The 250000-nt window shown below is 40.6% G+C and overlaps 3 protein-coding genes across 4 annotated transcripts in view; 2 read left to right on the top strand and 1 right to left on the bottom strand.

Moving 5' to 3' along the window:
* cntn6 (contactin 6) overlaps positions 1-49628 on the top strand; it is an 86727-nt gene extending 37099 nt beyond the window's left edge. Inside the window, exons 3-24 of one of the 2 annotated variants that reach the window (XM_087801566.1) lie at positions 12012-12143; positions 14485-14608; positions 14702-14877; positions 16195-16290; positions 22598-22801; positions 23164-23266; positions 23796-23980; positions 24829-24971; positions 25081-25210; positions 25357-25507; positions 29125-29252; positions 29514-29686; positions 30946-31063; positions 32128-32286; positions 33585-33734; positions 34212-34282; positions 37268-37502; positions 37601-37716; positions 44612-44792; positions 45384-45496; positions 46940-47108; positions 47811-49628. In XM_087801566.1, coding sequence (XP_087657692.1) covers positions 12083-12143; positions 14485-14608; positions 14702-14877; positions 16195-16290; positions 22598-22801; positions 23164-23266; positions 23796-23980; positions 24829-24971; positions 25081-25210; positions 25357-25507; positions 29125-29252; positions 29514-29686; positions 30946-31063; positions 32128-32286; positions 33585-33734; positions 34212-34282; positions 37268-37502; positions 37601-37716; positions 44612-44792; positions 45384-45496; positions 46940-47108; positions 47811-47881 — 3057 coding nt within the window. In that variant the 5' untranslated portion in view covers positions 12012-12082 and the 3' untranslated portion in view covers positions 47882-49628. Of the gene's footprint in view, positions 1-12011; positions 12144-14484; positions 14609-14701; positions 14878-16194; positions 16291-22597; positions 22802-23163; positions 23267-23795; positions 23981-24828; positions 24972-25080; positions 25211-25356; positions 25508-29124; positions 29253-29513; positions 29687-30945; positions 31064-32127; positions 32287-33584; positions 33735-34211; positions 34283-37267; positions 37503-37600; positions 37717-44611; positions 44793-45383; positions 45497-46939; positions 47481-47810 lie in introns of those variants that run through there. The other variant, XM_087801565.1, reaches the window with a different exon arrangement.
* Positions 49629-104285: 54657 nt separating this feature from the next.
* LOC148069836 (contactin-4-like) lies at positions 104286-222824 on the top strand. The gene is made up of 23 exons (XM_087801558.1): positions 104286-104516; positions 117937-118073; positions 138500-138632; positions 145011-145186; positions 157678-157773; positions 170877-171080; positions 173357-173459; positions 174333-174517; positions 177266-177405; positions 179388-179517; positions 180117-180267; positions 203067-203194; positions 211727-211902; positions 214036-214156; positions 214409-214567; positions 215973-216122; positions 216500-216570; positions 218308-218542; positions 218663-218778; positions 219401-219587; positions 219661-219773; positions 219861-220029; positions 220561-222824. Exons 2-23 carry the CDS (start codon positions 118019-118021, stop codon positions 220650-220652), a joined length of 3090 nt encoding a protein of 1029 aa, XP_087657684.1. The 5' UTR covers positions 104286-104516; positions 117937-118018; the 3' UTR covers positions 220653-222824.
* Positions 222825-243091: 20267 nt separating this feature from the next.
* LOC148069835 (uncharacterized) lies at positions 243092-249212 on the bottom strand. The gene is made up of 6 exons (XM_087800932.1): positions 248651-249212; positions 247636-247910; positions 247490-247580; positions 245303-245358; positions 243882-245229; positions 243092-243150 (listed from the first exon to the last, which is right to left on the bottom strand). The coding sequence occupies exons 1-6, from the start codon at positions 249210-249212 to the stop codon at positions 243092-243094; spliced, it is 2391 nt and encodes a 796-aa protein (XP_087657058.1).
* Positions 249213-250000: the final 788 nt, after the last annotated feature.

Below are 250000 nucleotides of genomic sequence, written 5' to 3'. Positions count from 1 at the left end.
AAAAGGGAATTAAACATCCTGCAGATGATTAACTATTAAAGTAACCGAGGCTGAAAGAACACAAGTCAAGATGAATGATCAGTTCATGAGCTTCTCTCAGTGAGTCTTCTGCTCGAGTTGTTGACAGATTTGTTTCATGATGATTTCTAACTTGAGAAGACAAACCATGTCTCACCACGACAACTCTGACACTAAAATGATGAAATATTGTTCGTATCTTTAAAGGCTGAGAAAATATATTGAATTATAGCATAACTACGATCATCTCTTTAACTCTTTAAGTTGTTTGCTCAACAATGGCTGAATATTTAAGGCCTAAATAAATGTCTGTGAACAGCAGAGAACTGTGACTCTGTGACTCTGTGACTCTGTGACTCTGTGACATCTGAGTGTCTTCAAACAGGAGGATATTTGAGCCCACGAGACTAAAATGCTTTTATATAAATCTGATACTTTCCTCAGGATGATTTCCAACATAATGATCGGCTCCTTATTGATGTTTTCCAGCCTGGACTCAGAGAAACAAAGAGCAATTCATCACCAGCTCATGAAGAAGCTCAGGAACACATGATATCACATCTATATGTGCTTGTTTGAAGCTAATGCACGTTATAAATCACCGCTGGACACAAGGACAGGAGGATGATGATGAATAATACATGATTCAGAATTTGTGTCCAATTGAAATGCAATAAAGAATGACATCCTGCTTCAGAGGAAACAAATACAAGATACAGTCTCACGTGTGACACTGTGGAGATGAAGTAGTATTTGTTACGTCTTTCCTTCTTATGATCAACTTCTCCTACAGGAAGATAGTCTTTGTTCAAACAACAAATGTTTTGTCTCATGAATGTAACTTTTGAATGGATATAAACTTCTTATCAAATGAATAGATGAACGTTAGGATGAAGTGATGAGTCTTCATCCTCACAGAAGGAGGTTGAAGATCAAATGAATGTCGACACCTTCACAGGAAGAGAAAACAGCTTCAACAGGAAGTCCAGACTCTCCCCAGATATATAGTCCAACTCGTCCCGTAGGACCATGAGGTGTTCCCAGGCCAGATGAGAGTCATAGTCTCTGCTGGATGTCCTGAGTCTGGGTTTGGGTTTGATGATCGTGGTTGATCCTGTCACCTCAGAGGTCGAAGCACTTTAGGAGTCGACGACATTAGGTTTAACTTATCTAACAGTCGACAGTTGTGCTAATGGCTACACTATTAAAACCTTCCAATTATTTAGACTTTTCACAGATGGACTTTTTCTTTCCAACAGCCTCATGACTGATGGTGTTACAGTACATGTTAAGTATTATATATAATACATTTAAGGGAGATCACATCGATGATAAACTTTGGTCTAAAAATACTCGTTGCATCATATTTATAGTCACGTTAATATTCAATTTAGTTTGTGTGTGAGAAGTTCTTTGATTCTCACTTGAATCTCTGTGTTCTCTCTGTTTTCCCATGATAACTTAAAAGCCTCTGATGGGTTTCGAACCAGATGAAAAAGAAATGAAAGCAATTGATCTGGTCTAAATTAAACATGTGGAACAGACTTAATGCCAGGTCCCTCAGAGACACAACATTCCACACACAACCACCAATAAACCTCATAGTTGTCAAGCTGTTTAAGTATTTTCAGGTAACAAAGTTGTTTCAGGTAACAAAGTTGTCGAATCTTGAACTCGCTACGGATCGAGAATCTTTTTCTAAGTTTTCTAGAAATAAATATCTAACATATTTGAACTAGGAGTCACTTCATTTCCAATTTAAACACGATCCTTCAACTAAATGCTAAATGATCTTCTAAACAACAGAATTGTTTGTTGTTATTGTTATATAATTATTATTTGCTTGATGAGGGTCAGGTGATCATTTCCTAAGACATGATTTCCACTCGTGTCTCCTCGAGTGTGGAACGAGCTTCAGTCCTTGACTTTAAATTTCAAATGTTATTAATTGGTTCAATCAATCAGTTCAATTGTTCTGTGGAGTTTTAGCAAAATGAAAACATGGTAAATGGGAAATGACAGCATTTTCGTGGTTTGACCTTCCATTTATTTTATCTTTATAATTGGAAAGCCTTTAGAAATTAAACAATATACTTGTAGGTAAAACTCCTGGTTGACAAAATATAGGTGAGATTGTGTCAGTGGTTGTTAACTTTCCCACTTTCTTAAGAGACAAACGCTGGTGAAAACATGTAAAAGGCAAATTATTACTATAGTTAAAAAACATTATTTTCAACAAATATGATCATATTTATATTTTTATGTTTTTAATCCTTTTTTTTTAACCGTCAAAACAACTTTTTTTCCTCCAAATCAATGTAATAACATTTGGCTTGTGTTTCTCAAAAAATAAATGTTTCGTAAAGAAGCTTCAAGGATCGACTTCACTTTCAGGTGAAGGTGGTTCAAAACTTCACAACAGTTTAATAGAAAAATAACACAAACGTACATCATGATGTAAAATCAGGTTCTTTGTCTGAATGAAGGAAATTTGACGAGAAAAGAACCGTCTTGAGTCTGGAATCAGCGATTTTAGTGTATTGATGAAAAAGCACAAGAATCTGTGGCACAACAACGAAGCTTCGGACACACATGTACGAAGACAAGCCACCATCGTCTCTCCTGCTGCAGAGCTCATTAAATAGTGTTTTCAGGGTCAGGTTCATACATAGTTCAGGAGAACAGATCGTACCTGATCCCACATGAAACCTAACATCGTAACTTAAATGTAAATCAAGACGTCATTAAGCGAAGGCTCACAGGACGTGAACATTCCAACAGACCTCGTTCGTCTGAACCTCCCGGTCCTGACAGAGTCGGACGGTGCTCAGTCCTGGGGATGTTTGAATCATGCATGATTTAACAATGTATGCTTTGAGATTAGCTTGAAGTCTTGAGGCTCTTATAGGAGTGAGTATCATCGTGAGAACCTTCCCTTTGGACACGGATTATATGTTTATAAGTAACGTAGAATATAAGCAGTGAAAAGATCAAATATAAGATATTATAACGAGGAAAGCAAATTAGAGCGAAATGCAGAAACAGCTCAAGAAGCAAAAGAAGAAGCTGGACAGGAAAATAAAAGACTAGTAATAGCATAGAATAGATAGAACTGTATTGATCCTCAGAAGGTCTCCTTCGGGAAATTGTTTTTCCAATTAGCAATACACAGTAATACAAACGATTGTTCATAAAAAAAACAACAATACGAACAAAACGATACTTTCACTTCTGCCCCCAAACTCAGAATTAAAACATCTAATAACATGAGGAATGAATGAGTCCTTGAGTCTATTGGTGTTGCATCTGCTTCTCTGTTCACTGATGACAGTGTTGAGAGGATGATGATCATGATGACAGAAGTTTGTTCGGTGATCTCTTGTCACAGTGAGTCCAGCTTCAACCTCAGAGAATCATAGCAGGAAGAGAAGGAAAGAGTGTGTGGTCGAGCGTCAGTAGGATTGAAGCAAACATTTTTGTCTGAGAGTTTCTGAGTCAACAGGATGAGAGATTGATAAAAGCTCTGTTTGAGTGTCTCTGACAACATTAGCAGCAGAAGTGACGACCAGAACAAAACACTGAACGTTTGACATCAACTCTTCAATAAGCCTTAAAGAAGTTGCTGCATTGATTATTGGCCTGAAAACTCCAGAAGTGACTAATCATGCAGCGATAATTCAAGATCTGAGTTCAGCCTTTTATTCTATTTCATGTTTCATTTAATCTGGGAAATCTGCCAACACAACATCTTTCAGCCAGTTTTGAACGACCTCCTCATTGGATTTCAATTCATCGCAGATGCTCTCTTTAGTTTCCTCCTGGACTGAAGATCCTGAATAATGTCTCGTCTCGGACCTGTTGCTCTGCAGAGTAGATACTGTTTTCACAGAGAAACATCTGCTGTTTCAACTCCTCCTTTCATTTGTTTGTTTTCCAAGTGGCCGGAGCAAGCCTGGCTCTGTTCACGATCGATCAGTCCAGTCTTTTGAGCTGGAAACCAAATTACAGCGAGTAAATAGACTGGACGGCACCGGCTCTGACGTGCAGGTCGTTATCAGACCTGGTGTTTGTTAGTGTGTGGTTTGTGTTTTCTTAATGAACGAGGCGTCTTGTGAACATGTTATTTCACACTTTACTTCTCTCTGGACACGTCACACGTCTGAGCTTCGTGTTTGAACAGATCCTTGAAAAATACATATTTGAAATATCATCTAAATCTTTGTATAAATGTATCATGAGTTGTTTATTTTATTCTCATCTTTACATCAGTCTACAGTAGTTTTATGAATTGAATACAACAGAACGACAAGTAAAGATGTAACTTTTGTTGTTTTTGTTTAGAAAAACTGTTGATGAAGAGAATTTTTGTCCTTTGACTTTTTGTTGGCAAAGTGAATTTTAATTCTGTTATTTTTTGAGCGTCATAAGTTGCGACAGAAAGTCGGCATTTGTGATCCAGTCTTTGCTCCTGATCTGGTCTTCTGTGAGGAACCAAAGTCGTCACACGGACCAGGTTGAGAGATTTTTATAGAAGATCTGGAGAAGTTTCTTTATTCTCTTCTGGCCGCAGACCTGCAATGCCAACCTTGATGTAAGCAATTTATGTTTGTAGAGCTTTTCCAGACCAGGGTCACAAAGCGCTAAAACAATCAAAAGATATTCTATAAACTATATGCTAAAAGGTTGCAGATGAAGGTGGTGTTGAGTTATGTTAATGATGGTCCATGTTTCTGATTCTCTCAATGATTGTATTCATTTTTCCGACTCGTTCCTGTTGAGTTGGTTCATTAGAAGGTTGTGAGGGAAGAGCTGATGATGTAACCTGTGATTAGGCTTTTTTACACATACGTGATCGTTATCGTGTTCATTATGCGCTGTTTGAAAGAACGAGGCTTTATTAAGACGATAATCATCAAGATTACTGACCAGAACTAATGAAAGGAGGAATATTCACCATATGCCGCCAGCGATGGCTCATAAAACTCTGGGATTATAAAAATTGACTTTGAATGTGTGAGCAGCTCAAATTTAGGATCTACATGTACATTGGATTTTTGCATATTCAAGTATTTTTTACTCACTGATGTCAAAGGTGCTACGATCCAGCTGCTGGACAATAGTTTGGAAAATGAAACATCAAATTCTGGAAATATTTTTCGTACTTACCGCTGTTTTACTTTGAAGAAACGAAAGAAAATAAAAGATTGTTAACTTTACCTTCTCTAAACGAAGAACGCTTGGTTACACAAACTCTTTCAGTAATTGCGCTCCTTTTTACATCTGTATCTTTAGGTAACGTCAGTGAAAAGTGAGTATTACAGACATTGCTTATCCCGTGTGATTGCACTTAAAATAACACGGAGGAGGGTAATGTACAAAACATTGAGGTCCCCAGATAATACTTATCCCGTGCGAATAGGGCTTTTGTCAAATACCACTCCTCAGTTTGACAGACTGACATAAGTCACCCAAGTACTGACTCAACCCTGAACTTTATCATCAGCAATAACCAGAGAATCAGTTTTGTCCACATTAAGCTTGAAAGTGTTTTCACTCATTGTTTGATTTCTAGCAAACAATTGACTAAGTTCAGCCTCTGAGGCTCAGTTGGATCAACAGAGCAGTAGAGCTGGATGTCATCAGCAAAAATGTGATAAGAAACATCAGGAAATCTCTGAATGATTTTAACCAGAGGAATCAAGTACAGCAAAAACAATAAAGGACCCAGAACAGAACCTTGAGGGACTCCACACAACAGATCCGCCGATTCAGACCTCGACCTTGATTGGCAGATACACTGAAGCTGCACCCAGAAAGGTATGATGAGAACCATTCTAACACAGACCCAGACAGTCTTCATCCCTCAGTCTTCAGGATCTGGTTCAACTGTGTCAAAGGCTGAGGACCAACACTCCAGCGCACACACCACAGGGAGGGATGTAGCGACACCAAGCATGTCCGATGACGTCCAGGCGAGCTGCAGCGTGTCTTTTGACTTGTACACCAGAAACGGGAACCTCTCCTCGATTTCTGTCAGAACTCAGTATCCGTTATTATTATTAAATAGCGTTGAGTCATTGTGTGTTCAGTCGGACGATCGTCTTACTTGAGATGACTTTGTTTAGAAATTATTTTCAATCAATAATTCTAACTGTGTTTGCTTATACCGTATTTTCCGTACTATAAGTGGCAGTTTTTTTCATAGTTTGTCCGCGACTTATACCCTGGAGCGACTTATGTGTGAAATTATTACCACATTATTAGCAGTATATCATTTCACATGTTATTTTCACACTAAACCTCAAGAGGCCGCTCTAGGCCTGTGTTGATAATTTGGACGTAGAAGAGGAAGCATCTTCTACCTCCGGAGTTAGTTAGTTGTTTAAAAGTGACACGAGGATGAAGAGTTATTTGGAGTTACACGGATGGTTTGGTAAACTAGTTAGTTATTTATGCTATAGTTCTCTGAATAACTCTTCATATGTTATGTTAACATACCAGGTTCTCACTTCATGTAACGTAACGTAACATTATTCTGTTGTTGCCTCTAGTTTTATTTTAACTTGTCTTTCAAGATCACATGTCTGTTCTTGGATTTTATCAAATCAATTTCCCCCAAAAATGCGACTTATATATGTTTTTACTTCTTTATTATGCATTTCATGGCTGGAGCGACTTGTGCTCCGGAGGCACTGATAGTCCGCAAAATACGGTATATCATTTATATCAAAATGGTATATATATTTAATTATCTATATCTAATTATCTTTTATAGATTTATCAATACAGTAATTGTAGTTGAAGCTATTGTCTCTATAAATGTTAATGTCTTAAGAGATTTCCTGATCATTTTTGTCTTCATTTTAAGATTCACGATAAGTTCAGTCGGAAGCGTGACATCAAATATGACTAATAACTGTTGATGTTGGCTAATGTTGTTGAACTAAATGTTGGCGCTTCAATGATAAACACGATCCATGTTTTCTTCAGCTTCAATAATACCAAGTAAACTAGTGCACATCCCTCCTGTCAGTCAAATTTGTGCAACTTTAGATTACAAACATTTCCTGCTGCCAGTTAAACCTCCAGTCTTTCTTCTCTGCTCATCCCATGTGTGGCGGTGTTTGCTGAGCGAGTATCGAACTGCTGGCGTTCAATATCCTGCTGCTCTTAGTCAATGTGTAATATGCAGTTTGCTAACCGAGGCTCGGCATCTGCTGCAGCTCCCTGGTGACTGTCGGGATTTCTATTAGCAGCTGAAAGTCTGCACCTTTCTCCGGGTATTTTAAACGTGGCCAGACTCACATGGAAATAACTTCCCTCGACACAGACATTCATTTCTAGAAGCTCTTCAAAACTTTTTTCTACATAATGGATGACTTGCTAACTTTTCCTCATCGTTGGAATGTTCATCCTAAGTGCTTGAAGAAAGATCATCTTTTGGAGACGTTTCCTCTACCGTTGAAGGGCCAAATCCTGCCCGACTCGTCATCTCAGGGCCCCTGAGAGCTTCTTTGTGTATGTTGTGGTCCAAGATGATCGGTTTGATTATAGTTGCCGCGGATAAATGTGGAAAGTCACAAAAGCTGGAATATTAAGGAATTAAAGTTTCTATTTGACTTGAATGACTTTGCGTCGATCGTTCAATGTTGATAAGTTTTGATATAGAATTGAGATAATTGGGCTAAAAGTCTCCAAACCTAGTTTGAGCTTCAACACTTGACCTGGTTTCGAGTCTGAATTGATGAGGAAGGAAGAACAGGTGGAGCTGAAAGAGTGTGTGGAGTGTGTTCAGATGCTTCTCCTGCCTCGACAGCATCCAGGTGCAAACATCTCAGGTCTGCAGCAACACTGACCTACTTTAGTGGAAAACGATGAACCGCTCAGTTCTCCACGCATACATTAAAGTCCAGGAGCAGGTTTTTATATTTGAATGTTCTGCTCAAGTCACTTCCATTGGAATCCTAGACTGGTCATTTAGAAAAGAAGCCTCTCCAGACCTCCTCCAAGCTGCTCATTTGACCCCTATTTTGTCCTGATGGTGATTTAGAAATGATGTTCATTGTCCGTCAATCATCGACTCTTGGTTTTCTTATCTTCACCACGGAGACCAACTGTGGCCGTTACAGTGTGACTGGGTTCAATGTTTCATTAGCACTTGACGATCCTTCTTTAGTCAATGACATTTATTTCCATGTTTTGCCGTCGATGGTTTCACGTGGATATGGATGTAAATCCTGATCTGCTGTAAAACACAGAGAAAAGAGGACAAACGTATAAACATCTCAAGAAGGTTCTGTTCAGTAATGAAGTGGAACATCAAGACAAAGAGCAGCGTATTTTACAAAAGCTAATAATGAAAGTGTGTGAAGAGCCACAAACACAAGAGCTTCATTAAATCATTCAAATCTCATGTGAAAGAAGGAGGTGTAAAGAGTCACATTAGAGATTATCCTCAAACCTTCCCTTCGAGGCACCATCAACTCGTTCATCCAGGGGTTCCAGATTCATGACCATTTGTTTTTGTCTGAGGAACAGAAATGTATCATGAAGATCAAGAGTGTGATCAAGAAGCAGGTCCTCCCGAGGATCATTAAAACACAGTCGTTGAGAGGAGCAGACGTTCCTCCCTCCAATCTGCTCGGCTCTCATAACAACTGAAATGCACTCGGTGACCTTGAGAGTGACCTTTAGAGTGGATTTGAAAAAGGGTTCCTGTGTTTGTAGGAGAGGAAATGATGGAGTAGATCAGCTCCAGAGACGAGGTGGACGGACTCCAGCCTGGTAAAGTGACACTGAAGACATCAACACTAATGACTCAAGGCTCCACGTCCACAAACATCTGAGGAACCTTGTTGGTCACTTTTGTATCTTCACCTCCACTGAGAGCGTAGATGTATGATGGTTGTGTTTATCTGCCGTCAGCTTGTAAAATAGCTCAAAAACGGATGATAATGTGTCGTCCAAGTCACTTGCATTTTTATCTAAGTTTTTTGGAAATAAAACAATATATATTTTAATCACAATTCAATTTATTTCTATAAAGCAATTTAATTTATTCAATCTTTTATATTCTCAGATCTTTTTTTATTTTGAACTTGTACTTTTGAACAATGTCCAGTTTCTCATTGTTTCACAAACTGAGTTGAAACAAAACAAACTTATATTTTAAATTTTATTTTTATTTATCCAGGTTTGTCTCATTGAGATTAAAATGTCTTTGAGAAGAAAGACCAGGGTGGACAGAAAAACAAAGTTGCACATAAAAACAATTACATCTAATATTAAGTGCAATAGTACGATATAAACCATTACTGACGAAAAACATTCACATTTGCCAATAGAGTCCGACGTCAAATTCCTGACAACAGCCTTGAATTCATTACAAGTCACTAGATCCTGAAGCTCGAGCTGCTTCTGCACATGTATATTATACAGAAAACTGTTTTACCAACTTCAGGACGAGCTCGAGGAACATTCAGAAGCAACATATCCCTGAACATACATTTTCGAGACATATACGGTGATTAATAACAAGGAAGTTTAACTAAAATGTTCTTGTAGATAAAAACAAGTTTCAATAACGTTCAAGTATATAAATATCATACGTTTAAGAGACTCTGAGGATCCAGGACCAGAGGTTCTCACGTGACCAGTTTCTTCATCGGCTTCTCTCCACGATTCATCACCAGAGTCTCTCATAAGTCGAGACATCAAGCAAATCCTGCTCTCATCGATTCCATGGTTTGATGGAGACTCGTGACAAGACCTCGGCTCGGATGACAAACAAGAGGTCAGAAGGTCAACGAATTGATACCAAATCGATGACGATGATTGACAAGAAGAATGTCGTGTCAACGACCTCTTGGAATGAAAAGGCGTCTTCACGAGAGCTTGTGTTGCACTTGTGTTGCACTTGTGAGCAAACCTTGTGTGTTGACTTTGACGCACAGTAAGTCCTGAAGGTCACGTCTCTTAACACGAGGAAGTAGATTCTACTCGTTTCTTTCAAGGACCAACGGTGTAAACGCTGAGCAAGCATTTAAAGAAGCAGCAGCGACTGGTGTGAAGGAAAAATTCTAACAATCCAATAAGAAATTCAACTGTGAGGATGTGAAGACATTTTATAATGTGTTCATGTTTATTTGCATCTTTTGATACAAAATCATATTTATGTGTGTGTGTGTGTGTGTGTGTGTGTGTGTGTGTGTGTGTGTGTGTGTGTGTGTGTGTGTTAACTTGTTTATTAACTTGATTTTTCATATTTCTATTGTATAGATTATCTTTTGTCATCTTCAGACACTTAATAATGTCAACACACAATATTTCAGCTGTTAGTGGATCAATACAACACACTTTTGATCAATGGTCATGAATATTGATCTTTTCATAAATAAATGGTCAGAATTAAAATGTATCTTGAGTGTAGCTTCATGTGACAACAGTTTGAAGTCAGGATGGATTTGAACATTTTTTATTCAGCAGTTGTCTAAGAAATATGTGTGTGCGTGTGTGTGTGTGTGTGTGTGTGTGTGTGTGTGTGTGTGTGTGTGTGTGTGTGTGTGTGTGTGTGTGTGTGTGTGTGTGTGTGTGTGTGTGTGTGTGTGTGTGTGTGTGTGTCGGAGAAGACATCATTCACTTTGACAAGTGTGTATCTCTGGCTTATTGTGGATTAATTTTCTGTTTGTTGCTGTGGACGTAGAAAAGTGTATTTCAAGTATAAATCGCTGCTAAATGAAGTGTTTCTTGATGATCTTCGCTGTTGTTGCTCATCTATGACGAGCTTTGCTCTCGTGCTGCTCCCTGGACTGTTAGCATCTTCCAAACACAAGGTTTTAGAAAAAAAAAGTCCCTGCAGCTCAACTAGAAACATCACAGTCTGTCTTCACGCTGCTCACGGTGCTGGTTCTTCATTGGTCGTCTGGTCCCAGCAGAGCTGAGCTTGGATCAGGGTCACCTCCTCTCCTAGAACCAGAGCGCTGTGCTCGTCCTCTGGGACGTTCGGACAACTTTGGCTAACGCCTTGTGGGATTTCAAGGTCTAACAGCAACATTTGAGTTTGTGTTATGAGTTGATTAAAGCACAGACGTGTTACAAATACACACATTTGAACGAATCAATGAAACTTGAAACGATCATCTAATGATTTAATGGAACAACTTCAGCCTGAACCGAGGAAGACGAGCAGAACTTCATCAGCTGTCAGAGGCTTGTTATGTTCTTGCTGCAGTCACTACCCCCTGCTGGGCGAGCCCTGCCCTTGACTTGAGAATTCAATTTTATTTATTTAAGAGAAGAAGTGACTTAGATTCACTTAAATCATGGATGATCACAGAGGAAACAAAGAATCAATGATCAGCGTCAGGAAGAGTCTGATCTTCAAACAGCAACAAATTGGGATCACATGTTTTAAACTTGACTGGTTGATTAGATGAATGTTGATGTTACTATGGTGACCTTTAAGATGATTTAAGATTGATTAGAGATGTCAACAAAGACAGTAAAACGATGAAGGAAAGACTTTTTGTGAAGTAAAGACAGTTCATTATGATAAGTTCAGCCTCAAAAAAATGAATAGACAATTTCAAAATCAGACGTTTACTTCGTAAATGAGTAAAAGCTTTGTGTAAAAATAGTGAAAAGAAATCGTCCCCCAGAAGTTCAAAGACAAACCTTTTGAGCTAACAGTATGAATATGTGTTTGTTTCTTAAGTCCACGGCTGTAGAGTCTTCATGAGCTTCATAGTTATTTGACTAACATGTGATAAGACTAATATTAGATTCCAGCGCAGACCTCGCTCCTCTCATACTGCTGACTTCTATTTGTTTGCTCGACTTGCTCAAGGGACACGGTGTAGCCGAGGCGTCAGCTCCCCAGTATCGGCTTCCAGCGGCTCCTCATGAATTATTAATGTTTCACCAAATGTTCTCAAGTGTTGTTTTTTCTCCTGCGATGTTTATTTATCCGACTTCATTGTTGGGTTTTCTTTCAGAGCCAGAACTGACCAGGAACCGCTCGGTCCAGCAGCTGAATGGGAAGTGGGCGACTCTTTGACTCTGGGAAATGAAGATGCCGTTACCATGGCAACTGATAATCCTTCTGTTTCTCAAACTGTGCCCGGCTGGTAAGATGCCAGTTCAAGTTTATTTTCACACCTGAAATACATCCATTTGCCCAAAGGAGGTTTCGGCTGCTCTCTGAAGACAGTTTCTCATGTTGGCCAAACATTAAACATGAGTGAATATGATTTAGATTCTTTCCAACAAAATAAGCATCTTGAAGAAATGAAGGATGTGTTTGCTTCAGACCTGGAAATATCATCGACCAGCTAAAATACAAGATAAATACCAATCATTTCATTTAATCTTTACCTTCCTGGTTCATAATATTTCTGTATTCAGGCACTTATATTAAAGTCCAAAATTTCTATATTCATCAAGAACTTCTCAGGAAATGCTTAAACGCTCCAATTACAATTTAAATGTAATTCATGATACAAGTTTGTAAGGAAACTTGCAACTGTTAACATGAGTCTAAAGACCTCTGCCAAGCAGCTCATTCTTTTAGTACTCAATTATTAGTGACTCACCTGCTCAACCGTAAAACTGGTTGTTACTGTAACAGTCAAACTTGTACAGTAGTGTCGAAGACTGCGTTGAGTGCTCGATATCCAGGACTCCAGGAAAGAATCACCACCTGATCCTTAACATTGGAATGAAAGCAACGGCAGATAAAAACCTTGTTGACAGAGAATTCCTCAAGAAGCCGGTGGCGTCTCCCTGGAGCTGAACATTCTGATGAAGAGTGTTGAGTGTTGAGGCCGCCCTGGCTCTGCAACACAAACGCATCATTTCCCAGGTGCAGCAGCCCGGCTATTAAAGCTTCATTCATTTGTTTAATCTAAAGGACGCCGCAGTGAGGCTGAGAAATGAAGCCTCCCACAGTGACTGTGGAGGTTTTACCTGAGGCGCCGACTCGCGCTCTCATTAGGATGACGGTGATGATGATGTGGGAGGGAGACCCTTTTTTTTGTCCTCGTCAAGGTTAGACGTTTAACAAAAAGTGCAGAAGTGTGTGTAGAAGTGTGTGTAGAAGTGTGTGTAGAAGTGAGCAGAGAGGAGGGAGGGTGAATGTCAGGAGTATTTGTGCAGAAGAAGAGAAAGATTTCACGGCAGTAATTAGTGCAACATTAGTTCATTACTCTGGAGTATTGATAGTTGTGCTGCAAACACAACAACACGCTCCACTGAACCTCAGCAGCAGATAACACCGAGAACAACTATTCTCTGATGTTGCATGTTTAGTGAAACAATCACACGTAGACTTACGATCAGAGGCAGCTAATGTTAATTAGCACCAGAGGTCGAAGGTCATCCAGAGAAACACATGCCCAGTATGTTTATTGTCTTCCATACCACGACTTTAAGGATGTTCAATAGTGTTGACTTGATCCCTGATGGTAACTAGTGACAAGGTTATAAAGTTACATTTGAGGTCCTGATGAGTTGTTAGATCTGCTCGATACCAGGCACTTCTGCCTCTTCTTGGTCTTAGGTTAGGTTAGAACTTTATTGATCCCTCAGGAGGAGAAATTACTTTACTTATTATTATTATTATCATTATTATTGTTATTATACTTTTATTTCTTCTATTCGACCTTCATCCTGCCGCGGAGGTCGTCCAAACATTCATCAACAGTCTGGGAATGTCTGACCTTTTGGGATCTTTTAGGAGGCGACAGATTGGAAACTGTTCAATTGACATTCAAAGTTAGTTTTAAGTCTCAATTCTTTGATTCTTTATCTTTCTCGTTGACAAATGATGATGTTATTTATTGTTTCTTAGAATTTAGCTTCATCTTTTTGATAATGGCTCAACATATTCTCAGATCCAGATGTTAATCCAGAGAAGCAGCAACAAACAAATCCGTCTAAAAGTCCCAAACATTTGAACTGAAGTAATATTGAAGTCAATAACATTTTACGTTTGCTTTTCACAAACAGAAGAAAACACAATTTTTTTAAAAGAAAGAAACCAACAGATAATAACAAAATGAATGTCCATCCTTATCTTGAAATGTATTGAAATATAGGAGGACAGGGGCCCAGAGGAGTTGAGGTTCCTGGTATCCGTCAGGATGTTTGAGACTCGCTAATACAACGAAGATATTTTTTTCAAAGGTTGAAATTGTCTCATAACGGAAAAGAATCTACGATGTAGGGACTGATGATGTCGTGCATATGTCAGCGTCGTACAAACACACAAACATGTGTTGAATATAGTCCTGGTTCATCTGTGGCTAATTGTTCTCTTGTCTCGCTGCACGACCTGCTCTGTGACGAGACTTAATTCAAGCCAGAATCCACTGTTGGCAGCTAATTACATGGTGACGAGTCGCACACCCTGAGCACCCTGGGAAATATTTCTGCAAATATTCAATACCATCTGCTTTGTTTGTGACTCAGAGAGAACACGCCACGGTCCTGTCTTCACCCAGGAGCCCAGCGACACTATTTTCCCGCTGAGGTCTGATGATCATCAGGTGTTTATTAATTGCAAAGCCAAAGGAAATCCAGCCCCACATTACAGGTGAGTGTTTGAAGACCTCGACAGGTGTCGTTGTGACTGACGTCTCTCTTCTCTAATCATCAAAGCAGAAAAGCTGATCATGTTCTTCTTTAGATGGAAGGTGAACGGGAGAGAGATTGACAAGGACTCGGATCCAAACTTCAGCCTCATGGAAGGGAATCTTCTGATCCATAGACCTCATGTGGTCAGTCACGGAGGAGTCTATCAATGCATCGCCACCAATGCCTTCGGGACTGTTGTTAGCAGGGAAGCTAAAGTCCAGTTTGCATGTGAGTACTTCTACTGTTGCTTCTCATAAAAAGACGTCGTCCAAGCGTATGATTCTCAAGGCCTCTGGACAAACGTAAACAAGACCAGCAACAATCTACATAAAAAAACTTTTTGGGATAAAACTTCCCAGAATGTTACGCTATATAAATACAAATGACTTACTTACTTACTTACATTTGTACAAAAATACACAACTAATCATAAAATCATTTCCAGAAGTCTTTTTCGACGACTTCATCATTTAAGGTCGACGAGCAAACCAGCGAGTAACCAGTAGAAAAACAACAAGTTAACATATTGATGACGATCTTTAAGCTGGAAGGACGACAACCTGTGATAATAATGTGTTGAATGTTGTCCTTCGTACCCTGGACTCACACAACAGACTCACAATCATCAGTTCACTCTTATGCTTGTCAAACCTGTCATGTGTCCTCTGAGCTCAGTAGACGTACAACTTTATTGTTGAAGCAGGTCCAGCTCTCTACTATACTTTCTTCATTCTTTTCTTCCACTAACGGATGGCATCTGAAGCTGTCAATTCAAACAGCGTCAAAAGATCGCTGGAGTAAATGTTGTGATGACGTCGAGCGAAATGTCAGTAAAGACCATCAAAAGTCATCCGAACTGTCGTGTTAGTGAAGGTACTCTTGTGCTGGTACCTACAGGTCTACAGTATTTAAGGTGTGCAGAGTTGTAGTCACTTCACTGGACTCTACTTTAATCTGTTGGATCATATCGACATCAGTGCTTCATAACGTCTTCATCTAGAAACAGATCCTTCTTCAGTGACACTTAATATTTCCACAATCCATAATCCTAGGATCTCATTCCTTTGTGTCGTCTCTGGAGCTTCGAGGACACGTTGTCCATAAGTTTGTCATTAATCGACGTCTGATGGAGAGAAGGAGGAAACCGGTCAGGAAGAAACAGAGAACGTATGAGGACGATCATTTCTCCGGATGCTTCTGTCCTTCTCTCCATGATCTCCGGTCGTGAAACACTCCTTCATGCGGTTGATCTTTAATCAGTCGTCTTGTGATTTGATCGTCTGTTTGCTGGATCCGTCCATAAGAGGCTGGTATCTCTCAGGCTGTGGATTGATACGTCTTCCCTTTGATTACTGGCTCACGGAGCAGAGCAGCATTTAATTAAAGGTGAGATGATTCTCTGGAGCTCCGTCAGCGAGAGGCTCATCCTCGTCGTCACGTTTGTCTTGAAGGCAATATGAAGAGGAAATGAAATCCTTCCTCAGTTTCACCTTTAAGAGAACTTCTATCACCAGCCGTCATCCGTTTTCCTTTTCTGTCCGGCAGTTCTGGAGAACTTCAGAAGAAAGATGAGGAACACGGTGCTGGTGAGGGAGGGTCAGGCTGTGGTTCTGCTGTGTGGTCCACCCCCCCATCATGGAGGTATGACGACACTCAACCCTGACCTCTGACACTCAACCCTGACCTCTGGCCTTCATAATCAACTTTTCATACATTTCTCTGATGGAACTTATGACAACATGAAGCTGGTATTCACCGGGTCTGCTACTCATGGATGTTCAACTAAAAACACACAAACAGAAAAATATTCAGTCGTGTTTGAATCTGTGTGACACGAATTCTAACTTTTCCTTTGTTCATTCTAATCAACGTAGGATTCAGACGGGTTCATCCCTTTCCATGCCTTCATTTAAATATTTCATCACAGCATCCAAACTATACAAACACTTTAGATAAGATACTTCTTATCTTACAAAACACTTTCTGGTCTCATCTGGCAACGAAGCTGCAACTTCTCAAGTCAACACTTCTAGCATCTGAGCGACTGAGTGACTCCTTTAGTTAATCAATAACTAGTATTTCTTACATCGTAGCAAACATTCAAGTTTTATCAGAGACTAGTTTTAACAGCATCAACTGACGTAATAACTCTCTCCATCTTGGACTCGTGTCAACCACTATTGTCCTGGTGTGTGAAGGTAGTTTAGAGGAAGATCAGCTTCTCTTTATTGCTGCACATCTGGAAGCTTCTCTTCTGTACTCTTTGTTTTCTACACTTTCTCTTCTGCAACTTTCTTTTTGCTTCTTCTTGCATCTCAGATGCCAGACTTTCCACTCACTTCTCCTTTTCTGTCAGAAGAATGAGCTTTGTTTTTGATCACCTGTCTCTCCAGTCTCACCTGTCTCTCCAGTCTCACCTGTCTCACCTGTCTGTCCAGTCTCACCAGTCTCACCTGTCTCACCTGTCTCTCCAGTCTCACCTGTCTCTCCAGTCTCTCCAGTCTCACCTGTCTCTCCAGTCTCACCTGTCTCTCCAGTCTCTCCAGTCTCACCTGTCTCTCCAGTCTCTCCAGTCTCACCTGTCTCTCCAGTCTCACCTGTCTCTCCAGTCTCTCCAGTCTGACCTGTCTCTCCAGTCTCACCTGTCTCTCCTGTCTCTCCAGTCTCACCTGTCTCACCTGTCTGTCCAGTCTCACCAGTCTCACCTGTCTCACCTGTCTCTCCAGTCTCACCTGTCACTCCAGTCTCACCTGTCTCTCCAGTCTCACCTGTCTCTCCAGTCTCATCTGTCTCTCCAGTCTCTCCAGTCTCACCTGTCTCTCCAGTCTCACCTGTCTCTCCAGTCTCTCCAGTCTCACCTGTCTCTCCAGTCTCACCTGTCTCTCCAGTCTCTCCAGTCTCACCTGTCTCACCTGTCTCTCCTGTCTCACCTGTCTCTCCAGTCTCTCCAGTCTCACCTGTCTCTCCTGTCTCACCAGTCTCACCTTTCTCACCTGTCTCTCCTGTCTCTCCAGTCTCACCTGTCTCACCTGTCTCTCCAGTCTCTCCAGTCTCACCTGTCTCACCTGTCTCTCCTGTCTCTCCAGTCTCACCTGTCTCTCCTGTCTCTCCAGTCTCATCTGTCTCACCTGTCTCTCCAGTCTCACCTCTCTCTCCTGTCTCTCCTGTCTCTCCAGTCTCATCTGTCTCTCCAGTCTCACCTGTCTCTCCAGTCTCACCTGTCTCTCCTGTCTCTCCAGTCTCACCTGTCTCTCCAGTCTCACCTGTCTCACCTGTCTCTCCTGTCTCTCCTGTCTCTCCAGTCTCACCTGTCTCTCCAGTCTCACCTTTCTCACCTGTCTCTCCTGTCTCTCCAGTCTCACCTGTCTCACCTGTCTCTCCAGTCTCTCCAGTCTCACCTGTCTCTCCTGTCTCTCCAGTCTCACCTGTCTCTCCTGTCTCTCCAGTCTCACCTGTCTCACCTGTCTCTCCAGTCTCACCTGTCTCTCCTGTCTCTCCTGTCTCTCCAGTCTCACCTGTCTCTCCAGTCTCACCTGTCTCTCCAGTCTCACCTGTCTCTCCTGTCTCTCCAGTCTCACCTGTCTCTCCAGTCTCACCTGTCTCTCCTGTCTCTCCAGTCTCACCTGTCTCTCCTGTCTCTCCTGTCTCTCCAGTCTCACCTGTCTCTCCTGTCTCTCCAGTCTCACCTGTCTCTCCTGTCTCACCTGTCTCACCTTTCTCACCTGTCTCTCCAGTCTCTCCTGTCTCACCTTTCTCACCTGTCTCTCCAGTCTCTCCTGTCTCACCTTTCTCCAGTCTCACCTGTCTCTCCTGTCTCTCCAGTCTCACCTGCCTCTCCTGTCTCACCTGTCTCTCCTGTCTCTCCTGTCTCACCTTTCTCACCTGTCTCTCCAGTCTCTCCCGTCTCACCTTTCTCCAGTCTCACCTGTCTCTCCTGTCTCTCCAGTCTCACCTGTCTCACCTGTCTCTCCTGTCTCCCCTGTCTCACCTGTCTCACCTGTCTCTCCTGTCTCTCCAGTCTCTCCAGTCTCACCTGTCTCTCCTGTCTCTCCAGTCTCACCTGTCTCTCCTGTCTCTCCAGTCTCACCTGTCTCTCCTGTCTCACCTGTCTCTCCTGTCTCTCCTGTCTCACCTGTCTCTCCTGTCTCACCTGTCTCACCTGTCTCTCCTGTCTCTCCAGTCTCACCTTTCTCACCTGTCTCTCCTGTCTCTCCAGTCTCACCTGTCTCTCCAGTCTCTCCAGTCTCACCTGTCTCTCCTGTCTCTCCTGTCTCTCCTGTCTCTCCTGTCTCACCTGTCTCTCCTGTCTCACCTGTCTCACCTGTCTCTCCTGTCTCTCCAGTCTCACCTTTCTCACCTGTCTCTCCTGTCTCTCCAGTCTCACCTGTCTCTCCAGTCTCTCCAGTCTCACCTGTCTCTCCTGTCTCTCCAGTCTCTCCAGTCTCACCTGTCTCTCCTGTCTCTCCTGTCTCTCCAGTCTCTCCAGTCTCACCTGTCTCTCCTGTCTCTCCAGTCTCACCTTTCTCACCTGTCTCTCCTGTCTCTCCAGTCTCTCCAGTCTCTCCAGTCTCACCTGTCTCTCCTGTCTCTCCTGTCTCTCCAGTCTCTCCAGTCTCACCTGTCTCACCTGTCTCACCTGTCTCTCCAGTCTCACCTGTCTCTCCTGTCTCTCCAGTCTCACCTTTCTCACCTGTCTCACCTGTCTCTCCTGTCTCTCCAGTCTCACCTGTCTCACCTGTCTCTCCTGTCTCCCCTGTCTCACCTGTCTCACCTGTCTCTCCTGTCTCTCCTGTCTCTCCAGTCTCTCCAGTCTCTCCAGTCTCACCTGTCTCTCCTGTCTCTCCAGTCTCACCTGTCTCTCCTGTCTCTCCAGTCTCACCTGTCTCTCCTGTCTCACCTGTCTCTCCTGTCTCACCTGTCTCTCCTGTCTCACCTGTCTCACCTGTCTCTCCTGTCTCTCCAGTCTCACCTTTCTCACCTGTCTCTCCTGTCTCTCCAGTCTCACCTGTCTCTCCAGTCTCTCCAGTCTCACCTGTCTCTCCTGTCTCTCCTGTCTCTCCTGTCTCACCTGTCTCTCCTGTCTCACCTGTCTCACCTGTCTCTCCTGTCTCTCCAGTCTCACCTTTCTCACCTGTCTCTCCTGTCTCTCCAGTCTCACCTGTCTCTCCAGTCTCTCCAGTCTCACCTGTCTCTCCTGTCTCTCCTGTCTCTCCAGTCTCTCCAGTCTCACCTGTCTCTCCTGTCTCTCCAGTCTCTCCAGTCTCACCTGTCTCTCCTGTCTCTCCAGTCTCACCTTTCTCACCTGTCTCTCCTGTCTCTCCAGTCTCACCTGTCTCTCCAGTCTCTCCAGTCTCACCTGTCTCTCCTGTCTCTCCTGTCTCTCCTGTCTCTCCAGTCTCTCCAGTCTCACCTGTCTCACCTGTCTCACCTGTCTCTCCAGTCTCTCCAGTCTCACCTGTCTCTCCTGTCTCTCCAGTCTCACCTTTCTCACCTGTCTCACCTGTCTCACCTCTGCTCTCACATGAAACGTTGCCAGCCTCGCCCTCCTCCCTCGTCACTGTGTACAACATGCTCGGTAAACTCCTCAGGTTATCTGTTGGTAATAAAGGCTGTGGGTTGATGTTGCTTATCCCGTGTAGCAGCAGCTGCTCCACTCTTGTCTGCTGCTGCCGATTACAAACCACAAAGTCATGTTTGCTCTCGCGGCCATTCGCTGCCCACCAGCACAATTTCACGCCAGCATGCCGTCGTCTGTTCGCCGTATCTCGTTGAACGCTTCGTCCACGTGGGACTCCACATTTAAACAATTTGCCCCGACTGTGTCCTCTTGAACAGTGTCGGCGCACAGCAGATGGGATTCTTCTCAGTCCTGCTCATGTGCGTGAAACATGGGTTTAGTGTAAGATAGAAACGTTATCTCTCAAACTCCAGCCATAGGTTTGACTTTTTGGAGATTTAAAAAATGATTTAAAGCACTTTTATGGTTACATCAGAGGTACATGCGTGAAAATGTGTTTGTGTTTAAGTTTATATCATTTGTATTCATTTCACAATTCCTCTATTCAAAGGTAAAGTGCTGAGAGTGGTTCATATATTATCATTATTATTAGACAACATCAACACAGATCCTGGACATCAGAAGAGTTTTCCATAAAAGTGATGAAGTCTAGTGAAAATCCTGCTTAACAAGACCATATTTGTAAATAATAATAATAATAATAATAATCTCTATTTATATAGCGCCTTTCTAGACCAGGGTCACAATATAGAAACGATTAAAATAAAAAATGTAAATGACAATAAAGATTCATGAAATAAGATTAACTGCAGCAGAGACACACATACCAGCATAACCCTCTGTTCTAAGAGTGGTTCAAAGGAAAAAATTGTCTCTAATACGACCTCTGAGGCGTCATCGTCGTCAGTCGGACTCACATGAACCGCATCGACCACAGAGTCTTGTTGACAGTTTCTCTACATCCACCTCCACATGAACGCGTGTCTCGTAGCAGAACCTTCTCGTCACAGAGTCTGCTTCGTTCTCCGAGGTCACACCAAAATAATATTGTTTCATGAAGCTTCAGCAAACATCAGGAATGAAAGGCATTCGTCTCACTGCAGCTACATTATTCTGACAATAGGGGGAGCCAGAAACACTATTTTTACAAAGAACTTATCGGGACTTTAACTTGTGTCTTGAATATTCTTCCCACTAAGCTTTGAAACACACAGATGTGTGTGTGAACAATGAGCAATACTAGATCAACACTCTTGTAAAGTTGTATTGAAAGATTAAAAATCCAGTCGTTTCTCTAATGTTTGATCCGTTTTGAAGCTCCTGCCACGTGTGAAGGAAAGTATGGTTTCCCTCCAGCAGCTTCTGAATCAGGTGTTTGTCTGGCATGAGGTGCGAAGACAGCAGCAGCTCAGTAAGAAGGTATGTGCTGGAGAAGGAGTCCAACTGTCGGAGGACATGAGATTATGTGCCTGCGAGGCCTCTGCTGCTGTGAGACTGCAGCTCTGATCGTCCTAATCATGAAGAGGTCTGTCGGGTTCGGCCCCGACTCTCACTGTAATCATCTTAATTCACTGTTTTCCCTCAAGGAAGCGAGTGCGACTTTTCACTGTCAGCGAGGATGACGCGTGATCCTGCGTCCCTGCAGACTCGCCTTCAATCCTTCTTTTATCCACCATTTATGCAAGTGTTAAGAATCTGAAACATTAAACTCCTTTATTTAAAGTCGTTTGTGTGTCGAGAATTACAGCCAGACCTTAATATCATTACCTCTGCCAAGGAGCTGATATTATTGTCAGTGTTGGTCTGATGTTGCATTACTCAAAAGTTGATGTTGATTTAAGACCAATCCCTTTAAATGATTCACACATTAATCTGACTGTAGTGACAAAGTGATTCAGAGGTTGTCGGTTTAAAAACACACACATTTCATTAACCTAATATTGTGTTGGTGTTAAGGTTGTTGGTGCAACTTCAATACAATCGTTGAATTATATTCTTTATTATCTTCTGATCTCATGCCATGTTTTCACGTCATTTGAAGGAGGCTCCTTGGCAGAGGCTTGCTCTGTCTCAGTGCCTTGCTGGTTCTAAACCGTGAGTAAACAAACAAGACTTGACCACATATTTGACAGCAGATCTTGAAATCATTAACTAGGTCTCATTAACCTACTTAACGACAACAACGACGGAGACACAACTACACGACAACAATAGTGACGACAGTAGATCAATGACAAATAACGACAACAATGAACAACAATGAAGACAACGACAACATTGACGCTGCAAATAACAACAAATAAATGAAATGATAAAAACAAGAAAAGGTGAGAATGAGGTTCAGAAATAAATGTTTTCTCTATGTTTCCATATGACTTGATGGTGTAAAGATAAGGCCCTCAGCTGAGCCTGATCGCTTCTGTCTCGCAGAGATGAAATATTCATGGGTGTTGGACGGCGACGGCACTTTCCTCCAGCAGGACGCCCGTCGATTCATCTCCCAGCGAACAGGAAACCTCTACGTGGCCAAAGTGGAAGCGTCTGACGCCGGCAACTACACGTGTGTCGTGAGGAACTTGATGACCAACAGCTCGGTCCTCAGCTCGCCGACCCCTGTGGTGGTTCGGCGCGACGGTGAGTCTGTGGTCATCTGGTGTCGGAGGGCGAGTCGCCCGATGAATCGCTCGCGTCGAACGCTTTCTCTTCTCCGTCGTCCTAAACAACTGACCTGAGCGAGGTTATGACACATATTTACATGAGCAGGAATGTAGTTCTGACAACAACACACGCTCCTCACAGCCGAGCCCTTCATGATGCTTCACATAAACAAGTCTGAGTCGAGGCACAATCCGGAGTCATCCATCCAAAGAGCCAAATGCTGTTGTAAGCAGTGTCAGCGTGAGCCAGAGTTACTCACGCACTCACACTCCATATGAATCACCAGATCTCTGCAGACCTCGACTTTTCTTTCGTCTGAACCATGTGCTCGTCTGCAGTCGTGATGGGAGAGTACGAGCCCAAGATGGAGGTGCAGCTGCCCGAGAGCCAGCACGTCTCCAAGGGATCCTCGGCGAGGCTGGAATGCTTCGCCTTAGGAAAGTAAGTCTCGTTTGTGAGAACAAGTTCTTCTTCCATTGAAGAAACATTCATGACTCCGGATCAGAGGTGAACGAAACAACGTCGCAAACAAATGACACAAAAAACTATCAAATAAATCAGATCCGGTTGTTTTGTGACCCTGGTCTGTGAAAGCAGATCAAACTCACTGAGAAGTTACAGTTTGTTTGTGATTGAAGATAAAGATTTTTTTCAGAATGATTCAAACAATAATTCACTGAAATACAAGAATCAACTTAAAGTGGTGAAATCTCTTATGAGAGTCAAACTCATACATTTAAGCATAACTTCCTCAATCTTTTGTGTATCAATCATAATGCTTTGAAGATGAGAGGAGTTCAAAGAGAAAAGTAAGACTGTCAACAACACATCAGCGAATATAAACCAATTAAGGATCAAAGACAGAAAAAGTAACTTTGAGACGATCGATACATTAACAGTGTTTTCAGGTTCAAGTTGTGGTGATGTGTGTGTGACTCCAGTTCCACATGAGCCTCCTCTGCCCCTGCAGTCCAGTGCCGTCCATCTCCTGGAGGAGAGTTGATGGAAATCCACTTCCTGGCAAGATAAAAATCAACCACTCCAGCGGGGTTCTGGAGATTCCATATTTCCGGCCGGAGGACGCCGGCGCGTACGAGTGCAGTGCTGAGAACAGCCGAGGCAGAAGTGCTGCCCGAGGGCGACTGCTGTTTCAAAGTAAGAAGCTTCTACTTCCTGCTTCCACCAGGACTCACTGTTGCTATGACGATGAAGATGTAGGATTTGTTGATTTGATTTGCCGCCGACTGAGAAGCCTGTTGGTGACGTGAATGTTTGTGTCGAGACGTAATTACATGTGAAACAAACTATTCTCAGCAGCTAAGAGCTCGTTTTTTAAATCACTTTTTATCTCTTAGATTTTCTGTCATCATGGTTTTTCTTTTTAATTTGGTATGAAGATGTGTTTATGAATTTAATTTTTTTAATTCTTTTAGTTTCTTCACTCGTTAGAAACCACTCCTGACATTACAGGAGCTCCGTCCTCGATAAAACGCTGAGAAATGATATTCAACATGATTCTCTGGAGAATCAGACGACGCTGCTCGACTGCAAATTGCTTTTTTAAATGCCAAACCTGCGCCGAGAGTTGGAGGTACTGAAGGAAAATAAACATTAGCTCGGAGGAAACCTTTTAAAAAGACAAGAGCGATGGAATCGTCAAGTGTCTTCTTCAAGAGAATCAGATTATTAATAAACCAAGAATATTTCATCCACAGACATTTTTCTCGTGGAATAAAAGTTTGTCAGAGAATGCATGAGATGTTTGTTAGGAAGTGGTCAGTGGTCAGACTAGAAGTTTCCACAACATATGATATGACATAATGAAATGAAAATATCAAAGTACAACTCAAGTGTAACCCAATACTACTCTATTGTGTACATGATAACTACAGTATCACGATGAAACATATATAGTTCAGATCAAACATAAACATGGTCAGGAGTGGTTTTTATTCAAGTTTCCATTTTAAAATATTCCAGAAAGTTTGTGGTTGTATTTCCAGATGTTGAACATCTGCAGTGGCTCCAGACGCTGAAAGACGCTCACATGACGATCGACGCTAACTTACAGTGGGAATGTAAAGCTGTTGGAAAACCTCAGCCTCAGTACAGATGGTTGAAGGACGGCGAGCCGCTGACGGCGAAGGTTCAGTTTAAACATCTTTTTTCTTTTGAATGAATCTTTTTTGTCATCAGTGACATTATAATAATTCACATTATTATTATATTATTATTTTGTCTTATTTATCTTTCAGGCGCGGCTCCAGGTGACTGCAGGTCGACTGACCATCTCCAGGATCAGTCCGCTGGACGCGGGCATGTATCAGTGCATCGCTGACAATCACGTCGGTCCCATCGTGGCGAGCGCCGAGTTGAAGGTTGTTGGTGAGAGTTTGTGTCGCACTCGCCTGACAGTCCAACACAAGTGTAACTTGTAGCAACTGAGTCTCGTCATTATTGTGTGTGATTTGTGCAACTGCTTGAGAACATCTGGATCGATAAAGAAACAGTAACTCGGCCTGTTTTCGCAGCTTCGCCTCCTGACTTCAGTCGACGGCCCGTCAAGACGTCCACGGCGGTCCAGAGAGGCGGCGAAGTCGTCCTGGAGTGTCGTCCTGACGCGTCTCCGAGAGCAACCATCTCGTGGTGGAGAGACGCAGAGAAGCTGGAGGACGACAGGAGGTGACAACAGATCATGTTCTTTTAGTTCTCGTCCTTTCCTCGAAATCTTTTCTCTTCCTCTTGCATGAACACTATTAACACAGTATTCACTCTGATCCACTTGATCCACAATCTTCATGGAAGCAAGAATTTCAACATGTTTTTATTCTTCAATGAAGGAAACTTTAGGAAGCACTTGATAAGAATCGCTTGAAAACAGTATTTCTTGTCAGTGTTGTAAACACAGCGTAGAAGAGTCCAGAACAAACAAAGGACAGAAGATGAAGAAAAGACAGAAAAACAATCAAACACCAAGACATTCTGCTAATGTTTGATTCTTTCTTCACAAAGTGACCATAAGACTTTGACTGCGAGACAGAAATGAATGACATGATATGAGTCGGATTAGATAACGTCCAATTCATCTTTGATTGAATCTTCGAGTCCACTCGACGATTTCACTTGACGAACAACCTGCTGCCATAACACTGTCATCCAATTCTTTGTTTATTTTTGTGTAAAATTGTTTCTATGAAATAAACTATAAGTAATAAGTTATTGCAAACCTTCAGTCATCAGTCACTTTGTGGTTTTGGAAATCTTGAAGCATAAAATATGAAAGAAACCTAAACCAAGATTCAATATGGATGATGATGATGATGTTGATGATGATGATGATGATGATGATGAAGATGATGAAGATGAAGATGATGAAGATGACGATGATGATGGTGATGATGATGTTGATGATGATGAAGAAGATGATGAAGATGAAGATGATGATAATGAAGATGATGAAGATGAAGATGATGATGATGATGAAGATGATGAAGATGATGAAGATGACGATGATGATGGTGATGATGATGTTGATGATGATGAAGAAGATGATGACGATGAAGATGATGATGGTGAAGATGACGATGATAATGAAGATGATGAAGATGAAGATGATGATGAAGATGATGAAGATGATGAAGAAGATGCTGATGAAGATGACAATGATAATGAAGATGAAGATGACAATGATAATGACGATGATGAAGATGACAATGATAATGATGATGATGAAGATAATGATGATGATGAAGATGACAATGATAATGATGATGATGAAGTTGACAATGATAATGAAGATGAAGATGATGATGAAGATGACAATGATAATGACGATGATGAAGATAATGATGATGATGAAGATGACAATGATAATGAAGATGATGATGATGAAGATGAAGATGATGAAGATGATGATGAAGAAGATGCTGATGATGAAGATGAAGATGAAGATGATGATGAGGAAGATGATGATGAAGAAGATGAAGATGATGATGATGAAGATGATGATGAAGAAGATGCTGATGATGAAGATGAAGATGATGATGATAATAATACACAGAAAAGCAAATACATAAAGTGATGTGTGTTGTGATCATATAGTATTAAAACAGTAGTTGTACCTTTAATGGAAAAAGCACAAATCTTGTTGAAGGAAAGAATTTTTAAAAGGAAGTAAAAATCAAAATGTTGAGGCTCACAGAAGATCAAACCTACTCCGGAGGTGATTTTTGCTCAACCGGTTAAAACCCTTAAAAACACTTGATTTGCTTCATACTGGGCTCATTTCAAGCGGTTAAGCACCTCTAGTCTATTCAAGCGGTTACGATAGGTTTAGTATGAACGGCGTCTTAGACCCTGCAGTAGCTGCAGCTGAATTTGCAATATTATTATTATTATTATTTTATTATTACATTATTACTCATGACTGACCTTCACAGACTCGTAACAGTTCATCCTCTGTGTCTCGTTTCTTCTACTTTTCAGCAGGAATTCTGTTAATCAGGCGATTTTTTAATGACAATAACGTCTTGAAGTGAATGTTTGCACGAAGCGTCAGAGCCTGATAATGAAGCAGAAAATTGTTCATTTAGTTCATTAAACGGTGAATACAAATGTTTTTCTTAGGAACTGTGTCGACGTCATATTTAGTTTTTCTTCCACTGTGAAGCAAATCTAGGGATTTCATAGAAACACATGCGTTACATTGACTTTCGTTCAAGGCGTGTTTCGTCAACAAAGTGTTTTCTAACATTTAGCATTTTTTTTAAATGCAACACTTTTTTCCTGCAGCCAATGAGGTTAAAGCAACAGTTTTTGTTTGTCTTGAAGATGTTTTGAAGCTGCTTTTGTCGGACCAACACAAACCCGAAAGCATGACACAAAATAAAGGTTGTTCTGCAGCGACACGTTCACACAGAAGCTTAAAGATAACTTGATACATCTGTAACATCCAGGTCAAAGGTCAGGACCGTTGACCATAATTGACGCACAAATGTTGTCTTCTGCGTCAGTGAGGATCCAGTGAAGGGATGAACGAGGACAGATCTGTTCTTTCAAAGTCTATGTTCTCTTGTTTTTTTTATTATTATAAAGATACGAAGCAAATGTTTGTTTTTGTCTTTTCTCTCCTTTTTTTTACTTCAGTGTTTCTAACAAAACCTGTTTCCATAGCATGTTGTGTTTTCTGTAAATATCTTACTGATGATACAATAATCCTAGATCACAAAAAAAACAACAAAAAGAAGTAAAATTTCGATCAAGGTCGGCTCTGTCTGTCTGTAGATTCAGTTCTCGAGGCTTTAAGAATCAGTAGAACTTTTTGGACCATAACAGCCACATGTGCTCCTGTAATGAAAGGCAAAGATCTTCACAAACTTCTTTGACATCTTCAGGTTCAAAAACCTTGGACGGTCTGAGTTCACAGATCATTTCAACCCTGATGTTCCACTGGTTCTGGAGATCACTGCGTTATCTCTCGGATCAAAGGCACATGAGTTCAGCCGAGCTCTGTTAATGAGCAGATGCATGGACGCTTCAAAGAGCAAGTTTAGTCCAACTTTGTGTTGAGATCAGAACCTACAGCCTGTGCATCCAAATCCAGCAGCTCTGGTGATTCCATCAGCATTCTGGCCTCTAACCTCTTCTTATTCCTAGAGATCTTTCACTGTCATGGCTGATCATATTGTCCCGCAAGTTTACTGCCTTTGATCCAACAAACTGGTTTCAATAAGTTAGTTAGTAATTTGTATTTATATGGCGACAATCAAAACAATACTCAATAGAATATATACTTTAAAGCTCAAGATAATACTGAGAACAACACAGGTAGAACTTTATTGATCCATCCATCCATCCGTCCATCCATCCATCCATCCATCCATCCGTCCGTCCGTCCATCCACCCATCCATCCATCCATCCATCCATCCATCCATCCATGCATGTCATAGTGTCTACTAGTGTGTCCTTGTGAGCAGATTTAAACAACATTCTCAGAGAAATCAAGCCTCAATCATTCCATAAATCCACGAGTACCATATTAGAAAAGCCGTTAAATGACCTTCTTAGGTTAGTTTAGGTAGAACTTTATTGATCCCTCAGGATCTTCTTCTGTCATGTGAATACAGTTAATGATTCATCGATCGTGTTACAATGTCATGAACTGAACCGACAACAACTGATCTCACGCCGAAACTTTCTCATCAAGATGCTCTTAGAACTGTGACTGACAGGTGCTGGTTTGATGTCAGCAGCTCTCAGGAAACATCTCAGCAACAGAGAAATGTTTGTTTCTCTTTAGACAGACCATCATGCACGACGGCACTCTTCGCATCAACAACCTCAGCAAATCCGACGAAGGCAGATACACGTGTGTGGCCAGGAATCAATTCGGGAAGTCAAGCAGCTCCGGGACGCTCGTGGTCAAAGGTTTAACTCCACCTTATTTCTGTCAACTTTTGTCGAAGGGACATAAAACACACTCAGTGGAGGATGAAATTGATTGTGAAATATACAAGCGCTCTACGTTCTGGCCTGTTTGACAGATGTTTGTGTCGTCCACGTCAGACGTGAGTTATGGTTCACATGGAGAACCACCGTGAGGGAGTTTTTCCATTTCAAACCTCTAATGTTATTGTTGCTCTAACATCATTACCTTTGATCAGGTATATTTATTCTCTGACTCACCAGAGCCTACGAAGATCCTGGTTCCCCCGCTGAGCCTGGACGCCAGTGTGGGCCAGAGCCTGGTGCTGCCCTGCCAGGTCTCCAGCGACTCTTCTCTGAGCCCCGACTTCAAGTGGTTCTTCAACGGCAAGAGTGTGGATTTCGGCAGACAAGAGAACTTTGAGATGATTGGAGGGGTACGTTTGAGAGTCTTAACTTAACTGGTCTGAACCAAAGGGAAGGACAGGTTGAGATTTATTCCTCATGATGTCATAAAAATGTTCTTCAAGACATTCACATATGATCTGCGAGATGATAATAAAAATGTCTCCCTTTTAATATAATCTTTTTACATACATAGCATGTTGTCACATGATGCAATATTAAAGTTAATCCAATTAACAAAACAACATGAGCAAAAACATCAAATGAAATGATGTTGTTGCTTAAGACCTTGGCTCCTGCAAAGGTTGAAATCATTTCATCTTCTTTCTCCATCAGTAAAAGTTATGTGTCCTTGTTATAGACATAAAACGTCAACTGCGGTTGTAAAACAACAGGACGTGCAATAAAAATAGGAAAAAGGTTTATGAGATTGTTTTATAAGAATCATCAAGACGAGGCAACATTTGACGTATTAAGGGCTGGGATTAGATTAATGGAGAGTAAATATGTCAAATATAGTTGCTGAAGTTGTTAAGTGTGTATTTTTATTTGTATTTGTATTTGTGAAAGAACCGTGACGGTATAGTAGTATTTGTATAGTACAATATGTGCTTGTTATACACAGTGTTTAGCAAATTAGATTTTTACTTGGAGAGTTGGAACTTGGCGACTCTAGGGTCGTGTTTTCTACAGAGACTGGGATGAGATTCTGGTCAGGGTTTGAGTCTCATCCAGCTTCAGAGTCTTTAAGCTTCTCCAGGTTGTCATTGTTTTAACAACCTTCACTGGAAATATTGTATTTATTAGAGACACATCTTTCTGGCCTGTGAATGTTTACCTGTATTTTACATTTTGTGTTTGTTTCTAAATGATTGAACGTCTCTTCTCTTAGCAAAAGGTTCTTACCTTGATTTTATTTGAATTCACGTCCTTATTATGTATCATTTTACTTTTAGCACTAATAAATATGTTAAGAACGTTTCGGTTTAATTTACAACAAGATAGTATATTTATATAATGTTGATATTCTACTTAACATTTTGTCCCACGTTACTTTAAAATATATATATATATATAGATATATTTTCTATTAAAAAATAACGTCAAAAGAGCCTTTTCAGCTCCTGATCAGGTTCTTATTCCAGATACCAAGTGATGAGGTTTGAAGGTGAATGTGATCAGTTTCTCCAACAAGCTTTGTTCACATGATGGAATCTCTGTGCTTCAGGTTGAGAGAAGATCTCTCGCCACCGACTGAGGAAGTCATTCTGTTTGTTTTGTTTCTTTTCAGGGCTTTGCCGGTGACCTGATGCTGAAGAATGTTCAACTGAAGCATTCTGGGAAATACGTGTGTATGGTGCACACGGAGGTGGACTCGGTGTCTGCGGCGGCGGATTTGATCGTCAGAGGTTTGTTGGTTTCGTCGTTCATGTTTTGAGAGTTTCTGTCAAGCGAGTCTTTAAAGTGATTCAAAGTTTCTTCTCTCCCTCATGACGACTCAGGGTTAGATCATGATTTCACCTCTGTTGGTGTCAGTGACCCTGGCACACTGGGATCTTCTGCTAAAAAAGACTTAAAATAAAAAGTTATTTAATTTTCTTCTGATCAATTCTTCTCATGTCGAGCTTCGATCCACGAGGAACGTTACAGTTCGAAGGTGTTAGATGTTGTTAAGAGTCTTTTTGGACGAAGATGAAGACGAAAACAACTGAGCTCCTGTCGCTACACTAAAATGAACAAACATTATAAAAAGAACAGACATTAGTCGACAGGATTGACAACTATCACTTCAGGGTTGTCTTTCATCTTGAAAACATTTTAATAGACAGTTTTTGACAAGTTTATCTGTTGTCATGTAAATCTTTACTATAAATATGTAAATCACATGTAAATGTTTATAAATATGTAAATCACATGTAAATCACATCAGATCTGAACGGTTTTAAAACCATCACGACTTCATATGTTTGTATCTCACATTTCTTGTGTTAAAAAAAGGAATCATTAACTTGGACACATTTTTATTGCTTTATTTCTTCGTATCATTCATGAACTCACAGGGACTTTATCTTTGGGGGGCGGAGTCTATCCCAGTGTCATCGGGCGAGAGGCAGGGGACACCCTGGACAGGAAGCCGGTCTGTCTCAGGACACACAAGGACACACAACATTCACACACACACTCATCCCTACAGACAAGTTGTCAATCAACCTCTGCATGTTCTTGGGCTGTGGGAGGAAACCGAGTGTCCGGAGTAAACCCTGCGACACGAACACACAAACTCACACAGAGAGTTGAACCAGCAACCAATGAAGCTGCTTCCAAAGAGAATCAAATACATGTCAATTTAAAGGTGGAACGACGTCCAGGAAACTCAATAATCCGAAGGACTCTGGACTTTGATGCGTGTGTTTCCTCTCGTGTGATCTGAACATCTGAGCTCATGGTTCTCTTTGAACTCCCTGCCTTGAAGGACCCCCCGGTGCGCCGGAGAGCCCGGTCGTGACCGGCATCAGTGACACGAGCGTGCAACTGTCCTGGGGGTCCGGAGCAGACCATCACAGCCCCGTCACGTCCTTCGTCCTTCAGGCTCGGACGCCCTTCTCTCTGGGATGGCAGTCGGTGAGAACCGGTGAGTCATCGACGCTCCATCGTATCAACGTGTTCTGATGCGTCGCGTCCTGCGGACGGAAAATGAAAGTCGAGGAGAAATAATGTGACATCGTTGGAAGGTTTGAAGCCAACAGTGAGTTTCTCTCACAACAGAGTTGAACTGTAAATAGTTTCTCAACGTTCAACTGGTTTCTGTCCACGAGGCTGAACTCAGAGCCACATGTGCAGCTTTTATTTAAGACTTTCATTAGAAACAATCCCACGAGACTCTGGCGTTTTGACTCAAACAGCAGCAGAAAGAAATGTTTCGTATCTCAAGGATTTACTAGAAATAAAGACAATATGTCGCACACTGTGTGTCGCAGACACACTTAGACAGTAAGAGTTGAACCAGAAGATTTCCTTCAGGAGCAGCAAAGACAATAAAATGGAATCTTTCCCTGGTTTGAGAAACACAATCGAGCGAGTGATCAGAGAGTTGTGTTGTTGCTGATCAGAGAGTTGTGTTGTTGCTGATCAGAGAGTTGTGTTGTTGCTGATCAGAGAGTTTTGTTGTTGCTGATCAGAGAGTTGTGTTGTTGCTGATCAGAGAGTTGTGTTGTTGCTGATCAGAGAGTTGTGTTGTTGCTGATCAGAGAGTTGTGTTGTTGCTGATCCGAGAGTTGTGTTGTTGCTGATCCGAGAGTTGTGTTGTTGCTGATCAGAGAGTTGTGTTGTTGCTGATCCGAGAGTTGTGTTGTTGCTGATTAGAGAGTTGTGTTGTTGCTGATCCGAGAGTTGTGTTGTTGCTGATCCGAGAGTTGTGTTGTTGCTGATCAGAGAGTTGTGTTGTTGCTGATCAGAGAGTTGTGTTCATGCTGATCAGAGAGTTGTGTTGTTGCTGATCAGAGAGTTGTGTTCATGCTGATCAGAGAGTTGTGTTGTTGCTGATCAGAGAGTTGTGTTGTTGCTGATCAGAGAGTTGTGTAGTTGCTGCTTTAATGACTTTAATTATTGCACAAGAGACACATAAAGTGAGTCAATATAACAAAGAAAATGAATATTCATTATCATCTGTTTATCGTTCACAAAACTGCTGTTTCACCAAAGTATTGTTGTTTCTTCAAATACCTCGAAAAATGTATTTCTGTCCATTTGATGTTGTTTTTCTCTTTGTTTTTGTTCAGTTTGATTTGTTTTGTCAAATGTCTGACTTTCAACAGTGTTTGAGTTTGAAATAAAAGTTGATATAAATGCTTGATATAAATCAAGATCTGAACAGGTTTAGTGACACGAAGTGACTGACGACGCGACTCACTTTCAATTCTTCAATCCTAGTTCCTGACTCTGTACCTGGACAGACGAGGCAGGCCTCAGTGACGCACCTGAGTCCGTGGATTCATTATCAGTTCAGGGTCGTGGCCGTCAACACGGTCGGTGTCGGAGAACCCAGCGCGCCGTCCGGCCCGATCCGAACCAGAGCAGCAGGTACTTTCCACTGCAGCTGACTTTGAGGAATGTCATTTAGTTTGGTGAGGAATTGTCACGAGTCACGAGGGTCAGTGTGAGAAGCGTTTCAACGAGGCTTTGATCTTCAGGTCAACAAACGTTTGTTTACACTTAAAATAAAATCACATTCTTTATGTTTTAGCATTAGCTGTTTTAGGATTAGCTGTTAGATTAGCTGTTAGCAACTAGTCAAGCTAAGTCATGAGTCACGTTTTTCTGACTTTACACAACATTAATAATCATTTCCAGTCACTCTTTATTATTTGTACTATTTATCATGAGCTAAACTTAACAGAAGAAGTTACAAAAAAGGGATTTAAGTTATTGTTGTTCAAAAGAATCTTCATTTAAAACCATATTATTATGGGATCAGTTCCTGGTTTAAACCTCATCGATAAACTGTAAACACGAGCGACTGGTTCGATAGAACAGTGTTGAGTGTCGACGTCTCTGAAGCTCCACAGGTGGCGCCGGCTCAGGTGGGCGGAGGAGGAGGAGCTCAAGGAGAACTGGTGATCATGTGGGAGGTGAGATCATGTGACTCTCTCTTCCTTCCACCATCTTAGACCTTCAAACACTGGTAACTGTTAAAACATTTTCTTCATGAAGATAACAAACTGCATCATGAGAGTAGACACAGAAACCAGCGCCCCCTGTGGTGCGGGTCTGCAACAACAAGCCCAGCTCTGTCCACAAACACAATAACTAGCTTGTGTTCAATGAAAGAAACAACACGGAAAAATGACTGAACAGTAAAAAAAAATTGATTTAGATCCTAAGTCGAGCTCCAGGACTCCACGAGCAGCCAATGCTTGACCAATCACAGCAGAGTGGGTGTGGTTATAGTTAATAACAGTGTTTTCAGTGGGCGGAGCTTAAGATCATTTTCTAATATTTCAATGAAAAGAGAATTTTGTACAAACACACACTGATGATACAATAGAGTCACACATCACAACAACACACTGATGATACAATAGAGTCACACATCACAACAACACACACACACACTGATGATACAATAGAGTCACACATCACAACAACACACACTGATGATACAATAAAATCACACATCACAACAACACACTGATGATACAATAGAGTCACACATCACAACAACACACACACACACTGATGATACAACAGAGTCACACATCACAACAACACACACACACACTGATGATACAATAGAGTCACACATCACAACAACACACACTGATGATACAATAAAATCACACATCACAACAACACACACTGATGATACAATAGAGTCACACATCACAACAACACACACACACTGATGATACAATAGAGTCACACATCACAACAACACACACTGATGATACAATAAAATCACACATCACAACAACACACACACACACTGATGATACAATAGAGTCACACATCACAACAACACACACACACACTGATGATACAATAGAGTCACACATCACAACAACACACACTGATGATACAATAAAATCACACATCACAACAACACACTGATGATACAATAGAGTCACACATCACAACAACACACACACACACTGATGATACAACAGAGTCACACATCACAACAACACACACACACACTGATGATACAATAGAGTCACACATCACAACAACACACACTGATGATACAATAAAATCACACATCACAACAACACACACTGATGATACAATAGAGTCACACATCACAACAACACACACACACTGATGATACAATAGAGTCACACATCACAGCAACACACACTGATGATACAATAAAATCACACATCACAACAACACACACTGATGATACAATAGAGTCACACATCACAACAACACACACACACTGATGATACAATAGAGTCACACATCACAACAACACACACTGATGATACAATAGAGTCACACATCACAACAACACACACACACTGATGATACAATAGAGTCACACATCACAACAACACACACTGATGATACAATAGAATCACACATTACAACAACACACACACACTGATGTTACAATAGAGTCACACATCACAACAACACACACACACTGATGATACAATAGAGTCACACATCACAACAACACACACTGATGATACAATAGAGTCACACATCACAACAACACACACTGATGATACAATAGAATCACACATCACAACAACACACACTGATGATACAATAGAATCACACATCACAACAACACACACACACACTGATGATACAACAGAGTCACACATCACAACAACACACACACTGATGATACAATAGAGTAAACATCACAACAACACACACACACACACTGATGATACAACAGAGTCACACATCACAACAACACACACTGATGATACAATAGAGTCACACATCACAACAACACACACACACTGATGACACAATAGAGTCACACATCACAACAACACACACTGATGATACAATAGAGTCACACATCACAACAACACACACACACGCTGATGATACAACAGAGTCACACATCACAACAACACACACACACTGATGATACAATAGAGTCACACATCACAACAACACACACACACTGATGATACAATAGAGTCACACATCACAACAACACACACACAATGATGATACAATAGAGTCACACATCACAACAACACACACTGATGATACAATAGAGTCACACATCACAACAACACACACACTGACGATACAATAGAGTCACACATCACAACAACACACACTGATGATACAATAGAGTCACACATCACAACAACACACACACACTGATGATACAATAGAGTCACACATCACAACAACACACACACACACTGATGATACAATAGAGTCACACATCACAACAACACACACACACACCGATGATACAATAGAGTCACACATCACAACAAAACACACACACTGATGATACAATAGAGTCACACATCACAACAACACACACTGATGATACAATAGAGTCACACATCACAACAACACACACACTGACGATACAATAGAGTCACACATCACAACAACACACACTGATGATACAATAGAGTCACACATCACAACAACACACACACACTGATGATACAATAGAGTCACACATCACAACAACACACACACACTGATACAATAGAGTCACACATCACAACAACACACACACACTGATGATACAATAGAGTCACACATCACAACAACACACACACTGATGATACAGTAGAGTCACACATCGCAACAACAAACACACACTGATGATACAATAGAGTCACACATCACAACACACACAAACATACACACTTAAACACACACAAACACACTTAGGTACATTTTTAAAAGTCTCATCTGATTGTAAAGACTCCCCTCAGTGTGTAGATCCACAGCCACACAGCAGCAACACAAGTGTGTGTAGCTCTAGATTTGAACGTAACAAAGCAGCAGCAGACGAGTCAGCATTAACAATCGCGGCTGTATTTATTGTTTACAAGCACCTAATTGAATTCTGCTGCTCCCTGCTCTGGATGAGCAACATTTATCATCCCCTTTTTCCTCAGCCGGTCCCGGAGGAGCTGCAGAGCGGAGACGAGTTTGGCTACGTCGTCGCTTTCCGCCCACATCACAGCAGCACCTGGAGCCAGACGGTGCTGGCGACACCTGATGCCTCCAGATACGTCTACAGGAACGACAGCGTCGCGCCGCTGACCCGCTTCCAGGTGAGGGTCGGGGTCTACAACAACATGGGGGAAGGACCCTTCAGTGCGACCGTCAGCGTTCTTTCAGCCGAACCAGGTTTGTGCTTCTCCTGGAGAACCTCTCGTCGTGCAAACCAAAGAAAAGTGTCGGCTCTTAATTGCAAAGATGTTTTATTCATGCCTTGTTCCTCTCAGAGCCCGTGGAGGCTCCGTCCAGAGTGCAGGCTCGTGCCGTGTCCTCCTCCGAGATCAAGGTGAAGTGGGAATCAATCCCCTCCGGATCCAGGAGCCAGAAGATTTCCGGATATGAGGTAAGAAGGAAGAGTCGACCGACAGTTCGTCTAGTTTGATTGACAGACCAACGAGATGCTCTTCATGTAAATTGAATCGTTGAAAAAAGTGAAAGCGCAGAATTATTTACACTTAATGTGAAGAGATGTGTGGCAGCAGCTGCACACGAGGCCGACAGATGCTTCAAGGAAATTACAAATCAAACATGCAAACATCGTTCGTCATATTCCTCATAAACTCTTGGTCTCCAGGGATCTTCTGTTGATCACGACTCTGTCCTCGTGGTTCACAGCCTCAGCCGGACCTGCTGGGAGCTGCTGGTGACAAAACTACAGTAGTTCACTTGTACTACACACTTCTACACAAACATAGAATCAAAATGACATCGAGAGTTTGAATGTGTTTCATTAACATGGTTGATATGATTTAAATGCAGCTCATACAATAGAAGAAGATAGAAGTAGATGCTGATGTTTGATAAAGCTTCACAAAACAGTGCCGTTCATTTAGGGATCACTAGGTGGCGCCACTTGGTATAAAAATGATGTGAGGATTCATCATAAATATTCAATAGATAATCGGGCAGAGAGTGACATCTAGTGGACTCTTCTGGACACTTCATGGGTTGTCATCAACACAATCTTAGACACTTATGTATCAATGTTGTAAATGTTCACAGCGTTATTGACCTTAATTCAGCATATTTAGACTTAAATGGTTTTATTATTATTATCGGATTTCTTCATGAAATAAACATTAGTTTAGAATCTTTCTTTCATTGGTGTTGGTTAAAGTATCTGAAGCTCGAATATTCTTCAACCGCCGCCACGACTTCATGGATGATTTAATATGTTTGTTTTTGAAATATGTTTCGATAAATATCACACTTGACATTCAAATACAATAAAACAATATTTTCTCGAAAAGAAAGATAATAATACACAGTAAAACATGTTTTAAAATGACTAGAGAGAAAAAGCACTTTAGATGAAGTGAGGTTTCCTCAGAGATGAACCTGCAACATCTCTGAAGATGAAGCTTCATGAACCCGAGAGTCTGCTCTATATTGCGTTGACCATGTGTTCTATACACATGTATTTAGACTGAGGGCGCCACCTAGTGACCTGTAAAAGCAGAGTCTCATGAAGCTTCATCAGCCGTCAGGAGACGTCACAGATGAAAGATGGAAGTTGATGATGGAGGGAACACAAAGACAAACATGTTGATAAATAAAATGAATTATTATGTTTTTACTATAAGTATTTAGATGAAGCATTTTTAAAAAGTATCAACGATTGTCTCAATTGACGCAGAACTGTAAGAATCTGAAGACGAACCTGTTTTCACATGAACTTGCAATGATTATTTGTTCTTACGGCGTGAAGCTCTCGTTTCTTCACAACAATAATGATCTCATTCTCAACCAAGATTTTTTTTAATTCACTTTAATGATCCATTATTTAGTATTGAGCCTAATTTTTTAATCATAGTTTATAACAAGACATTTCTCAAACTGAAAAATATTTCTGATCGACTCTTAAAGAAATTACAACCAAAACCATTTGTGGATTCCAACATTTCAGTGAGCCTCGGGTTCCTCACCTCGCCTCGGGCGCTGCTTCACGTTCTTCTCGTCGCCAGGTTCCTCCAGTGGAGCCGGAGGATGTGTCACGTTGCAGAGATAATGTTATGCCTTCATCATCCATGACAACATCCTCGGAGGCTGCACGAGTGTCAGCGAGTCTCACGTGTAGAGTTTAACCTTTTTCTAATCTTCAGAACTCTGTGACCTTCAACCACACGCCCCGGATTCTGACTGTAGAAGGAATAACTCACAGTGAAAACCTTCTCCACAATATGGACTTCCATGGAAGCGGGAGAAGCTTGAATAAGAGCAGAAGCTTGAATAAGAGCAGAAGCTTGAATAAGAGCAGAAGCTTGAATAAGAGCAGAAGCTTGAATAAGAGCAGAAGCTTGAATAACAGCACCTCTGTCGGTTGCTGGTAGACGACAGAGCAGCGACGGCGCTGGAAAAGGTTGCCGGGAGCCTTTGAGTTCCTCTAATTAGGGCGCTATAGAAAAACATGTCATTTTAAAGGTCTCGTGGAGCATTCCTTCAAAGTTCTAGAAAAAGCCTCAGTGCAACCTTTTTATCCATTCTCCCCCGAGTCCACTCTGCCTCTTTCTTTGCGCCAACAGAGAGAATAGCTTTTCCCCCGAGGGATGTCGTGGTGAATCCCACACATGAGTCGAAGTAGGACAGCGACTTGAGTCGGAGAAAAACATTTCATTCATAATATTTGGTCTAAAGTCTCTGTCAGGTGAAGCATGTGGAGTGTTTACTTCAGGGAATTTAGTTTCAGTAGAAAAGAAAATATCCTTTTGTTCTGCTGCTCATGAAAACACTTTGTTGCTTTATTTGTTTCCAGCATTTTACTGGATGAATTCAAAGCATTTCAAGTCTTTATAGTACAAGGTGTTTCCGTTGAGAATAAGGCAGCGTCTCTTTTTCTAAATCCTTTTCAAATACTCATCAAACACCTGATATATTGATATAAAATGTATTTTATGACTCTAAAATCAGTGTTTATATGTTTAAATAAGATCAACAAGACCCTCATTAGCACGGTGTTTATAAAAAGCTTCTTTTTAGCCTCAAATACTTTAAATATACTATATATACTTATACTCCTAAATTCTTGCTTCTCATATACTTAATTGTCATGTAAATAACAATGTGACAAAATCCACATTTTTATGTGACTCAGAAATCTAAACCGAAGATAAAAAAGTGCATTAAAGGTCTATTGTTACCAAGCTTTCTTCATCTTTTCCAGAAGGTTTCTACAAAACATGATTATGCCGATTATTTGTGCTTCTTGGTTTTCTTGGAAGGTTTGAGCGGAAATGTTGATCACAATAGTTTCTCTTGGTGAACATCTGAAGGAGAATTTGATGATAACTGTTGATGGATCCATAGCATGAAGTGTCTTACGGGGTTGATTCCAGCAGATGAATCTATTTGAGTGAGTCTGACGCGTCTGGTTCACGACAACGTTCCTCGCTGAGCTCTCAAGCTAAACATCCAACCTCGTGGAACAGAATGAATCGGGTCGATACGCTTCCTTCAAAGACCTGTTATTGGACAAGCTTTCCGAGAGCCGCGGCACTTTTGCTCCATCGTTTTTAATCCAAAATAACTTTTCATTGGATAATAAAGAAAATTCAAGACTCAGCTTTTTTGTTTCCCTCACATGCTTGACGATCCGTCATCGAGCGTCTGCGATATATAGATCCCAAACCACTTCAGCCCCAGAACGCCCCGGTCTTCACGCTTGTCTGCGTCGGCTGTGCTGCCGGAATTCTCTGTCAACTGGTTTCAAAAAGACGGCGAACATTTAATCAGACCTTTAGTTGTGAGACCAGCAGGATGAGCGCAGGAGTCATGCTGTGGTTTACCTTCAGGATTCACCAAAATACTTTTCTCAACGAGTTCACGGTTTACAGTTTAAACGGTTGTAAAGCTGCCAAACACAAACATTAAAATAGAAATGGGTAACGAATACAAAAAAGTACTTGCCAACTGTTCTGGTGTCAGATTAAACAATATTTTTTATAAAAAAGCTGAGTTGAAAAATGTAACAGTATTTTATCTGCAAATATAAACAGTCCTTTGGTTAGAAATAAGACCTTATTGTAACCAACATTTTTCACCACCTAAATATTTTACACATTTAAGGCCCACCTTGTTGCAAGAACTGATTTTCTTGTTGTAAAAATATAAAACTGAAGGACTTGATGATGAACTGTTTGTGAATTTGAGCCAAAGCTCAAATGCGACTGCTAGGAGGTCACGTCTTTTCATGTGTGCAGGAAATTAAACATTAAACATTCAGTCCTAGACAGACCCTAAAGTTATACGGTCAAGGCCCGGGATAATTATAATTAAGAATAATTATGTTCAACTCATCGTAATCAAACTAATAATAATTATGTTCAACTCATCGTAATTAAACTAATAATAATTATGTTCAACTCATCGTAATCAAACTAATAATAATTATGTTCAACTCATCGTAATCAAACTAATAATAATTATGTTCAACTCATCGTAATCAAACTAATAATAATTATGTTCAACTCATCGTAATTAAACTAATAATAATTATGGTCAACTCATCGTAATCAAACTAATAATAATTATGTTCAACTCATCGTAATTAAACTAATAATAATTATGGTCAACTCATCGTAATCAAACTAATAATAATTATGTTCAACTCATCTTAATTAAACTAATAATAATTATGTTCAACTCATCGTAATTAAACTAATAATAATTATGTTCAACTCATCGTAATCAAACTAATAATAATTATGTTCAACTCATCGTAATCAAACTAATAATAATTATGTTCAACTCATCGTAATCAAACTAATAATAATTATGTTCAACTCATCGTAATTAAACTAATAATAATTATGGTCAACTCATCGTAATCAAACTAATAATAATTATGTTCAACTCATCGTAATTAAACTAATAATAATTATGTTCAACTCATCGTAATCAAACTAATAATAATTATGTTCAACTCATCGTAATTAAACTAATAATAATTATGTTCAACTCATCGTAATCAAACTAATAATAAATATGTTCAACTCATCGTAATCAAACTAATAATAATTATGTTCAACTCATCGTAATCAAACTAATAATAAATATGTTCAACTCATCGTAATCAAACTAATAATAATTAAGTTCAACTCATCGTAATCAAACTAATAATAAATATGTTCAACTCATCGTAATCAAACTAATAATAATTATGTTCAACTCATCGTAATTAAACTAATAATAATTATGTTCAACTCATCGTAATCAAACTAATAATAATTATGTTCAACTCATCGTAATCAAACTAATAATAATTAAGTTCAACTCATCGTAATCAAACTAATAATAAATATGTTCAACTCATCGTAATCAAACTAATAATAATTATGTTCAACTCATCGTAATTAAACTAATAATAAATATGTTCAACTCATCGTAATCAAACTAATAATAATTATGTTCAACTCATCGTAATCAAACTAATAATAATTAAGTTCAACTCATCGTAATCAAACTAATAATAAATATGTTCAACTCATCGTAATCAAACTAATAATAATTATGTTCAACTCATCGTAATCAAACTAATAATAAATATGTTCAACTCATCGTAATCAAACTAATAATAATTATGTTCAACTCATCGTAATCAAACTAATAATAATTATGTTCAACTCATCGTAATCAAACTAATAATAATTAAGTTCAACTCATCGTAATCAAACTAATAATAAATATGTTCAACTCATCGTAATTAAACTAATAATAATTATGTTCAACTCATCGTAATCAAACTAATAATAATTATGTTCAACTCATCGTAATCAAACTAATTATAATTATGTTCAACTCATCGTAATCAAACTAATAATAATTATGTTCAACTCATCGTAATCAAACTAATAATAATAATGTTCAACTCATTGTAATCAAACTAATAATAATTATGTTCAACTCATCGTAATTAAACTAATAATAATTATGTTCAACTCATCGTAATCAAACTAATAATAATTATGTTCAACTCATCGTAATAAAACTAATAATAATTATGTCTGACATGCTCTGGTTCCTTCGTAATTGAAGTGTCGTTAAAACAGTTATTTACTTCATCCAGTAAAACAATGATCCAAAAACGTAATGAAAACCAGTTAAAATCATGGACATTTAATATTATATTTACTTCTTCAAGAATTTTACATTCGTGTCATTTAGGTTCTTCAAAAAAAGTCACTTTCACTGTAAGCACTTTTGTTTTCACTGGCATCAGCTAAAATGAAAGCGTGTCATTCATTGATTGGTCACATCAATCTGGCTGAGGAACATCACACACTCTTTCATCTCCCACACGGTGTCAGAGGAACGAAGAGTTTCCCAGCCGGAGATGTTTTCATTTGCAAACCCTGAGAGGACGCGTGACGTTAACGCTCTCGGCTCCGATGTTCAGGTCAGCGATGATCTGCTCGGACAGACTCACTCTTGATGCTGATGACGCCAGTGTTTCAGCTCATCATCTCTGAAGCCTACTATCCTAATGTGATTTTCAAACGTTCAAAACATGGAGTCCATTCCGTCGCTCCAACACGCCGTCACTTCCTGTTCTCGGGTCTTAATGCTTCGCTTCGCGGAGAAAGATGGTCAATCAAGAGAGTGTCACGGGTCGTTTATTCGCCGCTTCAAGTCAAACAAAATACAAGCTTTACGATCGATCGGACGCACTTTCTCCCAGCAACTGTACAGGTCAATAGTCTCGGGAGAAAAGGTCTCGATCTGTAGAAACATCGCTATATTTAAGGCAAATTTCCGGGCCGGAAGGTTTTTTCAAGTTCCCTGTGTCCCGATCCCCCGTAGAGAGACATCCTGATTTGTTTCCTTTTCTAATCATTCAAATGTTCTTGTGTGGGGGTTTCCGTCTCCTAGTCCCCCCCTCACGGATGTGTCCCGCTTTGTAATTCTAATTCTGTTCCAAGCTTGTCTTGCAACAGTGTAAATCAGTCTGGAGTGGAATGTTGATTGTGAATGTGTATTCAAACGTTTGAGCTCTTAGATGAAGCGAGTAATTTATACTTTATATTTTGATAATGTTCTAGCATTAATTTAAGTATGGGGTATACGTATAGTGTATAATCATTTAAATCTAAAAATTTCTAAATACATCGAGAATGTTGGCTTCATGCAGATCTATCAGCTTCTCTTGTGCCTGTTTCAACAGTAAAGTGAGTCAAACAAAGGCTATGAAAAGAAGGTTGACGGCGTGGCTGGTGGTCCATCCTGACTCTCTTTCTTTCCTGTAGATTCTCTTCTGGGAAGATGGTTCTGAGACGAGCGAGGCGGGAAGCGTGAGGGTTACAGAAACCATGGCGAGGCTCTCGGACTTAAAGGCCGGCACAGTCTATCTGATCTCAGTCAGAGCCCAGAACAGCGCCGGCTCTGGACCCTGCAGCCCTGCTTTTAATATCACCACCAAGAAACCTCGTGAGTTGAACTGAAGAGTTTACGTTATCGTTGCATCATCTGCTGCTGACACTGCAGTCAGTACTTTAGAATAATGGTGTGTTTCTCATTTAGTCGTGTGTGTGTCGCACTGAAGCAACATTCAGTGTATTTTCTACCATATTTATTTCTGAACATCGATCACACCGAGTTCTTAAAGTAGTATCGAGTTCTAACGTCAACGGGTCACTTTGTAATTTACTCACATGTATGTAGCAAAAGTACTTATGAGCCGTTTTAGCTCATTGATGTGTAGGTTTCTGGAAGATGTTTGTGCATGTTTTGTGTTTTTACATATTCTACAGAGTCGCTGGTTTAATCTCACACCTGCTGAGTCGGCAGAATTACGCATCACATGGTTTCCTTTCATGAAATGAAAGTTCTATTAGCATGTTAGCACTGAAGAAATAAACATGTTGACATTGAAGCAAAACGTCCTGAGCGACAGTTATTGTTCCTGTTGATGGTCACTGATCAGAAGTGCTTCAGGAAACACAACCTGACTTTCTTTAGTAAGAACAGTGGAAGGTCTAGAATGAGACCAAATAAAACCCAATATTTCTTCTTCTGCAGCTCCCAGTCGCCCTCCAGGGAACGTTGAGTGGAGCCTGAGAAACTCCAAGATCTCTCTCAACTGGGAACAAGTCAAGGCGGAGGAAAACGAGTCTGAGGTGACGGGATACAAGGTGAGTTTGTCAGCGTTACGGCAGGAAACCCCAGGAACGATGGAGCTAGAACTGTTGAAATATGGATCCTCACTGTCCAACCTTTGGGAATTAAAAAGGTGTGTTCAGGTGATGAAATGAACAGTGGTTTTACCTCCACATGCTCAATGAATCATGGATGAATCTCTTTTAGCAAACTTGTGCAGGCAAAAGACTCTTTGATTACGACCACCTACAGACGTACAGAAGCGAAGACCTGCTGGTTTCACTTCTTTTCTTGTTCAATCAACGCAACTGTGTGATGGAAAGGTGCGGTGGGTGGTTCGCTCTTAAAAGTTTCTGAGATTATATTAATTACTGAGTCACATCACAGGTGAAAAACACATTTAGAAATGACAGGAGAACTTCTACATTAAGTGACTGAATTCCTCCGCGGTAACTAGCAAGTTAATGTTAGCTGGTTAGCTTAACTGAGACAAGGGATTCAATGATGATGTCACAGGGAAGTTGGAGCTCATTTGAGCAACTCTGAGTCCGAGGAAGTAAACTACTAATCCACAACTAGTCAACTAGCCAAACAACCACCAGTTCATCTCTGGATTGTTTCTGTAGGTTAGTGGACAGGAAAAAGGAAAAATCTATGAAAACTTCCTCAATAAATGTGCATGAAGACCATTAAAAGTTCACAAAGTTCAACGTTTATTATTTCCTGAAAACCTCCTTGATCTTTAATCTTTAATTGAAATAATCTGAAGTAGATTCATGACGTACCTGAAAGCATTGTTGTGTTAAAAAGATTCTACACTTTGTGTTGTTTTTTTTGCTAGAATTGTTACAACGAACATGTGACGTGTAGATTTAAAAGATTATCTAGTTTTTTATTTTCATTCTGTTAGAAGTTGCTTATTTTGACTTTAATCCAGAGTATGAAGGAATCACTATAAGGTTCTCAAACATTTAATAATATGCGTTCACTTCTTCTTCCTCATTGTTAAAAACATTGTAATCACATGATATCTTCAAACAGCTCAATAATAGCAACTTTGTGTTGAAAGTGTTGTAGTAGCAGTAATATAAGTGTAATATGTAATACATATCATATCAGAGGAACCACCAGCTTTCTACGACTGAATGATGAAGAAAAACCTTCTGCTCATTTGGATGAAAAATGTAAATCAAACCATTAAATGCATTCAGGAATCTTTGATGTTTTATTTTGAAGTGACTAAGCTCCCTCATGTCGAGTCACAGGCAGCGATTCGACTCCATGCGACTCGTTCTCACTTCATCATCTCATCTCTTGCAGGGATGCAAAGCAAAATATGAACTAATGTTCTCAGCCGCTGCCGCTTTGGGGTTTTAGGGCTTTTTTTGTTCCAAAAGTAGAATAAGGTCATCGTCTGTGGAAGCTTTGATTTCATCTGTCACCGCTGAAAGAATCAGGTGCTTCTGTCGCTCCTGCAGGTCTTGTTCCACCAGAACTGGACCGGACGCACCACTGTCCTGGAGACCAATAAGACCAGAGCCGAGCTGAGAGTCCCCAGCGGAGAAGACTTCGTCATCGAGATCAAAGCTCGGACCGAGGGGGGCGACGGCACCAGCAGTGGACCCATCCACATCCCCAAGATGTCCAGTATGTTTAGAATTCTCTCCATCATTCCAGCCACTCAAGTAGAAATTCAAGTGCAGCAGTGGGACGAGGGAACCCTTTGAAAATAATCCCACGTTTATATCGCCTTCCGAGCCTCAACGGACGGAGAGCTCAGAAGAAGATGAAACCATAGGTTAGTTTAGGTAGAACTTTATTGATCCTCAGCAGGTCTCCTTCGGGAAATTGTTTTTTTCCAATTAGACACAGCAATACAGCAATTATTCATAAAAATAAATAAAAATAAAATAAGAACAAGAACAAAAAGAAATAAAGAGAAAGAACAAGATGATACAATCTAAGTCTAAAGATAAAGATAAAGAACATAGATCAAAGAAAAACAACAAAGTCAAGGATACAAAGACTAACATAGTACAGAACATGATACTTTTAACCATCTGCACATTCACAGCAGAAGTTTGATTATTTATGCTGGAAAATGAGTCAGTGATACTTTATGAATGTTAAATGTTATTGACGGATTATAGACGATACATGTAATACTCATCACTTCCTGTTTCTGCAGCACTGATTTAAAATAATCTACTTGAAACACTCACATGTGTTGGACAAATCACTTCATTTCAAGTTTGTTGCGTCCAACAAAAACCCCTCAGTCAATTCATGACGGCACCAAGAATCAATTCAATCAGCAACAACTTCTGATCGTCTTCCTTCTGTTCACAGGTTTGAACTCGGCAGGAAATGTGTCTCCAGTGAAGATTTGGCTCTTCCTTGTGAGTTTGTGCCTGACTTAGTCAACGGAACACCAGGCGGGTCGGGTTGATTTAAATACATAGAGCTAAACTATAGAAACATAGAAAGTACAACATAATGATGCATTAATTTGTGTTTGGATGAAATTGTTTTGAAGCAAAAATGACTTTATTTATTATGCAACAAAAGTGTTCAGATGATGTCTTCGTGTGAGTTAAGCTGGTTTGCGTTTTTTTTCTCGCGCTCATAAGTACAATAGTTCTGATCCAAGAGTACGAGGACGTTTGTTCACGTTGCTACTGACTCACCATTAGCTCTTGAGAGGTTTCTAAACTGATTCTAGTCCCTTCAGAGCCACACATCAACCAGGGATGCACCGGAATTGAATTTCTTCAATTTCTTCACTGAATATTGGGTAACGAAAGGCTGGAAAGAGAAAAGGGACAGAAATATCACATTATGCAAATGTTATTACTATTTTACCAATGTTTATTCATGTATCAAAGTGCTCCGTCTCTACCTCCAGAAGACGACAAGAAATGGGACCTTGTTGTAACAAATGCATCCCAGGATCTCTTTAGTTAGTCTTCATTAAGAGCCAGTGTTCTGTGCTTCATCAAGGCCATTGAGTCAGTGCTGTTGTGTCAGTTTTTCTAAATCTGCAGTCGCTCTTCGCAAACACTGACCATGAACTTTGCTTTGTCAACATAACATCATGTTCAGGTGTTACAGTTTTGTTTGTATTTTGATGCATCTCTACGAGCAACGCTACAAAGATGAACAAAAAGTTAATAGAGGAAAAAGTCAAAGGTCATTGTAAATTTGTAATAATGCAGTAATGATATTATTTTAGAACCAACATGTTTTGAGGTCTTATTTTATTTTTTAGTTTTGAGTGTTTTCTCGATGAATCCCCTTTAAATTCCGAAGTGTCTTCATGACGTGAATGTTTCGTCAACAGTTGTTGCTTTGATGGCATGAAAGTATTTTCTTCTAGTTTGCAGAAGGACTGGTTTCACCTGCAGCCTGATTACCTTCATGCTTGAGTACGAATGTTTCGAGCCGCCATGAATGAACCAGTGCAGGATCATTGTTAACTTTTTACAGTTTTGCCTCTCGATGGTTTCATTGACTGTAAAAGCAGATTATGATCTAAAGAATGTTCTTCAACTTCTATCTGGTGTGTTTGTTACAAAGTTAAAATTGAAAACACAAAGAAAACTGTTAACAGGGAATTCAAAGTCTTGTCTCAACGTTTCTGAATATATAGCATTTTTTAATCTAGTGTGAGAGAAATCTATCCTGCACATGTATCTACAAATCTATGAAACAAAACAACTAAATGATAAATTAGTTCTGCAAGAAGGGCCTTTCAGAAACATTCTTTTCTGTTTATATATTTTAACAAATTCCTTTTTTATTATCAACACATAACCAGTAGTTATGCACTTGTTTGGAACATCTAAGTTGTTTCTTATAGATTTAATTCTATTGTTCTACCTAATGAAGATTACATTTAAAATATATATCACGTAGAATAATTACACATCTGATCAGAATATTGAAATCGATGTGACAATAAGTGTGACTGACCCTTTATCTCTTTATCCGTCTCATCTTTTGATTTTGAAAAGAAAGAAAATCTTTATTTGTATTTAAAAATAAATAAAGTTGAATATAACAATTGAACTTAATCAACAAACGATTGTATTTACAGTTGTTGCTGATACTTAAAAGCCTTAACATGTTTCTGTCATAACAGAATATTTGTTGTTTGGTCATTTATTTTCTTTGCCTTCTTGTTGAAACAAATCTTTGCCATTCTGTCACTTTAGGAGCTGGACTCGTTATTTTAGTCTCTTTATTTCTAGCTTTTCTCACAGTTTCTGGGTGATTCTGCGTCTTCACTCTGTAACTCTGACGTAGTAAAGTAATACCTTGATATTGCTGGAATGAATGATCTCTGTGAGATTTCAATAAACAGATTCACATTGAAACTTTAACAATTGTGTTTGTTCTTTGACTTTTCCTTGTGTTTGTGGAGAGTCTGTGTTTGACTTTAAATTGAAGCTGTTTTTGTAAACGTGTTCTGTCGTTCGGTCGAGGACAGTTTAAAGGATCTTTTCTTTAAACTTTTGCTGCAGAATGTTGCCAACTGGAGATTTCCCAGCATGCAACACAATTGCACGGCAGAACAGATGGTGAGGTCTCCAGGTTTTCACACCTAAACTCTTTGAGTGTTTACAAGCAAAATTAAAAACTTGAAAGTTGTCCAAACGACTTCTTTATTGGACAAATTCATCTTCCATGAAGCTTTGAACAAACATGAAACATTTATAAGAACAATAGGACCAGCAGAGAGTGAGCGGCTCCTGCAGCAGGAACTGTAAGATCGAGACTAAGATGTTTTTTAAAATACATCATTGAAAGTGAAAGTTCTCTCTGGACGAAAGAGTTGTTCAGCCAATCCAACAGGAAGAAGCTGAATGTTAACCTAACACATAAGTATTCACGAATCAACTTCAGTGATGAATTGTTTGTATTTCTTTGTTTTGTCAATAAAATCAGCGTCCCTGATGCACATCGATTTTCACATCCACACAAGCAACATTCTGAGCTACATTCAGTCATAGACGGTATGAATAAGAAGCTTATCCAGGTGAGTTGCAATATTCTTAAACGCATGTTGATGAATTTAGACCAAATATTTGACTATAGTTACAACTGGTTAGCAGTGTTTAGAGTTAAAATACTTGAACAGGATTAGATCAACTTTAGCAAAAGAGAGTTGGTGTCAACACAAACAAAACAGTGACTCAAACGATAACAAGGTAAACACTAAGAGGACAAATTGAATCAGAGGTTTTCACTCTAAAGCAGGGTTTCAAACCTTAAAAGGTCTGAGATGATGAAGATCCTGGATCAAAAAACACATATTTGAACCAATCAGGCGACAGAAGAGAGTAATCAGTTGAAATGTCAGTCAAGTGCTGATTGTTTAAGCTGACGCCTGATTGGTTAACTCGAGTCATGTGCTTGACTAGTTTAAGCAAAAATGTTCACCTTCATACCTTTTCTGGACGGGTCTGACGCTATACTTTAAAAGCTCCTTTTTAATCTCCTCAAAATCTCTACCGTAGCAAAATATGTCAAATAAGTTCCTGGCGTCTGCGTTTCTTATGCTTTCAAGGAACGGCTTGTCAGAACCGGTGAATCATCCCTGGAAGCTGATTGGTTCTTTCACATTAAGCAGCGTCTAATATGACACCTGATGTTAATTGCGACCTGCGTCGACACAACTGTCATCTCAGCCGGCGCCGAACATCAGCTCACGTCTCCTGAAGTCACTGTGACTTTGTGAAAACGCTGCACAATCTCCTCTGACTTTAAGCCGCCTGTTCTAATCGTGCAAAATTTTCTCTTAAGTTTGTAAAGCGATTGGAAGAAGTCGAGCTTGACTCACAGCGTGCGGCTAATCCTTTATTCATGAAAAGCTTCGGATAATTGCACCATTGAGGCGCGTCTTCGCCGCCTTTGGCGAGCGTGTTGTCATGTGACACCTCGTGGCAGGTTTCTCTAAACAAAGTGGTGCTGATGTTAGCAAGAAGGTTGCAGGTTTGCTTCCAGTTAGAGGTTGAATGAGGGCGTCCCAGATGGTTTAGGCAAGATGCTGAGGAACACATTCAAAGGCTTCTTTAGTCCAACACCACCAGTTCTGAGGCAGTAGATGATCTCTCTGCTACAACAGCAATGGAAGAAGTTTACTACATTTATAGATGAATTAACTGACTCTTAGTCACTGACACTAACCCAAATATGTAGACGTCCACCTTCACATGAGGATCTAGTTTATGAGTCAAAAAACAAATGTATCTAAATAAGTTGCGCCTTCTCTTTTGAAGAAAATGAACTCTATAAATGCAGCATGAATTAAACTCTTCTTTGTTTGGACCTTCTTTGTCCTCCAAAAACATACTGTCCAGGATCATGTTTCTTCTAAGTCCTCAATGAGGGAGTCATCCAGCAGGAAGCAGAGGATTCACCATCAGAACGATAGAATCTCCTCCGTGAAGCAACTTTCAAGGATGCCACATAATTGAAAAGAGAAAATCTTGCAGGTTGTCTCCGCGTACATTAAAGGAGCTTCTTTTCTAAGAGAATCCACCTCTAAATCCGACAGCGACGTGTCGTCAGGTGCGACTGAAATAGAAACGATTCGGAGACGAGGGAGACGTCTTCATCGTGGCCTATTTCACACCTTGAGTGAGGATGTGAGACCTGCTGATGATGAATAATGCACGGCTGTGTGTCGGGAATTCATCCTCCACACACCCATCATCCTCCCTGATTCATCCAAACAATGTTTGGGAATAATGTCTCGACCTGTCAGCGTTAAAACAGCTACAGCTTCCTCCTCTTATCTGTTACATCCTGTCACGTGACCTTTGCCTCGACAGCTCAGTAATCTGTGTCGGCCATTTATCTCGTGAATCCCTGGAGAGACTTCATGTTGATCACGTGATTTACTGATCAGCCAAACATAATATGAACATCATTCGACGCCAGAACAATAGTAAGAGAATACATATTGTCTGGATATAAGATGGAGTTTATAAGTAAGTAAGTAATTTATATTTATAAAGAGCTTTTCCAGACCAGGGTCACAAAGCGCTTAAACATTCAAAACAGTATTCAATAAAATATATATTCTTTAAAGATCAAGATAATAGCGAGAACAACACAGAGACAAACACAGGAGACTCAGAAAATCAATGAAAAGCACAAATAAAAATGTATTAAGATGTTTCTTGATATCCTTTTCTTAGGTTAACATCAATGCAAGGTAAGTAAAGTAAGTAAGTAATTATTATTAGGAAAGATATTTCTCAGACCAGGGTCACAAAGGGCTTACACAAAAAACACTACAGTGTTCTTCATGAAAACTTTCATGTCATTTTGCTGTTGGGTTGTTATAATTTATTTAGTTGTTTTTTGGTTTGCACTGATGATGTGTTGATGAAGCTTCATGAAACAGTGTTTTGTTCCAACCGATCAAGAATGCCCAGTTTAACCAATGAGGTTTTAGCTGAAACAAGCAACACCAGACTGACAATCAACTGATTACACTCCTAAGACACCTGATTGGTGAAGTTGTGTCCTCTTGATTGGTTGAAACAAAAAGCTGCAGCCACTGCGGCTCTTTGAGGAACGGGTTGGCCACCCCTGCACTAGATGGTAGTGATGTGTTGATGAAGCTTCATGAAACAGTGTCATTATCTTCAGATTCCAATAGATGGTTGTGATGTGTTGATGAAGCTTCATGAAACAGTGTCATTATCTTCAGAGTCCACTAGATGGTAGTGATGTGTTGATGAAGCTTCATGAAACAGTGTCATTATCTTCAGAGTCCACTAGATGGTAGTGATGTGTTGATGAAGCTTCATGAAACAGTGTCATTATCTTCAGAGTCCACTAGATGGTAGTGATGTTGATGAAGCTTCATGAAACAGTGTCATTGTCTTCAGAGTCCCCTAGATGGTAGTGATGTGTCCATGAAGCTTCATGAAACAGTGCCATTATCTTCAGAGTCCAGTAGATGGTAGTGATGTGTTGATGAAACTTCATGAAACAGTGTCATTGTCTTCAGAGTCCACTAGATGGTAGTGATGTTGATGACGCTTCATGAAACAGTGTCATTGTCTTCAGAGTCCACTAGATGGTAGTGATGTGTTGATGAAGCTTCATGAAACAGTGTCATTATCTTCAGAGTCCACTAGATGGTAGTGATGTGTTGATGAAGCTTCATGAAACAGTGTCATTATCTTCAGAGTCCACTAGATGGTAGTGATGTGCTGATGAAGCTTCATGAAACACTACTCTATTTAAAAGTTTCACACACCAGGTGCTATGTTTTTCCTCCATTATGGCATGAAATGATCGTCTTCCTCGCGTCTCTTCCTCTCACATTCATTTCCTCTGCTGCGTTAGCTGAGCACAGTAATGACATAAACGCTGATAAGAAACTGCAAAGCAAATTAACTTCACCGGCAGGAGCGTAAAGTGACAAGATAAGCCGAGAGTGAAGAAGCTGACTGAGAAGGATATGGAATACACAGCATTTGATGTGATCAAACTTCACTGATAAACACGCTGTTTACAACCTCCTCCGTCAAAAAAAGAAAACATGACCTTAATCAAGTCGTCTGCGTCTTATTTTAATTACAGCTGTGAAAATGTTTCTGAGGCAAACTCTTGTGTGGAAATAAAGTCGTCATTATCTCGGCTCTTTAAAAAGACCACCTTGCTTTTCATTTGTGATCATAGAAATGTAAACACGTTGAAATGGAATTCTTGTCGTGTGTAGAGGTGTCGTGTCCACCAGGGGGCTCCCAGATATTAACGCTATTAATATACTTTTACTCTAAAATAAAATGTAACTGTGAGTTAAGAGTATTTAAAGCTCATGGGGCCACAAATGATTTGGTTGATGAACAGATTCAAAGTTAAACATATATAAGATCACAGACATGTTAACAAGCTTCCAATTAAAAGATTGAATCGGTCACTTTTGTTTTTGTAGTACAACTTTTTGACGTGTTTTTCAAAACAACAATTGTACACTTAGTAGTGCCAGTCAAAGCTACAGTGTGTGTCAGTTGTTAATGAAACAGTCGTGCAGTGTGTAAACGTAACTTGACGAATATGCTCTGATCATCCCTTCATCAGCACCAAGAAGAAGAAGATTAACCCGACTCGCCTTCAGGAACAGATTGAAAAGGAAAATTGATTTCAAAATCATTCCAATCAAAGCCGGAGCGTATCTTGTGACAGAACCTTTCATGTCTGAATCACGCTCACCTCAGTTTGTCGTCCATCTCTTCTTCTGCAGGTTCTTCTGCAGGTTCTTCTGCAGTTTGACCAGCACAGTTGAGGGTCTCTTGGTTCCAGCACTTGGTCAACGACACTGAAGAAGGCTGAAGAGAAACATGTGTTTCTGCTAACAAGGCTGCTTCCTGGAGCTTCTGTGTGTTTGGACAGAGCACACAATTCAAACTTCAAACTGAAATACAAGCCAAGGTCACGTGAGTTTGTCGTTTCTGCAAAGACTCAACAGGAATCACTGACCAAGTGCTGTGTTCAAAGTGGAATTATTGCTCATAGATCTTGTTCTGCTTTGTTGCTGTTCAAGGGATTATCGACACGAGTTCATGCTGTTACATCTGTGGTCGTGAGGGTCGACTCAGAGGGAAGCAGATGATGCAACATATTTGTAGAGTCGGCGACACCATCACCTGTAACAAGATGTGAGGTTTCATAAAATACTGCTTCAACATAACAGATTATAGATCAAATATGAAACCTTTCCCTCTGATGTGAAACTTGTTTTTCTTTAAATAACAAATACAAATTCCAGGGACTCTGAAAGTCGTTTGTTGTTTTTTCGGCTTTTAAGCAGCAGCACATTTTTAGATTTTTGTTGAAGAATGAAATAAAAAACACACACAAATTATCTATATCATTTTTAAGCAAAGTTAACAAGTAATCACGATTAAAAGGGCATTAATAATAATTTATAGCAACACAGTTCCTGGTACACAGTTGGATGAAAAAATATACAAAGTCCACACAAACATTTTTCTGTTGTCTTTCCAGTGGTAGAAGAAAAGGAAAGTTATTTTTTTTTAAAAAGATCTAAATGATGTAAACCGTCAGAATTTACAGTAGTTGGAGATGATAAAAATAGTGTTGGTGTCACAGCACTTGTATGTTTGTCTTCTCCATCATCTCAGCATCACTTGGATCTGCTAGTGTCGGAGGAAGAACCTCCTGACGTGATGCTTCCTTCACCGTCAGCACCAGACACTCCTGTGGGCTCAGTTTATAAAAGGCACCAGGATAGTGATCAAGGACACGGACCGTTGGATTCATCTCAGTCTTTGCGGCTGATTGAAGATGGAAATGTGTCCTGCACAAGTCTTTGACGGCGTCTCCCAAGAGTGGCTGCTCAGCGGTCAGGAGAGGCTGTGGCTGGACTTGATGATGATAGATGATGCCAACGCTGGCGCCGCCTGGACCACGTGAACAAACGTGACATTGAGGGATTGCTTGATGGAGAGCTTTCATTTGATCAAATTCTCCTGGATTACTACCTTCATCTCTCTCGTGATGAAAACTCACATGATTTTCTTCATGACCGAACATCACATGGAACTGCTTCAGCGACGTCTGGATTACAAAACTATTGAAAAGTACAGTTTCTTGACATAAGTTGCTCCAATATAAACATGTGTGTATTTGTAGTTACACAATAATTCCCCCCAAAAATACACAAACTGCTCCTCTTGAGATGTGGTTCATACATCCAACGTCTTCACGGAACCGTGACTGGACTGTGTTACCGCCGGCTAAAGGGGGGGCAGCCATCTGTGAGCGGTAAATGCCACCGAGACGACACTGAGAAAATACATATTTCATTGAGGATAAACACTGAATTCCCCACTGACGCGTCACGAACCAAAACATGAATTTGTGGAAGTAGACGCAGATTTTTCGCTATTATTATAAATTGACAAGTGACAGAAAGTTGATTAATTTGTATTTATTTAATAATAATAATAATAATCTCTATTTATATAGCGCCTTTCTAGACCAGGGTCACAAAGCGCTTGGACAGCCATTCACACATACTGATGGGAGTAGGCTGCACCACATGGCGCTGAATCTGCCCTCAGGAGCAATCAGGGTGAAGTGTCTTCAGGGACACAACGACACAACTTGTCTGGAGCTGGGATTGAACCTGCAACCTTTTGGACTGCAGGCAACCACTCTACCATCTGAGCTATGACGCCCTAAAACATTAATTATTTCTAAAGAGTTGAATAAGAAATAATATTTTATTCATTTCATTCTACACATTAAAATCAACATGTGTCTTGTACTGGAATTGTATTTTTTGTGTACTTGCTGTGGGAAATCATCTTCAGCTGCCAGTACCCCCCAACCTTTGGATGAAAAAAACTAATTAAAAGGTAAAGTCTATAAAAATAAATCTCACCTAAACGCTGAATTTTCTGGAGCTGGTTTCTGTGCAACAAGATGTTCCATATATTGTATCTGTTAGAGAACTTTTTTACATTTTCTCTACTTTGCTTCTCGCCAACAACCATTGGAGCCTCATTCCCATCAGTGGAATCCACTAAATTCTTTATCATTGAACTGTTTGTACATTTGAAACATGAACAAACAGAAGCAAAATCATTTGTAATAATACTCTTAGGTGGAGCAAAAGAAAAGACAACAAAGCGTCTGTCGGAAGCTTCAATAATTTGCAGCCGCAGATCCAATCAGACGCCCCCTGCTGTGAAGCTAATTAGTTCTCACAGTTAAAGCAGCTGCAGAATTCTTCAAAGAACAATCGTCAAAGAACTTGTGCCAGGAGTGATGATGATGAAGAAAAATATAAACAATTACTGCAATATGACGTTGTTTATCAGCACTTTCTTCTGGACATTTTTCTCCCGAGTCAGCCTGTGTTAAGTCTCACCTGGATTCCCTTAACCTTGAGATGTGCAGCTACTGTTGGCCTGAGGCAAGTGTTGACGAGTCTTCAGCGATTGATCCTGTCCACCTACTGCGTGGCTCTGAGGACTGTTTCAACATAAGAGTGTGTGTTTATTGTTCGCTCTTTACACATTGTGAGCTGCTTTACATACACGGCTCTCCCTGAGTTTCATCAGTTTCTACTTGAAACTAAATGTTCTCAATTCAGGCTTTTTCCCCCCAAAGGTGCTCAAGAAGACGTTATTTAACAATGAGAAGTTACGATGTTATGAATATATTTTATTCACAAAAAAAAACAAAACAGTAACAATCATGTTTTAAATAGTTTTTTTCAGCAACAAGATATAAAGAGTTCGTGTTTCACTCTTTTTAACTAGTTTACAGATCAATTTACCGTAAACTTGACTGAAAATGTTGTTTTGTTATAGAAACTGTGAAGGATATTTGTGACGTACATTAAAACGGGAATGTTTTGTCATTAATAATAATAATCTCTATTTATATAGAGTCTTTCTAGACCAGGGTCACAAAGCGCTTTGACAGTCATTCACACACACTGATGGGAGTAGGCTGCACACGCGCCAAGTCTGCCATCAGGAGCAATCAGGGACACAACGACACAAGCTTGTCTGGAGCTGGGATTGAACCTGCAACCTCTTGGACTGCAGGCAACCACTCTTTCTCTTTATTTCTTCTGAAGCTCTTTTTATGAATGAATGATTGAATGAATTGTTTATTTCGGGCCTGACGGTTTGGATCATCAACATCACATTTCATCCCGAATGGTTGGATCTACAGGACTCTGAGATGGTCACTTCTCTCACAGTCTATTAGACCCAGTTTATCTTGACTTTCATGAAACACAAGATGTAACATCCTGCTACATACAAACTGTCTCAGGTTTCTCAGGCTCAACTCGTTGTTTAGTTACAGAATGTTATTTATTATTCTCTCATCGTCTCAACACCATGTCTGACCTTTATCATCATCATGGATCATTCAGTCAATGGTTGAATTTTTTTTAACTTTTTCTGTGTGCTGAACGTTTGACATCATTTTCTAGTACACATTGTTACACACCTGTGACCGATAGGATTTTAAAGTTAACTCTTTTGTCTGACATTCATATTTCCTCTAAGATTCTGTTTATTTTCTCATGAAGATCTCATGCTTTGTAAAGTCTCATACTTGATGGTATTGTAGAAGGACAGGGCCACTTCTCCTCCATCTTGGTTTTTCCTGTCAACATATACAAGGTTATATCCATCCAGGAAAATCCATCCATGTTTCTGACAACGCAATATCACTGAAGGGTTTTTGTGCTGGAGTTATGTTCTTAAGCCATACCTTAGTCGTTGTATTTGCACAAATCTTCCTCATTTCTGATCTGGATTATTTTAACTTCTTCTGCTGTTGCTCCATTCGTTTTGATGTAGATCCTGGAGTTTGTCGTCCAGGTGTGTTGTATCTTGCCGACCTTCTTCAGTTGGTAAGCTTACCTTTGGTTCTTGGTCAGGTTCTCATTGATATAAACATCAGATCCTGTGAACCTTCAGGCCCTGTTTAGGCAGTGCAGAAGTGTATGTTCTGTGGGTGAATCTCAGCACCACAGCTCGGGTACCAGACTTTTTATGGATAAGAGGAAACACACTTCAACTTTGTTGAAATCCAAATCGATGTCTTTGCCATTCAGGAACTCGTTCACCTGCATCTTCACAGAAATGATCTCAGACTCATCAGGCTCTGGCGGCTGCAGCTCTCGCATCACTTGGAGGCCGGATTTTTAGTCCAATCACAATTACTTTGTTGATTTTTCTCTGTTGGTCCAACTCCTCGACTCTGTTCCCCAAAGTTTTTATGAGCAGATCTTTCTTTTCGTTGTCTTCCTGGAGCTGTTTGATTTCAACCATCGCCTTTTGAAGAGACTCTTTCAATTCTTTGAGATGGTGTTTCATCGTCATCAGGGTTTCCTTCAATATTCCCCATTTTGATCTCCTCGTGTATTTGGTTGGATTTAGATTTAACCATTTTTTCTCCCGCGTGATCACTCCAGTCTCAGATTAGCTGCAGAAAACACAATCTTCACAGACGACCTTTTATGTCTCTATGATATATTTATGATATACTGTATACGTTTGAGAATAAGTGCTTTTAGGATGGAATTCTTAAGTTTTGGTAAAAGTGTTTTCAACTGTTTTAGGTTCCAATTACTTTCTATTCAAACCTCCAGCTCATGTAGAGTTCCGAGTCTTAGAATCAAATCCTCTAAATACAAACCTCGGTCGGAACTTGAGTCTTATTTGCAAGTGAGAGGAAGAAGGAGATTGAAATGCACAATTTAATCAGAGCAGAATCATAGTCAGGTCTATTTATCAGTTGTTTGAGGTGAAGAAAGTGATTCGAGATGCACAGAGTCTTCATCAGTCTTTATGGTCTGTCAATGCTTACAGTGTCGGCTGATCCCAGTATGAGAATGAACTTGTTCTTGTCTTGTTCTTCTGTGAGAGAACATTGTTCAAGCTTTGACTAAAAGGCAACAATTTATTCAATAAATGTAGTATTTATTCAAATACATTTTTTTTACCAACATTTAAAGAAAATTCATTTAAATTGTAAACTTTATCTGTTTAACCTGCAAAAAAGAATAATTAACAATATACTATAAACAAAGTTACAATTTGTGAGGAACATAAACGATCCTGAAAGTGTCGATATCTCTAAACATCAACTAATGATCAACTCTGGTGTCGTGTCGTAAACGTGAAGTCAAGTCTGTTCTTTGAGTCTAAGTCAGTTTCCTAACCTGACATATATATTATTGTTAATGGTTTTAATGTATACAAATACATGAAGGCAGACAAAGTGGTTCTAAATATTCAACAAGGGGACAAAAGTCATGTGAAGGTTTGTGCATCTGAATCAAATGAAATGTTTTGTTTCCGATGCTTTCATGTGGTCATGAGCTCCTCTCGTCTCTAAAGAACAGCAAATTCAACTTTTGGTTTGGGTTTTAAACTGGACCTGCTCCTGTTCTTTGTCGTGATACTTCTTTGTATAATCAAGTTAATAAGGTGTTGAATCTTGTCACTTTTCCTCCAAACATCCAAACACATCCACAGAAGAGAAAATATTGTTAGCAGATGCTGCTTGACAAGCGTCAAGTCAGCGCACATGTTGATATACAGCTATGTTCAGAATAATATCATCTCAACATGACTAACAAGATAAATCACTGTTTTTGGTATAAAACATAATAATAAATGTGCCAGCAGGTGTAGTAAAGTCAGAAGAACCAACAGACCCAACTTTAATGATATGAATACTCCTGGGTCTGTGTAAGTGACTCATTAAGTAAAAGGGGCGTGTTCAAAAAACATCAGTGTGGAGTTCAATGAGTGACATCATTAATTATGTGAAAGAAACAGGTTTCAATCAGGTGTTATTTAAGGATGAAGCACATGTGTTATTCTCTGTGAAAACTGTTGAAAGATGTTCGTGACAAACATTGTTCAGAAGAAATGCTTTGATTAAAAGTTGATTGGAGGGAAAACGTATAAAAAAGTGCAGGAAATGATGGACTGCTCAGCTAAAATGATCCAAAGCTTTAAAATGGAAACACAAACCAGAGAGACGTGGAAGAAAACGTAAGACTACCATTGGAATGGACCGAAGGAGAGTCAGAATGGCAAAGACTAAGTCAAGGGTCTGCTCCAGGAGATCAGGTCTGAAGGTACCTGTGAGTGACCATTAGAAGATCTTATGAGCGAGGCTGAGTTTTTAAGGGAACTAAGAACATGATCAACCATTTAAGGAGATGAGCTGAGAGTCTTTAGATCCTCCAGGTCTGGTCGAGGACATTGTAAATCTTCACATCAAAACTCTTGTCACATTCCCTATAGATTTAAAAGCCGTGTGTCTTCATTGCTGTACTTTGGTGAAAGAACGAGCGAGAATCCTTCATCAGGCCCGAGTGTCTGAGGAGGTGAAGGTCTGGCCACAGAAGCAGATCCATCAGGGGAATGTGACAGAGACTCTCAGAGAAAAGGAAGTTATTTAGGAAGTTGATGATGACAGTAACTCAGAGGATGAAGAGAAAACATCAGTAACAGAAGCGTGGGTGTCATTCACGGCCGGTTTCAGCGCCGTGAGGGTCTTACTATCGTCCTAATGGGACATCGTTCACTGATTCCACTCCTCGTTCCTGTTGTTTTTTTTATTCTGCCAAACATTCCATGGCCTCGGTCCAAATGCCCTGCCGAGCCATGGTTGCACCATATCAAAGGACCTCCGTGGCAGGATGGAGGAGATGCAGAGAGTGACTTATAGATCCGTCCTCTGAGGGCCTGTGGAAGTGAGATGATGATCTTCAAAAGGTCCGCCATCTGCCCGGCACTTCCTCGCACAAACCCCAAAGCTTCCAGACTCCGAGCACAGACTTTGTCTGATCACATTTTGAACGATGCAGGTTTTCCAAACAACTGGTGAACGCCAGGAATCACCATGTTGCATTTGTTCTACTAAATTAAAAGTTACAAATCCTCGCGACAGTATAATGGAGCTCCAGGGACTTGTGTAAGCTCCGGGTTTTTCCTTTTTGTTCCACGACCATAACGGATGTTTCTAGGATTAGTCTAAAAATACATCTCTTGTGGATACTTTTTTTTCTTGTCAGGAAGTTACACGATTAACATGTTGATCTAACATGATCTTTTAAATGATGTCTATGTTGACGGCGCTGTAGAAATCATACTTTAGTGTCATTTCCTGTTTCTTTACCTGTTTTCTAGCATAAAACAATTAAATACATATAAGTAATGTATAACAGTCTGTCAAACGTCATCAATTATTACACATACTTATGAGAGACTTTATTACTAAATACTAAAAAAAGGGGTTTTCCAATTTTCAGATAAGTGACAAATTTCATTCTTTGAATCAATCCAGTCAGTCAAGTCTGCCCTTCTTTGGTTTCTTATATACGTTAACTATTAATCTATCCAATGGTTTACTTAGTTTACTTACTCGCTGCAGTCTTTGTTTTTTCCTTTTTAATGTCATAACTTTCACTCCTGCTCCTCCTCACTCTCATCTGAGTCTTTGCTGCTTCACTTTCTACCTCACTTTGTTCAATTGTTGTCTTTTTCATGTTTCCTTCATCTCAGCCACTCCCCCTGTCTCACCTCCCTGTTTAACTTTTCCACTTTCATCCATCTTACCTTCACCTGTCAAGATCTTTTGTAATCTTCAATTAATCGTTCACTTCTTTGTCATCCATAATCTGGATTAAGGTGAAAAGTATGTCGTACCAACCTGTGGTTCTGTGCAATAAATCATTTTCTACACGATTCAATTCAAATTCTTGTGACTGAACAAAACAATTTCATTCGATGGGTTTTCTAAAATCAATTCATCACAATCCAATGAGTTTTCCAGCGAGAGGTCAGTTGAACGCTGGCCATTGTCCAAATCTCCCGTTTCTATAAACTCAAGCTCAGCTGGCTTTAAAACGCTGACCCTGAATCGCTTCCTCGGGCCACGTTTTGTTGTGTCGACATTAAACCCTTTTCAACGCAGCAGGATTCACCGTGAGGTCAGGTGGTCCTTTAATGGAGCAGAGGAAGGATCAGAAAACAGTTCTTCAGCCACTGACTCTCATCTTAACAATATGAAATACGCATGAAAATACACAATCTATCTGACGAGATCAATGGTTATTGAAGGAGATCTTCTTCCTGCTTCAGCGAGTTCCTGCTAATGTTTTCATCAGATTCAATGCGTCGTGTCAAGTCTGCTCTCTCAGTCGAGGAAGAATGTTGGTTCCAGTCAACATGACAATGATTTTGGCGAAAGTTCGACGACAACAGAGTCATTTGTCGAGTGGAGAAGAAAAGACTGAGAAGATAAATATCTAGAGTTTTCATCAATGCTGTCAGCGAAGACAAGGAAGTTTCAACTTGTTAGTATAGTTGATGTATTGCAAAACTTTAAGTTTTGATTTATATCAGAGAATCACAAGCTTTTATTGCCAGTCTTGTAAACAACAGGAATCTTTGTGGTATTAAAATGATGTATTATATACACACAAAATAAGCAATAGAAAAACACAACCAAGGCCTAAATATAAACATATTTGTCATTCATAGCATTTAGCGACATCAAGTTACCTTTATCTGATACTTTTACCTTTATTAGTTTTGTTTTAATCAAGTATGTGAAGGTCAAAGACAAATAATGTGTTGACGTATCTTAAGAAGCAGTGTTTTATTATATAGGTCAGTTGGTTTTTGTTATCATTGGAAAACTATTAATCAAAAAGAAACTTTTATATATTGAATCAATGGGATATTATTACACATTTAGTACTTTTTAATTTGTAGCATTTAAAACATGATGATTGTTATTTGTTTATGTCAAAACATCAGCATGTAAATAATATACAAATAACATACATGGATCTCCTCCACGTCGCCTGCTGACTTGAAAATAAAACGTACGATTAAAATGTCATTTCTTAAGAAGATGTCAATGTCACGTGTGTGTTCTTGAACAATGAGTAAGTTTCTATATTCACATCATAGAAGTATCCACGTGTACTTCATTTTGCTGTAAAACAATCCCTTGTTCGATCCAAACACAAGAGCAAGGAAGAGACGCAGCTTTCCTCGCCTAATCTGTGTTTCAAATTAGTCTTAACCTTTTTTCTCAAACTGTCACTTGTAAAGCTGCAGATGTTCTGGTCTTAGAACCTCTGCTCTGTGTAACAACTCTGACTCGTCCCTGCTTTACTCAAACATCACGACTCGACAGCGTTTTCTTAACATTAACACCTTGTCGACTCAAACTGCTGAGGCATGTGTTTCTTTGCTTTGGATTCCTAAAGTGAGGCAGGTTTTCCTCTCCAGCTTCTGAGGATCACTAATAGCTGCGTCTCTGGTGGCTACATGTGAGGCCAGTGTGGATGATGGAGCAGGTCAGAGGTTTATACATAAGATTGACAGCAGCACCTCGATGAACCTTCAACGTTTTAGGAGTAGAAACATTGTTTCTGAAGGAGGCTCGAGAAGTCTGAGGCCCTGAGGCGCAGTGGACCGACCATCTCCTCACTTGATATAAATATGAAAAAGGTTGTCAGAAGAGAAAATTCTCAATGACTTGATGTTCTGTCGAAAGGTCAAAGGTGACGCAGAGAGGGATGTACGTCCTCCAGCAGTGAAACATTTGCAGCATTATTTTACTTATTCTCAGTTTTTCTCTTGTAACAAGAACATATGGAAGATGGTTCTGGACATAATACATATTTCTTGAGTTTAGACAATGATTGTTCTTGAAAAAAAATAAGCACAACTTTTTATTCAAACAAAGAAAAAGACACATTTGTATTGTCAAATAAATGAAACGAACAACAATCATTTGGACAGAATGAGACTCTTCATTGAAAATATCATTCAGACTCAAACTGCCTGTAAATATAATGGTTTTCTGGCCTCAACGTCTAAAGCACTGTTGGATCCTTGTGCGATTGACTGTGAGGTTGTTCTCGCGGAGCTTCAGGTGTGAGTCCAAGAAATGAAAAGAAAAAAGACAAAGACATGACATGAAACACACACTGACAAATACATGGTAATGATTCATTTCCAATCCAATAATCCTCAAGCCTCATGGACGTGCATTTCTAACATGGTTCAAACTTTTTAACTTCTTTAAACTGTTTCTAACATTAAGAACAAGGACGTTCAGGAATTCTGTCAGAGCCGAGATGTTAACATTTAAGTGAGACTTCGGGAGACAATGCGACCGAACATCTGACTGAGCACTAGAAGAACAACTCGTGAAGAGAGACCTACAAGCTGCCGAAACCAAAGGTCAAACTAGTCCTTATTTCCAAACGTTCTTTGATCGAATGTCTATTTGAGTTCATGAATTTTCTGAGGACGTTTGGTCTGGATCCTGATCCACGTTATTTCCCTGCCGTCTGCTGAAGGAAAACATGACATCCTAATGTGGAAGTACGTCTCAAGTGCATCCTCTTTGGAATTTCAGCCTGAAGGGCAATTGAAAGCTTGAAAATGGATCCGCAACCCTTTGGTTATTTACTTGATTGACACACAAGTGTGACTCGCAAAGTGTATTCTTTCAACAAAAATGAAATTTCATCCATGTTGAGAAAAATGGTTTCGGGGGACAAAAGTGGCGGAAGAAAGCACTTCTGTAAAAGTGTCAATAGCGTACACAAGCGCTCGGCACCGGAGAGTAATATCATAGCTACAGGAAAAGAACTTAAATGGATAGTTATTGAGTAGCTGTCACTTGCTTCTGTTCTTTCTGGAAGTATAAGGTTGAAACCTAATGGGATAAGCAGAGGTCCACAGTCCCTAAAGGGGTATTGAAATTTGTTTGACACTAGAATGGGTTTTAAAATAATCCTAAACCTAATATTAACAATCCGCTGTCAGGACGGAAGATGAAGTGAAGGTGTGGCATCTTTCTTCATCCATCGCTTTTCTGCCGTTACAGTCAAGAGCCCTCGACAAACAAAGCAAACAAGGGAAGACAAAACCTTCCTGTGACCTTGCAAGAAACTGATGAAGCGTACATATCTGACTGGCTTTTACTCAGCAGTGAGAGCAGGAGGAGGACGTGGACCTGTTGTTACTCACACTGACCTTGAACCTTGAACCTGCTGCTGTGTTTGTGCTGCGTCTTCAACCGAGATTCTTAATGTTCTTCTGTTGTTGAACCAACCGTTGTCTTGAGCTGTAAATGAGCTCATTGTTTTTATTCGTCATGGTTTCCATGGAAAAAAAAAGTTTAATAACAAAAAACATTTCCATACACATCAAACAGGTAGTAACTGAGAGGAGAATCAAAATAGTAATATCAGTAATAAAACTGTGTTAGAGAACAATCGGCTCAAATAGTGGCTCAGGGAAACAAAAACTAATGACAAGTAAACTCACAACGTTCACAAACAGAAGAAGGTGATCGCATGACACACACTGAAGCAGCATTGTGTAAAATGTTTAAATAATGTAAATAAGTAACACAACTGTAAGTATTATAGATATAAATCTGTGAATAAATTATAAATAAAGTAATAAGAATGTTCAGTGAAATGGAAAAGGGGAAATAAGAATTTGTCTCTGATCCTTTTCAATCTAAATAAGAATGATTGAATGTATGGACATTTTGAGTAAACTCAAGTAGAGTTGACAATTGCTTGTTTACAGTTTTTTAGTGGATTAAATTATTGGACACAGATGAAAATTATTTGGTTGTTCTTAAAAATATTGGGTGACTGTAGTTGAACATCTGAAGTGTAATGTTGTTTAAAAAATAACTGATGCAAAGGACAAGAAGAGACTGAAAAGAATAAAACAATCAAAGCCACAGTAATTGTGTGCAAAGATTTTCCTCTTTGGGCTCATTGACGTCATTTCTATTTGAGAACAATATCAGGAAGTAACAAACAACAACTTCCTGTGCTTCTGTCGGTTCTATGTCATTTGGTGCTCCGCCCTCGAACTGCTTCGCTACTGGTTTACCCTCAAGGCCCTGCCTCGTCTGAGAAAGCTTAGAACTCGCAACCCAGCTGGGAGCACTGTGGTTCCTGGAACTGACACACTTGGTGGTCTGGAGCCCGGGGGATATCCCTTGGACCCCTGCTGCTCTATGTCAGGCAGGGGGACTCTGACGGCTCCCCCTGTGCTAGGTCTGCCTCTCAAAGGGTGGCTCTTGCACGAGATGAGCTGAGCGGGAACCTGGACCCGGACGTTCTCCTCATGCTGGAGAATTCTCGTGCCCCGTCTACACGTAGGCTTTATGCCTCCAAATGGGTGATGTTCTCACGCTGGTGTGCAGAAAGGTCCCTGGACCCCAGTTTCTGTCTGGTCTCTGCTGTCCTGTCGTTTGACTTCAGCTCATAACAACCCCCTGGTGGTGGAGTTCTTACAGAGGCCCTTAACGCTTCAACCTCCTGTGAGGCCTTCCAGCCCTCGGCTAGTGCTGGACTCTCTCACAGGACCGACCTTTGAGCCTCTTGACCAAGTCCCACTGGATATGCAACGACTCGCACGCTACGGGCGTTTCATCCGCAGCCCCACTTGCACCCCGGTCAGGTATGTCTTCACCTGTTGTGTCCAGTGAGGGCTGTGGCCTGTTACTTGCGGCGGGTGGCTGTTTTGAGGTGCTCTGATGCCCTGTTCATCTGCCACAGTAGATGTCGGCTAGGTAAGGCGGTCTCCCCTCAGAGATCAGCCATTATCCTGGCCTACCAGGCATTGACATCTGCTCAGCCGCTTCTTGGACATCCACCCCAACCTTCGCTAGAGCCTATCTCCACAACGTAGTGACAGAATCAGTAGGTTTTGAGCGCTGAAACCTGAAGTTATGAAACCAATAACTCAGGGGTTGTATCAGGTCCAATATTTAATGTACAACAAAAACACAAACTCATCTTAAACTTGCTGTTGAATAAAAAAACATGTGGACAGAAAAAAACTTACCACGGGATCAACACAATACTATTATACCTGTTGAATTAAGTTTTAGGTTCATAAAACAAATATAATAATTAATATATTGATAGATAAAATTTTCTAAAAGAAAACTGTCAACAAAGACAGGCTTCATGAATACACGGGTTGACATGTTTATAAGAAACAATAAACCTTCATCATATTATTTTTAAACAAGAAACAAAAAATACTCAAGGAAGTGAATGTCAACAACATCTAACCTTTATTGTGTATTCATCATAAATCAAATGTCCTGCTTATTTGTTCTCTCTTGTGCTACAGTCCAGCGTCATTATTTCTAAATCACTCGCGGCAAATGAAAAGACAGAGAAATTCCAAAGGTCGGGACCTTGAATCCTCAGGTTTGTTTGGTGGCTTCATCTGGAGAGGAAGCATCTGTGAAGCCTCCTTCGAAAACTCTCTACCTGAGGTTTCAATTATTCCCCGGGAAGACTGTGCACCTCGTCTTATGTTGCTCTTCACCACTGACAGGCACCGGCTCATTGCTAGTCAGACAGTCTATTGTCAAAGATATCATTTTGAATCCTCTTCTGAGTCCTGACAAGTCCTCCATGATAGATTGGATCCAGCGAGCTGCTGGAGGACAATCAGGTGCTGTCACCTGAGGCCAGTCTCCAGCATCTGCCCACGTGTCTGTGACGTCTGCGACCTGTTCTGCTGATGTCTTGTTAACATGACGACAGCTTGACAGTGTTGCCCAGCAGCTCCAGATTAGACCTCTTTTCAAAACCAGACCATTCTTACGCTGTGTTGTTGGAAATAAAAACATGTGAGTAAACATGTTTAAAAGAGTTGACAATTGCTTGTTTACAGGTGCAACATGTGTGAACACTTGTAAGTGTTTGTAAATTCATATTTACTCTCAGGAAGTGATTTTCTGATGAAGCTTCCGTTTCCTTGTTTTTATTAAGGTTGAGTTAGAGAAGCGTCCGTTTCCAAATGAAGATTTAATACCTGTTCAAAGCCATAGATCACACGGACAGTGACATCTAGTGGCCCTTGAAAACAAGCAATGTTTCATGAAGCTTCATCAGACCATCACGACTCACAGGAAGTAATAATCCTTCAGGATCATGCCCGTTTTAAGTGTGACAAGCCTGAAAATTTGAAAAAGGAAAAAAAAGGTCGGTCCAACATTAGACTGTCTACAGTGCAGATAAGGTTGGGGATCCATTTTGTAGACGACTGACCTCTCAGTGAATGATTTAGTGGGGAGGTGAAAGGTCAACTTCATCAGGTCGAGAACAAATGGGTAAATAACACCCCCATTAAAAAATCAAGTATTTCCAATTTTGATAGGAATTTAAGCCATATACATCAACAACTAATTTGAGGAATTTCAACTCCTTTTTTTTCAGCAAGAGGGCTGAAGACCCCCATGAAAATTAAAATCAGTCCAATTTAGACTAAATTTAAACTTTTTTTGTTTTTAGATATATTAAATAAAAAAGCAATTTCCAGAAGGCAGCTGATATGGGACAGACTAGACATGTAACGTTGCCCCAGAGGTCATTGAAGATGCTCTCTTCCTATGTTCAACCAACTTCCCTTAAATCAGTTACAGAGACTATTGAAAACTTTGAGTTCAGTGACCTCCTGATGGAACAGGAGGGAGCCAAGGCAGCCATACCTCCCATGCCTTCAGTAGTTCAAGCTCCCTTTTAGCCTGCAAGAGAAGTGCTAGAAGAAATGCTACCAAGTCTCATTTCCTCCTTTTGATGTTTTTGTCGTCGATTTCATCTCCCAACAAGCTAAAAACAGAAACAATCCTAGCTTCAACTTTAACAGTCAAGCCGACATCCAAAAAACAGGCACGAGCTTCAAAACATACAGTCAGAAATAAATCTCAGTCCACAAGACGGATGTCTCTGCTACAGAACAAACTGCGGAAACTGAAAATCTGGATTGACAGTGCCCCATCCACAAAAAGACCCCCCTACTAGCAGAGAGGAGAGCATTCCTAAAGGAGAACAGGATCTGCTACAAATGTTGCACATCTAGCAAGCACATGGCTAAGGAATGCATTTATAAAGCTACGTGCACGGAGTGTAGAAGTGAGACATATTTCTGCCCGTCATCCTGCACCGACCGGAGGTCGAAGACACGCCACGCCTTTCAGAGCATGGGGGGAGGCCAGCCCTTACGCCATCTGCAGAAGTCATCACCAAATCAAGCTCTAAAATCTGGTTCATAAAGCTCTATCCCGTCAATCATTGCGAGACAGGGGATCATACCAAATCGAATCTATGGAAGTCCGACTTACTCTACCAAGTCTCGTAGAATGCAACGACTTCCCTAACAACATAATAGAAATTCCAACCCCCAGCGCAGTGTACAACCACTCTCACCTGAAATGTGTGGCTCATCTCGTCCAGTAGCAGTAACACACATCGAACAAATGTTCCACTGTTTCCTTGTCAGGGAAAAATAACGCAACTTCATGAGGTTTCTATGGTTCAAAGACAACGACCCATCCAAAGACGTCATCGGATATCATGTCGGTCCATGTCTTCGGTAACAGTCCCTCCCCCGCAGTGGCTGTCTACTGTTTCCGGAAGAGTGTGGAGGAAGGAGATCCTGACGTCAAGCAGTCCGTCAACCGGGAGTTCTACGTCGACGGCGGCTTAAAGTTGTTCCCTACAGTGGGAACAACAGTAGACTTGCTCAAGAGAACGCAAGACACACTTTCAGACTCAAACTTGTGACTCCACAAAATTGCGTTGAACAAAAGAAAAGAAATGGAGGTATTCCCATCCCAAGACCATGCTAGCGCAGTCTGGGCCTCAACTGGGACCTAATGAGCAACACCTTCACCTTCAAGATAGGTGATAAGGAGAAACCTTTCACTCGTCAAGAAGTTCTATCATCTGTGAACAGTCTTGGGTTCATTTCCCCAGTTACCATCCAAGGTAAGGTTAAAGAGAATCTCCCCAAAGACAGCCCTCTCAAAGCTCTTGATCCATTCATTGACGCCAATGGCCTTCTGAGAAATGGAGGTCGTGTCAAAGAAGCAGAACTCCAGCAAGAGGAGAAAACCCCTCTAATCATCCCTGGCAAGCATCATGTGGCAACATTTTTGATTCAACACTATCAGGAGAGAACTAAGCATCAGGGACGACTGTTCACAGAGAGTGCCGTACGAGCTGCTGGATTCTGTATTGTTGGCAGTTAAAGGCAAATGAGCAGTCTTCCATCAGACCATCTCTCTACAGAACACCTGTTCACGAACGTCAACCTGGATGCATTTGGTCAATGTACAGTGTCTGCACTTTGTACAAGGGTCTCGCTCAGAGTAAAGGGTGGGCAATGTTACTTACCTGCATGAGTGTAAGAGCCATCCACATTGAAGTGATCGAATCGCACGACACCTACAGCTTCATCAACTCCCTCAGTCGTTTCCTCGCAACCAGGGGCCCGGTGAGGCTCAACCATTCCAATCGAGGAACCAACTTTGTCAGTGCGTGTAAAGAGCTGAAGATCCCCTCGAACATAGACAACGCTTCAGTTGAGAAGTTCCTTTCGGACCAAGGATGTACATGAAAGTTCAATGTTCCTCACGCCTCTCACATGGGCAGTTCATGGGAGAGGATGATTAGAGTAGCACGAAAGATCCTAGACTCCATGTTCCTCCAGCTGGGGACTACAAAACTGACTCAAAAAGCACTCACCACTTAGCGCAAGACCTCTCATTCCATTGTCTACCGACCCCGATGATCCCTTCATTCTTACACCTGCAGCCCTCCTGACTCAGAAGATCAATCTTCCTTCAGCCCCTGTTGGATCTCCACTAATCCCAATGACTGGAGCATGTAGCCTAAAACTGCTGGGATAGATGGAGGAAGCAATACAATCACTTCAGCCAGGAAGGAAGTGGCAGGCTCCCACCCCAGGGAGCGTCGTCATTCTCAGAGACGACCAGCTTAAAAGGAGTGAGTGACCGATAAGAAACTTTTATATGGTGGCATTTCATAAAGCAGACGGAGACTATCCTATCACAAGTATCTTTGTAATGTTAAGAGTTGATTTAATTATTTTTCCCTGATATCATTTTATTATTAGAAAGCTGTTTGTATATCCTAAGTTTTATTTCATTGCAATATTCCATTTTCATATTTCAGCTTGTGTAGATTGTGTATGTATATATATATATATATATATATATATATATATATATATATTCACGTAAAATAATAATACGTTTGGGAATTTCAGTCCGTTTTTCCAAGGTCAGGCGAAACTTTGTGGTGATGTTCCTCTCAGTGCAGAGGTCGACTCGGTGGATCTACTTCCATGATGTTCACAATTTGTCCAAGTAAACAAAGTTAACCTCTGAATTCAAGTCATCTGTTACAACTGTCTTCTAGTCCAGTGGATCTCGATATCAAACCCTTCAGGTCACTGAACCAGCAACTGGCTGCTCCCTGACCATGTGTCTGTGTAAAACACAGTTATTTTGACCAGTCAATCCAGTCTACTTTTTTTTATTATTGTTTTATGAAGTTAGACTCAAGTGTTGAGACGACTTCTAGATTTTTATTTCCATCGACTTTAAAGTTTGAGGCGGTTCTTTGGCCAGAAAAAGAAGGCGAAATGCGTGTTTTACTTACTGGAATATTGACTTTAAAAATGTGCGCTCTTTGTTTGCTCCTCCAGCAACAACACTTTCAAACATGAGCACGTCTTACATGTCCTAAAAAAGGAGCTCGGTACAAAGGATCCATTAGCAAGTCTTGTGTATTCTAGCCTCAGCGTGACCCCGGATCTGCATGCACTCAGCACTATCTCATCGCTCGGAGGAGAAGAAGCTGCACAATGACAAAGTCAGGGAAAACATGCCGAGCTCAAGCTGATGCTTTGAAGATGCTCGGCCAACAACAAAGTGTTTTACAGATACACAAACCCAGCCTTTCTTATTATTATTCACAGTTCTCAGCAACGTGTCAGATCTGTACCAAGAATTTGTGACTGGAACTTGTGCTTCAGGAACTCAAGGGGAACATTTCTGGAGGGTTTGTATATTTGATTGCTGATGTTGACCAAGTCTAACCTGGAGGCTCATGAAAGTTATATTAGCTGTAAAGTGTTGCCTGGTGCGTCGCTGAGCGTCTATGAATTATGCAGCTAAAGAGGTGATTCTAATATTTGCCCCAGTTTCTTCAACCGGCGCCGGTTTTTGAGCTGCACATGTTTTTTTGCAGAAAATATATTCAGATCGAGTGATGCCATTACACTGGGTTCTCGTAAGTTCTGTGAACAGATGTTTAAAGTGTTTTAATGACAACCAAAACAATTCCTCATTAAAGTTCAATCAAGTGTGTATGTTGTGATGTGTGACTCTTTTTTATCATCAGTGTGTGTGTGTTTATTATCAAACGATCCTAAGCTCCGCCCACTGAAAATACTTTTTTTCTGGAGATGAAATCTAGATGACCAAAACCACACCCACTTTGCTGTGATTAGTCAAGCTAAGCCAAAGAAGAAAAACCTTCTTTATTAATCATTAGCTGATCTTTACAGTGGATCATATATTCTTAGTCATTTTGCAGGTTCTTTTTATAGTGATGGAGCTAAGAAATATCAAGTCATGGAAAACAAATTCTTAAACCATCGTAGAAGTAATTTAAAACTTTCTTGTCGTTATCAACTTGATCTGACTGGTTAACCATTACTTACTTACAATAATATCTATTCTATGCCTGATGCATGAAGAGCATAATTTACTGTATTTTATTCTTCCTCTCCAAGAAGCAGTTAGTCCCTCATCATGACCATGTTTTGAACGTATGACTTTATATATATTGAGCTGTAATCTGTAATCTTTCTTTCTCCTCACATCCGTCTCTCCTCCGTTGCACAGTTGAGTGTGAACGTCTGCTCAGATCATCGTCTGTCAATAGTTTTTACATCCTTTATTGCATTTTTAATCTCCCTGCTAAGAAAGTGATGTATCGATCGTCTCGTCATGTTGCCATCTTTGTACGAAGCTCTCATCTCTCTGCGGCTCCTTTAAACCCTTCAGATCCGTCAATACCATCCATTCATTCCACCTGGAGGGAGACACAACTGAGGAATTCTTCAAGTCAACTCGGTTCAGTCGGTGTGATCTCAGCAGGACAGATATGATCAGTGGAGAGAACAGAAAGAAGCCGTTCACGACCTCACACTTTGAGAGGCTGAAGGAGTCACTTACGAGATATTCACTAAGAAATCATCAATTCTACAGAAGTTGATCAAACCTTGGACTTGTCCGGGAGTCGGTGCTTTATTTAAAACCTGATGGGTTTTACACTCACCAGTCATACACCGGAATAATAAACAGTGGTTTTTCACGTGACGCACAACAATGTGATGCAATTTAAAAAAAACAAGTTAAGGTTCAGAACGATGCATTCAGTTTCCTTGTGATTGGAAACAACACAACATGTTGTTGAACCTTGAGTTGCTTTTTTAAGGGTTCATTCAGATTTGGAAAGATGTACGTGACATAAAGTCACTTCAATCAAAATGTTTTGAAAGCTATACTGAGGCGGACGGACGGACAGAAGCCCCAACATAACAATGTTGAATCAAATAAAAATGAATTAACCGTTTGTCTGAATACAAAGGTACAAAACAAGATCATGTTCAAAGACCTTCAGGCATGAAAATACCGAACATAGGACGTTCAATAACATCTTTAACCAAACATGAAAATTAACAGATCTTTGTAGACGTTCATGTCTTCATCATCCGAGTCCACTGAGTCCATGTTTGGATCTCGTTCCTCCTGGTGTTTCTGCAACCGAACCCACGAGCAAACATTGATGGTTTGAAATTATTTAGCAGATTTTTGTGTGTAAAACAAGTTCTTTAGGGGAGAATATTAGGAGAACATGTGACATCAATGATCTTGCGTGTATGAACCCATGACCTGCTGCAGGGAACCAGACTCAAGCCTGCAGTGAATTTGGTTCATTATCAGTCACAACGTAATTCTAGGTTGAAGGAAGATCTCAACTAACACGAGCGTCTGAAACTTTCTTATCTTGTTCCGACTGGAAGACAAAGATGGAAGAAAAACTTCTATAAAAGGTTCGACTTTCATTTGCACTGAGAAGTCAAAGGAAGCTTCAAGAAAAGATAAAAGATCAATTGTAAAAAGATAAATCAGAAAATAAGTTCTATTTAACATTCTATAAGCAGACACACACACACACACACACACACACACACACACACACACACACACACACACACACACAGAGACGCACACGCGTGCCATCAGGATGTAAACACCACAGTCGAAGCCACCATCATTAAATCAACTGTTTAACTTATTGTTCAGTTCTCCAGGCTTTGCCTGAAACTATTTCTGGTCTCAATCATCTGCAGCTGGAAATACTTGCTTCACTGTGTTTACTTCATTTTTTTTCTTACAGTTAAAAATGCTGCTGCAGGCAAAGTAGACGATACAAATGTTGACAGTTTACATAGTTAATAACTCTGTATTGAGAACATTCTGAGACATACACCTGCCAAGGGCTTCATTTTACAAGTGTTTTATGATTATATTTTTATTCTGCTCAATATGTGCGGCAGCAACAGTGAGAAGCCACACAAGTCATGACATAACATACAAAACTTGAAGAAGAATTGTTATTTTGTTTTGCTAAGCTGTTAATTTTATTTATTTCTGCATGATTTTCCCTTTCGAGATCGATGAATATATCTAGCTTTGAACTCATCTTGAACAAGGTGAACAATGGCTCAGTTTTAAAAATCCTTTCTTCTCAGAATAAACTGTTTCCTTCAACGACGCAGGGATATTAGAAAAAAATGTAACAAAACAAAGTGACTAAATAATTGCAGCTCCTGCTAAACTGGTTATTGTTATTGTAATCAATGAATCTGCGTCAAGTATCATTTTAATTTGACTGGTCGTAGTCGAGGCAACAATGTTTAATACAAATATTGATGATGTCATTAGTTTACGGAACCAAGAAAAGAGTCAGTATAAAAGAAGGTCTTTATGGATCTGTCTAGACCACGGGTTGGCAGTTCTATTCCCTCAGAGCCAATACAGGCTGTGAGTGTTTTAAGGGAGCGTCGAACCAAAAGAAAGAAGGGCTTAATAAAAGTGAACATTTCCTAATACATTTTATTTCTGAATATTACACATAAAAACTCTAAATCTCTAAATTTTTCTCACAAAAAAATCAAATCAAAGAAACAAATAGAGTTTCTACACTGTCCAGTCGCTTTTGAACGTCTTGGGTGAACAAAAGACTCCTCAGAAGAATATATTGAATAACTTCATTGAGTTAAATAAAATAATTGTTAAATATCAGAAACATTCCGTGTCCTTATGTCCTAAAGTTTACTTTTGTTTTCTAATACGGTCAGCACAAATAAAAATACTGACACTTTAATTACATTGATAATTATGAAAACATATATTAAGAAAACTCTAACAAAAGTGTTGCATTTGAGGTGAAAACTATGTATTTTTTAGGTTCTGTCTTAAATATGCTGATTGTCCATTTTAATTCTCAACTTGTTTTAAAGATTTGTCATTTTTTTTCAACTCTTTGTTGATTGTATTACATTGTATTTCTTATTTTCCATGATAAAATTAGTTTTTATCTCCTATGTGTCTGTCGCCTCTGCAGCTATAGACTCACAATAACAATGATATTGTTGGCATTTTGTGAGAATAGCTGGTTGCTATGACAACTTGTCATACAAAAACAGGAATACAAACATAGAGGAGTCGGTAGAAAAGTTCTCGCAGCAGGAAAGTTGGTTGACAGTCTTGACAAAGCTGGCCGTGGCATTAAAGAAATTAAAGTGCAAACTGTGCTGAACGTCTTTTAAAAGAACGATTCAAGCTTCTTCATCTCTCTCTTGGTTGAACCAACAAAAATAACAGTTGAAGAGAATCTTGTGACCAACACCAGGGTTTCTAAAGAGACGCTCGTATGTTCTAAGCATCAAAGGTTCTGAAATACGCTGGCGTTCCTTCAAGAATAACCGGATTCTTCTCACTGCTGAGGCTCTTGTTTTCATGTATTAACAGCGTTGATCATTTCCAGGCGCAAAGTCTTCAAGAAGTGAAAGTTCTTAATGGAGAACCTTTTCTTCCGACTCAGTTCCCATTAGACTCCACGAGAAGATGTGGCGCGAAATTTCTCATTAACGCCTCGTCCTATAGGAGCTCATGTTGGTGAGTGAAGCCTCTGAGGAGTCGTTGCCAGACGTTACGCAAGGATTGCAGGAGTACAAGCTTTAGGTACTTTTATCTGGTTTGGTTGAGTCATCGACAAACCCAAATAAATATTTGACACAGACTTATTTTCTGAGCTTGTATTTTTAAGTTTTTTGTGCTGGTACTTTCTCATGAAGCTTCATGGTTTCATCACATTCGACTTTACGGCAGATTGAATCCAGAAACAAAACAGTCCAGAGATACTTGAGATTTCCATCCTTTAGAGGATGTTTTGATTAAAAGACGAGTGTGAGAGACGGTCTACATACACCGCCATACATTGACTCTCTTCAGTCACCACCTGACAAAATCTGACTTTTATAACTTCACCCCGTCGTCAAGTTTTTCAATGGAAGGAGAAATTGACGTTTGTGCTCCTCGTTCCTTCTGACACTTCAGTTCCACCTATGAAGAAGTGAATCGATACAGTGGAGGAGTGTTTTGAGCGCCTTTATCTTCTGCCGCAGATGATCCGGCAGCTTTGAATTATTCATCACAGAAAGCAATGGCCTGTGCTGGTGAGCGCCCAGGACCGGAATAACAGCTTTTCCTTATCACTCTTAATCTCAGAAGCAGCGGTAATGCAATCCTAACATTTAGCACTTAATGGTGAGCCGGGGAGGGAACACGATCTAAGACCATTAGAGCAGTTTTGTGCTGAAGTTCAAAACAGGATTTCTGCCTCTTATCTCTTCCCTCAGAGCCGACTGCGGAAGCAGAAAAATCACGGGAAGGTGGAAAAAGTCAAGCTTCGGGATTCGACCGTCACACAGTAACTTTAGATACTTTGAATCTCAATTAAACTTCAAATGATTGAGTGAATATCCGGAGGCAGCGAGTGAAGACCATCGGCATGTTGAGGAATTGATGACGTTTGAGGGAAACAGGTGTCAATAGTCAGTCTTTCTCTCCTGGTCGACCCGTCACTGGTTCGATGCTACAGACAAAAAAACGTCCTGGTTTGTGTTGCTTTGACATGATGACATTTTTTTTTTTTATATTTCCTCATATCCATAGAAGCGTCTTTGTCCCGCGTTCATTCAGCTTCTGATCTCCTGACCTTTAATTCTTCGTTTCTCAGCTTCGACACGGGAACACGAGGTTACTTAGAAAAGCTGCTGGTGGGTATGTTGCCATGGTAACAGACTTGGTGTAACGCTAAACCTGCTTCATGAAAGTGAAAAGGCTTGAGTGTTCACTCACTGTCAGGATAACTGACGCAGGGTTTTCACTTAACCCTCTTTGGGATCCAACACATGAGACCGACACAGACTTTGAAGCACTGGAGACACAAGTTGAAATAAAACACCGTCAACCTATTGCAGTTCATTAGAAAAGATGGTGAAACTCTATGGTGTGTTAGTGTCTGATCCGCTTCAGGAACAGATGCTTCAGGCACTCGCTCCTGTCGTGAACCCAGTAATGAAGAACTAAAGAGATGCAAGAGAGCGACAGGTAATCACACCTGGTCAAACAAGCAAACGTGCTCACGATCTCCCGAAAACCAAATGTATTATTTATTAGGAAGTGTCCGAGCTGTGAGTTGATCAAATGTTTGAGACTGAAATGTAACGAGGCCTCGAGCCAGGTTGTCACGAGCCCCCGCTGAGACCCTTCAGCCGGGCCTTGTTAACGTTCAGCAGCTCGTGGTCTCCGGTGACACCTGGAGCTGCACCTGGAAGTGTGAGGCGGCGAAGATCCGTCACTTTTGGATGATGAGCTGCTGTCGTCTGCAGACACTCCAGCTATTCTCGGATGATGCAGAAAAAAGAGGAAAACTTCTAGTTTCAAACAAAAATACTAATAATGCTGTGAATGTATTTTTTAACTTTAGCACCTCATTGAAGAAGGAACACAAATCAACGTCTGAGGTTAAAGAAATGAAAACATTTTTTTGTTTCACACATTCGTGTTAATCTATTTTTTTTGGTGCATGTTTCTTATTTCACTCTTTTATTTGCATTGACACCACAAATAATCCCATGTTGTGTTGACAACTCTGGCAATATTAATATTATATCTAATAATATGATCATAATGTGATGGAATCTTTTCAAGGTATACAAGTGTGTAGGTTTAAAACGTTTAAAGTAAGAAAGCAGCAAATAGAAAAGCATCAAAACAACATGTGTGTACGTTATAACTCACTTGACAACATCGGTTTAGTTTCTCAAGCATCAGGCCTTGATCTTTGTTTGGTTCGCTCAGGGACTCAATATTTCCTCCAAGAAAACTTGAAGCAAAGAATAGTAAATATTTACTGACTTAAAGAATGTGTTCAAAGTGCATCAGTTGTCATGATGCAGTTTGTTTGTAAATATAAAATAAAAATATTTTTGAAAGTCACTGCCACATTGACATGAAGAGTTTTGCACCAGGACATCAGAGACACTTCCCATCTCTGAGCAGTTAAATAGGAACTTAATTAAATTACTAGTTACTTAGTTTAAAAGTAACTCAGTAACTTTAAGTGACTTGTTACTTTTGAAGTAACTACAGAAAGTAAGACTTTGTAAGAAAGAGGGAAAAGTTGTAAGTGTTCAGACTACGTTTGGATGCTGTGATTCTTTCAGAAAAAAGTACAAAAAATTCATAAAAACAAATAAAGCAAAACATGTATATGAATATAATGTATAAATAAAAGTCTTAAAATATTAAAAGGGTGACTTGCTATTGTTGAAATTTAAACGGGACGTAGTTTGTAGTATTTTTTTTCAGTTATGACTGCGTCTAATAACATTTTGTTTTCACTTTCATGGGATTTGGCAGAATTTTCTGTGTCTCACAAAAACCTCCCTGAGAGAGAGAAGCTGGTCACATGAGGGCACGTCACCCTATAAAACAAGCAAGACGCTAATGACTTTTTCAGGAACTAATTTTCTGCCTTGTGGCTCAGCCCATAAAACAAGGTTATCCTCTTCCAGCGAGGGACGAATAGAGATTTAACTGTCTTTTGTGTTTATTGTCTCTACGCAACATTAACATGTGGCTTATGTCACAAATTACACAAAGTCTCAAAAGACTTCAATTGAATTTTGCTTCTCACCAATGAAGCACGAGAGCAAAAGCACTGATCCAGCTCGCCTTCTGAGACCCATTTTCAGTATTTAATTGGCGAGAAGTTAAATGGTAATCCTGATCCTGATCTAATACGGGCCGACACTTCACCTCCCTGCTCTCTGCGTTTTCCGTGTTGTCATCAGTTTAAACTCCGAATGTGCTTCAGCTTCAGACCGCGATGTGACAGCGATGCTGAAATTAGCTTAAATGTGCGGCGCTATTAAACCAGACACAGCATGCGCCGTAATTCTTCCACCTGCTAACACTCCAACCCCCGGGACTGAAGAGTTGATGATGCTGCAGCAACAGCAACGCTGTATTAATGTTTGTTGAAGGTTGATAAAAATCTGACTGTCACAAATCATTGAAGAATCTTGGATCATGTTTGCCTTCAGAGGCTTGAAGTGCACTTTTCTAGTTTTTACGAGGAACGACTATTTTCATTCTTTGAATTCAATACATTTTTTTACAGCTACACTATCTATTACAGTGGTGCTCGACCTGCATTATCCTGTGTTAGATTTTATTGTTATTTATATTGTAATTCTTCAAGAGGCTTGTTTCAGTCGAGTGTATAAAAAAAACGGTTCAGCGGTTTTGCATAAATAGCAAGTTTAGGTTTTAGTTGTTGTGGTTCATTAAATATTGATCTGATAGAAGCAGAGCTGCACATTTGCAAGTGTTTAAGTGATAATAATATTTGGATCACAAAGATTTAATCTGTGGATTCATCATTTATTATTCACATTGGAAATTTAAACTTCATCTAAACTACCAGTGCGGCTCTAGTTACTGTCAATAATAACTGCAGTGTGGCATGAAACCCAGCCTCTCAAAGGCAGAAACCTTGAAAAGACCAGACTCTAGGCCGACAGTCTCCTTCATATATATATTCATTGGGGTTAACTCAATTGTTGATAATGTTATCTTTTATTCAGAAGTTCAAACATATTCTTATATTTTATCTTTTTACAACTTGTTATTCCCGAAGAGCAGGTTCAAGAGTTGAAGGCTCTCAGCATCTGTGCCTCAACTTTTTATGAACCTTGGTTGCGTCTCTCATACCATTGACAGAGACCTCTGTGCGTCAACGCTTCCAAACTGAGAAAGCTATGGGTGTTGTAAGGAGGAAGCAGCCATGTTGGCATCCTCTCCATGTTGAGATAGAAGCATGAACGATTCTAAAATGTCAGGACCCAGAATTGATGGTCTACAGACCTGGTTCGAGATAACAAGTGTGAAGGACGACTGAAGATTCATTGTTTAAATAAGTGTTTAGGTCAAGGCGTGGATACAACACCTGTTTTTCATAATGGAGTCTGATTTTGCAAAACATCTGGTACCCCGAGTTCGTAATTGTATACTCAACTTACTTCACGTGTACGGGGAGGGTGTGGAGGTCTTTAAAAGAAGGGACATGATCAGAGGTTTTCAGCCACTCTCTGGAAGGATCTGGTGATGAACCAGGATTTGAAGGAGACTGGACCGAGCGCTCGAACTTCTGGTTTTTCTGAATAATTTGCATTTGTTAAGTGTTGTATTTAAAGTCTTGTAAGACCTACTTTTTACTCATTAGACCGGAAGGAGTTCTTGAGTTCTCTTTAACAGATAAAGTGCTGTGGTACGTGACCATCGTGATTGCTTAACACTTAACACGGTCATCAGTGAACAGAGAAGCAGATGCAGCACGAATGCTCCTCCCATGATGCAACACTAATAGACTCAAGGACTCATTCATTCCTCGTGTTATTAGATTGTACAATTGTGAGTTTGGGGGCAGAAGTGAAAGTATCTTGATGTTCTATGTTAGTCTTTGTATCTTTGTCTTTGTTATTTTTCTTTGATCTTGTTCTTTATCTTTATCTTTAGACTTAGATTCTATCATCTTGTTCTTTATCTTTATCTTTAGACTTAGATCGTATCATCTTGTTCTTTATCTTTATCTTTAGACTTAGATTGTATCATCCTGTTCTTTCCCTTTATTTCCCTTTGTTCTTATTCTTATTTTTATGAATAATAACTGTATTGCTGTGTCTGATTGGAAAAACAATTTCCCGAAGGAGACCTCCTGAGGATCAATGAAGTTCTACCTAACCTAACTTAAAATGGCGTCCATAGCCGTAGTCAAATGTTTACGTGTGTTTATTTTGCTTTGGCTCCTTGACATTTGTGAGGTAATATTTGTTATGTTAAAGCAAACATGTGTGTGTTATGTGATTCTGAATTTGACACTTGTGAGCTATTAAGTGTGAAAAGTATTGTGTGGATTATGCAGAAAGCTAGTATTAATGTGCAGGTTCAGACCAGATACAGGTGCCGCCCTGGTTAAAGGCGCATCAAAATAAGTAGTTATATACGGTTTGGGCAGTTTAAACAGCAAGTTATGGTCCAGCCACATGTTTTATTTTGGGTTGTCCATGCTCTAGGAATGTAACATAAAACTGAGAGATTAATTTTGTTCTATTAAGTGGACACCTATATGAAGTGATGTGATTATATGATTGATGACAAGAGGACATGGTTTATGATAAAAGACATGGTTAAGGGAAAGTATTTTTGTTTAATGCAAATTGATTTAACTGTATCAAGTCAATTGAATTAATGATTGGTTTGTTTTCAGAGAGAAAGTGTAAAACTGGCATAATGTGAATCTCATTTTAAATGTGTTTTTTACACCAGTGCTTTAATGCAAAAGAAACCAAACAAAAGAGTCACGATTGCAGTGAGAAGTTTAATGTAAGTGAATAAAGATAATCCAAGAGACTTGGATGGTGAGCACTCGTGGTTCGTTGTCATCCATTGTGTTTCTAGGATTATCTCTCAGCGAAGGCCCTGCTGGACCAGTTACACAAACATACAGAAGATTCACAGGATCACGGGGGAGAGAAGATGAGAGTTTGAAAGAACAGACACAGACTCTGGTCCAAACATTTTTATCCTTTAAACTGACTCGACCGAACATATGCAGCTTCATTTTTGTGAATACATTCGGTTCCAAAGTCACAACACAAGAGAACTAATGAAATAAGATAAAAAACGTATTAATAAAATAAATAAAAACTGAAAATGTTCTTAATTTTGTTTTATTGATCGTTGTGTTCACATCTAGATGTGAGCGAGATACGAGTCGCTCTCGTTCATCGAGTCGTTTCTCCGGAGCTAGAATCTGCTGATGAATGGCTGCAGCAATATGACTTAATAACGGCCACACAGGAAATGCTGTCCGTCCTCGGTAATGACCCTGATGGCCGTCGATAAAAAGGCTTGATAGACGCAGACTTCCTGAGCCGAGCTGGGTAAATACAGCCTGAGTAATGAGGTCCCGTCTGCCGAGGATGACGGCTCTGCTCTATATCACACAATGCTCTGTGGCTCTGGGGCAGCAGTTTGGCAGATTCTGTTTTATTTCAAAACGTGAGCGATCTCATCGCTGAAACCTGGGCTGAGAGGAAATAACCTGCAATATGGAGAGATTCTGAGGACAAATCTCAGGGTTCAAACAGTGGCGGTAACTACAGCTCTCTGAAGGACGGATCTGTTAAACGCCGTCCAGAATGGCCTTAAGCTCGGATCAAAATAATCCATATTTCAAATTAACTTCATCCTTCATTCACTGCACTAATTAACCATCATTGATTTATCCATTAGTCGATTTTGAAGGGGGTTCTGAGTCCAGTTAAAAGGTGCTTTATAAATGCTCTGTTTGTATTTGAATGTAGTGTGTTTGATGGTTCACAAGTGGAACTGACCTTCTCGACAAATCCATTCTTTCACTGGAGAAACTTTGAAAACCTCAGTGTCGCGGATTCTCAGGTCAAGAGTTGCTGAGTTTTATATTTGTGTACGACAACATGGCCGTCTCACACTGTTGAGCGGGTTTATCTTCTTCATCACAGGGCAAAGGTTTCTAGCTCTTCTGTTCTTCATCAGCAAGTCCTGATCTTTTCATTCCAATGATGGGTCGGACGGATGTCGACGGCAGCAGTTGATGGTCTGATCCTGATTAGGTACAGTTTTACAAACCTTTAGGATGTTTACAAATTAAAATTAACTTTTGAAATGTTAGCCATCTCACTTGTTCTGATACCCAACCTGCATATTTGACTGTATATCTATTTTTTACTAAACTATTTTCTTTTCTATCCTCTCATTTTTTAAAAATAGAGTTTCTGGAAGCTTCACCAGTCCAAGTGTGTATCTTCCACTCTGACATTAAATAAAACATTTAAGACGATTCTCAACATTCATCGCAGCTTCATCAACTTATTGTTTTTTTATTTTGTTCACTTTTACGTCCTTTAAGTTATTTATTTCAACAATAAACTAACATGTAAATTGCTTTTTACTAGAGATGTCAATCCTGAAGCAATTTCCTATTTTCACAGCTCAGCAGGTGAAAAATACTCTTGAACAACAGTTCAAACAAAACACATTGCATTGAAGAGAGAGCGCCATCTATTGGACCCTGAAACAAAGATGCTGCTTCAATTAGTTATAAATTACAAGTTAATATAAAAACACAAAAGAGTAACTTATTCAATTGGCTTCTTGTTATTTCATATCTCATCAACACTCTTCACAAACACACACGGTCTAGTGAAATTTTTAAAAGACGATTCAAATGATTAGACTGATGTCTAACATATAATAATAATAATAATAATATTAATAATAATAATAATAATAATAATATGAACTCTAACCTCCAGGCCAGTAATAGCAGAAATCTTTTACAATATCATATGAATATGGTTTAAAAAAATATGATTAAATAAATAATTTCTCAAAACACTGAGATATTTTGTGGGATATCAGTGAAGATCCTCTAGATCTATGGCAGTCATTGATTTACAGCTTCATAAACATCATCTTTGATATAAGAGTCATTGCTAAAAAAATATATTTTAATTATCAATTTATTTAAAATTCTATATTCAAAATATTTAACCATATTTAATGATCTGAGACCTTTCAATTATCTGAACATCCAAATTCATTTGAAAGAATCAATAGATATAGAAAAAAAACAATAAACTGATAAATAATTTAAAAAGGATTAGCAAAGTGGATTTAAACAGTTACGAGTGACTGTGATATTAAAGGATCACAAGGAAGATGCTGCTGATAAAATGCTCTTAATTTGAAAGACGAACATTTATCGTCTGAAACTGACGGGATTTTACCGTAAAGTTTAGCGAGAACTCTCCAGATTTATATTTGTCTTTATAGTAAAGAATACTGAGTTAGCTTGACAGTATTATGATGTCAGTGCTGTATTTGTATTAAAATATTAAATTATGACTCGATCACACGGTGTTGTCAGTGTTAACTAGTAATTAAAGATAGACTCGCCTTTTGTTGATTCTGATTGGTTAGTATTGCATGTTGCCTTCTGTGATTGGCTAGATTTACGCAAAATGACTAAAGGTTATTATCATGAAATGATAAATATTGAGTATTAAAAGGTCAATTTAAGTGTGAGAAAAACGAAGAATATTTTATTTAAGGCCAAAATATTTTTTTATTTTTTTATTGTTGAGATTAAAATCGTTTCTTACCTTTATCTGTAGATAAAGTCCTCGCGGCTTTCAACAAACAAACCTCCGTTACTTTGTTGTCAAACCTTTTACTTTATTTTAAAAGTGTCTCAATGGAGACGTTGTTTGATGAGCTTCATTAGTTTGTGCCTCAAGCTTTGCTTTTTCACTGCGTTTGTATTTCTGACCAGCAAAACTAAATATAACCTTACAAAGATTAAACTTTAAAGACATCAACCAAAAAATATATATATATACACACACACAGTATATTTATATGTTTCTGTAAACTCAAAGGCTCAATTAATTCTGTGCTGATAACAAAAGGGATCCATACAAAATGCTCTTCTATCTCCATTGGAAGAGCAAATATATGAATTATAATATATTTACCACAGTCTTTGATGTGCTTTTGAACATCGTACAATCGTCTTTTATTGCCTTCTTTGAAGTTCAATGAAAGCCTCAATGAAAACCTTCTAAGTTTTCTTCAACCGCCGTCTTTTAAAAGCACTTTCACAGCGTGAAAATATTTCCAGAACATTCATGTGTGTTTGTTGAATCCTGCGCCTGCAGCGAGTCTGTTATGGTGGTTGGTCTGTCGACGCGACTCTTCTGTGGATCAAACATCATTAATCAGCTTCACATGTCATTCTTGCTTCATAGTTTGATGAGATCACTTCATTCTGTCGCTTCTTATCCATTTAAATTCACTGAAAGCACGTTTTGGGTTTTGAAAGTTACTAAAAAGCTTTTTTTCTTCACAGAAATTGTTTTGTGAAAAAAAGCCTGAATTACAAATGTGTTTGATTGAAAATGAGTTCGAGCTCATGAAACACAGCGGCAGGTTCGATAAAGAATGAAAGTTAAATCATTATTTTTATGAAGAACAGCCTCGACCATCAGTCAAACCATCATCATCCGTCCTGGATTTAGCCTTTATTGTCAGAGTCGAGGATTTATCAATTTCAAGAGTCGGACTTATTTCCTGAGGGTGTTCGGCCGCAAATCAAATCCTGTCCAGGGCTTGATTCTCAACAGGGTTCATTATAAACAGGAGAAAAGCTATTAAAATAAAGAAGAAAAAAAAATAATCACTTCAGGAAAGATGTTAATTTCCTGTGTATACAAATGATGTGAACTTGTGCATAATTATGTTTCTTAACTCTTTATTTTATTGGAGAATAATTACTCATCAGTGGTAAAGTTGAGCCAAACACTATTAAACTAACAAAGAGAGCAAATAAGTCACATACTATATGTGGGAACTTGCTTGAGACCTTGGCTCCTGTGATTTGCTCAGAGGTATCTGTCAACATGTCACAAGGTAGTTAGAAATGCTGTGGCAGAAATCATGATATTATATAAATTTATATATATATATAGATATATATATATATATATATATATATATTTAAATACATAGTTAAGGGTCAAAGGCTTCAATTAATAATGAATAATTGATATTGAAATCAGTAAAGAAAGAGCTTCTTCTTCTTATTATTCTAGTTATTAAGTTACATGTTTTTATATTATCAAGAGCTGCTGAAACGAACTGCGACTGGTTGAAGGAATGACTCTGAAGAGTTACAGTCTTGAGCCGACGTTAGTGAAGTTTGTTTCAGAGTCTTCAGTCTCAGGTGTTGCTGAAAACCTCCAGGAATCTCACCCACAACCTCCACATGTCCAACAATGACAGTCAGAGGACGACGTGTCTCAGGGTTGAAGTGATTGAGGAAAGAGAAATATTTTGTTTGTTAAATACATTCTGTTATTATTTTGGTGAAAACTTCTAACTTTATTCATAAATAACCTCAAAATAGAAAATGTCTCAACATGTGCCTGTAATGCATCATAAACAGGACATTTGAAGAAAGTGTTACCAAAAGATTTGCAAAGATCTTTTCTATTCATAAAATCAAGTTTCAAAGTTCAATCTATTCAAGGTTTTATTAAGTCGTTCTTTTCTTTGGTATCTTTTATTTTTTAATTTATATCTACATTTATGAAGGACATGTAAATTACATTTTTCTGGTTTAAGAGTCAAGAGTTTTTCTAACGTTTCTACGCCTGGTCTTGTGTTTGATTTTGTCGACACGTCTTTGAATAATCGTCCTCAGAGCAGAAAAGTAGAAACATGTCTTCAGGCTGACATGATGTACGAGTTGGAATGGATGCGAGTTCACAGTAATCACATGTATTGATTAGGGTTAAATGTCAGAAGGTTGCGAACTGTTCGACCTTTGACTTCTCCTTCGCTGGTCATTTTATCTTTTCTCTAATCAACACAAAAGAATACCTTGAATATTGAAGGTAAATGACAGGCGGCCATCTTGGATTTCATTGTCTGATGTTGACCTTCAGATGTTTCAAGATCCTAAGAAAATATTCATTTACATTTGAACTAAACATCAGCAAAGTCTTGGATTTTATTAAAAGCCAACTAAAGTGTGTATGTGTGTGTGTTAAAGTGTGTATGTGAGTGTGTTAAAGTGTGTATGTGCGTGTGTTAAAGTGTGTATGTGCGTGTGTTAAAGTGTGTATGTGCGTGTGTTAAAGTGTGTATGTGCGTGTGTTAAAGTGTGTATGTGAGTGTGTTAAAGTGTGTATGTGTGTGTGTTAAAGTGTGTATGTGCGTGTGTTAAAGTGTGTATGTGAGTGTGTTAAAGTGTGTATGTGCGTGTGTTAAAGTGTGTATGTGCGTGTGTTAAAGTGTGTATGTGCGTGTGTTAAAGTGTGTATGTGAGTGTGTTAAAGTGTGTATGTGTGTGTGTTAAAGTGTGTATGTGAGTGTGTTAAAGTGTGTATGTGCGTGTGTTAAAGTGTGTATGTGAGTGTGTTAAAGTGTGTATGTGCGTGTGTTAAAGTGTGTATGTGCGTGTGTTAAAGTGTGTATTTGAGTGTGTTAAACTGTGTATGCGAGTGTGTTTTAAAGTGTGTATTTGCATGTGTTAAAGTGTGTATGTGTGCGTGTGTTTTATGGTGTGTATGTGAGTGTGTTAAAGTGTGTATGTGCGTGTTTTAAAGTGTGTATGTGAGTGTGTGTGAGTGTGTTTTAAAGTGTGTATGTGCGTGTGTTAAACTGTGTATGCGAGTGTGTTTTAAAGTGTGTAAGTGAGTGTGTGAGTGTGTTTCAAAGTGTGTATGTGAGTGTGTTAAACTGTGTATGCGAGTGTGTTTTAAAGTGTGTATGTGAGTGTGTGTGAGTGTGTTTTAAAGTGTGTATGTGGGCGTGTTAAACTGTGTATGTGCGTGTGTTTTAAAGTGTGATGTGCGTGTGTTAAACTGTGTATGTGAGTGTGTTTTAAAGTGTGTATTTGCATGTGTTAAAGTGTGTATGTGCCATTATGAAGTCATAATGGACTCTCGTAACCTCTCGTTCGTCCAGATTTCAGAGCAACTTTATAAAGTAAAAAAAGTTGTTGTTTAATGACACCAGAGTCGATACTAGTTCATGTTTAATGACACCAGAGTTGATACTAGTTCATGTTTAATGACACCAGAGTCGATACTAGTTCATGTTTAATGACACCAGAGTTGATACTAGTTGATGTTTAATGACACCAGAGTTGAAACTAGTTCATGTTTAATGACACCAGAGTCGATACTAGTTCATGTTTAATGACACCAGAGTTGATACTAGTTGATGTTTAATGACACCAGAGTCGATACTAGTTCATGTTTAATGACACCAGAGTTGAAACTAGTTCATGTTTAATGACAGCAGAGTCGATACTAGTTCATGTTTAATGACACCAGAGTTGAAACTAGTTCATGTTTAATGACACCAGAGTTGATACTAGTTCATGTTTAATGACACCAGAGTTGAAACTAGTTCATGTTTAATGACACCAGAGTTGATACTAGTTCATGTTTAATGACACCAGAGTTGATACTAGTTGATGTTTAATGACACCAGAGTCGATACTAGTTCATGTTTAATGACACCAGAGTTGATACTAGTTGATGTTTAATGACACCAGAGTCGATACTAGTTCATGTTTAATGACACCAGAGTTGATACTAGTTGATGTTTAATGACACCAGAGTTAATACTAGTTGATGTTTAATGACACCAGAGTTGATACTAGTTGATGTTTAATGACTCCAGAGTAGATACTAGTTGATGTTTAATGACACCAGAGTCGATACTAGTTGATGTTTAATGACACCAGAGTCGATACTAGTTGATGTTTAATGACACCAGAGTCGATACTAGTTGATGTTTAATGACACCAGAGTCGATACTAGTTGATGTTTAATGACACCAGAGTCGATACTAGTTGATGTTTAATGGCACCAGAGTCGATACTAGTTGATGTTTAATGACACCAGAGTCGATACTAGTTGATGTTTAATGACACCAGATTCGATACTAGTTGATGTTTAATGACACCAGAGTCGATACTAGTTGATGTTTAATGACACCAGAGTAGATACTAGTTGATGTTTAATGACACCAGAGTCGATACTAGTTGCTGTTTAATGACACCAGAGTTGATACTAGTTGATGTTTAATGACACCAGAGTTGATACTAGTTGATGTTTAATGACACCAGAGTAGATACTAGTTGATGTTTAATGACTCCAGAGTCGATACTAGTTGATGTTTAATGACACCAGAGTCGATACTAGTTGATGTTTAATGACACCAGAGTCGATACTAGTTGATGTTTAATGACACCAGAGTAGATACTAGTTGATGTTTAATGATACCAGAGTCGATACTAGTTGATGTTTAATGACACCAGAGTCGATACTAGTTGATGTTTAATGACACCAGAGTCGATACTAGTTCATGTTTAATGACACCAGAGTCGATACTAGTTGATGTTTAATGACACCAGAGTTGATACTAGTTGATGTTTAATGACACCAGAGTAGATACTAGTTGATGTTTAATGACTCCAGAGTCGATACTAGTTGATGTTTAATGACACCAGAGTCGATACTAGTTGATGTTTAATGACACCAGAGTCGATACTAGTTGATGTTTAATGACACCAGAGTAGATACTAGTTGATGTTTAATGATACCAGAGTCGATACTAGTTGATGTTTAATGACACCAGAGTCGATACTAGTTGATGTTTAATGACACCAGAGTCGATACTAGTTGATGTTTAATGACACCAGAGTCGATACTAGTTGATGTTTAATGACACCAGAGTCGATACTAGTTCATGTTTAATGACACCAGAGTTGATACTAGTTCATGTTTAATGACACCAGAGTCGATACTAGTTGATGTTTAATGACACCAGAGTCGATACTAGTTGATGTTTAATGACACCAGAGTTGATACTAGTTGATGTTTAATGACACCAGAGTCGATACTAGTTGATGTTTAATGACACCAGAGTTGATACTAGTTGATGTTTAATGACACCAGAGTTGATACTAGTTGATGTTCAATGACACCAGAGTTGATACTAGTTGATGTTTAATGACACAAGAGTTGATACTAGTTGATGTTTAATGACACCAGAGTCGATACTAGTTCATGTTTAATGACACCAGAGTTGATACTAGTTGATGTTTAATGACACCAGAGTCGATACTAGTTCATGTTTAATGACACCAGAGTTGATAGTAGTTGATGTTTAATGACACCAGAGTCGATACTAGTTCATGTTTAATGACACCAGAGTTGAAACTAGTTCATGTTTAATGACACCAGAGTTGAAACTAGTTCATGTTTAATGACACCAGAGTCGATACTAGTTGATGTTTAATGACACCAGAGTCGATACTAGTTGATGTTTAATGACACCAGAGTCGATACTAGTTGATGTTTAATGACACCAGAGTCGATACTAGTTCATGTTTAATGACACCAGAGTCGAAACTAGTTGATGTTTAATGACACCAGAGTTGAAACTAGTTCATGTTTAATGACACCAGAGTCGATACTAGTTGATGTTTAATGACAACAGAGTCGATACTAGTTGATGTTTAATGACACCAGAGTCGATACTAGTTCATGTTTAATGACACCAGAGTTGATACTAGTTGATGTTTAATGACACCAGAGTCGATACTAGTTGATGTTTAATGACAGCAGAGTCGATACTAGTTCATGTTTAATGACACCAGAGTTGAAACTAGTTCATGTTTAATGACACCAGAGTTGATACTAGTTCATGTTTAATGACACCAGAGTTGAAACTAGTTCATGTTTAATGACACCAGAGTTGATACTAGTTCATGTTTAATGACACCAGAGTTGATACTAGTTGATGTTTAATGACACCAGAGTCGATACTAGTTGATGTTTAATGACACCAGAGTCGATACTAGTTGATGTTTAATGGCACCAGAGTCGATACTAGTTGATGTTTAATGACACCAGAGTCGATACTAGTTGATGTTTAATGACACCAGAGTCGATACTAGTTGATGTTTAATGACACCAGAGTAGATACTAGTTGATGTTTAATGACACCAGAGTCGATACTAGTTGATGTTCAATGACACCAGAGTTGATACTAGTTGATGTTTAATGACACCAGAGTTGATACTAGTTGATGTTTAATGACACCAGAGTAGATACTATTTGATGTTTAATGACTCCAGAGTCGATACTAGTTGATGTTTAATGACACCAGAGTCGATACTAGTTGATGTTTAATGACACCAGAGTCGATACTAGTTGATGTTTAATGACACCAGAGTCGATACTAGTTGATGTTTAATGACACCAGAGTCGATACTAGTTCATGTTTAATGACACCAGAGTCGATACTAGTTGATGTTTAATGACACCAGAGTTGATACTAGTTGATGTTTAATGACACCAGAGTAGATACTAGTTGATGTTTAATGACACCAGAGTTGATACTAGTTGATGTTTAATGACACCAGAGTCGATACTAGTTGATGTTTAATGACACCAGAGTTGATACTAGTTGATGTTTAATGACACCAGAGTTGATACTAGTTGATGTTTAATGACATTAAGACTAACCTTAACAACATAATTTCCACATTGTTGTCTTGTTCCTGGAAAAGTTATTGAAAATGAAAAAATAATCAAATTATAAATACAAAAGTATTGACGATTTGAAGTTCATAGAACTGAGTTTTTCTCTCTGAAATCTTTACTAATTCTGTGATGATTGTGTTGCTGAAGACTTTTATAAATTAAATAAATTAAATTAAATTAAAACAAACGTTAAGGTCATTTCAGTGTTTCTATCAAATTTCAAGCTGAAGATTTCATCGTCTTTATCCAGAGATCGCTGCAGAGACTGAAGCACATTTGATTTCCTGCAATGAAAAGGACAGAAGCTGCTTAACCGAGATAAGATAGAATATAAACTTCCTGTGTTTACAGAGAAACATCAATAAGGCTGTAATTCAAAGGTCGATAAAGTTGGTGAAAAGGAAACTCTAAGATACAGTTTTGAATATCTATTGATACGGATGTAGGAAAAAAGTGGGTTTGGCTCAAAACGAACATATTTCTAACCAGACATGATCAGAATCAATGGTTCATTGTAATCACAACAATCTGGAGACGATGATGATGCAAAACAACTCAAGAAACAATCTTTTTAAAAGTTAGAGAACGTTTTTTCCTCGTGAAGTTGGGGCTAAAATAACCAGAGCGAGTCAACAGTTGTTATCGTCTGACATTTTCAGTTCATGGAATCATTGTTCGTGTGAATCTTCCCATCGTTTGACTCAACCTGTGCAATCAGTGCTTCGCTGACGACCAGTGACTCTTGTCACAGAGCACCGATGTTTTCAACTGTTCCTTTGGATCATTCCATTTTATATATATATATATATTTATATATATATATATAACAGGCGCTGGTTCACAAAAGACAGTTTAAAAAAATAAAATAAAAACACAACATACAAAACGTCCACAAAATGGCGACAAGGTTCAGAGTCCAACTCTCATGCTGTGTCTCAAATCACATACTTGTGTACTCAAGGTTAGTATTTTTAGTGCGTAAGTGCGTCTCAATTCTTAGTATGTAAAGTTAGTGCTCCATACATACTGAATTGTTACTAAAACGTCCACAAAACTGAGTATGAATCGATGGACACTTTCTACACTAAACAGCTCCATCTTAGTGACGTTGTAAACGGAAGTTACGTCATATATATATTCATATACTTCCAGGTGTATTTTCAGCAGCAGTAGGAGGATAAACATATCTTCACTGCTGATACCAGCTAAAATATCTCGCGAATATTTAGATTCTCATATTTTTTCTTTATTTCTTTTTCCAAACTTGCAATCCTTGCTGCCAGCAGGTGTCGCTAGTGTTCCTACAGCTGGTTGAAACCATCGTTAAATAGTAGTAGAAGAAGAAACTGTCGCGTCATTTCCTGTTAGTTTGTAGCAGCAGAGTTTCAAAACCAGAAGTCCAAAGAAACAAGTGCAAGGGCGGCTGTAAAGCACAAGATCCACTATAACAACATAAAAAGGCAGTCAGGAAGTGAGCGTCCGAGATACAAAGTTGGTTCACAAGATGAACTACTGAGAGCTTCATCGACGGTCCAGGGAAACCGTGCTGACTCCGGCCAGGATCTCCGTCTTTAAGCAACGCTGATTGGCCTGATAGTCGACAGCTTTGGATCTTTCATTGAAATCAAGAGCAAGCATGAAGAGAGCAGAGGAAACAAAGGTCTGGACACAACACAAATCTGTACAAAATAAAAGCCCAACACGTATATTAAGTTGATTCCATTTATCATATAAAGGAATTTAAAATTCCACCATGTAACAGAAATTTGTATTTTGACATTAAAACGTATCCTTTTTCAAATAAATCCACACTTTGCTGAGATATCAAGATAAAAATGCTCCAAATATCTAAAACAGCAGTTTTTTTTCTGTCTCTCAGTTTTCATCTTGAAAAGAATCCAACTAGCAACACATTTGTCTTTGTTCTGCTAAAATTGATTAAGCACAGGAGAGATCATGTCTTACCAAACCCTGGCAGACTAATTATCGGTTTGTTTTACAAGACAAAGAAATAATCACAAAGTTTACTTTTCCCTCAGAGGAGCCTTCAAAATAAACACTGTAGTCCTGGTCCGCCTCAGTCTGGTTATCGCTGCCCCACTTTACTTCCTGCTGTCAGCTGTGACCCAGAAAAAAAGTGAACAAGAAAATAACCTTTACTTTGGATTTAACAAAAAGTGCAACTGAATGATTTCTGAACCTTCACATCATTGATTGAGATGCACTTCAAGAATAAAACAAAATGGTAAACTATCTTTTCACGCTTCTGTGTGTGCGTTCAAAAGTGATTGTCATCACGAAGGACTGTTTGTTTCTTACAGGTTTGATCCAACGAAGTCCCACGAGTTGTTATTCTCGTGTCACCTTCCGTCATTTGCTCTTGTTCATGTTACAAAGCTTGAAAGAACTGAGAGCAGGTGAGGATTTAAGATTAAGTTATTTGACACACAAAGTTCACCCCTTAACTTAACCCCTTAATGTTTACTTTCTTTAATGTTAACCCTCATGTTGTTTCTGTGTCAAAGGTCAACGACCTCCACCACTCCATATGTATGTCTGGAAGTATTTATATCATCTTTAGTATTCACATTTTAACGTTGTACAATCCTATGATAATTATTTGTGCAGTGTAGAGTCTGCAGACACGAGAGTTCTGAAAAACTAACTTCTAAATCAAGGGTCTCCAAACTGGTCCTTAAAGGGCCGGAGCAGGTTTTTGTTCCAACCGATCAATCATGAATGAGCTGAAATAGCAACAGACTGACAGTCCAGTGATTCCACTCTGAAGACTCCTGGTTGGGTTGAAGGGGCTCTTGATTGGCTGGAACAATAACCTGCACCCCCCCCTTGAGGACCGGTTTGGAGACCCCTGATCTACATGATCCAATGATTCAAATGTATTTTCTTCTTGTGTCTATGAGACTCTACGACTGACTAGGGTCGACTTCTACGACGAGCTGTCTTGTGTGTTCATGCACCGAGAAACTCATCCATCATAACCATGACATATGTTTGAAGGACTTCGCTGAGGAGAGATTTGATGGATATTATAGTAGAAACTTATGCAACTTAACCCAAGCACATGTTTTACCTTCACAGGGAAGACGTGTTATTTGTGTGGATCTCTGCCCGGGAGGCTGGGATTCCACTGCAGCTTCAAAAGCTATGGCAGTGTTTTGCTCCAACATGCCTCACCGGCCCGGGTTCTTATTTAGATGGAGGTGACCAAAAAAATATAGCAATGTTTTTGACGTTGTTGAGAATCACTGAAGGTTGGATGACAATCATGCAGGCGCTTTGTGGACCTTCTATCTTCAACAAGAATGATTTATTATTAAAAAATCTAAGTAAATGAAAGACAAAAAATGTAAAGAACAACATAAAAAGGAACTAAAGTGTTATTACGTCATAATGAGTTGAAAACATTCATGACGATGGACTGGAGCACAGATGCTCACAAACACAAACCCTCCCGCTTCCATTGAACATGTAAATCATATTAAAAAGAGCTCTGCACCTGCCTGACCCACAACCACAGCTGTATGAAGGACAAACAACATTTTTCGGATGGAAAAAATGTGTCGTTTGTCGAAGTGGACTCAAGTGCAAGAGTCTTCTTTGGCAAGTTATCCTCCGAGATAAGCGCAAATGGTTGGAGCAACGTAGTTAGACGTGGTTGGAGCGACGTGGTGGGAGCGACGTAATGGGAGCGACGTGGTGGGAGCGATGTTGTTGGAGCGACATGGTAGAAGCGAGGTAGTGGGAGCGATGTTGTTGGAGCGACGTGGTTAAAGCGGTGTGGTTGGAGCGATGTAGTGGGAGCGATGTTGTTGGAGCGACGTGGTTAAAGCGGTGTGGTTGGAGCGATGTAGTGGGAGCGACGTGGTAGGAGCGACGTTGCTGGAGCGAAGTGGTAGGAGCGAGGCGGTTGGAGCGACGTTGTTGGAGTGACGTGGTAGGAGCGACGTGGTGGGAGCGATGTGGTAGGAGCGACGTTGCTGGAGCGACGTGGTTAAAGCGGTGTGGTTGGAGCGACGTGGTAGGAGCGAAGTTGTTGGAGTGACATGGTAGGAGCGACGTGGTGGGAGCGACATGGTTGGAGCGATGTGGTAGGAGTGACGTGGTAAAGCGGTGTGGTTGGAGCGATGTTGTTGGAGCGACGTGGTAGGAGCGATGTAGAGGGAGCGATGTTGTTGGAGCGACGTGGTTAAAGCGGTGTGGTAGGAGCGACGTGGTAGGAGCGACGTTGCTGGAGCAAAGTGGTTGGAGCGACGTTGCTGTAGCGAAGTGGTAGGAGCGAGGCGGTTGGAGCGACGTGGTAGGAGCGACGTGGTGGGAGCGACGTGGTGGGAGCGACGTGGTTGGAGCGACATGGCTAAAGCGGTGTGGTTGGAGCGATGTTGCTGGAGCGACGTGGTAGGAGCGACGTGGTTGGAGCGATGTAGTGGGAGCGATGTGGTAGGAGTGACGTGGTTAAAGCAGTGTGGTTGGAGCGACGTTGCTGGAGCGACGTGGTAGGAGCAACGTGGTTGGAGCGACGTTGTGGGAGTGACATGGTAGGAGCGACGTTGTTGGAGTGACGTGGTAGGAGCGATGTGGTGGGAGTGACGTGGTTAAAGCAGTTTGGTTGGAGCGACGTTGCTGGAGCGACGTGGTAGGAGCGACGTGGTTGGAGCGACGTTGCTGGAGCGACGTGGTAGGAGCGACGTTGCTGGAGCGACGTGGTGGGAGCGATGTTGTTGGAGCGACATGGTAGAAGCGAGGTAGTGGGAGCGATGTTGTTGGAGCGACGTGGTTAAAGCGGTGTGGTTGGAGCGATGTAGTGGGAGCGACGTGGTAGGAGCGACGTTGCTGGAGCGACGTGGTGGGAGCGACGTGGTTAAAGCGGTGTGGTTGGAGCGATGTAGTGGGAGCGATGTTGTTGGAGCGACGTGGTTAAAGCGGTGTGGTTGGAGCGATGTAGTGGGAGCGACGTGGTAGGAGCGACGTTGCTGGAGCGAAGTGGTAGGAGCGAGGCGGTTGGAGCGACGTTGTTGGAGTGACGTGGTAGGAGCGACGTGGTGGGAGCGATGTGGTAGGAGCGACGTTGCTGGAGCGACGTGGTTAAAGCGGTGTGGTTGGAGCGACGTGGTAGGAGCGAAGTTGTTGGAGTGACATGGTAGGAGCGACGTGGTGGGAGCGACATGGTTGGAGCGATGTGGTAGGAGTGACGTGGTAAAGCGGTGTGGTTGGAGCGATGTTGTTGGAGCGACGTGGTAGGAGCGATGTAGAGGGAGTGATGTTGTTGGAGCGACGTGGTTAAAGCGGTGTGGTTGGAGCGATGTGGTAGGAGCGACGTGGTAGGAGCGACGTTGCTGGAGCAAAGTGGTTGGAGCGACGTTGCTGTAGCGAAGTGGTAGGAGCGAGGCGGTTGGAGCGACGTGGTAGGAGCGACGTGGTGGGAGCGACGTGGTGGGAGCGACGTGGTTGGAGCGACATGGCTAAAGCGGTGTGGTTGGAGCGACGTTGCTGGAGCGACGTGGTAGGAGCGACGTGGTTGGAGCGATGTAGTGGGAGCGATGTGGTAGGAGTGACTTGGTTAAAGCAGTGTGGTTGGAGCGACGTTGCTGGAGCGACGTGGTAGGAGCAACGTGGTTGGAGCGACGTTGTGGGAGTGACATGGTAGGAGCGACGTTGTTGGAGTGACGTGGTAGGAGCGACGTGGTGGGAGTGACGTGGTTAAAGCAGTTTGGTTGGAGCGACGTTGCTGGAGCGACGTGGTAGGAGCGACGTGGTTGGAGCGACGTTGTGGGAGTGACATGGTTGGAGCGACGTTGTTGGAGTGACGTGGTAGGAGCGACGTGGTGGGAGTGACATGGTAGGAGCGATGTAGTGGGAGCGACGTTGCTAGAGCGATGTTGTTGGAGCGATGTAGTGGGAGCGACGTGGTTGGAGCGACGTTGTGGGAGTGATGTGGTAGGAGTGACGTGGTAGGAGCGACGTGGTGGGAGCGACGTGGTAGAAGCGACGTTGTTGGAGCGACGTGGTGGGAGCGACGTTGTTGGAGCGACGTTGCTGGAGCAACGATGCTGGAGCGACATGGTAGGAGATACGTGGTTGGAGCGACGTTGCTGGAGCGACATGGTTAAAGCAGTGTGGTTGGAGCGATATTGGAGCGACATTGTGGGAGTGACGTGGTAGGAGCGACGTGGTTAAAGCAGTGTGGTTGGAGCGATGTTGGAGCGAAGTTGTTGGAGTGACGTGGTAGGAGCGACGTGGTAGGAGCGACGTTGTTGGAGCGACGTGGTGGGAGCGATGTTGTTGGAGCGACGTTGCTGGAGCGAAGTTGTTGGAGCGATGTAGTGGGAGCGACGTGGTAGGAGCGACGTTGTGGGAGTGATGTGGTAGGAGCGACGTGGTGGGAGCGACGTGGTGGGAGCAACGTTGTTGGAGCGACGGTGCTGGAGCGACGATGCTGGAGCGACATGGTAGGAGCGACGTGGTTGGAGCGACGTGGTTGGAGCGACGTTGTGGGAGTGACATGGTAGGAGCAACGTTGTTGGAGCGACGTGGTAGGAGCGACGTTGCTGGAGCGATGTAGTAGGAGCGACGTGGTTAAAGCAGTGTGGTTGGAGCGATGTTGCTGGAGCGATGTTGCTGGAGCGTCGTGGTTGGAGCGATGTTGGAGCGACGTTGCTGGAGCGACGTGGTAGGAGCGACGTGGTTGGAGCGACGTTGTTTGAGTGACGTGGTAGGAGCGACGTTGTTTGAGTGACGTGGTAGGAGCGATGTGGTGGGAGCGGCGTGGTTGGAGCGACGTTGCTGGAGCGACGTGGTTGGAGCGACGTTGTGGGAGTGACGTGGTAGGAGCGACGTGGTGGGAGCGACGTGGTGGGAGCGTCGTTGTTGGAGCGATGTAGTGGGAGCGACGTGGTAGGAGCGACGTGGTTGGAGCGACGTTGTGGGAGTGATGTGGTAGGAGCGACGTGGTTAAAGCAGTGTGGTTGGAGCGATGTTGGAGCGACGTTACTGGAGCAACGTGGTTGGAGCGACGTTGTGGGAGTGACATCGTTTGACTCAACCTGTGCAATCAGTGCTTCGCTGACGACCAGTGACTCTTGTCACAGAGCACCGATGTTTTCAACTGTTCCTTTGGATCATTCCATTTTATATATATATATATATTTATATATATATATATAACAGGCGCTGGTTCACAAAAGACAGTTTAAAAAAATAAAATAAAAACACAACATACAAAACGTCCACAAAATGGCGACAAGGTTCAGAGTCCAACTCTCATGCTGTGTCTCAAATCACATACTTGTGTACTCAAGGTTAGTATTTTTAGTGCGTAAGTGCGTCTCAATTCTTAGTATGTAAAGTTAGTGCTCCATACATACTGAATTGTTACTAAAACGTCCACAAAACTGAGTATGAATCGATGGACACTTTCTACACTAAACAGCTCCATCTTAGTGACGTTGTAAACGGAAGTTACGTCATATATATATTCATATACTTCCAGGTGTATTTTCAGCAGCAGTAGGAGGATAAACATATCTTCACTGCTGATACCAGCTAAAATATCTCGCGAATATTTAGATTCTCATATTTTTTCTTTATTTCTTTTTCCAAACTTGCAATCCTTGCTGCCAGCAGGTGTCGCTAGTGTTCCTACAGCTGGTTGAAACCATCGTTAAATAGTAGTAGAAGAAGAAACTGTCGCGTCATTTCCTGTTAGTTTGTAGCAGCAGAGTTTCAAAACCAGAAGTCCAAAGAAACAAGTGCAAGGGCGGCTGTAAAGCACAAGATCCACTATAACAACATAAAAAGGCAGTCAGGAAGTGAGCGTCCGAGATACAAAGTTGGTTCACAAGATGAACTACTGAGAGCTTCATCGACGGTCCAGGGAAACCGTGCTGACTCCGGCCAGGATCTCCGTCTTTAAGCAACGCTGATTGGCCTGATAGTCGACAGCTTTGGATCTTTCATTGAAATCAAGAGCAAGCATGAAGAGAGCAGAGGAAACAAAGGTCTGGACACAACACAAATCTGTACAAAATAAAAGCCCAACACGTATATTAAGTTGATTCCACGTTGAAAGCAGTGTGGTTGGAGCGATGTTGGAGCGAAGTTGTTGGAGTGACGTGGTAGGAGCGACGTGGTAGGAGCGACGTTGTTGGAGCGACGTGGTGGGAGCGATGTTGTTGGAGCGACGTTGCTGGAGCGAAGTTGTTGGAGCGATGTAGTGGGAGCGACGTGGTAGGAGCGACGTTGTGGGAGTGATGTGGTAGGAGCGACGTGGTGGGAGCGACGTGGTGGGAGCAACGTTGTTGGAGCGACGGTGCTGGAGCGACGATGCTGGAGCGACATGGTAGGAGCGACGTGGTTGGAGCGACGTGGTTGGAGCGACGTTGTGGGAGTGACATGGTAGGAGCAACGTTGTTGGAGCGACGTGGTAGGAGCGACGTTGCTGGAGCGATGTAGTAGGAGCGACGTGGTTAAAGCAGTGTGGTTGGAGCGATGTTGCTGGAGCGATGTTGCTGGAGCGTCGTGGTTGGAGCGATGTTGGAGCGACGTTGCTGGAGCGACGTGGTAGGAGCGACGTGGTTGGAGCGACGTTGTTTGAGTGACGTGGTAGGAGCGACGTTGTTTGAGTGACGTGGTAGGAGCGATGTGGTGGGAGCGGCGTGGTTGGAGCGACGTTGCTGGAGCGACGTGGTTGGAGCGACGTTGTGGGAGTGACGTGGTAGGAGCGACGTGGTGGGAGCGACGTGGTGGGAGCGTCGTTGTTGGAGCGATGTAGTGGGAGCGACGTGGTAGGAGCGACGTGGTTGGAGCGACGTTGTGGGAGTGATGTGGTAGGAGCGACGTGGTTAAAGCAGTGTGGTTGGAGCGATGTTGGAGCGACGTTACTGGAGCAACGTGGTTGGAGCGACGTTGTGGGAGTGACATGGTAGGAGCGACGTTTTTGGAGTGACGTGGTAGGAGCGACGTTGTTGGAGTGACGTGGTGGGAGCGATGTTGTTGGAGCGACGTTGCTAGAGCGATGTTGTTGGAGCGATGTAGTGGGAGCGACGTGGTAGGAGCGACGTTGTTGGAGCGACGTGGTGGGAGCGATGTTGTTGGAGCGACGTTGCTGGAGCGATGTTGTTGGAGCGATGTAGTGGGAGCGACGTGGTAGGAGCGACGTGGTAGGAGCGACGTGGTTGGAGCGATGTTGTGGGAGTGATGTGGTAGGAGCGATGTTGTGGGAGTGATGTTGTAGGAGCGACGTTGTTGGAGTGACGTGGTAGGAGCGACGTGGTGGGAGCGACGTGGTAGAAGCGACGTTGCGGGAGCGACGTGGTGGGAGCGACATGGTAGGAGCGACGTTGCTGGAGCGACATGGTAGAAGCGACGTGGTTGGAGCGACGTGGTAGGAGCGACGTGGTGGGAGTGACGTGGTAGGAGGGACGTGGTTGGAGTGACGTGATAGGAGCGAAGTTGTTGGAGTGATGTTGTGGGAGTGACGTGGTAGGAGCGACGTGGTGGGAGCGTCGTTGTTGGAGTGACGTTGTTGGAGCGACGTGGTAGGAGCGACGTGGTAGGAGCGACGTTGTTGGAGTGACGTGGTAGGAGCGACGTTGTTGGAGTGACGTTGTGGGAGTGACGTGGTAGGAGCGACGTGGTAGGAGCGACGTGGTTGGAGCGACGTGATGGGAGCGACGTGGTAGGAGCGACGTTGTAGGAGCGACGTTGTGGGAGTGACGTGGTAGGAGCGACGTGGTAGGAGCGACGTTGTTGGAGTGACGTGATGGGAGCGACGTGGTAGGAGCGACGTTGTTGGAGCGACGTTGTGGGAGTGACGTGGTAGGAGCGACGTTGTTGGAGTGACGTGGTGGGAGCGACGTGGTAGGAGCGACGTTGGTGGAGCGACGTGGTTGGAGCGATGTGGTAGGAGCGACGTGGTTAAAGCAGTGTGGTTGGAGCGATGTTGGAGCGACGTTACTGGAGCGACGTGATAGGAGCAACGTGGTTGGAGCGACGTTGTGGGAGTGACATGGTAGGAGCGGCGTTGTTGGAGCGATGTGGTGGGAACGATGTTGTTGGAGCGATGTTGGAGCGACATGGTTGGAGCGACATTGTGGGAGTGACGTGGTAGGAGCGACGTGGTGGGAGCGTCGTTGTTGGAGTGACGTTGTTGGAGCGACGTGGTGGGAGCGACGTGGTAGGAGCGACGTGGTAGGAGCGACGTTGTTGGAGTGACGTGGTAGGAGCGACGTGGTAGGAGCGACGTGGTGGGAGCGACGTGGTGGGAGCGACGTTGTTGGAGTGACGTGGTGGGAGCGACGTTGTTGGAGCGACGTGGTGGGAGCGATGTTGTTGGAGCGATGTTGGAGCGACATGGTTGGAGCGACATTGTGGGAGTGACGTGGTAGGAGCGACGTTGTTGGAGCGACGTGGTGGGAGCGACGTTGTTGGAGCGACGTTGCTGGAGCGATGTTCTGGGAGCGACGTGGTAGGAGCGACGTGGTAGGAGCGACGTGGTTGGAGCGATGTTGTGGGAGTGATGTGGTAGGAGCAACGTTGTTGGAGTGACGTGGTGGGAGCGACGTGGTGGGAGCGACGTGGTGGGAGGAACGTGGTAGGAGCGACGTTGCTGGAGCGACATGGTAGAAGCGACGTGGTTGGAAAGACGTTGCTGGAGCGACGTGGTAGGAGCGACGTGGTTGGAGCGACGTGGTTGGAGCGACGTTGTGGGAGTGACGTGGTAGGAGGGACGTGGTTGGAGTGACGTGATAGGAGCGAAGTTGTTGGAGTGATGTTGTGGGAGTGACGTGGTAGGACCGACGTGGTAGGAGCGACGTGGTAGGAGCGACGTGGTGGTAGCATGTTAGCATTGCTGACACTCTCAGGGCTGGAAGCACATTGAATCTACAGCAAAGGTAAATGCATTTGTTTCGCGACAAAGACTCAACATGAACAAAGACAGTAAGTCGCCTCATGAGATGTTCAGGATCTTTCCTTGAGCTTCTACTGTCTAAGAGTGATTTCACACCACATTTGTCACCATGGATCAATAAACTTGCCTTTGGGCTCAGCTCTTTATTGTATTATTTTTATTATTAGTAATAGTATAATAATCATACAAATTATTCTTACATAAATATATAATTGAAATATTTAAATATATATATATATATAAAAATTGTGCAATTGATAAATAAATGAACACAAAATGTCTACACCATGTAAACGTTGGATTTCAAATGCTAGACGTCGGTTCTTTTGCAACAAAGCAGATCCTTTCTCGTTATTCAAGAGGCTTCAGACGATGTCGGGCTTCATAGTGAGGAGGAGCTGTGGGTGGCAGCAGAGTTTGCGGGAGGAAGTCTGTCTCGCTTGGATGACCGGAGCAGCGAGAGGCTGTTCGGGGGAAGACAGACAAGACAAGTGCAGCCTCCCTCTCTTCCGTCTCTCTCCTCCCCCTCTCCGTCCCTCCCTCCATCCCTCCCTCCATCCCTCCTCCATCTCTCCTCCAGTGTCGCGTCCCACTCTGTTCCAGCTCCAGCTCGTGGACGAGGCAGGACTTGACGCAGGGAGAGGCTTGACTTTCCAGGATGAGACCCACGAGACTCTGCAGCGACACCCAGACCCTCGGACGGACGGAGGTGCAGTAGAGACGCAGAACCCAGAGCTTCACTCCTGCCTCGGTGATGAATCCTCGCACATCCACAGGAGACGGATTAATATTTAACAGTGGATTCCTCGGCGGCTGCGAGCCAGACATGTAAGTACTGAACTGGTCCAGCATGAACTTCTTCACATCAACATCTGGATCTAACTATCATGGTGATGGAAAGTGTTTTTTAATCTGTGAACCGTCAGTGCAGATGTTCCTGTTAATCCTAGTCCTGGAATAATCCCCACAGATTTGATGATAGTAATGCAGCTGATGCTTCACTCCTGTGAGGGAGTGTGTGGAGATACTGGACCAGACATGAGCTGTAGGTGAATCCGTGTGTTTAAAAGTCGTAGCAGAAGGTTTGTGTTGATGCAGTCGATTGGAACGTTTGTTGTTCAACGAGACTCAGATTGAGGGCAAGAAGAACTTCTGCTCAATTTTCTGTCTGATTCCAGTTTAATTTTCTACCTTAAACGAGGCATGAGGCGCGTCGGGGAAATGTGGCGTGAAGATAAGAACATGTTCATCTGATGATGCAGCAGAACTTTTTGAGGCTGTTTATATAAACCTGTGTTTATCCTCAGACAACACCTGCTCGTTACTGCACATTAAAATGGATAGAAATGAAATACATATTTTAAATTATCTTTCATCTACCGAGAGCTATTTTTCAAATGTTATGTGTATCGAACGTTATGATCTGTTTGGCTTTTAAACAAACTCTTTATTTTTTTAGTAGAAAAACTACTTTCTGCAGATTTGAAGATACATTTGGAAATGTTTCTTCTTTCTTTCAATCCTTTGAGATAATTAATGAAAGATCATTTGCCTTTTTTCTTAAAACAATCCCCTGAGACTCGTCCGTCCTGATGTATCTTGATTTAAAGAAAATGAAAAGGATAAGCATAGAATAATTATCCAGCAGTACTTTACAAGGACAAGCCACATATATTGTTTATATGTGCGGTACTTTGTATTATAGAAACACTTGATTTACTTGACCCGCTCCAGGCCTTACGTTGGGACCAGCTTCAGGGACATGAGACCCAGTAACCCTGTCGTCATTGACGTCGCTTCTTGAATCGTCACAAATAGGTCGAGACCAAAGTGAAGATGAAGAAAAACCTTCACTGTTGAAGGTTTTTCTCCAAGAATTTCTCCATTGAAACGTTTAAAACTGCTGTCCTGGCGTCACATCCTGGTCATACACGTTGTCGCTCATGGCAATAGTTTAATAAATATATTTGAGTATTAGACGGATGAGCTACCTGAGAGAAATGGAAAGTGCAACTGGTTGAAAACTCAAATGGTCTTTTAATGGCCTCTGACGGCTTGAAAAAAGTCGAGCTGACAGATGTGATGAAGCACAGGAGTGACATAGAGATAACCTGGGTCAGGTGCATTTTTAAGGCCGGGAATAAAACATTCATGACAGTTTCTCTGCAGAAAGTAATAGAAACATGAGTCTGTGTCGTCATGTTTATTTCATGTATGTCCAGGAACTGGAGCTTGAGAATAAGAACAAACAAGTGTTTTCTTAGTACTAGTTGATATAGTAGTTTTCATACTGGACATAATTGTTCATCCCTCGTTCTTCTCTTAGACCAGTTATGTTCTGCAGAATACACAACAACTATATAGTATATAAATATTATAGGAGAGAGTCTTACTGAGAGTGTCCAGTGACATCATGATGTTCTGGTTCTGTTGGATCTGTCGTCAGCCTTTGACACAGTTGAACCAGATCCTGAAGACTGAGGGATGAAGACCGTCTGGGTCTGAGTTAGAATGGTTCTCATCATACCTTTCTGAGTGCAGCTTCAGTGTATCTGCCAATCAAATGAGGTCTGAATAGGCAGATCTGTTGTGTGGAGTCCCTCAAGGTTCTGTTCTGGGTCCTTTATTGTTTGAACTTGATTCCTCTGGTTAAAATCATTCAGTCCTGATGTTTCTGATGACATCTAGTTCTACTGCTCTTTTGATGATTCTTACTTTCAGATCTATTTATGGTCAGACCTTCATGATCTGATCCAGACTTACACCCCAGCTCGGGCTCTGAGGTCTGTGGATCAGAATCTACTGATGGTTCCTCGCACACGGTTCAGGACCAGAGGAGAGAAATCCTTCCAGACTGTTGCTCCTAAGCTTTGGAACGATCTTCTCTCTCTTTGTGTTTGATGATCTACTGACTCCTTCAAGAAACATCTGTGTTTGATGATCTACTGACTCCTTCAAGAAACATCTGTGTTTGATGATCTACTTACTCCTTCAAGAAACATCTGTGTTTGATGATCTACTGACTCCTTCAAGAAACATCTGTGTTTGATGATCTACTGACCCCTTCAAGAAACATCAGTGTTTGATGATCTACTGACTCCTTCAAGAAACATCTGTGTTTGATGATCTACTTACTCCTTCAAGAAACATCTGTGTTTGATGATCTACTGACTCCTTCAAGAAACATCTCTGTGTTTGATGATCTACTGACTCCTTCAAGAAACATCTCTGTGTTTGATGATCTACTGACTCCTTCAAGAAACATCTGTGTTTGATGATCTACTGACTCCTTCAAGAAACATGTGTGTTTGATGATCTACTGACTCCTTCAAGAAACATGTGTGTTTGATGATCTACTGACTCCTTCAAGAAACATCTGTGTTTGATGATCTACTGACTCATTCAAGAAACATCTGTGTTTGATGATCTACTGACTCCTTCAAGAAACATCTGTGTTTGATGATCTACTGACTCCTTTAAGAAACATCTGTGTTTGATGATCTACTGACTCCTTTAAGAAACATCTGTGTTTGATGATCTACTGACTCCTTCAAGAAACATCTGTGTTTGATGATCTACTGACTCCTTCAAGAAACATCTGTGTTTGATGATCTACTGACTCCTTCAAGAAACATCTTAAGACGTTTTTATTTGTTCAGGCTTTTACTTGATTTTCTGGAACTCCTGTTGTGTTATCAGTTTTATCTTGATCTTTAAAGTATATACTTTATTGAATACTGTTTTGATTGTTTAAGCGCTTTGTGACCCTGGTCTGGAAAAGCGCTATAAATAAAAAAAATACTTACTTACTTACAATTTATTAAGTTTGTTAGTTAAATATTTCACAGTTATAGAGTTATCAATGGAGAGCTAAAGTTATTGGGAAATGTTTAAATGGTATGAGGTATATTTATTATGTTTTATGGTGTTTTGGATTACACTCTAGATCCTCTAAACTTTCTCATTTGGTTTCTAGAAGTTGTTTCTTCTGTAAGATGCTTCACATTTTTTATTAAACAAAAATATAAAATTATTTAATTTCTTTCTGATCAATTGTTCACCTGGAGCTTCAATAACAGATGTTACAGTCGAACAGTTTGAAGGTGTTTAGATGTTGTTAAGAGTCTTTCTGGACGAACTGAGCTCCAGTCGCTACATTAAAATGAACAAACATTTTAGTCTCTAAAAAGAACAGATTAAAAATCAACATTAGACGACATGAGAACATGATTGAAGGTTGAATTCTGAGAGAACCATCAGTTGAATTTATACAATAATATACTGAAGTGTTGGACAATGTCTTGTCAAGTAATATCAATAGTAAAAATATGTTTTCCTTTTTTAAGATGAACTCTCTTTTGCCAAGTCATTTTATTTCCCTTCACACCTTGTGTTTGCATTTCTGGCAGTGAATTAAAAGAAACACAAAGGGAAAATGAAAGTATGAAATATGTATTCCAGCAGAGGAAATGAAAGTTCTGACTGAAATGTTTGCACAGGAGCAAATAAAGTAAAGAACTGACAACAATAATAAGATGGAAAGTTATCTCAGAGATTTTATTACAGCTTTGAGTCTCGCGTGTATGCAAGTGTCGATTCTCTTAGTTATTTTGAAGTAACAAATGATAACAATTACCTTCAATAAAGGTCCAGCAGGTATTCAGTGACACAGTATCGACACAGTGTCGCTATGTGTTGAAATGCTTCATGACGCCTCATCGACCCGTCACTCGTGGTTAGTTCGTGGGAACAAAGAGCTGAACCTCGAGACACGACACAGAAGAGGTTTAAGATCTGATCAGAGAGTTAGTTCAGGTGCGCAGGTACAACCAGGAAGCAGGTGGACGCAGACAACAAGGGGGCGGAGCAAACAGGAACCAGGAACCGAGTCAGGAGTGAGCGATCACTAGAATAAAACAGGACATGAAACGTGAAGGATCAAGATTAAGAAAATAATCATGACAGACAAACCAGAACATGACACTGTTATCTTGGACAGATCTCCAGCTTCAATGTCTCTCGATCCAGATCTGATTCTTTTAATAAAACACAACGGTACGAAGATATTCACATCCGCGACTGCTCACCTTGTTAGGATTGATCAAAGGTTGCTGAGAACAGGACCATTATTCGTTGAGTTAAGGTAAATGATGGAGGCCAATACAATACAATACAAATATGACAAATATGAGTTACCAAAGAAAACTAAGAAGTCAAAACTGGGGAAAAAAAGTCTGTTTTGCAAAATTGGAACAATCTTCCCTGATTTTTGATTTGTGGATGAAAACTTGACTAATAATAATAATTTGACTTTTACTCTGAACAATTATGCTTAGACACAATGTTCTGAGTGATGTTCAATTTAAAAATGTCAAATATTTCAGTCATGTCCTGTCATTTATGTTCCCTTTCAACTGACTTGTTTTATTGTGAAGTCCTGATCCTTGTCATGTTAACTTCCTCTCGTCGCCTCATTGATTCACCTGCGTCTTCGTCTCACCTGATCCTCGTTCTACTTGATTGTTGTTTAAAAAACATCCTTCGTCTGTGAGTCTCTGTTGTCGAAGGTTTGTGGCATGTGTTTCGCTGCAGTATATGTTCAGTGGTCAATGTTTTTGTTATTAAAGTAGTTGTTGATCATTCCTGCTCCGAGTCCTATCAGTGTCGATGATTTCTCTTCTAGGGCTGATGATTGATCAAATTAAATAATCATTTATGATGGATTCAGGAGTCATGATTATTGATCCAGACTATACATGATCTCAGGGAAAACCTCTGTTTTACTGCGTTAACATATAAGATAACATAATAGTTAACACTATTTATACATTTGAATGCATTAAAAGAAAATGTGATAAAATAACCAAATAAACATGCTTTACAATGTATCAGGACAAATAACTGTTTGCTTCTTTGTCTCACATCACTTTTCTCAGTATATTGTTCAGACCCGTGTGGATCTTATTGCTCAGACTTCCTCTGCTTATGTTATTCTGTTCATGAAGTAAGATCATGTGGTGCCCCCTAGTGGTTGGCGTAAAACAGCATAAATGAAATAATCGATCAGGGTTGTTCAGTCGTGGAAGCCAACATCATGATTAAATGTGTTTAATGGTACAGCCTTGTGTCTTCCAGCGTATTTCTGCTGAATATGAGTCTTGATTCCACAGCTGTGACGATCACCCCGATACACATTTAACACTTTCAAGCACTTACTCCTGGCAATACAATGACTTGAATACTGTTATTCAGCAGATTATTTGAGTTACAATAGTAAATATTTCATTCCATGAAGCTTATTTGTAAAGCTTGATGCCATAAGACACTTCACCCTGATTGCTCCTGATGGTGAACTTGGCGCAAGTGTGCAGCCTACAGCCTACTCCCATCAGTATGTGTGAATGGTTGAATTTCCCCTCGCGGGACTAATAAGGGATTCTAAAATAAAAAAAATAAAAAAATTATTAACCAACCACACGTTAATCACAGCTCGCAGGGAAACGACGGCAGAAACGACACATCATTTCAAACAGAGAAATTGTGAGAGAGTCGTTTCAAAGGAATATCCTTGTTTCAGTCGCACCTTCTGACTTTTTACTAGGTTTGGTTCACTCTTCATATGGACAAAGGATTCATCATCAGTTAGGGAACAGATTAGTCCCACTAAGTTCTGTGGAAACCAATAGAGGGAACCAGTGGTTTCTACTTAATAAAAGATCAATGATACTCGAGTGAAGTGTTCTGTCAGTGACTCAAGTGTGATCATGTCATTGGCTCAGATGAGTGTGACGCACCAAAATAATCTTCTACACACACTTACAGTTAGTCTTTGCTTAATTCAATGTTCATTTAAAAAAAAAAGAGCAAATTATATAGTTTGCAAATGTTGACTAAAGTCATGCGACACAACCTACCAAAGGTGGACTTCACTGACTTCACCGCGTCGTCCTGAAGACAAAGTTTGAAGGTTTGATTAGATCGACTCAACTTTCTCTCGTCAGATTGCATTGGTTTCTTAAGTTGTCAATAAATAACATTTAATTCGATGTTTTGCTGCATTATATTAATGAAATGTGACGACAAACTTCTACCAGTTCAGCTCTGGTGTCTCACACTCTTCATCCATGATGGAACTGAACTGAACATGATGAGACTGTATGTGTTGGAGCCAGGAATGAAGTTTAGCATTTAAAATATAAATGTTTTATGCACTTTCCTATGATGACTTGAAAGATCATATCAGCACCGCAGTGATGCTAGAGAATAGAAATTAACCTTATTTATGCGACACAATGTGATACTTTATTGATTGATGTGCATCAGATCTGTTTACAGACACATACAGATAGATTTTCCTTTAAGTGCCATAAGGGGACATTTGGGTTTACAGCAGCATCAGGGGGAAAAAATACAATAAGCGAGAGCACACAAAAAACAAACATAAAAAACAAAACACTTCAATAAAAATACAATACAAATATAATTATTGTTTTGAAAAAGATAAAAGATAATTTTACAAATATACAGTATATACAAACATTTACAATATTTACAGAAGTTATTTCCTGGTGCATATCAACTGCACGTCAGGTGAGTCTGTGTCATATTTGTTTGTATTTTATATCTCAAGATGTTTGGCTGAAACTTTAATCCAAAGGAACCTGAGATCGAAGTTCCGCCACAAACAACAAAAAAATGCCTGAAAAAATGACCTCCTTGGCAGAGGTAATTTAGTAAAAGTATTACTTGTGTCTTCACTTTGTTTATTTAAGTATCAAATGTTTGTTACAAACTGTAGATGTCCTCATAAATAACTTTTTAAATCATGAATCTTACTGAATAATAACTATTACATACTTTCAGTAAAACAGACACTTTTGATCAGCACTCTTAGGGAAAAACATCTCTTTGGCTTCAAGCGACAAATGATATCATTAAGTGAAATAATTTCCTCAATGAAAAGAAAGGAAATTAAATGAAAGGAACTCATTTCACTTTCATACCTGGGCATCATATTGATTCCTATCACTGCTCATCATTAAATAATGATGGTCCATTTCTCTGGACATCGGTTCTCCATCCATTGTGTCCTGAGATGACTTCACTGTCGTGAAGGCAGGTCTTCAGATCCTTCCTCCATCTTTTCAATTCGAACACTGTTGCCCTGCCGCCTCTCTTTGGGAATGTCTTTAATTGAGTGTTTAATAAGAAGACGCCACACAGCAGCTTGTCTGCAGGATGGCATTGGAGCGCTGGGGCTGCTGCATTATTAAATGAAGTCTACGAGGCTGCAAACATGTTCCCCAGATTCAGCGTCTTAATTGGTGCTTCCCGTCTCACTCGGACCGTATGGATCTGCTTAACCAGGAAACGACCGGTCGGTGTGGGCTGGAAAATAAATGTAGAGATTCTCTGAACTAGTAGAATGATTTATCACTATGTAGATACATGTGACTGGTCTTTGTTCTTCTCTGCGTTGTGTTCAATAATCGTGGGATTTACTCGTGAGTTCAATCCCTTGTATTCTGTAAAAGAAAAAACATAAGTGGAGCTAGAAGTTCAAGTCAGAACCTTCTCTCTCAGTCAGCTTACATGTGCACTTGAAATACTAATCATACATGTTTACAAAACATTCAACCCTTTATAAATCACAATATATATATATATATATATATATATATATATATATATTTATAAGAAACAGAAATAATATCTGTAGTGCAAAAGAAAAAAAACATAAGTTCAACTCCCTCTCTGTTTCAAACAAAATTAAAACACATGAGCATTTAAATCACAAGTGACAAATAAAACAACTTAAACACATACAAACTCCATTAAAACGTCAAACACATTCATAATACATTCATCCGTTCACTACATCGCTCCAACATCATCAACAGTCTGGAAGGATTTCTCTCCTCTGGTCCTGAAGTTCAGGAACCATCAGTAGATTCTGATCCACCGACCTCAGAGCCCGAGCTGGGGTGTGAGTCTGGATCAGATCATGAAGGTCTGACCATGAATAGATCTGAAAGTAAGAACCAGAATTTTAAAATGATCCTGAAAGAGTTTGAAGGAGAAATGTGAGTTCTTCTACTAGAGCAACTCAGAGTACGAACTGCAGGCGAAACACATCCTTCTTGTTTAGACACAAAATAAACACAATAGTGTAAACGACACAAATGCATGGATTACAAGCTCATGGTTTGAATCGACCCAAAAACATGGTTTTCTGTCAAGATGAACACGTTTGTTTAATTTCCTTCCTGTACGTGTGGATTGTGAATCGATGATGTCATCCAAGTTCTAGCAGTGCTTTATTCTACCATGACCATGTCGAATATCCACGACATAATTCATTGTTAAGCATATTGTTCCAGATCAATGTGATTATGGGATTGTGCATCAAAGTGCAGCTGCTTCATCAAGAACAGAAACACAGGAAGAAACCTTGCAGTTTGTTCATAAATCAGTCACGTCTATTATTTAAAAGTTTGGTCAGAGCAAGCTTTAATATTTCAGCTCTGAGCTTTAAAATATGTTGGTGTGAAAATACTTTTAAATTGACCAAAAGACAAAAGTGAGTAAAAGTAGACGGACCAGTATAAACTGTATATATACATATAGTGTATATATATGGTAGTAGTTGAACAGTTTGGATTTAAAAAGACAGTCAATACGTGCTTGTTACATGTACAGCAATAATTAAGTTAAAATTAAAGAGACTTCTCATCCTTCTTTGTTCGTCCCTTTCTTTGGTTCAACTGTGATGCCAGTGAACGACTATCATTGGCAGTCTTTTAAAAAACTGTCTGATGGTCTGAATATCTGCATCCAGGGCCAGTGAAGCAGCAGCAAGTCAATAAAAAGGATCATTAAGTGCCATAACTTAGGCCGGTAGGAAATGTGGCTCCAGATGTGAGCGGCAGCTGATGGATGAAACGGGCTTAGAGCTAAACTGGCGTTTCCATCACCGCTGGTTCTGTTTGGCTATTGGCCGCGATATCATTGACAACGGGCGACAGATCTCTTAGGACCAGGGCAGTACATTTAACACACGGGTTATCTCCTGTAGAGCTAATTAAATGTATAAGTCTAGCTTTAAACCTCCTGCACAAACATAGGAGGTTTTATGGATGTTGGACCATCACAGACACCTCCATCGTGAGCAGGTCTTTTAAGGAGGCTACATCGTGGAGAGAGATCTGACCCCAGGTGCAGGAGGTCAAATATCTCTGGAGCATTTTCAGAAGTGAGGGAAAGATGGACTGTTGTCTGTAACGAAGACCTGATCCATGTTCCACCTCAGACAGTCGTACAGTTAAGGTAGTGATTGAAAGAACGTTTGTGGATTGAAGAAATAATTTTCTCAACATTGCTGGACTCTCATTGCGATGGGTTGTAATACTCATTTGGAAAACACATGAAGTAGAATCACTCCCACATCCAGATGAGCCACTTTGAAGATACCTTGCTGGAGGTCCTGTGTTCTTGGCATAGTGAGAGGAGACCCAGGGACTGACCCAGGTCCCAGTTAGCCTGGTGACACCTCTGCCATTTCCATGAAGAGCTTCTGGGGACAGAACATTCTGGGGGTCTTTACTCCAGCTGCTGCTCTACTGAGCCGACCTGAGATCAGAGATGGATTGATGTGACATTAAAGCCAAACATTCTAATGTATTTCATACCAAACATGCTACAAGGATTTAGATTGTAAACACTTTATATGGAGTTATATTAAATATTGAATGATTTGACTTTACTAAGAACATATTTGAGTGGTTGTTTGTTCAAATTTAAACAGACTTGAGTTAGTTGTCCTCGTTCTAATGCCAAGGTTTCATTGAACTGGTCTTAGGGACAATCTTTCTTAAGGACAGGAAAACAATGGGACGGTAAGTAAGTGCTGCAGAAAGAATGTCTCGGATGTTTGCATAGAAAAAAAAAGCTTTTTAATCTTAGTCACGATTTTGATGGACTTTAAAGACAACGGCTCTCCTGCTGTTGTCTTCATCATTATTCAGCATCTCCTAAACACCACTTAACTCCTGAATATCAATAGAAAAAAATAGAAGCTTATTCCATCAATCAAATGAGCTGCTCTGCTCATGGAGCTGACAGTTCACTGCTTGATGGGTAAAAATCTATTCATCTTCTTTTTTAACATTCTGACGTTCCCAGATATTGAGTGAGTCCGTCGTACAGCACAACAGATATGTTCCCTCTCGTGTCAAACATTCTGATTCTGAAATGACAACATTCGATTCGTCCTCAACAAAGACACGTGATTTCATGTCCAACACGCTCTTAATGTAAACCCTCTGTTTAAACTCACTGCTGGATTCACTGTGTGCAGCCAGAACATGTTCCTGGCATCAAATAACTAAATAGATTACAGACAACAGACTAAAGTGTTTGTAGGTTTGTGAGGCGCCCAGAAATGTGTTATCTTCAGCCACAGCATTGTTATCAGGCGGCTTGAAAGCAAAGATCGAGGCAACAGAGGAAACACTGATTACAGCAAGAGGAGAAAAACAGAGAAATGTTTTTTGTTTTTTTTACACATAAAACCCTCATTGATAAATAATGTAACACAGGGACGGTGTTAGTACATGTCTGATGTACCTCAGATACAAGTAAACTATTCAGTCAAATATTGTTTCAGAGTTTCCAGATACACGTGAGCAAATGATTGACTTTCAGATTTGTGTCAGTAAACCATGACAAAACCATATTATTATTATTGTAAGACAATCTGCTCACAGGCACAGTGCAGTCTATCCCAGCTGCCAAGGGCGAAAGCCAAGGGACCCCCTGAAGAGGTCTATGCACACAGACTCACACCTACGACAATTGAAGGCACTAAATAAACCTCTGTGTTTTTTGGACTGTGGGAGCAAAACAAAGCTCGAGCAGAAGCCGTTAGAATCCATACAAGTGATTATTTAGGATTATTTAGACCCGATGAGGAAACGTTCCTCTGGCGAAACATAACCCTCAACACTTACAACTCCAACACATTTTTACAATACATTTTTAATAGAGTTTATGTGAACGGTTTTGTTCTGTTTCATATTTCCTGAAGGAGATCTCCAGAGGGATTAATAAAGTCTATCTAATAACCCTTCATTTTTTTATTCATCAGATTTTTTATCTCCACTTCTGTTTTTTTAAACAAAAGGTTTTTTAACAACATTTTTTAACAACATGTTTCTATCGCTTCTTCCATCCCTTAAAATGCTGCGTTGCTGAAACAAGGGAAACAAGCGAACTGATGAATCTTGCATTATTTTGCCCGGAATAGCAAGAGACACATTTTAACGTGCGTTGAAAGACTCTCTGGGACTGAAGCAGAAGCTTCAACATCTGACGAGCTTCAATATGATATATGCAAATAAAAAACACGTTCATTTGGGAGGAAGAGTTCTGATGCGGCAGCTGAGAGCTCGAGACGCTGGAATAATAAGAATATCTCGAGGTGACGACGGTTCTGTGTTTCCTTGTTTTGCTTTGCATTACAATGTTGCAGTGAAACACTTACAGCATAAGGTTATGTGATCTTCACCCTCTTCAACATTTGAGTGATGTTTTTAAAAACACTTGTATGTATATAAGCCACTTCGTAAGGGTCTTTGTTTTTCTAGCTTTATATATTCCAAATTATTCATATACAACCTTTCTTTATTACTTGGTACAGTTGCTCTGAACTCTGGGCGTAAGGAAAGAGAAGATTCAGGCTGATTTTGGGCAATAAAATTGACAAAAGGAGCTGAAATGATAAAAAAAAAATCCCTAGTGAGTTTTAAATTTAGTTGAAATTGTAACTGGACATATTGGAACTATCACTTTGGTCTTGGTCGTTTTTTTTTGTTTTTTTTTCGTCACATGTTACTGCTGTTTAAAGACTGGACTGTCTTGTCAATCTTGTGTTGACGAGCTTCAGTGACAGTCGTGACGGAGGAAAACTGATCTTTCCTTCTTTGTTCTTCATGAAAGAGATTCTAGATTCTAGGACGACTCGCTGGCAGTGAGAGTCAAATTGAAGGATGATGTTCTCAGCTTGTGGTCCCTGGTGTCAAGATGACTTCACAACACTTGAATGCAGCAAATAGACACAGGATCAGTGGTTTGCACAGGTGTGTTTGAAAGAGGAAGTGCAGGTAAAGAGCTTCTCCTCAGATAGACTGTGGCTTTCTTTCATTATGATAAGATTTTCACCTTTTTTAAATGTCTTTTGACGAGTAAGTAACGGTTATTTGTAAAGATGTGTCTAGTCCAGGGTCACAGAGTGATTTAACAATCAAACACAATACACAGTTAAAATATATACATTAAAAGACACAATCCATAAAGTTATAATAAGAAGAAGGTATAATTGTCCAATTGTGTAGCGGGTACATGGGGGGTGTGTTCTCTCACCCAGTGGGTTATGGGTAGTTGTGCTGTCCTTGTCGTACTTGTTAATAAACAGTTGACTCTACTCACGTCTCGTTCCTCGTCCCACAAAACCCACATTTATACCAATATTTAACTTCAAAAACCTCAGGGAGCCGCATCAGGGGGTTATTTGATCGCAGGAAAGGGGGCGGGACTAGGGTTAGGGTAAATTATGCGACCATCATTTCAAATGTAGTCGACCCGACAAACCTCCGGGCGCAGGTGACTCTGGAGCTGCTGGTCTTCAATCAAGTGGTGGTCACAGTCTTTTCACACTTTTCAGTCTCAAGTTTTTTTGTGACATTCAGTGGAAATAAACTTCTGAGCTCGCATCAGTTTAGCAGTCGAATCATACCCGTCGAAATGACTTGAAACAACATCAATCCCTTTCATCTCAACAAACAAATACACAACTTCTCGACTTACCCTGGAAACAGTATCCAATTCAAAGTATAATCTCATATTTCTCAGACAACTGACACTTTTTTTTTTGCTCTCACAAAAACAAAGTTCAAGAAATGCAGTTTGAGATGTTGACGTTCACAGTTTTAACTCTTATTCTGAGGAGATATCGACTGTGTTTGGAGGCAAAAGTCACAAAGTACATGTGAAAGATTTTCACTTTCATGAGCATGAAAGAAAAAATGCTAAAAGTGACTTTCATAGCGACATGAAAGCAGGAAGTGGAAGAGGAAGAGGTTCTTCTTCTTTACTGTTTCAGTGTTGACAGAAATTTGATAAATCTAAACATTGATTTATATTCTTTTTGAAACTTATTCCCACTTAATTTGTGTCGTCCATTTCCCCACAGATTGTTATCCCGAAGACGTGCAAATCGTATTCCATACATTGGTGGTTGGATGTGAGACTCCTGTGACCCTGTAAAATTGAAGATGGAGTTGCTATGGAAACTACTGGTACTGCAGTCGCTGATGGGCTGCCTCGCAGGTAAGACGTCTTATTAGGAACATTTGATGCCTTTGTTTATTCTTGATGCTGATTCATATGCATTTGGGGCATGTGACGGATGAAAGTGCTATTTGAGGGAAAACCCATGAGCTGTGAGGAACTAAAAGATGAAGAGTGTAAATATCATATCATCATAGTGTTTTAATATTGGATCCTGTTAGACTTCTGGACAATTATTTTAGAACTAAACAGTTTTCACATTTGTCTCTTTACGTTTGATCTAGTATTGGAGGTCGTTGAAGGGTCAGGGATGTTTGTTGACATTTACAGTCTCTTCCCGGGCAATCACAGAGTTAGGGTTCGTCACATCAAATGTTATCATAAATATAACTTCATTTGTGTAGTTAAGAAACAAAAGGTACTGAAAATGGTCAAAAAGGTCCAGTAAAATGACAAAACATTCAAAACAAAAACAAACCTAATTCGCACCTCAGTGGCCTGTTGAGTTCACGACCCGCTAGATCAGGATATTGACAAACAACTAGTTTTTCACTTGAATTATTATTATTGGATTTGACTTTGACAACTATTTTGAGTTTCATACGTGTTAGATTGTACGAAGGGGTTTACAAGAAATGAAAACATGTAACAAAAAAATCTACGTCATGAATGAAAATAAACCTGCATTTACTAAAAAATACACGTTTCAATGTAAGAAAATAGTAGTTTAAGATAATAAATGCACATTTGAATTGAAACACGTTTACGTAATTTGTTTAAATTCCGCCGCCGGATCTACGTCCAGTGACGTTACAGGTATATTTAGCCTTGAAAGCATGTCTAGGAAACATTTGGAAATCACGAGATCAACGACATCTTTCCAGCAGATGAGACGACGGGGGTTAAATTAAATGTCATTTTTCAAACAGACCATAAAACTGTTGCAAGTTCATTGGTGGGTTCTCTCAGATGTCCGTCGCTCGTTTATCGTGCACTAAAGTGAAATTATGGTCTCATTTTCTATTGGCCAGAGGCTCTGCTCATTGTTCGCGCTCGGATGGATTGAATCTGTCTCTGACAGAAAGGCAGAGGTCAACGACTGAATCACTCACATGCTGATCAACAGGTTTAATTGTTTTCATTTCCTTTCATCATGGATGAGATGCTCATGATTCAGGAACGTCTCAACTATAGCAAAGAAAATTGTGAGTTTTAAGGATTTAAGTGAATCCAAATTCAACATATTTGGACTCAAAAGTTGAGTATTTCGACTTTCTTCCTATAAGTTATGATGATATTAGTAGTAATGTTCGGTGGCTCTTTTTATCAGCCCAGCAACCATCGTTTAATTACATTTAGATGATTCTGTGAGGAGCATCTGTTCGTCTTATATTTTCACTTTCATTCCCCGTCTTTGCGTTTGACAGTTAAACCTGATTAGAATTTAGGCTCAAGTGAAACATCCTAAATAAAATCTTAACTAATGTTTGAGGGCGAACAAAAGTGAGACCTTTTGTTTATTGATGTATAAAGAAACATTTTTACTTCTAACAACATAAATTCTCAACTATTTCACACGATCTACTCGTGTCTCCTGTAAACCACGTGTTATTTCATGAAGTGTTCAGTCTGGTTATGATTTATGTGAGAAAGAGACGTTTCTAACAACCTTCATGTGGTTTCTGGCAACAATGAAGAGATGTTTCAGCATTTTTTTTAAACACAAGAAACAACCCCAAAGATGACCTCAAATCAATCAAAAGGACTGAATCCCAGTCTGATTATTTGAAAACTGTAAGACTCTAAAGTGATAGAAAACAGTAATTACTTTATTAAATATAAGAGAGTTTGTGGTGAAGCTCTCAGACCATTCATCCTCTCACATGTGAACCACCTTGACAGATATCCTTGTATTGAACTTATACATTCTTGTGTTTTCTATTTTCATTTGTACTCAAATACTTGAACTAGTACTTTCTTAAGGGGAGTTTCACCGGACGCTCATGTTGAAGCTAATGTTGTGATATTTAGATCCTTCACTTCCTTCCTCCATGTATTTGTCTCAGGGTTATATGGACCAAAAGTCATCATCATATATATTTAGGTTTTATATTTAAACCCCTCGCCATTGGATACATCTGCCGTTAGAACACACACACTAAGTTGTACCATATATTATTAAAATAATGAATTTCATAAATTTTTCTACAGGCTTCAAAGCATCAGTCGCCAAAATATAATCTTTGGAAATGATTTCCCGAGATGGTTTAATGAATTCTTTCTGAATTAGCTGGAGTTCATATGTCGCCATATTCTCGGAGAACGTGACTAAAGAAGCGTCGACGTGAGCGAAGGCTGATCAGGCAGGAATGAGCTTCTGCATTTTTTTTTATCCCAGACAGACAGACTGTCCTGCTGAGACCAGGCCAGATACACCAGCTTCACTCTCACACTCAAATGGCTGTTTTCTCCTTGAACACTCAGCAGATCTGTACAAAACGAGGGAAGATTCTTGTCTTTTTTGTCCTGCTGAGGGTTTCTGCTGAAGATCGTTTAACGTTTTACTTTGAAGGAACCTGTTCTCACACGCAGCTGTAAACATGTTCTTCTGGAGTCTGGAGTTTGTTTTGTTCTGAACAAATGCGTGAAGTTGGTTATAATACATTTCCCAGTGCGAAGTTAAATTCCTATTATCTTTTGGAATGACTCATCTGCTTGTTCACTGAATTCCATCAATGATGGCGTGAAGGAACAAAATTAAAAACAACTGAAACGATTGGACTGAATTGTTAGAAAGATTAAACCAACAAATGTATAATATACCGAGTTTGCAAACATTCAGAGATTATTTCAATCAAGATTCATAAAAAAAAAATCATTCAACAAAGGATAAATCAATGCATACAGACTTGTAAACCCATCATGGACTGAAAAATATAGTGTTTTTAGAATCAGAATTAGGAATTATACTTATTTATGTTTCGCTTCCATTCATGGGATGTTGTCATGATTACATCACATTTAAAAGGGTTATTTTATGTTAATAATGTTGTGTATTTCACCCTTGTTAACATTGTAGTTTTCACTATCAAACTCTGGGTTGGATTATTCACTTAAAGATTACGTTTCAAGAAACAATTTCACTTGTTGACCCGTAATGTGATCTCATGCTTTTTATCTCATGCTTGAGAATGTTGGGAACACAGCCTGATACACAGTCCTGTGGAGTCTGAGCCACTAATGCATCTACAAGGATGTTCTTTCAGCTAAAAGCACGCGTGGCATCTTCACTCAGCCATGACTTGTGTGTCGCTGACAAACACTGCTTTTGGAAATCGCTGCACTTTCAGTGTTTTTAGCTGCTTGTCTTGGATTAAAGTTGTATTCGTGTTTCTCATATCCTTGTTGTCTGTGTGTTTATATAAATACTAACAACAAACATTGAATATACGAGTATGATTTGTGCTCTTATTATTAGCAGAAAAGTTGGGCCATGAAGTAGCATCAGGAGAGTAACTCATTTTTATCAAGGATGGTATGTAGACCATGTGACGTGGTAATGAACATGTAATGAGTTAATGTGTCCTTGAGCAGTGTTTATTTTTTTCAGGGGAAGTTTATAACGTGTCTTTGTTTATGCTTCATGCCGAGGATAAGCAAGAGCAAGATCTCGCTGCCTTTGAAAATGATCAGGCCATTACTTAAAAAGATGACAGTCGGACGATCTCAAATGCATTTCTTTTTACGGGACAATGTTTGTACGTTGTGAAGAAAATGCTGAATTTCCGACGTGATGCAAATACATTTGACTTGTGTCTGGTCGAAGCACTTTTCAGCCTCGCAGTGACCAGACATGCGGAACAAAAGGCAGGTCACAGTCGCTGATGCAAGTACATGTAACTCTTCCACCGCCAGTGTTTGACAGCAAATGAAAGCAAAGTGAAATAAATGTTTGCTTCCTCAAAAGGGTCTTTGTAAGTTCTAAAAATAATGAAATGCACAGTTTGGAGGAAAACTTTCTGGAGATAAAACAATCCAGAGTCTCTTCCTCGATTTATTTGTCATCTGTGAAGGAAAAAGAAAGAAAAGCACAAACATCCCACTGGGTTCCACAGCAGGTTCTGTTTCTCTGCCTCTGTAAAAAAAAAGTCCTTTTCTCGCGTCCAAATGCATCTTGAGAGACGAGATGGTATCAGTCCAATTTTGAAACTTTCCAGGCTCCTCTGGTGACTTTGGAGGAAGTCGCCTGAAGAGATTAAACTGCAGTATCATCTTTTAAAATCAGGCTTCAAAACTCACTTTTACAGATTGCCTTTATGTCATTTGCTCCAGTTATTGTCCTTAGTTCGATTTACTCGCCTCGTCTTTGCTTCGTCATGCTTTGACAGAAATAGCACTAAAGTTTTGCTTGTGCTCCCATGTTTGTGTTTAAGGTTTGACGATTATTTTCCTGAGTCTTTGCTACTTAGAAACATGTTTACTAACATAATTATAATGTTGCATAACTGGAAATAACTTGTGCATCTTTTTAGCCTTTTTTAATGAAGCACATCCAAGACTCATCATTCAAACAACTACACAATATATATTAATGCATTTAACGCTTAATTTTTTATGTGAATATATTTATATACTTTTGGCATTTGTACTAGAGCTGTCACAGCATGTTAGTAAATAAAATCTAAACAAACCCAAATATCAGTTAAAGTTATGATAATAATAATACATTTCATTTCTTTGCGCTCAAGATTGCCTATCATAAAACCCGAACAGCATTAAAACACAATTTAAACACAAAGACACATTAAAAACATAATTAAAACACAGTATTAGCTGCAATAAACATATTTAAATGTGTTTTAAGGTGTGATTTATAAAGTGTAATAGAGTTTCTCAGTTCAGGTGGCAGTAAGTTCCAGAGACTTTTGACAGTACTTTTATGAAGTTTCATTTACAAAAATCAAAGAAATGAAGATGCAGATGACACTTGGAGACTTGGGATCATATAATGTATGTGTGTATTATTGTGATCATATCTATTTAAAGATCCATCACTGTCCAAACACATCATACATAATTGGATCCTGGTGACCTAAAGATTGAGTCCATGCTCTTCACAAATGATGTCGTCCTGTTTGCTTCATCAGCTCCTGCTGTTTCACACACGACTTCATCTGAAGACTTGACGATCAGCACCTGTTATCCTAGAAGTTTTAGTCGTTTTTATTTCTTCTTTTATTGCCTCCATAATGTTATGAACCTCATTTTACATGCATCCACGGAGAGAAGCACGAGGATAATTTCAAGTCTTCACGCTGATTATTGGTCTAGTTTGATGAAAGTAGAACATCCATTATTCAGCTTAATATCTCTTTATTTAAACATTTTTAGGTTAAAAATTCATCAGAGAGATTCAAGTAGGGATAATATGGCACCATAGATCGTTTTCATCCTTTCTCACCTGAGTTTGCTGAGTGTACTTTTTTCATCTTCATGATTTATTCTCTAACTCACTCCCTCTGAGGATCTGCTGGGTGTGATCAAATTGTTTCTGCTGTTAAGCAGCGTCGCTACTTATCTCGAGAGCAGTTGCTGAGTCGACAGTGTCAGAGTGTTATTCTGCAGATGTCAACCGGGATCTTTTAGACTCGTCTGTCGGTTTAAAAAAAAAAAAAAAAACCTTTTTGATTTTTAATGAAGGTTTTTTAAATTCAGGCAAATAAAAAGAATCAAATTAAATGGAAAACATCAATGTTTTCCTTAAGTAAGTAAGTAATATTTATTTATATAGCGCTTTTCCAGACCAGGGTCACAAAGCGCTTTATCAATCAAAACAATACTCAAAAAAGTAGATACTTTAAAGATCAAGATAAAACTGATAACAACACAGGAGTTCCAGAAAATCAAGGAAAAGCCTGAACAAATAGAAACGTCTTAAGATGTTTCTTAAAGGAGTCAGTAGATCATCAAACACAGATGTTTCTTGAAGGAGTCAGTAGATCCATCAAGCGCAAAGAGAGAGAAGATCGTTCCAAAGCTTAGGAGCAACAGCCTGAAAAGATTTCTCTCCTCTGGTCCTGAGCCGTGTGCGAGGAACCATAAGTAGATTCTGATCCACAGACCTCAGAGCCCGAGCTGGGGTGTAAGGCTGGATCAGATCAGTGATGTAAAGAGGAGCCTGACCATGAATAGATCTGAAAGTAAGAACCAGAATTTTAAAGTTGATCCTGAAAGAAACTGGAAGCCAGTGAAGAGTTTTAAGGATCGGAGAAATGTGAGTTCTTCTACTTGAGCGGGTTAGAATTCTCGCTGCAGAGTTCTGAATCAACTGCAGGCGAGACGATCCTTCTTGTTAAGATACTTTAGCCATGGATACTAGTGTTTCATTAAATTAATCCATTTCCTGTGACACGTGGTCTCATAGTTGGGATGGTTACAATCCACCTGTTAATCTTAGGCTTGAAGAGATACATAAACTCCTACACTCTCATCCCCAACAGAAGACCGCTCTCCTTGTTTCGACTGAGAACCATGGGTTCGAATTTGGAGGTTATTATTTTCAGTGACAAAAGCCCTGACAACATCCAACCCTCACTGGAAACGAGTCTGACTTAATACCTGCTATGTCGACCAAACGGACTCCGTTGGTACAGAGAACATGCTTTACAGGGTCTCTGATACCCCATATTCTCCGAGCACCCCTCAAACGACTCCCCAATGGACATGATCGAAAGTCTTCCCAAGATCCACAAAACTCACGTGGACATGTTGGACTAACTCTCACGAACCCTCGAGTACCCTGTTTGAGGCTCTAGAGCTGATTCACAGTTCCACGACCTGGACTAAAACCACTTTGCTGCACATGAATCTGAGGTTCATTTATCAGACTGAACCTCTTTTCCAGGTCCCCTGAATAGACCTTGAAAGGAGGCTGAGGAGTATGATCCATTGTCCCTGGTCTGCCAGTCCAGAGGTTCTGCCTACAATGATCATGTGATGTTGTCAGTGTTTGCATCAACTCTGTGGATCTCATCGACCCCCGGACCCTCGTCCTGAGGAGCTGTTCACCACCTCGGCAACAGTATTTAAAACAATCGACTGTACATTTATTAAGGTAAGGTAAGGTGAGGTAAAACTTTATTGATCTCCTCAAGAGGTCTCCTTCGGGAAATTGTTTTTTTCCAATAGCCAGCAATTTTTCATAAACAATAAAAAATAATAAATAAAAAATAAAATAATAAGAAGAAAATAAAGAGAAAGAACAAGATGACACTAAAGATTACCCAGGTATATTATTTTTAGACACATTTGGTATTTGTTACAGTTTTGTTTACATTTCCAAAACAAAAGTACACATTGTGGACAGTTTCCTGCTGTTCCTCCGGCACGTGGGATATGATCGGTCGTATCTGCTCTTTATATTCCTAGTGTTGCTGAAGACTCAACATAAGGTCTCAGTAGGTGGACAACACCTGTGTCAGCTTCACCTTCTGTCTTTGTTGCACAAATAATGCAATAGTTGAAACCGATCCACAAATAAGACTCACTGATGAAAACAGAAACCGTAGCCGTTCAACTGTCAGAAGTGTTACAAAAATAGACGGAATAAAAGGAACTGAATTTGATTGAGCGCCGTCTCAGAAGATGAGGCTTAAACACAAGTGGCAGAATAATAAGTTCTGTAAAACTAATCACATTACTGTAGTCAGTTATTAAGCTCAACCAAAGTAGGACATGGAGACTTCAGGGGGAAACCAAGGTTGAGGAACATTTGTACTGTTTTAGGAAGTGTTGCAGTCCTACTGGTCCTGATAGCAACACTGTGTCTGCTGTGGAGACGACTTCTTTACTTGATTCAATCCATTCATAAGTCAGGAGTAAAGAAGAGTGGAACAAATGATAAAAGACTCGTTCACTTTATCACTTTAAGAGCTTTCTTTTTGGAAAAGTCTGAGCCACATACCCATGAGTTTTGAAATCATTAGGTTAATTAAATAAATGTACTATTTGAAAGTAAATAAGTAAGAGCGACTATTAAACTGTCTATGGTTGATCTTGTTCACTGCAATGTTTTAATTTCATCCTTTTATCATCTTCAAAGGCATCGTTTTGAATCACAACTACATTTATTATTGATGAGTTACAAGTCATGTTCCTTCAGAGTGGCTTATTGTTATTGAAAACATCATTTACTGCTGGTGATTTGTGGCCTAGACATGGTCCGCGGGCCGGCATTTAACCTCTAATATATGGACCTTCCTGGTGATTGGGCAAGTGTTAAAATGCTGTTCCTCACTGCTTTCATCAGATTTCAAAATATATTATCATTTTGTAGGAAATTTGTATGAAATGTGTCGAACTAAGAAATGACATTTATTGACTTATATCAGAAATAATTTTCTTTATGTACTTGTGACGATGATAATCATATTGACTTGCCCTTTATAACCATTTATATTTTACAAGTTCATAAAATGAGGTAAAATTTACTGATTCATATGTTCCTTGCAGATTGTTGTTGTCATGGCAACCATATTCCTTAGGTTTTGTGCAAACCTTCGGGTTGAACTTTCAGATTTCCTCATGTTTTGGGTCTACCTGAAGAGTTACAGCAGGAGATGGTTAAAAAAAGGGAACAAACTTAAAAGTTGTGACCCACTTGCATTACTTTTTCTTCCAAATGACATTATGATCCTGTTGGGTTTTCATTTGCTCTGCTTTTACCAGATCAGCGGGTGTGAAATGAACCTTCCAAGCATATTCTATATCTATCAGTGTCTGAAGTGCAGGAAGCCTGTGCAGCCCAGTGAACTACTTATGTTCTGTGACAGAACTATCTATCCTGCTCGTTGCAGGGAAGCATGGAGGCTGATATTACTCCAGTCCCGTCACCTTCCACGCGTTTAGGCAGCCTTGTTTATATATTTATTTTTCTAAGGGTGCTGGTCTCCATCATCATGAAGAAAATACCATTTCTTCAGGTTCATATGTCACCGTATATCTGTGCTGTTGGCATAGTGTGATGTGTTATCTGCAACAATCACTGAGGACACTATCTCTAATGTGGGCCGCACACAGAGAAACACATTTGAGCAGATCCTCCGAGAGAGTCTTATCTCTCGCAGCTATTGAGGGCAGCTTGTTGTTGGGGAGTTCATGAAAAGCCTTTTTTTGTCCAAGTGGACTCACTCAGGTGCTCAGCTGCCCAGTTTCCATGATTTATGTCGTGCCAGACTCTATAAAATTCATACTGTAGCGCCTGCAATCGGGCAAGGAGATTGTGTGTGTGTACGTGTGTGTGTGTGTGTGTGTGTGTGTGTGTGTGGGGGTGTGTGTGAGTGTGAGTGTGAGTGTGTGTGTGTGTGTCAATGTGCGTGTTCATTTCAAAAGTGTCACTTGTCAGTGCTGGGACTGCGCCGTGACAGACCAAAGCTGTTTTAGCTGTGCAGCGGGAGCACGCCGATGAATAGAAAGCTTATATCCTCTTTTTTTCTAACCCTCACCTGTCACTGTTTCTGCAGACTTTTATTTTTAGCTGATTTTCTGACAAAGACCAGAGAGTGTAGTGGATTTGTTTGTTGTAGCGCAGAGAGAAACACTGGCCTGATTCAACATTGTGCACTGACAGATGAATGCAAACAGCAGCTCCTGGAAACAGCCAGACATGGAACTAGCAATCATGAGCTGGAGTTTGGTATCGAGTGTTTGACTGATAAACTGTTCTTACTTGTTACTGAGATGTTTCCTAATGAATGACAATCAACTCTTTACCTTTAAGAGATGTTACTGTTGCTGAGGAGCAGATCCAAGTGAACTTGCTCCTGGCTTTTATTATTATTTTGGATTAAATCAACATCGCAACGTAATATAATTACATTTTAAAATAGTAAGTTTGAAAAGATAAATGGAAGTTACTGTAAGTGTTGTTATGAACCTTCAAAGTCACAGTTGATAGAAGACACTAATAAGACACTTGACAGTCAAGCAGAGGAAACTTCTGGAAATGTAATGTTCGTCACACAATACTAGCATTTACCTGATCAAGGTCAAGAGGTCAATCAACTAAGATCAATGAAAATTATGAAAATAACAATAGGATATTGAATCAAATTAAACCAAACTATCTATTTTAAGAGTTTTAGAAAAACACACACCTGCAATTGTATGGACAGACAGAGAGTATTTAACAGTTATTATTACATTTTCATATTTAATACAGACATAAGAAGCTCAAATGAAAGTTGAAAATAGTAAACAAAATAATTCTGATGCACTGAAGCTGATCTTTGTGTGCAAACCTCTGAATATATGTGTTTTATATAATAATAAGAGAAGCTTCTAAATGGCTATTAAATAGTACTATTAGTAAATTACAGGAAACTGTTTGGCCATCAGCGCGAATCTTGCACTTCAGAGACTAAGATCTTCCACAGAAAACAATCTTAATATATTGACTTTTTAATGTCATGTGGAGCTTCAGTATAAGAGGGAAGTTACAGTCGAGCAGTTTGAAGGTGTTTGGATGTGTCTTTTTGGACGAAGATGAAGACGAAGACAACTGAGCTCCAGTCGCTACTGGTCCTTGGACTTCAGGAGGTCCAGGACAAACAAAAACACAATTACTTAACCCTGATCACACGCCGTGACTGTCGACTAATAATCCTCCTGAAATCCCTCAGTTCATCACAGCGTCATCGTTCTTTAACAATGGCTGCTTGACTCGTGTCAGCAGTTGTAGGAAACTGGTCTGAGCAGACGAAACGATCCTCTTGAGATCAGAGGTCACCTGGCAACATACAACATCCGCCTCTTAAGTCTCTTATGACTGACTCTGACTTCAATCTCGTGAATCAACAACTTTGTTTATCGTTCATTAAGCCTCAGAAGAGGGACTCATTAGTAAGTGTCCATCAAGTTTTGAATGGAAGGTTACCATAGTGATAGAGCTGCTAAAGGTGGAGCAGAGCTTCGTGATACAGACGAGAGAAACTACAGCAGCTTCACACTGTCACATAACGAAACTATAGTATGTCAGTAGATTTGAGTTTGGTTTGTCTGACGTGTCCCTCGAAGCACTGGCTTCACTCGGTGGTTAGGTAGGACTTTATTGCCTTGAGTTTGAAGACGAGGGAGCAGAAGTCCACAGCCAGTAGATCATAGACACGGTTTCTAACAAACACATTTGAATAATGACGAAGGAGGCGAGGAAGTAAGATCAAGTCTCTGAAGCAAAGGAAAACAAAATACAAAGAAAGTGTTGAGAAATTCAATTAAATATATAAACAAATAAATGGCAATATAAGTAATTAAAAAACATCTTTGTAAACAAGGGAAGAACATGAAAAATGCTGGAAAGGAAATAAAGGGACGGCAGAAGTGATGATGAAACATCAATATTATTGAAATCATTTTATGAAGGTTTTTATTGACGGACAGTTAAACCCTCACATTTTAAGTGGAAAACCTTTGTCAAATACTTCATCAAGGGTTGGAACTGATTGAGAAACATTTTTTGTCTGATGTAATATTAGTGAACGTTATAAGTATTTTACATAAACCTCTTCAAAGTAGAGTCACAGTCCTGGTCAGATGTGATCACGCCTGGTCATGTGCTCTCGCCGACCCTGACCAGCGGCCGTGAAGGGCATCGGTGTGTCTGACGTGAACGTTTCACTGCATGTCAAGGTTTCCTCCAGCAGCGCCGCCCGGGTCTCCTCGGGCCATTTTACCGTGACAGGATGAACATTGACCTCTGTCACTCTGCAGGGTGAGCAGCCGGCGGTGAGTCTGCTTTTGTCAGAACAGCTGAAAGGGCCGGTAGGCAGACTGACCTCTGACCTCTCTCGCTCAGTGTCGTGCAAATCACGAACATGTCAATATCAAGACGGGAAGATGTTTCAGGATGTGGGAAAACGTAAAGATTAGGATTGTTGAGATCTGGTCTGTTTGTTAGAAAAGAAGGACTTGAAGTACTTCAGGTTACATGAAACCAGAGCTAAATACTACTTTTAAATGTCACTACAAATATAAACCTTGACTCTTAAGTCCTGCAAAAATATAGAACCTAGCATATCCATTCAAAATTCAACATTTGAACCAAATATAAATTAATTTAATAAAAGATGTATTCGAAACAACATTGGGTTTTTTAAATAAATGTTTTATGTTTTAAACTTTGAAATGTGCCTAAATCATCAAATAAATTAATCATAATTCGTGACTGAAATATCTTTCATGAGAGAATGTCTGGACTGATTGACAGCTGAGGAAACAGAATAGAACTGTCGACACTTTGTTGACCTCAAAGAAACATTGTTGGAAGTTGGAAATCTTTTCTGTGGCGATGACACTTGTGTGGATAATCTATGGCTGTCATAATACCCTGGATTATGTGCAGTGATTATGGTCTGGTGCCTCCTGGAAGCCTCCCTGAGGTTCACCTGAGAAAAGACCTCAAGAAAGACCAAAGACACGAGCGAGAAACTATGTCTGCTGGACCTGGAACTCCTCAGTGTTCCCCCAGAAAATATGGAAGAGGTTCTGGAGAGAAGAAAGTCTGGACTTCATTGCTCAGGCACTTCAGCCTGACCTCGGATAAACTATTGAAGATGGACGGAAGAATAAGTCTCTCATATCATTTGAATGTCTTGAAGTATTTTGCTGGGATGAAAGGATGGAATGAAGAAGGTGGAGCACAAGTGTTTACAAGTGCAAAAGTTAGTAGTTAATGGAGATCCTGGATCAAGTTTGATTGATTGATTGATTTATCTTTGAAGTTACTGCAGTTCACGCGACACATTATATTAAGACAAACAAACAAAGGATATTAAAATAAATACAATGAATCACAATGAGAAACTTTGTTTCCCAGAGTTCTAAACACAACACAGGATTGTTTTGTGCTGTCAGTAGAGAATAAAAGAATGAAATAATAAAAATAAATAAAAATAAAAGACATTAACATTTATAATATGCATAAAACATTTCATCGAGTACAAATAGTTCTTTCTTCCAAGAGGTTCTGGTACGTATGGATCTCAGTTTCCTGGCTGATCAGTTGGACCAGGGTCCTGGGTGAGAGGGTCAGTTGGACCAGGGTCCTGGGTGAGAGGGTCAGTTGGACCAGGGTCCTGGGTGAGAGGGTCAGTTGGACCAGGGTCCTGGGTGAGAGGGTCAGTTGGACCAGGGTCTTGGGTGAGAGGGTCAGTTGGACCAGGGTCCTGGGTGAGAGGGTCAGTTGGACCAGGGTCCTGGGTGAGAGGGTCAGTTGGACCAGGGTCCTGGGTGAGTGGGTCAGTTGGACCAGGGTCCTGGGTGAGAGCTGAGATCCTTCAGGCCTCCACGTAGAAGTTCCTGCAGAGATGGAAGACGACAGCATGATACGATCGATGGATGATATAAAGATAAACTTCATAACAAAATCCAAGATGGTCCATAAAGAAGACAAACCGTAGACTAGACCAAATATTCCAACTCAAGTTCTGCTGAATTCCAGGCTCGTCTCATGATCCACAGAACCAGCCGGGTCTGAACTAATGGACTCAGTAAACGTACTCGTCTTCTCAAACGCGACTCTGCAGACGATTAAAGTGTTCATTAGGGTTGAGATCTGCCTGATGACAGCATTAGCAGGAGCTCAGCTGTGCTCCTGAAAATATAGGAACATATCAGGCGAGGCCGAGGCTGACGTCTCAAGGTGCACTCACCTGTTTCATCCTCGCTGGAAGCAATTATGTGGAGAGGGGGGTTGGAGTGGCCTTATCCCCATATGGCCTTTTGAGTCGAGCCCGAGCTAATTGGCCGAGTTAGAGATTCAGAGCAGGTTCACTCTCTCTTCCTCCCACATCTCTGTTTGTCTTTGTTTTGCTTCGTCAACTTTGAAATGCATATCCAGACATCTTTTATTCATGTGCGCTCGGACTCAAATCAGTCAAGATCACCTTGTTGTTGTCGGTAAGAACAACACATGTTCTTGTGCGCACGTGCGGCTTGAATCCAAAACTCATTTTGGCGACAGCAGCCCCAGCAACTCATGGAAAATGAATGATTTATGCGACGTGTCAGTCACAGAACGCAGGAAAGTCAGCAGCCATTCTTCTGGACGACAGCCTGTCGGGTGTTATCATGAGACAGCGATGCTAATTGAGAGGCTGGAAGAGAACAATGTTACAAACACTCCACCCACAAGATTTGATTGGATTTAAAAGCTATCGATTATAAAGTAAATACTCGTGTATAACGCTCTCTCGTTTTTGTCACTAATAACTTCCCACGTCGAGATCTTAAAAGCTTTTCCTTCATTTCAGTCAGTTTTGTTATAATATCCAAACATCTTCTCTGTGTTCGTCCTTCTTCACCAAACATGTCAAATTAATTTCCCACATATTATGATGAACCTGACGATGATTTAGTTTTAAGCCACGGCCACTGAAAATGACTCAAATTTGGCCTCCAGGCCTTAAATTGTTCTTGGGAATGAAGCACATTATTCTAGACTGAATTGGAAAAAAAAAACTCTTTTCAAACTAGACATGAACTGGATGTTTGTTGTTTTAAGTGACAAACCATCAATAATAATTAAATAAAATTGAATTGAATTGAATTAAAGTGTCTTATCATAACAAAGTTATCTCAAGACACTATACAGTTGAAATAAGTCTACAGTTGATTAAGGAAAAATAGATCCAGCAATTCAACAAAGAGCAAGAAACAAAACACTGTACAGTGAGCAATGGCGAGGAAAAACTTCCTTTTAGAAGCAGAAACCTCGAGCGGAACCAGACTCATTGTTGACGGCCTGCCGCTTTGACCGGCTGATAATATATATAATATAATTAATTATTATAATTAATATAAAGAGAAATGTAGAATACAGAGGAAATAAACTAATATATCATTAATTATTATTTTATTTTAAAGGTGTTTCTGGTTCTCTACGGAAAAATAAAATCAAAACTAGCAAAAAAAGTATTGAGTTATTATTATTCATAAATTGTTTTTTTCTGTCTGTAAGCAAAGTAACTCATCATTTTCAACATATTTACATTTTCAAATGTTGAATACTTGTAGATCCAGAAAGTCTTGGTCATGTTGTCTTTTTAAAGTGATAAAAAGGGATGATTTTTCCTTTTTTTGTCCTATGTGGGCAAAACAGAGCCAAAATAAAACAATTATAATCTTAATTATGGCAGAAGCTGTTTGGCGGAGGTTGTGGTGGAGAGTTTTTCTTTTCCCCTGATATTCAATTAACTTTAAGAAAAATGTTAAAATTAGACATTTAATTAATCGTTGTTTGAACTAGTTTCAGAGCAGACATGTTAAATTATTAAATTATATTAGATTATCAGAGTTTTATTGTTCGCACAGGATAAGAAATAGATGCAGATCGTGATACAAATACATTTCAATACAAGGTTAAAACAAGTGTTTTAAGACACGTGTTAAATCTACAAACCTTAACTGTTTGTCTAGTCGCAGTAAAAGTCCTGATAATCTTGTACATGTTTGTATCACTGAACTCTAGCCTCGACCACGATGGACCAACAAAACGTGTTCAAGTGAACCTTATTATTCATGTCAAAAATAAACTGAGAGCTGTTTGTTTTTCTACAATAATTGACTCTTTCAAAAGAAAACATAACGGACGCTCTGAGGCAACAAGGTCTCGTGTTGTTGTTTGATTATCCTGGTGTTACATCATACAAGCTTAGTCTTGTTCCCTCAATGCTTCCCTGGAGAGTTGCAGCCATGTTAGGCCTCCAGAGTTAGTCGTCGAGGGAAAAACACAGACGACCAATTACACTGACTTGCAATTAAGAGGCGAGAGAACATGTGATTTATTTCCGTCTGAGCTTCTCGCAGATGTACGTCAAATGATACACAGTTACTGATACTTTGAATGGACTGGAGTTGATAGAATTATCATGATAAGAAAACTAGAAAGTTATTCAATGATTTACCTCTAATAAAAATAATAATAATCATTTATATATCAAACGCCTCTGATAACATTTAAGCAACATTGCTCTTGATTTATTTCCCTTTTATGTTTTTCACATCCCCCTTAATTGCCATAAGCAAGTGTTCGTGCTGTGAGTGTGAAGACGGATATTCATGTGTTGTAACAACCTCCTGTGTTCAGTAACCGTGAAATATTTTAAACCTTTTCCTGTGCAACACTTCACAAGTCCTGAAACACATGTATTTTGGTGATTTAGCGTTAATTGCATTCAAGGAAAACGACACAAATCTTTAGTTAGTCATCCTAGTTAGTTCTTAAAGATAAACAAACATATCAATCATTTCAAATTAGTTCCTGCTTCCTCGTGGGTTCTGCACGCAGAAAATCAAAAGAAGTGACTTATAAATGAAAGATCATGACCAAAAACAAGTGAATTATTTCCAGACTGCTAGTCTCCTTTCTGAGTGTTTAAGAACATGGTCGGTCCAAAAATATCTCCTTTCTCAGCGGCGTTGATGGCATCTGAGCAGCTGTGAGAGCGTTGCCGGCGACATTAGAACCTGTCAGGCCTGGATTCTATCAAAGAGGCGTCGGTATAAAAAGCTTCAGCACAAAAGAGTCGACGAGTCTTGTCTCACAAATTCAAGTGACTTGATGTGACACTTGATCTTAAATAAAAACATATTGTTTTGGGAAAGATGTTGAAGGAATGTTTATTCATATATATATATATATATATATATATATATATATATATATATAAGCCCCAAATTCCACTTAAAACAACAATGACTTTTTCTCTTTCTTTGAAATCTAGCGTACAAAAATAAATGTAAGAATTCAAGAGTGAAACATACATTAAAAATCTTCTAAACTTGGAGATCGATGTTACCAAGGGACTGTTGCACAAAAATAATCACACAAGTCCAGCTTTTATCACGATTTCCATACATCATCAGCTCATTCTTGATTTACTGGTTGGTCTCTTATGAAACGATAAGTTGCCACCAATGCTTCTGAATTTAACTGGTACCAGAACATTCTAAATCTAGAAATATTGGTTAGAAACCGTAACTGTGTCACATGAGCAGCGTAGTTTCGCACCAAATATGTTTTGCTCATTTTATGGTACGTTGTGCCATAAAGTATTTGCCTTTTTTTTCTCTTCTCCTGATCCAGCAACATAGAAAGTATATCTGTTTATCAATCAGCCTCAGTGGCTTCTCCCAGACAGTCCAAGGGTCGTTCATCTGTGAAGATGTTCACCTCAGACACGCCAACAGTCTCGGGACAGAAGACAAAACATCGAGCTCTTAAATTCTCATTATATCTGTCGACAAGAGATCGTTGAGCTTTTGTTTTACTGATATTATTATTATCACATGATGTGTTTTAAAAAGTCACATTTTCCAGGTTTAAAACCAGCAAAGATCTGCATTGATGGGTCTTTAAAATATATATATTGTCCTAAAGATCTATTTAAATCCATTCCAAACCTTTTGAGTTGTATTACAAAGTAAAGACATCAGCAGATGTTATAATAACATTATACTTATCTTGTTACTTTCCTGCTTTTCACAAAACAAATCTTTCCTCTGTATTTACGTCACATTCACACAAAATAAAGTAGTGAAACACATATTTATCTTTCTTTTCTTTGTAGAAAATGTGGTTAAAATGGTTTCCAGTTGAAAGTGACACAACATACAATGATCAGGATAACAGCTGTTTGTTGGTTGAAGAACAACAACAACACAATGCCTTGTAACTGGAAATTGTCAGAGTCTTTGACTATTTATGGTTTCTCTACCACACAAAAGTTTATAGTTACACTAAAATGTACATGTGCGTGTGTGTGTTGTTGTGATGTGTGACTCTATTGTATCATCAGTGTGTTGTTGTGATGTGTGACTCTATTGTATCATCAGTGTGTGTGTGTGTTGTTGTAATGTGTGACTCTATTGTATCATCAGTGTGTGTGTGTTGTTGTGATGTGTGACTATTGTATCATCAGTGTGTGTGTGTTGTTGTGATGTGTGACTCTATTGTATCATCAGTGTGTGTGTGTTGTTGTGATGCGTGACTCTATTGTATCATCAGTGTGTGTGTGTTGTTGTGATGTGTGACTCTATTGTATCATCAGTGTGTGTGTTGTTGTGATGCGTGACTCTATTGTATCATCAGTGTGTGTGTGTTGTTGTGATGTGTGACTCTATTGTATCATCAGTGTGTGTGTGTGTTGTTGTGATGTGTGACTCTATTGTATCATCAGTGTGTGTGTTGTTGTGATGTGTGACTCTATTGTATCATCAGTGTGTGTGTTGTTGTGATGTGTGACTCTATCGTATCATCAGTGTGTGTGTGTTGTTGTGATGTGTGACTCTATTGTATCATCAGTGTGTGTGTGTTGTTTTGATGTGTGACTCTATCGTATCATCAGTGTGTGTGTGTTGTTGTGATGTGTGACTCTATTGTATCATCAGTGTGTGTGTGTTGTTTTGATGTGTGACTCTATTGTATCATCAGTGTGTGTGTTGTTGTGATGTGTGACTCTATCGTATCATCAGTGTGTGGTGTTGTGATGTGTGACTCTAGTGTATCATCAGTGTGTGTGTGTTGTGATGTGTGACTCTATTGTATCATCAGTGTGTGTGTGTGTGTTGTGATGTGTGACTCTATCGTATCATCAGTGTGTGTGTTGTTGTGATGTGTGACTCTATTGTATCATCAGTGTGTGTGTGTTGTTGTGATGTGTGACTATTGTATCATCAGTGTGTGTGTTGTTGTGATGCGTGACTCTATTGTATCATCAATGTGTGTGTTGTTGTCATGTGTGACTCTATTGTATCATCAGTGTGTGTGTGTTGTTTTGATGTGTGACTCTATTGTATCATCAGTGTGTGTGTTGTTGTGATGTGTGACTCTATCGTATCATCAGTGTGTGGGTGTTGTGATGTGTGACTCTAGTGTATCATCAGTGTGTGTGTGTTGTTGTGATGTGTGACTCTATCGTATCATCAGTGTGTGTGTGTTGTGATGTGTGACTCTATTGTATCATCAGTGTGTGTGTGTGTTGTGATGTGTGACTCTATCGTATCATCAGTGTGTGTGTTGTTGTGATGTGTGACTCTATTGTATCATCAGTGTGTGTGTGTTGTTGTGATGTGTGACTATTGTATCATCAGTGTGTGTGTTGTTGTGATGCGTGACTCTATTGTATCATCAGTGTGTGTGTTGTTGTCATGTGTGACTCTATTGTATCATCAGTGTGTGTGTGTTGTTGTGATGTGTGACTCTATTGTATCATCAGTGTGTGTGTGTTGTTGTGATGTGTGACTCTATTGTATCATCAGTGTGTGTGTGTTGTTGTGATGTGTGACTCTATTGTATCATCAGTGTGTGTGTTGTTGTGATGTGTGACTCTATCGTATCATCAGTGTGTGTGTGTTGTGATGTGTGACTCTATTGTATCATCAGTGTGTGTGTGTTGTTGTGATGTGTGACTCTATTGTATCATCAGTGTGTGTGTGTTGTTGTAATATGTGTCTCTATTGTATCATCAGTGTGTGTGTGTTGTGATGTGTGACTCTATTGTATCATCAGTGTGTGTTTGTTGTTGTGATGTGTGACTCTATCGTATCATCAGTGTGTGTGTTGTTGTGATGTGTGGCTCTTTTGTATCATCAGTGTGTGTTTGTACAAAACTCTCTTTTCATACTTGAATTTATTTGTATTCCGTGGATGTTACTATTGTCAGTGTTTATAATTACGTTAATATATAGTAATGATTTAGGAATAAACTAGGGATGTGCACTTCTGTCTTAGCTTCGCTGAAACACCCTCACAGGCTCTTGTATGATTGACCGGGTGATCACAATACCATTTTAAATCATTTCATTAAAATGATTACTTAAACACAGACAATATTTGACAAATACATGGATATGAAAACGTTTTGTATTCAATTTAGAAAAAATCCATTCCAGATAAAAGAGGTTTACCAGATGTTAAAAAAAAAAGAAAGAGCAATTCAGTGACAACAAAAAACAAAACAAACAAACACACAGCTGTACTCATGGGAACTGTTAGATCGGCTGATTCCTACTTGTGTACGACACTAGATTGACTGTTTTAACAACATCCTTCTCAACGTGTAGCTGTGCTAATGGGACCATTAATGGAATAATTGAATCCTGTGTTTTGTCATTTACGGCTCAGATCCCAAAATCTGATTAAACCTCAGGACACACAATACAAGAATCCGAGGGCTGAGCAAATAAAGAGCTGATGAATTGGTTCATTTTTCCAGAGAATTGCTCGACATAAATCAGACCTGACGTCCTGTTCCCACCATCACTGCTGTTAAATACACGTTTGTCACGACATCCTTCTTCCTATTGCCAGGATACACGACTGTGAATTTATACCTCTTTGGTTTTGTGAAAACACTTCACAAGCAGAACTGAATGTGTTATTTGACACGTCTTGTCCTCGCGTCTCTCAGGGAGCGACGTCCTGCAGAGTCCCGTCTTCAGCAAGCAGCCTGGAAGCATCGTGTATCCTGTGGAGACGAGCGAGAAGAACCGGGAAGTGTTGTTCAGCTGTGAAGCCCAGGGAAGCCCAGCCCCGCTCTACAGGTGGGTGTCGGAGGACAGAACAACAAACAAGTGTATTTACTTATTAGCACTTTTATTATGAAGGGCACACAGTTGACAAATCCCTGATTTAAAAGTTGAATGAGCCTCTGAATTGCATGTTCCTGCTGGACATCGCTGTATATCGTGGATTTTAAGGTTGTCCCTGGATACACAGTTTAAAGCCCAAACCTCTCACACCTGCTTCATTTCCCTCTTGCTTGGATCATTAGGTTATTGAGAGAGTGTTGTGTTGCGTAGCAAAGTAAAGTTCAAATCAATCTCGCTTTCTGCTAGAAATTGCCCAGAATAAGACTTCGACGCCAAAGGAGGGGAATTGTTACATTTAACACTAGAGGCAGCCTAGAGATGACCTCACAGTCTAGAGATGACCTCACAGCCTAGAGATGACCTCACAGTCTAGAGATGACCTCACAGCCTAGAGATGACCTCACAGTCTAGAGATGACCTCACAGGCTAGAGATGACGTCACAGCCTAGAGATGACCTCGCAGCCTAGAGATGACCTCACAGCCTAGAGATGACCTCACAGTCTAGAGATGACCTCACAATCTAGAGATGACCTCACAGCCTAGAGATGACCTCACAGCCTAGAGATGACCTCACAGCCTAGAGATGACCTCACAGTCTAGAGATGACCTCACAATCTAGAGATGACCTCACAGCCTAGAGATGACCTCACAGTCTAGAGATGACCTCACAATCTAGAGATGACCTCACAGCCTAGAGATGACCTCACAGTCTAGAGATGACCTCACAATCTAGAGATGACCTCACAGCCTAGAGATGACCTCACAGTCTAGAGATGACCTCACAGCCTAGAGATGACCTCACAGTCTAGAGATGACCTCACAGCCTAGAGATGACCTCACAGTCTAGAGATGACCTCACAGGCTAGAGATGACGTCACAGCCTAGAGATGACCTCGCAGCCTAGAGATGACCTCACAGCCTAGAGATGACCTCACAGTCTAGAGATGACCTCACAATCTAGAGATGACCTCACAGCCTAGAGATGACCTCACAGCCTAGAGATGACCTCACAGCCTAGAGATGACCTCACAGTCTAGAGATGACCTCACAATCTAGAGATGACCTCACAGCCTAGAGATGACCTCACAGTCTAGAGATGACCTCACAGGCTAGAGATGACCTCAAAGTCTAGAGATGACCTCACAGTCTAGAGATGACCTCACAGACTAGAGATGACCTCACAGACTACAGATGACCTCACAGCCTACAGATGACCTCACAGACTAGAGATGACCTCACAGACTACAGATGACCTCACAGCTGTTTCCTGGGTCAGATGCTATGTGAGGTCACGTTGAGCTCCCGGTTTCAAAGGTTAACACAATCAAAATATTTTCTGTAATTGACAACAAACATTTGGGAATTTCTTTGAGTTTTATTTTGTTATGTTGAAGGTCATAAATGAATATGTTTTAAATGATGGTGCGACCTCCAGATGTTTTGAAGTCTGTCAACACAAGAGTTGCTTTGTTTATGATGATCATGTCAACAGCGTTGAACCACCAACATGTTTCCTTGTCAACAGACAAAATGTCCAATTTGCAAAACAATCCTGTGTTTTGAACGACTGGATCTGGAATTTGTTGTCTAAGAATTCTGAACAAACCGGTTCCAGCCAGTTCTCTAAATAATAATAATAATAATAATAAATAGGTTGTTGTTGGCGGTCTCTTGTAGGGCTGACCAGAATGAAATATGACATTTTATTTTAAAGTGTTGTACGATCAGTTCTTTCCACATGGTGACAATAAACAAAATAACTAACAATTAGAAAGATTATGTTCAGTCAATACATAGATATGGTGCCTAAGCCGGTCTGTTGGCCGTCCTAGTGTGAGTGAAGCCCGAACCCTCAAGGTCAGGGTTCAAATCCTGGTCAGGGAAACAGTTTTGACCTCTCGGCTGAAAAAAACAGGCCTGTTACGAGGCACAGCCTGTGTCACGTTCAAGTCTCATAAGCCAGATGGTGTCGTATTATGTGTCTGTGTTCACTGTCTGTTGTTACATGATTGCTTTCAGTATGTGGCTGACGATTGGAACTGCTGCCTGAGTGCGACGCCAACATTCAGCAACGTTTAATACAAATATTCAACCATCTGGTTTCCATTGATCTACTATTGTGCGATATTACCCAAAGAAGAGGTGAACACCCTCTGATATAAAAATATCTCCATTCTAGCTCGCAATTAATCTGCCCTCAAAAAGCCTGAGAGAATTGGAATATCTGCCATTTTAGGCTTTTAAAGTTATGAACTAATTGGCTGAAAGCAGCAGCAGTTGTCACCGGAAAAAACATTAATTTGTCACAGAAGACCAATCGTTGCCTGCAATAACTGGAAACTCTGTTAATATAAAACACCAACACAACATATTAAGACGTCGTGACTGGGCGACTTCTAAAAACAGCTCGATTACTAAGTCAACATGGCTCTAGAAGATTCCAAGAATCACGTTTCTTGTTAACATTCGCAGGCCGTTGCTCCAAATAACTTTCGAAACAGACCAACATTCCAATTACCGCTCTAAAATGGCAACCTAGATTGCCTTTTCACGAAAAGAGAAGCTCTTTTAGAATCCGATTGAGCATTTGCAAGCATTATTTCCTACTTCTGTCCAGTCTTTCATGGAGCCGCGGGTGCATTTAGCTGTGAAATATTCATGTTGATTTTTTTATTCTTATTTTTGTTTGTTCCATCTCGGCTGCAAACAAATGGCCGCCGCAGCCTCCAGAGACCGAAGCCTTGCCTTCGCTCCTCTATTGTGTGCTGTAATAAGGCTCTGGAGAGGCTGCACTTACTTTAGACTGAATTGACAAAGGGCCATGAAAGACCATTGTACACACACACATTGTCAATTAAAAAAGTCTAGAGGGAAACTTGAGTGCTGCAATATTCTGTTAGAGACTGGAGACACTTAAGAGCATCAGCTTCCACCGCACTTTCTGATCTGTTCTTATTTGCTCTAAATTGCATTCTTGTGTCTTGATGTAGAGATTACAGTCTATGGATGACTTGAAATTCTGTTGTCTCGTGAGCCCACATATCAACTTTACTGATACATTCACTAGTCATTTAATCTGTCGCAGAAATGCAAGTGTGTGTCTCGTTGACAAACCCCCGCTGGGTCTAAATGACCCAAAAGAAAATGTTATTGTGAACAATAGTGTCTAGAAAGACCATTTCTAATACACCTGAAACTCTTTTTACTGCCATTTCTTTCATTTTCTGAAACTGAATCCAGTCCTGCAGACTTCATGTTTTTATTCTAATCTTCTGTCTTCGTCAGCCTGCTAGAGTTTCTACCCTCAGTATCGACATCACACTTCCATCCTCTTTCTGTTTCACTTCCTTTTGTCCTGAAGTTAATTTCCCTCATCGTGGCCATTTTAACTCGTGTCCTTTGACATAAACTTAATGGTCGCCAGTCAAAGACGGCACAACATATTTTACAACTACGACAGAAAAACATTCATGAACAGATTGCGAGTGCAGAGAAAAGATCACAAAAACAAACACAGACACACACAGACACACACAAACCAATTTAGGTTAAGTGGCTCCGGATCAGAGGAGCCTCGATGTTTCAAGATGGAAGGAAACCAAGACCACACAGTCAGATTTAAACCAAGTGATGATGTCACATCCTGGCTTTACTGTTGAATTTTCTAAAACCTTAAACCGACATTTAAGAGCATATTTGTCATCAGAAATAACTGATTATTGAGTTCTCCATAGATTTGTTTACCACAGAAGATATTCTCATTATCTACAATTATTGTTCTTCATAATCCTTATCGGACAGTTTCCTGGTATATGTCGAAATATTTAAGATAAAGTTTTGTAATGTTTGAATAAATAAATAGCAGCACTGCTCAGAGGTTTATTTTTGTTGTCTGTGTAAAACTACATTTTCTGAGCAGCTATTTCTACTATTTATTTCAGGAAGTGAGACTTCAGCTCCAGCAGAGAAGTGGACGCTGACAGTGTTTATTTCAGTGGTTCTACACTCAACAAAGAACGTACCATGTTATGTTCATCAAAGCAGCTGAAGAACAAAATTGATGAATCCTCACTTACAAAGATCAAGCTTCAGGACTTCGACTTTTTTTTTTCATTTTCGTTCACTGGAACATCGGTGTAGTATTGGTGGAGCGAAGCAGCTTTGAAGTCTCGTACTGGAGCATCACTAAACTGCCTTTTGTACACAAAACAAAAGTTGGGAAAAGCTGTTTTGTTGACTGCAATCCTCCGACTGTTGTACCCCGAGGCAGAAGAGCTTTTCAAAGGAAAACCTTGTGTGCAGTTATTCTCTTCTTATAGCCTTGTTTATAATACACACAATGCAACAACAGACCATTGATGTCTGTTCTGCTGCAACTAGTTGATAGTTAGAGGAGAACGCTAACCAGGAACAACTCGATACAATCATTTAACATGTCCTGAGGATTGGATGAACATTTATTATTGAAAGAGCAGCCGAAGAATCACCAGCAGCTCTGATGGTCCTCAGAAGACTCGCTTACATCCGACTGATGTTAGCAAACGAGTCGCTGCTCTTGAGTCACTCTCTGCATCGATATCAACTCGTGCATTTGAAGCATCATGTTAGGAAGTCACGTCAAGAGAGTCACTCTTGGTTTGATTCCTGAAGCCAAACAATTTAAGGAACGACCTTAAACCATTTCAAACACTGTGAAGCAGAGACAAGCTTTACCAGAGCGTCTTAAATCACGCACACATTGAAATGTGAATTTTGTTTCTCATTTAAACAATGAATACACAACCACCAGTTTCATATTGAGTTTCGAGCTCAACATATCAAGATGAAAATACTTTAAAGGTTAAAACTGTATCTTCCTTCAACCGACTGGATATCACTGCAGGGCCAACGTCCTCTATGAAGGCAAAGCATTATGTAACTGTTATATTTATTTGCAGACAAAGCATCTTTTCCAATATTGCCATGAGGATAACTGCATGACATATTGCAGCACTTCATCTTAAACCCCTTTAAACAATGGCTTTGCCTCCCATCTGTGTTTCCTGGTGATGTAGCGCATCTGTCTGCAGACTTCGAGGAGTGTGTAAGTGAATTACACCCTTCACTGATCACCTCTAACACCAACGATAATCACACGCCGGCGTCCAGAATGCAAAAGTGAGGAGGCAAGGTTGCAGGCATTTGTTTTAATTGTGGCACCATCATGATTAACCAGCAATTTCATGTGCTTTGACTGGAGTCTGGCAAGATGGATGGCCTGCCAGTGCTATCTGTTCTCCTGGAGTCAAGTCCTTGGTGCTGCACTGCTGCTGAGATTAACACCAGCTAGAGGGCAACAATCCTGCTTTCTTTAGAACTTCAGCCTCGTGAAGTTTAGCCTGTCGGGTTCTTCCATCGAGCAGGTTTTTAAATACCACAGTTTCTGCTTTTGCAATAATTAGACCAGCACCGTGAAACATAATAGACCGATGACACAAACAAATACAGATGAAAATCAAGTGTTGAAAAGTCATTTGACAATATTTATTGTTAAAAACGTGTAATGGTGAGTTTCTTATATTTACTGCGAAGCTAATAGTGTGTTAGCAGAAAAAACTTGTTCTTATGACATATATTCTATATGCTAGAAAGCAGTTAAATATACACACTTTCATTGATGGTACACAAAGTTACCGTAAGAACAATTTGCATTTGATGTAATGCGATCACAGAACTTGTTTCAAGACCATTTGTTTCTGTCTCCTTCCTCTACTGTGGTGGAATGATGTCTTAAAATGAAGGATCTCCAGCTCTCACCACATTATGCGTTTTCCTTCTTTTTTTTCTTCCAAAAAGTCTCATTTAAGGAACATTTTCTCATCATGAACGAACAGTATTCCAGACATGAGGGCAATAAATGCAAGTGCCATCTCAGAACCACTGCTAGAAGAATGTTTAGGATCATGTCTTATAAGTTTTCATAAAGTAGTCAAACTAATATTTAAGTAAATGCAAATAAATGATGAATTTCTTCACAATATTTATATAACACTTTTGAAATTTGGGGAAATAAAGAAAATGGTCAGAAACCGTCGCCCAAAACGTAGAATATTGAAGATAGTAAGACAGTGTATACTATTTAAAAGAATGTAATCCTTATTTGGATGAACGTACATAGAAACGAGAAAACATAATTAACTCTTATAATTGATTTCATTGACAGTAGACCATCCTCCAAATTTTAAAACTTAGTTTGTTCGTTAGTTCGTTGATAAGGTAACGACCAGCATTTCTACTTCAACCTGCATGTTTGTGTCCAAGTCATTTCAAGTTGTTTCTCTTCTTCTCAGGTGGAAACTCAACGGCACAGAGATCAGTCCCAGGTCTGGATCTCACTACAGTCTCTCCGGAGGCAACTTAAGAATCCACAGCCTGAACAAGGACCAGGACGCCGGGACGTACCAGTGCCTCGCCTCCAACTCGTTTGGAACCATCGTCAGCCGAGAGGCCAGTCTGACCTTCGCATGTGAGTCTTTTCTTCGTCCTAAGAGTCCGAGAGAAATAGAACGAAGAGCAAGAAGAAACAAAGAGCTGCAGGATAACATTGATCATCCTCGTGATAAGATATCAGGCTTTAGTGCTGCTGCTGCTGCGCTGATGTTCTCCGGCTGCAGAACAACATAAACAATTGTATTTATGTTTGACGTGTAAAAAGTTGTCAAAACTGTTTCAAACATCTCTTGGATATCCAACCTTGAATGACCTTTACGATGGTTAAACCTTTTCAAGTCAAAATCATCTTTTCATCCTTCTTTCCATGTTTACTTCACAGCTTTATTAACTTTTCATTAGTGCCTTGTTTTCAGTGTTGAAGTCACTGAACCATTGTTGCTCAAACCTGGTCATGTTTTTTCTTTAGATAAAATAGTTTTATTTAATTTGAAAGTGGATGGAGAACTTCTACTCAATTCCTCTGATATTGAACTTCATCACTTCTATACTAAACTGAAAACCAATAAGACAAGAGATAAATAACCAACAACTTACTTTTGTCTTGATGTAGTTTTTCTCACTGTAGGCTCGACTTTTACAAGTTATAAAGTACAAACGGACAATTTACAAAATAAACTCTGTTTAAAGCACTTAAATCCAAACAAACTTCACATGTATTTCTGCCTCAATGCTTTAACAAAAAGAAGAGACATTTGAATAACTTTGTTTTTGTAGCGATGAATCCACTGCTGTGTTGAATATCAATCAAAGCAGGTGATTTGAAAGAAAAGGATTTTTGACATATTTTAAAGTCTGATCAATATATTTCCATGATGTCATCACGATGATTGACGACAGGTTTAACAAGTAGACTTAAGAAAGCGCTCGTCAAAGAGTGTCGATCACATGCATCACTCTGTCAGTGACGCGTCAGTGATTCTCAGATGAAATTAGAGGTTTAGTGTCCGGAGCCGAGGCCAACGATATCTCTCGCTGTGTGTGTGTGTGTGCGTGTGTGAGTGTGTGTGTGTGTGCGTGTGTGTGTGTGTGCGTGTGTGTGTGTGTGTGAGTGTGTGTGTGCATGTGTGTGTGCGTGCTTGTGTGTGCGTGTTTGTGTGCGTGTGTGTGTGTGTGCGCGTGTGAGTGTGTGTGTGCGTGTGTGTGCGCGTGTGTGTGTGCGTGCGCGTGTGTGTGTGTGTGCGTGCGTGTGCGTGTGTGTGCGTGTGTGTGCGCGTGTGAGTGTGTGTGCGTGTGTGCGTGCGTGTGTGTGTCACTGGACTGCAGTGGATGTTGGAGCTGCTTCCGATGATGCGATGACACTTCCATCAATTGTTGAGACTCTGACCTTACGAGCCTTCAGTTGTCGTCAGACTCAGACTCGAGTGTCGTTCATCTTCTTCACTCCTGTAGCTTAATTAACTCGCTGTGACGCGGAGGTTAAAGGTCAAGAAAACCATTTGAAAAGGAGCAGGAATGACTGGACCATCAAATATCGTTGTTCATCAAAACATGAGACTTTTCAGAGCATCAGATATTTATCATGAATTTGTTACACACGTCCAGATCTCAACTTGTTAAAGTTCACAGCTGTATTTTTCATCAATTCATAAGATGTGTTGTGTATTTTGTGGAGTTTTTTTATTTGCCTCATGCTTGTGTCCTGTGTGTTTGTGTGATTGTGTTTGTTGTAAAGCGTGGAAGAGGTTGTTGTCGGATCATATTATTTAATCTACATGTTTTGTGTGTTAATGAGTTAAAATGTGTTTGTCTTTGGATTCATTTATTGTTTATAAATATTATTATTGTTATTATTGTTATTATTATTATAACATTGTTTGGTGCAGTCAATAGTATTTATAATGTTAATTTGTATAATAGATATTTGTATGTGTTGAACTCCATTTATAAAAGTCTTTTTTTTCTATTCTGGTTTAACTTGTGTTGTTGTGTTTGTAACATTTGTTCTTTGATGCTAAAATGTGAGTCTGGTTGAATGAGTTTGTTGTATCATTATTTTTACAAGTATAGAAATATGTGTAGGAGTGTTTCAGTGTTACATGTGTGTATGTTTAAATACATGTAACACATGTGTATGTCTGTGTGATGTGTGTTTATGTTGTTAGGTTCAGTTATTCACTTCATCGACACCACAAATGACTCACACTTGATAGAAGTCAGTTATGAAGAAGTCACTGGTGTTTGAAACCACGTGACGGAACAGATTTCTCTCCTCAGACTCTCGTCACCGACTGAACAACAAACGATTACATGGTCAGAGCTTCATCAGAGCAACCTTTGAAGATACATGGTGACCCGTAATGAAAACAGCTGATCCTACAGAAAGTGGCATCAGCTGCTCTTGTCGGAGTAATTGTTTGAGCTCAAAGCATCTCTTGATTCACGGCTCGGATGAAGACGCTCCAGTGGATCCACGAGGCGCGACATAATAGCAGCAACATGCACTGAAGGAGATTGGATTTGCTAATGGAGTTTATAATACTTACAAAAACATTTCTCTGGAGTGGAAAAAAAAGACTTTACATTTCCAAGTGAAGTTGAAGATATTCACGAAAGATCAGCAGTTTTCCGTCTCATCAGTTACCTGTTGGCAGGTGTGTGGCTCCAGATATAATTGTGCCGTTGAGCCCTTGAGCAAGACACTTCAACCTCAATCCTCCCGATAGTAAGTTTGCTTGGTTTAATTTGGCTTTTAAATCTTTCTTTTTCAAATCGGAATTTGTTTAAGGTTTATATTTCAATAAAGTGTTAACAGCATATTTAAAAATATATTAACAATTAACCTGAAAATATTCACAGCGTTTGTTTCTGTTGCAATTAAACTTCCGGCCTCTAGATGGCAGCAGTCATTACATCCACCGGAGATTAAGAAAGAATAAAGTAAGAAATTACTGTGAGCACCTGGTGATGACTGAGGACGAGAGGATACAGTCCAGCAGCTTTTGAAGCTGATGTTTGGGCATATTTTGATTTGAAAACAAATGAAAATTCTACAACACCAGAGTCAAGTACTCAACAATACTACACATATATACTTGTTACTACACTATCACAACACCAGAGTCAAGTACTGGACAATACTACACATATATACTTGTTACTACACTATCACAACACCAGAGTCAAGTACTGGACAATACTACACATATATACGTGTTACTACACTATCACAACACCAGAGTCAAGTACTGGACAATACTACACATATATACTTGTTACTACACTATCACAACACCAGAGTCAAGTACTGGACAATACTACACATATATACTTGTTACTACACTATCACAACACTAGAGTCAAGTACTGGACAATACTACACATATATACTTGTTACTACATTATCACAACACCAGAGTCAAGTACTGGACAATACTACACATATATACTTGTTACTACACTATCACAACACCAGAGTCAAGTACTGGACAATACTAGACATATATACTTGTTACTACACTATCACTATATATCATGATACCTTTAGTACCACCAGATTCTTAACACACACCTCAAGATGTCGTTATGAATCTTCTTTCTCAGGATCCCACTGGTCTCCATAATGTTTCAATACATTTTCAATTAAAAAAAATGAATGACTAAAACCTCACTTTAATAAATATGTTCTTGTAATGACAGGAAATAAATAATATTCTCCTAGTGTCTCACGAAGATTAGATGAATGTCTGCGTCTGATCACACACCAGGATCTGTGTGTGTGTGTGTGAGAGAGCTGGAGGTCAAAGTCTACATTACTTCCAATCTCAGCTCTCAGTGATGATAGTCTGGATCCAGGAAGTCATTTTGCTCCAGATGAAGTCTCTGCTTCTTCATTTCTCTTTTGAAGTCACATCTTCCACCAACTTCCCCAAAATAATAGTTTATGAGAGACTTTATACGGCAAGATATAATTTTCAAGTTTATAAAAGTAGAGAACGCAGGTTAACTAATAATATAAGGTAGCAAACAGGTGGATTTGTTTTAATCCAAAGTTACAAATAAATTAGTAAAAATTGATGTAGTTTTATGGAAATAATGTTAAGTTATTGCGATGAGCCTTGTTCAGGTTTATTTTGTTAGATTATAAAATGGTGGCCATAAGATTATTTAATGGAATATCTGGAGCTCAACAAAATCACAACGTGTTTCTGCCTTTAATTCCTGACTAGATGCGTTTGCCACGCACGGCATTGTGGGTAAGATTTAACCTGTTGAAGCAACACCTGGTTTTAAACAAGGGAAGCCAATGCAGAAGTAAAAGAACAGCAAGACATTCATGGACAGTTTACTAAATTGATTGTGTTAATGTATATATATATATATACACAGCTGTTGTGTTAATCTATATACACACAACTTTTCCCTTTTTTTAAACCTTTAACCTTTATTCTAGTCGTGTTGTTTTGATGTGGAAAAGTAAAATTGATTTCCAGGATTCATGTGTAACAGTGACTCTATTATATTCATTAAAATGTTGGGAATAACTTTTTGTCAGATGTTTACGTCGCATCACGACGTGTTCGCCTCGAGCAGATAAATGAGACGTTTGATGTCGACAGAGTCGTTAATAGAAGCTAAAGTCAGTGATTCTCAGTTTCATTTGTTTTATTTCAGGGGCTTGTTGTTGGAAGCGAACGTTACTGGTTCTACAAGTGGGTTCTGAGTGATTTTTACTGCGCGGGTGATGGTGTGTGTTTTGCAGGCTTGTTAGCTTCAACGTAGTCCTTACATTAATTATTCTCCTGCTTTAATAATCTTCATGCAACACTATGGTCTTGAACTCAACGAGTCACTTTCTTTACTCCTGCATGAAACAACAGTTTTAGTGAAAAAGTGCATCTTCTCTGCGGCCTGATTCGTGACCGAGGAACTCAAGACTAAACGTCAGCTTTGTTTCCTCTGCTAACATTGGTTTGTCTGATGCCTTCAAGGTTGTCCTCAGAGACTGGCAGGACTCCAGACACTCAGCATCTCCTCCATTTGCGTCTCAAACTTTTGATGGATGACGCTCCTGGTCGCTGCTGTCGACCCCCTGAGGCGGAGATAACTGATGGCCGGCGGCTCAGCGTTCGATCCTCGCTGCCCTTGATTAGTATTTCTATCGATCGGTTATCAGTGATTATGTAAAGGATCTGCGAGCCATGATTCATACACACGTCTGTACCTTCAATGTTTTAGGACGACAAACCCTGTGTCTGGATGAACAAATGGTTACTAGAAGCAAGTATATATACTGTATGTATTAGCTCAGTACTTCTCTAGTCGTTAAGAGTAGTACTGGTAGATTGTAGTAGATGGAGTGTAACTCCAAGTACAAGGAATAGTATCAGCTGTTGTGGTTTAACATTCATTTACGCGTCTTTAAAATAGTCTCTACACAACCCAGTTACACATTTACATCCTTTGTAAAGTCTCTTCTTGTCTCATTGCCGTGGAGAGAATATTTCAGTCTCGACTCCTGCCGGGGAAATATGAAGCTCGTTTAAATGCAAATAAATCGTTCCCTTCAGCTGTTGTGTTAATCCAGAGAGTATTGACCGAGTCAACGAGGTGTAAACAGATAATGGTTCGAACTCCAACTTCCTTTTACCGGAGAGAAATATGTTTGCAGTTGATCTACGTATAGTTTTCTCTTCAAATTCATAACAATAATGATCATTATTATGTTATGACTCTAGGTTCGACATGATTTACTAAAACATAAAATCCTTACACAAATCACTTCACACACATGTTCCAGACGCACACATGTTGACACACAATCCTGCAGACGGTGGCGTCAGGTAGTAATGGATGTGGCGTCTCAGCGGGACGGGCTGCTCAACTATGATAAGTCGTGTTGGCATTTAGAAAGCTCACATGTCGGAGATGTGATCATCATCTAATCCGCAGCATTGTTTGTACTGCCGGCCCAGGTTTGGAATAATTGATGCTAATGGATGTGGACGGGACATCACTTCCTCTTGTTCCAGCGCCATTAATCATGCAAGTCGACTCCTTTCTTTGGAAATTACACAAGCTTTTGTGTCGGAAACATTAGCGTCTAATCTGAGAGGAGCTTTAATTTCCAGGGGCTTCCATGTGCAGCCTTTCAAGCCCCTGGAAATAATGCAATATGCTGTTTGTGAAGCTTCTCGCCGGCAAACTGTGCTTTTATGCTTCACTTTTGAACCCGAAGTGAGCCTGGGCACAGCTGTGATCGCCGCTAAAAAAAGAGTGTTTTGAGTCATTTCATGTGAAGCCAACGGACGCATCGCCTCGCTCACCATGTCTGTGGATCTTCTTCCCAAACAAAGCTCCTCGGACATTTTGGTTGAGGGTGAAGGGTGGAGGGTGAAGGGTGAAGGGTTGAGGGTCCCGGGCCAGGGGTGGAGAGGCTTTGACGACCAGTGCAGATGCTTTCAGCTCAGTGACACTGCTGCCATCAGTAGCTCTGCTGAAGGAGACACTTGACAAATCACAACGGCTTTGATCTTCCTAAAAAAACAAGCACCGAAAACTACTTTTTTGGAACAAACTGTCTCCCTTTGATGCCACATGTTCTTTTATCTAACCTTCCGTCGAGCTTTCAAATCACACTCAGTGGGAGTTCCAAAGAAAGACATTGGATTATTTAACCAAACACAAAAAAGCTGAATTTCAACATCATTTTGAGCCTCTTTGAAAGCGAGCGGACACGGATGCGTCACAATCGTGGATGAACTGACAAGAAAGAAATACATTCACAGTGACGACCATCAGCCTTTTCTTTAGTTAGTAAAGATGAAGAAGTAAAAACATCAAATCATACTTGAATTAAATACAATTCAGATCTTTAGGCAACTAAGGGCCTCTTTTTCACTTATAGAGGTTTGAACTCAATGTTAACTTTTTTTTTCTTTTAATTTTGAAACATCATGAATCATGAAGTAAGTTTCTGTGATCAGTCTGTGAGTCATGTGACCAACAAACTGCTCTTTAGCTGTGGCTCAATGTTTGAAGTAGAATATTGCATTTATTACAAATGTTTCTCCTTCATAATGATATATAATGATATATACATATACATATACATTATACATATATATGTATAATATAATAATATTTCCTTAAAATTCGGAAACACTAAATTGATTAGATCAATCAGCAATTGAAATATAAAACATTATCAATATCAATCCATATTTGCTAAAATGATATTTTGTGAGCACAGTGATGCAAAGTACAATTTTAGTGATTTCTTTAAAAATTGTGCCGTTTACAAAAGCATCAATTATTGTTGTATCAAACTAATTATAATGTAAAATGTGTTTTTCAATCAAATCAAAAATACTTAACAGATGCTTCTTCGAACACATTTTTATTTCCACGTGTCTTCATTTGTTCATGTCATGAAGGAAATGTTTCTCAGGTAAATAAAAAAGGTTCAAAATTGGAATAAAGTCTGCGAGTAAATGTGGCTCGTGAAAGATAATTTGTCAGACCATCTGTGGACTGAACTCAGACGCAAAATTATTCTGGTTCAATGACAGACTCTGTGTTTTTGTAGGGAAGAGAAAATAGAAATTACAACATGAATCAAATCATGTGAATTTAAACTTTGAATAATAGTTACAGCAGATAATAATTCACAGAAAATCAGGAGCATCCACTTAAAAAAACATGTTAAATAGTAAATTGGCTCTTTTAATGATTTAAAACTAATGGCTACATTTATAAAATACACATGTTTACATTTTTGAATTAAATTCCTTCCCCTCCAAAAATTAACAAAAAAAATATATATATATATCTTAAACTCTCTTCTTTTTGCCTGGTATCTTGATCACTAATATTTCTCATCCATCATGTCCTTGTCACTCATGTTTCTTTTCTTCCCCTCGCTTTAAAGATCAACCAATAATGAACTGAACTCTCCTGACATGAAGTCAATGTAGAAATCTTCCTCATAACGACTTTTTTGAACTTATTACTTTATAAAGTTGCTCTGAAATCTGGACGAACGAGAGGTTACAAGAGTCCATGATGATGTAATAATGTCTTCAATCCTCCAGCTGTAATCACACTTTGTTTATACAAAGATTCCCTTGGAGGTGGATACGATCGATGACATGCTGTGACAAACCTCACAACAACACACTGATGATATAATAGAGTCACACATCACAACAACACACACACTGATACAATAGAGTCACACATCACAACAACACACTCTGATGATACAATAGAGTCACACATCACAACAACACACACACTGATACAATAGAGTCACATCACAACAACACACACACACTGATGATACAATAAAGTCACACATCACAACAACACACTGATGATACAATAGAGTCACACATCACAACAACACACTCTGATGATACAATAGAGTCACACATCACAACAACACACTGATGATACAATAGAGTCACACATCACAACAACACACACACACTGATGATACAATAGAGTCACACATCACAACAACACACACACACTGATGATACAATAGAGTCACACATCACAACAACAACACACACACTGATGATACAATAGAGTCACGCATCACAACAACACACTGATGATACAATAGAGTCACACATCACAACAACACACACACACTGATGATACAATAGAGTCACACATCACAACAACACACACTGATGATACAATAGAGTCACACACACACACACACACACTGATGATACAATAGAGTCACACACACACACACACACACACTGATGATTCAATAGAGTCACGTGTGTGTCATTTATTTCACTCACCAGAGCAGCTGCACAAAAATGCAGGTGTTTGAAGAATCTGTTAAAACTATTTCTTGTCAAGAATGACGTCTAATAAATCTGCACTTCAGTCTTTATGGAAACATTTCCGACTCTTATGAGAACAAAAGTCAACTGAAAACTCACCACGTTGACTGTTTTCCTCGTTGTATTTTACTCATAGTTTTTACTCTCCATCAATGTGTGCGTTTGTGCTCAGTCGGTGCTGAGTGATAGCAACAGAGCAGCAACAATTCTTGTTGTGACACACATCAGTCGACTGACACCAGACTTCTTTGTTTGTGAATGTGAGGAACCAACATGTCCTGCTGATGCTTCTTCTCTCCTTTTAAACAGTTGGTTCACTGAGGACACTTTTAGAAGCTTTTATTCTTTCACCTTCAATGTTCATTTGTACATTTACATAAGCAGACTTTCCTTCGACACTTTCTCTCCCATTATAATGTTTGTATTATGTTTTGTTACAAGTTTTGTAAATTTCATAAAAAAAACGTTGTCTTTTTACCTCCAAATATTTTTTTATTTCTCGATAAAATGTCAAAGTAATTGTGTCTTAAAGTTTTAAAAGTGCATCATTAATTACGTTTGTCTTACAGTTACTGTTATTTATGTGTGAAACATATACAATACAACATGAAATATGTTTTTTAAGTCTATATCCATCTATATGCATTATATGTATATATATATATATATATATATATATATATATATTTATTTCCGAAACAAAAAATTCCATCTACCGCAAAGTGATTTTCCTGAATTTGCCTGAGATGTTGAGATTGGGTTCCATGAGCAGAGAAAAAAGGGGAAAGTTTTTGTGGAAAAGTTTGACGACAAAGATTTGTGATGTACGATGTATCTGCTCGTAGTACTATTGACCATCGATCTAGTAACGCAACAGAATTACGAAAGGGCTGGAATTTACTGACATTAAATTCCTCTTAATGTTTCCGTCACAGTGAGTCCTTCAGTATTTTATCACATGAGCAACTTCAAATCATTAAGAAAATACACATGAATTAAACCAAGATTGTATTTTCAGGAAAAGCTAGTCGTTTAAACGTCCAACAGCTGTATTGAGCAATAAATAAATGCAATTAATTGACTTGTCGTTGACGTGACACGTAATAACTGACCTCATGGTCGTCTCCATAAATCACTGAGACAATCATTTCACATCAGGATCACTCGGAGCCGAACTAATCACTGACCTCATTTGTAAAGTCCATTGGTTGCAGGTTTGCGGCGACAGGTCCTGCACTCTGGTGGTCGTGGACGGACCATATGTGTCGCCTTAAAAATAAAGGTCAATAAAGATTAATTTGCCCAAATTGAAGTTCATTTATAGGCACAATTCAGCAATGACATCATTCTTTGAGAAAATCTACGTTCAAAAGAGCTTTAAAGGCCAATTTTCAACACGGCAAAAACAGAGAGTTTAGCGCTGATGTCGCAGTCGAGTTAATCTTCAGCATATTTGACAATAAAAGAACTCGACTTGACTTGAACAGTTGAATCTTGCTTGAGTGAAGTGACCAGCAGAGTGAACCGACACCGGCTCGTACGACCAGAATCTTCTTCGGGAGATTGTGGTGGAAAATGAAAGGTAACGTGATCACACTCGCGGCTATTACACTCTCTCATGTGTGAAACCTATTCCTGCTCCGCGACACCACCGTGATCGCCGCCTATATTATCACATGTCGCTATTAATTCAAACATTTCTTCATGGATTGCATTTAGGCTCACGCTGGGACCTCGACTCGTGCAATTACCAGAGTCGGCAACAATCCCAGCATCGTTTTTGTAAATCAGGCCAAGTGTATGTGCGAAGAATGTGACCAATTAATCTTGTTTATGGTAGAATTTCAATCGTATGGAAGATGAATTTCAACGCTGAGACGCTTCCACTCTTTGATGCGTCACATCAAGAGCAGGCGAGCGACTATAACCTCTCAGGTTGAACATGAAGCTACAGATGATTACGGCTCATCATAGCAAGTCATTTTGCACACGTGGTAACGGATACTTTATTAACCGATACAACAATAACTCTGGCCTTTGTTAATGTTTCATCCATTATTAATGGATTCATGTTGTACCAAAACTGTGACAATTCTACAACAGAAATACAGGAATAAACAATCTCGGTAACTTTTGGACATTTTTCCACGGAGATGTGGAAATATTTGGTCTTTGTGAAAAGGTTAATTTCATTTGTTAATTCGGATCAGTTTCGTTATTTGTTCACTGGGTGGCGCAGCTTTTTTCAGTAATGAGCGTCAAGTGTGTTTTTATTAAAGCACAGGTTTGGATCTGGTTTGGGCGACGTGGATATTATTTTGTATTCATATTTATAGGAATGTATTCAGAAAGTATTTCATTTATTGTAAAATACACACTTAAAGACCTTTAATTATTGCCTAGAACACGTTTGGATCCCCTTGACATTGGACCAAAACTAATGTAGAAAGATTGACACAAGACACAACTCGCTCCATGTGGACTGTTCCAGAAATGGGAAAGTTGTCCTAAATGACATAAAAGTGTTTAATTTATATAAACAATGACATTGAAACATGCATAGGAGTGTTAGTAAGTAACCATAGTGAATCGTAGCTTCAGACGTACAAACACCATCGTAAAAATAAAAAGATATAAAAGTTAGTGCGGCTTGTGCGTCGATAAATTGATTCATGGATATTGTAGTTTTATTTAGAAAATAAAATAGGAACTGGTGGAATAAAGAGGTCAATGTTCATTCTTTAATGGAAGTATTTGCTCCTCATTGATAAAGGCCTGATTTGTCTTAATCTAAATGTTTGTTCCCAATAAAATTCATTCAATTTAATTGAAAGTGTCTTATAAAAAAGTTATCTCAAGACACTTTACAGTTTAAGACTATAGTGGAGAAATACAATATCAACATCAACAAATATTTAATTGTTGCCACTGTATTCAATTACAGCCTTTATCTTTAAAATGGCTTAATAACTTCTACTTAACACTTATCCGAACCATCACAAATTATTCCTTTTTAATTTGACTTATTTATTGTATTGAAAAAAATAAAAAAGAGGACATTCGATTTAATTTGGAATCATTTTTTTCAATCGGAATATTTAGGAAAATAATCACAGATTGTTTTTCAATAATCTGATGCATGTCCAGTTTTAAATATGTTCTGGTTCATCTACACAGTCCATGATTCGGAAGTTTGTCGTCCTTCTTTTGGCCAAACACAATGTGTAGCTGTTTTAAAACAGAACCTCAGGTTCAGAGCACACTCTTGTCCAAAACCTTCTGCTGAAACCTTTCAATCCAAACTTTGTAAATCCTGCTGAAGCACGAGAGGTGGTGACGTGACCTCAGGCGTCGCCTCAGGCCTTCTCTCGCCTTTTGGTTTGCAAAGGAAGTTTTGTTCTCTTATCTGGTGAACCTTTGGGAACCTTTTTGTGCGAAGATGTTCAGGTTCATCAATGTTTTTCTTTGTCAAAATAACTGCCAGTGAATGTTGTGAAAATTCTCTTAAACCAGTGGGAGTTCGTTCCTCCACATCTGATGAACTGCTCTGACAGAAAAGTAGGAGTTTTGCTCGTCTATCATGAGCCTTATTTTTAAATGATGTCATGTTTCTTGATGAAACACACACTGGCCTGATGTCTGTGCAAGAACCTACCATTACATGAGTTCATACATTATTGCTCTTTTGTTTCTTCAATTCTAGACTTGGAAAACTTCAAGACCCACCGAAGAAGCTCCGTGTCGGTCCGTGAGGGTCAGGGCGTCGTCCTTCTTTGTGGTCCGCCGCCACATTCTGGAGGTAAGACAACGGTTCTGTCGTGATCCTGTAGGTGAGCGAACCAAAGCTGGTTTAAACTGCTAATTAAAAACAAGCTTGTGAGGAACAACACTGAAATGAGGTTGTAGGATTTTAAATGTTTCCCGACTGTTTGGACTGAAGCTGTTTAAGATCCAGCTGTTTCACTTCGACTAAGCCTCGCGCTGGGAATCAACACCTGCTCCGGCGTCGTCTTTTCAATCTCGGGCGGCGTGTGGTGTGATCGGTGGAGGTTGTGCCAAGCGAAGTAACATTCCTGTCAGCAGATGGTTCTGATGAAGTCCAAACTCTTGTCAAACCTCCTCATGTTTGCTGATGACATCACACATGAGGTCATGGGACCATTTATTTGAGTTTGAAATTGAGAAGCATTTTTATTTTATTGTGTTCTCTGAGAAAACTGAACTGGTTTCATTAGAGTCACAGGCACTGGATGTTGAAAAGAATGAGTCAAGCAAATCTGGTAATAGTGAAAGGAAACAGTAAAACCTTTTTTTTTACTCATAATAAGTCATTCACATATTTGCAGTCGGTTCATCTGTCTATGAACCTTGGAAGGCAAAGGGACTCACTGAGAGGAAATGCAATCACAGGCATAATAAAGAACATCTATTAATTTATCATCACCTTACTATTGATATAAGATAAAAGTCTTGTTTGTTCTTTGTGTTAATTCCTTAAATAATTACACTGACCTCTCTGTGAAGGTTTTCAGTAGTTTTGGGGTTATATGACAGACACATATTTGCTTCTATTTGACAAAAGATCTTCATGGAGATCATACTAAAGTTAATTAAGGGTTATTTGACAATATGCTGCTCATTATTAAGACTCTAAACCTAAACCTAACCCTCACTTTGCTACAGAAGTAGCATTTGCTGGGCTAGCTTGGCCACAAGCTGAGAAAAACAAACAACAACAAATGTGTGAACATATTTTAGCCCACGTTTAGTTCATCCCTAATTAAAAAGCCGATCACAGATACGTCGCCAGCTGCCTCCATTACGCCTCTACCATCGACAGCCGCTGAACGGGTCCCTCTGACTTGCACTTTGATGAAGCTGGAAGTGATTCTAATTGTTTGAAACTTGTAGAGTTTGAGTGGTTTTACCTTCAGGATCTTGGCAGGCTCAGTGGCAATCAGAGTCATTTGCAAACTCTGTGGCTGACGTGATTTGATTGCTCCAGAGTCGGAACAGTTGCTTCTCCCCAACTCTTTTCATTATCTCCTCCTTTTTTCTGCTGAGGTAATCCAATTAAGGTTGGGGTTTTAGGACCACTGGGAGTATCATTGCAGCGCCGTCAGGCTCTTCAGGCGCACGAAAAGGCCCCTCAAGACTGTCGTATCCTTGCTAATATAGAGAGCCAATAGAAGCTGTCAATTAAAACTCGGTTTCTGTGAAGAACAGCTTTCAGCTCCGGCAGAAGCCGCGATGTTGCAGGTTCAACAACAACGAGATCATTCTTCAGCGTTCATTAGTTTCGCCATATTGTTCTAGTGAAGATAAAAAAAAAGGATTGATCATTTCAAAACTTGAAAGAACAGCTCAGTAGCTCAGCTCACAGCGATGTAGTGGTTAGTTTACAACACCTCACAGCCTGGTGGGTTTGACACAACTTTGTGGAATGTGTATGAGCTTCAAGCTGCTCTGGTTTCCTTCCACAATCCAAAACACATACAGTACAGGTTTGTACGGTATTTTAAATTAGGAATAAGTGACCAGAGTTTCCTCTCAACTCTGCAGTAACATACTTCTGTGATCTTTTTTTCTTCAAGATAAAAATGATTATTTTGTAATATCTTATGGTTGACCCACCAGCACAGGAGTGGGTCGGGTCAGCTCAGCCAATCAGCAGTGTTTGCGTCGTTCGGGGGTCGTTCCTTTTAGTCAGGAAACACAAGAAATCCGTTGTAGCTACAATATCGTCTCCACTTGTGATGACGTCACTCGCTGCATATGCGAACGTCTCTTTAAAATATTGTTATGGGTTAAAGAAACGTCAACAGAACGCTTACATGATACTTTTTACCACATAAAACATTTATATTGACAAGAAGACGAGCGAGGACTAAACCATGGACGCGAGCTAACCCTTGTGAAAGCAGCTCAGACTCACAGACCACTAGCCTGAGCACAATCCACCAATAAAAAGCTGGTTCATAACCAAAGGACATTCATTCACGTAACCTGGTACAGTATCAATATATTTAAATCTTGAGTGTTCAAATTCATTCATTATTAGGGCAGTATTAGGAAAAAAACATTTGAATGAAATAGTTTGTACCTGTTTGATTGTGTAACATCAACGTAAAGTGTTTCAAGGAACAGTGATATTGTAAAATACTGCTGCCTATCGTCTTTGTTAATATTCTGGCACTTATTGTTTTTCAAAATACACTTTCTGTGCTTCTCAGCTCCAAGAGTTGAATCTACTTCTGACACTAGTCCATCGACAGATTAATCACAGTATCTGGTCGTACCTCACGTTCTACACCTTCATTCTGAAGTTTTCAGCCTCTGTTAACCTCGACATTCCTGAGACTAGAAAACACTTCCAGAGGGAACAAAACCACAATATGAGCGAATGTTTTACAAATGGGTTTGAAATAGATGAAAACATTTTCCAGAAGTTTATTTAACCACATGTTCTTTTGCAGCATTTTCAAACAGAACTTCCAAAAACAAGGTTGTTAAAGTTGTTCATTTTTGCAGCCACTGAACAATCTTCTTTCACTTGAATAAAAACAATACCGGACAGATTCAGACGACATCTGCCTTCTTTGGTCGAGAATAAAAGAGGAAAACATGTCCAGGACTCACGTATTAGGAGCACAAAACATGAAAACATAAAAACATTTCAATGTTTTTCTTAATGTAATATGTGGTTTGTTGATGGTCCCGAAAGAGTGGTATTGGTGAGTGGGTTGTCGATGTGGACCTTCAATAAGAAGATGGATGGTTGTAAGACTTCCTCTCCTTCTCCTTCTCTTTTGCATGTCATTACTTTTTAATCAAATCCTGCCCGTGGGTGGCGAACGCCAGGAGACTCGTCACATGCCTATTCAGGGCCATATGTCTGCAGACCTTCCTATGGCGCAGGGGTCCTCACTGTACGCCCAGGGCTCCGAGGGGCCTCCACCTGCCAGAGCGAGGTCTCAGAGGACACATTATGCATGGCAGCTGTCCTGCCTCTTCATGTGCGCCGTGAGCTGCTGATGCGGGAAGACGTGGCCGGAAAATAGACATGGAAGTGGCGAAGGAAGAGAAATTTCGAGGGAATCCGTCCTGCTCCTGGATCAGGTGCACATCGTGAATGGTCCATATTCATCATGAGGGAAGTGTGTAAAAGTGTGATACATATCAGCGACTCTATAGTTTAAGGCTGTGTATCTCAGGACACAGATGGGAAAAAAAACAGTCTTACACGTTAAACATACAGTAATACAGATATTTTCTTTTTTTCGTCTTTTAATTAGGCAATCGTTTTTGATTTTATTGTTTTACTTATTTCAATATCATTTATTATTATTATTAGTCGTGTTGCAGATTTGTTGATGGAGAATGTTTCCTGTTCCTGTGTCAACTGTTACTTCACGGCGATGGCGTTGCTATATGAGCATGTTTCGCTCGCCAATAACGCCACTGATTAGTCGGGGACCAAACACTGGTGCAGGATGTTGGTCCAAATCTCCAACGTCACCACAAGCGTTGAGACTGGTGAGAGCGAAGTTTGTTTGGTCTTCGTGAAGATGTTACGGGTTGGGTGGAGCGTGTCAATGTGCTTAAGTGCACCAGCACAACAAGAAAACTCTGGAAACATGTTTGGTTCTGGCGTTTTGACAATGTAAATATTGACTTGGTGGGAACACTGAATCCTTCCCAGGGTTTTACACATGGTGGTGGATCCGACTACCAGGTGACCAGAGACGGTTCCTGTTCTCCAATATGTCCACAGATTTTTGCATTTCTTTCCACTCAGGTCACACATTTTGGTTCTATAGCCGACATCACATGTGTCATGTGTCCATGTCTCTCAGCACGCCAGTCCGTCTCAGGACACACAAAGACACACAACCATTCACTAACACTCTCATACCTACAAGTTCTCAATCAACCTCTGTATGTTTTTGGACTGTGGGAGGAAACCGGAGTGTCCGGAGTAAACCCACGCAACACAGGGAGAACAAACAAACTCCACGCAGAAAGGAATCTTACCAGCAACCCTCCTGTGAGGTCACAAACCACTGCGCCACAGTACGCCCTTAATAAATAAATATTAAAGATAATACATTTTGTTGCACATGTGCCAACTGTTCCAGGAACATGTTAACAGTTCTATTGACTCACTCGACTCCTCATCCGGACACAATGTATCGTTTCTTACTCCTGAATGTCCTGCTCGATTGACTGAACCTTTAAGTCGGAGGAAACCCAATGATTGGTTCTTGCACATGAACATGGATTTTGACTGATAAACAAAAGCCATTATCTCTTCTTGTCAAGTTAATGCAGGAATATCTGAAAATTAAAGTGTGGCTGTGATTTAGTTTATGCTGCTTCATACAAGTAAGTAAGTAAGTAAGTAATATTTATTTATATAGCGCTTTTCGAGACCAGGGTCACAAAGCGCTTAAACAATCAAAACAATACTCAAAAAAGTACATACTTTAAAGATCAAGATAATACTGAGAACAACACAGGAGTTCGAGAAATTCAAGGAAAAGCCTGAACAAATAGAAACGTCTTAAGATGTTTCTTAAAGGAGTCAGTAGACTCCATCAAGAGCAAAGAGAGAGGAAGATCGTTCCAAAGCTTAGGCGCAACAGCCTGAAAAGATTTCTCTCCTCTGGTCCTGAGCCGTGTGCATGGAACCATAAGTAGATTTTGATCCACAGACCTCAGAGCCCGAGCTGGGGTGTAAGGCTGGATCAGATCAGTGATGTAAGGAGGAGCCTGACCATGAATAGATCTGAAAGTAAGAACCAGAATTTTAAAGTTGATCCTGAAAGAAACTGGAAGCCAGTGAAGAGTTTTAAGGAACGGAGAGATGTGAGTTCTTCTACTAGAGCGGGTCAGAATTCTCGCTGCAGAGTTCTGAATCAACTGCAGACGAGACGATCCTTCTTGTTAAGACATGAAAACAAACTGTTACAATAGTCCAGACGAGAAGAAACAAACGCATGGATTACAAGCTCCAGATCATGTTCCGACAACATTTTCCTAAGTTTAGAGATTTTTCTCACTTGAAGGAAACAGTTTCTGGTCAGTTTTCTGCAATGTCGAACAAGAGACATGTCTTTATCAAATACAACACCCAGGTTTCTCAGGCTCAGTTTGACAGACTGACCTAAGTCACCCAAGTACTGACTCAACCCTGGAATCTTATCATCAGGAGCAATCACCAGTGTTTCAGTTTTGTCCACATTTAGCTGTAGAGTGTTTTCACTCAGCCATTGTTTGATTTGTAGCAAACAATTGACTAAGCTGTTCAGCCTCTGGGGCTCAGTTGATCAACAGAGCAGTAGAGCTGGATGTCATCAGCAAACATGTGATAAGAAACATCTGGAAATCTCTGAATGATTTTACCGAGGGGAATCAAGTACAGCAAAAACAATAAAGGACCCAGAACAGAACCTTGAGGGACTCCACACAACAGATCTGCCGATTCAGACCTCATTTGATTGGCAGATACACTAAAACTGCGCCCAGAAAGGTAAGATGAGAACCATTCTAACACAGACCCAGACAGTCTTCATCCCTCAGTCTTCTCAGCAGGATCTGGTGATCAACTGTGTCAAAGGCTGAGGACAGATCCAAGAGAACCAGAACAGTGAATTTACCAGAGTCAGCCGACATCATGATGTCACTGGACACTTTCAATAAAGCTGTCTCCGTAGAGTGAAGTTTACGGAAGCCAGACTGAAACTTCTCATGGATGTCGCTCTGATCCAGGAACAAAGACAGCTGCTCAGATACCACCTTCTCCAAGATCTTGGACAAGAAAGGGAGCTTAGAAATAGGCCTGAAATTACTGAGGTCAGTTGGGTCTAAGCCTGGTTTTTTGAGCATAGGCTCCACAATGGCATGTTTAAATGCATTGGGAAAAACCCCTGTGGAAAGGGAGAGGTTCACCATATTGGTAACCCAGGGGCCAATTACATCAAATACTTTGATAAAAAGCCTACACGGAAGGACGTCATCTGAGCAAGAGGAGGGTTTCATCTTGTTCACTAGTGCCGAAATATCACCCAAAGATACAGCAGTGAAGGAGGACCAAGAGGAGGAGAGGGGCTCAGAGACAGTAGGGGTTCCAAACAAAGGTGGAGAGATTTTCTCTTTGATCAATTTAATTTTGTCAATGAAAAATCTCAACAATGCATTGCTGTCAGCTTCACAGAAGACAGGCCTGATTTGAGTAAACTGCATATGCAAGTGAACTGCATATGCCTTGTTTCATTTTTGAGGCAATTTGCTCTCTTAATGTGATTAGCAGATACAAATATTCACGAGTGATGAAACAACATGTCACTGTCATGCCTGCTACGATGAGCTTTCCAGCCTCTTTTTTTACCTTCAAATCTTTGACAGGCTGCAGCACTTTCTGTGCTTAGCAGGACGATTAGATTCATAATCATGTGCAAAACAGTTCAAAAAGTCTTGAGTGAGTGAAGACACAAGCATTTCACTGATGACAAGTGTGAGTGACATGCGTCTGGAAATCTCTGCTAAGCTGCTTTAAGTTCAAAGTGGTTGCTTTTTAAGTGTCTACTTGTCAGCATGTGTGGTTTAGACACAAAAATGCATTTTCATGCATGTTTGCTCCCAGAGCGTCGTGATATCAGCAATATATAGTTAGTGAGAAGCTCTGGATTAAGAGATAGAACTATAGTTAGTGAGAACCTCTGGATCAAGAGATAGAACTATAGTTAGTGAGAACCTCTGGATCAAGAGATAGGACTGTAGTTAGTGAGAACCTCTGGATCAAGAGTTAGAACTATAGTTAGTGAGAAGCTCTGGATCAAGAGATAGAACTAAAGTTAGTGAGAACCTCTGGATCAAGAGATAGAACTATAGTTAGTGAGAACCTCTGGATCAAGAGTTTTTAAGCAGAGGTTTAATTACTGCATCTTCAAAAATGTGAGGCACATGATGTCATTGATAAGTTAAGTTAAGTATGACCTGATTTCAAGGTTGTATTAGATATGCTAAGATACTTTCAAAAGATGAAATAGATAAAAGATAAACAACTTTTTTCAGAATAGTTTACTGATTTCACTCTATTCGACATCAATGGTAGTTTGAGATAATGACATGTGTTTGTACATGTGATGCTGGTGTGTGTTCTGCTGCAGTCTCTCCTCCTGCTGTGCTGCAGGACAAACACAAATACCGCACTGTACTGTCGGGATTCACCCCCACAAGAGGTGCGTCTTCACCTGCTGTGAGAAGGAAACCAGGACGTGTGGAAACATGACAGCAGGAGCAGCGTTAGCGACGCTGGGAGCAAACGACTCATCGTGTCTAAATAGAACCTTCACACAGGATCTCACGACACAACAGTCGTGATACAGTGGATTTTAATGTTGGTCATTTCATGTTTGACCTTCACTGGTGAAAAGGGGAATGGCTTCCGCAGAGAAACAGACCCAGGAGTGTCGTGTTGGTGTGTTTCTCACCTGGAGAATGAATGATGCAAATCCCCGTCTGGGCTGCATCAGCGAGCGTTGCTCACCAGTGAAGCTTAAGAGGTTCGAGAGCCTTTAATTCCACTCGCTCTGTTCTCGTTTAAAATGGCAGAGGACGTACAGTTGAGGCTTTCTTTGTCTTTCCTGAACCTGTAGATCAAATTCAATTCTGTATTTGTTGGTGTGACATGCCAGATTCAAGGACCTTCTTCCATTTGCTAATTTATATTTTGTGAGGAAGATACATTGAGAGGAGGGTCCAGAGCAGGACGGGTCACATCGACGTCATAGAAGCAGGTGTTGGGCAGATGTTGTCCCAGCAGTCCAGTCGACTTCCTGTCTGCTCGTGTGGACCAGAGACAGTGAGAGGAACTGAAGGTCTGTCGGCTTCTGTTGTTTTCAGAGTGATGTTGTCGTGACTCTGGCGAGCTCTCAGCTCGTGATTACGGTGTTTGGACCTAATGCTCCTGACCTCTGCTTTATAATGGCCGGAGACCTTTAAGGGCCACTTAAGTCACCGCCTCAGAGTTATTCTGTCTGTGTCTGTTCTTGCTTAAGACCAGCCTTTCAAAATCTTTTTTCTTTTCTCATCCAAAGCTTTTTCAGGCTCACACTTTTAGTTGCGACTCCAGACATCTTTACCTCGTTCCATATATAACCCAGACGAAGAGGACATTTAATCTTCTTTTCTGCGCTGCTTTCTACAGACGAAAAAAATCAACCCACTCTTATAGACTCAAACATGTATAAGTACATATTAATTATATGATATAAAGGTTGATGAATAACTGTGTTCATGCGATCAAAACTCTGTGTATATTGTACTTTAGGACAGACATAGGAAAACAAGGAATGCCTAAAAACACTGCTTTTGTCACAATCGTCATTTTAATACAAATAATAATTATAATACATTTTATGAATTATTGATTTCAGAACACGCAAGGACACCAAAGGAAGCACATATTAAAACATCAACATTAAAAACAACTCAAAATAAAAAGGTTTTAAAAACAAATCTTTAGTATTTTATATGCTCGATCTGTTGTACAAGGCATTTCAACAACATCTTCAGGAAAACAAGGTGTTCTTATTGTTTATTACCATGACTATATAAGTTGTCTTTTTATTTTATTAGATATTTTTTCTGACAAATATTTCTAAACACTGTAAAGCTCAAGATTGATTTAACAGGAAATGTATTTATATGTTCACTGAAGGTTGTTAAGTGAAGTGGATCTGAGATCAGTGGGATCAATGGGATCAATTGCTATGGAAAAAAGGAGGTTACCATGGTGGCATCTGTTTGTTCGCCAAATCATTTTGAAACTACTCTCAAAGATTGCCAAGTGCTCTTGGTCAAGACTTGCAGATAAAAGCGAACGTGTTTGTCTTTCAGTTGCATTGTGAGCTTTAAGCGTTTCATTTCCAATTGTAACGTGGAATCATATCTGTTTATTGTGGCTGCGGACTTCAGGGAAAGTAGTTCATGTTGTACTTGTTCAGTGTGACCCCGACTGATGAGTGTAATACCACACGACTGATGCCTGTAATCACAGTATCTCTGTGGACGGACAATCACAGACCAAATGTGTTTACATCAGACATGACCTTGTTCCGCTGATTCCTAAATTGGTTGCTACCGTCGCAGATTTCCCTCAGATCTTGCATGAATTATCAAAGTAAAATAATGAGGTAATACTTTGATCTATTACTCAGCCAGAGAGAGATACCATTTGTATGTTAAATCGATCCTTTATGTGTAAAATAACTAGTTTATCTGAGGTGCAGTGTACGGTGGCCCTCGGGGGATATGGAAGAAAAACAATTAAATTGCTTGATCTCGCGATACTTTTGCAAGATCTCGTAATGACCCAGGAAGTACGTTCTGGTCCAACAACCAAAACAGTGAAGACTGGGAGACACGACCATGGGGAAGATTCATTGGATTTTATTTCAAAGTTGGCCTTAAATAAAAAGACATTCAATCTGTGCTTATTCACTAACATACTTTGAACATTGGTGAAAGGCATACTACCAGTATACTACTAGTATGGTAGTACCAGTGGTACAGTGGTTTTCTCCTCTCATGAGCCACACTTTAATTTAGAGTTAAGTTCTCGATAAACTGCAATAAATTCCCCAAACACCGTCTGGAAGGACGTAATAAACTTCCGACTTTCAAATGAAGAGCATCAACTGTCTTCATTATCTCGGTGACTCTGAAATGAAATGTTTTGATGCATGTTTCTTGATCTATCACTTCTTATTTGCCATATTTATTTATTGAATAAAACGATTAAAGGGAAAGGGGTTGAGAAGACTCTATAGAAATTCTAATATGACATTTGAACCATTTGTATCATATTGTATGTCAAAAAGATTTCCTATGTTTCAGTTAGTAGTTTTTGCAAACAGTAGGTTTACTAATAATGAAATAATGCTTGTTCACACATTTTTTCTAAATGTCAGCGTTTCATTTAAATTCACGTTTAGCTGTCGGGACCTTTGAGGGTCACAAGAACCTTGATAAACCACATCAGATCCACTCCTGTCTCATTAAATCTTCTTTCTAAATGTAGAACACAACATTCAGATACAAATGTGTGACACGCCCTGTTTTTATAGAACACATGATCTTAGTAAATCACAATCCTTGGGCCAACAAGCTATATTTGGTTTATTTTGTGATTTTCTGTTAGATTTGTATAATGGCTCAAATAACACTGGGTTACAAAAGAGATTCTTCTTGAATTCAAAGGTGCACATCCACAAGGTCACAACTTAATGCAGAAGAATCGTAGCTTCTTCATTGTCAAAAAAGACCCGTTTCTGTGGGACTTCATTATCATAAATCAGTCTGGGATTGATCAATTCCACGCAGAGAGGATGTTTGACTTGCACACTGTGTTCAGCCTCTGCATATTCATGCGACTCCTGCTCGGAAGCAGCTGCCAGTTTCCCTGTGAGCAGGTTAATTTAATGTGGCCTCTGTAAAGAAATACTTTCCAGAGCATATCTTTAGTTCAGACGGAGTTTTACGCGTTTTTCCAATTGAGTTGATAGTGAACCGACTCAGCCATGAGATCTAGGATTGTTGTCTTGGATCCTAGCATCAACTTGTCAAGCTTCTCGTGAACCCATTCTTAAAACCAATTCTTTGGGTGATTTTTTTCTTGTCTTCTGAGTCAGAAATGCCATTATGTCTGGTCTCTCTGTGGTTTCTGAGCAGCTCATGACCTGTTGGAGTCACTAGCCTTTGAAGCGAAGCGCCTCCAGAATCACTGACAAACCAACCAAAAGTGTCTCTCGTGTCACTGGACCTTCTGCTGCAACATCTCTTAGAGATATGTGTTATAAGAGTCTGTCGGTACGATAGATATACACAAGTGAGACGATACACTATATTACGTTACATCTGTAGGAACAATAAAACATTGTTTCTTTTTATGGATTTACAAAAAAAACATCATAGCAACATTCAATGCGTAACATAAGCCGTATTAGATGCACATGAGATAAAGTCAGATGTAGAGAAACATCATTAACTGAAGATTTTTGTAAGAAAAGCTGGTCCAGATGCCAGATTTCATCCTGCAGATCACATGATTCGTATTCATGTTACCACTGTTTTGCTTTGTCTTAGGAGTCCAAACATTAGCTTTAAAAGCTGGTGTATCCTTTATTATTCAGTCATCGCTGTCCCTTGGATGGTTTTGTTGTTACTTTCACATGAAGGAAAAGACAAAGGTTTAACTGCGGCACACAACTGAATAAACACTGTTAATACTTTACTAGTTGTACATTTTAAAATTGAATTATTGTCTTTTATAAACACACTATAGAAATGTATCAATAGAATAACTCTGGGGAAAAAGGGAACAAATGTAATCATTCAAAAATATATATATATATATATATATATATTTTTAATCAATACAATGCTATTGGATATAGAAACAGTATTATGTAAAAAAAAAATATTGCCATATATTGTTATAGTGATATTTTCCTACAAACCAGATCCCTTTCCACAAACTCAGCTGCCAGAGCATCGTCCGATCACAATGTTTACAGTTTCCTGTGGCGAGAACCCGTGCTGTGACGAGAAGTCTCACTTCTTCAGGTGCATCTCATTTATGTGCAGCTCCATGCATGGATGGATTTGAAATCATTCAGATTAAGTTTGTCCGACTCAACAAGAGCGACAAAGTCTTGAACACTTTAATACTAGTTTTAGCTCAAAGCATCAACGTGTTACAAAACATTAACATCAACTCCAGCTCAAGACACCGTTTATTATTCTTACATTTAATGGAGTTTTCTTCCTTTTGAGTACTTTTGCTTTTTCAGCTTTTGAACTTTTTCAGATAAAGTCTGAATATGTCAGAGCTTTGATCGCTAGAAAATGTCTCCATATAAAGTATTTCGACCTGCTTTCAATTATTTAATTCAAAACTTCATAAGTTCAAATACCTTGCAGGCCACAACAACAAAAAACTATAAAATACAATAAAAATGTTTGTAACAAATCAAGTTGTCCTTCTATAAAAGTTTTTGTAAAATATTGATTTAATCACAAGCCATCTATCGAGGTTCATGAATAATAAATACATTCTGGGTTCAAACCATAATTTAACTGATGCAATTTGTTGGTCTTTGAAGTGTCAAAAGTAGGACTTTTTTTTAATTGAGAGGTTTGCAGAGAATTCAAAGAAGAGTCATCAGGGTGTGAGAAGACATGAATCTTTATCAGTTATTGTGAGGCCAGAGATGAACCTCAATGACAGTATTAGAACAACATCATACTATTGTTGAGAACCTCGCTGTGTGACGACCTCCATCGCTCTGAGGGCGAAACGAGGTGAACTTTAACCTTCATTTAAAACCAATTTCCTAGCGTATTCTTTGAAAGAAGCTCCTGATCAATAACAAATCCTAGGTGCTCAGAAGCTCTGCTATTGGAAGGGATTATTTCCATGGGAACACATGAATATATATAAAAAAAGATTTAGGAAAACCACCTTGATTGCAAAACAATTGTTCAAATACTGCCAAAATACCTCATTTAGAAACAGGCCTGTGGTTGTTTGCGTCTGTTGGTCAGCATCAGATACACATTTCCTTCCAAAAAAGCCTGCTCATGAAAAGGTTTATAAAATAAAGTTTGAAATAGTAACTAAAAGAAAATAATCTTTTTAAAGGAGGGGAAATTACATGCTTAAAAACAAACTCTTGTAGGTGTAATATCAGGTCTTCTTGATAAGAAGAAAAGTGAGGCTGCAGTGTTTCCTCACAACAATCATGATCAACGTCTCTTGACTGCATCGTGATTGTTCAGTGTTGTCTTCATCCACCTGATCCTGCATCTCATCTCCATGGTTTCCTGACTCAACAGATCTGAAGTTTACATGGATCTTCAACGAGTACCCGACGTTCGTCAAGCAGGACACGCGGAGATTCATCTCTCAGGAAACAGGGAATCTGTACATCGCCAAAGTGGAGTCGTCGGACGTCGGCAACTACACCTGCGTCGTCACCAACACTGTCACCAAGACCCGGGTGCAGGGACCACAGACGCCTCTGGTGCTCCGCAAAGATGGTGAGGTTTGAAAAACTTGATGGATCGCACACAAGAAAATGTGGTTCTACAGATACATAGAAATGATGAGAGAGGAAGGGACAATAGCTTTGTTGAATGAAGGAGTTTAACTTCACTCCTGCATAGGAACATCTCTGGAAGTGAAACTGATCTTTGACATGCACCACTAAAGAGATTTAAAAATGTAGGAACCTGAAATTCCTTGTTTCAATACGAGTTATCATGTAGCTCTGAATGTGATAAAAATCAGATAAATGTGAATTTGCATCACTTTCACAGACTTTTGACCGTGTTTAACTTTCAAAACATCACAAACTCACACTGAGACATTAAAGTACTTTAAACTTCAACATTTACAACTCACTAAATTAATTGAAAACATAAACATAATAATATCACAATACTTGAAATGGTATTAAATACTTTTTAGAATTGCTATAACAGTTCACCTTGAAAAACTACTAACAATAGATGCTTAAATAGCAGCCGTTGTCTAAAGGGTGAAGCGATGAAGTCACGTCTTCTTCTTCTGGTCTTTAGGAAGAAAAGTAGGTTCAGTTCCGTATGAGTCAGTCGTGATAAGATCCAAACGAGCTCTCAGTCACTCGTGGCACATGGTGATAACACTCTACTCCGAATCAAGCCGATAGAATTGGTTCTTCCTTCCATCTCCGGAGCTATTTCTGACACAGCTGTGAATTACATCTGGAAGAGAATCGTCACACGTGGAAGATGAGTTCAGGGATTTGTGTAGTTTGATTACACAAGAAAGGTGAGCAGTGTTGAGAACGATAAAAATGTTTTCTACAAATTGATGCGTCTCCGTTTATCCTGGAATAAATCTGAGAGAAAAAATAAACGTCAGAAGTAAGAACATCAAAATGTGTTCATTTGAAATCATCTTATTTAAAAAAAACATTGTTACTTAAACCGAACCATATCTTTCAGACCATAAAGAACATTTGGTTATTAGGCATGATGTCAATTGTTAAAAAAATATATATATATATAGTGTATTTTTTAACTGCTTCTTATATTATTACATTACTTTACTTATTTTTGTTTCATTTTCTTAATGTTTACTGTAACAAACAAGGAAAATAAATCTTAAAACAAATAACTTCAGCAAGTTTTGTCCAAACACACACTGATGATACAATAGTCACATGTCACAACAACACACACACACACACACACACACTTTAATACATTTTCAGTGATAACGTTTCAACACAAATCTTTCATAATTATTAAACCTATATTTAATTGGTAATTAAAATGTCAAGAAGTTAGCCAAGTACTCCGAGAGTGCAGAATCTCATCAAGCCTCATACTCCGTTCTAGACTTTATTTTGGTGCATCTTTTGGTTTTCACGTCAGTTTCTCTGATTTAATGAACTCTTTAAATTCTCACTTGCTTGTTACAGCTCCTCACACACACAATTCAGCCCCAAAATTATACTGACAGAACGTATCTCTGTCAAAGTGTATTAGAATGGAAACATGTTCATGGTTGATTTGTCGTTCAGGATTTTAAATGACATTTAATCTCAATAGACTACGTCAGAAGAGCCAAGACCGTCTTGGAGGATCTAGATGATGTAACCTTGGTGAGGAGAAACTGGGCCTCCCTGCTGCCCCCTCGACCTGAACCCAGATAATCTAAAGTTGTCTTGTTTTCTTCAGCTCAAGTTTTGAGGGAACTCTTGCATTCATTCTTTAAGCATTAGAAGAGTTTAAGCAACAATACAACCACTCACCCTAGTTTGTAAAAGTCAGAATGAAAAGCTGTTTCAGATTCATTTTTTTGGTTTGACCAAAAACTGTTTCCTTCAACTGAGAAAAATCTCTAAACTTGGGAAAATGTTGTCAGAACACGATCTGGAGGTTTAAATCCATGTGTTTGTGTCGTTTACACTATTGTAACAGTTTGTTTAGTGTCTAAACAAGAAGGATGTGTCTTGACTTCATTGCTTTTGATTGTTCAAGCTCCTTGTGACCCTGGTCTAGAAAGACACTTTACAAATAACTATTACTTACATTTATTTTGATAACAGACTGAGAGAACATATGACAACAATCATATGACCTCTGTGCTGGAGGCAATAATAAAAAAAAGTCTGATTCATGTGGTAGATCCGCCGCTGGGGCTTCTTGCTAACATGTTTCCACCAGAGACTCAGAAACTCAGATTCACAAGGACGCAAGCTCATGATGTAGCAGAAAATCACCTTTATTTACCCTTTTATTATTTATATGTTCTTCTCTCTTCTCAGGTGTGATGGGTGAATATGAGCCAAAGATTGAGGTTCAATTCCCTGAGGTCGTTCACGTGGCTAAAGGATCAACAGTGAAACTGGAATGTTTTGCTCTTGGAAAGTAAGTTCACACATGGAAGCTACAGAACCGCTCAACACATTTACTTGATAATGATCATGTGCTTGACTGATCTTTCACGGAAGGTTTTAGGGTTGAGGTCAAACTGAATCGATAAAAAATGAAAGATTGTCCATAAATACTGAATTAGGTTTGAAGTTTTATAGAATTGCAGCTTCTGATGTTAATTGTTGTTGCTACGAGGGGTGACAATGGAACCCCTCAAATCAAACTATAGACATCCTGGTGTCCAGTGTTGCTAAGCACAAAATGAAACCATCATAATGTAAAAAAAAAGTGATATGAAAACAATAAAACAATATCCCACATGGACCCACATTCCATTCTGGTTTTCCTTTTAGGGGCCGGTAAATATTAAACAGTTACATTAATAATATACATTATATACAAACTACATAGTTCAGATACATACTGGACATAATGGGAATAAAGGAATAATATAGTAGTAAATAAAGGAGGTGAATAGAAATGCACAACAAAACACAAAGAGGGCCAAAAGTGAAATTTCAACGATAATGGAAGACTAGCAACAGGAAACTAAAAACATGATCATCACAGAACAACATTTATCAGGCATGTAGAACCAATGTGTAGCTTGAGGGGATGGAAGGTCCTTCAGTCAAGGTGTTGAGGTCAACTATTCCAAGAAAAAGATAAATTCTCTTGATGCTCAGATCTAATAGGAATTGAACTTACAGAGAGAAAATAACAACATTATAAATATAATAGCTCGAACCACATATTCTGTCTGAGGTGCCGATGAAGACAATCATCAATTTGATTTAATTCATACGACTGGTAAACCTTTCCTCTGTAGTTTGCTCAATATCTTTCCTTTTCTTCTTTGTCCGTCAGTCCGGTACCGTCTATAAACTGGAGGCGAACTGACGGAGTACCGTTTCCTAGAAAAGTGGACACCAGGAAAGCCAGCGGTGTTTTGGAAGTTCCATATTTTCAGCAGGAAGACGCCGGCACGTACGAATGTGTGGCAGAGAACTCCAGAGGGATGAACACAGTGAAGGGGAAGCTCTCGTTCTATGGTAGGTGTTCCTGTCATGCATAAGAATCTGACCATGTTGTGCCACATCTGTCAGGAAAGCTCAGCCTGAGACGATGACAACATTGAGCGAGAACTGCCAGTGGTGACGGCACAGGATTGCGTGTCATACGTGAGGCTCGCTTTAACAACACATCAAACTGATTAAAGGCTGTCAGCCATGATGCCTCTAATATTTTGATCCAGATTAAAAGGGGTGAACGGATGAAGCTCAGCCCTTGCATCCGACCTTGTTGCTGAGCCTTGTATTGGGTTCCACCAGATGGCAACATGATTGACGTGCAAATTCACTGAGATCTAAGCTGTAAAATGTTCTAAACATAGACCAGTCAGAGACATAATCTGACAACAAGCATCTGGATTGTCAGGAAGGATGGATTTAACCAACATTGTTGAGAAGGAAATGTCAAACATTTGGATGTGTATCTTATTCAGTGTCTTTCAGATCAGATTCTTTTTCACCTGAAATAATCATTGTGCTGTGGCTGCTATATTGTTTCATATGAAGTCGATAATGGGGTCAGATGTCTATTGAGAGGTGGAAACTCATTTGAGGTTTTTCCCATATATATATTAGAGTTAATATAACTTTAATGCTGCTAATTTACAATACATCCAAGGAGAAAAAATTGACTTTGACTGTGTTCAGGTATCTTGTAGTGGCTGCACCAGGACACTGGGTTACAGAACTTGTATCGTTCCAGCTTCTCTCAGACTATTGTCTTCAGTTGAAAAGGATTGGAATCTCCTGTCCGGTGAAGGAAAGACGAGTCTTTCTAGACCAGGGTCACAGAGCGCTTTAACAAACAAAAACAACAAACAGCTAAAACACATGCTTTAAAAGGCCAAGACACATAAGACAAACAAAGGAGTTCCAGAAAAAGAGATTTTTATCAGTTGAAGAAAAGAGTTCAGTTTTCTCCAGAGGAAAAAAACAATGGGTGTCATTCATGAAGCGAGTATATCCCAGATTTTCACATTAAGGTCTGCGCTAAGAAAAGTGTAAACATTTATGTTTCAGGTAAAACATAAATTATTTAACTTGAAACAAATAGTTTGACTGTTTTTACAAAGTACAACTTGCACAAGGATCAAGCCTTGAGGAACACCACAGGTGTAGAAAATAGATAAAACAGATTTTCTTTTCCACAATAAGTCAGTTTTACTTTTCCTTGACCCCCTCCTCCCCCTTTCATGGCCTGCATCATGAACTTTGATCACTTGGAGTTTGAGCAACACTAACAAATAAATGACTTGTTGTGACAAACGAGTGCTATTGTTGGATCAGTGAGGTTGTTACACCTGTCAACAAGGAATAAGACAACACAACAGTCGTGAAAACAACATGAGTTCATGCTTCAACAACAACTCAAAACATGCGTCGTTCTTTGCATTGAATGCTTAATGTTTAATGAGGAGTCCAAGGAGTGATATTTGAATCCAGTCCAGTTTTCACATTTACATTTTTTTTCTCTGGTATCCCCATCTTGTCTTCCACTGTAGAGCGGAAGGCAATTAGGGCAGGACTTGAACTTTGGCTGAAAAGCCACCACAAAGGTCAGTCCTTGAGAGTGACATTAGGTTCGGTCCTTGGAATGAGAAAATGCCGCCAACGTTACTCGTGTCCTGCTGCTGCTCTCATGTGATATAGGTTTGGTAGAACTTTATTGATCCCTAAGGATGATACCGAGAGAGTTTTCACCCCTTTTTTAATGTGTGCCTTTCATTTCCAGTTATTTTTTTGCTTCATCATTAACTGAGCCTGCGCTACAGCTAAAATCAAATCTGCACCTGTTTAATTATCTCATAATTTCCGTGGATAATACTCAGTCCAGAGGTTTTATGGCACAAGTTGCAACTTAATATATTCAGGATCACTGTTGTTCTTATCAAACTAAAATATAGTTACTACTCAAAATCAAATCATATTTTAAATAGAACTAGATATTTTCTAAATACCACAACTCTTCAGTCTATTTCATATTTGAATCATGTACTGTACATGCATATATTTCAAAGTACATTAAAGTGTGTATCAGGACTTCAGCCACTCAGCTCGCGTAATGTATATTATACAATTTTGCAAGTTTCAAAAATGTAGACAAACCCTACAACCTACCAGACAGACAAGTAGTACAACCTCTCATTGTCATGTTGGTGGAGAACAACATTGTGAAAGAGGGCAGCAGCTTCTCCAAGTGTCTTCAAAATGCAGGAATTATTGTCACAGTGACCAACTATTGCATAGACCTTAGGCTTCGATTCAGATGCGTTCATTTTAAACAAGTAGGTAAATTCATGCAGCAACACAAGACCCTTGGAAAGACTGGAAACTCATTTGTAGACTATGGCAGCAGCTTTCAATTTCTTGGTGAACCACAGTATATTCTGTGGTTTTTGTGGGGAACAACATTTTTGAGAATACCAGATGTAGTTTTACCATGAACAAGACATGTCAATAAATTAAAAAAATAAATTTAAATAAAATCGCAAAGCTTATATCTGCTTGTATATTGTTAAATTATATATACAATGAATTTCGGGGCTAAAATATACTTTTTATTTCTAAACATATTTAGAGTAGAACTTGTAGTATTTCACTGGTATCATCAGTATTAACTGGACCTGACATACAAACGTAGCAGGAACATAGTTGTTTATAATTATAAGCTTTAAAAACTTCCCTTTCATTCTGATTTTTTTCTCTCTGCTCTTTTCCCCAAACTTGCAGCTGCGCCTCATCTCATCGAGAAGCCGCAGGACGTCCAGAAGTTCATCGATGACTCCCTGGTGTGGGAATGCAAAGCCACTGGTAAACCTAAAGCTTCTTACAGGTGGATGAAGAACGGGGAGAATTTGGAACCGGTGGAGGTGAGACCTGCCAAATACACCTTCAGAACATAGACACACTTCAGCTTCCAGGTCAAATTTAAAACTGAGGCTTATTTCACGCACACTCTGAGCGAAGAATGAGAATAAGCTTGTGTTTCCACGCCTCTGCTGCTGAAGCCTGTTCGGGATTTACTGAGTCATTACCGTGGATTACCTTCTTCATTCCAACACACTTTCTCCTGCACGACGTTGTTCATCCCTGAGCGTTTGTTTCAAAGGAAACACACTGTGCAGCCCTTGCTTTGCTGAACTACAAACGGCCTTTGTGTTTAAGCCGAGTGATAAAAGAGCGTCACTAATCATCTGCTAAATCTCCCCCTGCTGAGCCAAAAATTTACATATTATTAACCCAGTGCAGAAATTCACTGTAAAAACACCATCAATCTACTGAGTTCTCATTAAAAAGCCTGTGATGAAGGATGAGCTTATTGTGGCAGCTGTAAGTGAAAAAAACTAAACTGACTCCATTTATTGGATTATGACTTCAGATGGTTTGTCGAGGACAGATTGATCCGACGCCCGAGCACAGCTGCACCTGATAAATAAACAGGATATATGGTAATTTGTTGCATTATGCAAAAACACAGTGAAATATTGATCAGCGTGTTGGTCCTTCAGGCTCAGACTGTCAGGTTTATGCATCACCGCAGAAGTGCTTTTTATCCAACAGACAATAGAGTAGAAAAAATAGATGTTATTCTATCAGTGTCATCAGAATATTGAAGGCTTGAATTTAACGTATCGAATGTTTAAAGTTATTTATTGATTTTCTTTTTTAACATACTTTTTTTTTTTTAAACATTGATTATAGTTGGTTGTTGTCTTTTATGACTTTGGATTTAAAGACGCAGAGAATGAATTCAGCCTCAGAGCTGCTGTGAACGGATTCATCAGCCGAGGTGTGGCGTCGTGTGAAATGTCACCATTAACCAGCGAAGCTTAATGAGCGCAGAAGGAAAGGTCAACGATGTAGCGGCAGTTGGAAGACGATGTTGTTGTTTATTGTAACCGAGACCTTTGTGGAGCAAAGTTTGCTGAGAATTCTTTAGGCTGATTCTGCTGACACTCCTCAAAGTAACGGAAATTAACTTAGAATGATGTCGGAAGAGATTGTTCATTTATTGACTTCAAAACTTGTTCTGGCTAAAAAATAATTTATAATGAAGTATTGTACCTACAATTAAAAAGAGCAATCGGGTAGCACTATATATATATATAAAGTGATACTGTAGGAAGGAAGCGCTGATTGGAATGAAATAATGAATTCATAGCAGTTGTGACTGAAGAATATCTTCTAGACTGAAACACGAAAGCACGAAGATTCACCGCCAGCTTTATGGAAATTCGATCACAACCTGCTCAAACACAGGATTAGTTTGAGATCTTCCTGCATGTGTCTCTTCTTCTTGTGACGCTACCTTAATCCCTTGAGTCTCAGAAGCCCCTATAGAGGCGAGACACCAGGAGCTGGTGGGGAGACACCAGGAGATAGAAGCTGACATTCAGATGTTTAAAAACTCTTCATGTATTTAATACATGAGTGAGTGTCATGTCTTTGTACCCCAGACTCGCTCGTCCTTAAATAGATTGTAATTTGCCTCCAAACAGACGAGAGCTGCATGAACACATCACTTAGTATGTGGACGACACACCTTTCAAAAAAGCAATTTCCACACACACCCTCAGATGTTATATTTTTGCCCTCTTCACTGGCTGAAGGGGAAATGGGCCCCGTGGTGCAGTCGCAGATATAAATAGGGTTTTATTTCACTCTCATAAACATGCAGATTGATTAGGGTCATTTTCTGCGAGCCTGCCTCCATCCAGCCAAGCCTTCTCCTCCATTAGTGATGAAATCTGAGATTTATTGCCACGTCTGTCACATCCACAACATAATTCACTCGCCCTTTGGCTGGTTTCCACACAGATCCGTGGCAAAACTAAACTGTCTACGTCCGCAGGAGCGAATACAGGTGGGCAACGGGGCGCTGTCCATCAGTCGCTTGACGCTGACAGACACCGGGATGTACCAGTGTGTGGCCGGCAACAAGCACGGAGAAGTCTACTCCAACGTGGAGCTCAGAGTCATCGGTAAGAAATGATTGTGTTGCGTCACAAACACAGTTGGATCTGAGATAATCTTTTCTTACGTTGGTATTCGTACTATGGTCCTGACTGCTGCTCCTTCTTTATTGGGATCACATCCATTAGATCCATATGACAGTGATGTTTAGACTCTGTGCCATGTTCACCAGCCTCGCCCATCTGCCCGTCAAGCCTGTCAGTCGACACTCGGGGTAGCAGCCGCTCTCGTTCACATTTATCCTCCAGCGCCTCAACATCACCGCGGGTCCAGATGGAAACATACGCAGCTATATTTGGACTTTAGGAAGTATTTCACAAGTGACTGTGTCACGAGGAGAAATACAACGATAGAAGAAAATATATAGTATTCACAAATCTGATGAAATTGTTTTTCAATTTTTTTTTTCTTTCCTCAAGTGTTTTTTATTCAGTTTCCAGGTCCGTCGTTTGGTAAATCAAACTCAACATTATCTTGAAGTGATCATTTTCAAAGAAAAAAGTAGATACAAGAGTTAATTGTTTTACAGCAAGTGGGCGGTAAACCTTAAATATTTGATGAATGATCTGATGTTTTAATTGAGAAGTTCCACCGTCTCCTTCCACAGCTGTAGCTCCAGATTTCTCCAACAGTCACCTGAGGATCCAGACGCTGGTGAAAGTAGGCGGAGATGTTCTGGTCGAGTGCAAACCCAAGATGTCTCCGTGGGGCGCCATTCTGTGGAGGAAGGGCAGCGAGTCACTGGGAGAGAGCAGCAGGTACTTCAACGCCGTCGCAACCTCTGTGGACCGTCTTTTAGTCTTCGTAGATCCGGGGTTATGACAGAGCAGAGAGCAGGTCATCGACGTGAAGTGAAATTATATATATTTTTTAACATGAACTATTTTTGGAATATCTGTTATTTTCTTATAAAATAATTGACAATTTGTATATTAAACGATTTGTTAATTTTTTACTTTGTTTTAAATTAACAATATATTTTCAACAATTTTTATATTGAACTACATTTATGGAATTAGAATACTCAAGTTTATAAAAGAAAGTTACATTTATTTTCAAAATATAATAAATGAAAAATATAGGAAAAAATATGTATTAATATAAAATACAATATAATTTTACTGTAAAAAAATTACAATAAACAAAGATATTAAATCAAATAATACAAACAATATCAATGAAAAATTAATATAAATTCAATGTTAATTCAACCATTCATGTTCATGTACTTCTACCCTCCAGAGGTTCTAAACAGCCAACAAGTTATGGATTTGTTCTCCTCACCTCACAGGGAAGATAAAAACACCACACAATCCAATTATTGATCTTCTCACAGTGAGCGTGAAGTGTTATTTTTCTTTCACCGTTTGTGTCTGAAGTAAGATCTGACCCGGTGACCTCATGACAGCGATCACCTCCTGGGTGTCACCAGTTTAGCATGACTGGCTCTCAGTCTATGTGTTTGTGTCTTGCCAGCCTTTGCATAAACACAAAGCATGTTGTTGTTTGTCAAACAAAGTGGCGAGAAAGTCATTTGCATATGGTTCCACTGTTGGCACCCTTCGCTCGCCCTTGCAGTCGGACCTCAGCAGATGTTCTTTCAGATGCTGCTCTGAGCTGATTTGATTTTTTACAAATGTATTCATGTGTGTTTAAGACCTGACGTTACAATTAGCAAATCATGCTATGGATCAAAGGCGAGGTAAAATAAGAGCAAATATTTTTATTTCAAATTAAAACGTTTGAATGTTTATACCAAAAAAGATATATAATAATATAATTTATTAACAATGTTAATAATCTTTAAATTTACCTTCTTATTGAAAACAAATAAATAAACAAAAACTCATGATGTTTTAAAATTCCTAAAAATAAATACATCACTAGCTTCTCTTCGTCCTAAACTTTATTTTGTCGATATGTTGGATCTCATGACGAGGGGGAGGCTGTGACCCGAGAGACACTCACAGGAAGACCTGGACTGGTACTTGGCCGTGCTGGTCCCCTTTTTGCTGGTGTTCGGGGTCATGGCTGGCTCCAGTGGTCATCACTGGCTTGGTTGGGGCGGCGTGGCTTCTCGGTGTCACTGGGTCCCTCCTGTTGATGTGTACGTCTGGCGCTTCTAGGTCTCTGCACACACACACTAACACCTCTCAGTCTTTTTACCTGTGTATTATATACATTTGCAGTGTTCTCCCTGAAGGATGGCGCAGTGGCCTGTCCTCTTCATACAATGAGATGGTGGAAATGTTCAGATCTGATTACATAAGGAAACTGGTATTAGCAAATAAAAAACCCAGTGTTGTTTGACACGATTAATTCTCTCGTGTCTCCTGATCCTATTTCTAAGCTCCTTTTCTTGTCCAAGATCTTGGAGAAGGTGGTGTTTTTTTATACAGCTGGTCTTTGTTCCTGGATCAGAGCGACATCCATGAGAAGTTTCAGTCTGGCTTCCGTAAACATCTACTGAGACAGTCTTACTGAAGGTGTCCAGTGACATCATGATGTTCTGGTTCTCTTGGATCTGTCCTCAGCCTTTGACACAGTTGAACCAGATCCTGCTGAGAAGTGTATCTGTCAATCAAATGAGGTCTGAATCGGCAGATCTGATGTGTGGAGTCACTCAAGGTTCTGTTCTGGGTCCTTTATTGTTTTTGCTGTGCTTGATTCCCCTCGGTAAAATCATTCAGAGATTTCCTGATGTTTCTTATCACATTTTTGCTGATGACATCCAGCTCTACTGCTCTGTTGATCCAACTGAGCCTCAGAGGCTGAACTTAGTAAATTGTTGATAGAAATCAAACAATGAGTGAAAACACTTCGAAGCTAAATGTGGACAAAACTGAAACTCTGGTGATTGTTGATGTTAAAGTTCAGGGTTGAGTCAGTACTTGAGTGACTTAAGTCAGTCTGTCAAACTGATAAACCTGGTGTTGTATTTGACAAACAGAACAAACTGACCAGAAACTGTTTCCTTCAACTGAGAAAAATCTTTTCCGGAACTCCTGTGTTTTGCTCAGTCAGACCCTGGTCTGGAAAAGCGCTATATAAATACAAATTACTTACAAAAAATAATCTTAAATTAACGATCTATGAAAAAATGTTGTTGGACAATGATAGCTCACCACAGGATGAACACAATACTATTATACCCTGGGATTGTTTTTATTTATTATCTGGTTGTAACTGGTGAAGGTATGCCAATAAAAAAGAAAGAAAGTCAACAAAAAATATAAATAAACTGAATATATGCAATCTGTACTATTCATAAAAACAAGAGTTTTTCTTTTTCTATTTCTCTGCTGGATGACATTTGACACACAATGACAAAGATTGTCTCACGTGCTAAAACGCTGCCACGAGTCACTCCGGAGCATCAGGAGTGTTAAAGTCAGCCTGGTTGAGTTGTGATGACAACATGGACACTCTTTGACCTTTGCACTTCAATCTTTCACGGACACACTGTTTAAAAGGTAACATTTCAATCTAAATGGAGGCGTTTACAACCCAAGTTGGAAATGGCTGCTGGGATTTACCTCGAGATTCAATCAAAGAAGGATGAGATCCAAACACACAAGTCTGGACGGTCGGTGCACATTAGGTGGTTTCAATGCAGGACAAAAATTGAAATGAGAAAAGAGAGCAAATTAGTTACAATACCCTCAAAATAATATCTCAGTGTCAAGGTGAGCTGAAGGCATGAAAAACAAGATCTCAGTCAGAGTACTACATTAGTCAAACATAAATGCATTGATAGTAACGACGGAAAACGTGGATCAGAAGATTTTTCCTGATTATTATTTATTGTCGGATTATAACTGATCTTCTATCTTTGCATGGAAACTATTTTCCTTTGTGTTGGTGTGAAAAATCCTGTGTTTTATTTACACCTGTGTGCCAAGATTTAGCATCTTTGGAGTTAGGAGTGAACCCCCCTTTGCTAAAGATTAATTGCCTTAATTGCATTAGCACTCTGCTGTGGTTCTGGCAGATCGTGTCCCCAGCAGAGTAATCCATCTCCAGACCCTCCCTGTCTTGTGCAGGAGGCCGGTGCAGGACGTCTTATCTCGCCCAGACAAGCCTGCAGGGACGAGGTTTAGATGACATCAGCTGGAACAAAGCAGCTGAGAGTGCAGGTCCTGCAGACGAGAGTAACAAGCCCACAAACATGCCATTTCAATAAGTCACTTATGGGGAGATTGAAGGTAGTGAGGGTCTCGACATCAGACACTCAATCAGCTGTCAGTCCATTCGATGCCACAGGAAGTGCTGATGTCTTGATGTCACTCTTTCCTGTATTAACACTTTTAAGAAGCTTAGTGTATTTCTCTCCTCTTTGGCAGTCATGCGAGTGATTGTGTCGGATCGCTCAATTCACGCCGACGCCGTTTATCCCTCACGGGGTGATTTAGGAAGCTTTGGGCATAGCGGGGACAAATCTTCCTATTGTCTTCATAAAGTCAGTAAACATGTGTCGTGTTGAACTGATGCATCTGTGCTTTCAGTGCATTCTGCTGATTCAGACACGACTTACTTCATGAAGCGTAAAAACAAAAAAAAAAAAGGAAAAAAAACGCGTTTATATTAATATTCTAAAATGTAACACACACACTATTTTGAAGCACAATGGTGTTTATAGGTGTTTAATCAGTATAATTTAATTGGGGAAATTAATGGGTTGAATGGTAGTTTGTGTAGTTTTGGCATCTGGATAAAATTAGGAAATCAATTAAATTTCACATGTTTCATCAAAAGTTTTTGACTTGATTTAAATTATGAATATCAGGATCAGAAACATGTTTTTTCAGTGTTGTTAACATAAGAAATTGGTTGTGGGAGAAAAAAACAAAACACAATTCAAATAAAATCCATTACATTGTATTAAAGGATAATCATGATCCGGAGCAGACGAGTAAGAAGAGTTCTTGAACTGGGATGTTCTGGTCCGTATGGATCTCAGTCCTGAGTGGATCAGTTGGATCAGGGGTCCCAGGTGAGGGTCAGCTAGGATCCTTCACACCTCCATGTCCACATTCAGTTCCTGCAGAGATGGAAGAAGAAGCCGACGGATAATCCGCTGCAGTCTGCTCTGTAGCTGTTGCAACAGAGAACCACACAGGGATGGAAGAGGTGATGATGACCTTGACGATGAGACCAATATTTTTTCCCACTCTAGATCTTAGTAAAGACCAGATGAAGATAAACTCCACAATGTCCAATGTCAACCGCGGAGCTGCTGATGATTAGAGGGTTGAGGTTGGTCTTTAAGAAAGTCTACGATCATCTCCACCATCTTCTGAGCTGCAGGTCGTTCTCACTGCACCAGATCCACCTCCGTTAGATCATCCCCAGCTACAGTCCCTACAAGCTCTCACTTTACTTTTTCTTATTTAGCTTCCAATGTCAATATAGTTTTTAACAAGATATGCTTCTTTCAACTGAGGTATTTTAAAAATATATTGTGTACAGTTTTGCACATTTTATTCCTTTTGGTGGTTTATTCAAAATATTGTTGTTCATTTGAAAATACTTATTATCTAGGTTAATAGTGTTTGAATATATTGGGGTTTAACCACTTCTTATATTTTAAGAACCAATCTTATATATTATTATTCCCTGAGGTTGTCATTGAGTTTATGCTACAAGAGACAACTGTAGTTATTTGGTTCTTTGAGGGAGTCGGGCATGAACTACATTTTGTGGCACTTCTGCCACATCTTGGAAGGTAGTTTTTTTTTTTCTTCACTTTATTCAACATGTTTCAAATACTGCACCGTTTCTTCTTCATGGTACAGGTTAGTGGATTGACCCCAGTAAACGGTGTAAAGTTTTGCGTTAAGTTAACAATCCGGGTGAACACATCGTCTTATAGAAGGAAACTCACTTGAAAAATAATTAAGTTGCTTGTCTTAAAGAGTTGGACTATCAGATCTGTCTTTGCTCTTTTGAAATAGATCAAGATGAATCTGCATTCTTTTTCATAAATCTATCCTCTGTTCACTCAAAAATAATGACACTTTTGGCATATTTCTTATTATTGTTGGGCAGGTTTACAAGACTTGAAAAAGTGAACATCTATGCACTAAATCGGGACGAGAAGTACTTTTTCAGAAGCCATTTTCCAGAGTAGCAGTCAAAACGCATGCGGATTATTGGAGGGAATTTTAAATGCTGCTTGACTCCCGAACTAGATAGATTATCAACTACATCAGTTTCCGTTGGCCTCATTTCTTACTCAGCTTTTTTATAGAAACCATCTTGAGATCTCGACATTCATTTTGTGGGAATCAATGAAAGCTTTTATTAGAGGGAGAATATGTCCTACCACTTGAAAGCAGACATCTCACAATTAGCTCAGAATATTTTAAATTAGATGAACATTATGCTGCCTCGAAAACCCCAGAGAGAAATATGATGACAAAATATACAACAGATTTCCTTCTTAAATCTCATTCCACATTTATGAATAAGGGACAAAAAAAGTAAACTGTTGCTTCATCAACTGAGACAAAAATTCTCCTCTCAAATAATTTCACAAATTAAAACAAACAAACAAAAAAAAGGTATAAGGTCAGAGCCCTTGGAAATTAATGATGCTTTTAAAAAGGTTTTACAATTTATATTCTTTGGAAATCATATCCATTTTTTATGACTTCAACACGTTTTTTGATGCTCTTGAAATTCCAACTCTGGATCAAAGTTTCATAAAAGTCCAAGAGGAACCAGTTACTCTTATAAAAACTACAATCAGGTCATTACAAAATGGTCAAAGCCCCGGTCCAGACGGCTCCCAACTGATTTTTTTTTAAACTTCGGAAAGAAATGGCCCTTTAATAAACTCTGTATGAATCTAGTAAAAGTGATAGATTTATACAAAGAGTTTGTCTATTAAAAGCACGTACAACTAACTAACCATGTGCAACATACGATGCATTCAACCGCTCAGGGCGTGACGTGCAGGTCAGGTACGTTCAACTTGCGTAACTGTGCGAGTGACTTTCTTTCTCCCTGCTCTTGCCACTTCCTCCCCAGGTTTTCAGGAAAACATGGCGGGCGTGTCGCCCTCAAAGCACAGAAGTACAGACTATAAACAGTATGTTGTGACCCGGCTGGTCTGAGATCAGAACACACTGGTGTCGACCAAACTTGACAGACTCATGACTTGAGGTTCAGCCGTTGGCGTTCAGGGAGTAGAACAGGTGGGAGAGAAAACAACCTTGATGAGTTTATTAATATCTTGTTGACATTATTTTATTTTTTTCAAAAAACATTGACCTTTTATCAGCATTTATTTTATTGTTAATTATTCCAATATCTCACCCTATATTTTGACATGACAGCCCCTCGCAGTCAATACATAACGTGGAGGAAATTGCATTATGACGTAATAATGGCTTCACTCCAGCTGTTATCACGCCCCACTTTGTTTATAGACCAAGTCCCTTGAAGGTGGAGACTTCCGGGATTGATGATGCGGGTGACAAACCTCCATGCTGGGCCAATCACAGTAGAGTGGGTGTGGTTATGGTTATCAAGATCTCAAAGTGTTTTCAGTGGGCGGAGCTTAAGATCATTTTCTAATGTCATTATTTCAATGAAGAGAGTTTTGTACAAACACACACTGATGATACAATAGAGTCACACATCACAACAACACACACACACACACTGGTGATACAATAGAGTCACACATCACAACAACACACACACACACAGTGATGGTACAATAGAGTCATACATCACAACAACACACACACACTGGTGATACAATAGAGTCACACATCACAACAACACACAAACATACACTGGTGATACAATAGAGTCACACATCACAACAACACACACACTGATGATACAATAGAGTCATACATCACAACACACACACTGATGTTGCAATAGAGTCACATTACACAACACAGTTTTAACTGCACTATAGGAATATCCAACTAGTAATTGTACATTTTAAATATTGTAGGTATATTACATTTTAGTCCAACTTTAAAGGAGGTCTTTGCCACAAGTATCTTCTTGTGTCTTTTTCCATTTAGTTGGACATGCAGAAAGTTAGTGACGTAACACATTAGAAGGCAGTTTACAGGGGCAGACAATAATGTATATATATATATATAATATATAGATATATGGAGTTATTATACTGTAGGTATTTTCTGAGTAAACAGGCGTGTTAGCAACGTATGCGTTTCATCGATTAGTATCACAGGAAACATGATAAGGAAAAGTTCAGTAACACTGGTTAGTTCGCCTTTAGAATGGAAGTAAGAAGTGATTCAGTATCATTTTGACCCATTGACCAACTTATCAGTAGCTAACCATGTGAAGGTTTGAATTATTTCAATCTTTAGCTTCTTCTTCTACTTCCTTGACATAAATCCTCATTTGGTGACCGATCGACACACAGCTGCATGTCTTTGATCACAACTTGGACATGGATTTGTGAGTTGCTACGAACTACGGCTCTTGCTGGCCATTAAAATAATAACTTTGGCCAACATTTCAAAATCTGCAATTACATTAGTGGAGCCAAACTGCACAAGAGAAAGTTTCCTGAATGTCAACACATGTTAGCTCTCAAAGTTTAGTTTCAAAAGCTCAATTTATCCAGAAGGTCAAGGCAATCCAGCTCATTACCTACTATTGACAGAGAAATAAAAAAGAAAAGCAGTGGATGAATCAGTGAGTGTGAAAAACCTCTCAAGTTCCCGTAGTCATTTATGGCACTTTTGACATCTCGTGTGTTTATGGCTCAAGGTTGTTGAGGTGATGTGTCGATGACAAGCTTGTGAGACAAACACAAAGCGACACAAACACCAGTTTGCTTCAGAGAGTTAGTTGTACTTTATGTCAGTCATGGTCACTGAGATACAGATGAATCTCACCCACTTGTGTGCTCCACAGGTGTTGCTGTCTTTGTGTGATTCTATGACAGCTCTACGTATTAAAGTTTTATACTCATAAAACACACCATTTCAATTTTGGCATTATAATACATTTATTTTCCTTTGCAGTAAAAAGTTATGTAAATGTCCTGTCACCAGTATTTTTGTAATGCCTAAGAGATTAATTTAATTATTTTCTCTGATATTATTGTTACTGGAAAGATGGTTTGTGAATTCTATGTTTTTGTTCGAATATAACTAGTTATATTAAAATATTCCGGATGTCACGTGATGCGAACGTCACAAGGTCATAAATGGAAGTAGGAAACGTGCAAAGTTTCAGAACCACAAGCATGATCGTGTCACATGTCCAGCAGCTTCACGTCTTACGCCGTTCGTAGCCTCGTCGTTTTACAAAAAGATTTGCAACTCAATAAACCTGAGAACGAATCCACCGTCTTCAGAGTCTTGATAATAGATAATAGGCAAATAGTGTTTCTTTCTGCCAAACACAAGTGTGGAGGGCAGGATAGTACATATTTGATTGATAACGTTGTTCGCTGGAGTCACTGCAGATATAAACTGTTAAAATATTCCTAATTGCCAAATGTTGGGGGGGAAAAAAAAAAAAAAAAAAAAAAAAAGTTCAGCAAACTTTACGATTATATCTTTATATGGATTATGCACAATATCATGCCCTGACCTCATCTTACCGTCACCTTCTATTGCTCCTTTACATTCGCAGCATTAATCTGCAAGTTTGTCACGTAAATGAAGTGATGTCTTGCAGAGTGATCTCAATTTATGGCCATCTGCTCCGCCAGACACCGAAAGAATCAGTGTCAGGAGAAAACTGTAGAGAAGAAGCTTCTCACTTTAATTCAGCACACTATGGTTGCATGAGATCTCCGTCAATGAGGATTTAACATCGTTCTCATCAGACATCATGGTGTGTCATTTCGTGGTATTAATGAGCCGAGTGAGGAAACAGGTGCAGGAATAAAAGTGGTAATTTAATGATGTCTGTGAATGGACAGGTCCTCCCTCAGCATAAAGTTTCATTTAGAAAAAAACATTGTTTATGGCATTTACATTTTGGTACAAACCTTTTCCCGTCGTCACATGTCTAATTTTCTCGTTCGACTCTAATTGAACATCTGCTGCTGAAGTGGCGCTCTGGCCCTCGGTGGACGTTAGCGCTGGAGTGAGGGAGCCAGACATGAATATGTAGCACTTATGAGTCCGTAAAGACTGTTTTCATGACATCATGATGAATTTGATTCAGGGCTTCAACGCGAGGCTGCCTTTACAACAGAAAATGCTTGAAAATATTATTCCTTTCTCAGGCAACGGGTTGTTGCAAGGTGTTTCTTTGGTATGTGTCGTGCGTTTGAAAGTGTTTTGCTGTCGATGGCATCTGCAGGAAACACCAGTAACTGCTCACATGAGATCCGCGTCGCAGATCCAATCTTTTATTTATTTATCCAAAGTGTCTGAAAGGTGAACTGAACAACAGTTGCTGTGAAAATGCCACAGAAATGTCATTAACCTCTTGACACAATACACACACAAAAAAAATGGGTTCGGCAACACCCAACACAGGTGAACATATTGCTTTAAGAAAATCATGTGACCGATACCTGGACTGGTTCGTACCGAAGTCAACACGCTAAATATGATAAATATAAAATTCCTAGTATTTTATTCAATTGTCTGTCGTTTAGAAATCATGCATTAAAATGAATATTCATTTCCCAATCTCTTCCTGCCGTCTTTGGAATTCCTCAGAACTCCAGTATCATCTGTTCCATGCGAGCGTCTTCAGCAGCAGAATAAATCAAGTAAAAAAAATGAAAACAACTTCATTTTAAAACTCATTCAACACGTTCACATTATGATAAAGGTACTTTTTGTTTTAACTTTATCAAAAATATCTTAGACATTTTATATTTCAATTACATTATTAACACAATATAAAATACAATGACTTGTTTAAACTAGGTCATACAATCAGTGTCAGTTAACTGACCCATAACTAGGTTAGACAGAAACTCAAACGTCAATAATACAAGATGAACAAACAGACACAATAAAGAGTCATTAATTGGACCAAATACCAGCAACTCTGCTAAACAAAACACAGAGCTAAACACAACAAGCTCCAGCCAGAAAGAGCATGCACTGAAGACCAGCCGTCTTTATGGAGGTCACCAGGTGACTTGATTGTTGGGGGGGATGATGAACATCAGGTGTGCCACTCTACAACTGTGAACAATAACACGTAAAACCCCCTAAGTTATCGCTTTCATAACTTCAGGTTCTAAGATTGGCCTCACCCAGCCGACATCTACCTTGACAGATGAATAAGGCCTCAGAGCTCCAGGTCAAGGCTTTCTTGACCCAGGTCCAAGTGAGGAGGTAGATGGAAGGCCTGCAGCGTGAGAGTTGTCGCCCATGAGGAGTTTAGAACCTTCAGATGGAACGCTGGGTTCAGATGCAATGACACTGATGACTTCTCGACTCCAAAGAAAAAAAACTGGGCCAGTTCTGGGAACCACAGTGCCCCAAATATATACTTTATTGAATATTGTTTTGATTGTTTAAGAGCTTTGTGACCCTGGTCTAGAAAAGCGCTTAAACAAATAAGAATTACCGTAAATTCCGGACTACAGAGCGCACCCGATTAAAAGCCGCATGCTCAAATTTTCGAAAGAAAATCAATTTTGTAATTATACAAGCCGCACCGGATTTTAAGCCGCAGGTTTAAACAGCCAAAAAAATGAACTACCGGTAATTCACGTCCATTTCTTACACTTAAATAAATAAAGCACTGTTATTCTTCTTAAGCATTGTTCAATTCAATTCAATTTTATTTAAAGTGTCTTATCATAACAAAGTTATCTCAAGACACTATACAGTTGAAATAAGACTACAGTTGATCAAGGAAAAATAGATCCAGCAATTCAACAAAGAGCAAGAAACAAAACACTGTACAGTGAGCTGTACAGTGAGCAATGGCGAGGAAAAACTTCCTTTTAGAAGGCAGAAACCTCGAGCGGAACCAGACTCATTGTTGACGGCCTGCCGCTTTGACCGGCTGGGAGGAAGGATGGGGGGGTAGACAGATGGATAAGGAGAGGAGTGAGGGAGGATATAGTGAGAGAAAAGAGGAGAGTGTAGGAGGGTCCATGGAGGTGCTGGAGAGAACTCGGGATCTGATGACGTGGTGAAGATCCTGGATCAGCAGCAGCTCTGGAGGTGGATCCCTGGATCAGCAGCAGCTCTGGAGATGGATCCCTGGATCAGCAGCTGCTCTGGAGGTGGATCCCTGGGGCTCCGGGAGAGAAATAAAAAGGTGTGGGTTTGGGACAAATGTATACAATACACAGGTATACAGACTCCGGTGACGGGTGAAGATATATGGGGGGGGAGGGGTTGAGGTTTGGGGGGCCAGCAGTATTTCATGGGCGGTCCACGGTCTCTCAGGTGCAGAGGCCCCGCCCATCACACGTACTGAACCCCCAGCCCCCGCCCCCACCCACCATGCAGCACCCAGGGGGACGGCATTACTTGCATGGGCGGTACATGGTCTCTACGGTAACATGGGTCCGCCCAATGCCTCCGCCGTCCCCCCAACGTGGCCCCGCCCAGTGTGGCCCCCCCCACCCGGGAAGCCCCTGAAAGACTGACCAACCCGGCCACGAACCCCCAGGACCAAGGGTGACAAACTCCCCGACCACAGCACATGCCACACAGGGCGGGTAGAGGACCACAGCCACCGCTGCAGCAGACACCCACCCCAAGACAGGCCCCCCACCACAGACCAGACGAAGCCATCGGGGCCGGAAGGCCATCCAGAACACCCGGCCAGCCCCAGCCCCACCCCTAACGGTTCACCCGCCAACCCCGTCAGCGGGACTAGCAACCCCCCAGCCCCAGCACCGCCCCCAGCGCAACCCCCCATCCACCACCCCAACCACCCCCGCCAGCACCAGCCCCCACACACCACCAAAGACCCCCCGGAAGCGGGCCACCCCCCCGCCGGCACACGGGGCCATCGCGGCACCAGCGGTCACCACCACCAGGCCCAAGGCACCCACAGGCCCCACCCGCCGGGCCCCTCACACCCGAATCGGCCAAGCCAGAATGGCCCCGGCGAGAAAAGAAGGATATACAGAGCTTGGTGTCTAAAACTAAAACTCCTTCAGCATTCTCAGCCTATAGCAGCTAAGATAAACAGTTTTGTTAGTTATGACAGCTAGAGATAAACAGTCAAGTTAATTATAGGCTTTATCGAAAAGTAAGGTTTTAAGATTATTTTTAAACATAGAGAGGGTGTCTGCCCTCCGGACTGAAGCCGGTAGTTTGTTCCACAGCAGAGGGGCTTGAAAACTGAAGGCCCTGGCTCCGAATCTACATTTAGAGATTTGTGGTATAACTAAGAGATCAGAGTTTAAGGTCGTAAGGTCCTTGAGGGTTGGTAAGTTTGGATTAAATCTTTAATGTATGTTGGCGCTAGACCATGTAAGGCTTTATAGGTTAGGAGAAGGATTTTAAATTGTATTCTAAATTCTACAGGAAGCCAATGTAGGGAAGACAGTACAGGGGAAATGTGTTCGCGCCTCTTAGTCTTAGTCAGGACACGAGCTGCAGAGTTCTGAATGAGCTGAAGAGTTCTGAGAGACTTTTTAGAACAGCCTGACAGAAGAGAGTTACAATAGTCCAGCCTGGAGGTAACAAAAGCATGGATGAGCTTCTCAGCAGCATCTAAAGGAAGGAAGTGCCTAATTTTTTAAATGTTACGAAGGTGGAAGTAAGCAGTCCGTGAGATTTGTTTTATGTGTGAGTTAAATGATAAGTCCTCGTCAAAGCATACACCCAGATTCTTTACAGTGGTGCTAGTAGCAGGAGCAAGTCCATTTTGTAAAGCTAGATCATTAGTTAATGATTGTCTGAGATGTTGCGGACCAACTAGTAAAACCTCAGTCTTTTCCGAGTTCAGTAGGAGGAAGTTTTTGGTCATCCATGACTTGATATCTGTGATACAGGACTGTAATTGTGTTAGCTGATTTCTTTCATCTGGCTTCATGGACAAGTAAAGTTGGGTGTCATCAGCATAACAGTGAAAGTTTATAGAGTGTCTTCTAATCAAGTCCCCTAGTGGGAGCATATAGATTGTGAATAGTATTGGACCAAGAACAGAACCTTGTGGGACACCATAGCTGACCTTAGTGTGTGTCGATGAGAGGTGGTTGACATGTACATAGTGCGTTCTATCCGACAGGTAAGATTTAAGCCAGTTAAGAGCAGTTCCACGAATGCCTAAATGGTTTTCTAGCCTCTGTAGAAGGATTTGGTGGTCGACAGTGTCAAATGCAGCACTGAGATCTAGAAGAACAAGAACTGAAACATGGCCCTGATCAGAGGCCATCAGTAGGTCGTAACTTACTTTTTCAGATATTTACAGTCCGAGGAACCAGCGACAAAAGGACGAGGCAGGTGGACAAACTGTCCGTGTCCTTCAACCGGGGAATTATTTCTTCATCACGCCGGCAACACGGATGAGTAGTTTGCTTTTTTCCACCTGATCGTAACGCAGTGATTGCGCGGATAAACGCGACTTCACGGCGGGCCGTCCTGCGTCTCTGGGCCTCACCTAGGATTCACTTAACGCAGCCTTTTTTCTGGACAATAATGGACTTGGACATTGGACAATGATCGCGGGGATTTGACTGTGGGGTGTCGTGGGTGTTCGTTGTTTTGTTCATGTTTGATTGATCGTCCTTTAAGGAGCGCTTTTTGTTAAATGTTATTAAGTAAATATATTTTGATTAACTTCTATAATGGCTTCATGTGTGGTCAGTGTTGTTATAATTAATGCTGTCACTCTGGAGCGTCACCAAGTCCGCACCAGAGCTCCGCACCATGAAGAATGTTTGTGTGACGATCTCTCGAGGAGTTATGTGAGAAGGTCCGTTACAAAACGTCAGAGGTACTTCATCCATATTTATGATTTCATCTGGCCCGATGGAATTCTCCGCTATCTTTGTTTGAGTGAATGTGCGGAATGAAGTAAGTTTCTCCTTGTAGTCGGGAGGGAGCTGCTGACACAAAGTTACTCATTCATTCTATTGGTCTACTGTTGCTGAGCAAAATGTTTTTCCCGCCACGAAAAAAAAATGAATAAGCTGCACCGTAGTATAAACCGCAGTGTTTAAAGTGTAGGAAAAAAGCAGCGGCTTGTAGTCCGGAATTTACGGTACTTACTTACTTACTTACTATTAAGCCCAGACCTCCTGCTCTGCTGTCCGAACCAAGGGGAGGAGGAGTCGCAGAGGAGGGAAGGCAAACAGTAGCCCGGCCAGCCAAAGTGTCCACGCCTAGTGGGGGGCAATTCAAGGCCCTGAGGGAGAACCAAAGACATTTGAAATTCTCCTTGCTGGCGAAAAGCTCTGTGATTAACTGTCATCTGCTGGTGTTGGTCCACTGTGTTTTCACAAGTGCACAGTCAACACAACTATCTACCAGGAAATCTTCGAGCACTTCATGCTTCCTTCTGCTGACAAGCTTTATGGAGATGCCGATTTCATTTTCCGGCAGGACTTGCACCTGCACTCACTGCCAAAGGTACCAAAAGCTGGTTCATGGTGTTACTGTGCTTGATTGGCCAGAAAACTCACCTGATCTGAACCCCATAGAGAATCATTGGGGTATTGTTAAGAGGAAGATGAGAGACACCAGACCAACAATGACCTGAAGGCTGCTATCAAAGCAACCTGGGCTTCCATTACACCTGAGCAGTACCTGTAAATGAATAAAAAAAAAAGGGAGAATTATTAATCCGAGCGATTAGATGTGATCACTTCATGTTTATCAGAGAACAATATTAATCCAAACTTTAAGATCACTCGCAGCTTCACTCACTTAGAACTGTGTCCATTCTCTTTAATCGCCTGATATTCATCAACTCTGTGATCTTTTACATGCATTACAAAACAATTCATGAACACATCAAAGCACATTATTCCGTTATTATTCAAGCCTAAAGAATAAAATAAAATGATCTTGCGAAGTGCTTTACTCTCCATGGTGCTCCAGGTGTGAGATGCTGCTTTACATTGCATCGCAGTGTCCAGGGTGACTGCTGTATAATTAGTAAAAAAAAACTAACTCAAAACTGTCCAGGAGTTATATACTGTCACTGGAAGAGCCATATATGGCTATAGGTTTGAGACTCTTCTTTAAATGAAAAATCTCAGTCCAATGAGCTGCAACAACCAAGATACAATAAATACTACTAAACATTTTATTTGATTTTACAGGTGGTTATTAATGATTTTGAGACCAAATGAAACCGAGAATTACTTTTGCGAAACAGTAACCATTTTATTGTGACTTTGCCCTGCATACGTGCTGCACCTGATGGTGGGATCTTGTTGACAATTTTATTGTTATTATTATGAGTTATTGTGTGTGTTTCCAGCTGCTTGTTAAAAATGTGGTATTTCCTTCTGACTTAAGATGTTTTCATCCTGGACAATATGTTTTTAAACGAATCATGTCTTTATGGAGGAGGATCTTTGAAGGACAAACGCATAATTGCTTGACTGTTATTCAGCATTTGGTTGTCAGTTATGATCACAGACTCCAATAGATTTTCTGGTCTGATTTAAAGTCTGTCACAATATAGTTGAGGCTGAACCATCATGTCGAACAGTTTTATGAAATACAAACAATAATAATTGCTTTACAATCAGTTGCTGACTAGACTCAAATAAATCGCAGACCAGAGATCAAGCGGATCCAACTATGCTTTCCCTAGATTAGGTCAAAACCCTCTTTAACTGTCAATGTGCCACGAACATGCTTTCCAGGATTATTTTTTATCGCAGCGACAGCGGCTGATATCATTTTTCAAAGTGGGAATGTGCCAGCACAGCACCAGTAATCCATCTTGGAAGCTGTGACAATTTCTTGTGGTACACATGTGTGCTCTTTATTCCTGGAGGGACACCTCAGCAGCAGAGATGAATATCTGGAGAAGAGCAGGACAGCAATTTGTGATTAAAGGAATCCTGTGGAAGTGCAAAACCAAACCCCCTGTGGCCACGATGATAAAGTCACTTTTGCTTTCCCCACAATGCAATTATCAACATCCCATCATGTTTCTCATGTGGGAATTAAAGCAGTAACACTAGTTTGTGATCAAAAATACACGGACAGAGATCATGAGACGAGGGTTGCTTAGAATTTCAGATGTTTTATGTTGACAGTTTTGTCTCCTTTGATGTATTTACTCAAATAATGTATCTCGTAAATGATGGGTTGAGATGTACTTCTTTCAGTTTAAAGTTGCTGATCGTGTTCGCTTCACCATAAATGACACTCGTTTATTATTCAGGTATTTGGCGAGTACTCTTACGGAAATACCAACTTCCATGCATCATCAATGCAGAAAAAAATACAAGCAAATGAATCATGCGAAGCTGAAGGACTGCATGCAAGATTATGGTAATTCCCAGGAGCTGTAACATAGTGCCACGTTTTTCACTGTATGAGTAAAGAGATGCTTCTGCTGCAGTCCAACATGTTACTCTTCCTGTGTTTATTTATAGCTTAGCTTAGGTAGAACTTTATTGATCCTCAGGAGCTCTCCTTCGGGAAATTGTTTTTCCAATTAGACACAGCAATACTGCAATTATTCATAAAAATAAGAACAAGAACAAAGAGAAATAAAGGGAAAGAACAGGATTATACAATCTAAGTCTAAAGATAAAGATAAAGATAAAGAACAAGATCAAAGAAAAATAATTATTTATTTACAGATATGTTTCAAATACATTATGATGTATTTGTTATTTAAATAAAGACTTACATTTAAATTAGGGTAGAACTCAAGCAACAAAGAGGCCAAACAGGTTGTTGGTCGAACAAAAGATATATTTAGCAAACTATCTCTAAATAAGAATGAGTCTGACTGTAGTGTTTTTATATTGGCTAAACAAGTAATTTTAATTTTAACAGTGTTTGTCACTCAAAATTATGGAATTTATACTTCTTTCAAATAGGGCTGAATGATCATAGAAAATAATCTAATCCGATTATTTTCCCAAATATTGCGATTTAATATGCATTTTTTTTCTCAAATACAAATAATAATTTACTTTACAATAAATAATTTTTATTGTTAAGATAAAGTTAGAAAGCCATTTTTAAGATAATTGCAAATTAATCATACATTGACCGGATAAAAGTTGTATTTACTTACTTTAATTACAGTTGTAAACAAACATAATATATTCACTGCAAATACTTTAACAACTCCTGCAAAAATGTGCAAAAGGTGTTGTCTCGAGTTGCAGTCACGGGAGGTTTGAAGAGTTTGGTCATGACGCTGATACTACATGTTGTTGAGACAATGTTAGCATCTTATTGTCGTAAACTGCTGCTCTTTAGCTTCTGTAGATGTCACTGATCAACGGGTTAAAGCTGAATGTTTGCATCTTTTGTTTGTTTGGCTCGGCGTCGCTTGTAAATCGCGTGAATACACAACGGCCAAAAAAAATTGAACATAAAATTAAATAAAATCGCAACCTTTGCAATATAAAAATCACATTTTTAAATATCGGAATTATATCACAAATGCAGTTCATCGTTCAGCCCTACTTTCATATTCATGGAGTATAGGTTAATATCATTTGGAAATAGAGATGCCCTCGGCTTTAAGTAGTGAGGAGTCTTCATGATCATGTTCAAGACATTTTGGACAGAAAAACACAATTTTCTCTATAAGATTTACATCATTCATTACACCCTTGAATTACATTTTTGTCAATCTATATATTCATAATAACTTATAGCCAAATCAAATATCGACATTTCAATAACGCTGAAATCTATCTATATGAGGGATCAATAAAGTTTATCTAAAGCTATCTATGTAAGAACCATATTGTAAAGTCCAGGAGAAAAAGTCTGAGTTTAAACTGCAGGGAATTTGTTGGTACATGCAGTTTATATTTGATTAGTTTTATCCTTGTTCAGTCAAGAATGACTTATTTTGAACTTGCTGCTCTCAGGAAAAAGTATAAAGTCTAATATTGTGACTCTTCCAGAGCAAGCCTGTATGAGTAAAGAAAATTTGTAATGAGTTCACAGCTGGCCAGGCCCATGAGCCCTTTCTTCTCAATGGGAATAAAACACGTTTGCCTGATTATTTAAAGCTACATTAACTATGGAAAGGACTGTTTCTACAATATGAAAATAACAAGCAAGTCATTTTTATCATGCTGTGTTGCTGTGATCGTTCGTCACAGCTAATGATCTGTGTGACAGGCCAGGATTCATGGGTACACAGCCGAGTATTACAAAAATCAATATCAATTACACCTGTATTGGAGAAACGTCAGATGTAAAAGCTCAGGTGTCTTTGCTTCACTGTGTAGGACCAACAACAACAACCTTTAAGATGAGAGTCATCAGGAGCTGAACACTGGCGTCTAATTGATCTTCATATTTCCACGCAGACCAGCAGAAGTTTCTTGGACGCAGCTGGAAAATGCACCTGAGAAGCTTCGCTGCTACAAGCTTCAGTACTGTGGGTCTGCCCTGCATGGTTGGACCTGATTTATTGTGGCTGACTTGCTCTCTCAACCCTCTTCTCTATTTATCATCTCCCTTCTCTCTACATATGCATTGAATGCTTTAAAGCGGTCAACTGCACCAATTATGCGGTCAACTAGGTCCAAACTTTAAGTTTTCTTCTATTTCCGATGCGACCTGGATCTCAGTTTGCAGGCGATGCTGAGACAGCATAAGAAAGGTGACGTTGACCAACTGCTGGCAGTCAGAGAGGGATTTGTTGTGAGTCATCGAACCACAAGAAACTAACCTGTCACTAAAAAATACAAAAAACTCTGAAAGAAGAAGTATGATATGTTCGCCTGAAAAGTTGTTCTATGGTCCGTGGACGAGGAGGTGTCTTTGAGGTGTGAATCTTCTCACATTCAAAACAAAATTTTAAAGTTTAGATCACGCAAAAAAGCCTGCCAAGAAAAGAGCATCATCTCATGTTCTATAGGGACTTGATCGGCTGATGCAGTAGGAAATAAAGGAAGCCCTGAAGAATGAAGTCATAATCTGTGTGTATAGAAGACATTAGTCCAGGGTAATTATTCCGTGAATTCACCATTGGCCTCTGATCCTTTATTTTCCTGCGGTTTCATGGTTAATAGATCAAATCTTCATCTCTATTTCCACAGACCTGTTTTATTTACTCTGTTATTCAGTGGAGATGCATAAGGTCTCCCTGGTGTGACCAGTCTGCCGTGACATCTCTGCGCCACTAAGTATTCATGAGCCCTCCTGTTTTGGAAGCTTCAAATCAGAGTTGGATCGGTCATTATGCACAATGTTTGCAAGTTGAATTTTTATTAGGCTGCGCCTGTTGCACGATTAGAAACCCATTGTGTTTGTGTGCGGAAGGTAAGCAAACATGATTGCGCAAGCACAAGCCTCGCAGCTCTGCCGCCGCCGAGAAAGTTACTAGCTTTTCTGAAACGCTGCTCGTTTGAAAGGCTGTCATTGCACAATTGTCATGGCAGGTTTATTCCTGTGACTCGTTATCTGGCTTGTGGCAGTTTCCTCTCACATTGTAGACCTTTTTATAGATTTATGGTGAAATATTTCTTTTTTTTAAATATTTTTTTTGAGCAAGAATACAGGGAGGAAGTTAAAAGAAAAAGAGAGGAAATCAATATAGGGGGAATATTGTTTATTGCATGTGGATAATACGGTTAACAAGGACTTTTGCTCATCATCGATGTCTGCCTTTTAAAGTTAGAACGGATGCATATCTTTTGGCACCAATTAGTAAATAGATGACATTCAAACTTTTTTTTAAAGGTCACTGCCAAAATTCTGATTTTTTTTTTTGCCAGATAACCTTCAGTCCAAAAACATACAGAGGTTGATTGAGAACTTGTCTGTTGCCTGAATGGTTGTTTGTTCTGTGTGACAGACTGACTCCTACCATGGTCTCACCGGCCTGAAGGAACTAGGACAGGATCCACCCCCCCACCCCCGAAATGACAATACATGAAAAAAAGTTTAGTTTACTTTATTTCAAAAGACTTCAAAGGGTCAGGAGGATACATTTAGGTTGAAAAACTTCCTTTTAAAGAAACCTGGAGCAGAACCAGACTCAAGACATGCTAGTTTGTTCTCAGAACAAGCTTAAAATTCAGACTTATTTCATTTTTTTTCTGGAACAATTCCTCACGTCGATGCGTCACTGAAGCTGGTATTTGGCCACAGAGGCTTGAGAACTGAAGGTAGATATTAATGTCTATTAAAACCCTCAACAGGTCTGTCCAAGTCTCACCAAACAAATATTCACACATTTACAGTAACACACAATTAAGAGTACTTATTCAATCCCTGGATGTTTTAGGACTATGGGAAGAAACCGGTTGAAGTGAACCCACACAAGCACGGGTGGAAAATATAAACTCAACACCGAAGGCTGCAGGTTCCTTTAGGCTGGAAGTGGATATGGTGGAAAAGTGAGTCGACCATAGAAAGGTTTCTAGGTTTGTGCTGAACTTTAAGCTGGTCACTCTGACCTAGAATCACAGGACGATGTTTTGGCCACAGAAAGACTCTTACTAACGGGGAAGAAGAGCAGTACAGTCTTGTACACCAACACCAAATCTATGTCGTGAACTGAGATGGTCCTTCATTTCCAGGATATCATGTGACAGAGACACTGTTATTTCATATGAAGTGTTCAGAGTCAGAAGTGCCAAATGCTGAAGCTACCTTATAATGTTAGGGTGACGGTCAATAAACACATTATCTCGTGAAACTAAGACTTCTGATTCTTCAATAAAGAGCCGACGTTGATTCTTTGGTCTTTTTCGTCTCCTGGGGCCAAACCTTCCACTACATGAACCTACTATCTCAGTCTGAAGTGCAAACCACTTTTACACCATTACTCCTCTTGTTTCACTTTATCCATATGAAGTCATTATGCTAAACTGAACTAATCCTGAGGACCAACATTTCAATAAAAGTCTGTCCCTTTTATGTCTAACTAGCTGTAGAGGAATGACAGTAACTGTTCTTCTCTTCTGTGTAGTTACAGTTACTACATGTTTCCATGGTTATTACCTGGAGGTCACATTTGTTTCTATAAAGATACACTGTTTGCTGCAATAACCTGCTTTTTTTTAGGTCAACATGCTCTTTACTTACTGTCCAGACAATACTTATATTTTTTATTGTTCATTGTTTACTGTCACAAGTCAGTCATTTTGCAACAACAGAAGGACTTTTTTACCTTTTACTCATTGATCCACAGGGCCTCCATTTTACACTTTTTTTTGTGACTTTAAGTAAGTAAGTAAGTAAGTAATATTTATTTATATAGCGCTTTTCGAGACCAAGGTCACAAAGCGCTTAAACAATCAAAACAATACTCAATAAAGTATATACTTTAAAGATCAAGATAATACTGAGAACAACACAGGAGTTCGAGAAATTCAAGGAAAAGCCTTTAAGGAATAATTGAACATAAAGTCTAATTAAGTGAGTGTAAAGCAAGTGAGACCATCTCTTCAGTTTAATGTTCAGCTTTAGTTATTATAAAGGGTTGACGTGCATGTGATTCTTTTCACAAGAAATTCCGCGACTCAGTAGAGAAGACTTGAAGCAAAATAATCAATTTTATGAATAGCTGATAAAAAAAAAAAAATCCAGACAAAACAATCATGTTATGTTAATTAATTAAAATGATATTATGTTTAGTAAATGAGAAATATATTTACTTTGTGAATAATTTAATATCCACCCATGTTATTACATAAAACATTTTTTTTAATTATATATCAATATTGATCTTTAAAGTGTCTCTAAAACAATTCTAAACATGACTAGTGAGGCTGACATGGATATGAGCAGTAAGAGACACTTTACCCTGATGCTCCTGATGGTTGAGCTGGTGCGCTGCGTTGCGGCCTACTCCCATCAGTGTGTGAATGTGACAATGCGTCACTTAATGTAAAGTGCTTTGAGTAAACTTTGATAAGGATAGGAAAGCACTGTATAAGTAAGAGCCATAAATATGTATATATTATATATTATAATATAACTTTATTTGTTGATACATATACTTTGCCGTAAGAGATTACACTCTTAGTACATAAAGCACCAGGTTAACATATGTCTCTGACACAGTAATATCTCCATAGCAACCACATCATGTTAAAGTGCTGAGACGCACCAGTTTTTATTGTTAAGTAACTAGTTAGATCAGAACAAAGATGTACAGGTTTATGCTACAACTTTGCGTGTGCGTGTGTGCGTGAGCATGTGCGTGTGTATACATATATGTGAATACACACATACATGTCCATGTTATTATCCATCCATCTCTATCATTATCTGGAGTGAGTAGTTAAGCACCATCTTCTTAGGCCCCAAGCCAAGCACTCACCATCTGAGAACAGTCGTCCGTATTAATTAAGTACTTGAATTAGTCTAGTACTTTATTTGAAAGAAAATAAATCCACTATTTTCTTGAACGTTATTTCTTGAAATGGTTTCATATAAATTGTATTTTATTCACTTTGGTTTTTTTATTTGTATATTTTTCTCTTCAGATTCTCTGTTCTGGAGAACGGGAACCTTCGCATTTGGAACGTCACCAAGTCGGATGCCGGTCTCTACACTTGTGTGGCCCGGAACCAGTTTGGAACCGCAAGCAGCAGCGGATCCATCACAGTTAAAGGTAAACATCTCACACTCAACGAAGCTGTACTTTTATGAATTCATATCACACAGTGGCAATAATCTTTTCCCATGTTTTTTTGCAGTCTGTGGTCACTTTGAATCACCTGATAGTTCATTCCATTGCCAGATTAAAAGTGTTCATACATAAAAGATGAGGAAGTCTTTGAGAAAAAGAAAGTTTCAGGCGTCCACCCACAGTGACGACCCATTTTCTCTCATCCTTGTTTTACAAGTCGTGAGGAGCAGGAGCTTGTTAGTCCAAACTGTCATTAATGCCGAGACGAACACATCTCGTTGCTTTGTTTACAGAGATGTTGAACACATTCAGTCGCTCTCGAGTCACCTCAGGAATCATCTGAGAAGATACTGTAGAAAGGTATCCTGTGTTGTTGGATCAGGGGGATTTCATTTCTGCTCTGCTGCTGTGACTTATAATACTTCATTAAAAATGAATGAGAGCTGGGTTTAAAGTGCTGTGTAGTGACTGGCTTGTAGTTCTGCACATACATTTTCCTTGTCTGATTTCCTCTGATAATTGTACCTCCTGGAGTTTTCCTGGAGACCTGCTGAGATGTTTGGTGAACTATGACTTTAAATAAGACCCTTTATTTCCCCAGAGAGCACCTGCTTCATTTGGGTTATAGTCATTTGCTTTTGCCTGAGTCTGAGTCAGCTATTCCTCACGAATACTTCAAATAAATCATTCTACTCGTTCGCCCCAAGGAAGAGGAAAACAACAACCATATATATATGTATATATATATATATATATATGTATATATATATATATATATAAGTATAACAGTATGTGGCCTTTAATAAGACCTAATATATCCAACCAGATTGATTCCGGTGAATTTTTCTTGAGCTGAGTGTTCTGTAAATCAGCAGTTTCTTGGGCTGTTGAATTATGAAAGGTGTCATACATTATGGATGCTCAAGTGAGCGGCAGTCAGGATTGTTGAGCAGCTCTGAGTGCAGCTCGCTGCTGATGCATGTTGACAACAGACTCTTCGTTTGTGTCCTTTAAAGGCCCTTAAATGGTGATCTGGGTCAGAGGTAAATTATTACTTATTCGTGTTTATTCAAACAAAAACTGTATAAAAAATAAGATACAATGATGGGATATTAACACAAATGAAAAATATAAATACATTTAAAACAGCTTTGGGTAGTTTTGTGTACCTATATGTTTGTGCTAAAATAACACATCAACTTAAAACTAGTTAAATGATTCATAAACCGCGGCTTGAGGTGTTTTGTGTGATTTTTATTTTTCACTGTAAAAGATCTTGATGATGTGAACATGTTACATATGGTTGTTGTGGAATTATGGTACAAAAACAAACAAAAAAGTTAAAGTTATGTTATTTACAAACAAAAACAAAGTTATGTTATTTACAAACAAAAACAAAGTTAAAGTTATGTTATTTACAAACAAAAACAAAGTTATATTATTTACAAACAAAACAAAGTTAAAGTTATATTATTAACAAACAAAAACAAAGTTATGTTATTTACAAACAAAAACAAAGTTAAAGTTATATTATTTACAAACAAAAACAAAGTTAAAGTTATATTATTTACGAACAAAAACAAAGTTAAAGTTATATTATTTACAAACAAAAACAAAGTTAAAGTTATGTTATTTACAAACAAAAACAAAGTTAAAGTTATATTATTTACAAACAAAAACAAAGTTAAAGTTATATTATTTTGAAACAAAAACAAAGTTAAAGTTATGTTATTTACAAACAAAAACAAAGTTAAAGTTATATTATTTACAAACAAAAACAAAGTTAAAGTTATATTATTTTGAAACAAAAACAAAGTTAAAGTTATATTATTTTGAAACAAAAACAAAGTTAAAGTTATATTATTTTGAAACAAAAACAAAGTTAAAGTTATGTTATTCACAAACAAAAACAAAGTTAAAGTTATATTATTTACAAACAAAAACAAAGTTAAATTTATATTATTTTGAAACAAAAACAAAGTTAAAGTTATATTATTTTGAAACAAAAACAAAGTTAAAGTTATATTATTTACAAACAAAAACAAAGTTAAAGTTATGTTATTTACAAACAAAAACAAAGTTAAAGTCATATTATTTTGAAACAAAAACAAAGTTAAAGTTATATTATTTACAAACAAAAACAAAGTTAAAGTTATATTATTTTGAAACAAAAACAAAGTTAAAGTTATGTTATTTACAAACAAAAACAAAGTTAAAGTTAATATATTTACAAACAAAAACAAAGTTAAAGTTATATTATTTACAAAAAAAAAAAAGACTTTTGCAACTTTAAACGAGTGCTCATGGGAAATGTAGTCTCCCGTCTAAACACCACTTTCGTTCACTGCCGTCGTTGACTTCAAATCGCATAGAATTGCTTTAAGAATGGATATATTTGATGTACTTTGGTACATTAATTAAAAGAAAACTAAACAAACATTTACTTAACTTTTTTACTTTCCAAATCTTGAAATCTAGCTCAAAGCTAGAAAAGAAACAAACTTAACTTGAAACGTTATGCGAGGAGTTACAAGGAAAACCCCCATGAGAAGTAAAATACACACACTTTATTCAAGTATATCTAAATCAAAATTAAAACCACATTTACTTATGTTTATCATAAGGTTTTCGAAAACTCCTGTGCAATGTTGATCACAATCATAACACATTTTTTGCCAGTGTTGTACATTTTTGTGGTGGTAATATTTAATACTATAACATTGAAATAAACATGAATGGAATGCATTAAAATAAGCAACATTACATTAAGCAGGGCATATGAAACTGTAATAATTAGTTTGAAGAGAAAATGATCATGTATACTAATGAAAGTATTTACAGTAGGTGGAGTTTAACTTGAGTTGTTTAATGGAAGAAAGAGGGTCTGGAGGAACCCATGAACATTTACACTTTGTTTAGATTGATACAATGTATTTGTAACATTTCAATCCAGAGGATGGTTTTAGAACGTCAGCTGTTTTTGTCAAAAGATTTTTTATTAAATTATTATTGATAATGGATGTGTTTGTCATTTTTTCTTAAATAATATTCTTCTGCTGCAGCTTTATGAAAAACAAAATAAAAAAAACACTATGTCTTAATTTATTCCACAACACGCTTGGTGGGGGTTGGTTTGCAGAAAAGCCCTCCAGGCCAATCAGCAGGTCCACCAGGGGCCACTGCTGCTCTCAGTTGGGCTCCAGGACGTGTCCTAGATGTGTTTTTATAATCAACCTGCAGAAGAACATGTAGGCAGGGTTTGAAATCTTGTCTGCTGCTCGCCGCCATCCCATCATCGCCAGTTAAAGCTGTTTTATGTCACATTGGCTCAAATACTCCTCAGTATGATATGTTGTGTTTCTGTCACAAGCAATATTGTTTGGAAAATGGGACGCGGTAATTTACATGCTCGATTTGATTGAGGCCAGGAAACCTGTTTAGTGTTGAGGGGCTTGTGTTGCAGGAGCAGCCCTTATAGAAGATGACAGTAGTTTATGTAAATTGACTTTGGTGATATGAAGGCTGGAAAAAGAACCTGTCAGGAAGCATTCTGCGTCTCTTCAGCAAACCACCTCACAAACATTGCAGGAATAGTCGGAAGAAATGATCCTTGTTAATGTCCCCATTATTCCAGCACTAGGGGGATATTAGTAGATTAATTGCACTTGATTATTAAAGCGCTGGATGAATTTTGAGCAGCCCGGTGATGATCTGTTGCATTTAATTTGTGCCTCCATAACATGGAGTCTGCATTGCTGTGTTTTTGTTTGCGTTACATAACATTGTGTTAATCTTAAGAGGTCACTGTGATTGTGTGTCTGTTTGTTTTGGGTGTTTTTTCATCCTAATTTGAGACCAATACACAGAAGTTTATCACATAAAATACCATTTACATGGTGGATGTTTATGAGTGAGTAGCAGGATTTTTAAGTTTAATCAGGAATGAGACAGCGAGCCAGTCCAGTGATGGATGAGGTGATGGACATGTTAACAGCGTCTCACAAGTTCCCTGGCTGTGCTATTCTGCATGTACTGTAGCTTCTGAATAATCTTGCCAGGTTTCCTGGTCTCCCCTGACAGTAATCCAGCCTTGTTCATATAAACGCATGAACAAGTTGCTCAGCTCTTGGATGGGGTAGAGAGTCATGATATGTTGCAGAGGTGGTCAAATGAGGTTTTGCACAGTTGCTTTATGTGGTCGTTGAAGGTCAAGTAGGGGTCGAACCAAACTCCAAAGTTTGTTGCAGAGGAGGAAAGAGGAATGAATTGTCTGTTAAGGGTACTTTGATGACCTGCTAAGGGGAATAAATAAAGATTGATACGTTATTGCTGCTCAGCTGAAGTAAGTTGGTGTTCATCTATGCCTTGATTTCGTAAAGGCAGGAGGTGAAGGATGATTTGGACGGTTATGGGGCAGTTGATGTTTTAAATTCTTATTAGACATCAGTGTAGAGATAAAGTTGAAGAGTTTGACAGACTAAGTCACTCAAGTACTGACTCAACCCTGGAACCTCATCATCAGGAGCAAACACCAGAGTTTCAGTTTTGACTACATTTATCTGCAAAGTGTTTTCGCTCTTTGTTTGATTTCTAGCAACAATTTACTAAGTTCAGCCTCTGGGGCTCAGTTGGATCAACACAGCAGTAGAGCTGGATGTCATCAGCAAAAATCTACTAAGAAACATCAGGAAATCTCTGAATGATTTAACCAGAGGAATCAAGTACAGCAAAAAAAAATAAAGGACCCAGAACAGAACCTTGAGAGACTCCACGCAACAGATCTGCTGATTTAGACCTCATTTGATTGATAGATACACTGAAACTGTGCCCAGAGAGGTAAGATGAGAACCATTGTAACACAGACCTAGACAGTGAGTGTGTGTGACTGTGAAGTGATTGACTGGGACAATTCATTTCTATATATTTACAATATGGTTTGATGAAACATAGACTTTTGCCAGTTGGTCACAGAGTTGTGGGAAATGTTGGTTTTGTTAGGCACAGGTGGCCAGTTAGCAGCATTAGTACGGAAAATGTTTGGTTTGTTTATATAACCTGCCCATAAGAGTGTTTGCTCTGCAAAATTCTCTATTCAAATTTCACTTTGCACCTGAAGTTGTTTGCCGTAACAAACGTTATAGCTACAGACCATTGATAAGTAATTATGCCAGTAATCCTTTTCAAGAAAGTTCCTTTGACCCACCTGTAAAGCAACGTTTTCCTGAGATGTATTTGTCTTAATCTGGCATGTAGTCGGATCATCTTTCTTTGAAAGACTTAAAGAATTAGAACGAAGGTTTAGTTTGTTTGATTTATAAAATCCCCAGCTTACACGACACGCCCCTAGATGCCCTCCTAGATGCATAATACAAACCCTCTCCGCAGACTTTGTGACCACATAAAGGGTGAACCTGGTGAATGCAAATGTACACATTATAGTCCTATAACATTAGAGCAGGAATGGTAAGACATCTAAACTTCTGGGTGACTATATGTTGTGTCTGAATAGCTGAAAGCATGTGCCACATCCACATATGTTGTGGAGGACAGAGGAACCACTTTGGGCCTCCTAGTAGTCTGAGCCACCATTGTAAGCAGTTGTGTAAAACCCTGTGAAGGGGTTGAGGTCCCACCTCATCAGATTAAAACAAAGTTCCTCGATCTTATTAAAACACTGAAAACTCCTGAGACGAGATTAAAAGTACTTACGATATGTTGCTTTAATGAAGGAGGTTGAAAGAGATGAAATGATGACTGGAATATGCGTTTAAGTAGAGCTTATAAATTAATCTTACTACCACCGAGCCTAGCAAGCTGCGCAGCTGCAGACGGAGACGTAAATGACAACGAGACATAGAAGTACAAATTGACAACTTTACAGAACGAGACGTATGCATTATCATTGATATGATTAAGAAACCATTAATAAAAGGGAAAACAAAATAAATCAGTGCATAGGGGTCTCTACGCTAAACAGTGCTGAACCCGGATACATAGATGATCCACCTGGAGAAAGCTTGTTTTTATTTTACATACAACAACTTTACCGTGATTGTTTACATCATATAATTCTTTTTTTTAATCATTATTATTATAAGTTTTATGATTCCTATGGAGCCCCGGACATGAGATGGAAAATAATATTAGTAATAATTTGTGTCCAAGAAATAGGCCTTGACCCAAAATCATTATTATTATTATTTTACATGTCATGTCCAGGGTTTGGTAGATTTGAGCCCTGTAATTACCTTAAAAGCATTCCAGTTATTAATATTACTAAATTAAAATGTAGCTTGGATACTTAGTTTCTTTGTTTGAAAGTAACTAAGGTATCTGCCGCAATAATCCCTTCCCCATAAAATGGTTTTATTAACACTCACTGTATTGGTTTGCCATCAAGAATGTATACAACATTGAACTTAAACAACACATTCTATGTCTTACCTGTCACTTAAAAAAGAGAAAGCAAGTATTATGTATTTTGTCTTTACAATACAAATACATTTACATAAAACATTTTTTTTTTTTTTGGAATAAAAAAAAAAGACTAAATACATTTTAAATTTCATGTCTGCAGAAGAATCGGTTGATAAGAGGTTGATAGTATTTTTGGACCCACATATGTATTGCTGCAGGTTCACTTGTCCCAGAGACAACACAAGGGACAAATGACGTATCAGTTAGAGTTTTAATTCATGTTTGATAACAATGTTGATGAAATATTGCATGAAAACAACATAAAACTTGAAACTCATCATGATTAACTAGTGACTGTAGTGACATCATTTTGGTTTAAGATGATTTGGTAGCACTAACACACATGAATACATACCTGAGCAGCTTCATAACAGACCAGTTGATCCCAGTCGTGCTGCACATGTTGCCACACAGTCTGTCTCAACCTCTAACTGGTCCTGATTGACCCACTAAGTGAGCAGGTTTGGATCTTCTCATTTACACTGACGTCAGGTAACAAGACATTATACAAGATCAATCAAATGTTCCCAGAGCCCAGACTGTGTTGCTGTGTAACCATCCCTAGTTTCCACGCAATCTGTCACCACGATGACAGACGAGGCGAATCAAAAGCGTAATTGTAACCTCGGTGTCACGACGATCCCAGCGGGCCAGCCCTGTGGAAAATAAGCCTCATGTATTCCTGACGGAGTGAGAGTTTTCTCCTGCTGACTCCACTGCTCTTGAAGTGTTTTCTGATGAGCACTGGAGTCCTGACACTTTGCTTTGTGTCCTTGTATTCTAAAGCCTACTTTGCTCCGTACAGTTTCTTCAGAAAGATCTCAGGAACTCTTGAAAAGCTTCTTTGTGTTGTTGCTTCATTGTAGCATCGCTCACCATTCAGTGAGTGACGACCAGGCCACACACACTCGTCTCACACTGGCTCATTTTTCTTGTGTGCGTACGAGAGGAAGAAGCCACTCGATGATAGCGTTGTGGGTCTGGTGTCAGGAAGAGAAGAGATAAATCACGTCGAGAGTACGGAGGTGGATATGTGTGTGTAAGACTGGGAGGCTGCAGAGGGCCAATACAATAACGGTATTGAATTGAGTCTGGATGAAGACTGCACCGCCTGCACTTTCCACATGAATCTATGCTTGTCCAGGGATCATTTGCCAGGGTTCAATTAGTCTGTGTTCAGAGTGAATGTTTTCCAGACGAGTGATCACAGCGCCTCCAAGAGGTGATGCTGGTGCACTGCAACATCCACCAGATGAACAGTCATATCTCACTTCTTTCCACGAGAAAACTCTTGTTGCATTAACATGTGAGGTCGAACTGAAACTTAAATGTCTTTGTACATCATTGTTTTCTCAACATCCATATTGGTTATTAGTTGGTAAGTCCTTATTATTTTTCAAGATGTTTCTCAGACAATTTTCACAATGTGCTTGAACAACAAAACAACATACAGCTAAGAATACACATTTTAAAATATCAAGACAATGTAGAGACAAACATAGCAGCAAAAATTAATTTTAGAAAACTCTAAAAAAAAAGGTATTAATATGCAGGTTTTGTGGAGTTTTTCCTCCAAATTATGAGACTGAATTGAAACGCTACAGGAATCATCTTATCTCATTAGACATTTTATCGCTCCTCCAACCAAATGTCACAATAAATACCCGAAACATTTTTTTATAAATGATAATCGACTCCCCTCTATCTCATAACATTTCATGATTTACAGAGAACACATTCTGTGACACAACATTGAAATAGGAATACTTTTTCCATCAGCTTGTAATATCACTAGTCCTATTAGGGAATAATAATATATATTTAATATAATATAATGTATAATGTGTTGTGTTTGTGTTGCAAACCTTGTACCAAAGTACTAGAACATATACGGTGTGGTGTCAACCTTTAAACAAAGTTGGTTAACACCAACAATTACTTTTTTATTCATAAATGATGCACCATATTAAATCCTGTGAAACCGTACAGTCATGATGAATGTGTTGATTTGTTGCATGAATTTTCTTTTCTTTCCAGAGCCAACGGTCATCACCACCAAGCCAACCACTCTGGACATAACAGTGGGTGAAAGTGTCGTCCTTCCCTGTCAAGTGAGCCACGATCCATCCCTGGAGCTCAAGTTCACCTGGTTCTTCAATGAGCAGCTCATCCACTTTGGAAACCATGGCGGATACTTTGAGAAAGTGGGCGGGGTAAATGCCATTAAACATTCTCACATCTAAAAAAGGAACTGTTAGATTTGTTACATTAATCTCAGAATATCGAGCTTTTGGCTACATAAAAAAGTCTATATTTGATGATCTTCTGTGGAAGACGTTGAAAAACCATATCACTATCAGTATGTGAGGGAGGTTAGGGTTAGGGTTAGATTATGTATATTGTTATTATTATATGTATACTATATTGTTAGTTACACAGAACTGAACGATTAAAACTGCTGACACAACGTCTCTAACTCGCTCCTCCTCTTCCTGCTACATCTTCATATCATTTGGGTATTTATGGAAGACTTTACATCCATCCCGCGCTCTGTGTGCAATTAAAGTTGCATTTTATGTTAGTATTAAAAGTTTTTTAGCTGGTGCACAGTTAATAAATGTAACTAGGATGTAAACTCTTATCAAAGTTGGAAAACATGTTCTATGTGCTGCTGCAAACTGGAGTTGATATTGGGGATGACAGTATGTCCACTTTAATCTTATTTCTAACCTAAATGGTTTTTCTGTCTTAAGTCAAATATTCCTGAGAAGCAAAAACCCTTTGTTTTGTGTCAATGTTAGAAGTACCCATGAATGATCAAGACTTCATTCTGTTGAAGAATGTGTTTTGTGATAACGTGCCCTTATAGAAAACTGCGATATACGACATTGATTTTCCTCAGCCAGCCCGTCAGAGCTTTTATTGACTAAAGGTCACAGGGCGACCGAAGATTCATAGTTATATCAATATTATACTTTGCTTGCTTTTAGTCGGGCCTTAATAAATTCAGCTGCAGTGCAGAGGGAATGCTTGTGTCAAGTTCATTATTTATAGTCCAAAAATGTATTTTTTTAAATGCAGTTCCATAAACATTCACTAACAGCCGCTCTGTTCATCTTCTGAAGGATGATGCTGCCATCGCAGCGAGACAACCGGTTAATATTCAAGTCAATAAACAGAGATACTTTCAAATCACAATCAGTTCGATCAAAATAGGAAACACTTTTATTTTTGTATTAATCAACACCGTCCATCAGCTCCAGCATCCCAGGTCTGATACGACAAACCACTTTCATTTTACCAGTTTTATTTTCTACCTCGCAATACAATTATTTTTTAACAAACAATTTCAAGTTGTGAGTACCCACAATTCCTAAGTGAAGAAAATACGCCAAAAGCTCTGACCTTTGTGTAGCTTTAGTTACTATAACATAATCAATAAAAACATTATGAGCAACAGTCTGTGAGCAGCAAACAACTACTATAAGACACATATATTTTAACAGAGAATGAAGATAGTTTTAACCAATACTTTTGTTATGAATACATATGACGGTGAAGTATTTCCATCCTTTTCCCTAAACCCCTTGATGCTTAAACTCAAGTTTGAATTGTTGAAGACTATTTTATACATCTTTTTCACATACTGTTTTGATTGATGCTTATTGTCCATGTCTTAAATTAAAATCATTGGTGTTATTTATTGTAGGGGTGTCAAAATAAACACTAATTGTGACAGTAGTTTAATAATAACTAATCACATCATTATCTCTAACAAAGCTGTTTATTGAAGGTAATAAATGTAACGTTGTCGGGATGATGATGGAATTGACTCTTGGTGAATAATATCATAATTGTTCTTAAGTTACTTATATATAGATATGATGTTTGATTAGTCACACCAAAGGTTGCACTTGAGTCTCAAATACTACAGAGTTCAAAGAATAACAATCAATTTACAATAGTTTATTTTGTTTCCTAAATATCAATTAACTAATTTATCAATTATTCTTCTATTTATTTATTTATGTACCAACACTTTAAGTTTTAAAACTTCTCAGTTGTCAGAAGTTTTAGTTGAAAACCCCCCACATGTATGGCAACAAATATATGAATTAATACAGAATACTTGTAATCTTTCTGGAGCTCATTCAATCGTCTTTTTCCACAAACTAGTTCAATATTCTGGTTATAAATATATTATACTGACCAATCATTTGTTATGATTCAGTGCAGTTTTCTATTCATATCTGGAATCATTTCTGGTCCAGCTTGAAAAATGTCTTCATGCAGTTTGTTTTTTTAAATTATTTATCTGAGTTATTCATGTGTTTGTTGATTTCCAGCAACACTCAGCAGGAGACATCATGATCCGCAACATCCAGCTGAGACACGCAGGGAAGTACACGTGTGCAGTGCAGACCAAAGTGGACAGTATCTCCATCGCTGTGGACTTAGTGGTGCGAGGTGAGACCAACATCTGCTTCTCACTGTTCATATTTTAAAAGGTTAAGAATGAAATGTTTGTTTATGGTTGTTATAATTAGGACTGGTGTGAAAACATTTTAATTTGGTCATTTATCATCTAACTAAGAGCAAATAGCCCCCCCTGGATTTATCCTTGCATTGTCGCTGTAGGTGCTAAACTCACTCCTGATGTACACACCATCCTCTTGTCCTTCCTTCCCTTCTTTCTTACTTGATTGTCCAATTTATTAGGTCCCCCGGGGGCTCCTACCAGCATCAGTGTCGACGAAATCACAGATACCACAGCCTCCCTGTCCTGGAGGCCTGGTCCTGATCATCACAGTCCAATTACTGCCTACACCATCCAGGCCCGGACCCCCTTCTCCCTGGGCTGGCAGGCTGTCACCACAGGTAAGCTCTCGGCCAATCACAGGGAGGGTCTACTCTCCATTCCAACGACTGACACAATATTGGAGATGTTTTTTTTTATCCTCTCACAATAGCCTGGCAAGTGTAGCGCGACCATTGACAGCCTTTTTATACTCCTGGGAATTAGGGAGATAATGGTTCTGAAGCTTTTGCCAAGGCTGGAATCTGATGTTGTAGTTCTACACACACACTGTTGTCTTCATGGACTTTCTCATGAATATCAAATTTGTGATTAACCTTGTTTCAATCGTATTCTTGACCCTCTCGAACATCTCACTCTTGTTCGAATGGATTAATTATCTGTTAAATCACTTAGTTATTGAGACCTCCTGAGGGATCAATAAAGTTCTACCTAACCTAACCTAATGTTCTACATGTCTATGTCTAAAGGTTGATTTTTATATTATTGAATATTTTAATTCAATAATTTGTATAATGAATTGTTGTTTTATTTATATTTTATTGTGAAATACCAACTCTTTTGATTGACCTCAGAATCTAACTTGAATCTTCTTCTTCAAGACGCAGTAACTTCTCACAATGACCATCTTTTACACTTTATAAAGTTGCTCTGAAATCTGGGCGAACAAGAGGTTACGAGAGTCCATTCACTCCTCCTCCAGCCATAATCACGCCCGCTTTGTTTATACAATGAGTCCCTTGGAGGTGGAGACCAATGATGACGTGTGGTAAAAAACCTCCATTCTTGACCAATCACAGCAGAGTGGGTGTGGTTATGGTCAACAAGATTTAATTTCCAGAAAAAAACAGTGTTTTCAGTGGGCGGAGCTTAAGATATTTTTCTAATGTCAGTATTTAAATAAAAAGAGTTCAACTTCATTTGGTGATCGCCCTCTAACCAATTTGCTATTGGTTTACCCCCGAGGCACCGCCTCGTCTCTGAGAAAGCTTGAATAACTCGCCACCCAGCAGGGGGCAGTCCACTTCCTATAAAGGCGGGAAACACCTGCCGCACTTCCTCTTTTTCAACTCAGCAGAAAAGCTCCTGACAGACGAAAGCTAAAATACCACAGTGGAATGTAATGATGGCAAATTAATATTGAAGAGAACAAATGTGTGCATTACGTGCTAAGCCTCCCTGAAGAGGCGACACACATGTCCTCGTTTGCCGAGGCCCAAATCACAAGATGAATGATTGTTTCGCCTGCCGAGCACTTCCCAAAGCTTTTGACAACGAAGGGAAGCTTGTAGCAACAACATAGCATTCCTGCGCGGTGCACTTGACAAGCTCACATTCCAATGTGATGAGACGATTCAGAGCTTCTTTTGCAGAGTTATCGCAAAATTCTACTATAAGGTCGTGCTATTGTTTCTTAAAGATAGAAATATCAGAAGAACATAATACTTTTGTCTGATCCCTTTCTAGTTCCCAAGTTGGTTGGAGGTCACCGGCTCACGGCTGCAGTTGTACACCTGAGCCCCTGGGTGGAGTATGAGTTCAGAGTTCTTGCAAGCAACAAGGTGGGCACTGGTGAACCGAGCAAGCCATCCAAACAAGCCAAGACAAAAGGGACGTGTAAGTACCACACCAGAAGTAATACAATATTTTTGAAGGGAAACTAATGATAAACTCCAACTCTCATGACATGAAGTAAGTTGATTTTTCCTCATAATGACCTTTGAACTTATTACTTTATAAAGTTGCTCTGAAATCTGGGTGAACAAGATGATTAATACAACACAACAAATAAACTTGTTGTTACATATTACAATTCACAAGAAAAAAGCCTTTTTTTAAAATAATAAATATGGTCTTTTGTCTGTTATAGTAGGCACTGATTCATCTGCTAATACTTTCCCAGGCTCCATGTTTCAAACAGAACTTTTCTGGCCTGAACGTCAAATGTTTAAAACCTAATTTTCTCATGTCATGATCTTTCTTCTTTCCTGCAGCACCAAAGGTCACACCGGCCAACGTGAATGGAGGCGGAGGCAGTCACTCCGAACTCGTCATCACGTGGGAGGTAATAAGGCTCGCCATGAAAGAACCAGAACCAGGATTCTGTCCTTAATAACAGCACAACAACACAGGTGGTATTTTGAAAAACTCTAGAACTACTAGTTCTAAATATATAACTATATATTCTATTTCTCTATGTGTGCCTGCACAGATGTGGCTTAAAATATTAGGAGCAACACATTATGCTAATTAATTACTTAACAATAATAATAAATAAATACCAAACGTGCATTTTAAACGGTTAATTTTCTCCTTCTGGATGACGTTTGGGGATTTTATGATAAAATGAGTCAATAACACTCAATGTAAGTGTGGCTCAAGAGTAGAGAAACACAAATGACACACTATTGTCTATGACAACACAACCACAAGCTGTTGTGTAACATAATGATAGGTTAGGTTAGTTAGGTAGAACTTTATTGATCCTGTTTTTTTTCCAATTAGACACAACAATACAGCAATTATTCATAACAATAAAAATAAGAACAAGAACAAAGAGAAATAAAGAGAAAGAACAAGATGATACAATCTAAGTCTAAGATAAAGAACAAGATCAAAGAAAAATAACAAAGACAAAGATACAAAGACTAACATAGAATAGAACGTCATGATACTTTCACTTCTGCCCCCAAACTCACAATTGTAAAATTTAATAACATGAGGAATGAATGAGTCCTTGAGTCTATTAGTGTTGCATCATGGGAGGAGCATTGTTGAGGGGATGACTGTCATCAGCTCAGATGGTAGAGTGTTGGGCCCTGGGCGGTGAGGTTGTGGGTTCAATCCCTGGATGAGATTGTGTTGTTGTGTCCCTGATTGTACCATGATTGATCCTGATGGTTCAGGTAGCTCTGCATCACAGCCTACTCCCATCAGTGTGTAATTGTGTATGTGAATGGGTGAATGCATAACTTAGTTTAAAGGTGCATGTTAAATGCATAGAACAGCGCTATATAAGTAAGAACCATAATATACTTGCTACCCGTGATATTGGGAACCTCTGCATTATACATAAATTAAATAAAAAGTTATTGTTATATATTATAGTCTGTTATTTAAAATGAGTGGAATTTTAAACCTGCTAACTTAGCCAGATGATAAAAAGACAGGTTTTTTTTAACCTTATACATTCACTTTTTTTTAAAATAATTTTCACAAAAACATTTTTTTATTATAAATGTTAAATAAGTTTTCCTTTTGCATTTAAATTTTTTTTTTTGTTATTTAATAAAATACATTTTAAAACATATACTGTGATATACTCCAATAATTAAAAAACTAAATTTTCTGAATCTGTTTTGTTTATTATTCTCACTTGGGTTTGGGTCGCGGGGGCAGCAGCTTCAGCAGGGAGGCCCAGACTTTCCTCACCCAGGAACCATTACTCGCTCTTCCCAGAGATACAAAGGCTTTGTCAGACCAGCTAAGAGACGTGGTCTTTGCAGGGGTCCATTTTCTAAATTCACTATTTTTTAATGATTTGCTTTCAATTCACTACTTTGTTATATGTTCATCACATGATTGGCTGAAAGTTTGATCAGATGCACAAACAAAATCATTGCAATCAAAAAACAAAAACATTTTAAATGTTTATTTTGATATTCAAAAATTAATCATATAATTGTAAACAAGTGACCCTGTTTATAAGTATGAATGTAACAATTACATTTGCCTTCGATATATTATTTTCAGTGAAATACGTTGTGATCGATTGTACAACATGTGCATCTCTGTTGTTCAGCCCGTCCCAGAGGAGCTGCAGAACGGACCAGGGTTCGGATATGTCGTAGCTTTCCGACCTCACGGCGCCACAGGGTGGATGCAGGCTGCTGTCCCCTCCGCGGAGACATCCAAGTACATTTTCAAAAACGAGACCATCCAGCCCTTCTCACCTTTCCAGGTGAAAGTGGGAGTGTACAACAATGAAGGGGAGGGTCCGTTCGGACCTGTGACAACCATCTACTCAGCAGAAGAGGGTGAGCTGCTCTCTGAGCTCGTCATCCTTCTTGTGTCTTTGTGAAACATTTTTCAAAGTTGAATCTTTGATCATCAAAACTTCTTCAGAAACTCATGAAGCCTTTCAACGTGTGTTTTAGAACCTGGTCGGGCGCCGACCCGCGTCCGAGCCAAGAGTCTCACTGCAACTCAGATTGAAGTTTCTTGGAAAGCTTTGCCCTGGAACGCCAGCAAGAAAAGAGTGTTGGGCTACGAGGTGAGCTTTAATTGAAAACCTTGTTTGCTGAGTGTTTGTGGAGATACTAAGTGTGTTTGTGCCAGCGCAGGAACATGACATCAAATGCACTTGAATCGTGTTCTCCTCTATTATTGATGAGTGTTTCAGGCTCCTGCACCTCTGGCACTGGAGATAATAGCTGCTGCATGTGTAATGTTCCATCCTGGTCCCAGGATCATTGCTCTTGTTGCAAACCTAAGTACTGTAACGCCTCGGATTAGTCTTGAGCATTTATCTGCTAATCCACACATCAGCAGATGCAGACAGTTTGTCTTAGTCGCTTCATTACAGCTCCTGGTGGACGAAGTTTTGACAAAAAAAATGTGGTTGAGAACTGGAATGACAGAGTCCGAGCAATAATTATATTTGTGTTGTGCATGCATGTCACTACTTTTACCACAGTTACAACATTTGTTTCCAACGCTGCTTCTTACCATTTTCGGTAATAAATGTTTAACTTTAACGAGTCATTTTCTTCATATTTTAACCAAGAAAACAAAAGTCTGAAACATCGAGAGTACATTTAGTTAACATTTTTAAAAATCAATTAGTGTAATCAAGTGTAATTGTGACCATTGTTCTGAATTCAAATACATTTCAGCTGAGGTGTTGGAATAGAAGTGAGAAGGAGGAAGGCGCGAAGATGCAGAAGACGCTGGCTAATCAAACGTCAGCTGTCATCAGTGGACTGAGAGGCAGCACCACATACAACATCTCGGTCAGGGCCTACAACACTGCTGGATCTGGACCCCCCAGCGCCACCGTAAACGTTACCACCAAGAAGCCACGTAAAATCATAAACACATTTTATATTTTCTTTTTTAAATGTATTTCATTTTCCAATACGGCTTCTTCCTTCAGTGCCGAGCCAGGCGCCCGCCAAAGTCATGTGGAACACGTCCAACTCCAAGATTGTTCTCAACTGGGAGCAGGTCAAAGCACTGGAGAACGAATCGGAGGTCACTGGCTACAAAGTAAATAATAAAGTGTCTTTATCTGCAAACTGCATGAAAACCTTTGACTCTGACCTCTGACCCTATCTTTGTAACCTTGTCCTCAAGGTGCTGTATAAGAAGAACAGACACAGTCGACTCAGTGTCATGGAGACAAACACCACCTCGGTGGAGCTGGCGCTGCCCACCGATGAGGATTATATTGTACAAATCAAGCCCTTTGGAGAAGGAGGTGAAGGCAGCAGTAGCAGGCAGATCACCATCCCCAGGATACCAGGTTGGTGTCAGGTCATCTCTTTACAATTAAACATCTATTTATTCATACCACGTATTGTCTGTCTTAGCTTTACATTGTACCAAAGTCTATTGAAATAGGAGGAAACTAACTCCGTCACAAAACACATATATTAAAAAATAAAGTAATACTTTTTTTTTTTTTTACTTTTTTAATTTAACTAGGTAAATAGATCATCCTCTTGGATAATTACTGCTTGAGCCATTATCTTTCAGCTTAACAAGTTATTTATCCCCAAATGATGCAATGATTTGCTTCTCATTTCCTAAACAACTATTTCAAAGACACATCCCGTGTCGTGACAATGTCAGGATTCATATATATAAATGGGTGCATGTTAAATGCATAGAATATATATAAACACACAACAGGTTTGTATATTAATGATTAGTTAGGGTTGCAGCATCCAGTGGTACTTGTTAATAACTGTATGTTTCAGTAAAACTATCAGGAACCTTTAAACTGTGAGCAAAACCATTCACTGACTAGTTGCTTCTCTTTCTTCTTGTTCAGGACCAAATGCAGTCGGCTCAGCATCCAAGGTCTCGACTCTGTCCGCCCTCAGTACAATAGCTCTGTCTTTCACGGCGCGGACTTCTTTATGACAAACAGCTTCCTGCAGACGTTCCATCTGACATGGAAACTGCTCGACCACCACTCGTGTGTAACGAGACCCATTTATTTTGATTTCAAGCGAAAAAAGGAAACATGCTGGAGAAAGAAACAAAAATATAACTCTTTACGGGATGACCTGAAAGGACTGGTCTTCAGCACCTGACGGAGGATTGCGACAAAGTTCTTACCAAAGCAGCTTTCATAAGAAAAGTCAAGAGAAAATGTCTTATATGCATCGTTTTGTACTACGTGTCCAGATTCTTTTTTTTAATAGACTGTTTCTGTTTATCCTGATCAATCAGAAGTTGGTCTTGGCTTGTTGGGATGAGAGCTTCTAAGTGCATGGCAAGTAACATCACATTTTCCAGTCCACGGGAGCGGAAAGAGAGACCAAGGTGAAGATTTTGTCTTATGTGCATTTTTCTAGTGGCAAATGAACCAACTGCATCTGCATTTTGGTTCTAAAATGACATGGGAGTCATTCAGAACATGTAGGCTGATACACACCATTGTGCTATTGTGCTTAACTCTAAATGTAATTAGAGAGGATTTAAACTTTCTCTTTACAAGTGGACGAAGAAAATCAACTCACTGCTTTCTATGCAACCATAAATTTAACACGTGTGCAAAATTGAAATACAGATTTAGTCCAAAATAAATATTGAAAACACCAAGGATAAGTTATATAAATAAAGTATTTTATTGTTTATTGTTATCACTTTTTTATTGAGATGGAGGTCCAGAATGATCAGTTGGATTCAGTTTATATGCATGTGAATAAAATAAAAATAAAAAACTATAAGGTAAAAGGGAAACTAAGTAACATTACAGGTAAGTTATGGTTTTGATGGGAAATAATTAAAATATGATTTTAATTGATTGGTTATATTATAACAGATCAGTATATTTTATTATGAAATAGTTACTAAAACGTTGATCTGGTGAATATTTTGGTTTAAGTTTTAAATGAGAAGAACTACAGATGGAGTTTAAGTTGACGTTAAATGTTCTGATATTGAATACAAATATTGAGGTAACATTTTCCAACTGAAAAATATATATGATGAAGCGTTGACATGTATTGACTTAAGTCAAGCAGCAGAGGGCGCTCTGTACTGTGTTTATGAACCTTCAAAGTTGAAACGTAAATAATATAGTTGCCTTTTGAATTACAGTTTTATTTAGGTAAACTGATTTTATTAAAATCAAAGCCCAGATATATAATGTTAAGGCTTGACGGGAACATAACATTCTTTACTTCAACTTTCAAAATCTAAGTGAAAAACAAATGACATGATTTAGTGAGACTGGTTTTCCACTAAGGCTGGATTCAACATGCATGTGGAGTGGATCTGAGAATCCATGGTGATAAGCTGATTTTAAAAGTTGCTTTCCTTGAGTTCCTGGGCTCTAGCTGCTGACCAGACCTCTCCTCCTGTGGTCCTGCTTTTGGTTTGGCCCTGTGTAGGAGCTATTTTTTGCCTTTTGTGTGCCTCATCATATGTTCAAAATCCTCAGGTCCTCGAAGAGCCTTAACTTATCACATGTGTGCATAAATCATTGGAAGTGAACGAGTCCTTGGCGACGATGTTTACATGCTACTGCGTGAATAAAGCAGCGGGGTCTTGAGTGGGATTGTGTGTATTGGCATGAGTTCTTTTACTGTTTACAAGGGCCGGAGAGTTTTCACAGTTAATTGATGATAAGACAACGCTGCTGATCTTGTTACTTTGTTCCCACCTGAGCTCCTGTTACCTGGATCAGAGCAGCCTTGTTGTTTGTATGTAGCTTGTGATCCAGTGAAGTAGGAACGTCCTGCTCCCAGTCATGCATTCAATAACCTGTAATATACTGTTTTCTATACTTAATTTCTATAAAATATCCTTTCTTAAAAAAGTAAAAAAAAGTAAAAAGAACTCCCCTGTTGTTCGTATGTACTTGATTTCTGACCGTTGCTCAGCATGATTGTACTTAGTCCTCTCGACTCAACAAACCAACTGAATGGTTTTTAGGTACATGTGTTTGAACCATGAAACATCATCAGCTCCACATCCTCGCTTCTGTCTGAGACAGTTCTGGCTCTTCTGTCTATTTGCGCTCTAACATGAGGGTTTCTCTGTTGATGTTTGTTGTTTTTACTGTGTCAATAAAATAATAATTAATAGAACAATGACAAGTTCTCAAGGTCTGACTTATTCAGAGTTGATGAGTGATGTTGAAGCAGCGAGACTATAGAGCAGTAAGTGTAACTTCTTGAATTAACATTTAGAAACTTTTCCAATTTTATTTTGAACAATCGATATTCTCGCAGCAGCAGCAAGTCTAACTAGGTAACTATGACCAGGTAAATGAGAGGGAGAGACATGGCAGGTAAACTGATTCACATTTTTTGTGGGTTAATTTTAGAACATTAAATTAAAATAAAAGTGAAAGAAAGAACAAATTCAACTGTTTTTTAATCCACAGTGTCTTCTAAAAAACAAGTATTCTGTTTGAGGCTTTAATTGTTCCAGATGAGCAGTATAATAATATAAGTAAGTAAATAATTTATATTTATATAGCGCTTTTCTAGACCAGGGTCACAAAGCACTTCAAAAAACCATCAAAAAATGTTTACTCAAAAAATCAAGATAACACCAAAAAAACACAGGTGTCCCAGAAAATCAAGGAAAAGCACAAATAAGAAAAGATTTTTCTTGAAGGAGTCATTAGATCATCAAGCGCAAAGAAAGAGGAAGATGGTTCCAAAGCTTAGGAGCAACAGTCTGGAAGGATTTCTGTCCTCTGGTCCTGAAGCGTGTTGTACTGTTATAGTACTGTTATACTGCACAAAGCTGCAATGCTAGAGTTCAAAAAAGCTTCACTCATCCTACAGGACATTCATGAAAGAATAGGACACTGTGGTCACAACTATGTCCTGTCAAAGTCACACCAAAAGTATTTGATCCCTCAAGTCACGTCAAAAATCCGACAAATTTTGTAGTATTCAGAAGGTAACATGGACAGCCTGGACAGCAGAAAATGGCTAATCTGCCTAATACCAGATCACCCACCATTTACAAATGTAGGTATGGACTATTATGGGCCCTTTGAGTTGAAACGGAGCCGGGTCACGGTCAAAAGGTAGGTTTAACTATTGTCTATATTTCTTTCATGCTCGGAGCCTGGATTTTATGTTTGTTACAGAGACTTGGATCGGCGCCAGTGAGTTCAGCACTCTTCTTGAACTTTTACCGTCTGACTGTTCCTATTTGAGGGGAACGGCAACTGTTTTCAAAAAATATTTTAAATGTAAGCAGCACGTCACTTCATCTGTGTGTTCAAGTTTTGATGCGTCATTATTTGAGGTGCTCCGATGTGGTGCTGTGTGTCATTTACAGACCCCCCCAAATATAAGTGTTTTTTGCGGACCTCCTAGCTGAAGTTCTGCGGAACCTATTGTTGGGGATTTTAATGTCCATGTGTGTTGGCCGGATAAGCCATTGGTGAAGGACTTTTTAAGCATCATTGACTCTTAATTTGGTTCAGTGGGTACGTTGTCCCACACACGAACAAGGACATACGCTGGACTTCGTGTTGACTTTCGGTCTATGTTGGTCAAATATGGAGGTCTGTGACAGCACGATCTCAGATCACAGACCTGTTCTGTTTGAAGTGGATGTTTTCCTGTGGACTAACTATACCCTGCGCTCCTGTTTTTTGCCTTCGGACATTTAACTCTTCCTCTGTGGACCGGTTCTCTGCTGCTTTCAACCAGCTGAGCCCCTCTCTGACCTCACACTCTGTGATACTGAGAGTTTAATCTCCTGGTTCCACTCGTCCTGCCAGGACATACTGGATGATGTGGCTCCGCTCAAAACCATCAAGCCAAAGGCCAAACCTGTGCCGTGGATCAATGACAAGGACCAGCTGCACGTCTCCTTACAGACGTTAAAGGACTGTTGATGTAGATACCAAACCATCGTAAAGAACTCAAGAAGGGAATACTTGGCGGTGATTGTGGAAGCGAACTGCCATTACCCACAGGTTTTATTTAGAACAATAGACTCTGTTTTAAATGACCCTCAGTCTGATGACTTAGAAGCATCACCTAAATTGTGTAACAGCTTCTTTATTAAAGTCATTTCCACCCGGGTTCTTATCTCGCCTGACTCTCACCTGACTCCAACCCCTCTGTCCATTCTCCTGGCCTGGCTTTGCTAAATAATTTTGAACCTTTGACTGTGGAGGTTTTTAATGACCGTGTTGGCCACAGCAAGCCTTCAGGTTCCCCGGATGATGCTGTACCTCCTCACTTTTTAGACTATTTTTTCCAAGCTTAGCTCAGTCGTTGTTGGCCATAATTAACAGCAGTCTATGTTCCGGAGTTGTCCCGCAGGGATTGAAGCATGCTGTAATCCAATCACTGCTGAAAAAAAAACTGTCAAATTTCAGGCCCATTTCCAAGCCTCCCTTCTTAGCTAAAGCACTATAAAAAGCTGTACAGGTGCAGCTAAAGCAGTTTTTAGAGAACAATGGTATTACTGGAAGTCTTCCAATCTGGTTTTAAAACACAGTGCTGAATCTGCGTTATTAAGGGTTTTTAACGATATCTTCCTGTCAAATGAACATGTCATTCTTGTATTGTTGGACCTGCCTTTGATACAGTGGACCACAATATTTTAATTGCACGCCTCCGGGACACAGTGGGTGTTTGTGGTAGTGCATTGGAGTGATTCAGGTCCAAATATATGTGCCACTAAAGAAGGGTCAGGCTTTCTCGCTCCAATCTCTCTTGCAGTTTCTTGAAGACATTAAAGTCTGGATGTCCAACTTTTTTCACCTGAGGCTGGCGAAGGTGAAACACTTTTAGCGCGACAGCCTTTGAAACAGTAATCCATGCTTTTATCACAACCCGGCTGGATCAATGTAACGCACTTTATTTTGGAGTCGGCCAGTCGTCCCTCACACATCTCCTGTTCTTGCAAACTGATGCGGCTCCGCTCCACTTAGAGTTCATTTTAAGATTATTTTATTTGTTTTTAAATCTTTAAATGGCCCCGTCTTACCTCTCGGAGCTGCTCCACCATCATGCTCCTGCACGCTGCCTCAGGTCGGCTGAACGGTTCCTAGCAGAGCCGAGGTCCAAGAGGAAACTCAGAGCTTTCTCAGCTGCTGCGCCCCGGCTCTGGAACAACCTCCCCATGAGTGTCCGAGAGGCCTCCTCACTGTCCATTTTTAAATCTCCTCTTAAAACACACTTTTATTCTCTAACTTTTAACACAGCATGAGACTCCTAGCGGTTTTTAGTGCTTTTTACTTGTTTTATTTGATATTGTTTTATCTTTGTGTGTTTTAACTGAGCTTTTTTTTTTAGCACTTTTATGTCACTGTACAGCCATTTGTAATGACTGTTGTTGTTTTTAAAGTGCTTTATAAATAAAGTTGAGTGAGTAGCTGAGCGGATGCGGAGTTGAGTCCATAGATGAGTATTGTAGTGTTGTTATATATATTATTATAAGTATTCCTCTGTTCACCTGGTCTGTTGTGCCGTCTGTACAAAAGGAACAACTCATGAGTGGAAGGTCGACAATGAAGAAACAAACGTGACACATTTAGGAAGAAGACAGCAGGAAGCTTTCCATATGCTGTTGAATATCTTCAGTTTCTTCAGTTGCAAGGAACGTATATTTCATTAGTTTACTCTTCTGACTGGTCTAGTCCTGTATCCTCTTTGGGAGATGTTTTTTGGCTTCTGTAACAAAAATGGATAAAAAGAGATTTTTGCGGAACACCGGGTGAATAGACTCATTTCCTGTAACCACAAGTTTATGTTGTTGCCCTCACTTGAGGGAAGTCTGTGGGCTATACTACAGTAAATTTCAGTAGGGCATTTAGGTAAAGTAACGTTAGCTGTGAGGGGGGCATTGTTAGGAACAGGTTTAGTGTTCTCCACAGGTTCAGTGGCACCTGATGCTGATCATCCCCTCCTGCAATCAAGGCAGCTGGATACCTCTATAAAGATGGCTCTGCTTCAGTTGACTCTCACTCTCTAGCTGGAGCTTGATGCTGTGAGCGCTGTGATGTTTTGGTTTAGCGGTAAAGCTGTTATTGGGTATTATGTTCGAGTTTCGTTTTAACTGGTCTGTTTTAGCACACAGGAAAAGATGACTAGGTCAGACACCCATGGGTCTACATCTCAACTCATGAAGCCAGCTGTCTGTCTAGCAACACTAGGTTAGTGGTGTGCATCACCCTCTGTATTTTAGGGTGCTTTTGTGCCTGCTATTTGGGGGAGGTTTTTTTTTTTTTTTCCTTATGGTTTTATTTGGTGCCACTATAGACCGCTCTGTTTCCTGTGTTGCACATTTTCTTTGTTAATAAATATAATTTGTTTTTTTGTGTGTATACACCCTCACCACTCGACTGCTTTATGCTACGCCCTGCTAGCGAGCGCCAAGAGGGGGCTTTACACACTCTATAAACTTTCACTGATTACGATCATCTCTACTTATCAATGAATCCAAATAAAATAAATCGGCCACACAATTACACTCCTGTATCTCACATCAAGTTCTGGATGACCAAAAACTTCCTTTTACCGAACTCGCTAACCCATTACATCTAAGTCAATAGTTAACTAATGATATTTTCAAAATTGACTCCTGCTACGAGCACCACTGTAAATAATCAGTCTCTGTTTTGACATGGACTTAAAACAAATCTCACAGACTGTTTACTTCCACCTTCGTAACATATATATATACGGAATATTAAACAATACACAACTATTCATCCTATTACGTCTGTAATCTGCTAATACGCTAAACCTATGCAGCATTAGTTGGTGAAGGTCTTACTCTAATGAATCCATCAACTGGTGCAGCTTTGTGGAAACCAAAGTCAAACAAAAGAAAATGAGTGCCGTGTATCACAAGTTTCAAGTTGACCTAACTCTGTCTACCATCTGAGCTATGACGCTCAGATGGTAGACAGGTGGTTGACTCGTGGTCTGAGAGGTTGCAGGTTCAATCCCAGTTCCGGATGAGATTGTTGCGTTGTGTCCCTGAGCAAGACACTTTACCGTTATTGCGCCTGATGGTTGAGCTGGCATGCTGCGTCGCAGCCTACTCCCATCAGTGTGTGTGAATGGGTGAATTTGTAACTTAGTGTAAAGCGCTTTGAGTGCTGAGTAAGGAAAAAAAACGCTATACAAGTAAGAGCCATTTACCATAACCAGAATTGTTACACAAGGTCCACAGATTCTTTTTTTTTCTTAAATAGTGCGTTTCATATTCTGAAAGTGACTATTCCGCCCCTGCTGTCGTGTGGCGCGTTGCAGCCTCTGAAACATCAGCTCAACAGATGGCGAAGTAGATTTTAAATGAAAAGCTGACGTTTCTTTTCATCCTCTTTACTTGAATGACTGTAAAACTGAACAAACGTACAGATGTGTCATTACATATGTATATCAAAGGAAATGTCCGCTCGCATGATGCGGGCGTCTGGCGCAGTCAGTGCCCTGGGGTCCCTGTGGTGTCACCCCCAGTCTGGAGTCTGTGTCCTAGTCGGACGAAAAAAGAGGCGGATTCAGTCTGGAGTAGAGAGTGTGGCTTAATGCTCAATCTGATTGGTCGAGTGCTAGGTTCAGTTAGCGAATCAGCGCAGGACAATGAAACGGAAGTCAACACCATAATTATACTTCTCTCTGACGTCATGTGTCATCTGCTGTTGCACATGTGCAGAACGTACACTTGTGTACGAGGCATTTATGGAGGGATGGACCAGAACACACTGGTGTGTCAAGGCCTTAACAACTCACAGGCAAACAACTTCAACTCAAAAGTTCATGCAGGTGTTAACTCTGGTTCGGAAAATACTGTGTAAGCGAACCTACAGCCTTGTTTCAAAACCTGGTCTTGCAAAAAAGTAGCTGTTTTTACCTACTCCACATGAGCTTCTCTCCTCCAGAGACTGCATCATTGCTGGAGTTAAAATGATCGGCGCCTCCATACATGCTTCCCTCAAATTTCCATTTGTTCAAAATGATTGCAGAGCCTTTTGTCCATTGTTGTCAATGCATCACCAATATCTGAACTTGATAGGGAGTTGTCCATGGTGATGAATGCTTCGAACAGCATCTTTGAGATCTCACCTCGTTTAAAAAGGATCATCTGTGCCAATATTATTTTAGCAAGATTGCTCCAATTTCTTGAGATTTTCTCATCGAACAACTGCTGCTAATATTGTTTCTGCTTGTCATCCATGTGCATTTTTCACATCCTCTGCTAACGGGTAGTTCGATTTTAACTGTTATATTCATATACGCCATACTTGAATCAATTCTAAATGGTAATCAAATATTATGTTAAAACAGCTGTGTAGTGACGTTTCTCAGCTTTTCCTGGTTCCAATAAACGTCCAAAATATAAGAACTGACTTTTAAAGTTGAAAACAAACAGAATGTTGGAAAAAGTCATTAAAGAAAACTCTTTGCTGTGTAATCAGCCACACCTGGCACTCAGGCCCCAAAAACAAGCATGGCACGAGTAATTCAAAACAAAATATGGCTCCTACAAGCTATTAATTTATTCTAGTTAAGGATGGAGGGTAATACAATGAATTTCCCCTCGCGGGACTAATAAGGGATTCTAAAAAACAAAATAAAAAAAATATTGTGTTAAAGGAACTTCTAACCACACACTCACACAAACATACTGATGACTGAGACAAGCTCAACTCGGGGTCAGGGTCAATACAATGATGGAATCAACTTTTTGATCTGCCTGGTAATGAAAAAACATGAACTTGAGAAACTCAAATAATATGATCTGAGGACAATGGGTAGAAACATCAAAAGGACACTAGGGGAGCAAAACAATGTAAATAGAGCTGGAGCTCTTCCCTCTGGACATTAACTTGTTCTCGTCGCAGAAGATCCTGTCGTTTAAGTATCTCAGTAGTTGGGACTTAATTCTTCCTGCAAAAGTGTTTGGGATAAAAACTTCTTCTGCAGTAGAGTGTGAGCATCTGTATTTATGAAACACAACTTTGTGTCTAAAGTGTGTTTAAATCCTGCTGATCTTTAACTAAAGTCACATCATCAGCATAGGACTATAAAACCACAATCCCGGTAAAAACAGACGTGAACTCTCGCGTGGATCTTGTGAAGAAGGTTCCAGGGAGAGTCATAGACGGAGCAGCCGAGCACTTCTATGAACCTAAAAGGAGACAGAAGCTGCTGTTTAATTTCAGCTTCTCTCTCAATGTCACTGTACAGTACCTGAAATCTGGCGATGAGACCCTGAACTCAAGCTTACCCATGACTTTCCACAGGTAGTCGTGCTCAACGCGGTCAAACCTTCTCGATCTAGTGCGATCAAGCCCATGTCCGTGTCTAATGAACTGGAGACTCAAACATCCCGACTGAGGCAGTCGTTGTGTACCATGGACCTGCCAGGAACACCGTAGGTCTGGTCCAGGTGGATGATCCTCTTGAGAGATCTTAAAGTCCGTACAGAGGAGGGGGACTGGACCAGTTCTTTTTCGGCAGGAGGTGATCCTCCTGCAGGACAGAGGACTTGAATCTAGGCTTTCGTTAAAAACATGAGATCAGGAGCAACAATGTCCATGAAGGCTCTGTAGAACCCCTGAGTTATCTATCATAACCTCAGGTTCTACGAGTTGGTGCGAATGATAGATAACTCAGGGGTTCTACGTCATTGGTGCTCCGCCCTCCAACGGCTTCGCTATCACTAGGGCCCCGCCGGCCCAGGGTCCAAACCCACTTGAGCCGTGGGCCCTGAGGGGGGCACAACAGCGCTCAAAACAGTATGAGCTACTGATCCCGCCGTTACGTCGAGGAGATAGGCCTTAGCGAAGGTAGACGTGGACACCCAAGAGGCAGCAGAGCAGATATCCTCTGCCGCCACACCCCGCAAAAGAGCCACTGAGGCTGCCACGCCACGGGTGGAATGTGCCCTCAGACCGCTAAGAGCGGATCCACCCGCTGCTCGGTAGGCCCGGATAATGGCCGATCTCACCCAATGAGAGAACCTCTGGGGGGAGACCGCCTCTCCCCGCCGGCATCTACCGTGGCAGACAAAAAGGGCATCAGAGCGCCTAAACTCGGCCACCCGCCGCAAGTAACAGGCCAAGGTGAAAGGCCCGCAGCGTGAAGGTCGTCGCCCGAAACAAGGAACTCAGAATCTTCGGGCGGAACGCTGGGTTAGGACGCGAAGACTCCTCGACGCCAAAGGAAAGACACTCAGGGCTAATGGAGAGGGCACAAAGCTCACTTGCTCTCTTCGTGGTTGTTAGTGCCAGAAGGAGCGATACCTTGAAAGACAAGATATCCAGTGGGACTTGGTCAAGAGGCTCGAAGGTCGGGCCTGTGAGAGAGTCCAGTACCAACTGGAGATCCCACTGAGGGCTGGAAGGCCTTGCAGGAGGTCGAAGCCTGCAGGCACCCCGCAGGAAACGCGCCACCAAGGGGTGGGCGCGAACCGAAGCACCCTCAAAACCGACATGCCTCGTCGCTATGGCTGATGCGAACACTCTGTGTCGCCACAGTCCGCCCGTTATCCAGCAAATGTTGCAGGAAAGACAGGATAGCGGAGACCAAACAAGAGCTGGGGTCCAAGGACCTGTCTGAACACCAGCGGGAGAATATCCCCCACTTTGAGGCATAAAGCCTACGTGTTGATGGGGCCCGGGCGTTCTCCAGCGTGTGGAGAACGTCCGGGTCCAAGGTCCCGATCAGCTCGTCCCGTGCAGGAGCCACACCTTGAGAGGCCGGCCCAGCACCGGGGGCGCTGTCAGAGTCCCCCCCCGCCTGACACAGGGCACCGCCATGCGCACCAGCTCTGGGAACCAGAGCGCCCCCGGGGAGTCTGGTGCCACTAGAATTAACCTCAGCCCCCCCCGCCTCGTCCTCCGAATCAAGGGGAGAAGGAGCCGCGGAGGAGGGAAGGCGAACAGCAGACCGACCGGCCACCTCGAATGGGCTAAAGCGTCCACGCCTAGTGGGGGGCAATCCGAAGCCCTGAGGGAGAACCAAAGAGGGCATTTGAAGTTCTCCTTGCTGGCGAAGAGGTCTGCAACCGGGTGACCGAATCGAGACCAGATCTCGCTTGCCACTGCCTCGGACAGACCCCATTCGTCCTGGACGGCCCCCCCCCAGATAGGTCAAGATCCTTACCCCACTCACTCTCAAAGGCTCCACTGCCGCTTCCACACACTTGGTGAAGGTCCTGGGTGCCAGAGAGTAGCCGAACGGGAGTCGAGTGTACTGAAACACCCGACCCTCGAGGGCGAAACGCAAGTACTGTCTCTTGACTATCGGTATGTGAAAGTACGCGTCGGTCAGGTCGATAGATGTCATCCAATCTCCTGGACATACACCTGAAAGCAGTGTCTTGACCGTCAACATGCGAAACGGGCGGGTAGCTATGAACTTGTTCAAATAGCTGAGGTCCAGAATGGGCCTCCAACCCCCGGTCTTCTTCGCCACGAGGAAGTACCGGGAGTAAAACCCTGTCATCATCTCGGCTGCAGGGACCAGTTCTACGACCTCCTTCTGCAGCAGAGTAGACACCTCGTTTCTCAAACAGGATAGTTTCTCCTGCTCCGCCATACGCGTCCAGAGAATCCCTGAAAAACGCGGGGGTTGACGGGCAAACTGTAGCGCATAGCCCCGCCTGATTACTCCCCCCAGCCAAGTGGGTCCTAGAAGTAAAACCAGGCGACTCCAAGCCGAATAATGTTCTGTCAGAACCGCAGCCCTGGCGAACCTTGGGTAGTCCTCCGGCCCGCCCCCCAAGGACGGGCCGTAGACGAAAGGGCATCACACAAGCCGCGTCTCTATCTCTTGAATCCACAGAGCATGTACTCGAGTTGGATTCACTAGAACCCCCACTCTCATACATAAAAACCGGCTCTGTGGGAGAAGCGCGCAAGTGCGCGTGAGACACCTCAGATGCGCGTCGTGCGTGTTCCCTTCCCCCCCCGGAAGTCTTCCCAACTCCCTGAGCACTTCTTAGTGTCACCGGAGCTGACAAAACCCGCGATGTGGAGGAATGCGCTGGAGAATTAACCCGGAGCTGAAGTGAGTTAGGTCGCGCGCGCGTTGGCACCGCATCACTCACCCGGTCCCGTACATTCTCCAGCCCCGCTGGCGGTCCCGACCTGTTCGTCACTCGTGAGATCCGACCGCCACGCACCTCTCCAGTTGATCGACCAGACGGGACGGAAGTTCCTCGCCCTCGCCTGGTCTCAGAACGGCGAAAAAACTTGCGCGTAAAAACACCAGGTTGCGTCAGTTCCATGGCGCTTCTCCGCCGCCAAACGTGACGTCCTCCACGGTGCCAGTGTTTGTAGACAGCGCTGTGGGGGAAGGAACAACCTCCGGTCAACATAGACATGTCCGGACTAGTTCCACTCAACTCATCAGCTGTCACGCTCTGTCGGGCACGAGCGCTGGTCGACGCGGAAGTAAACACAGCTGACTCAGCCGGTCTCGCGGACCTCTGCTCGTCTGTAAACAAAACACATGTGGTTGGAGTCTGCCCCTCATTCGTGTGGACAGACTCCGTTATTGCAGTCTCGTTATGACCCGGACGAAGGGGTTTAAAACCTCCTTCGGACTGTGTTATGAGAGGAAAATCACGCCGTCTATGACCGGCGGAGCATGTTAGCTTAGCATTAGCGGCGAAAGTTTCTAATGACGCCTGTGAATACGTCACACTCACAGGCGGAAACACATGCACGCTACCGACATCTCTCTCAGAACGAACCACAGAAACGTCATACGTTCTTTTGTTTTTATTTACATAGAGCCCTTTGAAAGAGTAGGGGGGAGGAGGGCTCCCCCGAGACGAAGCCTCGACGCCCCTGCGTCCTCGCCGCTGCGGGTCCCTCCTCCGCTGGCTCCGCTGAGGCTGCTGGCTCCCCGGCTCCTGCTGCGGAACCCGGCGACACTCGCTCGTCGCGGCTGTTGCCGGTGCTGCTGGGGCGGCTGGCTCTGGTGACGCTTTCCCCCCGCACCAGCTGATGGGGCCGACGAACGGGCTCTCCGTCTCCGAGCGCCGGACCCCCGTCGCGCCTCGTCCTCACGTCCATGCAGGTGATGGCGGAGCTGCGCTGACTCCTGCTGCGCTGCCTCCTGCCGGGCCACGACGTTCCGGAGCTCCGGACCGAACAGGGAGTCCTCCGTTATTGGTCCGTCCAGGAGGAGCCTCCGGTCTCTCTCCGGCAGCGCTGTGGCCAGGTCTAGCCACAGGTGCCGGTGGCCCAGCTGTCCAGCGTCGCGTAGTCCCCCTCCCAGGATCGCGTACGCCTGCGACATCCGGAGGAGCGCAGCCACCGAGTCCTTGACTTCCTCCAACTCCGAAGGTCCAAGGTCGTCTCGGTCCACGGTGAGCCTGTCGAGCGCACCGTACAGGAGAGCCATGTTGTTTGCGAGGGAGACCACCTGCGTCCCCCCCTTGTAGGATCGGTTAAACAACATTGCCGTCAACCTGTCTTCAGCTCTAGGCAGAGCTACAGGGCGGCCTGGCCACAGTCGAGCTCCCGGGTCGAGGGCGGCACGTACCGTATCCGAGGGCTCCGGGACACCGCGCCGCCAGTCCACCCCGTCCACACGGCAATAGGGTCTGTAGGATCCTACGGGAGGCCCTGAAGCCATGGGAGAGGCAGACCCTCGCCGCGCGTAGCACCAGATCTCGTACAGCTTAGGACAAATAACCCCCGGAACAGCAGGCCTGCGCGATTCGTTCCGCCCGACCCTCACTCCGCATGTAAACGGTGGTGGCGCGAGTGGAGGTACGGGGGGGAGCTCGACCTCCATGCGGTTTGCCGCGGCGGTGAATATGCGTGGCAGGACGTCAAGCGGGTAGCGAGGAACCGGCCCGGCTCCCCCGACCGCTTCGACGTCCCCCGGCTCGGAACCGAACAGGGTGCTCGGATCCGCCTCATAACACCGCCGGTCGTCCTCCTCGTCGTAGTCGGCCCACGACCTGGCTGGAGGACGCGGCGTGCGCCGACGGGCCTCGTATGCTCCCCGTCTCTTCCGGACCTCCTCGGGAAGCATACGGCAGGCCCCACAATACGCAAACGCGTGATCTGGGCCTAGACAGACGAAGCAGAGAGCGTGTGTGTCCCCCCTCCCCAGGGGGGTGTCACACGTTAAGCACAAAGCTTTCTCGCTGATTTGAAAATGGAGAAAGTGCGGCGGGTGCTTCCCGCCTTTATAGGAAGTGGACTGCCCCCTGCTGGGTGGCGAGTTCATTAAGCTTTCTCAGAGACAAGGCGGTGCCTCGGGGTAAACCCATAGCGAAGCCGTTGGAGGGCGGAGCACCAATGACGTAGAACTCAACGCTGAGGCCGTCGATGCCGGGTGTTCTGCTGGTGTAGAGTTCTGCTGGAGTGAGTGGCCGCACCAGCCTCAGCTGAGATCTGTGGTAGTCCTTCACAAAAGTCATTAAAAAGTTGGTGCTGCTCCTGATACTCACTCGCGTAAAGGTGTTGATAAAAGTCACTGCTCTCTGCCGGATCTGTAGATGTTCTGTTAGTTCTTGACCGTTGTGGAATGTATCAAACATTATACATTGTATTGAGTTATGCATGTTGATGAATAAGGTAAGGTAAGGTAAAACTTTATTGATCCCTCAGGAGGTCTCCTTTGGGAAATTGTTTTTTTACAATAGCCAGCAATTTTTCATAAACAATAAAAAATAATACATAAAAAATAAAATAAGAAGAACATAAAGAGGAAGAACAAGATGACACAATCTAAGTCTAAAGACAAAGACAAAGAACATAGGTCAAGGAAAGAAAAACAACAAAGACAAAGATACAAAGACTAACATGGAACAGAACATCCAGATACTCTCACTCCACTCCTGCCCCCGAACTCAGAATTGTACAATTTAATAGCCCGAGGGATGAATGAGTCCCTGAGTCTATTTGTTTTGCACCTGGGTAGGAGCATTCGTGCACTCATTCTGCTTCTCTGCTCACTGATGACAGTGCTGAGAGGATGACTGTCATCGTCCATGATGGACAGTAGTTTGTTCAATGATCTCCTCTCAGCAACTGTCACCAGTGAGTCCAGCTTCATTCCAACCACAGAACCAGCCCTCCTGATCAACCTGTCCAACCTGTTGACACTCCTCTTGGACACATTTCCACCCCAACACACCACAGCATAGAACAGGACACTGGCCACCACAGACTGGTAGAACATGCAGAGGAGCTTCTTGCAGATGTTAAATGAACGAAGCCTCCTCAGAAAGTACAGTCTACTCTGAACCTTCTTATACACATGGTCTGTGTTGCAGGACCAGTCCAGTTTACTGTCCATCCACACACCGAGGTACTTATAGTTGTCCACTATCTCCACCTCGTCGCCTCTGATGGACACTGGACGTGGCTTTGTCCTGGACCTCCCGAAATCCAAGACCAGCTCCTTGGTTTTTGAGGTGTTCAGCTGCAAGTGGTTCCTCTCACTCCAGTCCACAAAGTCACGTATCAGACTCCTGTACTCGTCTTCGCTGTTGTCCCTGATGCATCCAACAATGGCAGTGTCGTCAGCATACTTCTGGACGAGACTCAGCTCTGAGTTGTAGCAGAAGTCTGAAGTGTAGATGGTGAAGAGGAGAGGGGCCAGTACTGTCCCCTGAGGTGCTCCTGTACTGCACACCATAGTGTCAGACTTGATGTCCTTCAGCCTGACATACTGTGGTCGATCAGTAAGATAGTCCGTAATCCAGGAGACCAGACCAGGGTCCACATGCATCTTAGTCAGTTTGTCCTGCAGCAGAGTGGGTTGGATAGTGTTGAAGGCACTAGAAAAGTCCAGGAACAGGATTCTCACTGAACCACTTCCTTTATCCAAGTGGGAGTAGGTCCGATGCAGGAGGTGAAGGATGGCATCTTCCACACCAACTGCTGGCTGGTAGGCAAACTGCAGGGGGTCTTGCGCGTGCTGGACTTGTGGCGTGAGATGTTTGAGGACCAGCCGCTCCAGTGTCTTCATCAGCTGCGAAGTCAGTGCCACCGGTCTGTAATCGTTCAGCACACTCGGTCGGATCTTTTTAGGGACTGGAACGATACAGGAAGTCTTCCACAGAGTTGGTACTTTCCCCAGCCGTAGACTGAGGTTGAAGACATGCTGGAGTGGCTCAGCTAGTTCAGCAGCGCAGGTCTTTAGCAGTCGAGCAGACACCTTATCAGGACCAGCAGCCTTCCCTGGACGAATCCTCAGAAGTACATCCTGTACCTGGAGTGAGGTGAAGCTGGGAAGTGGTTCTGTGGAGCTGGGGGGGACACAAGAAGGTGGGGCAGGTCCTGAGGCGGGCAGCAGTGAGGGTGAGGTGACCTGCTCAAACCTGTTGAAAAAGTTGTTCAGTCCATTTGCCTCATCCACCGTGTCCACTGCAGTCAGAGAGGCCTTGGTCTTGTGTCCAGTGATGGTTTTAACACCATCCCAGACCTCTCTTATTTCTTCTCGGCTCAGCTTCTCCTCCAACCTCCTCCTGTAGGTGTCCTTTGCCTCCTTCAAGCATCGCTTCACCTCCTGCTGAGCTGACCTCATGGCGTCCCTGTCTCTGCTCCTGAATGCCACTTTCTTCCTGTTAAGGACATCCTTGACCTCCTTTGTTACCCACGGTTTATTATTAGGGTAACAGCGGACAGTCTTAGTAGGGGCGACAACGTCCAAACAGAAATTTAAATAATCTGTTAGACAGTGTGTCTGTCCCTCGATGTCCTCACCATGAGACCTCAGCAGCACATCCCAGTCTGTTGTTTCAAAGCAGTCTCTGATGGCGTCCTCCACAGCTGGTGTCCACTTTCTGATTGTCTTAGTGGTCACAGTCTGTCTCTGCACCAGAGGAGTGTACTGTGACTGAAGGTGGACCAGGTTGTGATCGGACCTTCCAAGTGGAGGAAGAGGTTTGGCTCTGTAGGCGTCCTTCAAGTTGGAATAAAGAAGGTCAATTGTCCTGTTATTCCTGGTGGGACAATCCACGGCCTGATGGAAAGTAGGCAGAGTAGAGTCCAGGTTGGCATGATTAAAGTCTCCAGAGATGATGATAAACGCGTCAGGATTTTGATTCTGAAGTCGAGCTGTCATTGTGTGGATCTTCTCACAGGCAGATGCAGCCGCAGCGCTCGGAGGAATGTAGACACACAGCGCGATCACGTGACTGAACTCACGCGGTAGATAATATGGACGCATGCTGACAGCCAACAGTTCTAAATCTTGACAACAAGAGACTTTCTTTACAGTAACGTGTCCCGGGCTACACCAGCGTTTATTCACGTACATGATCAGACCTCCTCCTCTGCGCTTCCCACACGCGCGCGCGTCTCTGTCCGCTCTGATGGTGCTGAAACCAGGCAGATCCACGTGTGAGTCCGGAGTCAGCTGAGTGAGCCACGTCTCTGTGAAGATCAACAAGCTGCTCTCTCTGTAGATCCGCTGGTTGTTGAGGGCAGACAGCTCGTCCATCTTATTCGTCAGTGAATTGACGTTCCCCATCGTGATCGTTGGGATCGTTGGTCGGTGACGTCTCCGATTGTCCGTTAGCTTAGCCTTTAGCCGCTTCCCTGCCCGACAGCCTCTGTAACGGCGCTGAAGTTCGATCGGGATCTCGTGGCGATCTCCAGCCCGTGCCATTGACTTCAGCGACAGTAGATCCTCTCTTGAGTAAACAAGACGATTCTTTCCATGTTCAAAAGTATCCATTTAAAAAGATTATAGTAAAAAATTAATAAAAAACAGAAAATTATAGAAATTGCTGCGGAGCTACTGGAAGAGGCAGCCGTCCTCGTCGGCGCCTTTAATGAATGAATAGATAAAGCTACACAATTTATCAAGTCAAGGTATGAGCAGTATATACGTATACGGTATGTATGGCTGGGCTGACCTCTGCCACGAGGCCCCGCAAGGACCTCTAGATATGAGGAACCGATAACGCATGTTTGAACTGTCTGTGACTGATGGACCACCTGACGAATTGGGGAACTGATGATGTATGTTGAACTGTCTGTGACTGATGGACCACCTGACGAATTGGGGAGCTGATGATGTATGTTGAACTGTCTGTGACTTGTGGAACTTTTCAATAAATTGACGCTGAAGTGTACAGGAGAGCAGAACTTAGTGAGCAGCTGCAGGAGCGAGTTCGTGGACTCGTATTGAGCTGGCTGAGTTCTCCTCCTCATCAGGCTAAACCTTGATTCTGACTTTGTGTGTTTCTTTTGGATTTATCATCGACCATTCTCTCCGAGAGTCCTACTACGTCTATAGTAATTAGGGAGTGACACCTTGTTAACAGAGGAAGCTTTAGTCACATCACCGTCTTCTGACAGTAGGCAGTGGATGAGCTTCCTCTGTCCTCTTTTCCTCTCCAGGCCGAAGAAGGCAGACCATGGTGCTCTGGACCTCCAACAGGTTGACTATATCCAGCCTTTTACTTTCGAGGGTACATTCCTCGATTTCCAGATCTCTGATAGATCCAGATGTGTCGTGACATAATAGCTTGATCCGGACTTTACCATGATCCACCACTGTTGATGTAAAATAAATTTGTTTGTCGTAAATTGGTCCAAAAATAACAAAGAGCATCTTTAAAACTCTGGTCGGTGGTTAAAACTGAGTTATGCCAGTATGCGCTTTTGGGAAAAATATTTCTCATACAAATGTTACAAAAGACTTAAAAGTGGTCACTAAAGGACTTTTAAAAACACTAAATTGGTGTTTAAAACAATGGGTCAAGCCATGCCAAAGATGCCCTATGTTCAGTCAGATCATGAGTATCGTCTGCAATACGTCATCCAAATGTCAACTATGGGATGTGAGCAGCTGTTTCAGAGCCCGTTGTGAGGTTTCTGTCTAAAACGTTAATAGTACAGTTAAAATCCCCACCTAAGAATAAATGATCTGTGGAGCCACAATCATTTAATTTTTCATTTATTTTCTCGAAGAGCGTGTTTCTCTGCACCTCGGTTCATAGACGTTAATAAAAACGGCTTCGGCTAAAAAGCACCTGCCGGGGATGATGTGCTCAACTCTGACAGAGTTTGGAGAAAACTCTGGAGAATAAAAACTCCTGCAGTCTTTTATGACGTGACTTAAAAACACTCCCTGGTCCAGTCAGTCTCGTTGTTAAAATCACTTCAACTGTAAAAAACGTCTGTTTGGACCTCGTAGTGTCAAAAATAAAACTAAGATCCCGAGCCGCATTTGTGTTTAAACTTCCCGCTTTAAAACCCTCCATAATAAAAAGTGAGAAGGTGGTCCCCATTCCTTGGAGCTGGTTCGGGTTGCTGTGGTCCGGTGGGTGGTGAGGAAATCTGTGGAGAAATGAATGCCAAAAGTTCGTCGTGGAGTGTCTGTGGTGAGGATGGTGGAGGATTTGTCGAGTGGTGAGAGTTTTGCGTTTCAAGCTCGAAGGCCCTCACCGAGTCAAGCGAATGTTGTTTAAGGCGGGTACCTAAGTTGTCCCGGGCCCATTTTTGTGCTGATAAAAATGGATTTTCAAAAGTTTTGTCCTTTAGTTGGGTCTAATTGTTTTTAATTTAGTCTGTGTAGTGGTCGCGTAGAATAAGTGTCGTCGTATAGGCCCAGTTTTTGGCGTTTCCAGTCAAAAGGTCTGTGGTGAGGGTAGTGGGTGATGCGGGATTGATATTGGTGGCAAGTGAGAGCTAATTTGAGTATACCAGGTGGGGGTTCCTTGTTATAAATGTTGTTGAGGTGGTGAGTGGAGTTTATTAATTTAAAGAGTAATTGTTGTTTAGTATAAAAGGAAGAGTCGGTCGGGTCACGTGAAGGGGGAGAGGAGTGGTGATAATTGTGGTAGTGGGTTTTGAGTCTGTCTGGGTCAAAGTACGTGTCGGGTCTGAGGAATGGTGTAGGCGGCCTCTGGAGTGGCCCCGTAGGTCGATATTCGGGTTGCAGCGGAGATCCTGGAGCTCGTCGCGGTGAGGCTACTGTTATGGTTGGCTCTCGGACCACAACAAATACAGCAGCCACACACAGCTTGGAGAACCAAAGTACATTTATTTAACAAAAATGAACCAAAACTACAACAAACAGGAATGATCAACATGTGTGACACGAGCACTACATGCTATTCGAGGCAGGGACACAGACTGGCCCAGCTTTATTAAGGAGTGATTGATGGCAGCTGACGTCAATCACCAATCAGCCTCCTCCCCCAACAGCCAATCCTGGAACACAAAACATAACCCTGCATGGGGCTGTAACACTACGGCCTCAGCATATGTACGAGGCCCAGATGTGTGACCGAGCCCCGGGCGGATGTCCGGCTCGCTGCGGACCCCGGGGTACGTCAGACCTCTCTCTTCAAGGCCGTGGCTGTGGCCGGGAGGAGGTCCGTGTAGGTGGTGTGGCTGGTACCTGGGGTGCGGTGGAGGTCGTAGGATCGGCGTTAGTAGAAGGGACATTCGGAGGGGCTGAGGTGGCGGTGTCATCTCAGCAGTGTTGGAATAGGCCCAGTTGCCCTGGTTGTGGGCTGGTTCAGGTTGTGGGCCCGTGCTGTGTCGGAGCCAGGTGGATCCAGGGTAGAAGGATGGTGGTGGATATCTGGGAGAGGGAAACCTGTGAAGAAAAAAGTGTCTGGAGTTCGTCGTGGGGTGTCTGTGTCGTGGATAGTGTGTTGGAAGGTGGAGGAGGATTATTGTAAAGTCCGAGTTTTGCAGTGTTGAGGCCAGGAAGGCCCTCACTGAGTCCAGTGATTTTTGTTTTAATCTGTTGCCTAAATTGTCCTGTGCCCATTTTTTTGCTGTTAAAAAGTGGTGTTCGTAAGTCTTGTCCGTAAGTAGTGTCCAAGTGTTTTTAAGTGCCGTTATGGAGTCGGTGTAATGGTCACATAGTATTGGTGTAGTCGTGTAGGCCCAGTTTTTTGCATTGCCTGTCAGGAGGTCCGAGGTGAGGGTAGTGGGTGAGGCGGGGTTAATGTTGGCGGCAAGTGACAGGGCTAATTTAAGAATCCCAGGTGGGGGGTCCGTGTTTGAGACATTGTTCAGGTGGTGGGTGGATTTTATTAATTTAAATAGTAGCTGTTTTATGTAGAAAGCGGAGTCGGTTGGGTCACGTGAAGGAGGAGAGGGATAGTGGTCATTATTGTTATAGGTCTGTCGGGGAAAGTAGGTGTCGGGTCTATGTGGAGGTGGTCTCTGGCTTGGTCCCGTTGGTCGATCTGGTTGCAGCTGGGGTCCTGGAGCTGATCGCCGTGGTCGCTGGTCCCTCCCGTACTGCGGCGGTGTGGCTACGGCCTCAGCATACGTGCGAGGCCCGGATGTGTGGCCGGGCCCGGGCGGTTGTCCGGCTCGCGGCGGACCCACGGGTACATAGAACTTCTCCCGTGTAGGCCGTGATGTGGCTGGTACCTGTGGTGCGGCGGAGGCCGAATAATCGGCGTAGGTAAGAGAGGCCGACGGCGGGGTCGAGGTGGCGGTGACGTCTCATCGGCGAAGGCATGGGTCCAGTTGCCCTGGTGGTGGGCTGGGTCATACCGCGGGCCCGTGCTGTCTTGGAGCCAGGAAAATACGAAGGTGGAACCCGTCTCGATGGTGGAGGAGGTCGATGGAATGGCTCCGACGGGAATCCCGCTCCAACCCATGGTCCGGGAGGATCCCCTCCCGGAAAGCGGTGTCGCGGTCTGGGTTGGGCAGGGAGCCAGGGTCCCTCGTCGAGGGGTTCCTCAAAATAATTGTACATTGTAAAAGGCAATGGACTGTGTAATTACCTTGATTTTTCTGTCCTTTTGTGAGCGTTTTCTTTTTTTTTTTTTTTTCCAGTAAACAATTAAGAAAATAAAGGAGCAAAAAAAGTTCGAAGGTGATCGGTTTTTACACACAAACATTTATTCCAACACACGATAACAAAGAGGCAAACACCTGACGTTTCGGATAAGAATCCTTCCTCAGGGGGTTTGCTGTTCCGTGTGTTGAAGTGCAGGTTTGATGATCTGGTCCAGATTTTTATGGGGTTAAGGTCACTTCCTATGCTGCGCAGAGGGTGGCGGGGGGTACGGGGCGTCAGGAAGGGGAGGGTCATGATGGGGAAGTACAGGTAGAAAGGAGGTAACTATATATGAACGGCAAATAAACAAACAGCCAAGGAATAATTGTGCATTAATTTTAAGAAAATTTGGTGGATGAAGCACAATCATGAAAATATACAGGAAAACAAAATTAAATAATACTCGGGCGGAGGAAAAATGTAGTACGGTCGGTAGATGGAGGCAGATGACTGAAAATGACAACGGAACAGAGTGGATTTGAAAAGACAAGAGAATGAGGTCTATAGAGGTGGATGATGGGTGGGGTGAGAGACACGGAGCGTGGGTGGATCCTAAGTCCCACGACGCTGGCAAGGTTGGGTTGATTGGGGGGTTTTGTAACCGGGAACGGGTCCCGGTTACGGGCACGGGTCCCCGTTACGGGCACGGGCCAGTGCGGATGGAGTCCAACCCACGTCTGTTGAGAAAAAAAGGAGAGCGAGAGAAAAAAGGGTTTAGGGTAAGGTCAGGGTGGGGGTTAGGTTTTGGGGTTAAGGGTAAGGTTTTGGAGTAGGGGGGTGAAGGTTAGGTTTAGGGTTAGGGGGGTTTAGGGTAAGGAATTTGGGAAAATGGGTTTTAAGGGGCTCAGGGGGTTAAGGTTAGGGTCAGGGTGAGGGTTAGGTATGGGGTTCAGGGTTAGGTTTTAGAGTGGGGGGGTGAAGGTTAGGTTGAGGGTAAGGGTTAGAAATTAGGGCAAGGGGTTAGGGGCTCAGGGGGTAAGGGTAAGGGTTGGGTTTAGAGTTTAAGGGTAGGAGGGGGTGAATGGGAGAGTAAGGGTTAAGTTTAGATTGGGATGGTAAATAGAGGAGAGGGAGAGGAGGAGAGAATAAAAAAGAGAGTAAAAGGTGAGAAGTAAAAAAATGATACCACATGATGATTTTTTTTGGGGGATTCAGTTAAGTCCTTTTGGGGTCCTGGTGTCCAATCTGTTGATCCAGCTCCGGGCTCTTGTCTCCCTCTGGTGGCGGGTCCAGGTGTCGCAGTGTTCCAGGAGGTGAAGTTGTAGATGTAGTTTATTGTGTTTAATGAAGTGGTTGGAGATGGGGTTGTTGCTGTTGAGTGAATGTTTGAATAGGTGTTGTAATTTGTGTGTTGTGATAGAAAGTAGGGTGTGTGTGTGACCGATGTATGACTTGTTGCAGGTGGTACAGGTGATTGAGAAAATGCAGTTGCGGATGGGTGAGGGAGGCAGGGGTGGTAGTGGGTATATGTGTGTGTGGTCCGAGTTATGGATCCATTTTATTTTTGTATTGAGGAATGGTATGTTGTGGGTGGTTGTGGGTGATTTTTGGAAGTTGGTGCGTATGAGCAGTTGGTGCAGGTTGGTGTTTTTACGGTGTGCAGGTATAATTTTGTGGTTGTGAAGGGTGTGTAAGTGAGTTTGGATAGTGGTGAAGGTGTTTTTTATTTGTGAAAAAAGTGAGTGGGACGAGAGGGTGTAAGTGGAGATGAAAGGAATAATAGTGTGGTTATCCGGTGGGCGGTGAAGGAGAAAGGTCTTGTGGCAGTGACGAAGAAAAGATCTAGAATAACCCCTGTGGCGTAGTGATTTAAAGAGGATGGTAGAAGCAGTATTAAAGTCAAGGTGACGGGTACAGATGCGGTGAAAGCGGAGTAATTGTGATTTAATAAGGCCAGAGAAGGTGTGCCGGGGGTGAAAAGAGGTTTTGTGAAGAAGTGCATGTGTGTCTGTGTCTTTAAAGAAAACCCTGATGTCCAAGTGCTGTGTATGGGTGAACGTAGGTCCTTTAAATATTGTCGTGTCGAGGAAGTCAATAGAGTGGAAGTCAAAGGTAGATTTCAGGGTGATGGAGTCGTCCAGGGAGTTGAGTGTGAGTATGAATTCGTTAAATTGTGTCAAACTACCAGGCCAGATTCCGAAAATGTCATCTAAGTAACGTAGGTAAGTAGTGGGTCGGATGTGATAGTGATTGAGGGCATTAAGCTCCCACTCTGCCATATAAATATTTGCGTAAGCGGGAGCAAAACGTTTCCCCATGGCCGTGCCTGAAATCTGTAAGTAATATGTGTCGTTGAATTTAAAGTCATTTCGTCGTAAATTAATTTCTAAAAGTTGAATAAGTTCAGTGTCTGGTCTACCTGGGTCAGGGAATTTTTTAAAAATGTTCTTAACAGCAAGTAGTCCTTTGTCTATGTTGATGTTGGTGTAAAGTGAGTCAACGTCGAGAGAAAATAAGAAGGAGTTAAGGGGGACGGTGATATTTTTAATTTTGTTAATAAAGTCATAAGTGTCTTTTATATAACTGGGGTGACGTGTGGAGAGAGGAGTCAGGTAATAGTCTAGGTATTGTGCGGTATTGTATGTGTCGCTGGAGCAGTCGGAAACTATAGGTCGGCCGGGAGGGATTTTGAATGGGGTAGTCCAGGTCTCTGGTTTTTTGTGTATTTTGGGAAGTATGTAGAAAAGTCTAGGTCTAGGGTTTGTTGAGGGAGTGAGGAAAAGTTTTTGGGTCAAGTTGATGTGTCCGTTGTCAAATAGGCGTTAGGGGTTAGGGTTTAGGGTTAGGGTTAGGGTTAGGGGTTAGGGTTAGGTCGAGTTTTTTTGTAACCGAGTACAGGTCCCGGTTACGAGCACGGGCCAGTGCGGACGGAGTCCGACCCACGTCTGTAAGAAAAGCGAGGGAGAAGAGGAGAGAGATGTGAAAAAAATGTTTTTGTAAACAACTTTTAGGGGGTCCGAATGGGCATTATACCAGGGTCCTAAGAAATATGGGGCAGTTAGTTTCCGTGAGCCATGGAGGTTCCTCAAGGTAAGGAGGTGACGTCATGGATAAGAAAATAGGGGTGCGGGGTGAAGTAATATTTTTTATTATATATATAGAAAGAAGTTAATTTTAGGGTTAGAGGGGTTAGGTTTTTTTTTAGGGTTTTTAGGGTTAGGGTTAGGGTGATGGTTAGGTTTAGAGGTCAGGGTAGGGTAAGGGTCAAGGTGAGGGTTGGGTTTAGGGGTCAGGGTTAGGGTTAGGGTCAGGGTGGGGGTTAGGCTAAAGGGTCAGGGTTAGGGTTGGGGTCAGGGTGAGGGTTAGGTTAGAGGTCAGGGTGAGGGTTAGGTTCAGAGGTCAGGGTTAGGGTCAGGGTGAGGGTTAGGTTTAGAGGTCAGGGTAAGGGTCAGGGTGAGGGTTAGGGTTGGGGTTAGGGTCAGGGTGGGGGTTAGGTTTAAAGGTACAGGGTTAGGGTTAGGGTCAGGGTGAGGGTTAGGTTTAGAGGTCAAGGTTGGGGTCAGGGTGAGGGTTAGGGTTAGGGTTGGGGTTCGGGTCAGGGTGAGGGTTAGGTTTAAAGGTACAGGGTTAGGGTGAGGGTTAGGTTTAGAGGTTAGGGTTAGGGTGAGGGTGAGGGTTAGGGTTAGGGTTGGGGTTAGGGTCAGGGTGAGGGTTAGGTTTAAAGGTACAGGGTTAGGGTCAGGGTGAGGGTTAGGTTTAGAGGTCAGGGTTAGGGTGAGCGTGAGGGTTAGGGTTAGGGTCAGGGTGAGGGTTAGGTTTAAAGGTACAGGGTTAGGGTCAGGGTGAGGGTTAGGTTTAGAGGTCAGGGTTAGGGTTGGGGTCAGGGTGAGGAGGTGACATCATGGAAAATAAATGAGATTTTGGGGGGTGCGGGGTAATAAATATTTTTTTGTATATTATTATAGAAGGAAGTTAATTATAGGGTTTTGGTTAGGGTTAGATTGGGTTGGTAAATCGAGGGGAGGGAGAGGAGAAGAGACATATGAAATATATGAAAAAGAGAGAATATAAAAGGTAAGGAGTAAACAAATGATGATACCCCATGATGTTGGGGGTTCAGTTTCGTTCTTTAGGAGTCCTAGTGAGAAGTAAACAAATGATGATACCACATGATGTTAGGGGTTCAGTTTAGTCCTTGTGAGAAGTAAACGAATGATGATACCACATGATGTTAGGGGTTCAGTTTAGTCCTTTTGGGGTCCTGGTGTCCAATCTGTTGATCCAGCCCGGGTCTTTGTCTCCCTCTGGTGGTGGATCCATGTGTCGCAGTGTTCCAGGAGGTGAAGTTGTAATTGTAGTTTGTTATGTATGATGAAGTGGTTGGAGATGGGGTTGTTACTATTAAGTGAATGTTTAAACAGGTGTTGTAGTTGTCGTGTTGTGGTGGAGAGTAGGGTGTGTGTGTGGCCGATGTATGATTTGTTACAGGTAGAGCAGGTGATTGAAAAGTGCGAGTGTGTTTGAGGTGTTAGAAAGAAATGAACCTGAGCCAGTGGTGCAGAAGGTGTGAGGCTGTCTCCCGTGTCCAATGAATGTTGTCCTGTTCAGTGACGAATAAGTCGTCCGACAGTTTAGGTATGTTTGGGTAGTTTTTTGCTATGTGTTTGTTTATGGAATTTAAGGTTTCTTTTTGTTTGTAAGGTAGTGCTTTGGAGAAATTTATTAATGGTATCCAAAATGTTGTGGTTGGTAAGTGTTTTTCTATTGCTCGTACCATTTCTTTTAAGTTGTTGTTAATTATTTCTATTTTGGACTCACGGTCATTTAAACCAAATGATAAAATCATTGTTGTCGCTGGGATGGTGCATGTTGAGTTATTAATAATGTGTGATGCGTGGAAGATTCTAGCCCCCGGAAAAGAGTCAAGTTGTAAGTGTTGAAATGAAGAGGTGGGTGGCACTCTGGAAATGTTTGAGTCGCCGATTATTGCATATTTGTTATTTATGTTTAATGTCCAGTGTCTAAGTTTTTGTGTGGTGTGTGGGTGTTTCGTAGGTCGGATGTAGTTATGCTCACATGGAGTTGTTGTTGAGGGTCCCGGAGCTGGATCTGTGGTTTCATACGAGCTCTCCGTCGACGGGGTCCCGTGTGTGGAGAAGTTGAGGACCTGCAAAGTCATAGGAGAATCAGGGTAAATGTTGAGGGGTTCTGGGGATGGTCGCTCTATTGGTGAAGAAGTGTCCTGTGGGGGAGAGGGTGTTGTGGGGAGAGGTTGAAATCCTCGGGTGCGGATCGTCCTTTGGGGGCGCTGGGGTGTCGACGGGAGGGGTCTGGATGATGGTGGAGGTGAAGTCTGGACGGGTTGTGATGATGGACGGGTTGTTGCCAAGACGGGCTGCGATGCTGGTTCCGGGGGTCCGGAGGCCGTGGATGTGGTTGAAGGGTGGGCTTCGCCCCTGGAGTCGGGCCGCGGAGGTCCGGCGGGGAGTGAAGAAGCCTGAATAATTTTTTTTGTTGTGGTCGCATTGTCAGTCTGGGTCGTGGAAAGTGGAGGGAGGTTATTATCTTGATTAAAATGGGAGGCCAAAAAGGCCCGAACTGAGTCTAAAGTTGTTTGTTTCAAGCGGTTGCCGAGGCTGTCCTGGGCCCATTTGACTGCTGTTAAATAATGTGGTTCGTAGGTCGGGTCTGTAAATAAAGTCCAGGTATGTTTAAGTTCGGTGATGGAGTCCGTATAGTGGTCGCGCAGTATCAGAGTTGTAGTATAGGCCCAGTTTTTTGCGTTCCCGTTCAGAAGCTGCGAGGTGAGGGCGGTGGGTGAAGCGGGGTTAATGTTCGCTGCGAGTGAGAGTGCCAGCTTTAAGATCCCGGGTGGGGGGTCAGAGTGGGAAACATTCTTCAAATGATGTGTGGATTTAATTAATTTAAATATGGTCTGTTGTTTGATTTGTGTGGCGGAGTCAGTCGGATCCCGTGAGGGAGGAGGGGGGGGAAAAAACTGGTCGTGTCGTCGGTGATCGTTAAAATTATTGTGCTGATTATTTGGGGTCGGTCGAGGGTCGTAATATTGGGGGAAATAATTGTGGGGACCCCGTAGAGGATGGGGTGGTCCCGCAGGTGGATATGGTCGGGGTTGGGGCCCTGGAGCCTCCCGGCGTAGTTGCGGGTAATTCTCGCGTCGTGGCGGTGATGTTGCGGCCCACCCAGACGTGTGGTGACGTGGTTGCTGGGTCCTACCATATCGCGGCGGCGTTTTGATGTAATCCGTATACGTGCGGGTCGGTGGTCTCTGGTTCCCGTCGTGTCGCGGTGGTGTGGCCGCGGCCTCGGCATATGTGCGGGTCCCGTATGTGTGGCCGGGTCCCGGGCGCTGGTCCGGCTCGCGGCGGATCCAAGGGTACATCCGGCCCATCTCCTGTGGGTCATGGCTGTGGCCCGGGGGAGGTCCGAGCAGGTGATCTTTTTGGTACCCGTGGTGCAGCGGGAACGGTGTAGGCAGGAGAGGCCTCCGTCGGAATGCAGGTGGCGGCGATGACTCCCGCGTGGCGGTGTGGGCCCAGTCCCCTTGGTGGTAAGACGGGCGCCAGTGAGGGTCCATGTCGACGTGAAGCTCCGAGGATCCCCGGAAGGATGAAGGTGGGTCCCGTCTTATCGGTGGAGGAGGCCTGTATAAAGGCTCGGCCCGATACTCCGCTCCTGTCCAGGGTCCCGGAGGATTTCCGTCTGGAAGGCGACGTCGTCGTCTGGGTCGTACCGGGAACCAAGGCCCCTCGTCGTCCGATTCAAAGTTGGAATACATATGCATCCGATTTAAATATTCTTTTTAATTACCTTGAGTCCGTGGTTTTTTCGTTAGAGTGCGAGCGGTTCTTTTATGAAGGCCTTCTTTTGTTCAGAAGTGAAGCAGAAAAAACTTTCTTGTTCAGAAGTAAAATAAAAAAAAAAAATTATAATAAGGAGCAAAAAGTTCTTGTAATTTTTTAATTAACACACGAAAGGAGGGTCAGCAAACTACCAACGTTTTGGAAATAATCCTTCATCAGGGTGTTTGCCATGTTCCGTGTGTCGAAAGGAGTGATGCTGGTCCAGATGCTGGCTTATATAGTGTCTGCCGCAAAGGGTTCTGGGGGGTCCGGGGCGTCCGGAAGGGGGGGGCCACGAATGGAGGGTGCAGGTGGACAGGCGGCAACAACAGTAACACGGTGAATTTACAAACGATCAGGAAATAATAAAACATTTTTTAGAAAAGGGATTTGTTTGTTGAAAATACAGACATATATAAGTTGGGAGGAGGAAGTGAAAAATAAAAACAGATAATAAAGGGGTTAGGGTTAAGGGTTAGGGTTAGGGGTTAGGGGTTAGGGTTAGGTTTTTTAGAGTTTGTGGCCGAGTACAGGTCCTGGTCACGAGCACGGGCCAGTGTGGACGGAGTCAGACCCACGTCTGCTGGACAGGCGAGAGGGAAGAGGAGAGAGAGGAAAAAACATTTTTTTTAAAATGAGAGGTCTGAGTGCGAATCGAACCAGGGTCCTTGGATGTGGGGGGCAGTAGATTAGCGCGATGCGCCTTGGAGGTCCACGGAGTTCC

Source organism: Callionymus lyra, chromosome 10 (assembly GCF_982586985.1).
Source record: "Callionymus lyra chromosome 10, fCalLyr1.hap1.1, whole genome shotgun sequence".
Classification (NCBI taxonomy): domain Eukaryota; kingdom Metazoa; phylum Chordata; class Actinopteri; order Syngnathiformes; family Callionymidae; genus Callionymus; species Callionymus lyra.
Note: the sequence above shows the minus strand (reverse complement) of the source record. Positions and strands in the feature narration are given on the sequence as shown.

Coding starts and splice junctions, on each gene's coding strand:
- LOC148069836 (XM_087801558.1), top strand. CDS start 118,019: ATGGAGTTGCTATGGAAACTACTGGTACTGCAGTCGCTGATGGGCTGC. Junction 218,779..219,400: donor AAAGAGTGTTGGGCTACGAG/GTGAGCTTTAAT, acceptor AATACATTTCAG/CTGAGGTGTTGGAATAGAAG. Junction 219,774..219,860: donor CGGAGGTCACTGGCTACAAA/GTAAATAATAAA, acceptor CTTGTCCTCAAG/GTGCTGTATAAGAAGAACAG.
- LOC148069835 (XM_087800932.1), bottom strand. CDS start 249,212: ATGTATTCCAACTTTGAATCGGACGACGAGGGGCCTTGGTTCCCGGTA. Junction 247,911..248,650: donor CAAAACGCCGCCGCGATATG/GTAGGACCCAGC, acceptor AAAATTATTCAG/GCTTCTTCACTCCCCGCCGG. Junction 245,359..247,489: donor ACCCTCAACAACAACTCCAT/GTGAGCATAACT, acceptor CTTTTCTTACAG/ACGTGGGTCGGACTCCGTCC.